This window comes from Rhipicephalus sanguineus, chromosome 2 (genome assembly GCF_013339695.2).
Source record: "Rhipicephalus sanguineus isolate Rsan-2018 chromosome 2, BIME_Rsan_1.4, whole genome shotgun sequence".
Classification (NCBI taxonomy): domain Eukaryota; kingdom Metazoa; phylum Arthropoda; class Arachnida; order Ixodida; family Ixodidae; genus Rhipicephalus; species Rhipicephalus sanguineus.
In genome coordinates this window covers 187,303,788-187,592,145 of record NC_051177.1, presented here as the reverse complement: position 1 = coordinate 187,592,145, position 288,358 = coordinate 187,303,788, and the positions used below count along the sequence as shown (strand labels likewise).

The 288,358-nt window shown below is 46.4% G+C and overlaps 5 protein-coding genes across 6 annotated transcripts in view; 4 read left to right on the top strand and 1 right to left on the bottom strand.

Moving 5' to 3' along the window:
- Window positions 1-38,552, top strand: part of LOC125757418 (uncharacterized) — a 251,141-nt gene extending 212,589 nt beyond the window's left edge. The window contains exons 2-3 of the mRNA XM_049413006.1: window positions 31,994-32,119; window positions 38,358-38,552. Of these exons, the coding sequence (XP_049268963.1) occupies window positions 31,994-32,119; window positions 38,358-38,552 (321 nt within the window). The remainder of the gene's footprint in view (window positions 1-31,993; window positions 32,120-38,357) is intronic.
- Window positions 38,553-65,854: 27,302 nt separating this feature from the next.
- Window positions 65,855-95,388, bottom strand: LOC119383930 (arginine kinase-like). The gene is made up of 5 exons (XM_037652205.2): window positions 95,155-95,388; window positions 90,631-90,857; window positions 80,903-81,229; window positions 75,522-75,726; window positions 65,855-66,044 (listed from the first exon to the last, which is right to left on the bottom strand). The coding sequence occupies exons 1-5, from the start codon at window positions 95,321-95,323 to the stop codon at window positions 65,899-65,901; spliced, it is 1,074 nt and encodes a 357-aa protein (XP_037508133.2). The 5' UTR covers window positions 95,324-95,388; the 3' UTR covers window positions 65,855-65,898.
- Window positions 95,389-101,261: 5,873 nt separating this feature from the next.
- On the top strand, window positions 101,262-126,485 carry LOC119383929 (arginine kinase Lit v 2.0101). The gene is made up of 7 exons (XM_037652204.2): window positions 101,262-101,451; window positions 103,614-103,688; window positions 112,244-112,452; window positions 115,573-115,799; window positions 119,741-120,067; window positions 121,029-121,233; window positions 126,240-126,485. Exons 2-7 carry the CDS (start codon window positions 103,633-103,635, stop codon window positions 126,380-126,382), a joined length of 1,167 nt encoding a protein of 388 aa, XP_037508132.1. The 5' UTR covers window positions 101,262-101,451; window positions 103,614-103,632; the 3' UTR covers window positions 126,383-126,485.
- A 17,656-nt stretch (window positions 126,486-144,141) lies between these two features.
- On the top strand, window positions 144,142-177,817 carry LOC119383928 (arginine kinase). Its single transcript, XM_037652203.2, has 6 exons — window positions 144,142-144,401; window positions 161,984-162,189; window positions 162,590-162,813; window positions 164,361-164,687; window positions 167,381-167,585; window positions 177,521-177,817. Exons 1-6 carry the CDS (start codon window positions 144,154-144,156, stop codon window positions 177,661-177,663), a joined length of 1,353 nt encoding a protein of 450 aa, XP_037508131.1. The 5' UTR covers window positions 144,142-144,153; the 3' UTR covers window positions 177,664-177,817.
- Window positions 177,818-184,916: 7,099 nt separating this feature from the next.
- LOC119383926 (arginine kinase) lies at window positions 184,917-272,396 on the top strand. Of its 2 annotated transcripts, none has more exons than XM_037652201.2 (6): window positions 184,917-184,969; window positions 234,838-235,061; window positions 248,680-248,906; window positions 251,451-251,777; window positions 254,782-254,986; window positions 270,396-272,396. In XM_037652201.2, the coding sequence occupies exons 1-6, from the start codon at window positions 184,932-184,934 to the stop codon at window positions 270,536-270,538; spliced, it is 1,164 nt and encodes a 387-aa protein (XP_037508129.1). In that variant the 5' UTR covers window positions 184,917-184,931; the 3' UTR covers window positions 270,539-272,396. The 2 variants fall into 2 exon arrangements, with proteins under 2 accessions (XP_037508129.1, XP_037508130.1); XM_037652202.2 differs by lacking the exon at window positions 184,917-184,969 and adding an exon at window positions 229,519-229,695.
- Window positions 272,397-288,358: the final 15,962 nt, after the last annotated feature.

The window sequence follows — 288,358 nt, the reverse complement described above, 5'->3', positions numbered from 1 at the left end:
AAAACCCCATATATTCTCATTGTTAACAAGCGTAGCTTTCGCACAGAGAGAGAAAGACTGCAAACGCACGTAGGTGTTAAAAAAAACGGGCCAACTCACGGCGTGGATGAACTCAAGACGATGAACTCAAAACGAACTCAATACTTCGTCGGCACGGCGTCATTAGCCAGAGCCGCCTTTCATGATGTGCTCACAAGAACATGCCCTTTGTACACTACTTCCCACGTCTTCGTTATGTACCTCGGCTCGAAGTGCTTCTCGCACACGTAATCAGTCGACTGCAGCACGCGGTCCTTGCGCGGAATCGCATGGCGCCAAACATTCAGGCGTTCCGCATCTCAGGGTGCAGAAAAATCGACTTTTCAGTGCAGGTCTTGTACACAGAGTGGCACCGCGGCACAAAACACTTTTTGCCCATTTCACGGCTTTCTCATTCGAATAGCATGACCTGCCATCGCACAACAAGAATTAAACGAGGAAGCAATGTGGCCACAACTGCTTCGTCACCGTGGCTTGGTCGGAAGAGAGGCCGGCGCGCGCCGCTGTGAGCCTCTTGACTGCTCCTGCCACCTCGCGGCGTGACGGCGCGGAGGAACCGAAGTTCGACGCAGCGAGCGCACGGCGCCGGTGCTGCGTCGTTCCACCTGTACTTCTAACACCGTGCTATAGGGGATATTCAAAATGTACAGCGCCATCTGTCGAAAAGGCCATAAGCTCGATCCGCCATGTTTTGTTCGGCGCAAAAACGAAACCAGTTGCATTTGGCAGCCTTTCAGGTGTTAGCAGCTGGTTTTTATATTCGTTCTGCGACGACTTACCAATCCTTCGTGCGCTGTACAGGCAACGAGGAGCCCTGAAATGCCCCGAACAAGGTAACACTAATTTGAATAGAATTTATTTGTTAACTACCTGAACGAAGAATAAGAAAGTACCGACGCAAACTTGTTTGGTCAGCAAGATCAGCACTGTGTTTTGGTTCGGAAATGACCGGCGCGCGCAAAAGCGCTGTTCTATCTCAGTTCTTATTTCTCCGTGCAGTTTAGTTGCTCGCCCGCAACATAAGCTAGACTTTCAGAACAATATCACGACATATGCATTTTAAAACAGACGGCCACCGACGTCGCACACGCGCGAGGGAGCATTACCTTGTCGGTGTTGAGATCGACGAAAGCAATGATTTCCGTATATAAACGTGTGCAGGCAGTGCCACAGACGCTGCTGCGCATGTCCGCGGAGAATCAGTGCCGCCACACTGTATAAAGTTAAAAGAAAAAAGAGAACGACAATACTGAATATTCGCGATACTTTACAACCTCAAGGCATAAACAACCAGTGCGCAGTAAAAGGAGCATTACTCGGGACGTTCTCTTTGTGTACAGTTGAAACGAGCGATCAATATTTTTGCTTGATTAGCGACGGACGGCTCATGCACATGTCCATGCCTTGTTTATTTCGAAAAAGCTATGACACACGCTATTCCGAAAGCTGTAGGACGTTACCTGTGGCTAAAGAAATGAGCCGAGGAAAGCAGTACAGCGTCGCACAGGTCGCGCAGAAACAACGTGGTATCGATATCTGACGAGTGTTTATGACGCGCGTACATATATAATCGCAGTGGCAACTACTATGGAGGTGTATTGCAGTGCAAGGTTATTTTAGAAGTTTTACAGTCACATCTCCTCTACAACGAACACTTTTCTTGGACGCCTACCTCAGATCCGAAGCGCCCGCCACTAGAGAACTGCTGTTATGTTTTGCGACGCAGTACGCGTCTGGCAGCTGCCGTCCGGATGAGTTATTAAGCGCGCAGAACCTAGATATCGTGTTCTCGTGAATTTGTGGAAGCAGATTGAGATCCTCTGACCATTCCGCTCTGGGTGTCGAAGAAAACGTCCGCATTTTCTTTGCCCAAAAGCTCCACCAACGCCTGCTGCTCAACCTCACGGTGGCCTTCCCTTACGGAGCCGCTAGCAGACTGTTCCGCGATGGTGCCCAACAACAAATGGCGGAATCGCCCAGTGTTGCCGTAGCACGAAGCATTATGATTATCCCCTACTGGAAATGATCAATGAAGCATCAGCATAATTAAGCTACATATTCAGTGATAATGCGAACAAACGTAAGGAACTCAGAAGCAAGATTTTTTTGTGACTTGTTTGGGCAGTAATTAACGTATCTAATGCGGTCCAGTGCAAAGGGCTAGGTGCCGGAGACGGCATTTTCTAACTTTTGACTGGTTGCCCGGATGTTCTTGACTCGCTCTTGCAACACGCCGGATGTTCTCGTCTATTCATTCTAAAAAGACAGGGCGTGCAAACAAGGACACAAGAAAGAAGTCAGGACACCACAAACGCGTTTGTGGTGTCCTGACTTCTTTCTTGTGTCCTTGTTTGCACGCCCTGTCATTTTCGAATGAATACTTACCAACTAGCTCAACTCTCTGTTATTCTAAGTTCTCGTCTAGCTTCACGGATGGTCTCGTTTGAGTGCCCGGATAAAAGCTGAGATTTCTGGCGCAAGGTCACTTGAAGCTGACCGATAAAGGGAACGAAAAGCAATTCAAGCTTAAAATTTCATAATTTGCGAGCGCTTTATCTCGCCTATTTTGTACCGAGTGGTGCATAAAATGGAGATCTAGGTTCGTGCTCTAATCGGCTGGAACCCACACTTTGGTGTGTCTAGATATTTGTCCAGTCAATATTACGCTATCTGAAAAGCAGAACCGACCACCTAATTATCGAGGTTACAGTGTTTTTTATTAATAAATTTGCTTTATTAATAAAGCTCCGTGACATACCCGTTAAAATAAGACTTTTTGCAGATGACTGCATCCTTTACCATGTCATCAATAACCCTAACGACCAGATAACCCTAAACAAATCCCTGGATGCAATACACTCATGGTGTTCCACGTGGCAAATGAACATTAATCCAAAAAAAACTGTCGCCATGAGAATTACACGTAAGAAATGTCCCTTGCCTTTCACCTATTCCATCAACAATAACAATATATCTCTCGTTCACAGCTATAAATACCTAGGTGTTATAATTACCTCCGATTTAAGGTGGAATGAACATATAGAATACACGCGAAAAAAGGCAATGAAAACACTCGGGTACTTACGAAGAACCATTGGCAAGACTACTAAGGAAATTAAAATGTTGGCGTACAAAACGTACGTGCGACCCATTCTGGAATACGCGTCTGCTGTATGGGACCCTCACACGTTAGCAAATATTAAAAAATTGGAATCCGTACAAAGAAAATCCGTAAGGTTCATTCACAACGCTTACAGTAGAAGCACGTCCCCTTCAGCCCTCCTGGAAAGTTCCAACTTGGAAACCTTAGAGCGCAGGCGCGCCTGTGAAAGACTAAAAATATTTTATCAGATTTATCACAACAACCTAAAAATTGATAGAGGCAAATATATTCAACCATCACAATCGCGAGCAACACGGTCGCACCATAGCAAGAAAGTTAAAGAATTTTCATGTAAGACAACCACTTTTCAAAAAATCATTCTTTCCTCGGACAGTGCGTAGTTGGAACGCACTGCCCGATGAAGCTGCATCATCCACAACTGTTTCGTCATTTATGAATTCCATAGCGAATCTGCCTTCCATCCTTTGATTGATGTCTTCTCATTATTATTAAATTAATATTACTATTGGCACTGCATCTAAATTTCTTCTGTGTGTATGAGATGTATTGTTTTTTTTAACCGCTAGCTCGTTTGTATGTTACTTTGTGCACACTTGTTACTTTTGCTCATTGTGACAATTAGTCCTTTGTTTGTTTTCGCTCATTGTTTTGCTGTATCAGTAGTTTTTGTCTTTTTTTAAGCAAAACTCGCTTAATCTGTCAAAAAGAGGTAAAACGTGTTACATTGACTTATGTTTTCAATGTTTTCTAAGCTGGAACTTTTTTTCTAGATTTTTTTTCCTGTTGTTTTCTTTTGTTCTAAATTTAATGTAATGTCAAATGCATATATATGTACCCACTCCTGCCTACGACTTCGCATAGAAGCCGGTAGTACTGAATAAATAAATAAATAAATAAATAAATAAATAAATAAATAAATAAATAAATAAATAAAGCTGTCCCTGAGTGACACCACGTTTCTGTTTGTCATTCATCCTCAGGCAAATTGGTCCTGGATGGCGTGTTGCTATGCACCCTGCGCCCCAGTCTGTCCCTTAGGGCGTTCGTCTATCCCGATGACGGAGTGTGCGCCATCACCATGTTCAACTCGCTCTTCGTCACCGGAGGCAGCACGCTCATTCCGCCCTACAAGAGTGACCTCCAGCGTTTCTTGGACACCGCCAGTCACCACACTAAAACGGAGTACGGAATCGGTATAGACCACAAGTGAGTGCATCAATGGGGCCATATAACCACAGCAGCGCAGACGCTTACCTTTATTAACACATTTAGTAGGAAGTGCAACATGACTGCTTCTTAATCGTTTCAATTTTTGCAGTGTGTGCCTGAAATGGTGAGGTACACCTGTATTTAATTACGGTGCAGCGCAATAAAACAGAATCCGCACAGAGTATGGTAGTTAGTAGAGAAGTCCAATGTGTACACAGACACCTTACCGTTTCAGAAATTGCGCGACCAAAACACGAACAGAAGGGGACAACAAAATCTGTGTTTGTTCTTGTCTTCTTCTGTTCGTGTTTTCGTCGCTCAATTTCTTTGATTTCATGGATCACCGAATAACCCAAAATGCTGCTATCATACCTTTTACATTTTTTTTTAGTTACTGTAGCCGTTGACGGCGCTGAGAGCGCTGGTAGCGATATCTTGTGTTTTTTTCCAGATACAATACCTTTACAAATATTTTTAGTCACGTTGGAGTTGTTGTCAAAGCAAAATAATGAAAATTTATTATTACTTGTTATTAATTATTAATAATGAAAGTTAATTGATACTGCCATGGTCAACACAAATGCTTATGTGTTATCCTTCTTATATAAGCAAACAAGCGATACTCACGGACTGGACAAAATCTTCAACGTATTCTTCGTCATCATCGTGTCTATTTCTTTATATGTGATTTGGCCCTTTGCGGCATAGAGGCGGTTAGGGTGACGAGAGATACTATTCGCATCGCCGTGTTAATGCGGTGACTAATTGCGCTAACTTGACCCAATGAGCAGTCTTCAAGCTCGAACACATCTTCAAAAGAAGTCACTGCGCCACGAAGAAATTCTACATGTGCTGGGGACAGAACCGGGGCTACCATACGGTTGATTTGTTCCTGTTGACGGTGAGGAGGCGTCGGCTGCTGACGTAGCAATGTGGCCGCCTTCTAGTTGAGACAGCCTAACGTGCTTACTTCCTGCTGGAAGCACTTGCATAGACGTCACAAAGTTATGCACGACGTGTCGTGCTTCACTCTTACAGATGGTCGCGACGCGATTGCGTGATGTTAACGTTTCGAATTGCGGATACGAAGAGACTGCCGTCTGAAACCAGTGGGGAGATGGCAGTAATTGACGGACGCAGTAGCTTCTCGCGGTAAACGAGTGAACTCCAGACAGCATAACCGACTAAACACATAATAGACGGCCTTAAAATCAGGTGGCTTTACAAGCTGTAGAAGACCCATGGCGCTGACAATCAAGGAGTACATTGGGGACCAATAATCGAGATCTTGTATAAGGTGGTCATAACTGAGCAGTGGTTCGAGATCTTTTTGCTCGTTTGCGCGTGTAGCCACCTAATTATTGTTTAGCTTATCTGAGTTGACTCACGTGCTGTCCGAGTTGTAAGCTATGCTCGTGCCCTTCTTATGAGTTCATTATCATTTGCGCTTGCTTGAGCGGAATACTTTGAATCTGTCCCCCTCTGAAATATGCCTAAAAGCCAGCTTTGGCGTCTACATTAGAAAGTGTGTCGTGCTGCAGTGATATCTTCATGAAGGAGGGTTTCATGTTCTGCAGAGAAGACGCTGTTGTTGGATGATAGGCGACACAACACGAGGTGACATAGTGTTTTTCATAGAATGGTTTTATAACAATTTTCAGCAGCACTAGATATTCCTGTACATTGTGTGTATTGGCTATTCTTTCCATACAAAGTTTCAAAGCAGGGGAAACAAATATTCTTAACTCTGATAACATCGTGAATTCACTTGAGTCAGTCAGCGTTAGATAACTTCCGGGTGACTTTCGTGCCGAAAAGTTGGCACTACATCGCTTGCGCACACGAAGATTCTAAAGACGACGACGAAGGCAGCACAAAAAAGGCTGTAGAAAAATCAGTACTGCACCAGCTGAAGACGTCATAAACGAATCACGTGGTATCACGTGCGGTGTTTCGAACGCATCTACCTTCGAAACATGTACACAATTTTTGAAAAAAAAAACATTCCTAGCAACGTGTGCACGCATGATCTGCATGCGGGTGGTGCAATTGTCTTATGCCTTCTTATGCTTGTTATACGTGTGGACAGCCTTTTTGTAACCGTACACGGTGCCGAAAAACCAAAAGGATAGCGTATTTTGCCTCATCAAACATCTGTTGCGAAGCTATATATCTTGTAGATAAGTTGCATGGCTGCTCGCTATTTGGTTTGACATATGCAGCGGTTGGAAACCGAAAAAACTCAGCGCGTCTACGTAGACAGACAACTACAGCTACAGGGTTGGTTGTCACTGGATTTGTGGAAACGGGCGTAAGGTACTGGCTACAGTGAACATCATTGGGCGATTGTCCTAATAGTAGCGGTGCCATCAGCAGGGGTCAACAGTGAAGAAAAATTTAAGGGAACTTTATTGAAACAGCGTGTCTTGATTATAAGAGAAGCATTGAGATTTCTACAACAAGCGGCTGTGTATAAATGGTCAACGCTTATAACAAACGAAAGGTAATTTCGCTTACAACCGATTGGCATTAACGCGTACAGCCAGTCATATCCCGTCGTTAATTACATAGAGCTTTTTCTAAAATACAGTGCGTTAATATCGATTGCTTCATAATAAAAAAACAGAATATTCTGTCAAGAAAGATAGCTAACACTGAATTACTGGCACAACAAACGAATTATTGTAGTGACAGTAAGCTTAGATGAAAATATGTACAATCGAATATTCTAATATGCCACGCGACTCAGTCCCACAATTTAATTAATTTCTTAAACTCAGTAGCGTACACCGATTAGTTTCACTGTTTTGGTAGAAACGGCTTGATTGACTTGACAGTGTTTTCTTTACGAAAGTTTTATTATAGAAATTTCTTATAAATTTGGCTGATGTTCTCGATATGGACAATGATTCCATGATTCAATCATTTACCCAAATGAGCAAAATAGAGCTGGAATGAGGGACCTATCGTGAATAGAAGGCCACCTATTTCTTGTGTTTGCAGATTTTGTAGAAACGAGACCTTCATGAGCACTCTGGTCGCGGAACAAGCGACAAAGACGTCCTTGGACGAGATGTGGTCCCACCGTGTGTACCACTACGGACAAGTCAACACACCACCGATACTTGCGGGCTTCGATACTTTCCAGTACATCATGCAATCGGCGAAAGGCCTCCAGGTTTGTGCTGCTGGACTCGGGCGAATTTAACTCGCGTAAAGCTGTCAAGGAACCTGCATTTAGGCACATTGACGGCTCTGTCAAAGCGGGTTTTCAGCTGGCAAAAGGAATGCACATCGGTTTGATTCCAGTGTTGCATAGCATGATGGAACAATTTTCTTATAAGAGCATGGACATCCCTGAATTCACTAGTGTGTGCGGAGCTCAGTACAATTTTTTAGCTCTTCTTCTGACGGGCTCAGTGAACTGGAAGACAATATAGCGAGCAGTGGTAGCCGGAAGAGAAAACAGAGGTTGCAGGATCATCGCATTCAAAGTATATCATTAGCATTCAAGAGCTCTTGGTTATTATATAGTTTCGAATACTATTGCTTCATTCATTGACACGCTTCTCAAATACGCCTTTACTTCGCAAACGACAAGACATGCGAAAGTTATACTGGTGTGAATACCAGTGCATTGTTTCCGCTAAATGTGGACGATCTTTTTAGTACGTGCAATGTTCATGTGTAGAATTTTGTTTCCATACCTTACGCCTCTACTTGCCGTTGTGAGGCTAATGGCTCAATTTATTGGGGTATACTTGCTAAAGTTTTGACGAGGTATTTATTATAAGAATAATCGAGGCAGCAAAATGTTTGTGGGGATACTGCAGCTGAAATTAAGAACGCGTTGTTGATCAGCTGACGTCAACGTTGTGATGCACATGTCCATATGCAGCGACAAATGCACATTGTCGTAGATTACGAACATATTGAGAGAGTGCGTTGACGTCCCTTACGCAGTAGTATCTGCATATTTATTATAACACGCATCTGTTTGAGACGCCGCCTTTGACTGCTAACGTATAGACAGAAGTGATATTCCTGAGTTAGCTCTACATGAATTCACAGTCTCATGAAAACACACGATATAAACAGTTCAGACTTTTATGGCGGACCTTGAACTTGTCATTGCTCTGCTTACCGACGAGCCTTAATAGTGGTTCACCTGGCTCAAAGATTGGCGATTTGTCACATTTTAGCGGCAGCCCAACCGAGTATTCGCAATGGCTATTGGCTGTCACGCCACCAAGCGGATGTCAGGACAACCCCCTCGAGGAGGGTTAGCAGACGACAAACTGGCAGCTCTGGCAGCCGCTCCCTTGTTCGTATCTGCTAGTCCGATTGTTAACGTGTTGGCAGGAAACGAACACTACAATTTGCATGCTTCTTGCATCAGTAAACAAACCAGGCCCTCCGTGACAGATAAATCTGATTCGTTCTTGCGCGACGCGAAGAAGTTTTAGTGAAAATACGTGTTGAGTTGCGCTGCTGCTGATAGCCCAGAGCGTACACATATCAGCTTCGCGAGGTTTCCTGTTACCACGTAGGGTTAGTTAAATGTCATCTTGCCTGACCTTTGCAGTTGAAACTCACAATGTTTGATGTAATTGTATATAGCAAATGTCGGTGTTTTCGTAGTGCATGAATTCCTAAACATTGTACGCGGGAAGTCGCGCGAGCTCACGATGTCAAATCTCATATTACCAGCAATCTCAAGTTAGCTATCTCAGACTGGCGATACTTAAAGTAGGGCGCTTTATCCCTTGTAAGAAAAGCGCTGTTATGAATCGTGGGAGGAATGTTTAACTCATCCGAGGATGCGTTCGCTCCACGTCCATCGTGGAGCGAACGCTCTCAAGACCATCCTTCACCCTGTGTTGCTTCCATAGGCAGCGCTATACCGCTTGGTTTTGTACGTCGTTCATAGATGCCAGCACACTGCAAGCGATTATCTTGTCGATAGTGTTGAGAAGAAAATGTTCTCCGAGCCCAGAAGGATTTTGTAATTGTAAACATGGTGACGCGGAGAGGTCGAAGACTCTCGGAGGAAGAAATTCTTCTGATTGCTTTTAGCAGCGATGTTGAAAGAAAGCACCTTGAATACAAGGATTTTTCCCTGGACGTAGAAGGCTGTGAAAGCACCTAGAGTGACAGCGACTATGAAGGATCAGGTGCTATCTCGCGAGGACCAAGTTGCACTTCACGTGCCCTCGTGCGTTAATATTTTTTCACGCGCTTAAGTCACTTTGATTGTATTTAATGTAAAATAACGTTGAGCAAGATCAAAATAAAAGCATATTTCTTTGTGCATTCCATGCAGCGCAGCTTATTGTGAATATTATGGAGCACCGCATGCCGCCAACACGCTCGAGGTCGACAAGCCAAAGCGAAAGGGTTAGAGTGATGAGACGTGTTGCCAAGGCCACAATCCATACCACTGTTAACTTCACCTGTGCCGCCTGAACGGCATTGTTGTTCGGCGAAATTTCGCAACGTAGAATTCTTCAACGTTGCGAAAAGCACGCATGGGAATTAGTTTCGGAATTCATGCTTCAAAGTGCTGATCAAACGTGCGACATCCGACAAAAGTGGACTGCGCACGGCTAGAGTCTGAGCATCACTATGACACAAGCGCTCCTGAATGGTATATTGAATGCTTGCGTTCCGTTGAAGTAATTCCGCGTTCCTGACTGCGCGAGTAATGACGACAGCGTAGCATGTTTGGAAATCATCGTCAAGTTAAGCATGCGGTACCGTGCAACAGCGATGGCGCTACTCGCTAGCGGCCTATTACTGCGGGAAATTCATCAGGGAGGATCGGTACTGACTACCTCGGACTGCCATTCAGTTGATACGCCGATTCTTGTTCATGCAGTTTTCCGTAGCACGCGCAAAATTTCGCAAGGCATCGTTGATACACGGTAATGGAGCCGAAATATAACCCTTCACACCTCGACAAATAATAATGTGGCGAGCATTTAGTAATTTCCATGATTTGGGCAAGTATTTTGGTGTCGTATCCATTTCAGTGCCGCTCATGACTTCATCCGGTGAAAGCGACACGGGGCGTCCGTCCGCACGTCCTCTCTGTCTCTATGCTAGCAGACGGCTTGACCCACCTCCGGGCACCATCTTGAATCGCACAGCGCACCACCGATAGTTCGTGGGCAGTGCGCATGTTCTCGATGATGAGAAACAACCAAGATAAGTTCAGCAGAAAACTGACCATGACTGCTATGCTAAACGACAATGGTGCTCTCGCGCAGAGTGTAGCATTCGAATCACCGTTAACTATACGACGAAATTAGATGTAAATCATTTTTATGTATGTTACTGATAAATTAACTGCACGTAAATGTCGCATTTACCTTGAGCGCAGTAGCTTTGGAAAAACACTATGGAACATCAGGCAATGCGAAGCGCCACAAAAAATTTGCGTTCTCTTAAAAGTTCGCTTTTTCTGGCGGAAGGGGGCTTTCCTGCATGAATTTGGAAACGTGAGTCGTGGATAGAGTCAGCCAGAACTGTGAGATAAAGAGGTCCCCGCGTGGAGTGAGCGGAAACTACCCCTTGCCATGATGTGCTCCCAAGATTCCTCGTCGTCGAGCCCGTCGAGCCCGTCGACGCACCGTTCGCGGTCGCCATTCGCTTCCGCGCAATTCTCCGCCGCATTTGTTAACGTGATAGCTGCCATGAAGCTGAAGAACCTGTTATACTCTGCGAAGATGGCGATGTTCAACGCAGTCGAACGTGGAGAAAGGGAGTCTGCCGTCCCCCCTGCGTACGGCATACCAAAAGTACTCCAGTGAATGACAAGGCCAGGACGGACCAGAGGCTTCCTACTCCTGACGAGTACGCACAGCCGCGCATGATGATGTTGAAGCGATGTTTACATCTACACCAGATTTTCTGCTTATAACACGCTCCTGCATAAAACAGGCACCCCAACTACAAACCGTTGCAAAATAAAAAGTAACCCCTCGCCCCCCCCCCCAATCTTTCATGACCGTGATACCGCCTTTTTTTTTTTTTGCATTATCATGAAGCACTTCCGGGAAGCCAACCTGCGCACGAAAACTAACTCCGGAAAATAGAGTAAATTATTTAAAAGCTTCATACCGAATTATGCGATATATCGAATTTATTCCCGATTTTGTGGGACTTCGATATATGCAGGTGCTACTGTATAAAGCTCAAGGGTACTCCTTAGACTCGATAGACTTTTGACTCAGCGGTCTTTGGCAGTCTGTGTAGTATCTCGAACTTGGCATTTGAGCTAACGTACTACCATTTGGAAGCCCTTCCAAACGTACCCATCTGACGCAGTAGTCTCCCGCTTATTCTAATGCGATTTGCCGTAGTAATCATTCTTGCCTTTTTTTTCTACCCTGCAGATTATTTCCGAACTTATGAAGGATAAGGCGGACTCAGAGACGGAGCCCAGCTACACCATACTGCACTACCCCCTGATGTATGAGTCGATGGCCGCTGACGTCGCCAAGGCGTTGACGTAAGAATAATTAATACACGTGTTAGCACATACAATTTCGGTCAGTTGTGGAGGGTAATTTGTAAATTTGAAATAAGGAAAATTGCAATAAATTTAGGTTCTGCCGACTGAGGTTTCATTAGATGGATGCGTAATCAAAGTAGAGCAAGTAAAAGCGACTTATTTATTAGGACTTCTGTGGGCCCTGCCATACAACGAAATGTTGCTGACTTGTCAGAACTAGCGGTAGTTGTAATGAAGCTGAGCACAAAAGAAACTCGACCTCGAGCCTTAGCTACCGATGTTCTCCTTCGGGGCTTCTTATTCCGTCTACAGTACACGTCTGTCTAATTTCTCAAAGCCTTGTGGAAGCATACGGCGACCAGGACAGGTTTTCAATTCACATGGAAATTTCAGGACAGGCGAGCGGCTGTTTATTCGAATCGCCAAAGATTATAATAGAAGCGCTAAGAAGGCAACGACAAGAAAGCGCACAACACGAGCGCTTACTCACAACTGAAAGCTTTGTTGCTTGAAAATAAAATATATACCTAAACCCGACCTAACGGCCGTACATGCGCACCGTGGACAAAGCAACTAATACAGAAGATAAATACGCATACCCCACCCCCTCCCCACCACCACCAGCTGCCTCCTTTCTTCGAGTAGTTTTACTTCTTTCGCTAATAGAGCCAAAGATCGATGACCGATGCATGTGGACGCTCTAGTGTTAAAATGAAAAGATTCCGCCAGTTCACGTGTCGTGCGATTGCATTGTTTGAACAAGATCTCCGGAGCAGCGAACCGCGCTGCGTATCGGCACTCAGCACAGTGCAGGGCCAAGTGCATTAGTGGTCTTCCCTGCAAGGAAGACTGATGCTCCCTTAGGCGTATATTCACACATCGGCCTGTCTGGCTCACGTAGACGCGTCCACACGACAGAGCGATGCAGTACACGGCGTTGGTCCTATAAGACACAAACCTAACTTGGTGGTTAACAGTGCATCCACGTGTCACGACGTTGTCAAGCGTGGACTGATTGATTACGCAGCCGATAGTCAGTCGCCTTTTTTCACGTCAGCTTTGACCATTGCAGACACTGCAGACAAAACATTTGACGTCATGTTGTTCAACAATTTCTTCAGCACAGCAGTTGATAAAGCAACTTATTATTATTAAGTATTAACACACACATATCTACGGTACTGCTGGTCATAATATAGATAATCTGTTTTTACCTAACACTCAATATACGTACAAATACCAGCACGATAGAATCGACATGTTACGTTGCACTGGCTTGAAATATTGCATTATGGTGACTTCCAATCGGAGATAACCCTAGTTTAACGTCATGTGCAGCCTTGAATATGGGTGCTTACACTGCACCCATTCCTAGAAACGAATGGACCACTTTGTTTCAGGGACCCTCTACAGCATCTAGGCGCCCTGCTGAATACAAAATACCGTATCCTGCTTTCGTGCAACTCGATTGCTTCACGGATCTCTTAATTACTACAAGTTCGCATGTCCCCCTCCCCTCCCCTGCATGAGAAAGAAAACTTCTCAATTTGAAACAGTGAACAAGGTTCTGTTTCCAGCTTGTACAAGCGAGCAGTTGAGCTTTGTGCTGTGGCATAATGCAAGGAACCAAGTAGCTTTAATTGCAGGTAAATTACGAGATAGTATGCAGACGCGACGGCACAAAGACGATGGTCGTCTACGTTGTGATGTTTCCGTGCACCACCACAAAACCATTCACTTAGCGTGGACCACAGACGTACCTTAAACAGCTCTTTCTTGGCATTAAAAGCTTTCCCTGCCCCTTCAAGGTTTTCTATAAACCACATATTAGGAGATTATCAAGTACACTCGACGCTTCTCTCGCCTTCTTTCATTTCTTATATTTTACCCTCAATCACAAAACGTTTTACTGAGGACAGTGCGATACAAAAAAAAACAGATGTCCGCTATGCGTGAGGGACTTAAAAGGGAAAATGGTTCTTGTCTTCGGACGTTCTTGGGTTCTCCCCCGATACAGCACGAGAACACAAACTCGGGCAACACCTTCTGTCATCTGAAAGCGAAGCATGTCCGTGTAGGATAGGATAGGGGGGGGGGGGAGTCATTCAAAGTGTTAAAGATACGTATAAGCCTTGTCTTTGTAGCAAGCGGACCCACGAAACAAAATATAATTGCATTTTCCTTTCCACATGAAGCTAAGCAGATGTGTACTTGCATTTATCAATAACGATATCCTGAGGACACAACTTTTTCTATTGTGCATCAAAAGCAAGCATGCGAATACTTATAAATGAATAGAGTGAATAAATTTCCAGAAACGTGAGCGGCTATAGTTTGCAGTCGTGGGGTAACGGTGCTGCACAAATCTTGCTGATAGATTTATGGACATTTACTCTTTCGTGTTGCTCTTGAGTGTCGTCCTTCACACTTCCAACTTCAGAAAAGGTGGCATTGTCATTGTTGAGGACGAATCGTCTCTGCATCATTCCTTAAAGCTCAGATGAGTAGCCAAAATTTTGCCCGGACGCGCAGTTTTTTGTGCTATATCTGCATATCTTTGTCCAATTGGCACTATGTTCGACACATTGTCCAGCGTTTTTATTAGACCGATAGCTCTATTCTTCGCGGTACGAATCCAGAAAACACCTCTGTGCATGCGCTTGACCTTCAATGTCATCCATCGTCAATGACAGAGGAAGAGCTTCAGCGAACTTTAGTGCGACGCGTTCTCGAAAACGAACAGCGGCTCAAGGGGAATCTTTCGTGTCGCCGCCGCCCGATCCGCTGGCTAGTTCACTGCGTTCGGCCCGAGAGCGCCCACGCGCCGGGCAGCATTTTTTTGTTGTCTTGTAGCTCGGCACGCTAACTTCCTTGTAGCGGCGTCTAGGCGAAGCTTGTAGTTTCCCGCCATCCTTTGCATAAAGCAATACATGCAATAAAGTCAAATCTCAGCAGACCAATGCTCTCGTAGTTTCCCAAAGCAAGCGAAGACGAGCTATCACCCGACAAACTCCATTTACCCACGTTTAACCACACCAACTTTTTGTTGGGAGTATATGTAAGCTGCGCCCACCCTTCAGGATTCTGACAAAAGGAGCGCGATAGCATACGTGTTCTTACATGGCATCGTGTCTCTGACCGAGCTTATGGGCCATGAGTGCACGAAGGTTCGTGTACAAGCGGTTGCACGGAACAATCTGAACGACTGACACCCAGCCCATTCACTCTCAGGAGAGAGCCGCCTTATTCTTACGTAGCCTTCATTTCTGACTTTCAAATGAATGATGCTTAGCGATATATATGTGAATATATCTCAGATGTCTTCACCAATGTCTCTGACAGCCGTGTATTTAGAGCACTGAGATGTATCTGATAGTCTCTATTTAGAGCATTTGACTGTTTCGCTTTTCGAAGCTGGAACACTTAGAAAATAGGTGGTAAATCAATGAGTGGGCATAAATCAGTCATTCGCACTATTTGCCTTTCACATTGCAGGGCTTATCCCGTAGACCTATTCGTTGCCTTTGGGTACACAGCCTATAGTGACTACGGGAAGAAGGACTGTCGCATGGTACCACCAGTCCTTCATTCTACGAAACTACTGGAACCTGCGCTTCTGAAAGACGCGTACCCCGTTCGTTTGGTAAGTGAGTCAACCGGCTCATTTCATCAGTACTACGACGGCCTCCGCAATTGCCTCCGGCAGCGCGCCGGCGCGCTACCAGAGCTAATCGCGAAGACCACGGTAGTATTTGCGTGACCGTAAGGCAGCCCCGGTTCAGTGTACTGTAATTATGTGTTATGCTGGACTCTATGTCTGTCTTATCATGTTCCACTCATGACCAGCCAATCTCGCTGATAACGTGGACGAACAGCTGCACTGAGCCTTAGCCACGCGCAAAAAAGCACGAATAGGGATTAGCAACGGAAAAGGCATCTACAAACTAGCGATCCCACCAAATAGGTGGCAAAATATTGCCACGCGTGTTTATTGCTTTCTTTTAATGCGTTCTGGTTTCACCCGCAAAGACTGCTAGCAACGGTTGGTCCAGAACGCGCCGCAATGTTTTTGATGCTTCGCGATTTTTTAGCTCATTCTGTTAAGATTACACACAGGACGCGAACGGTCAAGCATATTCGATCGCTTACGCGGACACTAGCGATGACGCTGGGAGGTTTGATGGCTACTATATAAAAGATAGCGCTTTCTGCCGATGATGAGATTACTCGAGGGCCGCTGACTGTTAAAGACACTATCAGTCTGCAGTGTGAAACATCAACCCATGTCTTCCCGCTCGCCAACAGCAACAACTCCGATTCCTTCTGCAGGAATACAAGGACTGTTTCTCGTCGTCATCGCGGGTCCAACAAGCGACCCTTGCTAAGCACCGTACCATAACAGAAGAAAATGCTCGACCACTCTGTCAGAGTCCATATCGGGTTTAAACGCGAGAACGCGAATCTATAAAATGACAAGTCGATGAATTGCTGCAGGATCACATAATACAGCCTTCGAAAGGTGTATGGGCATCAACCGTAGTCTTGGTGAAAATGCATGGTACTCTGCGTTTTTGTGTCGATTGCCTTCGCCTGAACAAGATCACGAAGAAGGACGTATATTCACTCCCACGGATAGACGACGCCTTGGATCGACTCTGTAACGCAAAGTACTTTTCTTCGATCGACCTCAAGACAAGCTATTGGCAAATTGATGTCGAGGAGAGAGACCGGAGAAGACTGCCTTTATAACACCGGCTTTTTTGAGTTCATGGTCATGCCACTTGGTCTTTGCTTGGCGCCTGCGACGTTCCAGTGCGTTATGGACACGGTACTGGCTGGACTAAAGTGGCGGATTTGTCTACCTGGATGACATCATCGTTTTCGCTCCCAGCTTTGACGAACATCTCCGACGCCTTGTAACCGTAATGCAAGTAATCAGGTCTTCTGACTTAACATTTAAACCGGAGGAGTGCCGATTCGCGTACAAAAAGCTCTTCTTCCTAGGAAACGTCATCAGCAACTCCGGAGACCACCGTGACCCACAGAAGACACAGGCAGGTAGGCAAAGAACTTTATTATTATCCGGAGGCGGCGCTCAACCCCCTTTAGGGGGTGACACCCTGCCACCCGGCGACAAAAAGGCTGTGCGTCGATTTCTTGGTCTGTGTGCCTATTACAGGCGGTTTGTCCAAAACATTGTCCGCATCGCCGAGCCACTTACTGACCAAGACCTACGTTGAGTTTTAATGTGAAACGGCGCATCAAGAAGCATTCCGAGAAATGAAACGACGCTTGCAGTCGCCACCGATTCTCGCACACTTCGACGAAAACGCAGGTACAGAAGACAATAGTCCAAAAGCCAGAAGAATTCATTTTAAACTTTTTCAAACACTGGCTTTACTCAACATAAAAACATAACAAAAGATATGCGTTTCCCCACCTATACGGGTGGCATCGTCAGTAGAAAAATGACATCAAATGAGCGAATACGTCGTGCTTCTATTTTGCCGTAAACATAGAGCAGGGGGCCACGATGACTATTGCATGCAGTTTGATTACGGTGAATCAACCATGACTCAACAAATCTTCTTGGGCCCTATCGTTGCTCACGCGCCAATGTCGTCGCATTATCGGGATCAAACACGTGTCCTTTCGTCAGGCAGTAGTCAACTAATTCCGTCTTGGCACGTCTTACATGTGTGGCCTTCGTGTGGCCTTTCCTGTAAAAATGTACTGTCGCTATGTAGATGACACTTTCGTCATTGTGGAAAAGCAAAATCTGCAGTCTATGCATGTGGTGTTAAATAGCGTTCATCCAGCCATCCAATTCGCTTGTAAAATGGAGGATGGTGGCACTCTAGCCTTTCGAGATGTTCTGGTACGTCGGAGCGAGGGCAGTTCATTGGAGACAGCCGTATACCGCAAATCTTGCGATAGCGGTAGTGTGCTGAGTTTTGACTCGCACCACCCCGCCGAACACAAGTATGCTGTTGTGCCTACACTTTTGTCACGCTGCGACGCGCTGTCGTCGACGCAGACCCTGAGGAAGCGTGAAGAAACAAATGTTGCTAGTGTCCTGAATAAAAGGAGCTACCCTCACCGGTTTGTCCACGATACCCGACGCCGCACGCGAAGACCTCGCGAGAGTGGGACCACTGAGGTAACTTCTTTTCTGAGCATCCCATATGTTCGCGGTGTGTCAGAAGCAGTGCGTAGGGCCTTAGGGTGTTCGAACTGTTTTTAAACCCATGCGCACGCTAGCAAATGTGTTCCCCAAACCAAAGGACCGCACCCCCCCCCCCCCCGGACGAGCAAAGTGGAGTTATATACAAGGTAGACTGCATGGACTGTGATGCCAGCTACATCGGCGAGACGGGGCGATGACGTCGTACTCGTCTCAAGGAACACGCAAGGGACGTCATGAAGGCCACACATGCAAAACGATACCAAGACTCAATTAGTTGACCACTGTTGACCACGAAAGGACACGTGTTTGATCTCGATAATGCGACGACATTGGCGTGGGAGCAACGATGGGGCCCAAGAAAATTTGTTGAGTCATGGTTCATTCACCGTAATCAAACTGCATGCAGTAGTCATCGTGGCCCCCTGCCGGATGTTTACGGCAAGATATAAGCACGATGTATTCTCTCATTTGATGTGATTTGTGTACTGACGATGCCACCCGTAGGTGGTGAAACGTCTAGCTTTTGTTATGTTATGTTGAGTAAAGCCAGTGTTTGAAAAAGTTTAAGCAGATACAGAAATATGCACCGACGCAAGCTGTGTAGGACTTGGCGCCGTACTTGTGCAACGGACAAAAGGTCACGAAAGGGTCATCGCTTACGCTAGCCGGTCGCTGTCAAAGGCAGAATCAAATTATTCGACAGAAAAAGAGTGCCTTGCCATCATTTGGGCTACATCAAAATTTCGCCGCTACCTACAAGGCAGGCCTTTTAAGGTCGTGAGCGACGACCATGCCTTGCGTTGGCTAGCAGGCTTCAAAGGACACTTCAGGGCGCTTCGCAAGGTGGAGTCTGAGACTTCAAGTAATCGACATTACTTTGTTCTAGGCGAAAGCACTCTGCCGCCGACGGCTTGTCCCGCGCACCAGTTAATCCGCCGCCACATGATGATCTCGACGAAGACAGCTTCTTGTGGGCTCACAAGTGCCGACGACTACGCCGAACAACAGCGAAGCGACCCGGAACTCAGAAGCCTGGCAGAGAACTTGGACGGCAAGACCGCCGTTGTAACCAAAGTATGCAGATGAAGATTGGCATCATTTTTCTTGCAAAACGACGTCCTCGTAAAGAACTTCTCTCCGGCCCGGGCCAAGTGCCTTATTGCTGTACATTCGGCACTGCGACCAGAACTTTTGCATGCCCTGCACGACGACTAGACGACTGGCCACCTCGGTTTTTCCCGCACACTCGCGAGAATACAAAAAAGTGTTATAAGCCACACCTTACCATTGACGTCGCTCGTTACATGAGAACATGCCGGGACTGTCAGCGGCGGAAGATACTGCCAAGAAGGCCAGCAGGACTTCTGCAGCCCATCGAACCACCTCGCCGACAGTTCCAGCAAATCGGTATGGACTTACTGGGGCCGTTCCCGAAGTCGACTTTCGGAAACAAGTGGATCGTCGTGGCTACCGATTACCTCACCTGTTACGCCGAAAAAACGGCGCTGTACAAACGCAGTGCCGCCGAGGTATCAAGTTCTTTGTCGAGAACATCGTCCTGCGTCATGGCGCCCCAGAGGTCCTCATCACCGACAGACGTACGGCCTTTACTGCGGACGTAGCTCAGGCGACTTGAGATAAAGCCAGACAAGCCACCGCCGGACCACCGCCTACCACCCGCAGACGGATGGCCTCGCCGATCGTTTAAATAAGATCATCATCGACAAGCTTGCCATGTACGTCGGCGTCGAGCACAAGACGTCCGTCCGTACGTAACCTTCGCATACAAGGCGGCCCCTCAAGAAATGACTGAGATGACGCTGTTCAAGTTGGTCTACGGAAGGAGCCTTGCAACGACGCTCGACGCAATGCTACTAAATGCCACTGACGAAGACGATCTCGGCGTCGCCGCTTATTTGCAACGTGCAGAAGAAGCTCGGCAGCTCGTCCGCCTGCGTTTCAAGAACCAGTAGGGCATCGACGGCCGTCACAATAATCTTCGACGACGCCACATGGAATACCAACCCGGTGACCATGTGTGGGCCAGGACGCCGACACGTCGACGCGGAGTTAACGATAAGCTTCTTCGCCGATACTTCGACCCTTACAAGGTACTTCGACATCTCGGCGCACAGGACCACGACGTCCTTCCGCATGGCATTACAAACTCTTAGCGGCGCAGCGGACGATCAGAGGTCGTTCATGCCATGCGCCTTAAGCCGTTTGACGCGGGTTAAGGAACCTGAGGACTCTAGTTTTGCTTTTCTTATTGTTGTTCTTTCGTAGTGCATGCATTTTTTCACTTCCATATTGTGTTTAGGCATCGGGGCGATGCTTTTTCAGAGAGGAGTATTGCCACGTGTGTTTATTGCTTTCTTTTGATGTGTTCAGCTTTAACCGAAAATATTGTTAGCAACCCATGGCGCAGAGCACGCCCGCAATGTTTTAGAAGCTTCCCGATTTTTTCAGCTTATTCTGTTAAGATTGCGTGCAGGACCCAAATGGTCAAGCTTTTCCGAGAGGTTACGCGAGCACCAGTGATGACGCGGAAGGTTCGATGGCTACTGTATAAAAAACGATGCGTTCTGCCGATGATCAGATTACTTGACACCCGATCAGTCTACAATGTGAACAGCAGGCACGTTGTATTTTCATTTGCCGGGCACAGGTTATACTATGGCTGGCTGCCAAGCTTATATGGACAATATTGGCAGAAAAATTGAGATAAAGAATTTCAGACTGCAGCTGGCGGACCGCGCTCATGGCGCGCACGTGGCAGCGCTTGCCTCGTGGTATTGTAGGCGTACTTCTGGGCTATAACGTAGAGCATTGCGAGAAACCGACGAAGGCTGACGCGGAGATTGCTCAGCGAGTTCACGGCGGCCAAAAATCGTAAAGAAGTAAGAGGCGTCGACAGAAGCCACGCAAATGCGACAGCGGAAGCAAGATCGTGCAAAAGTGGAGAATGCGTGTAAACAACACAGCCCGAGCAACGACATCAACGTCTGCAGTCGCTCACGCCGGTAAAATGAGCTTAAAGGTGTGTGCAGTAGAAACACAAATACAGCTTTGCAGGTATTCCAGATATTATTGTCGCGAACAAACGAACGCGGCCCAACGAAATTTTTTATACCTATGTTTGTGTAAAATATGATACCTGGTAGTGTTAGCCAGCGTCACATTCGGGCGTGATGATGGATGAATTAAGTTCTTTTAAGAGTACTGCTTGCAAAACCCCCTGTCGACTCGTGTTGCCTTCCCGTAACGAAAGCTTCAAGGCATCTATCAAGAACTGTGCGGAAGTCTGGATAGCATCGAATAATCACGAATTCGCCTCCATTTCGTCTCAGGTTGGCCCTCAGGGCTGCTGCGATTGGACCTATGTGATTGAGTCAAAACTGCAACACAACAAAATTTGGTCTCACCCTGAATTCGGCTATTCACAGCGCCCGCAAGTGAAAAGCTCGCCATGTCTTCTCGGTCTCGCCTGCGCAACATATTTATCGGCCTTAACGCTTCACTTGTTTCTGTGGCCTGTATAGGTCTGTGGAACTAAGCAACAATAAAGCTCACAGCTGCGTTTGTTGTTCGCAAAAAAAAAAGACTTTTAGCTAATATACTCTTCACGCGCGAGTTAACGAAACACAGGCTACAGTTGCAGCGTTAGACGTTGACCATTCGACGTCTATTACTCTTCTTTCTTAATACCAGGTGAGAGTTATATCTGCGCTGGCCAATCTGAAGAAAGAGTGGCCAAATACAACTGCGCTTGCTGTGTCGCTCGGCATGGGTGGCCGGTGGTACATACCCGCCTTCCCGGACAGGCATATCGACATACCCGGGAACTATTCTCTGGGACACCACTGCAAGGCGTCCTCACGAGCAGATAGTCCTGCGCGAGACCAGATATCGAGCATTGCCGAAGTAAGTCGACCCCTTCATTCGTTTTACTTCATGTACTAAATTTCCTACATGTTACTTATTGATCATATTATGGCTACGGAAATGTCAGGAACATTCGAACCAACCTTCATTGATAACACGTAAACATTCGCTACAAAGGAGTTCGCAGAGGAAGCACATTTGCTTGTGTAAGAAGCATTATGCAGTATCTTGCAATTTCTTTAGTGTAAACACTTAAGCATTCGTTTGCCAGTACAGCGGGAGAGGCCTCTGTGATGGTACGGTGCTTCTTCTTGGCTCGCGGGTTAGTAATTATTGCAGTTTCGGTGGCGTGTGTATTGTTGACGTACAATTTCCCAGTAAAAGTTTTATTCTGGAATAACAAACATTACTGCGAGGCTGAATAAGCATGTTTATTTGTCTAACGCCTTTCTGGGTGACGCTCTAACATAGGAACTTCAAGTCGTTTTTTGGTTGTGCTTACCATCGTACTGTAACTGCAGGAAGGTGGGCAAATTACGTTTCTTCTCGCTGAATTCGAATGGCAGATCAGAATTAGGTTTTTAAGCTTGAAATGTTTTGAGCTCCCCTTGTCGGCACCTTTCAAGCGACCTTGAGCCAAAACGCAGCGTCGCTATCCGGGCACATAAAACGAGACATCCGGGAACGCAGGCACAACACCTGGGCATCATGGCGATACCGCAACGAACCATCCAGGCCAGGGCCGTAACTAATGGGGGGTTGAGGGGGTTCTGACACCCCCGAAATTTTTTCATGCTTTAACTTTTCGGGTGACACTAAATACTTTCACGCCTTCACAGCGACAACTAGGCGCCAAAGTTAGTCGTTCTGCCCACAAACACCCCCCGAAAAAAATTCCGGGGTAAGGCCCTGATCCGGGCACTCAGCCCAAACTCTTACAGAAGTGCGGTCTTTCGCACTCAAAGATCGCATTAGATACCCTGGCTGCCCTGTAAACAAATTACAAAATATATTGATTCAGAGTTCTTAATATTTCTTCACGCTATCGCTGAAACTGTACTTTCTTGTGCGCTGAATTATTATTTATCATTTACAATAGTGGCGTTACAAAGGTGCCACGATATAATTGCTCTTTTAAACACCAGCGCCAAGACTGGGCTCTTTTAAACGCCAAAGGCGGGCGAATAAACGGCGCGCTGACAGAGGTAATCGTGACGCAGCTGAATCGCGGCGCGAATAGCCGCATTCTTCGAGAGATGGCACCACGCTACGTGAGACGAACCTGCCTCCTGCCGCGTCGTCGCCGCATTGACTGCATAGGCAAGGCGAAGCGCAACATTTATCTTGCACAGTGACAGCAAAAAATGACATCCAAATGGACGAGTGCGCAGTGCAGTATGGTGCATTCTGTGGGGTGGGCCCTTGCTAACATGCACAATACTGTGGCTAGCATAATATCCAACGAATCTGTTTTGCCAATAGACATTTGTTGCTTACATGTATTCTCTGTCGCGGTAGAGCCAGCCATTTTTTCTACTCTCTATGAAGAAATCCTATTCTATTGGCATATCTAAATTGTTCCAATGGCATGTTGAGAGCAGCTGCCGAACCCGAACCTGCAACCTTCGGATTCGAATTCGAAGATTGCAGGTTCGCTCCCGGCCGGCGGCAAGTTATCTTTTCGTCCACGTTACCTTCTTCGAAATTGTATCATAATTAGTACAAATAACATCCCCTACACTTTCCTTGCATCATTTTCTCTCAGTGCTCATAATTATTGTGTCTAAGAAAGAAAAATGAGCCATTAAAATTTCCCTTCTTTCGTTCGTATTCGCGATGCCCACGAACTATAGGTGGCGCGCTGTGCAATTCAAGACGACGGACGGAGGAGGGTCAGCCCGTATGCTATGATAGGGAAAGATAGGACGCGCGGACGCACACACCCTGTCGCTTTCACTGCATGGAGTCATGAGCTGCCATAAAATGAATATGAGACTAAAATACTCGCGCAAAGCGTAGAAAGTGCTAAATGCTCGCCAACGAATTATTTGCGGCGGTGTGAAAGGTTATATTTCGGCTCCGTCACCGTGCATCAACGATGCTATGCCAAATCCTGTGCGCGCCACAGAAAACAGCTTGAACTAGAATTGAAGTATAAACTGAACGGCACTCCGAGGTACGTACGTACCGAGCCTGCCTTACGATTTTGCCGCAGTAAAAGGCCGCTAGCGAGAAGCGCCATTGCTGCTGCACTGGACCTCACTCCAGCCATGTTAAGCCGTCGTCAGTGCTTGCGCAGTCAGGAACGCGGAGTTACTTCTTCAACAGAACGCAAGCATTCAATATCCCATTCAATAGTGCTTGGGTCACAGTCATGCTCAAACTATAGCCGTGTGCAGTTAAGTTCTCTCGGACGTTGCAAGTTCGATCGGCACCTCGAAACATGAATCTCGAAAAAACTTCATGCGCATGCTTTTCGGAACGTCAAAGAATTCGACATTACGAAAATTTGTCGATCAACAATGCCGTTCGGGTGGCGCTGGTTAAGTTAACACAGTGGCGTGGATTGTGGCCGTGGCTGCACGTTTTATCAATCTAACCCTTCCGCTTCTGCTGCTCGAGCTAGAGATTGCTGGCGGCATGCGACGCTCCATAATATTCACAATAATTTGCGCTACATGTAATGCATAGGAAACTTTAAGCTTTTATTTTGATCTCACTCAACGCTGTTATACTATAAATACCATCAAAGTGACTTACGAGCGCGAAAAAACATTAATGCACGAGGGGACGTGAAGGGAGACTCGTTCCTCGTGAGTTAGCAGCTTATCTACATGTCGCTGTCACTCTCGGTGCTTTCACAGCCTTCTACGCCCAGTGAAAAGTCCTCGTCGTCAGGATGGTTTCTTTAAACATCACTGCTGAAAGCAATCTGAAGAATTTCCCTTGCCGAAAGACTTCGACCACTCCCCGTCACCATACTTACAATTAGAGAAACGTCTTGGCTAGGATTTCATTTTGCTCCCAAAACTATCAACAAGAAATCGCTTGCAGTGTGCTGCCACCTATCAACATCGTACATGAACAAGCCGCGCAGCGCTGGCTATGAGAGCAACACACAGGTGAAGGACGACGCTGAGAGCGTTCGCGCCACGATAGCCATCGAATGACGATAGACATCGAACGCAGCCTCGAATGACTGAATGTTTGGTAGCACGATTCAGAACAGCGTTTTACTGACAAAGGATAAAGCGCGCTATTTTAAATATCATCTATTTGATATTGTTCAGTTTAAAAAAAGACATCGCGAGCTCGCGCGACTTCCCGCGTAATATACTATGTAATTCATGCACTGCAAAAACACCGAGAGATACTATATACAAGTGAAACAGCGTGAGCTTCAACTGAAAAGGTCAGACGATAATATTTAACTCACCTAGCCGCGACAGGATACCTCGCGAAGGTGAAATATTTACGATGTTGGTTGTCATTGTAACCGCGACTTGCCACGTATATTCACGAAAACTTCGCGTCTCGCAAGAACGAATGATATTGCTTATCGTGTCACGGAGGGCCCGGTTTGTTCACTGATGCAGGAAACATGCAAAGTAGTGTTTCTTTCCTGCCAACGCCTAAACAATCAGGCTAGCACAGCCGAGCAAGAGAGCGGCGTTCAGAGCTGCCAGTTTGTCATCTGCAAACCGTCCTCCAGGGGTTCCTCCAAAATCCGTTTCGTGGCGTGACAGTCTAAGTCTAGTAGATATACGGCTGGTAGTGTAAGCAATATTTCAACAAAGAGCGTTAAAGGCCAACTCCGGCGATTTTTTGGCCATGTCAAAGTAATGGTGCTTTTATGTTCCTGAGACGCTCCTGTTACGGGCCCGATAGCAGAAATACTCGGCAAATTGGAGAATAATTTTAAATAAGCAAAAAAGCGCAACAACGAAACCGAAACCCGACCGAGTGTACTGTCTACGTATGACGTAGACGTTGTTACGAACGAACCGGAAGTCGTGCAAAACATGCCGGTCACGCCGGCGCGGAGTATGAAAACTGGGACAGCCGGGACGACCAGCGAAGCGCCGGCCAAACCAACGCTGTTTGTCGCCTTGTGCACAGCAGAGGCTCGCTGTAGCGGCCTAAGCGCCGAAGTTAGCGGTGCCCTCGGCTGCGTCACTTCCGCCGCCTTGCCAATACTGACGTCACAGACGCAATGTTGCCAATAATTGCGGGAAGCCAGGAGGGCGTTTGCAGACAATCTTTAAAATTCATTTGCAAACAATCTGCGCATGTCTCAAGCCTGTAATTTGGCATAAATGACGGAAACGTGCAAAGGAACGTACCGAGCGAATTTTACTGAGATCCATCGACCTCGAAAAACCGCCGGAGTCAGAGAGGCGGAGAGGATTTACTGGACGGCAGCCATGGAGAAAAAACCGGCTTTGAGTTACTACCGAAAGGGCAAAAATGAAATAAGTAGAGAGGTATTTTACGATAATTCAAGGGGAAGCGCTTTACTGTTTGAAGCGAGATCGGGTTGCCTTAGAACGGGTAGTTATAAAGCGAAATTCAGTAAAGAAGAAGAACAATGCAGGTGCTGCGGGGAAGATCAGGAAACGGCGGAGCATGTTCTGATTGAATGTGGAGATATCCGCCCAGGTGTACGTTTCGGCACGAGCCTACATGAAGCCTTGGGTTTTAGGGACAACGATGGAAAGCTGAACACACCCGTGATTGAAATAATTAAGAGACAGGTAAGAAATAATATAATAATATAATAAGTAAGAAATAAGTAAGAATAAGTAAGCGTAAGAGAAAGGAGAAAAATAAATATTGGAAAAAAATAAGGACGTTCTGCCATAACGGGCAGAGAACTGGGCTGAGAATTTACGTTTTTTTTTTCCTGTGGTAAGATAGATTTAATTGAAGTAGAGACACTAGGCCAACATTAAGAAAAAGAAGAGAAATGGGAATTTTTTTTTGAGGCAGGTGGCACACTTGTCACCGCCCCGTTATAAAGGGGACGCTCATAGCATCCATTCATCCACTCATTGCGAATATTAGGGAGTTTTAGCTTGTAAGCATACTTTTTTAACATTACCGTGTTACCGGAATACCGGATGACGTTTACCGTTTACCGGAATGTATGTTTTAGAAAAGTTATAGCTCTCCGCACGTAAACAATTATGTACGCACGTAAACGTCTACATTTACGTTTGCGCAAACTGCAGTGATGATAACTGCTTTTAAACTATATTTATTTAGATAATATTGAATTACCGCTGCGGAAAATCATAAGAGAGGTTTTTAGCGTGTGCAGTATCCCGGTATATGCAAAGATATGTAGGAATGGCAGAGACTGCTGCGCCGCGCGGTGTACGAGCCGCTCCCACACAGAAACGACTCCTGCACCGCACGGAAGTGACGTCATACGTTTTTCGGCTAGGCGCGCCGTTTGAATATGCCATGAATTCGCCGAGTCGGCAAGCGAGTATGCCTCCCCATCGTCCTCCCGTCAGCCGGACTTGCTGCTGCTGCACTGCTGGGTCCTGTCTACAGGCCCTTTGATATTGGATGTTGGATGACCCTCGCAGAATTGGCTCTATTTACTATGATACGCTGTTTTAAGAATCAATGCACTTTCTCTGCGAGACGCAGGAGGACACGCAAAATTCAGATGCATCGGTTTTTCCGGCATCCGCGTCAATAATGTTGATTTGCACGGTTTATCAAGGCTCCGATGACAGAAAGACGCACTGCAACAGACGTGGTCTCAGAACTGAGTCACTGGGCGCCTAGATTTTGCAAACGGCTCGTGGTGATGATGTACAATCGCGATGAAAAGAAACGCGAACAGCGTAAAGCGTGGCTTTTGGTACAGTTGAACTTCAACATGTTTTGAGTATCGCTAGGCGAATCTGTGCTTTCGGCCGGCGTCACCGTAGCGCTAGAAGTTTGCTCCGGCTGGCGCTATCGCATTGCGTGTGTGTTCCGAGTGCAAGGCATGATTGGCAGATGATAACCATAACCAATAATGATGGTCAAGTTTCCTGCCATCATTTTTTTAGCAGCTAGCAGTCACTGTTTCTGTTCGCCTCTTGTAGCCACGCCGAATATGCAACACGAAACCTTGTTATGTCACTCAGTGTACCGTCACCGCCTCACGAAGTAATCGGCAGACTAAGTCGCTTCAAAATACTGAAGTGTCGCCGTGATGCTCTAGGCTACACTGTACTCTAGGCGATCAGCACTTGATAAACGATGCCAAATGGCAACCGCCGACTGCGTTAGCCCACCTACCGACAAAACAGTGCCGCACACTTTGTCTGCCTTGCTGAATAACACGACTGGTGACAGCACAGCATGATTTACCTGGCAATGAATGATAACGGCCGATACGTGTTCGCACTTTGCGAAAAACCTGCAGTGCATGAGCATTGGCCATCGGAGATCACAAGCTTAGTAAAAGCACTTCGGGGGCAGCCGCACTGGGATTTTTTGTGCGTTCGGATGTTCACACGAACTGTGCAACAACATTTATTTCATCGCCAACCGGTACTCGGTTGCAAGGACACTCTCACCCTCGACAACATCACGTTTTTACCTCGCAAACTAGAAAATGCAGTACTTCCAACAGCAACGCAACAATCCGCACATCGTGGTGAGAAACTCTGCGTCACAGCGATTTTCTGGCGGCTGCCATGTTTGCCACTGTTACCTTTCGCAGTGCCCCCTGGATTTAAGGTGGTTGCGATATGTCATTAATTAACAAATGTACATTAACTAACTCGTCAATTACTTTTTGTTTTATTTCTTTGAAGGTTTAACACATTATAAAGTAATAATCTGTCCGTTTGAGTTGTTTTAAGTTTATTTTAATGAGGTGACGTCACTTCCGTGCGGTGCAGGAGCCAGTTCCAACGTTGGCCAGTTCTGAGTGGGGTCGGCTCGTGCACCGCGCAACCGCGCGGCGCACGAGACGCTGCCGTAGGAATACGGGTTACCGGACGATGGTGTCGCCATCTTGTGACGCTTCGCGCAACCACAGTCATAGACACGTTTGTTTTAGCCTAGTGTATTAAAGAGAAAAAATGATGAAAAAGGCAACTCATTCGTAATTATGCCGCAACAAGGCATTTACACTAGAATTAGAATGCACGATGTTTCTGCAATAACAATGTTGTGCTTGCTGGGTTCATCTTGGCCCCGCTAGATGGCGCCACCTATCCAGCCTGTTGGGCGCGTCGCGCCTCTCACGTTTACGACTTCGGTATTCTAGGTCGCTCTAGCCAACGTTTATAGAACCAGGTAAGTTGCAAAACTCCCCGCGTCAGCCAACCCGTCGCGCGGCGCCGGGACAGCTTCCGGTTTGGTGGCGCTGGCGGCGCAACAAGCTTCCGCTAGCAGACGAAAACGCGTAGTCTGCGTGATAAACGCTGGGGCAGCCGTTCAGAAAGGGTTCCATTGCTTACTCGCCGACTGTAGATCATCGAGATTTTTCGCTGCGCTGCCGCTGCAACGTAAAACTCAGTGATATTTAGCAGCGGTAAGGCAAAGTCTGTAAAGCTATGGCTTTCTAGACTGCCCAAGATAACTGATGCTTGATAGCATATAACATACGAATCTGTCCATTACCCTATAAGAAATTAACTATATGGCGCGTTCCGTAGCGTAATTGTTAGCTAAAGTCGATGGTTGGGCGTGTTGCTACTTGTATTTTTTCGTTTTGGACTGTGCAACTATTGCGCGGTGTTAACGAATAAATCTTTGTTGTAAGTCAGCGCTGTTGTTTGTAATCCTTTTTCGTTGCTCCGTAGTTTTTTGCGCTATTTCTTTTCCATAATTCTTCACTATCACTTTTTTGAAGTAAGGAGTTTTCACTCTGTACTGTCGTTACTTGCAATTATTGAGTGGTAAAGTCGCCATGTGTGTACTGCAGGCCACAATTTCAGTCCTGCTACAGAAAGAAAAATTGTATTTATTTTACGCAGCGAAATGCAGAGAAACAATTTTTCAGATATTGCATCTATGGTGTGATGCACACAAAACGGCACAACTTATTCACAGTCTCGGGCATTAAACCATACCAAAACAGCTCTAATTAACTGTAAAAAATTATTTACCGCACAATTTTTAGGATTACTCAAATCAAGGCATGTTCGGGAATATCTTTTGGACGCATCCTTCGACGAGGCTCTTTTCCGCTGGCGATTTCAACCTTAATTCTTACCGCTGACCGTGTGAGCGAAAGTCTTCAGGATGTCTTCCTCATGAAAGTGCATATCACATGCACGTGATATGTCGGACAGATTCTTGTCCTCACGAGGAATGGCGCGATCCCACGCCGCTCGCTGATCAGGGTCACGCGGGGCACAAATAGGTTACCAACCGTCTCGGATTTCGCGGTACACTGTACCGACTTTTCATACAGCGTCCCGAGCCATCCCTATCGGGACAGCTATATGTCCCAGATTTATTCCGGACCGTCAAGTTAGAACTTTTTATGTGACGCAACGCACTCCCTACAATGCGCGTCACGCTCAAGAACACGAAGTTCTCACGAATAACACGCACGAAGGAAATTTGCGGTGGCTAGCGTTGCCTGCGAAGGGATTTAGTTACTTTGGCTGAACTTCTGTGCAAAGCGCAACAACTTTTGTGGGTACATTATCCAGCAAGAGGCAGTGTGGCGAGCAGCACGTAGCCAGCTGAAGAGGCCGAAGCAATAAAAACACAATCCCCCCCCCCCCCCCCCCCGCTCCCACCCGTCCCGACCACTGGTCCCGACTCCCTTCATTGAAAAGTTGGTAACCCTAGGCACAAAAGAAATGTCGTGGTGTCTCGGAACACAACTTGTCGGCATGGTGAAGACACGCAGCTAGCCACCTTAACGCAGCATATCCGAAGCACAATAGAAAGCGCAAAACTGTTCACGCAGAAAGCAGCCTCCACGGATACTGACGCACCGCGCCGCAACGCCGGCTGGAGAGAGCGGAGTGAGTGAATCCTGTTGCGACAGCAGCGCCACATCTGTCGCTGATGGCGGCGGCGCCGCGCAACATCGCTCAGTTTTGCAACTGACCTGGTTCTATAAACGTTGGCTCTAGCTGCGGTAATCCGGCTGAAACAATGTGATCGCAATCGGTGCTCGCACTTCGGCTTATTTTGACTCGGCGGCTGGAGTCTCCGCAAAGCGGATATCACGAGCAGCCACGAACGAAGGTGGTTGCGAGATAGGGCCGTAAACGTAAAGCCTACCCGGCGAGTAGTCTACATTCCGTAAAGGCCCGTCCATGCGCAGATTCCTTCTGGTACCCGGTAACGCGGTAGCGTAAAGTAGTATACGTACAAGCTAAAAGTCCCTATTATCATGTCATACACGGACTATCATGTAGTACATCAAATTATCACTCACATAATTATTTACAACTACCAGACAATGAAGCCAAGGAAAGACCCGCTGTGAAGACCCGAACTACAATCAAACGTTCAGCTTCGACAGCATCTTCCAGGCTATGTTTGCGTATGACAAGTATACGGGACGTAAAGTGCAGTATGTTTGATATAAATGTGAAAAAAACAAAGTCGACGAAAAGGCAACTTGCCACCGGATGGGACCGAACCTGCAGACTTCGAATAACGCGCGCAAACCCTGTGAACTGAGCTACGGTGGCTGTCGTCCTCCCGTATGCTTCATCAGGTATGCCTGTGCATTTAAACCTGCGAGTGTAAATTATCATGTGATACACGGCTCACCAAAACACTGTGTGCTTATTTTTTGCAAAACCAGTCAAACATGCATTGCGCTCATGACAGCTGCCTTTACAAGATTTAAGCCTCAGCCAATTGTTTCTCCAACAGCGGCACCCAGGTATCCGTGCAGTGCTCGTTGTTCCTTTGAAATTAATTTTTATTCAATCCACAATGTGCATTTTCTGCAATACCTTACACACCGCTTAACAATTGATTTTAATCACAAGGAGTTCATTCTATTCGTGTTTTACTGAACAATGACGTCGTCCTGTTCCTACAGTGCTGTGAAGACCCGAACTACAATCAAACCTTCAGCTTCGACAGCATCTTCCAGGCTATGTTTGCGTATGACAAGTCGGACCACATGTTGTTCACGTACGACAGCGCCGCCTCATTTCGCCTCAAGGTGAGAAACCCTGCTGCTGAATAAGTGTGAACACGTTGGGCATTTTGTGGTGCTGTTTGCAAAAGAATTTTTTGTATTTTATGTATTGGGTAAAGTGGAATCCCTCTCTAGTGCCTTTTCTCGCTGACAAAGAACGTGATGTACGGTCATGTAAGCCCACGCGGGTTTGCGTGTTGGAATAATGATGACAACGTAGAGTCATGCGCACAATCGCCTGCGCATCTGCCGCCATGACTCGCCTGTGTAGGGTCATGCGCACAATCGCCGCAGATATTTTTCTTCGAGGATTACAAGTGGGCACGGCTTTCTAAGACAAAAAAGGCAATGGGTAAACGGCATATACTGGATATAATTTGTATTCCGAACCAAAAAGCCTAATGAAGGTAAGCTTCGAAGTAATGTCATTTGGTTGATGGAAATAGAACCGGTAAGAGTAACGTAACTCTCAGGCACATTCACAAAACAATGAGACAGCCATAGAGAAATAAATATAGCCCACACACACTGAAAATCGGTATGCGTCAACCTTGCATGAGATATCAAATTCAATGAAAGCAAGGCTTCGACGGACACCCGCTGGTCTGGAAGAATAATTGAATAAAAAGACGACAACACCGACGACATGAGAGAGACAATGTATTGATGCTTCGGTGAGATTTGTAAACAATGTTCACGTTCTGGGAGCCGAAATTTCAATATAGTGTTTTCCTCTTGTGGTCGGCGCCCTCGTCTTTTTATTCAAAGACCAAAGTCAAATACGCGGCTCATTTTGACAACAGAGCGACTGCAGTTGCTGACCTAAGCAGTATACGGCGACGCTGTCGTCTGTAGCGGTGGCAAATTACGGTGTTGAGCCCCCTTTTTCCTTGCGAATCATAATACATGGAACAAAGCATTTGGCGTCGTATTTTCTGATTGCACAGCGCAGAACTCCGGCTTTTCTGAGAAAATTTATTTTAATTTTCGCGATAGCAAAATATGGACACTCCAGGAGAATTTCTGCAGTCAACATTATGTTTCACGTTAAGTGGCTACTGGGCTTGTTGCATCCCGTCCAGAGTTATAGCAAGGACAACACAGGCCTCAAAGAACAAAGGAAAGCATTTATTGGCGTGGCTTACGCAAACTCTGGTCTCTTCGGCGGCTCCTGAATCACACCCCGGCAGTGTGCACGCTGCCCCTTTTAAGCACGCCGGTGAGCCACGCGCATCGCCCTCCGCGCACCCCCGGCAGCGCACCAGCTCGCCTTATCTTGCACGCTGCTGCGTGTGGCTCCCACAAGTCCAAATCAATAGCATCATCCCGCGTGTTGTACACTTCGTGCGAGTGAAAACTTGCAAGGACAGCCGACGAATGCTGCTCAAAGAGACGAGAGACGCGACGGCCATCTTCTATCGCGCAAAAGTCACGCAGAGGGACCTGAAGCAGGGTTGGGGGCTGCAAACTTCCGGCAGGAACTGCATGTCTTTGACGGACGAGTGCCATATCTTTAGAGGGACCGGCAGAAGGCTCATGCCTTTGCACGTGATGTTTGCGTTGAAGTGATAGACTGCGCGAAGGTCGTTTCGCTCGCTTAAACAACCACGTTTTCTTACGCTAGCCTTTTGATGAGTTACGCCAGGTGGGATGCTAAGGAGCTTGCTGCTAGCTTTATTTCCCATAACATTCCACTATGTTGCTATCAGATTCGTTGCTTCGCCCTCACTGCGAAAATCTGATTTCTTTAGCAAGCCATTACCACGTGTCACTAATCATTACATTGACGCAGTCCCTAGAAGCATATCTCCAACGTGAATACACCTTTATTTCGAAGATGTTATTTTACTTCTTGGAGACGCCAGTTTACATGTAAGAGGTTCTTTTATATGCATGGGACTCAGCTGGATTTCACATTTCCTTGTTACACTGTCGTCGTCAATCGCGCGCAACATGTCTTGTAACGAAGAGCCTGATATGTGCGCAAAAGAACTTTGATCCCGACAGAGGAGAGGAGTTCTAACAGGGACACATGAGAAGAGAATGAGACAACGCAAACGCCGACTATCAAGTAAAGGGACGCTATGTGATGGGAAAGTATGTAGACAAAAACTATTCAGTGCATCCTGAGATCGTAAAATAACATACTCAGGTACGAGGCGCTACCTAGTCAAATGGGTAAATGTGCGGAATGACGCGATATATAACTTTCTAAATACCTTATTGGCTCTCATGGAAAATAATTTATGGTTGCATCACACATGCGTTGCTGTGCTCACCATGTCGTGCCTAAAGCCCTCTCTCAGCACATCGTGTGTACACAAAATTGAGAAAAGTTGGTGTTTTTACGTACCAAGGCCACCATATGATTATGAAAGACGCCGTAGTGGAGGGCTCCGGAAATTCCTGCCACCGGGGGTCGCGATCTCTCTGGTGCTAACGACTAGAGGTTCATCACCCATATTTTCTGATTCCATGACGACGATCAGGTCGTTTGACGCCAACCAAATCTCTTTCGCTGGTCACAGCATAGTTACTGTCACACTATTCCCTAACAATTTGACGTGGTTTCCCGTCCCCATGGGCGCCACCGTCGACGGCATCGCGGTGGCGGAATGGCGGTGCGCCAACGGGGCCCCGTAGACCACCTTTCACGAGACACCTTCACACTGCATTCAAGGCAGGAAATCCTTCTTGGATCCGCACATAGAACTAACTAGGAGGCAGGAGATAGCCCTCCCACTCCCCCAGACTAGATATTTGCCACCGCCGGCCACTTTGGCCGTGTACATGGCCATTTCACTCAGCGGTTCGGCATGCGATCAACTCGCAAACTTTTCTCATTTGATTCGTCAGTGCCCCCACTTCCACAAGGCTCGTTGACGCGATGCTTCCACAAGGAAGCATCGCGTCAACGAGACGGACGTCTTAAAGTGCATCGCAAGTCCAGACCTTCTGCACCAACTGCGGGCGGTCCAGGGAGCCTGCGAACTGATCGGGAACATTTGGTTCCCGCCGTCGTCGCGGGCGATGCTCTCGACGGGTTCTTAGGAACACTCTTGCCAGGATGCAAACAAATTTGTCTGCCTGCCTGTCTGTGGGGTTCTCTAACGTGAGCCTAAATGCCAGGACATGGACCTCTAGCATTTAGCCTCCATCTAAAGATGGCCGCCGTGGCTGGGATTCGATCTCGGTAGCTTCGGGTCAACGGTGAAGCACCATAACCACTAGACCACCACGATGGGGTAATCGTGTGTAGACAAAATTAACACCAGATTTAATACTAAGGATAGGTGTCTCTTACATGTAGGTTATCCTTGCTTTGCTGCAGCCACTTTCGCTAAGCGTTTAAAAAAGTGAATGACTTCGTCAAGTTCAAAAATAGTTGCACGAAGCTTTAAAAGGACACAGCTCGCAGCTATACCTTACATGTATTCCGTATTACACAGGCTAGAGGACGTAGATTTGGTGTCAACGTCGTTTTGAGGCTCACTTAACCTACGTAAGATATGCAACATAACAAACAATTTGATTGGCCTAGATGGTAACTATCCACCATTGCGGGTAGCGCATTACTTTACTAAGGACCGATACAAAAGGAACATATGTGCCTTTGGATTCTGTTAAACCGCGTATTCTCCAACATGACGCAGTAGCAGAGTGTACTGGAACACTCTAGCAGTAGCGGTCCAGAATGCTTGTTGAAGGCCAGTGCAGTGTTTCTCAGATTTATTGACTTTATACATAAAGTCTACATTTGCCAACTGGAACGGGAATGGTTACGTCCAAGTTCAAGCTATTTTTATAGGGTCGTGTACTGCCCTGGTGCTTAATGATATTTTCATGGCACATTTCAAAAGGTCAATAGATGGCTGGTTGATGGACATTGAAGTCATGAAAATATTCACTATAGTTGACGAGTACCTTGTCATTCTCACATGTGAGAGCAACACGTTTCAACATTTCACAGGCTTGGTTCTGAATGTGTTCTAAAGGATATGCCACCCTTAAGTACTTACGTACGAAAAGCCCATTGGCGACACTTTGAAGTTCCTCAACCTTACAGTTTGAGCAGAACCACGTTTTCAAGATTTACGAGCCTAGGAGTTGGGAACCGTTGTTACCCTAATCTTCTACTCGCACCAAACAGTTAAAAGGGCAGTGACATGTATGTGCCTACTTAATTCCCTGAATAGATCTCGCTTTCATTTTGCGCATGAAAGGTTTCAAGTTTCACAATTGCAAACAGCTGGTTGTCCTCAGGCCCATTCACCGTAGCTGTCGCCTCGCCATTTCATCATCATCGTTGCTGAAGTCGTCAAGGACGAGCGAGAAGGCAGGAGGCCGAGTTACGTGAACACTCGTTTATTACAAAACCGCGTTCGAGCCCAGCTACGCGCCAATAATAATAATAATAATAATAATAATAATAATAATAATAATAATAATAATAATAATAATAATAATAATAATAATAATAATAATAATAATCACACCATCATTATCAGCCTGACTGTGAGTCAGTTCAACAGCATTTAAAAAAATCATATCCCCCCGAAATGATGAAGGATTCTAGCATCAGCAAAAAGCTCCTGCTACTCTTTATATTCATGGCGTAGCGCATGATCCCAAGGAGATAGGCAAGAAGGCTGGCGTAGAGAAATCTTGTATGCTCCAGTAAAACTACCCGCACTGTGTAGGAAAACGTATCCCGTTCAAACGGAAAAGAAGACTTCTATATAGGGCATCGAAACAAGTACGTCCCGTTCTCACAGCCTGTAGTTTGTAGAAGACCGCTGTCATGAGCTCGCAATTACATTTGGCAGATCGAAATACGTGCAAATGAGCGGCAGAGAGAGCATGATAACAATATGCAAAAACCTGCTGATTGTCACGTGGCTGTCCACTGTAGCGATTGTGATTGCCTACCTTATTTTTGTAACACAAGCATTCCTTATCGCAACAGAGAATTGTCAACTCGCTGGATTCTTGAGGCAAGTGAAACGTCATGACATTGGATGTTTAAGCACGCCGTCTAGTTCACTTATTTAAAAAATCGTGATCTTGATGGGCTGCTCGATAGAAATGGTTGAGTAATTATTGGCTTGGAACTTGGGCTTGATTGTTTTTTTACTGTTTCCTTGTACCAAAGCGCTTGTGTTTCGTGCTTTTTGCATCCGTCTTTAGTGAAGTGTTGCGTTAATTACAATAAGGATAAAATGTGTACCCCTGCACAGAACGAATGAGCGGGTCCAGGATAAAAAGAGGAGATGGCATTGGGTTGTAAAATACACCAATAAACTTCCAGATCGTCGTGCTGGTATGCCAGCGACGGCAGTTTCTACGTACCGCAAACAAGCGTTTGTTTTCATCAGATATTAATGGAGCCTAAAAGGTCCTTTACTGGAGTATCGCCTCCCAATATTTCTTTGTGCCGTCGAGTTTTTAAAGACACGTTCGAATTCCAATATAGTGTCCATTTATAAAGACACGGTAACGAAGACACGTGTTTAATGGTCGAGGCCTTGTAGATCGATAGTAGTGGAAGCTCATGCGTGAGCCACCCATCCGTTAACTTGCATAGAGAAGAAAAAATTACCTAAGCTGTTATCTATCGCTTTATTCTGCACGTGTGCCTGATTAACAGGCCACATAACAGGCACACGGGCTCCATACCTGCGCATGCTCAGGTATGGAGCGCCATACCTGAGCATGCGCAGATGTTTTGTGTCTACCTGCTTTTCCGTCGGCGCACCCTCTAATTTGATGGAGTTTGTGTTGTCACTTTCTCTTCTCTGTCCGTGCTTGCAAGGCCACCCTCCAATGTGATGACTACCACGTAGCTCAAGTTTCTGTAGCTTCAGCGCTATTCATGTTAATTATGTTGATATGTCGGTTATGTTTGTGGTACCATAAAACGCGTGTTCGACATAACTTTCCTTTCTCTTTTGTCTGTAAGTGGTTTGCAGTTTGTTTATGAATGCCTGTTTTATTCTGTTATAATTAACTTCCATATTAATGTCACTCACATATGCGTGACACATTTGACTGAAATTGAGCCTCGTAAGAAAGAAAACTATTTTGTATGTGTGTTTTCGGAGCCTGTTTGGGTGTGCGGGTGTCAAGAGCTGAGTCAAGCAGCGATATAACAGTCGTATCTTGGCATTACATTGGTACTCTTGTGTACACGTAGGACTGAAATTATTTATTTATTTATTTATTTATTTACCTTGGTGAATCGTAACGTAATCTTTTTCTGCAGCTGTGTGACACCAAGAAGAACGTCACTGATCTGCTTTATAACATCGTCGCCGACGATATTCAGTACGATGACATCGAGAACATATGCGGATACGGCGAGTACTCCCGACTGCACACTTTGAACAGAGTGGCTGCATTCCTGGGGAAAAATTACACCTCGCCCGATCAAGGAACCACCTGCAAATTGCTCACATAGCATAATACTGTCCTATACTTTTTTTTTCTTCACGATTACTAAGTTATGATCAAATATATTGTGAATCTGTTTATACGGGTACTGCAGTTTATTTCGCCTCAATGACTCTTCTAATTTTATAAGCCTCCTACCATAACTACCTTTATTATGCAGTCTACTTTAACGACGCTGCAAAGAAGGACGGCGTAACTGACTTCATCCTTTTCTATAATTTCTTTATTACCATGACGTTTTCTGTCTGACCAATAGTTACACTGGAGATTATATTCTCTAAATATTTTAAAAGTTTTTTTTTCCTTGAATCAACACTGCTGTGCACTATGCGAATAAATTTTATCACTGACAATATTTCCCCGAGTTCCCCTTTGTAGATCGTTTTTATTAAATGTATCTTAATGTTTGCCTAACTGTCTCCAATAAACATTCTTCACTTAGGAAGGTTGCAACAATTGAAGAACCAACAGGTTTCTTAAGTTGAGGGATAATTATGTGGAAACCGGAAATTGTTGTGCAAATGCCATTTCCACGCGTTCGCCGGCAATTCATGTATCTGCACGAGAAACGTGCCCTCCTGCAGTAATAGGCAGCTTTAGAATAGCGTAGGCAGGGCTAGCGTTCGTTGGTTGCGATACGCTATTTTCGTAACTTCAGTCGATACTCAGGAAGATAGCGTATACTAACTTAACGTGTGTACCCAAGAGCATAGAGTTTCCTAAAATTAACTAGAGGGGACTCTGGCGCTGCGATCGTTCAAACACCATGGGAATATTGGGTAGTAGACGGATTTGCCTAGGCTTCGTACTTGCGGGCTTCCAACGCACTTGTGGCTTTGTTTATTGCTGCGTTTTGGTTTTCTTTCGGATAAAGGAATGGATTGTTGTAAACTCCGTGACCAAATTTGAATTGGTGAGCCTAAAAAAGTTAAAGTGGTGAAGTGTAACTGCTGCCTTTTGCTGAACTTCGTCTTGCGACAAAGCGGATGCAGGCGACGCGGAGCCAAATGGAGCCGAAAGAACGAAGTTTAGAAAAATCCGTGTACTACCCATCATTCCCATGCTGGCTGATGCGCCATGCGTTGCAGCTCCCATAGACACTAGCGCCAGAGTTCCCTCTAGTAAGTATTGTAAGAAACTCTATGCCCAAGAGGATAGCGTATGACGCATGCGCAGTTGTGATAATGACTAGCTCAAAGCTTTATGTACCCGATTCCAAAGCTGCCTAATAATATGCGTCCTCTTCTCACGTCATATTTTAAATGGCATTCGAAGTAAACGAGACTACGTGTTGATACCTTTCTTTGTCGTGGTCTAAGGTTATAACGAATGAGCTTTTTATTCGCGCAGTGAATGCGTTTTTCGGACTCATGCAAGCGTGACTAGTGTAATTTCGTCGACATAGGCTTGGTAAAAATGGATGTATCGATAAGACAGAATACAATCAGACAAAACAGCGTCATTAACTCATTTCAAGAAATTTTCTTAACCATTCTGTCCTTCCCTCCCACCAACGGTTCTCGTGGCCGTGTTTTTTTTAACAAATTGTGGGGGTGCTATATCACCCCTGTAAAGGCGACTGCCGTGGCTTGGGCGCGGCCGCTGTGTTTGGAACGCACGTGCTTGGCGTAAGCCGAGGCGTTCGTCCAAGGTCGGGGATGCGCTGTCTGTAACCCGAGTTTAGCGCGGTGGCGCCGGCATCGCCGCCGCGAATTTAGGCCGGCACATAGAAACGGCAGTGAGCTCTCTTTTGGGGTGTGGCAGCGCGCGCGGATGGACGACGGCCACGCTGGAGTCCGTGGGGGACGGTACCGCGGCTCGCTTCCCTCGGGCCCTCGTGGCGACTCGTGCATCTGCGGCGCCGCCTTCGCATTTGTATTGTATTATTAGATGTGAAGCATCTTATAGCGGAGTTCAATCCGGTGGTGGTGGTGGTGGTGGTGTGCGACGTGACCACCCTTACTGCGCATGCGCAAGCCTCTCCACTTCCCCTCTCCACTCCTCTCTCTCCTCTCCTCCCCTACTCCTTCCCCCTTTCCCTCCCCCTCTCGTTTCACCCTCTCCACTACCCCTCTCCCCTCCCCTCTCCCCTTTCGCCCTCTCCCTCCTCTCTCCACATCACCTCTCCCCTCCCCTCCCCCTCTCCACTTCCCCTCTCTCCTTTCCCCCTCACCACTCCACCTCTGAAACGCGGGCTCTACATGCCAAAACACTGCTTTGCATCGCCTCATAGTCCCCTTTATCGGGAGATGGCGTGATTTTTCGTCTTATTTTATGTCTTATGTTATATTGTATTGTATATCTTACATTGTCTCGAGTGTGCGTGTTGGTTCCCAGTATTCGTGTTAGCGTGTTACGTTTACTAATTCGGCCGGCGAGCTCGCCATATATGTAAAGAAGTGTTTTAATAAACCTACACATGTTTGTTGCACGACCGCGTGAACTGTGTCCGTGTGTTCCGAGGGCGGCGGCGTTATATCGCTCAGACCCAACAATATTGACAGCTAAGTCAACGTGGTTGCATTTTTACCCGACGGAATTGCATGCGCTGTCGTAGACAGTAAAGAAGAAAATTACTTTATTGAAAAGGGTGGCTCTGTGGCCTAAGCAGGCAAAAGAGTCCATGGTAGGTATCATAAAATAAACAACAAATATAAAAAAACCAATATCGGACGTGAATCGTCCCAATAGCACTTCATTACATCGGGTGATTGATAGGAATTAGATGTGATGCCATATGGCCTTCGCGATGCGACTGCCATATTCGAGCGATTGATGTTCTCAGTTTTGGGCAGTTTCAAGTAACAACATTTTGAATAGCATAGAATGTAAACAACTAGTACTCGGTGTCTTTATCGATTTCAGCAAGGCCTTCGACTCTCTGAATAGACAGTTACTTTTACGTAAGCTAGATTTATACGATGTACGAGGTGTTGCCTTAGACTTGTTTGACTCATACCTAAGCGAAAGGAAACAATACGTGTGTATAATACCACGATCACGTACAAAGTATGGTGGCCAAATGGTACGCAATGTTATTCCCAGAATGTTGAATTATCTAAGCAGCATTGATGTAAATATAGAAAACATGACCACAAGAAACGTTGTATCATTGTTCCTATAAATCGTATCATGATGTAATTTACCCTTTTGTATCAGTTTGACCTCTTATGCACTTTTGTGACACATGTATACGTAGCCTCTTCAAGCTTCTGATGTTTTGTTTTCTCTTCATAGGAGCGGTAGTATCCTGTTTACGTTTAGATTATATAATTATGTTGATTGACATCACCATATTTCTGTACATTAGGCTTTTGTTATCTTATTTGTGTGCCGCTGCTTCTGACTGATTTATTTTTAGGTAGCGCGAGCTTGTCAACCTGTTTTAATGCAGCTTTTACTCCCGCCGTCCTTCATGCAATGCCAAAATAAAGATTCAATTGAATTCAATTCAACATGCTTTTGCAGAATACAGGGGCGTGGGGTGATAAAAAAGATGGTGGATCCCTCCTTCATAGGAATCGGAATAACACGAAAGTAAAGCGTGCCCTTTCAGAAGTAACTGAATGTTTACAGAAGTAACTGAATTGATATAAGAGAGTTTGCACAATATCTGGCCGTGTACTTAGCTTTAGGTGCACGTTAAAGAACCCCGGGTGGTCGAAATTTCTGGAGCCCTCCACTACGGCGTCCCTCATAGTCACATCGTGGATTTGGGACGTTAAACCCCAGATATTAATATTATTAGAGCACCGTTTAACGTGGATGCACCCACTTTGATGATTGGTGGTACATCTCCATATACCCCTGTCACATTGGACGTTTTAATGTCATTCGAATGGAATGACATTCGCACCTAATGACATTATGCGGCTGCTACACAGTAATATTTAATGTCATTAGAGGCGAATGACTTAAGCAATCGAATGAGTTCGAGAAACACATTCGCTGTCGAAGTCGAACCGAATGTATAGTCTCTACACCAGAGACTCCTCAAAATGTGCCATTTAGTATTCTCAATTCGACGCGCATTCGTGCAAACACGCTATTCATGTTTCTTTTTTGTAGGCGTCTGTGATTTTAACGAGCACAGGTGTACGGAAGGCTGTCGCAAAATGTTTTTACTCCACCTCAGCGGCGTCTGGCTGCCGGCACTGTCGGCCACAATGGAGACAAACAGACGCCTGTCTGCATGTGTATCTGCAGCGATGGAATGAACTCCACGAGCGCACTGGACCGAGGTGGAGATGTTTGCTCTCATAAAGCTATGAGAAGACAGTTGTGCGCAGTTTCGTTGAAAGCTGTTTTCCCGCATGGACGCATGCGAGACCGCGTTTTGAAAGCGAACAAACGCGGAACGCACTGAGTTTCCGTCAAATCTCTTCTTCTGGCTTATGCGCGTTCCTTGCAACGCTAAGTACAAAGCAACGAAATGTTTTACTTGCTGCAGCTTAGCGTCGTCGTCCAGCGGTACTACAGTGCCTAGAATAGCGGTACTGCCATGTCAGCCATTCTATCGGCTGTTGCTATTGGCTAAGCGTCGTCTTGGCTTATGGTGGCCAGATATCCTGCGATATGAAATTTTTATCCGTGTTTATCTAGCGATGCGACTTCCCACATGCCTTTTAAAATAAAGAACTTCGCTTTCATGCCACTCAATATTTACCTCCCTCAACTTTTCCAGCCATTTCTTTTCTGAATTATCGACATTGATATCATGAACGAATGACATTACTTTTTCCTGTGTAGCACCGCCACGGATCGAATGGCATTCGTTGCGCCGAATGACATTAGAACCTAATGACATTAACACCTCCAGTGTGACAGGGGTATAACGTCCAAGTTAAATGATTAAACAAACCCTTGTGGTAGCTGTAGTAAACGGTGAAAGCGTAATCAGAGAACGAGGTGTGATAGCCAGAAGAGCGTCGCATATTGGGCGCTGAACTTGATCGCCATCCCGCGGCATGTTAAAATGTGATTGAACATCACGGCCGGACTAGAGGGAAACGCAAAGCGCGTCCTGCCGCCCCGGTAGCCCAGCCGCGATTTTTCTCGGGGCGAGCGCGTCAGCAGTGAACGCGGTGTTACAGCCAGGTGAGGCAGGCGCGCGTCGCAGAGCTATTTTTGATTTGCATTAGCGTGATGCATTCTTACACCGTGGCGTGATGCTATGAGCGAGGCCGACGCTTTTACGACGCTTGGTTATGGTGGCTAGCATAGCTTGGTCTAAGATCGCCACCTCGCGGTGTGTTAAGGCATTGACAAAAATTGAACTTCTATTGAAAACGCGGCGAATGGGACGGACGTGTGACGCGTTGCAGGTGCTAATCGCGGAGGCCAGAGCAATGACGAATTACTTTACTTTACCGCTCCCAGAGTGCAACACCACCCCGCCGACCGGGAGAGTGGTAGATATAAAAGGCGCGTTTGTAAAACCTCTAGAGTCTGTGGCCGTGGCGCAGTGGATAGCGTGCCCGGCATCTGTTGTTGAGGACCGAGCGGTCGTGGGTGCGATGCCCGTTGGCGGAATTTTTTTTCTTTGACATCTGATCGTGTAAATTTTTTATACGTCATTTCCGTGACGGAAATACGTCACTGAAGTCTTGGTGGACTCCGACATAAAACACTTTCGTGTTAAAATGTCATTCGGAATTGATGGTGACGTTTATCGGCAACTCGCTGGGATAACAATGCATTACACAATATTTACAGACCCTGTTTTCACTTTATTTTACTGTCTGCCCACTAGGGTTACCGACTCTTCAATGAAGGAAGTCGGGACGGGGGGGGGGGGGGCGTACACTAACATAGGCAGTCAGCGAATTCAGTTTTAGATGTGAAGCATCTTATAGCGGAGTTCAATCCGGTGGTGGTGGTGGTGGTGGTGGTGTGCGGCGTGACCACCCTTACTGCGCATTTCCCCTTTCCCCTCCCCTTTACCCTCCCCTTTCTCCCTCTCTCCTCTCCCCCCTCGTCTTCCACTCTCTCCTTTCCACCCTCACCATTCCCCCTCTGAAACGCGGGCTCTACATGCCGAAACACTGCTTCGCATCGCCTCATGGTCCCCTTTAGCGGGAGATGGTGTGATTTTTCTTTATTGCGGCATCTTTCTTCATTGCCACGGCCTCTTGAAGTGCTACTTCAGCTGGCTACGTGCTGCTCCCAACACGTCATCTTGCTGTAGAATTCACTCGTAAAAGGTGTCGCATTTCACGTGGAAGTGCAGCTAGAGTGTGCTGCCTAGCGTGGAGAAAAAAAAAGAGGATGACGTTACCTTTACGTCTGCCGGTCCCATGCCGCCAATTTCCCACAAGCTGGGTGCCCTCCCAGCGACAATCAACTTCGTTCTTCCGAGCACCAGGCCGGAAGTGTGCTTGTACCTATTTCACCATTAGGCAGCCGGCGGCAGCAATTCTCTGCCTCCTACACCATCGGCGGATGCTCGACTATTTCAGCAAGGTTGTCATGGGTTAAGCTGCGCCCAGGGACCTTTACAGAACCTTATGGGGCCACCTTGTGAGATTAGTACCCAAGATAGTAGGAAATAAATGTCCGCAGCGGTGGCTATATATGTTTGAGCGTCCGCTTCCAATGCAGGATTTATCAGGTTTGATTTCCAGTGCCGACCGGAAACCCACAGGTTTTTCCTAATCGGGTAATGGAGTACACCTACCTAGTTCTCGGTTGCTCATGGCTACTCATCTCGAAAGGTGGCCCCATAGGGTTCTGTAAAGTCTCCTGGGCGTACCTTAACCCACCACAGCCTTGGTGAAAGACTTGAACATCCCCGGCTGCTGTGGCAGGCAGAGAATTTCTGCCGCCGCGTACCTACCGGTAAAATAGGTACAAGTGCACTTCCGGCCTGGTGCTGGGCGCAACGAAGCACAGAGTCGCTTGGGAGAGCACCCGCCCTGTGGGAAATTGGCGGCATCTGACCGCAAGACCCAAAAATAAGGGCATCCTCATTTTTTCTTTCTTTATGTATGTGATCCAACGCACGCCCAACAACGCGTTAGGCGCGCTATTAGGCGTACGTTGGATCACATACAGATTTGTAACTGGCGGGTCGGGAACAAATGTGGGACATATAGCTGTCCAGACAGTGACGGCGCGGAACTCGGGACACTGTACGTAAAGTCGGGACGGTCCCGCAAAATACGGGACGGTTGGTAACCCGACTGTCCACGCAGTGGCAAACCCAGCAGAAGGCAGTTAAAATTGCGTAAACAAAAAAAAAACAATGTGTAATGTTTTGTTATCATAGCGCTTTGCCGATAAACGCCGCCAGTACTTCCGAATGGCATTTTTTATTACCCTATATCTATGTCAGCTGGTTTGCGGAGGCCAAAGGGCACGGCATTTAATTCCTTTAGACCGTCAGGAGTAACAAAGGCCATCTAGAGACAATCGAGGTCCGCTTCTGGTACCTTCCAATATCCCAACAACATATTCAGTCATGGTACTGCGTATTTCTTATCTCGGAGGCAATGTATGTTTAGATAATAGACATACGGCAACAAGTGGACAGCACAGCACACAGGAGTCTTACTAACCCTTCAGAAACCACATATATAAATGTATATACCACATGTTCAACACAAATACGTATAATAAATAAGAATTACTACTAATAAAAGTCTTATTTTGAGATAAGCCCTCTACTGGTCGCCAAGTGTTACGTTTTGCGACAAACGTGCCGAAAGAATCATAAAAGTTCGGCATGAACCACGTTTATTACCTCATGCTTATCGTTTCGTGGCTCGGGCTAGAACAAGGCACCGCTAGCAAGCGGCACTTAGTAGCGATTGCGCACCTCGCAGAGTGGTCTTTTCAGTTGCGCACCAGCTGACACCCTGGACCGTTGTGGACTGGCAAGAGCTTGTGCGCCGCCAGTCTCAATAAAAACCAGTAACTCGCTGGCTGTAGCTTCGCCAGCTGCTCCATGCATAGGGGCGACGTCCTCTGCAGACCTGTGTAGCAGCTGGTCCTGGTGGCGACGCCAGCTGAAGGTACCCCTCGGAGTGGTTGCACGGACTTCGAAAGAGACAGGTCCTGTTTGAGCAACAACCACAGCGGGAGCCCACTTTGGTTTTCCAGAATAATTAGGTACTGACACGCTGCCGCCGACTAAGAAATGACGTTCGCTACACGGACGACTTAGTGCCTGAGTGCAATGTCTGTGGGCTAATCTTTCCTTTCACCCAGGGCTCTACGGCATCTAGCTGACTAGGTAATCGTCGTCCCAGGCGCAATGTCGCTGGTGATTCATCAGTCGTCGCATGCGGCGTGTTGCGATAGTAGAGTAAAAATATGAGGCTTCACCTACATTTTCTCTCCTGTGCCGCCTTTGCGGAGGGCGTTTATTATGGTCTGAATGAAGCGCGCTGCCAGCCCCTTGGAGATATGTTTGTAGGGAGCCGTGAGGACGTGCCGCGTATTCATTACCTGCACGGAACGCTTGAACTCTTGCGAAAAACATTGAGGTCCATAATCGGAAACTACTGTTTCAGGGAAACGAAAACGTGCGAAGAGCTCGAACAAACAACGAATCGTGCTTTCTGTCGTTGTGGATCGTATTACGAAAACCTCTGACCATTCACAGTGTGCGTCCACCACCACTGATGTATTCTGGAAAGGCGAGAGAAAGAGGAAGCGGGGAAGAAAGAAAGAAAGAAAGAAAGAAAGAAAGAAAGAAAGAAAGAAAGAAAGAAAGAAAGAAAGAAAGAAAGAAAGAAAGAAAGAAAGAAAGAAAGAAAGAAAGAAAGAAAGAAAGAAAGAAAGAAAGAAAGAAAGAGGCAGCACAGGTAGACTGAGAAAGAGGATAAAATAGAGAGAGAGAAAGAAATTATTAAAAATTACCAAGACAAAAACACAATAAAAAAGGCAGAGAGAAGAGAGAAAGAAAGGAAAGTTCGGCAGATTCCACGCCTTGGAATCGGCTTCATGCGAATCATTCAGCGAGTAGTTGCTTATGCTGCGTTTTTTGGCTTTGAGCCAAGCGTTACGAGGTGGATCGACGTGTTTTTGTAAGCGTAGTAGTTGCGTGCGCATCGTGGTCTTACCAGGCACGCCGGCTACACTGGCGTTTAAAATTAACTTATGGTCTGACGTAATGTCAGCCCTCACTTTAGAGCACAAGCGTGAGTATTACTGAAACGAAGTACAGTTTACGGTGCGATGATGTGAATATCATAACTTTCTTTAGTTTAATCCTACAGGGTTGAACAACACTTGAATAAAGCTTGCTGAGTCATGGGAATACAAATGTAATGTTGATTAGATTCCTGTGACAGCATAGCCACCACTGAAACCACAACTGACATTAACCCGGCATGACACCTGTATGAAAGGAATACATATGGAGTGTTTATTGTTTTGTTATAAAATTAGATAGCAAGCACTGCAATCGCAGTTCACCCTGTACCGACATTACGCCGGCACAGGGTCTTTTTCCACAGCAGTATCAAGACGTGGCGTCATGATGATGTTGATCGAGCCATAGAGTACTTTCGCGAGTCACTGACTTCGTTTCTTGAATTGCAAAAAAATGCAAAAGGATGTACCCGACTGGGTGCCTCGCACAATATCACTGTTGCATATGAAACAATTGTAGACAGAATGTACTTTCATGCCACTGTTGAAAACTGAAGCCCTGCAATAAAGACAAATAAAGTGGCGTGGCTCCGTGGTAGAATACCTGACTGCGACGCAGAATGCCTGGATTCGATTCCTGCTGGGATCCTCATTTTTATTCTTTGCATTCGTCGGGTCAACGCTCTCGATGCTGTTTTTTTTTCTTTATGATCTCGCATTTAAACAACCAATGTATGTTCTCACCTTTCCCGGGAAAATATAAAGTGTCAATCACCTGTGGCGCATACCCGCTTACCGTGGCCGTGGCAAAAGGGTATCTGCCACACGTGCCTGGAGGAAAGGGCTTGACCACGTAGGCGACAGGATTTTCGTGCTAGTCATGTCATGACCCGACAGTGATATTTGTCCAGCCCACTTACCCTCCCATGGCAATTTTGGTCTACACCAAGCTAAGAGGCGATCACGAGAACACCCAGACGTAGGCGGCTAGACAGATGGAACACTGAAAGAATAAGCGCTAAAATTTACGAGCACAAAAAGGAGTAAAGGAGAACAGACACTTTTTAGGAGCGGAGCTCCTTATAGCATCACCTGGTCGGTCATCGCTCCATCCGGCGTTCCCCCATCGTCGCGTCTCCAGTATCAATCAATAGATGGCGCTGTCCCATAGAGATAGACATGCAGGGTGGCAGAAAAAAGGCAAAATGGTTAGAGATTGAGGAACAGTTAAACAAGGAACAGATAGGTGTTTATGTGGTTACAGAAACACACCTTAGAGACTTTGAAGAGCCACCACATAATGACAATTATATTTGGGAAGGATGTAACAGGATCACATCAGAAAGGAGAGGTGGGGGTGCTGGAATGCTAATTCATAGCAGAACAAAATGGGATAGAGTGAAACAAACGTGTTCAGAGCACATATGGGTTTCGGGCACAGTAGGTGGAAAGAAAACGTGGCTAGGTGTAGCTTACTTGTGGACGGGGAATAACTGCAGAGAAAAGAATCTGGAGATAGTGAAATGCATAAGCACCGATATTAAAAAATTTGGTCATGATGCCGAAATTATCTTTCTAAGGGCATGAACGCTCACATTCATGACCTTGACGGTTATTCAGACACCAATGGCAAGTTATTGTGAGATCTCTGCGAGCAACATAGTCTTGAGATAGTTAACGTGGGGCCTAAGTGTGAGGGGCAGATCACATGGGAAGTCGGAAACAGGCAATCGAGCATTGATTATTGTCTCATGACAGAAGGAATATATGACAAACTGAGAGAGATGAGAATAGACGAGGAAGGCATTAACAGCTTGGGTAGTGATCATAAACGCATAATATTACAAATGGGATATAAAACTGAAAATAAGAACGTAGAATCAAAGTTTGGCAGCTTGTATCTAAATGACAAACAAATAGCAAATATAGCCGCAAGAGTCGAGGAAAAAGAAGACGAACTACCAGGCAAAGGTTGGAAGTATAGTGAGCTGCTACGAAAGAAATGAAAAAAGAGAGGAAAACTATTCGTTGGAAAAGAAAGAGAAAGCCAAAAAGTTGGTGGAACAAAGAAATCCGGAAGGCGATCGAGAAGCGACGTGAGACATCACGGGAGCACAGACAGGCAAAAAGGAGAAGCGGCCACAGAACGAAGTCAACCAAATATGGGATATATATTTAGGGCAAAAATCCATAGTGCAGAAATTAGTCGAGGCAAAAATTAAAGGTGAAAGTGAACGCTGGATGACAGAGACTCGCGAAAAGAAGAAGGCAGCGCCTAGGATATTTTGGAGCCACCTAAAAGCGCTGAGTAGGAAGTCTGTCACAATGCAATATGGTAGATGAAGGAAGAAATCAATTGGAAGGGTATGGAGCGCTAGGTTACATCCGAAAGATAACAGCCGATTCGTTTAAAAAGGTCGCCCACGGGATTCCCCCGGTGAGTAAAAGTACGCAAAGGAGTGCAACCGACGAAGATGTAGTACTAGAGAATTTCAATTGGAAGAAGGCCGAAGGAAAAATTCCTAAGCGCACTACTCCGGGCTTAGATGGGGTTCCCGTCAGCCTCATTAACGAACTTGGACATAAAACTAAAGAAGCACTGCTGAAAGCCGTAGAAAAGTGCTTACAGGAGAGGGAAATACCAGACAGTTGGAGAAAAAGTGGAATGAACTTAATCTATAAAGGCAGGGGAGAAAAGGATAACATTTGCTCGTATAGACCGCTAACCATTACATCGGTGCTATACAGGTTGGCGATGCAGGCAGTAAAATTAAAAATAGAAGCGTGGGTAGAACAAAATGATATTTTGGGAGAACTGCAGAATGGATCTCGAATCGACAGGTGGTTAGACGATAATCTATTTGTTCTTACCCAGTGTATAGAAATATCGAAAATAGAAAACAGGCCTTTATACGTAGCTTATCTAGATATCACCGGTGCGTATGACAACGTTAATCAGGAAATATTGTGGGATATATTGAAAGAAGTGGGCACAGGGGACGACTGTATACAGCTTTTGAGGGAAATATACCGAGAAAATACAGTTTGTACAAAATGGGAAGGAATAAGTAGCAAGGACAGCGTTGAAATTAGCAAGGGGCTGAGACAGGGATATCCTTTGTCCCCGCTGTTATTCATGCTGTACATGGTGAGGATGGAAAAAGCGCTAGAAGGTAGCAACATTGGATTTAATTCGTCACACAAACAGGTCGGCACGATGCTTGAGCAGAAGCTTCGAGGTCTATTTCATGCTGATGATATTGTCTTATTTGCGGACAGTCAAGATGATATATAGCGACTGGCAGATATATGCGGAAGGGAATGTGAGGCTCTAGGACTAGGATTTAGTACAACAAAATGTGGATTGATGGTATTCAATGATCACGAAGACCATGCGGTCATAATACAGGGCCAAAAAATACCGAGGGTAAGCGAGTACAAGTACCTCGGAGTATGTGTAAATGAGGGGGATAGATACATGGAGGTACAAGAGAAAGCATCGGTAGCAAAGAGAAAGAGGAATGCTGCAATTATGAAGCACAGAGCTTTATGGGGGTACAATAGGTACGAGGTGCTTCGAGGGCTGTGGAAGGGTGTGATGGTCCCGGGGCTTACATTTGGGAACTCAGTGGTGTGCATGAAGTCAAAGGTACAATCAGGAATGGATGTAAATAAAAGGACGGTGGGCCACCTCGAGTTGGGCGCTCACGGGAAGACGACAAATGAGGCTGTAAAGGGTGATATGGGATGGACAGGCCCTTGAAGTGAGGGAAGCTCAGAGCAAAATGAGATTCGAAGAGAGGCTGAGGAAAATGAAGAAGAGTAGATGGGCAGAGAAGGTTTTCAGGTATTTGTATAGAAAAAGCGTTGACACGCAGTGGAGAAAAAGAACTAGGAGGCTCACCAGTAAATATACGGCTAGCAGTGCGGGCGATATGGCAACAAGGAGCATTAAGCGGAAGGTCAGAGAGGCGGAGAGGACTTATTGGATGGCAGCGATGGAAAAGAAGCCGGCACTGAGTAACTACCGAAAGGGAAAAAAACGAAATAAGGAGGGAAAGGTTTTATGATAATTCAAGGGGAAGCGCTTTGCTGTTTGAAGCAAGGTCGGGCTGCCTTAGAACGCGTAGTTATAAAGCGAGATTCAGTAACGAAGAAGAACAATGTACATGCTGCGAGGGAACTAAGGAAACGATGGAACATGTTTGCTGAACATATCGTAAGTGGCGCGAAGCTAGGAACATGAAAAAGGGCCGGAGGAAAGAGACAGAAGAGCGCCAAACTACCAACTGTTTATTGCCAGCGCAGGCTGAAAAACAGATAAACTTCCACACATGTGCAGTGGAGTGGAAGAGTTACCCCAAACATGACATCACGTGAGCAGTTCATTAAAGAAGGACAACTCAGACTGAAAGAGAACAATGGATGTGTCACTGACACAAGCGGACCCTTTACTTCTAATATGATACGCCTCTAGTAATTCCCTTGCTGTTTGATCTCTGCTTTTGCCGATAATCCTAGCTTGCGCAAAACGTGGCACACACGAGCATGACCTGACATGCGCGGGAAGGTGCGCACCATCACTCTTACCTATGCTGTTGGCATGCTCCCTGAGGCGGTCGTTGATACACCGACCCGTTTGACCGATGTAGGTCTTGCCACAGCTCAGGGGAATTTCATATACAACCCCTTCGGCACAACGCCTGAAATGTTTTACGTGCCTCTTTTGGCACCCTTGCTCCTTAGCACGAGAGATTCGTCGGCACAAGTGCGCCAGTTTATTCGGAGCGGAAAACACAACAGGGATTGCGAACCTGGCGGCCACCTTCTTGAGGTTGTGCCTCAACTTGTGCAAGTACGGCACAACCTGTGGTTTGACGCGCTCCTGTTCTCTCGAGTGCTCTTCCTGAGTGCTGAAGTTCAGCTTCCGTAGCAGAGATTCGGCAACGGCATACAAGACCGCCCGAGGAAAGCCAGCCTTTTCCAGTCTGCCAATCTGATTACACAGGCTGGTCTGCATCATGTGCGGACACGATCTGCGCAGCGAGGATTGAAGGCAATGCTGAGCAATACTACGTTTTACAGTCTTAGAATGCGCGGAATCAAATGGCAAAAGCTCTTTTTTACTGCGAGGCATGTAGGCACAGCAAACATGATCGCTTTTCACGTCCAGGTTAATGTCTAAAAACTGCAAAGCATTGTCGGTAGGAAGCTCATGAGTGAAGGTTAATCCTTTGGAATTTGTGTTAAAGGCATTTAAAATGAAGTCCACCATTTCATGGTAGGGCACTGGGCACGTCTTGTCTAAAACAATTAAAAAATCGTCAACATATCTAAAAACATAAAAAGGATGTGATGATTTAGAAACACATTGTAGTGCCTGGTCAATAAGGGATAAAAAGATGTCACATAAAATAGGTGCTACACTTGACCCGATGCAAATGCCTTTCTTTTGCAAATAAATGTTTGCTTCAAAAGTAACGAAAGTACTCTTGAGGTACGCTTCCAGTACAGACATGAAATTAGTTACCGACATTTCAGCACAAGCAACAAAATTAGCCTCACCGCTTTTTTCAATACATAGCTTAACAGCAGCAAAGAGCTCAGGGTGTGGAACTGAATAAAATAGATCAGTCACATCGACAGAAAAAAGATACCCTGTGTTCACTTTGCAGCGAAAGAACTCGACAACTTCATCAAAATTTCTTATTAGAAAAGGGTCATTGATGGAAAGGCACTTGAGCGCATTCTATGACTGTAAAACGTAGTATTGCTCAGCATTGCCTTCAATCCGCGCTGTGCAGATCGTGTCCGCACATGATGCAGACCAGCCTGTGTAATCAGATTGGCAGACTGGAAAAGGCTGGCTTTCCTCGGGCGGTCTTGCATGCCGTTGCCGAATCTCTGCTACGGAAGCTGAACTTCAGCACTCAGGAAGAGCACTCGAGAGAACAGGAGCGCGTCAAACCACAGGTTGTGCCGTACTTGCACAAGTTGAGCCACAACCTCAAGAAGGTGGCCGCCAGGTTCGCAATCCCTGTTGTGTTTTCCGCTCCGAATAAACTGGCGCACTTGTGCCGACGAATCTCTCGTGCTAAGGAGCAAGGGTGCCAAAAGAGGCACGTAAAACCTTTCAGGCGTTGTGCCGAAGGGGTTGTATATGAAATTCCCCTGAGCTGTGGCAAGACCTACATCGGTCAAACGGGTCGGTGTATCAACGACCGCCTCAGGGAGCATGCCAACAGCATAGGTAAGAGTGATGGTGCGCACCTTCCCGCGCATGTCAGGTCATGCTCGTGTGTGCCACGTTTTGCGCAAGCTAGGATTATCGGCAAAAGCAGAGATCAAACAGCAAGGGAATTACTAGAGGCGTATCATATTAGAAGTAAAGGGTCCGCTTGTGTCATTGACACATCCATTGTTCTCTTTCAGTCTGAGTTGTCCTTCTTTAATGAACTGCTCACGTGATGTCATGTTTGGGGTAACTCTTCCACTCCACTGCACATATGTGTGGAAGTTTACCTGTTTTTCAGCCTGCGCTGGCAATAAACAGTTGGTAGTTTGGCGCTCTTCTGTCTCTTTCCTCCGGCCCTTTTTCATGTTCCTAGCTTCGCGCCACTTACGATATGTTCAGCAAACTAAGGCACCAACTCGCCCAAAAACAAGTTCTTCTTGATGGAACATGTACTGATTGAATGTGACGATATTCACCCAGCTATACATGTGGGCACGAGTCTACATGAAGCATTGGGTTTTAGGGACAACAATGGAAAGCTGAACACGTCCGCGATAGAAATAAGTAAGAGACGGTTAGAGTATTGGTGGCAGAAAAGTAGAGATAAAGTACAAAAATAAATAATGGGGGAAAATAAGGTCATTCTGCCTTAAGAGGCAGAGAGATGGACCGTGAATTTATATTTTTTTGGTATAATAACATAGATTTAATCAGTGTAGATAAGGTATTAAGCCAACGTGAAACAAGGAAGTTTTTTTTTTCTTCGAGCCTGGTAACAGGCATGTCATCGCCCCGTTATAAAGGGGACGCTCATAGCATCCATCCATCCATCCAGAAAAAAAAGGAAAAAATAAAAATAAAGAATAAAAAATAAAGAATTTAAAAATAATAAGTAAAAAATAAAGAAATAAAAATAAAACAAAAAATAGAAAAGAAGGAAAAAAGGAAAAAGGAAAAATAATGAAAGCGGCGTGTCGCTTTGATTACTGCTGGGCGAAACCACTGAACGTTTCACGGTGTAACTATGATTGCTTCAGGAGCTTCGCCGATGCTCTTCATTCACCCGTGGATATGCTGTAATTTTTTTGTACTCTGCTAGAAAGAGCAGAAAAATCGCTTGCGGACGCAGCAGAATTGTCCAAGGAACCAAATTTGTGAGAGCGTCTCGCTCATGTTTCGTCTGCTATTTTCGCGAACAAACCAAGCGAACCGCTATCTGCGAGTCGCTGTTAGAAATCGCTGCCGCTCCGGAAAAAAATTACCTATGCAGGAAACGAAACAATAGTGCTTACAGAATGTGCTAGATGGTTCAGCTAGCTTATAGGAGCGCGCGTACTTTTGAATTCTCGTTCGGCGCGTTCGGGTCACCGGTGGCCCACGTTCTGTAGGCGCGGTCATGAAAGTTAGATAGAGAGGGAAAACGCGTCATTTCGCGCACTGATGATACTCGCCCATTAAAAATAGCAATATGCTACTCTAGGATTTATGAAAACGTTGCTACCTATGATATGGCAATGCTGTGTAGGTTTTTTTTTAATCTTCATGTGTGGTCTGAGCGCTGTGCTTTTGTGTACAAGGACAATGAGCACTGGGTCGCGTTTTGACAATTCTGTGCAGAAATGATAAGCGCAGCTGCATGAAAATGCAGCTATAGATGACACGGAACGCGAGTGCACACTTGCTCGGAAGTGCGAAGCGCGGCAGCATAGATACTCAGTGATAATCTAGCGGAAGAACAGAGACCTCGTCAATAATAACGGACAAGACTTTTTGCACCATTTATATTAGTAGAGTGTGAGGTAGACCTCAGTTTCTATTTATCCATCATCCATTTACCGCCCATCCATCCTTACATGGCTGGTTGGAAGGAGGGACCATAACTTAACGCTTAGATAGATAGATAGATAGATAGATAGATAGATAGATAGATAGATAGATAGATAGATAGATAGATAGATAGATAGATAGATAGATAGATAGATAGATAGATAGATAGATAGATAGACAGACAGACAGACAGACAGATAGATAGATAGATAGATAGATAGATAGATAGATAGATAGATAGATAGATAGATAGATAGATAGATAGATAGATAGATAGATAGATAGATAGATAGATAGATAGATAGATAGATAGATAGATAGATAGATACGTTCAAGGTCGCAGATTTTCGCAAAAGAATGCTTCGCACTTAATGAATGCCCACAGCCGAGCGCGTAGATGCCGCGCATATTGCATTTCTTTATCGCGTTACTTCGCGCGCGTGCGCGTAAGCCAGTGAAAACTGCCGCTATTTCTTTCCTAATCAGTTAAAGAACAAAGGTATGCTTCATTCGAGGCAGCACAAGGGCACGCAATGCTTAAAATCTACATCGCGCCGCTGCAGCTTCAGCCGCACTGGATCAAATATGGCGGCGGGTTGGACGATCGCGGTACTTTTCCCGTTCCAGTGACTTTAGCGTGTGCTAAAGCCCCTTTATCTTGGTAAAGTACCGCTACTCCTTGTACCTGCCGCCGCCGCGCGACCACCTCTCTCCTTCCTCGTCCCTTTCGCGCCCTCGTCGTTCTCCGCCGCTTTATCAGCCCGCGAGTCGCTTGTACGATTTCATGCAAGACGGTCGCGTCGCCCGCGATGCCCTGCACCTCTCACCGATCGTGGTTCGCCCGTCCGTGACGTATTCGTGCCTCTCGCCGATCGACGCCCCGTGAAAGTTGCCTCGTCCGCCATGCCGTGTGCCTCTCGCCGACCGGGGCTTCGCCACTCCGTCACCGATGTACTCGTGCCTCTAGCCGATCGTGGTCCTGTCCTTGAACTTCTGTGACTGACTCGCACCACATCTTTCCTGTCTTCTCTTTTCCGTCGCGCCTGTCGATCACTTCCTTTCGTATTTCTTTGTCCTCTTCTTTTTTCCACATACCCCCACCCCTATAAGGTACTGCGCCGTGACGCCTATAGGCAGACAGAAATTAGGTGCCTTTTTCCTTTCCTTAAGAACCACTACTACTATCAGCCCGACGGTTGGACTCTTTCGCAGTTACCCTTAGAAACGCGTGGATCTTGCGTCTTGGTTGTGTTTTTCTTTTTCGTTCGCGCGATCTTTTGCCGCGGCTCCGCGCAGCGAAAGCCGCGCGCGTTTCTTCTGCGGTGTGTGCTGGAGCTATGCCATGCTATTGCACCTGCAATTCCAGTAACAAGCGGGCAAATAATTATGCACTTTTTATGATACGTCAAGGTGAGCGCGACGATTGGGGAAGAAGCAGTGGCTGCACAACATCGGTCGAAGGGCCTTTCTTCTGACAAAGAACAATGTTCTTTGCGAGATAAAGTGCCTTATTGCTGGTACCAATGAGTCGCCGAATACTACATTTTAGAGGGGTCATGAACCACTTTTCCAAGTAATGATTTCATGACCTCACTATCGGAGTTTACTGCCTCCGGAATCGATTGCCGCAGAAATTTCTCGAATCCGTCAAGAATGAGCGGAGTTACGGGGCTTTGGCGCACGCTCCCAGCGCTTTCTCTTTTTTCTCGTGCCGACGAGCGCACTGGAAGCTGCACAGGGAGGGATGGCACGGGGGAAAGAAGTTACGTCAGCGCGCGTCATGAAACGCGATCGCTCTCCCGCTGTGATTCGCGTGCGCGAGTGCGGCTACCCTGTACTGAGGAGTGCGGCGCCGGCAAGTGGCGGCACCCCGTGGCAAGAAGCGCATCTGATCCGAACGCCGCTCTCGATTTGCGTCGGCTATCGGCCAATAAGTATGCTATGTCTCTTGCGACGTAAACAGGCAGATCCGCGACGTCAACGTGCAGACGCCCCGCCCACCGACGAGAGTGAGAACTGGCCTCTGTTTGAAAAGAGGGTGCCTAGGGAAACGGCAACTTCGCTCTCCGCTTGTGGCCTTTACGCGGCGCGCACGACTGTAATATTTGGCAGAGCATTTCATGGCCGTGTCAGCTTTCCGCAGGATGTCTTTTTTCAACAAGCCCAAGCGGTGCTTCATGACCCCTTTAAATAGTCTTCCGGTCCGCTCATCAACGTTTCTTTTTTCTTGCCGCCTTTTTTGCGCTAAATAAAGCTGGGGTAATTTTCAATATGCTGCATATTCTGCTGAGACTCCATCGCCTCGCACGTCGTCAACTGTTATTCAGTCCGAAATGCACTGCTATAGAACATGTTTTGCTATGCGAACAATTATGTGCGATGATACAGCTTCTCGGTCGCGCTTGTTGTGATTGTTAGAATGCGTTTAACATGAATTTTTGGTGGATTTGCAACTCAACTGCGCAAGAAATTCAAAGCTAGAAAAAACAAACGAACGGGTGAAGGGCACTGGCCGGCGCTAACTTCCAACAGAGGCTTTTTGGGAATTCACGCACAAAAGTAATGACACAAATGTGATCCTCTGCAAGAAAAAAAACAAGCACTACGCAAAAACAACAAAAAAAACGATAACATCTTCATGACAAACGTAGGCCATCATCTAGCAGACAGCGGCTGAAATGTCTCGTATTGGTCAGGCTTGTATTAGCCTGCCTACCCTTGACCACTAAGAAAGTAGATTATCTCTTATTCCGGCGTTATGACGGTTCACCTACGTTTTCAGTTTTCTTTTTTTCGCGCAGTGCTTTTGTTTCTCTGTTTTGCTTTCGCACATTGATATTTGTGTCACTACTAATCTGCGTATAATAAAAAGTTGGGCGAGTTGGTGTTGGTTCATAATGAAATGGGGCGCAAATAAAACGGCACACGAGAAAAGATTCACAAAGGACGACGCGCTACTAGCAACTTACTTCTTTATTCAGGAAAAAAACATATTTAAAACGCAGTTAGACCAAATTAAACCCAACGAGTCGACATAAAAAGATTAAAAACTAGCGCTCAGCACAATTTATCGCATGCGTCGTCCTAAAAAGGTTGTCTCACCATCCTGCAGATTAATAGAAGGATGACTGATGCAACTCGGCCCCTCCTTCCCAATATGGAATGCCTCTGTTAGCGCCCTCTCTGTGGAGCCCTTGTGCCTGTGCATTACTGTTGTTTGCCCAAACAGAGGCTTGCATCTACCTTCTTTGCACCCTTTACACTCCTTGCAGTGCAACGCCAGATACGTAAACAGCCTGTCTATCAACTATGGTGCTCCCGAAGACGCACATTAAGGCACCTTCCTGTTTGCCCAATGTACGCCCTGCCGCACGACAACGGTATTCGGTACACAACGGCACGGGCGCAAGGAACAAATTGTTTCATGTGCTGAATGCTACATCCTCTCTTATTGCACCGTTCAGGTTTGCCTGTTCTCTTGCCAACCGAGGAGCAAATGTGCCCAACCTTCTTTTCCGCAGAGAACACAACGCTGACCTCGAGGCCACTCTCTTAATGCCGTGTGAAAGCCAGTGGATATACGGGATTTCTGGCATTCTTTTAGGGGCGAAGCTCCTTAAGGCGGCACCCGTTCGTCCCTCGTAGTCGTCGTCATCGTAGTAGTCCGTAACAAGTCTTACGCTTTGACCTCCAAGGTGGTGCCGGTGGGAGATTTCTCCTGTGCGTTGTTGAACAATAAAAAATTCGCAGCGTGCGCGTTAACTAAAAGCCGAATTCTTCTGTCTCTCATTCCCCATTAGCAGCCATTGGCATGTTCCAGTAGGAAACGTTAGTAGAAGTAGAAGTGTAAGTGTTAGCTAAAAGCCGACTTCTTCTGTCTCTCATTCCCATTAGCAGCCATTGTTTACCTCCGAGGTAGTGCCTGGTGAGATTTCTCCTGTGCGTGATTAAACAATAAAAATTTTGTTCAAAACGCCGTTGATTGATGAAATAAACCAACGAAAGACGCCAGATGTTTTGTAAAAGCAGAACGAAAGAACGCCAGATGTTTTTCTTAAAGTGTAGTAGTAGTACTTGTATGTAGCCACCTCGCCCGATCGTCAACGGGCGAGGTGGACCGGCAACGGCGCGAGGACCCTGCCGTACGAGAGTTAAATCACACTAAAAGACATACTTTGCGGGCGATACACTCTAGTGAGCTTTCAACTTTTCGTCTTAATGTACATGATAAAGAAATTATTTCTACGAAAAACGCAAGGCACACCTTGAGCAATATATTTGGTTTTGGGACGCTAAATGGAACCATGAGGCGATGCGAAGCCGGAGCACTTGCACGATCGCGTTCCGTTGGCTTTCGTTGGGCATGCTACCGACCTCGCGTCGTGGAACGCGCGTCCTGTCTTCCCTCTAGCCTTGCCTTTAATTCGCACAGGGCGAGCGGGGAATGCGGTCGCTCTTGGCGCTCTTTCGCTCGGGAGCGGACTTCTTCCTTGCATTTCACCGATCACAAGTGATAATGAAGGGACCACGTAAACCAACAGTACAATAAAAGTTTGATGTTTAATATATACACGATGTTTCACACTCTTTATATTATGTACTGGGCGCATTTCACGGAAGAGTTTCACGGTTTACAGATGATTCCCTCCGTAGCTTCGCCCCACTCATCATCCTTCACCCCGTGGATATGCTGTGATTTTTTATTTCCTGAGAACTAGCCTTCGATGGATGTTTTTCAGGCCGTTCTTTCAAGGACCCTTTTATTTTTTCGCAAGTGGCCGCCATGGCATTATCAGGGAAACCAGCCTCTTTTAGTCTTTTGACCTGGGCGGAAAAACTGGTGCCCGTAAGGTACTGGCATGACTTGTCCAAAGCAGATATTAAGCACGTTAACGCGATGCCATTTTTCACAAGCCGGGAGTGTCCTGAGCTGTAATCAAGAATCGGTTTCGCGGTTTCTGGGGAAAATGTCTAATACACATGTTTTTGCTTGAATGATAGCGTAAATCCAGAAATCGCAGCTGCCCATTCATTGGTTCTTCGCACGTAGTAGTCAAGCCTAGCAACTTGTTAAAAATATATTTAGCGCCTTCTCGGACGACTACCTGTGTTGATTAGTTCGGCCAGCTTTGATAGGAATGTTGAGAAGGTGCTAAATATATTTTTAACAAGGTGCTAGGCTGGACTTTTACGCGCGAAGTACCAAAGAATGGGCAGCTGCGATTTCTACATTTACAGCTGTCATTCGAGCAAAAACATGTGTGTTGGATGTTTTGTCCTCGAACCGCGAAACCGCTTCTTCATTACAACTCGGGACACTCCCGGATTATGAAGAATGGCATCGCGTTCTTTTACACTGTCACCTATTTCATTCCCCCCTTGCTATGCTATACTTCACATAGCTATTAGGGACCGCCCGTTTCAGCTTCTCATGTTACCCATCTGCACAGAGCGCTTGGGCGGTGATGAAGAGCTTGCTGTTTCATGCCGATGATAGTTTTTATCTATGACAAACGGAAAACCTCGAGCATAACCGTTCTGCTGTATGTTAGCATGCGGCAGGAAAACCATCTGCGTCATAGAAATCTCCCTAAAGCTCCTTTTAAATTAGTGTGCTCCATTTACACGGCTTTGGGAAGAAACAAAACTTTGCATTAACGTTCATTTCGGCGTTCTCGATATTGTTATCACCATTTTTTAAACCTTCCTACACTACTGGGACGCGAAAGTGGCCCGAAATCACTCGCCTCCACTGAATTCTGTGGCGCGTTCGGGGAAGCCGCGGTGAGAAATGGTGCCGTGCGCAGTGCGCGCAGCCGGCAGGCGAGCAGAATTGAGGAGGAACCGAGCGGGCGGAGGAGAGCGTCGCAACTTTCGCAGATTAAAAGGCTTTAACGGGCGCTGGCGTGCCTTCATGCGCGCGTTCTCCATGATGTGCGCGCCCTCTGCGCGCGCGTCGAAGCACCCTAACGCCATCGCACCACCGTGTTTCGTTGCGCCGCATGCATGGATATAGGAGCCGGAGGGCGTCCGCACTTCGGTTTTCCTCGCGGCACCGTTTAGGTGTCCACCGAGAAGCGAAGCCAGGCTAGAGATCGTGAAGGCGATACGAACGCGGTCCGATTACGCTATCACCTTCTACTCTTGAAAGCGAAGCCCAAGCCTCCTCCAAGTTTTTGGCTACTTTCTTGTTACCTCGATTTCAACCAAAATACGAATGTTTCTGACGTCGCAGCCGCTGGCGTTCGGATATGCGATGCCAAATCATGGTGGTCAAAGCGTCTTTTCAGCCACTAAAATGAAATTTCGTTAAGCTTTACATTGCATAAAAGACATTTGAATAGTGGATAGTGGCTGAGACTTGGGGAGAAAACTGTTATTTGGAGCCTCATTTTGCAGATCAGGCTCTCGCTGAATGCTAGTTGAAACTGCAGTTGGAAGGGAGCAGAACAATCGACCATGCCCCACGTCCAGGATTCTCTCTACTTATTGCATTAGGGATAGCGTATGTGACGAAAATTCTGTGTTATTTTTTAGAATTTGGTAACGACTGTTACTGGCAAGTATGTTTGTTTTGTTTGTTCGTTCCCTCATCAATATACCAAATACTCACTCTGGAGGATTCGCCAAGACTTCGTCATCTGAACTTTTAGGTAATAATTTGAACAATGCAAAATGATTTTAAAAGCAAAATGGAATGTATAAAACACATGCAGCAACCACTGTGCTACTGCGCAAGCAGACCAGACAGCTGAATTGACCTGACCAGGCCAATTTAAAAGAGCTAGTCTACCAGATTTTAATGTACTTTATTTATTACTTTACGAATAACTTTGTAGAAGTAGAGATCAAGAAGGCAGACGTTTAATACCTTGAATAAGATTACACACCTCATCAAAGGCATCTCTGTGGCAATACCTTAGAACCGAAACGCTAAAATTGAGCACGATTTCTCAAGTTAAGTTTAACCCTACCTTGAGAGGCAGAATAGCGAGAAGTCTTTTTTTAGCAATGAATACCGGCGACATGATAAAAAAATAACGCGCAATGGTTTCTATTACTACGCAGGATTGACATAGAGGCGATGTCGGCAGACCAGCCCTGTGTAAGTGGGCTAACTGCTCGGGCTTCGTCATCATGCGAGAAGTGATCGCGAAGTGGCTACGATTCATGCTTCTACCCTCGCAACTGTGATTTTGAGCACTCATGCAGTACTCATTTTTATTACCGCCTCAAGGCTGGTAGTTCCTTTTAAGAAACATAATGCAAGGCGCTTGTAGAGAAAGTCATTTCTGCACCAGCGCAAGCAACTTCCTCATCCTGCACGAAAATATTGCTAAAGTCAACAATCTATGCACAAACCTCTGTAGGGGTGGTGGTTCTTCACGTATTCTAGAAATTTTTCGGCAATTGATTCGTGAGGCAATAACCTCCGATACTGAGGTCATTGGATGATTACTCGGAAAAGTGGTTTATGGCCCCTTTCAGGGTGGAACGCGATAGCGTTATCCTGCTCTCCGCCTCCGTGGCGAAGTATTCACTACGTGTCTATAAGGCAATACGCGAACTACCGTAGCGGCATGCTTTGTAGAGGTTGTGGCTTATGATGACGATGATAATGATGAATTATGTCTCAGCCCTTGGTAATGGGTGGGCAGCTTCAAACAGCCAACTCGTTACGCCACTGGAATGGTGTGACGCCTGGTGCGAACTTGCGCTTCGGCCACGCAATATTACTTCTGTTAAGTGACGACATGACGCCTGTATTGTTAAAGCGTGAAACTGCTTCGGTCTTCTTCCAAAGCAGTTTCAAAAGCTGCAAACCTCCTCTTTACCAGTAAAGACTTGGCTTAATGAAAAAGATAAATATTTGGTCTGAGCACTAAATTGCACAGTTTACAGGCAACCTGAAGCAATGAAGCATTGCTTTATTATTTGCCGTTATGTATTTCATTTCTGGGAGATTCTCGAGGGAACAATCAGAAAATAACTTCCAATCACATGTCATGGTATTGGATTCGTTCCGTTCAAAACCACTGCATGCTCATGTCATTAGGACCTAACTCGTTATGGAGAAGCAGCAATATTGACAGACAAGCTGACTCACCTTGTTCGACAATGTCCGTCTTGCAAGACGAAGCTACTCAAGTGAGTGATGGGGTTGATACCTCTGACTCTGTTCCAGAGTGGCTTGCACTTCCGGACGCTTGTCACGCAGAATCCCTCTGTTCGTAACACCAAAGCCCTAAAAGATTCCTCGCACTGTTTGAATAGTGTGTTTTATGCATGTGAGTGTAATCCTGATGTGCTGAATTTATTGGAATGATTGAGAGGGGTCAACGGTAATATTATTATGCATTAAAGAAAAGAAGTATTGGCGTACCTCTGTGCGAGAGAAAGACAGCGAATAATCGTTATTGATGTAATATTAAGCCTTAATTTTTGGGGTAAATACTTTATTGCCACGCACAATACCTGTGTTCTATGCCGGCTAGAACACCTATCTTTATTCTTTCCACCCATCGGCGATTTTTCACTCCGGGAAAACACCGACGACGCCAACGCCGCATTTTCTATGGCAATAGCTTTTAGCACTATCGCGTTAAAAGGCAGTTGCTGTCCTGACGAAGGCAAGAGCTCTTGCAGAAACGTTGGCTCTAGCGATGTTCTCCTGTTCAGCAAGTTTTTATTGCTTCGAGACTCTGTGTACCCCTCAACGTTTACCTTGTTAAGGTTGTGTCAGTATAGCAGAAGCCCATTGAGCTTTCATAATCACGGCTTCTAGCAGCACCTGCGGGCTGCTGCTTTGTTGCCGCATGGCTTGCAATGATCAATCATCTATGTGCGCCATTGTGCCTGCTGCTGGGGCAGCCCTCTCTCTTCTAAACTATACAAAAATGTATAAAATGGCCACCGAACATGAACTCACTTCTTACTTCACTCAAGGAGTCTTGCGAGTCCGTCTTCTCTCGAAACGACGTGGAGCTGATACTTATGCATTTCAAACTCATACATGATTGAACATTGTAACTCATTCGACAACCCAGCAGCAGTCCACAAATTCTGCTACAAACCACGGTTAGGAAAATTCAATAGGTTTCTCTTCTATCGACACAGTCTTAGCGAGACAAAAATTAAGCGAAATACGGAGTCTCGAATAGATCAAAACTCGCTCAATAGTGGAACAACCCTGGGGAATCAGCGCGTTCATGCCATGGTCCGAGGCCTCGCCCTCCAGGCTCTCGTCCAATCCAAATAGGGTAGAAACGATACCACTGACATACACAAATATGCTACAGCACTGCCAATTATCCCGTAGAACCTTCACTTCGCCACACGCAAAACTCACCCGTGCAGATGCTGCTGCTTGGCGCCAGCTCCAAATTAACACGTTCACCAACGTTGCACTTCGCCACGCTTTTTACCCTACACATTATCCTGACCGATGTCCTAACTGTGGAGGACACCCTAGATTGTATCATTCCACCCGGCTTACCTAGAATACCCAATTCTTCCCCCCATCCCCCAGAGGAAAGCCGCTCATTCCAGCACAACCCTGGACTAGCGAAAGACTGACTGATCCGGCCAGCCGGACAGCAGCAGCAAATGGGGCCCTGGACTGAGGGCTCCACCCACTGGGACTTCACAAGCACAGCACAAGTAATGTTTTCTACGACTACTCACGCCACACGTAAAGTCCGAACATAGAGCGAAAGAAAACGATGCTGTTTAGTGATCAGCGGCTGATGGTGATCTGTTTCCCCGAATATTTAACCATGGAAATTTGCTTTATTCAAGCACGACTTGTATTAACTGCGATGCAGCTGTTGCGAAAGGGTCGCCGGTAAAACAGCATGAGTTGTCATATACAGGGACGCTATCTAACGCCCACTGAACGGGCGGAGCGCTCAGCCAAAAACCGGACACTCCTCCGCTGAACGCGTGCAACGGAGCGAGTAAGCATGACTTGCGGCTTAAGCCGTCTAGTCGAGTGCAGATACAGAGAACACCTGCCTGATTTCCTCGAGCGTATCTGCTCAGCGCTGCTGCTGTCCTGGCCTATAGCTCACACTCCAATGAAGGCCAACAAAGTGGTGACTCAACAGATGCGCTAATGGGAAAGGCAAAAGTTTTATTTTGCGGCTAAACAAAAATTACACACTTGTACTTCCAGAACGAAGATTTAGCTCCGAGTTCACTGCATGCCCTTCTCAAGCCTGATGAGTTCGAGGATGCCATCCTGCATCTCCTTGACGGCCTGGTACTCCGTGAGACCCAAGCGGCGCTTGTTGGAGATGTCGTACACTCCACCCTCGCTTTCTGTGTGCTCACCTCTGGTGCCTGCGTTATTAGCGGTGCTTATGATGCGCATCAGTTCTAATGCTTAACTTTTGTCGTCTATTACACGTTCGTCGATTTTCGAGTGATGCTGTTAGCACGACTAGTAGCGCTCAGAAGCGTCGTGTGTGAGTATTCACGGTCCCACACGGAATACATCTTTCAGGAATTTGGCACCACATAGCGAAAATGAGCATTACAAGGCTCATTTAAAGGCAAATGTTAAATTGCGCTCGTTATGTAAGCACAAGCTTTAATGTTCCCTCTACCGGTAAAATCACTCTTTCCACTTCAGACGGCAGCTTAACGTAAAAAAATGAAGACTCATTAATACTCATTCTCTCCCTACCTTACCGTATTATATACGGTATGTGAATGGCTGGTCTGGGGAGCCTCAAAGCGGGACCAAACGAGGGAAGTTATTTATACTTCGCATGAATGAAGAGCATGTTGTGAGTTATCTATTACCAAAGTTTAAATTGTGCAGCCTAATACAAGCTTTTCCAAAGATACCAATGCACGCATTGGCGACCGTGCGAATCGATGCCTTCGCAAATAAGTTACTCGGAAGCCTGCACTGTGGATGGAGTTTGATGAATGAACAAAAGAAACAGTTATCTACCCTTTAAATTATAACCTTGCTCGTCCTTTCAAAGTGCTACCCACGTTCAGACACAGCCCAGTTACAGATTGTCAAATAACGGCGTGGCTGTTTTGCAAAGCGAAGATGGTGCTAAAACTTTCGTGCAGCTCCGATCAGCCTTTACTTCTCTTAGATGACGGTGTGGCATACTTTTCTTCTTCTTCTGGCACGACGCACTTGGCACATAAACTAGTAGTGGGTAGTCGGCTGAGGAAAAAGAAGAAGTAGTTGGAACAATGGCGGATATACATTAATAAACCGCGCTGTGTTTTCGGAACCGCGTTTCAGAGTGCTATATTTATTGGTGACCCGGACTACGAACGCGACCTTCCATGGAGCAGCGTGAGCATCTCGACGGCCTCAGCCCTGGTACCGCTGCCACTGCACCTGGCCATGTACCCTCTTCCGGTGTTGTTGGAGGTACTACTACTATAACGCTACCACAGCTGTGGCTTGCCGATCCCTCCTTATGGTTCATTCAAGTCGAGAACAAGTTCCGCATTCATCGCATCACGTCAGAAGTTCGCAAGCATGAGATGCTCGTTGAAGCGTTGCCGCCACAGGCAATGGCCGAAGTACGCGACATCCTCGTGGGCCCGCCTGGTGACACTCCATATATGACAGTCAAACAGGCTCTTCTTCACCGACTCGTTCCGCCTAAGCATCGGCGCATTCAGCAACTTCTGTGCAACGAAGAGCTCGGGGACCGCCGTCCCACACAGTTTCTACGTCACGTGCAGCACCTGCTTGGGGACCAGCCGGACGGCTTGGAAACATCCATACTGCGTGAGTTGTTTCTACAGCGTCTTCCACCTACCGTGCGAATGGCTCTTGTCCCAGCTCAGGATAAGACGCTGTCGGAGCTGGCAGAAATGGCCGATGACATGATGGACGTTGCTCCGGCAGTCATAAACGCTGCCCGCACCTCTCCGATTTCCGAAGCAGATTCCCTTCGAGAAACGGTAAAAGATCTCGCAGCTGAAGTCGCCAACTTGCGTCTGCAATTGCTGAGCATTCGCAACTTAAATGACCAGCCTCGTCCACACCGACCATCTCTCACGTCGCCTGCTCCGCAACGGCCCCTCCACCAGCCCGAGCACCGCTTTTCACCACGGAACACATGCTACTATCACCGGCGTTTTCGTGCCGCGGCTCGCAGATGTGTGCCACCCTGCTCATGGCGCATGGGAAACGCTCCGGCCGATCGTCAATAACAGCGGCGGGCGATCAAGGCCAAGCATCAAGCCGCCTCTTCCACATCACCGACAGAACCACAGGTCTTCGCTTGCTGGTGGACACTGGAGCAGAAGTCAGCATAATCAGGGTTGCCACTGACTTTCGAGTAAATGTCGCCAAACGAAGAGCAAAAAGTCGCCAAAAGTCGCCATTTTTTTTACAAATGTCGCCAAAGAAGTCGCCATTCTAGATATGTGCGGTATACCTAGTAATAAAAGTTTCCACTCACGTATAGCCCCGAGGAATACAGTACCATCCAAGACCCTGAAATTATGTTGACGTTTCTCAATGCCAGTCGTTTCGCCCGCTTCACCATGGGAGTGCATAGTGCTGCTTCGCCGACTAGCCGCAAAATGTGCGTGGTGGCGCAAGGGTGAATGAATGAAACGCTCATGATATCCTTCCATCCCTGTGCGCTTGTTTCAAAGGTAAAAGTGTGGTAAACCTTGGGCGAAAACCGTGAAAGCGTTGTTTGTAGACAGCTTTACGTACCCTTATATGAATTAAAAGTATTAAAAGGTTTATTGAAGGTAACACGACAGAATTTTTACAGGAACCGATCATTAGTGAGTATTACACCTTTTCATTGTGAACTAATATGACACCGGACGCCACTGACTCTTTCTTAAAGTCAGCTATATCTACACCCGTCAATCTGATGCGTTATTAATGATCGAGTAGACAATGTAAAACGTTACATAGCAATTGTTTTCATTGCACACGCTCACCGAGAACAGTGGAAAATGCCTCAATAAATATTTCTTTATTGCACGAATAGCCGCGTATCCGCCTCTCTTCGCTATTCCAAAACAGTGTTTACGAGCTGAATTGGGGGTACTGCAACAGTGAATAAGTCACCAAGCTATTCAAAACAGTTGGAGCTTTGGCGGAACAAATGGTCGGAACAGTCGGCCAACCCGTCGTCTAGCCCCTTCAGAAGCGAAACTTTAGTGAAGCTTAAAGCACCTAAAGCCATAAACCTATAGTCCAACACTGCCCCCTCGCGGTTTGAAAGGGAGTCCGCTGACTTACATTTTGCTAGAATGTCGCTGGAGGACTTTCCAGTACCTCCTGCATCTAGATGAACTGAGGAGATACACACGAGTTACATGACGGACATACCGAATGACGCGTGATATGCACATACTACTCGTGGGTCTAAACCCAAGAAAAATACAGAGAATGTGGCCGCTCAATCGCTGGGAAGACACTGAGCTTAGGATGCATAACTCAGTAAAGACCTAAGCCGAAAATCGCCAAAAATTCGCCATGTCGCCATTCATAATTTTAGGTCGCCACGGGCCTCTCAAATTCGCCAATTTGGCGAAAAGTAGCCACCATTGGCAACCCTGAGCATAATTCCAGCGTCCAAAACTGACCGGCGCCTCCGCGAGAAGTCAACTCCTTTACAAGCGATCAATTCTACGGTCATCGCAACTTACGGACAGAAGTCTCTGACCCTTGATCTCGGTCTCAAGAGGAAACTGCAGTGGTTATTTTGGATAGCAGACGTACGCTACGCAATCTTAGGCGCCGATTTCTTAAGGCATTTTCATCTGCTCGTGGATATGAACCGCTGTCGCCTGGTGGATAGCTATACCGGCTTATCGGTCAATGGTTTTCTGTCACGCGCTACGGCTCTAAACCCCACTTTCGTGAAACCGCCTACGTCACCATATACAGCTCTGCTCAACGAGTTTCCGAAGATTACAACGCAGTCTCTAATGGATAAGACCCCCAAGCACACTGTGACCCACTGCATCGTAACCACAGGCCCACCGGTTCACTGCCGCCCTCGCCGACTTGGCCCTGATAAACTTCGAATTGCTCGCAACGAGTTTGAGCATATGTTACAGCTGCAGATCATTCGTCCGTCATCAAGCTCGTGGTCGTCGGCGCTACACATGGTTCCCAAGAAGAACAATGACTGGCGGCCCTGTGGTGATTATCGGGCTCTCAATGCAGTCACCGTTCCAGATCGATACCCGTTACCCAATATTCAGGACTGTACTGCCTTTTTAACCGGCACAACAGTATACTCGAAGATTGATCTCGTGAAAGCTTATCACCAGATCCCCGTTGAGCCTTCTGACATTCCCAAAACTGCAATAATTACCCCATTTGGGCTCTATGAGTATCTACGAATGCCCTTCGGTTTGAGAAACGCTGCTCAGACATTTCAGCGTTTTATAGACGAAGTCACAAGAGGCTTGCCGTTTTGTTTCGCCTATATCGACGATCTTCTCGTTGCCAGCAAGGACGCTGAAACGCACAAGGCACATCTACGTGAGCTTTTCACTCGACTGCGTGATTACGACCTTGTCATCAATGTAGAAAAGTGTCAGTTTGGAGTCTCGGAGATAGCATTCCTCGGACATCAGATCACTAAAGATGGCATCACTCCTCTACCTGACAAGGTTCAAGCTATCCTCGAGTACCCGCCTCCCACGTCCATACGTAGTCTGCGACGTTTTCTCGGACTCGTCAATTTTTATCGCCGCTTCATCCCTTCATGCTCTACACTGCTGCCAGCCTCTGGAAGCACTACTCTCGACTTCGCAAGCCGAGTCAGCCGCACTTCCCTGGGACACGGTCGCGGATCAAGCTTTTTCCGCCGTTAAGACCAAACTCGCCCAGGCCACCCTCCTGCATCACCCTTCACCAACTGCTCCCACTAGCCTCATGGTGGACGCTTCTTCAGAAGCAGTTGGAGCCGCTCTTCATCAATGGATCAATGGTGCATGGGCTCCAATTTCCTTCTTCTCCCGCAAGTTACGCGACACTGAGCGCCGATACAGTACTTTCGGACGGGAGCTCCTCGCGGCCTACCTTGCGGTGAAGCATTTCAGGTACTTCCTTGAAGGGCGACAATTTGCCATTCTCACCGACCACAAGCCACTTGTTTCGGCTTTACGTTCCTGCAGTGCCACGCACACTCCTAGAGAACTTCGGCACCTTGCTTTCATTGCCGAATTCACCACAGACATACGTTATGTAAAAGGCAGCTTTAACAGTGCAGCGGACGCTCTCAGTCGTATTACCATCAATGCCACGACAGGCACCACCGACCTTTCATTGTCTTCGCTCGCGGAGGCACAGGCATTAGACGATGAGCTTCCACGACTCCGATACTCTACTTCCCTCCGACTGGAACAAGTCAACTTTCCCGACGACGACGTTACACTCTGGTGCGATGTTTCACACAACTGCACTCGTATCTATGTTCCTTCACAGCTGCGTCGTGCTGTTTTTGACACCCTCCACTCCATCTGCCATCCAGGCGTAAGAGCTACGCAACACCTGGTCACTGAACGCTATGTCTGGCCGCGCATACGCGCTAACATTCGTGACTGGGTTCGCACTTGCACAGCGTGTCAGCGTATCAAGGTACAACGGCACACCAAGCCTCCATGGGGAAAATTCCCTCTCCCTGATGCACGTTTCGACACCATTCATTTGGACATTGTCGGCCCTTTACCTCCATGTCGGGGAAATACGTATTTGCTTACGTGCATTGACAGGTACACTAGGTGGCCTGAAGCAGCTCCAATGCCTGACATCACGGCAGAAACAGTTGCTCGTACCTTTCTTGCTACCTGGATTAGCCGTTTCGGTGTACCATCAACGGTGACTACCGATCGAGGCAGACAGTTTGAGTCAGCGCTTTTCACCTCTGTCACATCTCTACTGGGTTGTGCGCGTATTCGCACAACTGCGTATCATCCAGCATCAAATGGCTTAGTGGAGAGACTCCACCGTCATCTAAAAGCAGCACTCGCCTCGCAGCCTCACGCCGAAGATTGGGTATCACACCTCCCCATCGTACTTCTCGGCCTGCGTTCAACACTTCGGCCAGAACTTGCCTGCTCTGTAGCCGAGATGGTTTATGGCTGCACACTCCGTTTGCCAGGTGACCTCGTCAGCCCCGTTACTACGCAGAGTGTTTCGGATCCATCTTCTTTCGTCCAGCGTCTGCGGGTCTTCATGCAAAACTTGCGCCCATCACCAACTTCAGCTCACAATAAGAACGACGTTTTTCTGCTGGCAAACCTACAGACATCTTCACACGTTTTTGTTCGTGTCGATGCGTCTCGCCGTGCTCTTCAGCCTCGCTATGACGGTCCTTTCCCAGTCATCAAGCGTTCTGAACATCATTTTACAATCCTGCGTAATGGGCATGAAGACACAGTCAGCATTGAAAGGATCAAGCCGGCACCCATTCTGACAAGTTCCGTCTGATAATTTTTTTTTCTTCAAGTGCCCACGGCCACTTGTCTGCAGGGGGGGGCCTATCTGTGGCATACTTTTCTTCTTCTTCTGGCACGACGCACTTGGGACATAAACTAGTAGTGGGTAGTCGGCTGAGGAAAAAGAAGAAGTAGTTGGAACAATGGCGGATATACATTAATAAACCGCGCTGTGTTTTCGGAACCGCGTTTCAGAGTGCTATAACGGTATCGGTGCCGTAGATCACAGCTATCGTCATATGGTACTAGACTTTATGGGCGCCGCGCAAAGCGCCGACAACGCCGCCTATCGCCACGGCTCGGAAACGTAGGCGGGCTCCGGCGAGCAGTGTTCCCGTGAGCGGCAAGGCGAGTGTTGTAGTTGCTGTGATAGTTGCATCTTCCATCGCAATTTAACGCTTCTGTCAGCCTTCAGCGATGCCCAGTAACAACTGTTGAGTAGTTGGCTGCTCGAACACGTACACAAACTCGCCAGGAACACACTTGTGGAAGTTTCCGGAGCTGCTGCACGAGCAAAAGTGACGGTGGTGATGGAGTGCAGCTGTTCGACACAGAAGTTAAGCCATCGCTCTTTGTTTACGGCTGTGTTAGAACGATTACCGTGTTTTTATATCTCCTTTTATGCCGCTACGGCTTCAGTGAACATGACCATGTTTACACTTGGTCGCCTCGTCTCAATTCGGAAAGCTACAATGCACATGAGGTTGTTGTTATTCATGAGACGCGATGCTTCTCTCTGAAGAAACGACTGATGCGAAGAGCAAATCCAGACCATGCGGAGTAAAGCTATGAAGCAATTGCGCTTAGACGCTTTAAAGAAAGGACTCCGTGTTAAAAATCAGGTAACGGCGCCTTCAGAAAAGCGCCCATTGAATAACGCATGTGCTGCGCGGCATCGGCTGCATGCTCCACCTATCGGTTACACTGGCATGTGATCTTCGGTGCAGAATGTTCGCTGTGCGCTCGCCTCAGCTATCTGCATTGTGGCTGTACAACGTGGCAGCTGTGAGCACTGAAGGATTTCGACAGGACATTAAACCTCGTTTTGAAAGCCTTTTAACATGACTTCATGGTATTAGGAAACGCCCGAACTTTAAGCCCTGTTGTCTGTCACTAATGCACATTAACTTTACAAAAGTTGTGTAATGCGTGGAGTCAATTCCGAAACCTTCACGTTTTTTTTTCTTTATTCTTGCTAGTGGTGCTAGCTACTGCTGTTTTTTGTTGTTTTTTTCTTTATCATGTCACTGGTAAATGTATGTTCATGTTGCTTCATTATTGTATGGTGTCTCCTTTGAATATGATTGCAATGAAGCACGTGGTTTACAAGCAATATTGATCACCACACTTCGCATTTGCTTTCAAACTGTGAATGTTGCAAATATGTACTTTTAACTAATTGCTTGCTTCTTCCACTTCTTCGTGAATTATGGACCTTTTGGAGAGGATGGGAGCCTCTGGGAGCCTACGAAGAACACCAGGGTCTACCGCCAGCATTTTCTGAACGGCGAAAGACCAAATGATCCAATAAACACAACTGACTTTATTATTGCCAGAGTCCTATACATGCTATTTTTCTCAAGCTTATAGTGCTGGTTTGGAAGTTTTACCGACGCTGACATTTCACGCGGCAGCACCTGTACAAACGATTCTCCGGCGCGAGAGCGCTACCTCTAAATTTACTATAAAACACGCGGCCTGTAAACGAAGCTAGTATGTCCATAGAAAACGATGGTTCACGCGTCAACAAATGAAGCCATTAGCGATCGGAGCGTTATCAAGAAAGCGGCGTATTTACGATGAGCGCCACTTCGTAGGGAAGCTCGTTGATGGTCGTCTGCGCATGACCTCCGAGATTGCGCGCCGGATCTCGGAGGCCATGGTCCGCGGCAAATACTTGGTGCGTATGGTGACAATGTCGTCCGATAAAGCTGTGAAATCGGACGCATGTCCACTATTATAAGGTGATGTTCCTTCGCACACACTGTGACCGCAGAACTAATTATTTGGGACGCGCACAAGCGAACAATCGCGCGCGCACACATCACCCATGCTTGCATGAAAGCAGGCGTCTCCTGCTCAAAGCCCGGCTGCGGTTCCATCGGCCGCCGCGACGCGGCTTTCAGTGGCTCTCTATTGGCGCTGCGCACTGCCTATAATCATTGCACTTCATCGTCTTTTTAGCTTACAGCCTCTTCTACTATAAAGCTAGCAGTAATTATCTGGCTCGCTATGCATACGACTCAATGCTTGAGAACTTATTGTTACCATTTTGCTAAGTGCAAGTGGCATAAAATAAATAGCGCTTGCTGTCGTTCCTCAAATCAAAAACATTTAGAAAGAAATTTCAGCCTTTAACTGTTTGTTCAAATACCCGAAATGTATTTCTCTCCTATTCACGAAAATTCAGTAAAACTGTGTCGTGCCAAATACAATGCCTCGTTGCATCTCTATGAAATATATTAGTTGCTTCTTTTGGGCTAAAGTGGCAAAAACTACTTCGACGGTGCGTTCGACGGTGCGCTGTTGTGCCCACTTCTGTGCATGCTAAAACAGTGTGAAAAAAATTGATAAGTCTGAGCATTTGTTTCTCTTATGTCCACCACAGGCTGGTACCATATAGGCGTGGTGTGTCCTCTTTCAGCAACTGGAATGCGGCTGTCGCGGCCACGACCGAACCCAAACGTTACCCTTGTTGAAGAAATGTGCTAACCAGCCCATGAGTGGATAGTTTTCGGACCCAAGACCAATACTTTATCAACAGCAATGCAATGGCAGATCCACTAAGCTCCAGTAGAGTCTGAATCTTAACGGGGCACTAAGTTCAGCACGAAATCAGTTTACACTAATCAATTATTCTTTGATGACTCTATAATCCTTCATTTCATGATCACGGATGCCTTATTACAAAAGAAAATGACGGCAATGTTTCACTTTTCAATTTCGAACACAAACGGGAGTACGAAAATATTACTGTGACGTAGCGAAATTCAGTTTTTTTTTCTCTTTAGACCATACTAGAGCAATAAAAATCTGAAATTTTCCATGCTGTGTTTTTAGCTGTCTCAGGACACAAAACATATCCCATGTCTGCGGACAAAGCATTTTCTAGGCGTCGTCAAAATGTGTGATGTCCCGGCGACCAGGTATCCGTGAGAATGGTATCGTCACCTGTGTGTCCTTACGCTTATCTAGGTTACCAAGCGTGTTGCGATGATTAGGGTGGGACCTCTAGAATTGAGCAAAACAAATCTGTGAACATGTGACAACTAATTTTTCTCTTCAGTATCCTTTAAAAAACAGTCGCGTGTTCTACGTCCTTATGAACAGGGCTCGCGCCTTCTCATAACCCACCTCGAACTTGCAAGTTGTACTTGGCGGCGGTGGAATCGAGAACAGACTTGTCAGCAGCCAGCTTGGGCAGCTTGATGTGCACACTGGCGCGGAGAGTGGTGCCCAGGTTGGTGGGGCAGAAGGTCAGGAAGCCCAGGCGGCTGTCCCGGGAGAAACGAAGCTTCTTGCCAAGGATCTGCACCCCTCGCACCATGCGGCCGTAAACCTGGGCACGCAACGGAGGAAATCACTCGTCATCATAGATTACTTTACCTTCAAAGATCCCGACTAGGGTATCGTATAGTTTGTCATAAATGAAAGAAATGAAGAAAGAAAACAGTTGACTTGAATAGTCTGGTGTTGCACATGGCAACTGATAGTGACTTTAATAGACATCAGGAAGTATAGGGCCTGTTTATTTGTATACGTAACCCATGTTGTAGCTTAAAGGGACACTGAAGTTGAACAATGAATCCGTTTAGATTGATAAATAGGAATCTGAGAATTATCATGTCATTAATTTCACCACCATAGGTTTATGAATAGAAGAGGAAACAGAAGAGAAAGGCAATTTCGCGCCGAAATATAATCTCTGTGCGCGATGTCACGGATTTCAAAGTGTGTCTTTCGTATTTTGGCGACATTGGCTCAATGAATGTTCCTCAAACTTGGCATGTTAAGTCTGTAGCCCCTCAGAGGACAATGTGCTTCATTTTTACTGATAAGGAACTACGTAGGGCCAAGTAGACGCCATCAAAATCTTTGACGTCATGACGTTTGGTGCGGGAATTTCAAGGTGGCGTCGCGACCTGCATTTTCTTTTTGCGCATTTTCTCGCTCACCAGGCATCTTCTGGCCGCAAGCGTGGTGATGTCGCAATTGTGAAAGAGTGATTTACTAACGTGAGGAAAATCGTTTTTCTCTTTAGTGTCTCTTTAATCAAAATTCTATGAGTAGCTGATGTGTAGAACGTGTGCAGTGCTCAGCAACACGATACTCGGAGCGTGTTCCCACCGGCGGTTCTGTCGCCAGCGGTGAGCGTTGGTGAAAGCAAGCTGGTGCACTGTGGTATACGCCGAGTTCGAGAGGGTTGGTGACGTGCGAAGGCTGCCTCCGGCCGACAATCTTTCGGTCTGTGTTTCGCAGTGGCACCCTCGGGATGATGTTTTTCGTGGTTTTCACAGCGCGCTCGCCTGCAGCGCGACGCTGCCGACTCAAGCGCACTGCTCGCGGCGATTATTTCGCACTGAAGGTAAGGAGTGGTCTTTGTGCACACGTAACGAATGACTTTTACTTCCACTTTTGGCGACGTGCTAGCGCGGCGGGAAGTTCCTTAGATGGCCCTCTGGGTCAATCTTTGCAGCGAAGCTGTGAAGCTTCTCCCTATGCCATGTGGAGTCGCCCGAAAAATATCATCATCATGATAGGCCTCTACCTTCTAGCTCGTTTCTCGGCCGGTGCGCGCTCTCTTCGCCTTCGCCTTCTGCGCACTCCCCGAACACTCGGTAGACCTAGATAATTAAGCAAGGACATGTTAAGACCAAGCTAATTGAGCCAATTAGTGCTAAGAACGAGGTAATAAGCCATGTCATACTTAAAACATGCTAATTAAATGGTGTCATGATAAGACCGTGCTAATTCAGAGCATGCTAATTAAGCTGACGCTCACTACAACTGAACTAATTAAGACCGATCTAATCGAGACCTCGCTAAGATCATGCTGATTAAGACTACGCTCTAGACCAATCTAACTGAGACCTTGCTAACTAAGATCATGCTGATTAAGGCTATGCTCTCCAAGCTAATTAGACACTCTATGCTAATTAACGTAATCATAATTACTCCGCTGCTAATCTAGGTCATGTAATCAAGGCTGTAATTATTTAGACCGAGCCATTTCCCGCCATGCTACTTATGACCTCACTAATTAAGGCCTAGGTACCTAATAACATGACAAGTGAGACCGAGCTGACCCAGTTTTCACTCCAAAGCAGACCGAGAAGACTGAGTTGACGTTGACCCCCGGAGAAAAGCTGGAAGGAGCTAGCTGATCACAAGCTCATCCGATGGATCCAGCCTTGCAACGCTAGTGCAAGCTGACCACCTTTTTTTTTCTCGTTTTCCAGGACATGAAACGTGGCGCGAGCACCTTGAGTCTGCTCCGAAACATTATGTCACGCAAGCCTACCAACGAAAGTCGAAATAAAATCATTTGACACGCGCGCACCGCCAGCCACCTGCGAAAGTACGACGGCGCAACGTGTGCGTCGAGCAGCGCGGCACGCGAGCGCCGTGTAAGAACCATGGCTTGCAGCGCTGCGGCGGCTGCGCCGCAAAACGTGGACCAAGTGATTGTCGGCCGGATCAGTCAGTCAGTCAATGAACTTTATTTTGTCAGCCGGATGCAGCCTCCATACGTCACCAACCCTCTAGCCCTCAGCGCATACCACAATGCACCAGCTTGCCTTCACGAACGCTCACCGGTGGCGCGACAGTCGCCGCCGGCCACGCACTCCGAGTATCACGTTTCACGTGCTGAGCACTGTACAGGCATTGTATTTGCATATGCGCGTATTTGTTATACGCGGTGTTTCAAGAAATGCGTCCGAAAATCCTCAAAAACCAGGAAATTGCGATATTTCCTCGCGGCCTTCTCGATTACTTTTTCTGTAGCGGCAGGCATCTTAGGGCGGGAAAAGACATCATTTAGGATAGTAGCTAAAGAAAATTAGGCGAATCAGCCTTTTGATTGGTGTAGACAGGTGTTCGAGTCAAATGAGAGCACTGAAGTTCTTCGTGCAAAAAACCCATAGCATACTTGAGATTTCGAAAGAGCGGCCTCCAGTAATTATTGCAAAGCAATGAAATTCGACCGAGTACACCAGTGAAACCAAAACAGAAATGCGGAAGAGCGCAGCCGCCATATTCTTCCGAGACGTCCAGAACGAGTGAGCGTCGTTATATCAACCATCGACCGACATGGCTTTGTGAGTGTGCGGGCTGCGCTTGCGACTGTAGCACGTATGACGCACCTACGTTAACGAAGGCGGAGGAACATTGGTGCCATGGTTGTCTCTGAATAGCGACGTCATTCTGGTCTTCAGCCAGTTGCGCTCAAACGCATGCACTTCGGTTTCCTTTTCACCATTGAATTTCGTTCAATTGCATTACTGTGCAATAATTACTAGAGGTCGCTTGTTCTAAATGTCAAATGTGCAATGGGTTCTTCGCATGAAGGACTCCGATTCTCTCTTTTGACCCAAAGGCCAATCTCCAGTTATTATAGAGTTAATTGATTTAATTTTCTTAATTACTCTCCTAACTCACGTCTATACCCATCTTAAAGCGCCTGCCGCTAGAAAAAAAAGTAATTTCGAAGGCAGCAAATAAATATCGCCATTCTCTTTTTTGGGGATTTTCGGACGCATTTCTTGAAACACCATGCATACAACACAATGCGTTGCATAAAAAGCTTCATGAACCTGACGGAACAATTATGGATGGATTAAAAAGCATATTTCATGTATTTTACTTCATTTGGGCCGTGTAAACCAAAGTTGACTGTGCAATAATTGCGTTATTGCGTTATTTTTTTTGTTTGAGCGTACATGTCCTTGCACCACTGATTATATTACTGGTTTCCTATAATGCATAAGTAGTATGTTCTCATTCCAAGTAAACCAGCAGATCACACTGTCTTTAAGATGATGTTTTCCTGTCAAACTGAATAATTATCAAATAAAATCAGACACAACAAAAGACTACTTGATAAGTTCTAAGAACCGGTGAACATGAAATCGGCAACTACATTAGTGCAGAGCCGTAACGCCGTAATCGTTTAGATTTCGCTCAGAAACCGTTTGTGGCTATTCGTAGTGAGTCGTGCCCGCTTACGGATTGCGCCAAATTGGCCAAAATGATACAATCTCTTACCCGTGTAACCACGCAGGAGCGCATTGGAGTTATTAGACAATTTTGTGGTACAAATAACAAGCAGTGAAACAGACGCCGCCCTCTGGGACAATGTCGCCAAAACGCACCGATGCAATATGCAGCTACAGTTACTCTGGATAAATTTAAAAACATAGGCCAACGACTTCAGTCTTTTGTTTTTCGACATCTACATTGAGAAAGTGCCCGGGCAGCACAACACGTTCGCTTTTTTATGTAATATGACGATTGAATATGCCAATCACGAGAAGTTGTGTTAGAATAAATGCAAAGCGACCGTAATGCAAGAATTAGGGTCTGAGAGTCGCTATCGGACTGACCGCGCTGGTAAACTTGTCCTTAACTGTAAGCGATCTTCTTTTTCTTCATAATCGATTTATTGAGCCTTACCACCCACCCTCCCGAAGGCTGCACCCAGTGCGGTGTTGCACTGCCTCCCGGATCGCGTTCCCAGCTTTCTGCACTCACCTGTTATTGAACTGTCTGCACGATCGGCAAGCCTTCGACCATGCGATGATTGCGTGTGATGACGTCTTCACGTGACGTGATGTTGTGACGTCACAGTGAAGTCACAAGTTTGGCTATCTGTGACGTCCTATGATGGCTTAACCTTACGATTGCATGCCCTAACCTTTAATCAAATGACTGTTTCCATCGTTCGTGTTGATGCCGCTGCCAACTGTCACTTTTCTCGCTTGATGAGGTATCTAAGGCCTTCAAATACAACTCTTCACTTGAACCACAGCGATCGATTTCGTGCCAGTTTACTGACGCGTGTATACTAATTGATGTTTATGATTTCTTTTTTTATATTACTGCGATTTTATACTATGGCATAACTTAATGTCCACTCTCTCATATATAGCCCTTGTCTTAACCCATTCCGTCCCTTCAATATATATTTTTGTTTGTATCACGGCTCTCCGAGAACTCGCACCGGCTTCTGCCAGGGTAGTCTGGAAGATAGCGTAGAGCTTCACTCGGTATTTGCGCCACTCAAAAAGCTGAGCATAGATTGGGTCTCGGATCTTTGCATGACTGCTGCGCCCCTTCGCGTCATGTGTCAGCTATGTGCATAAGAAGTGACTGGCCTCACTAAAGACGTGAAGTCTCCAGCATGCGCGAACATGTGATTTTATAGAAGACATGTAAAGACAGGCAAACGCGGGCACAAAAGAGCTATACAACACCAAACAACGCAGTGCTTATGTTGTCCGGTTGTATTCTTCTCTATCTGTGTTTCTACGCTTCACGTTCTACCGCTCTACGGTATTGCAAAGTTTCGCGTGCGTGACTCATCTACATGCTCATTGGTAGCAAGATCCTCACTTGGCATCAGCGCACATTTCGCTTGGCTACTGGCACTGACACTATCAGACTGAGCATAGGTTACGATCCTTCGGCATACCATACACAAAAGAGCATAATGAGCGACGTTTCGCAAACCTAACCTCCTTCAGGTCTCCGCCCATCTGCATGGAGATGATGCGCAAGTGGTCCTCTTCGTTTACCCACACAAGGAACGACTTGGCATTGTTGTGGAAGATCCCTCTGCCCGTTGGCCAGAAGCGGCAGGCGTTGGCCGCCTGCAGGAAACGGTCGCCCTCCTTGAACAGGAAGTGGTCGTCAATGAGCTGCTGCTGCGTCTCCTTCGACATGCCCGTCAGAGGGTAGTAGACGCCATGGTGTTCTCCTTCCAGCGAGTTCAGCACTTGAACCACTTTGTTCTCCATCTCCTTGTACTGACTCTCACTCAGACACGGGTTGAAAGGGTAGCCCTGCGAACCCATAGCGTCGAAGGCACAATGGGGTGCCATATGTAAACGGAATAGCGCTGCGCTGGGCGGAGCGAGGCAGTATGCGATTATCCCGCTAGGCGGACGTCGCACAAATCCTTTCGAATAAATTGCGTCCCGTGGATTCTCCCAGGAAGGTTTTCTTGGGTACAGTGTCTTTTTGGTGTGTGTGTGTGTGTGTGTGTGTGTGTGTGTGTGTGTGTGTGTGTGTGTGTGTGTGTGTGTGTGTGTGTGTGTGTGTGTGTGTGTGTGTGTGTGTGTGTGTGTGTGTGTGTGTGTGTGTGTGTGTGTGTGTGTGTGTGTGTGTGTGTGTGTGTGTGTGTGTGTGTGTGTGTGTGTGTGTGTGTGTGTGTGTGTGTGTGTGTGTGTGTGTGTGTGTGTGTGTGTGTGTGTGTGTGTGTGTGTGTGTGTGTGTGTGTGTGTGTGTGTGTGTGTGTGTGTGTGTGTGTGTGTGTGTGTGTGTGTGTGTGTGTGTGTGTGTGTGTGTGTGTGTGTGTGTGTGTGTGTGTGTGTGTGTGTGTGTGTGTGTGTGTGTGTGTGTGTGTGTGTGTGTGTGTGTGTGTGTGTGTGTGTGTGTGTGTGTGTGTGTGTGTGTGTGTGTGTGTGTGTGTGTGTGTGTGTGTGTGTGTGTGTGTGTGTGTGTGTGTGTGTGTGTGTGTGTGTGTGTGTGTGTGTGTGTGTGTGTGTGTGTGTGTGTGTGTGTGTGTGTGTGTGTGTGTGTGTGTGTGTGTGGTGTGTGTGTGTGTGTGTGTGTGTGTGTGTGTGTGTGTGTGTGTGTGTGTGTGTGTGTGTGTGTGTGTGTGTGTGTGTGTGTGTGTGTGTGTGTGTGTGTGTGTGTGTGTGTGTGTGTGTGTGTGTGTGTGTGTGTGTGTTTGTGTGTGTACACGGCGTCTCTTTCGTGATGGCTGATTGAAGTGAACAGCCGGCGGCTGTGCAAAGTTGTTTCATATTCCGGCAGAATGACTCAGCATTTATTGCGCTATTAAACACTGTTTACAAGGATGCCGCGATGGGAAAAACTTACGGGTATGAGTAGTTTTCTCTTTAAAAAGGGGGAAAATGTCGATTCAATAAAACCTTGTTTTGGCCGTCCGCTTTAACGAATTTTCACAGAAGACTTGCCCATGAAAAGGGTCGTTGCAAAATTTTTGCTTCGAATTTCGACAAATGAGGAAACAGATGGTCGAGTCAAAACAGGCCTTCCTTTGAAAGAACAGCTCCAAGGCCACCCAGACTTCCGCTCCAAGGTTGTTACTCGTGACCAGTCATAGTGCTATTCTTGCCACCCCAAAACAAAATTTCATATGCGCACACAGTTTACTTAAAGTGGCCATCACAGAAAGCTCCGAGCGTGCGAAACTGATTTCACGAAAAAAATCACTGCACCAAGACAATAGCATCCTGTGAGAATCCACCGGATGCAATAAACTGGAAATGTGTGGCACAATGCTCACCTAGTGGGAGGATTGCGTACTACGGTAGCTCTTACAACGCACCAGTATTCCAGTTACTGCTTGGTACCCTTCTCGTAGGCCAATGTGATGAACGCGTACGACGCCCCCTAACCAACCCAGCCGGTAAATGAACAAACGCGATGACACGAGCGGAAAAAGCCCGCGTGGCACAAGGATTGCCGTGCGCGCAGGATATTTGCAAGATCTTCGCACCGCGGAGCAAACGCATCTCGAAGCTGCTTTAGAGACGTGGCGCTCACCATCAGTATTCGATATCAACGACAAACGATTGAACCATTCACGTGGACAAACTTCGCGTTAAACAGTGGAAACAACTTCTCTCACTATCTCTCTCACCCGCCGTGTTAGCCTAGCAGGTATATTCGAGGACATGGGTTCGATTGCCGGCCACTACAGCTGCTTCGCAAGGGCGTCGAAATACCAGTTTACCTGGGTACTTAGATTTACATGCGCGGTTAAGTGCACCAGATGGTAAAAATTATTCCGGAGACCAACAGTCCGGCGTGCCTCACAACCACATCGTTATCTCGCATGTGAAACCCATGACATTAATTACTTACTAAGTAAATTATTCAAATAATCTCCCTCCCTAACTGTCTTAGCATGGTTTACCACTGGAGCCGTGTTTCTAAGCGAGAGCAAATGCGACACGTGCTTGCCATGGAATCGAGAGGCGTTTCATAAGTAGGGTATAGATGTTGAACAAGGTGAAAGTGCATAAAAAACCGTGATCAAAACAGAGGAAACATAGAAAAACAGGGTGAACGCTGACAGTTCGTCCTGTTTTTCCTGTATCGTCCGTGTAGGCCGCGCTGTTCTCTTCAGTGGGCTGCTAACAAAAAGTTCGTCGTCAAACCCTTTCAAGAAGACGTAACTTAAGTAGAAGGGTGTAGAAGTAAGACCATTGGAAACCTACGGAAACCTAGCGTTGAAGTTCGTATTGCTTACAAAATCCTCACCACAGGAATGTGGTAGATACCAAACCATTACGCCCGCCTTATAGTTCGCCAAGTCACTATCGCCACTGTGTAGACTTAGATGAATTTGCGTGTGACACTGCGTCTGCAAGCTACATTACAAGTATGAAATTATTTCAGCAGAGAAGAGTGTCGTTAAAGGACGACGCGCTATTAAAAGTTTTGTATGCACTTCAATCTCTAGGGAACGTACGTATCATTGTACTGAACAAAAGTGCAACTAACGTTCAGAAGGAAAGCATTGTGTACCAGCGATGCTCTTCCGCGGAACTTCCAGCTCTACATCCCATGACGCGCACGTCGTCACCTAACGTCTCGCGTTCCTGAGGCCATCTCTATCCTGTACCCTGATGAGTCGCTATTATTAAAGCCGCTATTATTAAAGCCGCTATTATTAAAGCCTAGTGCAGCAACCTCGCATCACTACACTGTTAGCAAAAATAAGCCGAGATGGGAGTAAATGGCTTGTCCTCTAGCGCACGCCCTGATGGGGGTTTTAAAAACACCGTCCGGACGTAGTAAAAAATTTACTCCCCAACAGGACGGGGTTTTTGGATGGACAGAGGGGAGTTTTTGTTTACATCCATAGGGGAGCTTTTCCAGGTAAATATGGGAGTAAATTTTTATAACCATCAAAAAGAAAAAAATGCTTTTCGCTTTTTAATTAAATTAGCATCGAAACACGCAAACTGGATAACACGTACACAAACATGCACACAACGTTCGCAAAGTAATACAACACTCACACTGACAACAACTCACCACCTGCGCTTCACAACCAAACTTTGGTCACCGAGTATATATAGGCACCACATCTTGACCTCCAATGTGGCTCAGATGGGACACTTCTTTCTCCGAAATTAAGCAACAAACATTCATGGCGTACGTGTAAATTTGTGATGAGCTTATAGATACCACTGAGGCACACCTATCTTTTACTATAAACCCGCCTAACATTCAACGCCTTCTTAATTAGCGAATTTTGATTATCAGCTGGCACTCTGTCGCATGGGATGTATCCGCCTTAGCAGTACTGTGCGTGAGTCTGTAAAATGCACATAATCGTACACGAACCACGAGCGGCCGTGCACGAACGCTTCAGCGGCACACATTCACGAGCAACACCGGCGAAGAAATGCGTCGCCCCGCCGGTATATACCGCGTTGTGGCCGACGGCGTCGCTAGGCCTCTCCCAGGAGTACGGTACGGCTATACGATGAACGACAGCTCGCGATCACAAAATACTTGCTGCTGTACAGTTTTCGTCGCCGTTTTTTTTACACACACACTGCCGCTATCCGAGTCCGCTGTCCGCGTTAAGCTACGGAGCGATGCACTTACAACGAACGAGACGGCTCGTAGTCGCGGTTCCTGTTGCTCGCAGTACAGCGGCGGTCGCACGTTGGTTCAATCTGTCTCGTATCGGCGCTCGCCTTCTCGCTAGACGTTTGACAGCGGTGGTTGCATGGCGCAAAAGAGACAATTTAAGCTTATTCATTCCAGCAGCTTTTATTTTCTGTGAAACATATTCTTTGCTTCACCGGTGGCCGGTGCGAGCTCGTAGAACTCACCACGGCGACCGGTGTGGCGGTGCGAGTTCGCTACGTCGCCGGCTTGGCACCGACGACGTAGCGACGCCTTCTTACCGCTTAGAAGTTGCAGCCGGTGAAACATCGGTTCGGTGACACTCCGAGAAGCAAGCGTTGCCGGTGCTCGGAGCGAGCGCGTCGCCGGCGCAGCTCTCACACCGGCCGCCGGCCGGCTTGATGCCGACGACGTAGCGAAGCCTACTTCTTACTGCTTCGAAGTTTTAGCCGGTGAAACTCCAGAAACAACCCGCTGACGATCGCAACAGCTTACTTTTGTTACCGATGAAATTATTCTTCGCACTTCTTCGTAACTCGGCACGTTGAAGCGAGGTATCCGTGGCGTGTCGGAGGCTTGCACTCGTGTGCATGGGCATTGCCGCTTGACGGGAGAATAAACACGGGACAGCCAGCTCGATGTGTTCGCGGTCGGACGCTGGCGCGAGTTGAACTTGTCTCTGACCAGAACGGTTCAGTGGAGAAAATAGTCCTACACGTCTACACAAACCAACCGGCCGTTGCAAATCCTCGCTGCACTGATAACTTCGTTGTCTGTCGACAAATGCTCACACGGCGACCCACACAAGGCACTGGAGCTTCACACCGGCGTGCTACACGCACATTCACACACGCACGCACGTCACGACCAAAAATGGTTTTTAAAACTCCCATAGGGAGTTTTTAACCACGGCACGCACGTCACGACCAAAAATACTTTTTAAACCTCCCATAGGGAGTTTCTAACCACGTGACCTAAAACTCCGTGGGGAGTTTAACAAGGTCATGTCGTTCATAAACTCCCTCATTAAGCACGGGGCGTTTTTCGACGACATGTGCCGACTTCACTCCGCTACCACGGAGTAAATGATTGGGGCATGGGGGTTTTGGGGGCTCATGTGCTGGAAAAGCTCCCATCTCGGCTAATTTTTGTTTACAGTGTACTGCCATCAGAATGTATTAATCGCACGAGTAATTCGCGTATACAGGACACAGTTCCCACCACCGCGGTTTCTTAGTGTTTACACTGCTCGGTTGCTGACCAGAAGATGTGGGTTCGATCCCGGCGACGGCTGTCGCATTTCGATGGAGGCGAAATGCCAGAGGCCCGCGCGTACCGTACGGTCTTAAATAACCACTGATTATCTAAATTCTTAGGAGCCATCCACCACGGCGTCTCTCATGGCCTGAGTCGTTTTGGGGCGTTAAACCAAGGGATTAGCATTACATCAAGTGATGAAATATACATTCTAATAATTACCTTGTCGTCAGCAACCTCTACGTACACCGTACATCTCAGCCCTTCAAGATAGGGGCCGATTTCGCAAAGCAGTGGTCTTCTCAGCCAAACATAACTTAGGCGGTGACTGCGCAGCTATAGATAGGAAGTCTGAAGGCTTGACAACTTCGAATTAACCTAAGATTAATCACCGTGACAAGCTGGTCTGAGTGCGGTAAAGCGGTTGTTTAAAACATCCCTTTGTCATGTGGGATATGCTACACTGGCGAGACTGACAGATGCGTCATTAATCGTGTAATGAATCTTAAGGCCGCGTTAAAACGGCAAGCCTCGTCTAATCTTTCATTTCGTTGCGGAGACTACACGCCCCAACTTCGTCTTGTCTGACACCAAGGTTTTATCAAGGCACGAGCATAGGACTACACGGGAGATTACCGAAGCGTTCTACATTCACTCGTATGGTGACACGTGCGTTGCGAAACTTTCCGTGTCAACTCATGAATCAGTATAGTAGTCTACCAGGCAACAAATGTTCAGGTTGTGTATTGACGTTAGGCTTACAAATTTTCGCTGTTCAGTTATTAAGCCCAGCCGTTGAAGCGCGCCCGTGTCGTTCACTTCTTGTCTCTTTTTTTTTCTTTGGGGCCTTCGGTTTCAGCGTGACGTTCTAACTCTCTAAGTATCCGGTACTTTTAAGTCGACGAACATCATCTGGGCTTCACGTATACATATATTCCTTCAATCTAAAAACCACAGCAGCCGACTATCTCTGGGACTGAGGTAATGAGGTTAAGGCGAGTCGTGGCCATTATTCAGACACTCATAGACAATGAAGTGAAACTATACGGTTTAACTTTGCGCACACTCACAGCCGGCTGTAAGGGTGTAGTACTCGAGGGCCCAAAGTTCAATCGGACCTACCTCACGCAAGTAGTTTGACATTCTCCTACAGCCAAATATGCAACCGTTTCGCGATTGCGCCCTCATAGAAACGCTTGATATATTGACCGCTAATAAATGACATGTCAAAAAAGAAGCACAAAAAAGAAGCACATATAAATTTGACCAGTGGAGCCAGGAATCAGTTAACGATATTGTCGCTAGGTGATCTTGCGACATGGTCGCAAAATCCTGACCACTGAGTCACAGTGCCGAGTACAGGCGTAATAAGCCTTCTTTGAGTCCATATGGAGAATGTTCCGTACGTATCGCCCCAAACTATTTGAGTACACTGCTGGTGGATTACACTTGTTGATTCGTGTGAATATGCAGATAAAAATCAGTACTGCTTGCACTAAGTCGCGTAAGGCTGGGTAACAGCAGAGCTGGTGGGCACCGACCTGGTCTTTTACCTAGCCTTTTACCCCCTCACCTCTCTCTTTCCCACCCTTTGCTATTCTATGCTGTACATGGATATGCTTGCTCCGTTTTTAACAGCGAAGCTGTTTGAGGCAGCTGTATATTGTGCGGCGTATACTGTGTGGCCTACCAGGCGTGTGCCACAGGAATTGGGCAAATCCCACTACTCACCACTTGACCACTAAAAATGAAGACGACAACAGTTAGCCCAACAAATAGATATGTGCCACAGAAATTTGTGCGGCCTATCAGACAACTATCATCTTCATAAACGAGTATGTGCCAGAGAAATTGGGTAAGCCCCGCTACCCACCACTGGTCCACTAAAAACGAAGAAGGCGACAGTTAGCACAACCTGGGGAAACGGGAAAGGCAACGGCCGCTGCGAGAAGACCCCGGAGCGATGGAAGGCCTACACCAACGACGACATATCTGCCCATCCCCATCCATGTGGGTGCGGCCCGCAGCCGAACTCTGAGGGGAATCGGCTCCTCAGCACCCTATTAAAGTTCTCTGAGCGACCGACCGACCGACTGACTGCCGGTAGATCTATGAGAGCTGCGAAGGCTTACTTTCAGTCCGAGTTTTTGTCTCTGGAGCTGTGACATCTCTGTCGTGTCTGTGACTGTCTGTGCTTTAACTCGAGCCTCTCTGCGCTGATATTCAACGTAGGAACAACCTAGCGTCACCTAGCTAAAGCCTAGCAACAACCGAGCAGCAACCTAGAAAGAACCCTCATCACCTAGCTAATGCCAACAAACAACCTAGAAGCAACCACATTAGTCTTCAGAATCGTCCAGTCTCGCTGTGTCAAGCCTTGCGCGGCTTAGTGCAAGCTTCGGTAATTTTTTCTACCTTTATGTATCTGCTTCTTTCCATCTCTTTCTCTCTCTATTTCTTTATCTGGCTTTCGATCTTTTTCTCTCTTTGTTTCCTTTCTTTCTCTCTTTTCTTTCTATGCCTTTCTTTCTTTATCTCTCTTTCCTGTAGTCGTTCTGTTCCCATCTATATCTTTTTCTCTCTTTCTCTTTCGTTCTCTGTCTTCCTCTATATTTCTCTTTTTCCTTTTCTTTCTATGTCTTTCTCTCTCTCTCTCTCTGTAGTTATTCCCTCGCCTCGTATTTTTTTCTTTCTTTCTTTAACTTTTTAAAATCTATTTTTTGTTTCTCTTTCTTTCTATCTCTTCCTTTCTTTCTTTGTACTCGTTCTCGTCGCCTCTTCACCCTCAAATCTGTCCTCCTCACCCTCACGTCCCTTTCCCACCCCCATGCTATACTATACTATACAGTGCTATTCTCTGCTGGCGTGCGTGGATGGCCGAGTGGTTAAGACGCACGCCTCGGGTACGCGGGTTCGAATCTCGCCTCACTAAGAAATTTTTGAATGCGAAGCAGTTCTTTGCGAACCAAAGTCACTTTGAGCGTTTGTCTGTCTATCTGGTCGCCTACGTCTGGGTGTTCTCGTGGTCGCCTCCTTAACTTACTATAGACCAAAGTTTGCATAGAAGGGCATGTGGGTATGACGAACATGACTGTCTAGTCACGACATGAATGACATGAAAATCCGGTTGCGTACGCCATGAAGCCCTTTCCCTCAGTGACATGTGGCACATGCCCGTTTACTACAGGCTGCAGTATGCGGCAATGTGACACAGGTGATTCACAGTTTATACCTACCCAAGAATGGAGAGAAGAGACATTCGTAATTTCAACGCCAGAGCGTTAAGAAAGCCCGGCATCGCAGCGTTGACCCGATTAATGTAACGGATAAAAATCAGAATCTCTGCAGGAATCAAACATAGGCACTCTGCGTGGCTGTCAAGTATTCTACCCCAGAGCCACGCCAGGTCTTGAAATTTATTGGGGAAAATACCCTATTCAGGCATAATGTCGGCGCAACGATCATCGTGGTTTCGCAGTGCTGGCTATCTAATTTCGTAGCAAGATAATAAACATGGCATATAAACTTCTATATATAGGCGTCATGTCGGGTTAACGTCAATTGTGGTTCCAGTGTTTGGCTCCGCTTTTATAACAGTTCAATAAACATTACTACTGTAGTTCAATCACTCAGCAAGCTACATTCAAGCGTTGCCAGACCCCGGGGGAAACGTTAACGAATGTTACGTATGATATTCACATCGTCGCACCGTAGCGCGCACTTCGTTTAAAAAAAGGTCACGCATGTGCTCTAACGTGAGTGCTGACGTTATGTCAGACCGTAACTTACACTTTGAGTGTCAGTGTAGTTGACGTGCCTCTTTAAGTCCACGATGTGCACACGACTACTACATTTACAAACACACGCCGATCCACCGCGTAACGCTTTGCACAAAGCCAAAATATGCAGCACAGGCAGGTACTCGCTGACTGCTTCGCCTGAAACCGATTACGACAATGGGTGGGATGTGCGGCATTTTTTACCCAAGAATTTCTCTCTTTCTCTATCTTTATGTATGTTTCTTTGTCACTGTGTGTGCTCGTTTTCTCGCCCGTCACAGTTATTGCACCTTGCACCTGAGAATTCGGCACGTGTTTTGGGAGCGAACCAGAACATGAAGATGACGACGACAATGAAGAAGAGGTCGAAGAGAACGCGTGTCCGTTTGTGATGATGATAATTTCTCTTCGCTCAGCACAGACTAACGGTAGGCTTAAAGAGCTCTGCTGTTAAAAAGAACGAACGTTTTTCGTATTATGTCGCCCCCCCCCCAAGGTCTTGGACATGTTCAATCGTTTTTGCCGCTCACCTCCAACGATCGCCCACAGCGCACCCTAGTGGAAATGACGAACTCTCCTCCGGGGTCGAGGTTGACCAGCGTGTTGAGGTCGCCAAAGTCTGTCGGCGGGTGCCTGTCGGTAGACTTGAAGCCCTTGTGGTAATCCTCGATGACGGGGTTGAACAGCTCGGCGAAAATGGTGTACGACTCGGCGTCAGGCGCGTAGATCCCGATCCCGCTGTCCAGGTTCTCAACACCTGCGCTCGTTTAACCGCACGCCACTCTGTAACAGCTGAAAGAAGTCTACCCGTCGTACTAAACTCCGTCATACATTAATGATGCGGGCATCGCAGCCTGATTGAGTGAGAAAAAGACCACTTTGCTATTTAATCTTGTTTCGGAAGTTCAGACTCACCCTCACTTTCTCACCATATTGATATTTCGGCACACTCACCTATGTTCACGCAGAGTGCGGCTTAATAATCCTACTTGGAAACTGAAGGGTATGCATGCATTGAGAACAAAGTTCACTTCATGAATTTCCAAATAGCAGTCACCGCCTTTGTTTCGGAGTCCCTCATTGATGCTGTGCGCTCTGTTATCTGGGTTCCCGTTGTAATGAACACTAGTAGAAAGCATGGCGTATGTGTTAGAGAGTAAATAGAAGAGTAATGTCAATTCGTCAACCCTAGATTGCACTGTCCCTCTGTAGCCAGGGATTTAGGCATAGATTGTTATGGAGTACATATGGGGATTCCCTATGAATTACCCTAATTTCCTAAGTCATTCGGAATTCATGGGGAATTATTTTAATGCATAAGATTTATTTCAAATTCTGGTCTACCCCTCACCTATACAGAAGGCGTACCCACGTACATGAGCAAAGTTCCTTCTTCCTCAGTCGTGTGCTCATCATTCAGCTGCGGCAATTATCCATTCCTCTCGAAGGCGTCCAAGTCTTGCGGCGGCTAAAGCCGCTCGGGCCGCCACTCTTAGCGTAGTGCGAGGCAGCAGCCTGTCTATGAGTGTGAGCGAGCAGACATCTGACCTCCGGCGGTTACGTGGCGCTACTATTTCACGCGCGATTCACACATCACCTCACTCAAATTTGAAGAGCGCTTCCGTGAGTATACGATGCATTTCTTCGGCGGTGATCTGTTCGCGATGTGAAAGGATATTCGCCTCAAAATGGTCGCATGCACGTACCCTACATTTGTATGGCATATTTTACGTCACAATTTAATTTCGGGTACCTTTGCTGCCGTACCCAACTCGAAGTAGAAAGAGCCGTACTTGTTGCTAGACAAAATGTAGAGCAGCTGCGGAACCCTTGCAATGTCCTCCCGACATAACTTTGGCCGGCTATAGATTTGCACCGTAATGTATCTGGCAAACTGCCGCTCTTTTGCTGCTGTCTCCACGGCCTGAAGACAGCAGAGGAAGTGCGGCAAAGCTCCTTTGCCAGGTTTTTAAAAAGAAACCATGCGCACGTAGCTAACTTCTTTCAGATAGATTGCACTTGAAACAGCTCTGAAGCGCAATCCGCAATACTATCTCAGAATACTCGTTAACATGCTCAAGGCTTAAAAATAGTTTCGTGAAAAAGTGCTACGTTGCGTGGTCGTTACTACACGCGGTGCGTCCAAGCGATTGCTCACTGTGTTTTGGCAGCCGAGATCTCCCGCTGCGCCTCGACATGGAATATTTGGATAACGGTCGTTTTGCGTCGTTTATTTGCAAAGAGCAGCCTTATTCAAGCTGGTATTCTCGTAGGTTGTGGAAATAGCAAGAATGTCATGGGACAAATAGCCGGTCTCCAATAGCAGCTTTAAATAATGGCCCATTTTCTAAAACACATATATGCTAAGCACTGAACCAAAGACGTAGGTTGACAATTTGCCCATTGGAGGGTGACCGAAGTGGCATTGCTGGGGGTTGGGGAGGGGGCGTCGGCACTCGATTTAACTATTCACTGAGTCAGACACAGGAAATGACGCCTTTACTGCTGTAGTCAACATATGGTAGGGTAATCACCCGTTCTTCGTTTCAGCAGTGCACTCATGTCTAAAACAAAATGCAGCTCCTGAATGGGGCTGCTTCGGTACGCCGCACACAGGGGGGACGGCAGCGGGAGGCGTGAGCACACCTTTGTATTTCCCTCTGTCACTGATGCTTATGTGCTGCCCCCTGTAGTTCACCTTATTAAGCAATCAAACAGCAACTACAACTCATTGCAGCATTTAAATCAAACAGCAACTACAACTCATTGCAGCATTTAAATCAAACAGCAACTACAAGTCATTGTATCATTTAAATGCATTACTTTCGACATAGACAGAACAGCTTCGTAATGCCGCGCATACTGGAGTCCTTGGATTCGCTCTTTGACGCTGCACTGTCGCAACAGTTCTTTGCAAGATGTACTCATCGCTAAATAACTATGTACTTCTGGCGCACACGAACTTATGAAGAGACACGGCACAGTCCGTTGCAACTACTCTCGCCTTTCAGCTTTACAGGGAAAAGCGAACGATGCCATTTAGTCCATGCCTGCATAAACAGAGCAAATGGCGTCACCCAACAAGTCTTCGGTATCGTTTTCCTCTCTGCTGATGACTATTTGAGCTCCCAAGCAAGCAACAACGGTAGGGCTGGAACAAATATTTCTTGCCAAAACAGCGCGCCAATCACTGCCCAGCTGCCTCACCGCATTAAGAACGCCTTCATGCTACTAGTGGCGCCACTGCGTGATCAGGATTGCGTATAAAGCTCTCCCATAGAGTGACGGAGAAATCTCGTGAGTAGTAAAGAGAAACAAAAGACTCTAGTCATAAGTGGCATCAGCCGAGGCTTTACCTTTAATTTCAGCTCGGAAAATGGTGTTTGATAAAGACCGAAAAATGAAGTTGAAAGAAATCTCGTCTTCCTGTCAAAACGCTTCGCACAAAAAAAAGCCATCAATCAACCGCTATCGAACAATACCTTTCCATAGGATTGCATGTTTTGGAAAGTGATTGTTTGTGGCAACATGCCGCGCTTTGTCTTACTGGTGGCGCTCCCTTTATTATCTTGAATTATCCACGCGCGAGAGCGAACTGCTCCTTCCATATCGTATATTCCTCAAGGTACAGTTTGGAACTCCATGTAGTGTTTGTGACCGCTTGTTTATGAATGAGTGAATAAACTTTATTAAGGCGAAAGCCATAGATGGTTCATTAAACGCCGAAATTGATCGGTGCCCCGCGTCGGCGTCCCCCATCGGCGGCGTCAACACCAGTGATGCAAAAAATCATCATCACGTGATGTCATTGCCGTATGACGTCATCATAACGCCACAGATCAGCAAATTTTGTGACGTCATCATGGCGTCACTGTGACGTCATGATACCGTCATCACATGCCATTTCTGCTTGGTCAAAGGTGGGCCATCACGAAGGCAGTGTAAAACCGGCTGAGGTACATCCGATCCTGGGGGCAGTGCAAAACCGCGTTAGGTGCAGAGAGATTTCAGAGGGTGGCGATGCAGGATCAACACACCTACTGAGAAGAAAAAGAATATGGCTTTCGCCTTCGAGTTGTTTTAGGTGAATGCATACAAGACACTGTGAGGTTTTTTGTCCCCCTTTTTAAAGAAAGGGAGGGGCCGGAAGGGAGAGAGGGAGGTCTGTGATCCAGTCTCAGCAGGCGTCCGTCACCACTTCGTGTGCAGTAACGTCAGTCCACCAGGTGCAGCCTCTGAAACCAGGGTCTACGGTTTCAAGCACGGGTGCAACGTCCTAACAACAAACGCTGAATAAGTCTCCGAAGTCTCCGATCCCGACACAGGACTGCGACACCGTCGCATTCCTGTGACCGTCAGAGTCCCGTGACCGTCGGTTCCACCACACGGTTACAGAGCTAGCACGGAAAGTACCGTGGTACTATGTAACAGTGTAATTACTACTGCAGTGTTCACGCTATCTTCGAACGTTGTAATCTGCCCTTGGATATGGTCAGATACAAGAAGACGCGGTTAGCATCCAACTACCTTTTAACAGTTGGCTTTTTATTAACGCTTTTTTTTCCTTCCCCATCCCCCACCACCTACTAAGTGCTGTTCGATTTGGTCCTTAAGGTGTGAATTGTGAATAACAAAACAGACAAAAAAATAAATATTTTGTGACTCACATTCTCATTAGCTTTACATGATCTGGATAAGAAAAAGTATGTCTTGCGTGCCGCCCGAATTCAGACAACACAATATTACGAACGCTACCACTCATATTGTTCTTTCTGATTTTCTACGCCGCCACGCTTGGTCTCACGCGGCACCGTTTCAAGTGGAAGATTTAAGAAAACAAAAGCGCTGCAACAAAACAATTCATGTCGGAATTGTTCGTACAGTAACACACTAGCAAAACCTTTCCATTGATTTCCGCGGAACGTTATCGGTTAGCACAACACCCGAAGCTACACAATGGCCTGACCCCTAACACCAAAAGTAGGTTCACTTAAGTTATCTGTAAGGTTTTTCATTGGTACTTCGACGCATTTCTTGCATCGAAACGCTCTTACCAGACTGTATGACGTCGAGCAGGGTGGCACCCATGCCGGTCTTGCGGCTCTTGAGCCTGTAGAAGATCTCCTTGGTCAGGTACTTCTTGAGCAGCGAGTGGCAGTCTTGAGCGTTTTCGAGTTTGGCGAAGCCCTCTTCGAGCTTCATCAATGTCGCCTTGTCCGCCATCGCTTGGAGGTTGCTCGAAGAGCGGAGGAACCGTAGACGCGATATTTTCTGACCGTAGCATAAGACGCGACCAACAACGAAGTGATTAAGGCACGGTGGTTCGCGAGGAAGCAAAACGGTGGACGCAGCCCACGCGTCTAGCATAAAGGGCGTGCAGCGTTTCTTTCAGTTGACGAATGGTGCAATCACAAGAAGGACGCGATACGAAGCACAAATCGTTTTCTCACTAGCTACAGAAACCTACTAGACGCGGGCCCTCGCGACATTGCATGCGATGCTGATGCTGATTATGGCTCCAATATCGCTGAACAGGAGTGGAAGACGAAGAAGACAAAGTCGTCACCGTTATTTCAGTTTCATGCATTATACTACACTTATTTACGTCGCTTTTCGTCCTTTTCTTTGTTTCTTGATGTTACATAGCGTTCAGAATTTCTTTACTTATTTCTTTTCACTCCTTTATAATTCACAGTGTGGGCAATCCCCATCGTGGGTATCAGCCAGTTTCCCTAGGCGACTAAACAAAACTATAGTGTACTAGAATAATTTAAACAAATCCTGAAAACTTCTATAACGGCGAAAGCCTGAGATGCCTCTTCAAACGCGAAAATTCACCGTCAGCGTCCCGCGTCAGTGGCGTTGGCGTCCCGCGGCGTCGGAAAGGAGTAATGCAAAAAATCATCATTACTTGCCGGCGTCACAATGACGTCACATGATGATGTCCTCACATGAAGTCGTACCTTGGCCAAAGGTGGACCGATCGCGGAGGCAATGCAAAACCAGGTGAAGTGCCTCTGATCTTGGAGGCAGTGCAGAACCACGTTAGGTGCAGAAAGCTTTCAAAGGCTGGCGGGGCAGGATCAATTCATCGAGGGGAGAAGAAACGGCAGATGGCTTTCGCCCTCGAGTCGTCTTAAGTGAATGCATAAGGGACACTCTGAGTTTTTTCTTTCTAGTCCATCTCGCAAGGTGGTTACTGAGCTGTGGATGCAACGGGGCTGCGCAACGCCACCTAGAGGCTGCGTAGCTAATATGAAGAACGAAAATCCTTCCCAAAAAACCCTCACATCCCGTCATCTACTCGGCGTCTCCGTAGCGTCCACGCTCACGCGTTGCACAAACAAACCGAGCACACGGCATAGACCAACGCTCACAGCGTTGAGCGGCAAGGGCAGCGTCGAAAAATAAAACATGGCAGCACCCCTCGAAAACTAAGGCTAAGCTGTTTCCTTCCGTCTCGAATTTATAAAGTCATCGTCTTACGCTGGGTGGCCCGTAGAGTTTAAATCGATGCTTTGTGTTTTCGTTGTGTTTTCGTTTTGACGCGTCGACAGCAATGTATTCGTGACTATTTCGCATTGCTTCCAAGTTTCATTCTCAAATTCTCGGGAACAGCGCTCAGCAGGCGTGGCTGAACAAACAGATGATTTCAATATTAGCGACAAAAATTCTAGGCATTACTCTGCTGTCGCAATTACCAATGGACAGCGGAGCTAAGGGAGAAATGCCTCAGTGACGGTTACCCTACGCCACTTTACTCTGCTTTACTCTCTCCCTTGCTCTTCACCCTCACCCTCGCGTCCCTTTCCCGTTCACCTCCCTCCTCCTTCCTCTTGGCCTCACTCATTCCTGGCCTTGACACTCCAGTGCTTTACTATGTTTTACCCTCTCCCTTCCTCCTCCCCTTCACATTCACTATCTTTCACTATCGCCTGCGCTTGGCTTGGCTTGGCTTGGCTTGGCTTATCGCTGTGGATGGCCAGAGCTCTACTGAAATAGCTCCGCTGTAAGAATACCTGATACTTTGTCCTCAGCGTGATGTGACACAAAGCGATAGCCGACTCCACCGCTTATTTGTTGCTGTGAGGACAGTGGGCAAGTATCAAGCGCGAGTTCGGATCGGAGCGGGTGGTCACGCACGCATGAGTGCTGCCATGTAGGTTCGCCACCACAATTATCGGCGATTACCGATACAGGAATTAAGGGCGTATGACATACATGCGAATCGTGGTTAGCGAATCACGTATTGTTGTGACGTAGCACGTGCCAAGCAAACGCAGTTGTCTTTATCTTGCCAACTGTAGTGCAATCACAAACAGAGGTTTGTTTTGTTGCGCAAACATGTGGCTTGCAGATACCCCATAGCTTCCAACCTGCTGCAACCAGCTTGTCAGATAGAGTACAGAAGCACAGCATGACGGTGCTGGAATGAATCCTTCGATTCCAATTATCCTGTCTTGGAATGCCTCCTTTCACAACATTCTCGCCAGGATGTCTGTGCTGGCCTGCGAAGAGCTTCTAGTCAACCCAAAATGCTTTCCTTGCCTAAATCGCACGAAATTACGCTGTCACCTTTGTGAGTTGATGTTCTCAAAGTACTAGCACGTACACGTGTGCGTTATTATTAGTTCATGTCAATCCCATTTGTTCGATTTATCTCACCCTAGTCACCTTCAACATGGTGGGCATGAGCCACTAGTGTGGAAACAATGGCAACCCGGTGTTCTTGAAGGCGTATTATTTTGTAGTCGCAGTCATCAGGCTTGTCGAATTTCATTTATCAGTTTTGATTGACATAAACCTGCCTGGCACGTCCTACAAGTGATTCATATCGTGGAGAACATTTCTTGCCGAATGTGTTTCAATTTGTGGAACAGAACTTTAGAACCACCGTTCCAACTCCTTAGATTATATTTCATTTTTTGAAATCTATCCTGTTTGGGTATTTCAGCCCTTAAATGTAGCGAGACGAAAGCTGGCGATGCTGTCATGTACTATTTTACAGGATCAAGGAAATTTTCGTTATGATAATATACTTTAGCTTTTTGTTTATCTTTGCGAAATTTTTTACGCTCAACTATATCTCTCTTTTAAACGGATGCTGCTTTCCATAGTCACTACCTACGACTTTCTTTCCAGGTAATCTCTGCTCCCTCACATGTCGCGCCATTCATAATATATTTATTGCAGCCTAAACAACAATTAACATTTTCTATTTTTTACTTTACTCGGCTCTTGGCCGATAACCAAGAGTGAGTATGCACAACTGACGCATAGGCTCTACATCTATGACTACTTCTAGTTGAAGGTACATTGAAAAAGCTTTTCTTTCTTCCTTTGTTTCAGAGCCTGATTTTGTAGATACCCGATCCCATGAACGGCATAAATTTATTAAATGCGGATCTACGTGAGCATGGTATCGTTAGACATTTGCTGCCCTGTACTCCCTTCTTTGAAGCAAGCCATGACCAGCCAAGTCCAAGCGGGCGATGGGACGAGAGGTTTGCAAATAAAGCTTCCTCTGTAAACAAGAGGAGCGCGTGTTGGGGGGCTAGTTGGTAAGACCATAGTCCCTCAAAAAGTATTGAGGGACTATGGTAAGACATTGTTTGTAAACTTCAGCTGCGCTTGGGACGAGACACCAGAGTAGAAGCAGCCAGGACGAACGCGTTCGTCTTGTTTGCTTCTACTCTGGTGTCTCGTCCCAAGCGCAGTTTAAGTTTACATATTATAAAGAAGGCTTTTTCTTCCCATTTTTTACCCATTTTATGTACCCGTAAGATGAACGACCACCAGCTGTCAACATTATGCTAAGTTGCAGCGCATAAGGGAGGAGGCGAGGACATCAGAAAACCAATTAGGGAGCTCGTCCATGCTCTTGTTTTTCGTGTATCTGTGTTTTGATGAGCCTGAATTCCTAATTAATGCAGTTTGTTCAGTTAAGAGTGATCTGGGGTTCCAGTCATGCTATTGAGCACTTATACTATTTACCTATTACCGCAGCTTGTCAGAACCACTAGCTTCGACTCCTATTCTGAGATTGGCGTCCTCGCTGTCTCACTCATTTCCTTGTTCTCCCTGTCCCCTCTTTGCGTTGTCTCTCTTACTTACAGTAGCCTTAGAATATAGATCAGGGGTCTCAAACTCACGTCAGCTAGCGGGCCGCTGTCATGAAATTTAGTCCCTCAAGGGCCGAGACAATTAAGTTGGTTGGAGCGGGGGGATGGGAGGGGGAGGGTAGTTTGCACAAAATTTCAGCTAACGTTGCCATTTGAAGGAAGGCCTTTCCCATGACACATAATGGGTCATTTCTGGAGGGGATTTGGCGCCATGATTGCAACATACCTACACCGATCTCCCAAATCACTAAATTCTAGACGTTGATTCCGAAATATAGCGATGTTGTTCCACGGTGATGTATCAACACATGGTGACCGCAGGTGGTGGCTCACGAAAAAAGTTCTTTAGACCAGTCAATGTGGGACGCGGACCATCATGTGTGGCCCGCGGGCCGCGTGTTTGAGACCCCTTATATAGATTATCGACAGAAGTTATTTTACAGCGAAAGCTGTTATGAGATCATTTCACCGGCCGTTTTTTGGTGCCGTGGTTGTCCGCCGCCGCCGCCGCCGGTGTCCGTAACCACTATCGCTCGAAATAAGAAAAAAAACGAAGTAAGAAAAAATTTCCAGGATGGAACGGGGTTCAAACCTGGGCCTTCTGCGTGTGAGCCCAGTGTTCTACCTCTGAGCCATGCCGGTGCTTGAAACTGCGTTGCAAAAGGACCCTATACAGGCTTCATGTCGCGAAGGAACCACAATAACATGTGTAATGTAGTGTGGTAGAAGAGTAAAATAACCAGCAGGCGTCACACAACACGAATTCTGTAACCAGGCGTCACACAATGTGAATTGCGCAACGAGGGGGCTGTTGGATGCTTCCAACCCATTACAAGAGGCTCTGCAATAATTCTTCATCTTCATCAGGCACAACACCGACAATGTGCGCATAATGCCTTACATGTTTTCAGCGGGTACCACGGCTCTCCGTTGAATGACAAAAAATGGCATAGTGGCTGTTTCCCTACTTCACAGAAATTATGATGAGTTATAGCGTAGTGGGTTCCTCGCAAGTGCACTTGCATTGGTTGCCAAGGAAGCCTATATGCCTATCATCCATTTCCTCAGGGTCTCAATAAAGTTCTTCCCTCCTCTCTCTGTCTATCTTTCTCACGTCAACGTATGTTATATAGCATGGTGGGAGAGTGAAATAGCGACCGGGCGTCACATAATGCGAATTACGTAACTGGTGAGCCGTTTAAAGCCTCCAACCCATTACAAGGGCTGAGCCACAATTCTTCATCGTCATCAGTCGTCACCTAAACAAAGTGCACATAATGCCTTACATATGTGTAGCTGGAACCTCGCTTCTGCGCACAATGACGAATAATGGCCTTGTAGGTGCTTCCCAATTTCATAAATATTGTGATTTATGGCGTAGTGGGTACCTTGCTAGTGTACTTGTATTAGTAGCCCCAAGAGAGTTTACAACGGGCTCTAGAAATGCCGCTCTTCCAGCTTTCGCTGTGACTGTGCTGCGCTTTCCACGCAGGCCTGGCGTTTTTTTTTATATCCATACGGTTAAAGAGACAAGTGATTTACGGCTACCATTTTTATGTTTTTGTTTCATCGTCTCTGAGCAATGATTGGGTAACGGATGAAAGCACGCTCGAAAAAATCGATAACCGGTGCAAAAGAAAAAGAACAGCCAGTTGACGTTATGTTCTTTTGCGTGTTCTCGATTTCCTGACGCTACCTTTGTGTTCTTTTCAACCATGTTTATCGACATAAATCATGCTCATCTTCTCACTAACCTAGAATTTTCTCCCGAAACTCGGCTCTTGTCACAAAACCAGAAGGCATTTTGGGAATCCACCAGTGCTGTTTAACTTTGCTTCACCTTCTTTTCAGTGATTCTCGCCGCGACTGTTGACGTTTCCAATCTTCAAAAAGTTTTCTCAATGCAACGCTTCGTTAAAGCGGCGAAGCCACGGCGTCGTTTATTTCTGGGCGATTCCATCTCGCCTCACCGCGGCCTCGAGTTGGCGCGATGTCAAAGAGGACGACGAAGAAGAAGAAGAAGGCGGATTGCGCGAGCTAGCGGCCGTTTGGCGTGTGCGAACCCTGGGCGTGTGGGCCCCGGTGAAGGCGCGTGGGCGAGGTGCTGGCCCGAGGCACAGCCGCGCCGTCTACGACCCGAGACACGTCAGGGCAGCCGCCGTTCCTGTGAGCCCGTGACAGAGTCGAGGTCGACGGCGACGTCTCCTCCCCCGTTGCTTACTGACACAGGTGAGCCGCACCCAAGTCAACACCGGTGTCAAACAGCCTGATAAAAATGAGCTTGTGTGTTTCGGTAGCGTCTAGTTGACAAGAACATATTCAAAATTGTTGGCAGTGAGAAAATCATCAAAGCACAAGCTGACTGCTACTTCAGTAACAGGCCTCATAAATTGGAGTCCAACTTTCATATAACTTGTAGTCCTTACGCTAGAGCCGTTATTAACAGGAGCACTCCGCCAACGACTCTGCGACATAATTGTTACCAGTTGTTTCTGAATGCGTAATGAGTTCAGCCTCTGTCGGTACCGTAATGCGTAAAGGCTGGCAAAATGAGTTGGCAGAGCCGATGAACACAACCAGAAATGAGAAATCGAGGGGCGAAGCGTAAACTCTGAGGCTCTGTATTGCCATATGGCCAAAAGACATCTCGCAGAAGGATTACTCTAATCTTGGCAAAGGTGTAAAGGTCATGCAGTAAGAGCTTGTCACAATACGCTCGCTTCGAAGTTCGGTAATGAATGATTTTAGCGTCACTTTAATAATTAGTGCGAACGGTTTACGATTTCGTTAGCCAAAATAAACATTGCCGTTTCAAGGTCGCACTTGGTCAAGGTCGTGTCGTGGTGGCTGTTGAAGGGCAGAAACACATTAGCCATGCCTGAATAACAAGCACTCTTTCTCGAATCAATAAGTTCACACCTTCATCTTCTTATTCAGTTTTGCGTAATAAAAATACTTCGTCCAAACATAACTTTCCAAAATAGATCCCCGTTTATTACCAACTAAATATGTACAAGTATCACTCGTTCTACTCACGATAAAGTCTCATAGTTGTCATATAATGGTACTTTGTCGGATGGTTTGCGATGTCACCTCTATGTTTATGAGAATTATTTGCTTGTTTACCACGACGCTAACCATAACGTAGGCGACTTTACAGAAGAAACACTGATATTTATACCTTTTAACAAATTCGTAGGTCATTATTTTCATTCACCACGCCTTGAAACTATTTCGTTTACCAAAATAATGAGTTTAATATATCAAAAGCTCCCGCAGTGGAAAATGGGGCAGACATGACAGAACGCACACACCCAGAATTTTTTTTGCCGTTGATTAAGCACCGTCTTCTGTGGCTGCTACGCGAGCTAATTCTTCAGAATCGTTTACCTGATGGCTCTACCAAACGCCAATTACCACCTTTAAATTTTCACGGCAATCGAGTTATCACGTACCATGAGGTTAACACACGTCAAGAATTCTTAAAAAAACGTCGTTATGTTTTCAGCAACACCTTATTGGTCTGCGTTCAGTGTTAATATTTCTACCATGCCAGCTGAATGTGTTATGCACAAAGAATCGCTGTTTTTAGCTGATGGTTGTTGTAGCCTCAGTTATGTGGCATATCCGCTTTTTATACTTGACACTATTGGCTCTCTTTCATGGCTAATCCAGCGGTCTACTTGCAAAGGAGTAATGCGCGCATTTGCCATAAACACAATGACCCGCTTCTGAGATCTAATTCGCAACCATCTCTCATATATTCCTTAAAGATCCCACAAGTGGTTTGTCTTTGTAAATTTAATAGCATAATGATATAAGACTGACGCACTTGTAAAGCCATGAGAATTTATTGGCTATTACATCGCAGCCCTTTCTTGTCTTTGTGTCCTCGTGCAGTAAGTCTACTGTCATGGACTTGCAACAAACCCAAGCCTCCACCCTTGTCAACTTTACATCACAGCATTAGCTGTATATTGAAGGAGGAAGAATATACCGTAAATGTATTCGTACCATAGACAACGTATTCTGGAGACCTAATCGTATAGATAAAGGATCATACATGTCATGGATGACTAAAACAAAAAAATAGTGAGGTATGCCTCGGCAAGCGTTGTATACAAATTTGCGCCTAAGCATGTTAGAAAATTGCCACGTTGTGAAGCAGGCGCATATTTTCAATGCACGAAGCATTCCACACGAGGTCCTCCAGCAATCTCTTACGTCCGCGGCTTTACGTTTTTCACGCTTTTCGAAGCTGCGTTACCCTGCCTATAAGCAATTTGAACGCGTAATAACAGTTATACCTACTTAGGTAATCAGTTAAACCTGCTTGTGTAGGCGCTGCACGAGCAACACAGCTAAGCCTAATTCCTGTCCTACTCGTGCAGGATCAACTCAAGCGGCACCATGTTTTCTCGTATGTTCCTCAAGCAGGCCGTGATACCCTTCACTGTGGGGGCATGGTAAGTGGTGGAAGGCATTCCGCTCCAGGATTCACGGAGTTGACGATTATGCCGGTAAAAATGAGAGCACTAACCTGGCTATCTGTTAACGTTTATCTTCATTATGGTACATAATGAAGATAAACAGAAGATAATGAATGAAATGAAATGAAGATAATGAAGCTGAGCTATACAAGAATAAAAGGACCCTCCAGCCACGTTTTGTCTTCAGTTTTTTAATTTTAAAAAAATGTTCTCCGAGCCAGACAGATTGCTGTCGAATATGTTTACTTTGAAATAAATTTTACAAGAAACGTCATGCCGAAAGAAGTCCCACAGTCGGAAAACTGCAGCGGGACCTCTTGTTGCTAGTTATATAATAATGCATAGCTAGAAAAGCGTCAGTGGCAGTTAGATTGCAGCTCGCCATTAATTTCATCGTCGGTACAGGAAAGGATGTACCTTGCATTAAGAACACGGTCAAGACGAACTGTGTTTTGTCGAGCATGTATAAAAAGAGTGTGAAGGGCACGAAATGAACAGTTGGATGCATAGCGCCAACCTGTCTCTACGTGTGCATCGTGTTTCTTTCTTACATGCGCCGCGCTAATACACGCTACTATTAAGGATGACCAAATCGCCCGAACAGCAACCCTTCTGAATTCCGTTGGCACTTCGGTGCGCTGTTATTTAATACATTTCAACGCTCAGCGATCCTGAGATCCATCGTGGCAACAAAAATTATCTCACTATAGAAAGCATGTTTACCACGCCGTTCCATATATTGGACTGATAATACCGTTTTTGGGTGTGACACGCGCTGGCCGTTAGAATACCGCACGCAGGGGGGGGGGGGGGCGTGCGCAGGGGGCAGCAGGGGGGCGGCCGCCCCACTTACTCACCTAAGAGAGGGGGGGGGGGCAATGTCTGCCCCGTACATTGACTTAATCGGGAGAGGGGGCGCTGCAGTGAACCTTCGTCCACCTTCAATGAACCTTCGCCCCCCCCCCCCGCCCCTGAAGGGGAACCCTGGGCACACTTTTGCCTAACGCATTCTGGCTGTGCAAACTATGCCCAAAACACTATGATGTAGTCGGGGGTCTGCCCAGAGGACCGGAGCCAGCCAAAGTCCCGGGGAGATGTCGAGGAGAGGAGCCGGTGCGGTTGACAGGAGTGTTTATTTACATTATATATACAGGTTCAAGGTAGCGTGCTACTTCAATGTTTCTGGTAGCATGCCTCGAGCGTGTCTGCGCTCGTGTTTTAAAGTCCACGTCTTCCCAGGATCCCTTGCTGGGGAAACAATGGAACCCAGGATTGTCCAATCAAAATGTGCTCTTCACCTCCGCCCTCGATATGGGAGGGTGAAACACCGCCTTCTTCCCAACCCAGGGAAAGCGGGAGAGGCACGCCCAGTTCGTACCATGGCGAGGGAGAAAACACTGCACAAACACTGCACCAGGCGCATGACACAGCGCAGCGCGAAGATGTTGGGTTCTAGGTAGAAATCAATTCCGTAATCCGTTGCAATGAGGAGTCAACGGCGCCACGCAGACCACGACTTGTAGAAACAGCGGTAATATGCACCACCGAGAACGTGGGAAATGCATCCCCAGACTGTTCTCAGTCGCTTGGCTCATTGTCCGCGGCACTCCGACGAACAGAGACGTACCGAGATAACCACCCTTTTTAAGCCGTTTTGACTGTAAACAGCCTTTCATAGGTCGCCAGTCGGTCGGGCAAGTTCCAAGGGTTCTACGAGGAGAGGCGGCTGCGCCGCAAAATTCCAAGTACGGCTTGCTTTGTTGTCGTTTTTGGGTTCACCTCTGGGAGCGCTGTCCAGCAACTGTCTCACGTCTAAGCGGCGCCATGTCAGGGAGGTCGATCACAACAGCTCGTCCACCGCCACAAGAGGTCTCGAAGGGAATGCAGCACCAAAGCACTCCGCAGAGACCGTAGGCTTCCTCCTTTGAATTCGTTGACGTAGGCGGAACCCCATCTTTGGACCTGGACAAAGGCTTGCAAGCGCCGGAAATGAACCAAGCAAAACCCGAGGAACAACAAACGGAGAGCACTCAACTGACCTCGAGCAATGCCAGGTTATATTCTCAGATAAAAATTCCCTCAAAATTTACCATCATACCTTTTTTCGTGAAAATCATGAATCAGATGATAAAGCCAAGAAGCACAGACCTACTATGTGCGAAGAAAATCAACTGCCTAACGTTTGGTATAATTTCTCAGAGAAAGTCACAGCCTTTAAAGCACTCAGCTGCTACGGACGACACGAAAACGAAAAGGAGGGATTTATGAAAAGAGTAAAAGATGCAAGATATATAAAAGAAGGACACAGGGTGCAAGGGGCGTAAAACTGATTTGGCATTACACTGGAAAGCCACGGCTGAGCCCATCAGCGTTGCCATTATCGCGCCCTTTTTTGTACCTTACATCAAAGGCGTGTTCCTGCAGTGCAAGGCTCCAGCGAAGCAACCTGCCGTTCTTTGCAGACATGTTACGCAGCCAGGTCAATGGGCAATGGTCAGTTTCTATGAGGAACCGCGACCCTGCCAAATAGCACTGCAGTTTTTGCACAGCCCATACTAAACAGGCGCATTCTTTCTCCGATGTGCTGTACGCCCGCTCACGCTCCGTTAGCTTTCGGCTCACGAATAATACCGGATGCTCTTCATCATTATCGCTCTTCTGACTGAGCACTGCACCCATCCCCCGGTCACTTGCGTCACACTGCAGAATGAACGGGCGTTCATAGACTGGAGCTCTTAAGAGCGGTTTGTCGATCAGCGCTTGTTTGAGCGTGACGAACGACTTTTCTTTTTCCTCATTCCACGCTACCCTCACCGGCTCATTCTTTCGCAGACTGTCGGTGAGAGGGCTAGCGATATCGGAAAAGTTGCGGATGTAGTGCTGGTAATAGCCAGTTAACCCTAAGAACGAACGAACGTCAGTCTTAGTTAGGGGCCTTGGATACTCTGAAATCGCTGCTACTTTTATCTCAGGGGGACGCCTGTATCCGCGGCCAACAACGTGGCCCAAGTAACTGACCTCAGCTTTACCTAGTTGGCATTTCTCGCCTTTAAGTGTTAAGCCGGCAGCGCGCAATCGTCCGAGAACATCCCTGAGGTGACCCAAGTGTTCTTCCCAGGTGCGAGAAAAGACAGCGATATCGTCTAAATAGGGAAGCGCATAAGCTTGCGTGCCTTTCAAGACGCGATCCATTAGTCGGGAGAAACAGAACGGTGCGTTCTTCAAGCCGAATGTAAGGACAAGGGGTCGAAACGTACCCATGGGTGAGGTAAACGCGGCATATCGACTAGCTCGCTCGGTCAACGGCACCTGCCAGTAGCCCCTAGTCAAGTCCAGTGTAGAAACATATTCCGCACTGCTAATTGTTTCCACTCGTTCCTCCAGATTAGGGATTGGGTAATTCTGATCGCGCGTAATGGCGTTTAGACGGCGATAGTCAATGCAAGGTCTTGGGTTTTTCCCTTGAGCCTCTACCAGTATGAGCGGCGACGCATACTCACTGTCTGACGGAACAATCAATCCCAATTCTAACATGCGTTGCAGCTCGCTTTCTAAAATTTCTCTTTGTCTAGGGGAAACTCGGTACGGTCTGCATTGGACTGGCTCATTCGACGTCAGCTCAATATCATGCTCGATCAAGCTAGTCTTTCCCGGCCGGTCGGCGAAACATTCCTCAAATTCCCATAGAAGCTCTTTCAGCTGACTCTGCTGATCTGCGTTAAGATCAGAGTCCTGCGTTATCTTTTCTAAGACCTTGTCAAGAGGAACTGCAGATGGGGGACTCGGGTAGCCAAACTCAGTTTCCACTTCCTCGGGCACGTTTAGAACGAGCTGAACTATAGCTTCGCGCCTTCTATAAGGCTTCATCAAGTTCGTGTGATATATTCTCAGCTCCTTGCGCCTGCCAGGTAGCCTAACTACATAGTTTGTGTCTGACAGCTTTGTTACAACTTCAGCTGGTCCTTCCCACAGAACGTCTAGTTTGTTCTTTCGTGAAGCTGTTAATAGAAGTACCTTGTCGCCCTCACGAAAGACCCGTTTTCTCGCATTTCTGTCATAGTACAACTTTGCTTTGCTCTGCGCGGCTTTCATGTTTGCCTCCACCAGTTCTTGACAGGATTGCAGACGCTGCAGTAGTTCCAGTACGTACTGGACCACTGTTGGGTTCTCTTCACGCCCTTCCCATGCCTCACGCACCATCTGAAGGGGTGAACGAAGCGACCTCCCGTAGACAAGTTCCGCAGGGCTGAACCCTGTGGTTTCATGAGGTACTGACCTCAAGGCAAACATAGTGGCTGGCAAACAGGCCTCCCAATCCTTCTTTTGTTCGTAGCACAGTGCTCGCAACACTCTTTTTAAGACGGCATGCCATGCTTCAACACTATTGCTCTGCGGATGCCTTACGGAACTGTGTATGATGTTAATGCCACATCTCTCTAGGAAAGTAGTCGTAAGAGCACTTGTAAAAACACTTCCCTGGTCACTTTGCAACTCGGCTGGGAAGCCTATTCGGGAAAACACTGAAAGCAAAGCCTCGACTACTTCGACTGAATTTACCTCTTTCAGCGGTATGGCCTCCGGAAACTTTGTGGCAGGACAGAGCATCGTTAATATATACTTGTAGCCTGAACTAGTTGTGGGAAGGGGTCCTACTACATCAACCACCAAGCGCCTGAATGGTTCGGTTATTACAGGCACCAGTTTCATAGGGGCTTTTCGAGTTTCGTGCGGCTTCCCAATCCTCTGACACGCTTCACATGTTTCAACATGATTCTTAACGTCCCGGAAGCACCCGGGCCAGTAAAATTCCCTTAGTAGCCTATCTTTAGTCTTCTTTACTCCCAAATGGCAGGCCCAGCCTTTGCCGTGGGACAAGTTGAGAATTTGGTCTCTATACTTCGAGGGAAGAACTAGCTGGTCATACTGAACCCCTTTCTTATCTTTGTACTGACGGTACAACACCCCTCTACGTCGTTGGAAGCTAACGTTTTTCTTCGCCACCCCCTTCTCGAGTAGTTCACTTAAGCTCCGAAGCGAGGAGTCACTTTCCTGTTCCGCAACTATTTGGTCTCTATCCACTTTTAAGAGATCTAAAAAACCTTCCGAATGCGGCAATACCAAGGCACTTTCTTGTTGCTCTGCAGTCATTGTTTCCCGAGACTCTAAGACTTCGTCACCCTCACACTGATCGCGACAATCTACTTGCGCATCACTTGAGCTTTCTTCTCCCTGAATCTCGTTGCGCTTCATCTCAGCTGCGATCTCCCGAGCTTTCGAACGCGTCAGAGCTAGTACTGTATGGTCACTGAAACAGAGGCCCTTGTTTCTCAAAAGCATATCAGACCGATTTGAAAAAAGGTAGGGATAATGCTTCGGTAGGTTCTGTGACACGGCGGCCTCCGTCACGAGCAGTCCGAAGGGTCCCTCAACCTCGACGCGTGCTATCGGCAGGCATACACTGTTTTCCTCGACTACTTGCCGGATCCACGCGCACTCGCCAGTGAAATTTTCAGGTTTTACATAGGAGGGATGTACAATGTCCATAGTTGCGGCAGAGTCGCGCAGTACCTGACACGGCTTTCCGTTGACCGTTAGCTCGTAAAGGTAGGGCTTTAATAGCTCTAAGCTATCATCGCTGCTGTCCGAGAAAGAGAAAACAGCTTTGGGCTTTCGGCAGCCTGTTGAGACGTGACCAGGCTCATTGCACCTGTAACAAACGATTGGCCTTTTAGCTTCAAACGCCCTCTCCTTCTTTTTGTCGTTTTTCAAGCCACTTGCGGCGGTTTCAGTCTCGGCAGCTGCCCCTTTCTGTGGCTCTCCCTTCACGGTTTCGGTGCCCCTATTTTGAAAGGGTTGCTTCCTGTCGTCTCTGCGAAATTGTGACAAAGGCTTACTGCGCGCTCTTTCGGACTCACGACGTGCAGTGAACTCATCCGCTAACTCTGCCGCCCGTTCCATGTCCCCATCGCCTATTCTGTCCTGTACCCACAGGCGCATTTCGGGGCTTAGTGAACTGTAGAACTGTTCCAGGCATATAACCTCAACTACCCTGTCGTGGTTTCCAAAAGCGTTCTCCCCCTTCAGCCACTGAACTAAGTCAGCATTGAGTTTGTAGCTGAATTCCTGAAACGACTCATTCGATCTCTTAGCTGCTTCCCGAAAACGGCGGCGGAAGGCGTCGGCGGAAAGACGGTATTTCTTCAACAAGGCGGTTTTTACTTTATCGTAGTCACCGGCATCCTCTTTCTTTAGCCTCGCAATTATTGCGGCCGCTTCGCAAGGGAGAACACTCAGAAGCCTCTGCGGCCAACTGTCACGTAGAAATTCATGGCTTTCACAGAGCCTTTCAAAATTTACTAGAAACAGGCCCATGTCGTCATTGACCTTATAAGGTTCCATGAGATCTTTCATTTTTTCGGCTGCAGGTCTCCCGTTATTCAAGTTATTGGTTGCCTGTGACTCTTGCAAAGCTAAACGCCTTGATTCATTTTTCCTGTCCTCGTCGGCCCTTCTCTGGTTTTCCTCGGCCTCCCTTTGCCTCCTTTCAATAACTTCCCAACACTCCTCAATCTCATCATCCTCCGCACCACATTGCTGAATTGCCCTGATCAGCTGCGGCTTTCTCTCTCCTCTCTCCACCTCGATTCCCAGCTCTTCACACAGTAGCAAGAGGTCTGGTTTCTTTAGCTTCTTTACCAATTCCATGGTCTCCACGAGTTAGGACTTTCTTTCTTGTCGTAATGTTAGGTTGCGAATCAGCGAAGCCTACACATACGTTAAAGTTACTGCCGGTTTAGAATATGAAAGCTAAAATTTGGTGAATAGCTGTGACGTATGGAAGCGGTACAACGAACCCTATACGCACAGAAGATTACACACTGTTTTAGAAAACTTCAAAAGCTAAAACCTGGCAAAACTCAAAGAAAGTCAAGCACTCACCATATCGTTGAGGCCCGAGTCAAGCATGGGACATCCCGTCGCTGCCAACCAGTTGATGTAGTCGGGGGTCTGCCCAGAGGACCGGAGCCAGCCAAAGTCCCGGGGAGATGTCGAGGAGAGGAGCCGGTGCGGTTGACAGGAGTGTTTATTTACATTATATATACAGGTTCAAGGTAGCGTGCTACTTCAATGTTTCTGGTAGCATGCCTCGAGCGTGTCTGCGCTCGTGTTTTAAAGTCCACGTCTTCCCAGGATCCCTTGCTGGGGAAACAATGGAACCCAGGATTGTCCAATCAAAATGTGCTCTTCACCTCCGCCCTCGATATGGGAGGGTGAAACACCGCCTTCTTCCCAACCCAGGGAAAGCGGGAGAGGCACGCCCAGTTCGTACCATGGCGAGGGAGAAAACACTGCACAAACACTGCACCAGGCGCATGACACAGCGCAGCGCGAAGATGTTGGGTTCTAGGTAGAAATCAATTCCGTAATCCGTTGCAATGAGGAGTCAACGGCGCCACGCAGACCACGACTTGTAGAAACAGCGGTAATATGCACCACCGAGAACGTGGGAAATGCATCCCCAGACTGTTCTCAGTCGCTTGGCTCATTGTCCGCGGCACTCCGACGAACAGAGACGTACCGAGATAACCACCCTTTTTAAGCCGTTTTGACTGTAAACAGCCTTTCATAGGTCGCCAGTCGGTCGGGCAAGTTCCAAGGGTTCTACGAGGAGAGGCGGCTGCGCCGCAAAATTCCAAGTACGGCTTGCTTTGTTGTCGTTTTTGGGTTCACCTCTGGGAGCGCTGTCCAGCAACTGTCTCACGTCTAAGCGGCGCCATGTCAGGGAGGTCGATCACAACAACTAGCAACGCTGAAGGTCTTGGAACCTGCGCGAAAGACGTTGCATGAACGAAGAAATCGCCAATGAAGCCCTGACATGAGCATTACAGACCCCTTACATGACTCCATCCATGGCTAACAAAACGGCAACAGCGAAGCGCTGCTTTAAAGTAATACGCGACAATTTTCATTTGAATGAAAGACGAAGCCTTCAAGAGCCTAGGAAATGTACTGGTAAGCGTGAGTGCACACTGGAGAAATAATTACAATATGTGCTTAAAAGCTAGCTTCGGTTCCTGTATCCTGACGTCACGACATACTGTGAGCTTATAGTCACGTGCTCACGCAAGGTATTGTGACGTTTCTATGGCCGCTCCGCTCCACAGTTCCGTCGGTGGCACACAAGCGGCCGTTTCGTATGCTATGGTATCTAACGCCACTAGCACTATCCTAACTGGTGCGTGTAGTCACCATAGTCGATAATGTAGCCCTACTTCACGCTAGTGTCAATGTCATTAGGTGTGCCACGCGAAAATTGACTTCAATGTCAATGTAAAACGTTTTCAGCATCTTTAGAGCTTCACACTTGCTCTGAGCCGTCTCTGTAGACACAACATTTCTACGGCGGTGTAAAGTCAGCTTCGAAAATTGGCGTCAGTATCCCTTTAACTTCGCCCATGGGTCGACGAGTATGACAGCTGGGCGGCTGAGCATCGCTGCCGTAGTCTCATAAGCTGTGCTGTCGCACGTAGGGGCTTTTCTCATGGCGGTCAAGGCAAGAGCACAGGTGGCAAGGTTGATCAGGCGACCCTGAACACGCTGGAGGCAGACTTCAAGAAGCTTCAGGGTGCCAGCAACTGCCATTCCCTCCTAAAGAAGTACCTAACCAAGGATGTCTTCGACAAGCTCAAGACCCGCAAGACTGCCATGGGTGCCACACTCTTGGATGTCATCCAGTCTGGTGAGGAACTGCACACTTTCTTTCTCCCTTCCATAACGAACATGCACACCGTAATTTTTCGAGACGCGATATCCTAATCTATCGTGGCTTGAAAGTGTGGCCGGATTTACCTTGGTTTAGTGTACTCGTATTGAACAGTATGAAATTGCGTTCGACTGGTGTGCTTCCGCCCGATTGTTTTGTCAACGATCACCTTTGTCATCGGCCGCAATCAATAATAATTTTCTCTCGTCGTCTTTAGGGCACTTCGCCACTCCCCTGTAGTTTACCCACTGAGGGCACATGAAGAAAAGTAAAATTTTCCGAAAGTTCCGCTCCTACCTGAAGTCATGCCAGGCAGTCAAAGCGCCTTTTCGAATGGAGCCCCCTAAACACAGACGTATGTCGTTCATGAACAATTCTCCACAACTCTTGCGAGGTATTTTGCAACACACATACATTTAAGATTAGTGGTATATGTGTGTGTATTTCAGATAGAAGTAGAAATGCTATACTGGGATATGTTTATACTGTATTAATCGCATGCGAATTTCTCGTTGGAACGTCCGTGAAAACCACGTCGCGGTTAAAAATCGTCACACATTAATGTGTTAAAGTCCATGGCTTAAACAAACATTGTGTCTGTGCATGAAAATGTGCATGAAAATTTAAGAATGCGCCAATCGTGATGCACTTTGTAAAAAGAATGCCTGATGCATTCTTGACTTCATCATTAACAAAACGGTCAATAGAACAACGTGACGTGGAAACTTGCAAGTCATTTATTATACTATTCTCACTGACCAGACCTAAACCTTACGTTTGCGCTGAAGCTGATGAGGGCATTGAACTTAAGTTCGCCCATACAGTGGGAATGAGCCACACGCAATGGAGAAACAAAAAACAAAACAAGCAATAATGCAAATCAGATGGATGGAAAGCGCTGCTGTCGCCTACGTTAGTTCACATCCGAAGGCATCAGTGATGCTTTTGTAGTACCTATAGACACGATGCACGAGCTGTATTACACAATAATTCCAAAGTACTCAAGCTTAATAGGCAAATGTATGCTTCAGTTTCAACTTTCCAGTTCACTTTTTCTGCAGCGAAGGGCCAAAAAAAATGTAAGCCGGGGAACTCAACGTGAAAGCTGTAAAGTGCCGAGCACTGATTTGCTTGCCCTTCAGCGACGCTCGCGTTCACGGGTAAGCAAGCGCTGGCGTTCCAAACCACTGACCTCCATTTAAAAGGCTGGACGGCGCATCCCCGCTCTGCTAGGCGGGCGCTTGTGAAGCCACCGGAAGGTCTCCTGTTTGTCCCGGAAGCTGGCGTCTCCTGTGCGTCTCAGTCGCGCAATTCAAATATTCTCGGGTGGCAGCTGTTGTTATGATCGTTTTTCTTTTTTATTTTTTCAAACTCTGCGATTACTGCGAAACTCTGCGATTTAGACGCCGACGAACGCTATACGAAAGATGACAGACGCCGTGCCGACACCGTCCGAATATGGCGGAGTGCTGCAACGTACAAAACGCGTAAAAAGTAATGCAGCTTTGAGGTACTTACGCACTAAATATCTTCCCTGACGACTTTTCCGGTCGATTCTTACAGTTTACTGCGCTACAGGCAGGTATTTCTTTAAAAAAAGAAGAAAAAAGCTCTTTTCCGGGACAAAAACGGCGGCTTCCGGTGGCTTCACGCCCGCGTGCTCGATGCGCCATCCAGCTCCTCCTAGTGGAGATCAGTGTTCCAAACGTGCAGCCTTCTCCGCGTCCATGGTGGCGGTAAAGAAGGCTTCATTTGTGATGCAGTTGAGCCATCTTCCCTCCTCGTTTCCTTCTTCTTCACGCTGACACCTCACGTGTTAGAAAGGTTCAAATTGGACGCTTTATATTATAATTATCGCCTTAGTATCACTTAGGAGGACTCATTTTTGTCATCAAGTTATCCTGAACTATTTACTACCACCGACAAGCTAGCCTAGAAATGCTTTCCCGCTATCAAAAGCGAATTCAATTTTGAAAAAGATATTGTGCTGGGTACAGAAAACTAGAACCGTAGTGACATTTAGAGCGACTAAACGATACAAAACGACACAATAAACTTATTCTGAGCAAGCGCAGTATGCAGGATCAGTGCAATCGACTAAAGAAAAAGAAGACTGAAAAGAAGTGGATAGCTTGCGCCTTCGAGTCGCCTTAGGCGAATGCATAAGCGACCATGTGACATCGTTTCCTAAGGCAAGCGTCACAAAAGCCATTCACCACGTTTATTAGTACGAGTAACATCAGGGTTTTTACGATCCAAATCCCCGATATGAATATGAGGCTTGCCGTAGTGGAGGTTTCCGGATAATTTCTGCCCCCTGGTGTACCTTAACACTCAATGACATCGCGCAGCACACGGACCCGATTTCGCGTTCATCGAAAGGCGATTACCACAGCAGTGATTGAACCTTCGGCCTTCGGGTCAGCAGCGGAGCACCATAGCCGCTGTGCCACGGCGGCGGCAGTGAAAACATGAAATATAATGAGTGACCTTGAAGTTGTCTTCATATCAACATTTCCTAATTGTACTGGTGCACTCACAGTGAAAGTTAGAACACTTTTTGCGCATTTGTTATGTAGCCTAGGTAGTATACGCCTGTAAGCTTGAAAAAAAAGAAAGATGCGGCAAGTGGGTTACCACTTTTCATGCATCTTTATACATCGTGTAAGTAGCAATGCAGGGACCTGCTGCTACAAAAGGAGAAACTCTAAAAAATTGCAGTTTCAACAGGTACAACTGCATCTGTTCTACATCCTTTGCTATCGCTGCTACCGCTGTCTCGGGTACGAACGTTTTGCTCATACGTACCGCTTATGTCTTTCTTGTTTCGCCCCGCCACGGTGGCCTAATGGTTATGGCGCTCGACTGCTGATCCGAAAGGTCGCAAGATCGAATCCCGGCCGCGGCGGCTGCATTTTCGATGGAGGCGAGAATGTTTGAGGCCCGTGTACTTAGATATAGGTGCACGTTAAAGAACCCCAGGTGGTGGAAATTTCCGGGGCCCTCCACTACGGCTTGGCTTTGGGATCGTGGTTTTGGGACATTCAACCACAGATATTATCCTTATTATTATCTTTCTTGTTTTAATTCTTGCAGGCGTCGAGAACCTGGACAGCGGCGTAGGCGTGTACGCGCCAGACGCCGAGTCTTACACGGTGTTTGCCGAGCTGTTCGACCCGGTGATCGACGACTACCACAAGGGCTTCCCTCCTGGCGCCAAGCACCCGCGCACGGACTTCGGTGACATCAACACGCTGGTCAACCTGGACCCCAAGAACGAGTTTGTCATTTCCACCAGGGTGCGCTGCGGACGCTCGCTGCAGGTCAGTGCGCCACTGTGCCTCCTGTTGGCCAGCCAAAAAATCACAATGAGTAACACTGAAATTTCACTTAGCCGAGAACATATCCGCAATGTTTTGCGGCCTAGCAAACGCTTGACGCTCGTCACGTACGAACCACCTGTCAGTATACTTTAGGATTTTTTTATTTCTTTTCACCCTGCGTTAGATACGAGTGGGACTTCCTTCACTCGCGCAGTCACCGGGACCGGGTGGCCGTGAATTGTTCGTACGAAGGTATTAGAGTCAAACGAATGCAGTCGTTTTATTATACAGAGACCATTTACAATAAAGGAACGGCAACTTACGCATCTCTTCAGAAACGATTCGCTGCCCAGACGTTATCATGACTCAGTGCACTGACAATTGCATGACGATTGAATATAGTGTTTAGGCAAGCATAGAAGTCGTAGTGCCAGGGTATCGGTAAGACAGGTAGAATTTGTAAGAGCCAGGTTTTGCCTGAAATTCAGTGATCGGGCTGGTTGGTCGTGCGTAATAAAACTTCGTAGCACAAAAAAGCGAAGGAGACACAGTAGGAGTGCACATACATAATCGTAATCTTCCTTATAACGAGCAACTTTATTCGCACGATACATGGACAAAAATTCATCAAGCAGCGCTATATATACACCACCGGTAAAAATCGAGAGCGACGCACCGATCAAGTATAGCGTGCCCAGTAACCGTTCGTCAATCATCACTTACGCATTTGACATGCACCTGGACAGCGCGATATTTTGCTTTACAAAGCAATAGACGGAACGCAAGTAATGTCGCCACCTTGCAGCTTCAATTATTATTCTCGACCGCTGGTGAACGCGTATATGTGCAAAATGGAGCGCTTAGAAACTATCTTAAGAAAGGGAAAATGGACAACCACCCGTTTGTAGTACGAAGCCACAAGGAAATCCATACGAATTTCTCAGAAATCTGTGTGGATTTCCTTGTGGCTTCGTGCTACAAACGGGTGGTTGTCCATTTTCCCTTTCTTAACCCTTCCGCCACCTTGCGGGATTCCGCAGAACTGATTTGCAATAGAAACTGTCTTGTAAAATAGAAGCTAGCGCAATGTGCCAGCACGCGTCCTTGCGATCACTTATCGAGGTGTGCACCTTATACCCAGCCCTCCGTAAACGTCAAACTCTGGAGTTTCGCAAAACGTGTAGCGCCACCTGTCGGAGCGAGAAGCAAGCAATTGAGTAGTCTGACTCTCTTGAATTGTTTGAATCAGGTGCTACTAGCGAGCGCGAAACAACGATTTAACTTATTGTTGCATATGTTTAGCGCATTTAACGCTCAGTAAGAGAGCTATGAATTTCTTCCGCTAGTCGGACGTGCCACCGAACCACAATGAAGTCGCGACAACGATGGCGAAAACGAAACGCGGCGTCGCGGCTACGAAAAAACGCGGCAATCGACGCTACTGTTGCGTTGTGAATTGCCACGGACGTAAAGGACTGAATGAGAACGTTCAGCTTTACCAATTTACACAGCTTTCGCGTGGAGCAGAATAGCGAGAGCGCTGGAAACGGGTCTTTGAACGCGTTGGGTAAGCGAATTGCATTCTCTAGAGCCCGTTGCATGGGGAAGTGTGATGCGCCTCTTGCGTTATTGTTTTGCGTTGACCTGACGGAGAACCGTGGCAACCTTGACTATGAAGCTCAGCAGAGTCTTACCGCTTTGCGCGCCGTGTAACACGGAGTGAGCAGCTAGAGGAAGACTCAAGAGACGCGCGATCAACATCACGCACACGGCAACCTCCTATAATCTGAATCAGTGGTCACCACACAGCATCACGCACGTACGTTCTGAAGGCTCAATTTTCCGGTTTTAACTAGCAAATACTAACACGTGCGTCATACAAGTAGACGGCAAAATGTTCGAATCCGAATTTTCAGTATATCCTATATATACATGTAGGACAACCGTCGACAGAACATTCGAGGGTACGTAATAATACCGTCCCCCGCACAAGAAGCGAGAATGCAGCTGAAAAGGCGAAAATCACCGCGGACATTCGTCCCTCATCAATCGAGCTTTGTACCACTGATCCTAAGACACATACACTAAATTGATCGTGTATGCACTACATTGCTTTGACAATATTATATACCAAAATTTAAAGCATTTAGGCGCTAGAGAACGGACGTCGGAGGGTTGCCTCGAACTCCATGTCGTGCGATGTTCGCTTGTACTTGCGAGTTGCAGTGCGCAAAAAGAATAACTGGAAATTCTTTCAGGTTCTTGATTTTCAGAAAACCGTGCCTCGACACAAACGAAAGAGGGGGGTTATATTGTGGCCTATGTACATTCGCTTGCGGATGGCTCTCTTTGCACAACCCAGTTAGCGCCAGGGCTGCGATAAGGGCGCTGGTGGAGGTCTTTTTCGCAACGCTGCCTGAGCAGAGTCTAGCGTCTATTTTCGCATAACACAGGGCGCATATACGCGACTGATTTTTACCCCTCGACAGAATAGACACGATTACACGAGAATCATTTTGTTCCTCCCTTATGAACTGGGCACTTCACCTTCATATTGCCACCAACCGATGTGGCGCAGACTATAGCTCTATCTTTTTCCATCTCACTCGCTTCTTTGAAGTGGAATATGTGCAACACCCGAACAATGCGATGCGCGTCTAACTATACGAGCTAACGAAGCGTTGACTCTATAATGATGCGACTGCTTTCACTGGCAGATGAATAGCAGCCCATTTAATTACGGAAGTACAGTACGGTCCACTGTTAAAGGGAACACTCGAATGAGCAACTTTCAGTTCGTTGGCCCCCTAACGGCTAGTGGATGCGCAAAGATTTTTCGTGCACGTTACTGGTCTATCGTAAGGGTTCGGAACTGTCAACCACCAGTAGTGTTATGCAGATCTAAGCCTTTGCAGGAGAGCGAAATCCGGACGTACCCGAAACGCAAGTGTTCCCTTTAACAGTCGACCCACCTGTACGTTTAACCTTCACATAGCCCTGAGTGGTTGGAAAATAGGTGCGTACCCTGCGTTGAGCATCTTTTACCCTCGAATCTTTGCCATTAAGCGACCTATAGACACAGCAAGGTGAATTTGGCAAATGCTCCCACTCGCGCGTGCGTTCTTGAGCTGGTATCAGCAAGCCTTTCATGTAATAACCTGTGAACGACACAAACAGCGGAGTGCATACGCTCAAATTTGCGTGTATGTCATTGATAGTGTGCAATTAGAGAATTTGACCCACCGATTTCTTACCAATTTTTTTCATGAGAGTTCTTGTCGCGAAAAATCCATTTGAAGAGAGTGCTTATTAGGGTCGCTGGGATCGCTTTGCGCCAGTAATTAGCCACTGCCAGAGACGTGAGTAAGGGAAGTGGGGAAGCAATAATGCGCTTGCCCTCTCACCCTCCACTTCTACAAACCTCGAATCTTCGGCAGCGCCAACTGCAGACGACATTACGTCCTGAATGAATATATACACTTCCGGAATGTACCATTTTAAATAATGACCAGGCGTAATAGGGAATCAATAAAGCATATTCATACTGGGAAATTTAAGTTCGAATAAATCATGTGTTCGAGAATGGGTAATGGAGAGGAAAATGTAAACCCACACGTCCTGCAACAAGGGAAAGCTATGCGTCTAGACACTGCGCCATTCACTCTGTGTGGTTCCTGGTTTAGCTGTGCATCCGAACATTGTGGTTACCAACGTCTTTGCTGCCACTGGTGTAACCAGGGTGGGAGGGGAATATCTGGTTTGGGGACGTTCAAACCCCCTCCCCCCCTTCAAATTTTCAATTTTGCATGTGTATATATACACGCCCATATACAAACGCATGCACGAATATTATACATCTCTATGGTAACTCGGTAGTCTACAAATGGTAATACTTTTACGAATAGCGTAAAGCTTTTTCATTTGTTCATCGCAATGCACAGGGTTACCCGTTCAACCCGTGCCTGACCGAAGCCCAGTACAAAGAAATGGAGAAGAAGGTCAGCTCGACCCTCACCTCTCTTACCGGAGAGCTCAAGGGCACCTACTACCCCCTGACGGGAATGAGCAAGAAGGTGCAGCAGCAGCTCATCGACGACCATTTCCTGTTCAAAGAAGGAGACCGCTTCCTCCAGGCAGCCAACGCCTGTCGCTTCTGGCCAACGGGCAGAGGCATCTACCACAACGATGCCAAGACCTTCCTTGTCTGGGTGAACGAGGAGGACCACTTGCGCATCATCTCCATGCAGAAGGGAGGGGACCTAAAGGAGGTGAGGGGCACCCTCCACATCGTGGTTGTACGCTATGCACGAAGGCTACGTCCGTTCATGTAACCGTACGCTCAGATGGCCACCAATGAATTTCTGAGTAAAGAAAAAATCTAGAGGCGACCCTAATATTTGACTTAGGTATCCGGTAGTGAAACTAATATTTGACTTAGGTATCCGGTAGTGAAACTCGCCCGTCGGCGTTTGTGTGCCCTTGAGTTAACTTCGTGCTTTGTCGCACCGTCGAAGCTGATCTCAGAGGCCACGCAGAGAAAAAAGCGAATGTTTAAGATCTGCTCCTCCAGAAGCTGCAACAATCCCAGCTCCTCACAAGAAAAACATTGCAGTAATTTTCATTAATTATACTGCCAGTAAATTGTCCCTTATCTTAAGTAATGTAATGCTAGGGTATCATATGCATATGCATATGATTGTTAACTAGAACAATCGATTTCGTACCAGTGGTATTTCTTATACAAATTTACTGGATATTCACCAAACTTGAAGTGACTGACCGGAAGTGTGCTTGGAAGAGAAACTCGTTCCTCGTGCAACTAAAATTATGTGTTCAACTGTCGGTAGTGCTTTGCGCTCCGGGCAATGGTTCTATCAAAGGAAGGTACTGCGTGCTGTTGCTTCCAAAGTAACGGCACTGTTGATTACTTCATAAAAACGGAAGCATTAAACACTACACCTTGCTAGCGCATAACCTGTGCCGAGATAGCTGTTCTGTATAAAACCTGCAATGCCCTAAAAGATTATTGTTCTTCGTAGGTCTCAGTTGCCATTTGCTGATGACATCCTTTCGGAGAAACATACACATGTACAGAAAGGGTGCCGGGTGCTCTCTATGTACAGAAACGTTTCTCTGGAATTATATACAACCTCCTGAACGAAATTCCATTTCTTGGTATATGAGGAAGGCATTGCTACCCATAACACATTTCATCCCGCATCTTTTCAGGTCTATGGCCGTCTGGTCAAAGCGGTGAAGGAGATTGAGAAGAAGTTGCCCTTCGCGCGGGATGACCGCTTTGGGTACCTGACCTTCTGCCCCACCAATCTGGGTACCACTATCCGTGCGAGTGTGCACATCAAGTTGCCCAAGCTTGCCGCCAATAAGCAGAAGCTGGAAAATATTGCTGCCAAGTACAACCTGCAAGTGCGAGGTACGCCTAAGGATCTCACTTTGGCGATGTGCAAAAGGGCACATTTGCCTTTGGAGCGTTAGTTCGGTTTCCTGGTATCTCCTATCAGCTCCCTCTCAAAAAATAAGGTGGTTCACTAAGCGGCGTAAAGGCTAGCTTTCCTTAACGAACTTCGGAGCTGTGTCGCGCATAATGCATGTGCATTTAAAGAGCACGTAGACACGTCACAAAACCTTTAAGCTTAGTACGCCTGGCCCACACAAACTAAGGCCTCTATCCCCCAACCTACCGTGTGAAAAAACGTTAGCGTAATTTTTTTATATCAGTGTATTCTGACAAGGAAACTGGGCATGCCACATGTTCTGTGCACTGTTCATTAGCACTCATCCCCACCCTGCTTTGAAATAGTCACGAAGAAGTTACCTAACATGCTTGTTACTCGTCAAAATTAGGTCCATCTCGCAGAACACAAAATAAACTTAGCGACACTAGCGTATGCCAAAGTAAATGCATGGAATTGAGAATCATTCACCAACCAGACAAAGGCGTCAGAGATCAGACGTGCCCACCAGCGATTGCTGTTGACTCCTCTTTTGGCGTAAGGCGGGGCAAAACGCGACAAAAATTTGAAAATAGTGCTATCTTTTTTTTTCACTCGTTACCATAAAATGTCAACACAGAAACTTTCTTTTGGGTAGAAGGTATGTGCTACATAAATATGGCCGTGCTGTGACGGTTCAAAATATTATTTTAAAAAGAAACAAAAAATGCACCTCATGCCTCATTTTGCCCCAACCTGCGGGGCAAAACGAGACGCTGCGTGAGGCAACACGAGACAGCGTGAAAAAAATTTATCCTTTCAGTTCCTGCAGTAGAAGCACTTAAAATTCACTCCGTGGGCGGCCACGCAATCTTCATGCGCCCAGTCTTTGCACTCCACGCATTGAATCCACACAGAACCGGGAGCTGCGCTGCTCCGAAACTCCTCAGTAGCATTCAGTGCTTTTTAAAGACGATCGTCTTTCTTGGGGAACTTAAACGCAGAAATTTTGGTCTGTCTGTATTTCTGTCTGTCTTTCTGTTTGTCGGCACGTCCCTCGATTCAGCCACTCGGCCAAAGTTGAACCACTTGCCCAAGGGCCAGCCGTCTTGAACTGGTACGGCTGTTCATAGTTCTGAACGTTGTCGATCAAAAAGTAAATATCATGCATATCTGAGGTGCAACATCACTAGGTAAGTATTAGGTGGCGTGTTCCTTTAATAGAAAATGCATACATACGTAATTTTAAGGACCCTAGTTTCTTAAGCTGCGCTGAAAGTGCATAAGAATGGAAGCTTGAGCGAGTTGGTATGCGTTCATCTTTGTTGAAACAGCGCTCACTAGACGACGACGAAGTAAAAGAAGGCACAGGACAGGCGCTGCCTGTCCTGTGCCTTCTTTTACTTCGTCGTCGTCTAGTGAGCGCTGTTTCAACAAAGCTGAAAATGCGACTGCGCTGAAATTTGCCTTCCTCCGTGCCCTTCGCACGAGCTCATTGTTGTGTTTCGGTTTCGGTTCTGTATTGCACTGTACGAATGCCATGGGTTGGTGTTGAAAAGCTTTAGTTTTGAGAAGGCCAAGAAGGTGAAAAAAATATTTAAAAAATGAAAAAGCAGCGTTGTGGGCGGCCTTCAGGCTGCCAGTTGTGGGCGCCGCTCTGGTGTTCCTGTTTTACCTAGGCGACGTGTAAATAAAAGAGTGTGTGGAGAGTACTCGTTGAGTGCGGACGTTTCTCTGCTTCAGCGCTTCGCGCCAAACCGCGTTTTCGGCCTGGCTGGCGTCCCCGCCGGTCGCGTTGGTCACCGCCGGTCTTCGCCTGCTGCTGCGCCGGGACTACCAGCACGCAACACAGCACTCATGTTTCCCGACGTATTGCCAGATGGCGTCCATATCTCACACAGCGCCTCTTCTATCGTCTTTACACGACATTTGCAGCGAAGCACGCAGATACGCGGCCAATTTTTTCATGTCGTTTTCTTCCCAGGAGACCCTAGATGATATTCTCTTGTACGTCCGTACCATCCTAAACAAAAAAATGTCAGATATAATAAGCGTAAATAAATGGTTCACTTAATAAGGCACTCTCTAAGGAAATTCAATGCCTTTTTGTCGCGTTTTGCCCCTCTCACATGCCCGAATTCGAAAACATTTCCCCTTTGGCCCACGGCACCAAATGAACTGAACTTTTAATGGCATGTAGCTAGTATTATAAACTAACAACATAAATAATTACATTGTTGTACTTATGCCAAGGTAGCTTCATGCACGGATCCGAAAGTTTGGCCGAGCAGAATTTCGCCTCTTTTTGGCGGGTCACGTACACACTGACATCAGCCACGCAATTATTCCTGCACGAACGCTGTGAGCAATCACCAACTTTTGCACATGAAATCTCGAAAACAACCCTCACCTATCGCTGAAATAGAGAAAGAAAGAAACGGTACTTTTTGTATTAGCTATAGAGGGCGGCAAAGTCAAAATGTTGCGTTTTGCCCCGCGTCTCATTTTGCCCCGCCTTACCCTACACATTTGTTTTGCATCTGTCTCCCTGGTATCCACCCTTAGTAATGTAGTGCCTTGCTTTTGCTCAGATAGATAGGTAGCACATTCGAAGACACCCAGTTTTTACTACTATTCCATGTAAGTTCGTTCACATACCTGTATTAAATACATGCATGTTTAGTGATCGCTGCATGAGCGAAAGAGGGTAATAGACAGCGCCAGATCTGCTTAGATCTATATTTATTGAGCGAATACTGCAGTGTCGCCCATTGACTAAAGCGGACATTATTTCTTCAACACAATTTACGAATGCTCACTTCTGATTAACCGCGTTTTGCCATGCGCACAAACGATGGCTAATCGTTTCTGCGCTGTGTAGTAGATGACTTCCCTCTATACTTGCTGGTATGCGACACTATACAGCACTAGTAGGTGCGTTTCCATATGAAAGGTTCCATGTCGCATTTCTAGTGCGTCGCATTCACGTAACAGCCATATTGCCAAAAATCCGAGTAGTATCGATGAGGCAGGAGGGTGCTTTGAGACGAGGTAGTTCGCTTCACAGGGTGCCCGTAAGTTTCAGAGTGACATGTTGAGGATGAGAAACGGCTGCAGTCATGTACAGTCCTGCAACCAACACCGACCTTCCGGAATAAATTCTAGCGCGCATAGCTCTTTCGTGACTGCAGGAAAATTGGTCACATTTTGTATGTTTTAGTAATTATATTTCGTTGTGAATAATATGATACATGCAGTGTAATATTATATATCAATAAGAAGCTACGTGATAGTACTTTTTAATGCTATGACTTGGAAAAATTTATATTAAGGTATAATGTGCAAGCATATTTATGAAATACTAGATTTATTGAACATTGCACAGAACATATTCATCATTATGCCCCCAACATGAAAACAAATAAAAATAATCTGAGATATACAAAATATTTGCTCAGTACCTTTATATATTAGAGGAAAGTTCGAATGATCTAGCTCAAGAAGCCTATGAGTTTTCAATTTTTTTCTGCCTAGTGAAAACTGCGTCATTGCATCAGGTTACACGGTTATATTTTTGTCCCTCTACAATTTCTTCAACTACAGCAATACAATAAACATAATTGAGAAGAGGAATAAATTTGCTCTTGATGCATAGGTAATTCATCAAATTATGCTAAATAGCTGCATAGAAATAAAAAAGATGAGATATCAAATGGTAGCACTGAACACGGCACCAAAACATCCTAAAGCATGGCTTCACCGCACACAATAAAAATATTCTGAACTTGTAAGCTACCAAAAAGTCTTCACATTTCAATGTATAACATCGAAATTCATGGAACCATGTCTGAAAGCTCTAAGATCTAAATAAAAATCGTTTTCTAAGGTTGGTGTGCCACTGGGCAAAACAGGCGGTACAAGTGGCATTTGTCCAGTCGTCAAATTTCTTGTCCTCTTAGCACTTTTTGTATTTTCTCCGCTTCGGGAATCAGTAAGACTTGTTAGGAATGCACTTGTTTTGGGGAGGTGTTGTCATGGAAGCTCGACGATGCTCATATAGATCAGCCGGCAAATGAAATTCAGCATCTCTGCGGCCGTGGCCATTTCCCAAGAACCATCATCTGGGGCATAAGACTGCTTCTACAGTATTTGCAGCCACGCACACTCAGTTTTGTTAACACAAATCCTGTTTATTACATACGCTGTGAAAAAGATTTTCCGCCGATTTTCCTTGAGGCACATGTCGCTTCACTGCGCAGCACTACTGTGAGATCATGGCCGGGTAGCTTTCTTGGGCTGAACATTACTCTCTACTGGTTGAAGGTTATGTCACCAAATTTGCATCATATACTGTTGAGACACTACAAATAAAAGATATAATAGTGCCAACATCCTCAGGACAATTAAGTCGGAGTAAAAAAATCACCTGACTAAAATCCGGGCTCATTCTACGGTGTTTTATCATCGGAACTATATTTCAATGATTTCACATCATCCTCGTAGTCACTTGTGCAAGAAACAGCAGAACAATTGCTTGCGGACGCAACAGAATTCTCCAAGGAACAAAAAGACTATCGTCTTTAAAATTTGTGAGCTGGTCTCGCTACCCTTTCGTCTGCCATTTTCGCGAACAGACCAAGCGAACCGCTATCTTTGAGTCACTGTTAAAAGTCGCTGCCGCTCGGGAAAAGAACTATGTAGGAGACGAAACATTAGTGCTTCCAGAATGTGCTAGATGGTTCAACTAGTTTTTAGGGGCGCCCGTACTTTTATATTCTCTTTCGGCGCTTTCGGCGATGAATGGATATCTAACTGCGCATCGATGCGATTTGATGTATTACGTTGATAAGAAATTTTTATCTTGACTTCACATCGTCCACGCTTCTCATCGTTTTGCACAGTTGTGTCCCTAGTTCCTGTGAGCAACGCAACAGCCCCAGTGTTTCTTTCTTTCGTGTAAAGTTGTTGTCGTGTACTTTCAACGCAGGTACCCGTGGCGAGCACACCGAGAGCGAAGGCGGTGTCTACGATATATCAAACAAGCGCCGACTTGGCCTCACGGAGTACCAGGCTGTGAGGGAGATGCAGGACGGAATCCTCGAACTGATCAAGCTAGAGAAAGAGTCCTAGGACCGGTCCTCGCCATCGGAGAGAAGCAAATAGGGAGGCTTCTGTATTGAAATTTGCGCAACTGCGCAATCGACAAATTCACTGTAAATAGATGCACTGTATCAAAGAATATCGGTGTCCCTTTATTTTTGTTGATCGAAGAAAAAGCGTCTATTGTGTAAGCAACCAGTACGCACAATCATGTGCCTGTTTTGCGGCCTACCAATATATCTTTTATATTTTTTTGCTGTAGACATAGGTCGGCAAATTCAATCATGAGTCAACTCACTCAGACTCACTAAGATCTGGCCGTGAGTCATAGTCTGAGTGAGTCCGTGTGAGTAATATTTTGGTGAGTTTGAGTCCGAGTGAGTCCGTCTGAGGAAAATGTCAGTGAGCCTCAATACGAGTGAGTTCAGTTGAGGAAAATATTGGTGACTCTGAGTCCGAGGGAGCCTTAAGAGAAAAATATCTTTGAGTGAGTCTGAGTGAGCTCCGCCTGATATTGCCGACCTATGGACCTATCTACTCATGTTCAGCCATAGAGTCAATATACTGACTCTAGAGGAAAATCTCCCCATAGGATCCATGAATTGAAACCTATAGCCGCATGGTTTCCACCATGATGGAACAAAACGAACGTTGCCAGATCCTGAGACGCTCGCTACATTTGACGGTAGTAATCAGTTTTAATCTGCCAGCCTAACGCAGCTACGCGCTGCTGGCGCTATGTCAGGGAACATCTGCCGTGTTCTGATGCGTGAATCCGCGCGTTAGTGTAGCGTTGTCTGTGCAGCTGGCCCGATTGATAACCTAAAATTTCCACTTATTTGTGCATGGTTGTTACTAGGCACGCCCTACCAGTAATGCATAACGAATAGAGTTTCTCCGCTCGCTGGCGCAAGCTTCACTCGACGGATTCGCAGCTAGAAGCAAAGAGCGTACACTCTTAGAAAAAAAGGTTGGCATATTCACTAACTAAATACTAACCGTTTACTTGTCACAAAATACACTAGCCTCTTAGTAAGTAAATGTAGTAAAATGCAGGTTAATGGAACTTGCTACTTAGTGAGTGAATAGTATTAGCTCGAATGGCTAGTCTATTACTAAGTTGTTTGTAACCGCGCTAGCAACTTACTTACTGTATTAACTATTCCCCTTCCACCTCAACCCCTAAATACACTCCGCGCCCGTAAAAGTGTTCTCCGGCAGGATACACGCGCTCTTATACCACCGTGTCTCTGCTCTCTCCCCCTTCACCTTACTAGGGCGGAGGAAGTCGTGCTTAGGAGGCTCCGGGCCGGAGTGGCCCTTACACCAGCTGTTATCTCAACATGGAACTGGTCGCATTTACCAGTTGGTGCTACGTGCACGTACCGTTCTGTTCCAGTGATGCAAGCAGATGCATACCACCTTATATGGACATGCCAAGGATTACAGTCGGAACGCTCCCGTCATCTCCTGCAAGCTGGTCTTCGCTACAGTGACACAAACAGTTATGACCGATGGATACATGACAACACATTCCACAAGACACTTCTTCACTTCATACACAACACCGGCCTAACGGCGCACATTTAACACAAATATACAAAACAAATATTATTCCCTAAGGCCAAGTCTATGTCGCAAATTAAAAAAAAACTCTACTACATTTAGCCAATGAGAGGTTTACGCCTATTTTGTTTATACGTGCGCGTGCATTGCCATATCAAGATGATTCTATTACAAAAGTACCTAAAGGATTAAAGACGAAGTGGCATTGTCCTCGTACATTAACTAATGACCTCTAATTACTTCATGTAATTACCATGGTAAGTACGCATCATAGCAACATACATAGAGACATCAATTGATCACGAAAGAGAACACACACGTAAGCGCACACACAGAATAGCAAGACTTTTACGTAGCCGATATCTACTCTAGCAGCGGCTTGAAGACTATTTATGCTCCTACTGTGGGATATCACACCGTGTACTCATTAACAACCATAGAATTTAGAAAAATAATTGATGTTTTCTACACATTATTGTGTGCCCTTATATTTGCGTATACGCGTGCCATCACGCAGCACGAAACTTTAATTCCAAGGTAATGAATAAAATAAAAGTTTGTTTAAATTTTGCTAAAGACCGTCACGATTACGGCAAAGTATATGCGCATCTACGAAAGATCTGGCAACATGGGTGGCTAGTAGTTACTTAGTTAAAAACACCAAGTAAACTATATGGTTAGTGAAGGCAGCACTTTACGACCTTTACTAACAGCTGGCTAGTAAACAGATTTCGCGAAGGTAGCAAAATACGCTCGAAACTAGTAAATGCAAGCATTTACTAACCATTTACTAACTTTTTGTCTAAGAGTGTAGTGCTTCATTGCTAGTTCGCGCGGTGCTTCGACTAGCAATGACCAGACGCCTGTGTCCACATTATTTTTCAGCTCATTGGTGCCCTACCTCAGCGCAGAGAGCCATAAAGCAGAACAATGTCTTTAGCAGCATGCAGCGGCGAATGTGAATGAGACGTCACCCGAGAGCTTCAATCAGAACTAAAGTTACACAGCACACGAAGTTTCATCGCAATTAAAAAGGCTAAAAAAAATTGGCCGCGTATCTGCGTGCTTCGCTGCAAATGTCGTGTAAAGACGATAGAAGAGGCGCTGTGTGAGATATGGACGCCATCTGGCAATACGTCGGGAAACATGAGTGCTGTATTGCGTGCTGGTAGTCCCGGCGCAGCAGCAGGCGAAGACCGGCGGTGACCAACGCGACCGGCGGGGACGCCAGCCAGCCCGAAAACGCGGTTTGGCGCGAAGCGCTGAAGCAGAGAAACGTCCGCACTCAACGAGCACTCTCCACACACTCTTTTATTTACACGTCGCCTGGGTAAAACAGGAACGCCAGAGCGGCGCCCACAACCGGCAGCCTGAAGGCCGCCCACAACGCTGCTTTTTCATTTTTTAAATATCTTTTTCACCTTCTTGGCCTTCTCAAAACTAAAGTTTTTCAACACCAACCCATGGCATTCGTACAGTGCAATACAGAACCGAAACCGAAACACAACAATGAGCTCGTGCGAAGGGCACGGAGGAAGGCAAATTTCAGCGCAGTCGCATTTTCAGCTTTGTTGAAACAGCGCTCACTAGACGACGACGAAGTAAAAGAAGGCACAGGACAGGCAGCGCCTGTCCTGTGCCTTCTTTTACTTTGTCGTCGTCTAGTGAGCGCTGTTTCAACAAAGATGAACGCATACCAACTCGCTCAAGCTTCCATTCTTATGCATTTTCAGCGCAGCTTAAGAAACTAGGGTCCTTAAAATTACGTATGTATGCATTTTCTATTAAAGGAACACGCCACCTAATGCTTACCTAGTGATGTTGCACCTCAGATATGCATGATATTTACTTTTTGATCGACAACGTTCACAAGTATGAACAGCCGTACCAGCTCAAGACGGCTGGCCCTTGGGCAAGTGGTTCAACTTTGGCCGAGTGGCTGAATCGAGGGACGTGCCGACAAACAGAAAGACAGACAGACAGACAGAAAGACAGACCAAAATTTCTGCGTTTAAGTTCCCCAAGAAAGACTATCGTCTTTAAAATTCGGCAGATCCCACGTACCGTAGGAATCCATGTTATGCGAAGCATGCGCGGGATGGTGACTGTGGAGTAATTTTGCACATTGAGCGAAACGTCACAGAATGACGCAAGACAAATATGGAAGTGGTATACGCACACTCATATGTTGAAGAGTCGCATATGTATTATATAACCAGTTGTTTACGATTACGTAACGATGCCAACAGCAACATGGGTGTTACCAACACCAGACGCCGTAAGCTGATATGTAGTGCTTATATTCAATACTGGATAGCGCGAATCCGAACAGGACAACGAAGGAACAAAGATGCACAGAACAGGCCTTACTCGCAACTAAGCTTCATTCAGGAAAGTTTCCCGAGATATATACAAATAACCGAGTGGCACGCGCAGCCACACTGTACGTGCGTTACAGTCACAATTACAGTTGTTATGCTTATACTTGTCCGTTATGACGGAGAACGCACGCACGTTTCACGAACCCGTTTGTATGTGTAGAAAAGGTTCTTGACAGTTCTTGAACAAGGTCATCATCACCGTGATCAGTGAGCACCAGCCGCTGGATCGCACTTAATAATCGGATCCGTTCGTTATCGCGGCTATGAGGAGTCCAAGTGTAGTGAAGGGCGAGGTATAGTGCAGCTGGTGGAAGTCCTGTATGTCTCTTACGATGAAATGATAATGACCTATGATGCCTCCTGTCGTGGACGTGGCAGCGAGGTCTTTTGATGGCCTCTCCACACCCAAGCCGTCTGTCACGCACAATAAGCACCAAGCCTTGTTGGGCCTTGATAAATCAATGTTGAACTTACCGGTATTGATGAGACGCCTGGTTCTCTCAGCAGATTTATTGCAGGAAACATTGACCTCGGTTTTTGAGTAATCAACGTGGTCCACTTTGCGCACCACGTGAACGAATGAATGGTAGTTGAGCTTCTTCCAGGGGTGTTCTGTCTACATCTTCCTCACTTTCCTTGCCTCCGCCACGGTGGTGTAGCGGTTAAGGTGCTAGGCTGCTGACTCGAAGTCGCGGGTTCGATCCCGGACGCGGCGGTCGCATTTCTATGGAGGCAAAATGCTAGATGCCCGTGTTCTGTGCGATATCGGTACACGTTAAAGAATACCCGATGGTCAAAATTTCCTGAGCCCTTCGCTACGGCGTCTCTCATAATCATATCGTGGTTTTGGGAAATAAAACCCCAACAATTATTATTATTATCACTTTCCTTGCGTGTCAGAGTGTGTGTTCGCGGTTACTGTGTTGGTTGAGACCCCGTATCACCTGTGGCACATACCCGCACAACATTAAATCTGGTTTACGGGTATGTGCCACACGTGATTGAGAGAAAGGGTTTCATGACGTAGGCGAGAGGTATTTTGCGTTATTCATGTCATGACCAGTGAATCGTGTTCGTCATACACTGATCCCCTTGTGCCAATTTTGGTATATTCCAAGTTATGGAGATGAGCAGCATAGCGCTCAGACGTAGGCGCATAGATAGATAGATAGATAGATAGATAGATAGATAGATAGATAGATAGATAGATAGATAGATAGATAGATAGATAGATAGATAGATAGATAGATAGATAGATAGATAGATAGATAGATAGATAGATAGATAGATAGATAGATAGATAGATAGATAGATAGATAGATAGATAGATAGATAGATAGATAGATAGATAGATAGATAGATAGATAGATAGATAGATAGATAAAAACTGCCAAAGTGCGCGAGGTTCGCTAGGAAATGCTTCGTATAAAAAAACTTCGGTTGCGCCTAGTTGGTACATAACTTTCAGTGCTTGTCTCATGTCTTCTTTGCCGTGCGTCCTGGTTTGCAGTGAAGTTTTCAGCTTGAAAGGAAAGAGGCTGTCACATGAAGTAAAGTTGTTGGTACGCGGTGACAGAAAACGCACACGACGAGACACTAATGACAACTACGATGCACACGACGCGCAAACCGGCGCAATCAGCCGCGAGCGCCCACTCGCGCACTCTCGAGTGTTGATAGGCTGACGCCGTCTAGGAAACCAGCATTAGAACGTTCCTTTCCGCGCACAGTAAGTTGGATAAATAGCAATTGTAATCTTTCGTAAAATATTCAAAATAAACAAAAAACAATATCCGCACTCTGGAAACAAATGGCGCGAAAAAACGTGGGACTAGTAGAAGAAAACAACAGGACAAGCACATACTAACAACTGAACCTTTATTAAAAACGAATGTATTTATACCAAGCAAACCACACGTTCACCATGCACTAAACCCAAACCTCAGATGTGCGCATCCAGAGACCCTATCTCAACTTTGTTCAAAGCAAGGGAAGGTTTAGCCACTCAGTTATCACCGCCTTTCGCAAATCCCAAACCTCAATCCCAAATCTCGCACAAAGGATGGTGCGAGATTTGGGATTGAGGTTGTCTTTTCAGCTAGAAACAGGATGGGTAGATTATGCACTGCTGTGGAAGCTCATGGAGGCTTTCTTTCCCAATAAAGAAGGCCTCCCTAAGCTCACGTGCCGTCTGGTCACGATGGCGTGCAAGCACTTTTGCATCAGTCAAGACCGGCGTGCAACCACAGTCACGGCAGTGCAGCGACAGGTTAGACGATGGCTGCCCTTTCAAAGATAACCAGTGGCCCTGCAGGCGAGCATTCAGACAGCGGCCTGTCTGTCCAATATAGTATTTACCGCAAGTAAAAGGAACTTTATACACAACTCCTTTACCACACGCTGAAAGGCTGTCCCTGTGTTTTACCTTGCACTCATGCCATTTATGCGCAGTCCCGTCCACCTTCCTTTCCACAGCAGCGCATAATCTACCCATCTTATTTCTAGCTGAAAAGTCAACCTCAATCCCAAATCTCGCACCAACCTTGGTGCGAGATTTGGGATTGAGGTTTGGGATTTGCGAAAGGCGGAGATAACTGTGTGGCTAAACCTTCTCTTGCTTTGAACAAAGTTGAGATAGGGTATCTCGATGCACACATCTGAGGTTTGGGTTTTGTGCATGGTGAACGTGTGGTTTGCTTGGTATAAACACATTCGTTTCTTAATAAAGGTTAGGTTGTTAGTATGCGCTTGTCCTGTTGCTTTCTTCTACTAGTCCCACGTTTTCTCGCGCCATTTGTTTCCAGAATGAATTACCAACTCGCCCAACAGTCTATCCTTCTGAATATGTTTTTAATTGTGCGAACTCTTCTTTGTGATTGATATGGCTAGTATTGTAACCGTTCTATAACGCTAATTTTGGCGCATCTTTAAAGTAGTGTCATGGCAACAATGACTACGTTCCAAAATGTCAGCGTTCTTGTGCTTAGCGGTCTCGCGGCCCGGCTTTTTCTCTAGAGTCGGTTGATTAACCCTATGTGTTCAACATTACTATCATCCTTATATGGGCTTAAGTTTATACTCAAGTCTATTCACATATATCTCAACGCACTTGCATTCATGCGCCATCTCAATACTTATTGATTAGAGGCGTGTGTTCATGATAGGAATATCTCGTGTGAGTCATGTATTTCATTAAAATGTCCTTACTGGATTGAAACCACTGATAACTCGTATTAGACGGTAGAAGGTCAAATGCCGTATCGTAGAGCACCGATTATGTGAGATATTGGCGTTAAGGAGCATTGAAACCGTCATCGAAAAAGCTAATTTTACGTTAGCAAACTAATGGTTCCACTCACTCAGGCTAACTCAGACTCAGGTCAAGCCGTGAGTCTCAATCTGAGTGAGTCCGGCTGAGTAGTGTACTGGTAAGTTTGAGTCCGAGTGAGTCCGGTTGAGAAAACGTTTGGTGAGCCTGAGTGCGAGGGAGCCCTCAGAGCCAATTATATTTTTTGGGTTAGTCTGAGCGAGCTCCAATTTTTCTGCCGGCCTATGGCTGTACATGACGCAAGCCCTTGTTCTTGAGGCATCCGTTCGTGTAAAAAATCACACCATCTCCCGCTAAAGGGGACCGTGAGGCGATGCGAAGCAGCCTTTCGGCATGTCGAGCCCGCGTTTCAGAGAGGGAGTGGAGAGGAGGATAGCGGAAAGAGATTAGGGGAGAAGGGAAGTGGAGAGGAGAGAGGCACGGAGAGAGGGGAAGTGGAGAGGGAAAAGTGGAAGGAGAGGGTTAGGGAGAGAGCGGGGAGAGGAAACTGGGAGAGGGAGAGTGGAGAGGGGGAAGGGGCAGAGAGGAGTGGAGAGGGGCAAGGGGAGTGAAGGTGTGTGGAAAGGGTTTGCGCATATGCAGTAAGGATGGTAACGCCGCACACCACCACCACCGCCGGTTTGAACTCCGCCATAGGATGCTTCGCATCTAAAAAGCACCTAGTGCCTCGTACAGAGCAGTGGCGCACTTTGAAGCATTTTCAAGCATTAGGAAGGGACCCTTGGCGCCCACTATGGAGTGTAGGAAGTAACTAATATATTGGAGTGTAATAGGGTCATTCCATGCCAACTGTCCCAACCTTGGCGCTCGACCACCTGCGATTTGCTTGAAAAAAATTGAGGACTATCTATGTAAAGAGGAAAGTCGTCCACCAAGATATTTTTTGCGAAAAAAATTTTTCTGTATCGTAAAGCTCATGCGAAGTTTTTGGAGAAGCTCGAAACTATGGCACGGAAAATAATTTATTAAAAATTTCGTTCTTTCTGAATTAGGCCAGGACACATTTTTTGCTGCAGAGCGATGATAGACTTTACACTTAAAAAAATGTTTCGTCAATTCTGACGCTACCGCGCTTTTTTTATATGAGTTTTATTATGAGAAATATGGTCTATGTTGAGACTTTTTTTCTGGAATGATTACATTTAGTGAAAACAAAAATTTTGCGTTGGACGATGGTCATATAGTTGTACAATGTGCGAAAAATAGTTTCAGCCGCATATAGTGCGAAATAGTGCGTACAGCTGGCGGCAAACTTTCAAAAAAGTTAGTTTTGGCCAATGTTCAGTCGTAAATTGAACATTGAGGTGGTCCTAGTAAAAATGCTCCAAATAGCGCATTTATCAGCAACGTGCAATCCCCACAAAATGAGAAAGTTTTATCAAATTACTTTTTGTTTTAAGCAAGAAAAAATTTTTTGAAGTTGACTCCCACTTGTGCCTGCCCTTGTACACATTTTGTCCTCGCAAGAAAGCGTCCGTGCAGTAACTACGACTTGTGCGGGTGTGAGCCTTCCTGCGCTGATGGGCGTACATGTAGGCAACAGAGTCAGCTTTTCTACGTGTTTATTGAAGTTATTTATTAGCCAGTATTAGAACGAGGACACTACTAGACTGTACTTGATAGGATGTCAATGTCCGCTGACAGCGGGCATAGCGTTCTCGCGCACCTCAGTCAAGCGACACTGTTGTGTTCAATATGCCGTTACCTGCGATAGGATTTAGTAATAGGGAAATATGCCGTCGTCATCAAAATCATCACAACCGGTCAGCTAATTAAATCATAGCGCAAAAGTGAACAAGCCAATAGCGCATCACTCTACGTTCATCTGGGTGACAGTATTTCCATGCATTAAGATTTGTATACAGAGCAGAACTGATAGCCGGACTAGTTGTTCTGTATTCATGTTTGATTCATTTTTGAGTGTTACTTCGCAGGCGGCTATCACCAGTAATGAGATCGGTAGCCTTAGTAAAGCTATAATAGTTGGACTTCGCAGCTGTGACTTCCTGAAATGCTCACACTTAACCGCTCCTACGCTTTATTTAAAACTCTTATTGCAGCCTCCTTAAAAACGCCACCCTTGCTTCATCCTCAAAGTTCTGCAAGAAAACCACCAGCGGAAATCCACAAATTTAACTATTGGCCTGGTGTGCGACCGTTGGCGGCTCGGCGAACGGCGCCTGTATGACGTCAGAGCGGCGGGGATTCCCGCGCTTTCGTCTGCTACGTAGGCCCAGCGGCGTGTTGAAACCACCGTTGTGGTAAATCTCAACATGAAAGCAGTTCAATCGGTTATATTGCGTATGGTGGCTACTGACGCTGTTGAAACAATCGTGGGTCTGCTTTTAACGTTCATTTAGAACTACAGCTCTTCGTTTCTTAGAACTGCGGCCGCTTGTCTCGGCGGCGAGTGCTGCACAATGGTGAAGTACTGCTCTCAGTGTACTCCGTCCGCTCGTGAAAAAGGCGTTAGCTTTCACAACTATCCTAAGGACCCGAAGCTGAAGAAGAAGTGGATTGTCAAGTTCAGAATGGGAAAGCGCCCCACGCCTTCATCGACCGTGTGCAGCAAGCACTTCGCGGACAGTGACTTCTGCTACCCACCGTATACGCGCCACTCATACGTAAGCTTGTGACCGCGTTTAAGCGCCTCGCCAATACTTAAGCCGTTTATTGCACGCAGGCTATAAGCATAGGCGACGTACAGCAGGTGCGGTGCCGTCCCACAACCTGCCGCGGAGGCCCCCAGGGAAGGAGCCGACGACGCGGCCTCCGAATCGCCTGGCAGGAAAGCGCGCCTCGTGAGCTCAGCTGAGCGGCGCAGGATATGAGACTACGGCTGCATTTGGATGGTGTACATACGTATTTTACTTATGAAGGCAAGCGCGCGTCTAACGGAATACTTATCATAAATTCATAAGCGAAACTTGTTGCCGCTGTTTAGTGTACATTCTCTAAAAAGTTCCACCTGAGGCAGCACAGACACTTTTTAAAGCGGAGCTCTTTAAGCTTTTCGTTAGTCTGCCTGGCGTGGAACTCGACCCAGCTTGCCTTTGCCACGTTAATATATGTGGCCCTGTGAGTGGTATAATCAGAGATTAACTAATTGTTATATTCTAATACCCATGTGATGGCCCTGTGCGGTGTTAATATGAACTACCACGTAATATCGTTCTCACTGAACCAACATTATGGGACAAACTGAGATCATGGGCATCGGCAGGGTGGTGTGCAGCAAGGCGGCTATTGCGCACTTGTTTGCAGGACGAGAGCTGCGACGGTGATGCGATCTCCGTTGACAGCCTCGACCGTGCATTCAACAACGTGGCCGGCGTCGCACACCGCCTCGCCCTCGATGAGGCACCGCGACCTTTCACAAGCTTTATCTACATACTTGTAGATGCTGGATAACGGCACCCTTACTGAAATATCGAGCGATGATTTTCATGACGACGGCGTATTTTCCTATTACTAAATCCTATCGCAGGTAACGATCTATTGAACACAACAGTGTCGCTTGACTGAGGTGCGCGAGAACGCTATGCCCGCTGTCAGCGGACATGGACATCCTATCAAATACAGTCTAGTAGTGTCCTCGTTTCTAATACTGGCTAATAAATAACTTCAATAAACACGTAGAAAAGCTGACTCTGTTGCCTACATGTACGCCCATCAGCGCAGGAAGGCTCACACCCGCGCAAGTCGTAGTTACTGTTCGGACGCTTTCCTGCGAGGACAAAATGTGTACAAGGGCAGGCACAAGTGGGAGTCAACTTCAAAAATTTTTTCTTGCTTAAAACAAAAAGTAATTTGATAAAACTTTCTCATTTTGTGGGGAGTGCACGTTGCTGATAAATGCGCTATTTGGAGCATTTTTACTAGGACCACCTCAATGTTCAATTTACGACTGAACATTGGCCAAAACTAACTTTTTTGAAAGTTTGCCGCCAGCTGTACGCACCATTTCGCACTATATGCGGCTGAAACTATTTTTCGCACATTGTACAACTATATGACCATCGTCCGACGCAAAATTTCTCTTTTCACTAAATGTAATCGTTCCAGAAAAAAAGTCTCAACATAGACCATATTTCTCATAATAAAACTCATATAAAAAAAGCGCGGTAGCGTCAGAATTGACGAAACATTTTTTAAGTGTAAAGTCTATCATCGTTCTGCAGCAAAAAATGTGTCTCGGCCTAATTCAGAAAGAACGAAATTTTTAATAAATTATTTTCCGTGCCATAGTTTCAAGCTTCTCCAAAAACTTCGCATGGGCATTACGATACAGAAAAATTTTTTTCGCAAAAAATATCTTGGTGGAAGACTTTCCTCTTTACATAGATAGTCCTCAATTTTTTTCAAGCAAATCGCAGGTGGTCGAGCGCCAAGGTTGGGACAGTTGGCGTGGAATGACCCAATAATAAGGCTTCGTACTAGTGGTGCGAAACCTGAAGGAAGTGCGGAGCTGGACGGCCTGCATTGTTTCTCTTTATTTGTCTCTTTCTTTCTTCCTGTCTTTCTTTCTCTTCATTTCTTTCTCTCTTCTTATTGACGGAGCTGTCTAATGCGGCCGTTAGTACGTGAGCTGAAAACAGAAATAATAATCATCATCAACCGGTACGGGCTCTCTTCGTCCTTCATCTTCGTCGTTTTCTTCATGTTCTGCATCGCTCCCAGTACACGTGCGCCGATTTCTCAGGCGCGGGATGCAATAACTCTGATGGGCGAGACAACAGATCACAGAGAGAGAGAAAGAGAGAGCAAGAAACAGAATTATAAAAAGGAAGAAATTCTAAAGGGGACTATTTCTTCGCGAGCCGAGATTCGAGCCCACGCACCTACGATACGAAGGCGAGCGTCTTATCCACTCTGTTATCCAGGCACGCTAGCAGAGCATAGCATAGCCTTGCATAGTATCGTATAGCAAGGGAGTGGGAAAGGGAAGTGAGGAGCACGGCTGTGAGAATGAAGAGGAAGGAAAGGTGGAGAATCGAGAGTAAAGCATAGCACTAAAGAAAGAGAAAGAGAGAGAACGTAAGGCAGAATCAGAAAGGAGACACCGAGAAAGAATCAAAGAACAGGATAGAAAGAAATAGCGAGAGAAAAGGAAGCGAGAAAAGCAGAGAGAGAAAAAAAAGGGAAGTAAGAGAAAGGAAGACAGACCAAGAATTAAATAAAAATAGATAGAAAGAATAGGATAGAGAGGAAGAAAGCAATACAAATGAACCGGGGCAAAATAGGCATATACAAAAAGAGAGAGAAGAGACAAAGAGAAAGAAATAGAGGTAGAAAAAGAGAGAAAAATCTCAAACTTAACAAAACAGCAAAAGCGAGGACTAGATAGGTGCCCATCAGCTGCGCTGTCTCTTCAGCATTGCGCCTCCAGTGCAAGCTACGCGTATTTTTTTAGTCTATGTGTATTTCTCTTCCTGCCTTTCTCTGTCTATTTCTTTATCTTTCTTCCCTTCCTTTATCTCGCATTCTCTTTTTTTCTGTCTCTTTCACTTTTCTTCTGTTTCTTTCTCTCTGTCTCCGTTTCTTGCTTTCTCTTCATTGCTTTGCTGTGTCTGTTTCTTTCTATATCTTTCTATCTCTGTATATATTTTTTTCTCTCCATGCCTCTCTATTTCTCTCTTTCTATCCTGTTCTTTTTCTCTCCCTCTCTCAGTACCCCTTCTCTCACCCATCAGAGTTAATGCAACCACGCTGGAAAAATTGGCGAACATGTTTTGGGGGGGAAGCAGGAGATGAAGAGGGCGAGAAGGAAGAAGAGAGCACGCGCCGGTTTATGATGATGATATTTTTCTATTCGCTCTGCACGGACTAACGAACCGTTTAAACAACTCCGCGGTTAAAGCACCCGCCGGTACGCATTTCGTGTGACAAAATATGCCTAGCGCCTCCAACAAAGCAGCACTGCTTTTTTAATCACTTTGAAGCATTAAATCATGGGCGTGCGCACGGGGGGGGGGCGGGAGGGGGGGGGGCATCCTCCCCCCTAGTCATCTAAGAATGGGAGCGCAAAGTCTGCCCCATACTTTAACATAGTTCGGAGGGGAGCGCTGCAATGAACCTTCGCCCTCCCCCCCCCCCCTCGATAAGGAACCCTGCGCGCGCCTATTCATTAAACTTAACCTCTGACGCTCTGCATAGAGTGGTGGGAGAAACTACTGCCTGAGAATTGAAAAAAACATTACACCAACTCCCGCTCAAGGGAACCACGAGAGGATGCGAAGCAGGATTGTAGGCGCATGCAAAGCTTCCGTTACGTTGACTCGGCGTTTCCGTTAGTGTGTGAGGTTTGTATTTAGTGTTTGTGTTATCATTACGTTGTGTTTGTGCATTGCTTTCCGTTAGCGCCTAGTGAACAAGTGGCGCCGACGTTGACGTTACAATTCATCTGAACGGGAGCGAAGAGAGAGTGGCGGAAGCCGACCGAGCGCACGCGCTTATATACACATGAAATGGGGGAGGGAGAGGAGAGAGTGGGTTACATGCTGCATTTGGTTGCGGGTGGGAGGAGAGGCTGCGCCGCGGCTGCAGCACGGGGGAGGAGAGAAGGCGACCGAACACCTGCGTAAAGGAGGAGAGTGGGAGAGAGCGTAGGCGCATGCGCAGTGGAGCGCGGACGCCACCGCCGGACACAGCCCCGAGCAAAGCTGCTTCGCATATAAAAACGCTACAAAGTTTCGTGCGTGCTTCGTCACGTCGAGCCTACAGGCGCTTCGTCGCCGCGCTTGGGCGTGGCAAGTTCGGCTCAACCGCGCCGTGCCGGAACGCCCGAGGAGCGGCGCGCTTATCAAGAATGGCGACAGAAACGGCAGTGCACCCGTCTGCGCCCCAGTTCACCAACCTGAAAGACTGGAACGGCCTCGATTTTTCTGTTCTGTTAAAACATCTATACCTGCATTGTAGAGTTACAGATACACGCGAAAGGTTTCCATCAGAATATTTTCAACCCTTTAAGCGTCTGGTGAAGCTCTCCAAGCGTGCTGATGACTTCACACTACCAAACACTTAGAGTCCCCGGACTTCTGGATGGTATACTTCGTATAAGAGTCATATTGGTCAACTGGTAGCTTGCGATCATTTGTTCAAGCTGGAATGGTGCTACGCCTGTGTGAAATATCAATGAGCAAGCCTTAATGCCTCATGAAACGCGAAAATTGACCGTCGGCGTCAACATCAGTGATGGGGAATAACATCACGTGATAAGTCGCAGATCGTCAACACTTCCGATGCCATCATGACGTTATTACGTTACATCGTCGCTTGGTCATTGTTGGGCCGTTCACGGAGGCAGTGCAAAACAATGTGGGACGCAGAAACCTTGCAATGCCTCTGATCCTGTAGGCAGTGCAAAACCACATCAGGGGCAGAAAGCTTTTGAGGAGAGGGGGGGGGGTGATCTTTACGCCGACTGAGAAGAAACAGATGATGGCTTTCGCCTTCGGGTCGTCTTACGTGATTGCATAAGGGACCCTGTGAGTTTTTAAATTTGAAGCAATATTCAGGCTAACGAACTTAGGTACCTTCTTAGTCAGCCGTTGCGCCAAGATCACTGTGAAAAGTAAACGCACGACATGCAATTAGAATATATATTCCGGTCACCAGAACCTGGGAGGGGGGGTCTCACGCCCGCGTTTCTACTTTCTCCTTCCGTTATCATTAGGAAAGGCATACTTAAAAACTTGAAGGAAATTGGAACTTCGCCTTTAAGAGTGGAACGTGATAGCCGTTAAATGTTGTAACTCATTTATTCTCCCACGCCTTGCCCGGTATTTCGCTTACTTTTTCCTCGACTCTTCTGGCTCGCACCTTTCCCTCTCCTCACCTTCTTCGCCTGATGTACCCCTCTCCCTACCCCTCCTCCTCCTGTGAATATTGCTCCGCAACGCAGGCAAATCTTAATCATATCATGTGGGGTACCCTAAGCCCACCCTCCCCGTCCCTCCGAAAAAATATAATCAGGAGCAGTGGGAGGCTGCCTTGCGTAGCTTCAAACCCGACGTCCAGGAGGCCATCCTGGGTTGGGCAGAGAAGGTTGCCGAGGACTACGGTGTGTAGCAACCTCCCCCTATCTATATCCATTTGCTTCTTTCTTTTCCAAAGGAAATATAAAATTTTTATATACCTATATAACTTGTCATACGTCGTCCTCCTTTTGAGAAGCATAGCAGAGTCTATGCCGTCGAAGAAGACGAAGTGCACTACTGGTCTTGGCGGCGAACAACGGTGGTGGGCGCCCGATCTCGTCGAAGGCCTCAGAAGACAGCTCGCTAGTGGGCGCCTGGTAAGGGTAGGCTTGAGCGACTAGTGACACCTCGACAGGGACACTCCGCGGCGTCAATCATGAGCAACTCACGGTGAGTGCGAGCGCCGAATCTTCTTGAAATATGACTCAAGTATTACTACTGTGCGGCTGCCACCTAAAAAGACGATTTAGAGGAGGCAGGGCTCTTTAGATTACTGTGGGATGTGGGACTACTGCGCATATTTTAGTGAAAGGAAGCGGTTTACACGGTTTCTGACACACCAGCGTCGTCATAATCCTCCGCCTGGTCTACGTCTATTGTGAAAGATACCAGCGCTCAATAACGACGTAGAAAAAGAAAGACAGTGACACAGGAATGAACTTCAATATACTTAAAGCTGGTCCTTCTCGGTGTTACATTGTCAACCGAACTAGCCGGGGACATGATTGTGCGCTTTTTTCGCAATGTCGAACCTCCAAGCGCAAGTTTTTAATATTTAATTATTCTATAAGTTTTCAATTTTTTTGATATTCTATGTCCACTACTCTACGAATCCCCTTCCCAGTGATCTCAAGTTAAGCCTGTCTTGCACGAGCTCATTTTGTTTAGTGGCTCCGAACTTCAATTCATCAAAGCACCTAACTCTCTGCTGTCCACGGCTGCGCCTCTGAATCCTTGGTATTCGTTCCTTTTCTCTAACTGAAAACCGGGTATCTAGTCTATGCATTAAGTGGCCAGCCCAGGTCCAGCTTTTTGCTTAATCACAACTACAACATCGGCTCTCCATATTTGTTTTCTGATATGTTCTGTTGTCTTCCTATTTCTAAATGTCACACCTATCATATACTGTTCCATCGCACGCTACGTTTTCGTTAACTTCAACGGCGAAACTGCACATGCTGAGGCGAAACAGATATCCGTAGGTAGGTTGTACCTAGTGCACGTATGTGCCACAGAAGTTAGGCAAGCCCCACTGCCCACCACTGATCTGATAAAAATGAGGAGTATTCCGCGGGCAAAATCGTATGCAGCACTGAAATTAGTCACTACCAAGCATTGGCTCCTAAAGTGTTGCGAAACAACCCAAAATACGCATGCTGCTATGTGGGCTTGCTTCTCAGCTTCCATAAGCTCATTTGGCTCTGTGAGATAAAAACTGGTGCGGTAATCTATTTTACAGAGCGTCAGCCTTGAGATACTTTTTGTTGTTATGCAAGTGCGTGTTGTCCGTATTCCTTTTGCGTGCACACATTCTTACGTGAAGACAAAGCGTCTCGTCAAAGGTACCTGTACTGTTCTTGTGATGCCTGCACCCTTACTGCTGTCGTCTGCAGCATGCCAAAGTAACGTATAGAACAGGATACACGATATTTAGTTTTGTTGCATGCATTCTCTAAAGTAAAGTGCGTTGGGGGGCTAGTTGGTATGACATTAGAACGATAAAGAACTCAGCGATTGACGGAACACAAGAAGTAGCATACAGGACGAGCTGCGCTCGTCCTGTGTGCTACTTCTTGTGTTCCGTCAATCGCGCAGTTTCTTACCGTTCCAATTCTCTAAAGCTTCCAGAGATATTGTAGCAGCAATGTCAGGTGGTAACTGTGGCTATGAACCCAAAACAACAAGCTTTTCTACTTATATAATTATCTGCGAGACATTTCTTCATACAGCAATTTTTTTCTGTCTTCTCAGGATCCGCGTGGACATCAACTCGGAGACGAGAGTGAATGTAACCAGAGCCAGGCAAGTGTCACATCTAGTTTCCGGTTTATTTGGTGTTAACTTGGCGTGCTACTTGCGATACTACTACAGCTAAAGACGGACTCACGCTGTGAGTCAAATACGCCACGTGCTCTAACATTTACGTGCAGAATAGTACCCACCATACTGATCTTTGTAGCAAGTCAATACGTAGATAAAAAGCACTTATTATGTAATACCCCTTTCTTAGTCGGTCCGTGTCTTGGTTGGTCGGTCAGTCAGTCGGTTAGCCAGTCCAACCCAATCAGACAGTTGTTTTGCTGATGAATGATTACACCATTAGAGAAAATATCAGATATGCACACGCAAGCTCGTTTACGCTTTCTCATCGAGCACTTTTCACCTATATTGAAATATTACTCATATTAGTAGTATGAACATTTAGTTAATTTTCCGTGACAGTTATGTGTTGTGAAGGGGCTATCTTTTCCGGAAAAGTACCTTTTCATCTACTTTGGCAAAGACAGAAACGCGCGGCGCTGTGTTCTCAGCGGAAGCCAACCGGACATGCGTCCAGTGACGCCTCCGATGATGTACCAGCCAATGCCCGGAACCGCCCAGCAACCACAAATGATGTTCGCGCGCCCTCCGTCTCCCCCACCCATGATGGCGCCCATGATGCCACCAGTGAGAATGCAGCCGCAGCAGTTCATGCAGCAGCCACCACCCATGGCCTTCGCGCCGCAGCCGCAGATGATGTTCGGCCCAACACCTATGATGTACGGGCAGCCCGGGCCGATGTATGCCAGCACAAGGTAGGCAGCTTCCTACATGCTTAAGAAGAGAGCAATATGTTCTGGTAGCTAGTAGCGCGGCGCAATGAATTAGCTGTTTTATTTTCATCTCACATCGAAGGCACTTTTATGTGGTATGAAATACTGCGCAATGGCGAAAAAATAAAACTTGCCGAGGTAAATTATGTGCCTTATATTGCAGTCGAGAAACATTCTGGCACATAGTGAAGCACGTTCGTATGTTATTAGAGGCACTGGATTTATACGGGTCGAAGTTCGCAGTCGTTTACGCTCAGGTGGAGGTTGGCAGTCGTTTAAGGAATCCGCAAAAATACGTTCGTGATCAATCATGTGCATCTTCCTTTAAGAAACGTATCGACACTTATGAATCATAAGCGCCTAAGATGACGGCCGTCTCCTCACAAATGGATGTTCACAAACGTTCCTAAAGTGGCACAGGTGAAGTTTGGTTTAGCAGAAATTAAAGTCTAAAATGCTCATAATCACAGCGACCAGGATGACCGAATGCAGTCAGGAGAGGTAGTGGGGATACCGCTTGGGTGCCGCGGGTACTTCGTAGGTTCCTGCGAACGAAAAGACCCAATTTTCACTTCCTAGGCACATTTCATTTAGGAAAACTTGCTCGAGCTATGATGCAACATATTTGAGCTTAAACGGACTAGACACAAGTAGAGAAGACGACTACAGAGCGCTCGTGCAGTCGTCTTCTCTTCTTGTGTCTCGTCCGTTTAAGCTCAAACCTATTCCGGAATGAACCAGCGATTCCAAAAAAGCATTTTATCGAGGTGTGACGCTCTACACAAAGACGCCTGACAGTCCGAATTCAGTCAGTTACTTCAATTAAAAATAAACGCAATGCAAATTATATTGCAACGAGCACACTGGTGAATTGACAAAGCCAAGTGCATCACTGTGATCGTAGGCGTGTGCAGGGTTCTTCATTGGGGGGTGGGGGGGGGCAAGTTTCATTGCAGCCCCTCCCCCTGGTTGCTCCCTCCCCTCCGTTGGTAGAGTCCGAAAGAAAACAAGCGCCGCAATGGATGAAAAAATTGAAATGAAGTGATGACGTACTTCTCACGAAGGCCTGCCATTGGTCCCCGGCTTTCCGGGGTAAAAGCGGGAAGTAAGCGGTTCTTTGAATGCAACATCAGGGGTCCTTGGTCGCCAGTATCATGAAAATGCATGCGTAGCCATAACCCTGCGCATTATACGATAACGTGAATGGTCCGACTGAATAAAAGTAAGGGGCAGAATTCCGTGCGAACTCCTATAACTGTGGTCGAATGCAGCAGTAAAGAATATGTGGGCTGTCTGCCTGTTGCAGTACTTGTAGCGTTAGACCAGAACTGTAAAAGCAACCTCAAGTGCCACAGAATAACTTTGGTTTGGTTTATTGAAACCCAAAATTTATACAACATTACCTCGGGCGACACAACTAAAGGCTAAGCAATTGCCTGATTGGGTCGAGCCACCCTGGCAGCAAAGTAGATTCAGGAAGCAGACTGCTAAAAGCACGGAACACACAACAGTACGTAATATTATGTACGTGTTCCAAGACGAAATAGAGCACCGAGCAGAGTCTCCAAAAGTGTAAACAGAGCCCTCATTAGAGTGGTGACGACAGTAACAAATCCGCGCTAACGATCCAGCCAATACCAACAAAAACGTCTCGACTAGCACTTACTCATGCTCTACGGGTCAAAGCAGAAAAGAGAGTTCGTTAAACGAAATGGTAACACCAAACGGTATTATCTGCTAAATAAAAAATAGTACTAAACAATTGCACCGCAGTATGACGCGTAATACGGCAGATGACTTTCGTATAGCTACGCTAGTCTCGCAATCGCCCTCACTGTGGTCTGCCCCTCTGGCTGCGGGGTCCGAAAGGTCGACCGGGACGTCTTACTATTCGACGAGCTTCAGTGGCGGCTATCCCGACTGGAGAGACCGTCTCGATTGGGATAGCTACCAGACGTCCGACTACCGGCCGCCACGCGGGAAATCCAGCCGCGGCAAGAGAAGGTCCGTATGGCTCCTCCTAATGCGTGCTCTGTCAGCTGCACGCAGTCGGTGACGTCACCCACTTGTCTGCGAAGCAACGAAAGGCAACAAAACCAGACGAAACAAACGTTTTCCGAAAAACATCTGGAATGACACAGGCCACGTGCTTATTACCCGCTGGAAAACAATTGCTGTGAACCGAGCGAAAGTTTACAATCGAGTATACGCAACCCACACCATGTGAATAATAGAGAACTTAAGTGCTTAGCGTTAGCATGATAGCGGGGTTTTAAGGGGATAGCGTTGCCGTGCCGCAAATGTTCCTTGTGGACAGCGGGTTTTATTACAGCGGGATAGCGTTTACGTGCACAAGTTGTGACTTCGGCGTCACATGACGGAGGATGAATGCGTTAAAAAAAGAGTGAAAAGCAAAACAAAAAGTTCAATATTTTCGCCTGTATCAACGCATGCAGCAATATTACTACTTTTTTAGTAATAATAAAAGTAAATCAATATCAACCACGCACCGAAGGCGAAAATGTTTGTTTCAAATTTTTTTTACACCACCCTCCTTGTTAGGTAGGAACGTTGGAAATGGGAAGCGATCTCAAAAACTCCGCTAAGTTAGCCCTAATACACTGTCGTCGAAGCTGTCTGAAGGCAAGCGAAACCATTTAACACAGTCATTTGCTGAGAACGAAGGGACTCCTTCAACAGCAACGCCTACTTCAGTTCTAAGCGGGCGTCCGAAACCGCCGACATGTTTTACGTGCACCACGTAAACCACGCAAATACGGTAGCGCTAAATCTGAAAAATTGTGTGCGTAGGGTAAGTGCTACGGGTCATTTAGCGCACTGCGCATGCGCATTTTGATCCCCCCATTCCGCTAAGCCCGGTACACTGTAACTGTCTAATGCGATGTGCGATATCTATAGAGGTGAGAGGGAGTGGCACAGAAGCTCTCGAACACAGTGATGTAATCATTGAGATGAAACTAGGGCAGAGGGACTGGGTTCGGTTGACCGCGCACTGTATCCTGGGAACTGTTGATGGCAGTTATGGTTTCGAGAATGCGCACAAGTGCACTTATTTGCGTACTTGAATCCGACTTTTTTAAATCACCGTGATAACTCCTCACACGCCAGTAATGAAAGAGTAAGCAACAGCCTGATTCGGCGCCTAGCCTAACAAGGCTGCTTGCTCTCAGTAGTGCAGCGGCAAAATTCTCCCCAGACATGCGAGGGAATAACCCTTAACACACTGTGAAAGACTACTAGCACAGAAGCGAACTGCTGGCGCAAAAGTCATCTGGGTAATTGATATCAGCTTAGCGCTATAATTACATTAAACGGAATGTGCATGGAGACGTGCACCCATAATTGTTCTGCAGCGTATAAAAATATGACGCTGTCCTCCCAAATAGAATGCTCTGCCTAAAGATTGGAGAAACATTTACGGCAATATTGCTGTACGCCCAGCTTTCTCTTCACCACTTCCATAAACTTCAAACCGCCTTACGGCAATTTCTAGGACGACAGGAAGTATCAACATGCTTTTCAAGAAGCCTTACCAGCCACTTTGTGCTAAAAAGCCACGGCGCACGCCATTCCTCGGCATAAGTGTGGATCGTGTTTTTTTTTTACGGCATTTCAAGGAAACGTCAGAAGTATTTACATGCCGAGTCGCTCTCTAAGCCCGGGTACTATATTAACGCACAAAATGTTGTAATTGAAAAAATGCGTAATTAAAAAAACCGTTATATCCGACTCTCTACGATTGTTAGTAAGCATGTCTGCCAAACACTCTTTCCTTTGCAGTTCTATTTAGAAATTACTGTTGGATAGACAGACATCACAGGTAAAAAACCTGCATTGCCACTTGAAGTAGTAACACTCGAACCGCAGTATCAGCACCATCATGGCTAATAAGTGATGCGGATTCGGAAGCCTGCTAGACACTGAAGTTTCCATCAACGGAAAAACTGTCGTCCCATTGTAGCGCGATGGTGCATTCAATGGTGCTTAGATAGTGGGACCTTGCATGGTCCGGTAAATCGCGCTTTCATTTCACAATCCAGATGACATCCCACTGTTTTGAAATTGGAAGCTTAACGAGCATGAATTCGATCACGTGCAGGTTCTAGGTGAAACATTTTCTGGCTTCGCAGACATATCGGGGACATCATCACACGTATTATTTTCCCTATATCACAAAACGACCCATTACGCCCTTCATTTTGCACAATTTTTGCGAATGGACCTCCGAACGGTAGTCTACGCTACGAAAGTCTTCTGCAGTACAACGCGCATGCTGCACCCCGCGAAGTTTAAAAATGGTAAATGCACAGTGCTACTTATGTCGACTGCGAGATGAATGAAAAATGTTGTTGTGGCAGGAGTAGGGTGCTTTTCGTCTAATGAGTGCCTTAGTTTGCATATCAGTGTTGACTAAGTCGTGACGTTGCTGTGAGAAGGAAAATTAGTCCAGGACGTAAGTCACGTAAAATTAAGTCATTTTAGGCTGTGCTGGAAAGCAAAACGTGAAAAGTTATACGTTTCAGGGTGCAGGTTGTTATGTCATAGTTCTTTTCTCAGAAATCTCATTACTTCTACGCAAAGGCGCTTAAGTTCCCACAAAATGTTCAGTTTATGTTATACTGACCAGGAATTGATTAAAGGAAGTTCTTTTGCCTTGGAAGGACCCTTTCGTAGCGTACATAGATTTGGTTTAGGAACACAACGTAACGCTCTGTTTGCTCCTTTCAATCATTCCTTCCTTTCACGAATGTCAGATAAGTTTAAAAATAAATTATCGATCGCAATAATGTTCATGACATTTCTTATTATAGAGCACCTTCATATACCTTTTCCGTTAAGCGGCATCACAAAGCAGATTAATGCATGACAATTAAAGTCTGACTTAAGATTATAGATGTTTTAATGCAATGTATAAACATGTAAGCAAAACCTTCTGACACACTCGGAAGTGTCACACATTCGGGTCTATGGTTCTTTCAGCGATACTATCATGCCATGCGCATCCAAATTCGCCGTGATCTCATGAAATGTGCTTTTCATTTGTCTTTTTTTTTCTCTTCTCGCCTTTCTCATGCGCAGCCAAACGACAATCCCCGTGGATAGAGGCGCACGCTACATTAAACTCATTGAAAAGTAAGTACATTTCCCTGTTACTATTCGACTTTGGCGCGCGCATTCTACGAGGATGAACGTTAGAGAGAGGCTCTCTCCTGTCATTAAATATTGCTTTCAAATGCGTGAGCATTTCTATGCCGACTAAACGAGAGAACTGACCATCCGTCCTTCGGTCACGTAAGATGATCATCGCCGCAAAGGAATAAACTATTAAGACAAAATAGTTCCTAATAGAGCTAGGTTTCAATCCGGGCTCCCATAGTTCCAAGGGGAGTGACTGCTCCTGACACCTTTAAAAAAAAGAAAGTTGTAAGGCCATCGTAGCGGACGGTCATTATTATGTACTATGTTTGTGTATCTTGTAGTCTCATGAATTTTGTGTTGCGATCCGTGTCGAGTACTGTCTATACAGTACGCGCGGTTTGTTTTCTGCGCTTTGTGCTGGCGCTATGCCGTGCTCTTGCGCGTATAACTGAAGCAACAAGTGTGAAAATGGTTATGCACTTTTCATGATACCTCAAGGGAAGCGCGATGGATCGCGCAAAAAGCGGCGCCTTCATAACATTGGCCGAAAGAACTTTCTTTCCACAAAGAACAGTGTTGTTTGCGAGGTAAGGCACCTTTCTTATTGCTGGCACCAAAGCATTATCTTATTTTTTCAGTTATGCTTCAGTCTCAAAAAGAGACTATAACAGGTGTGAACCAAAGAAACATAGCATTCTAAAAAGGCACACGTACACATAGAAAATACATGACGCGGACAATATAATGCCTACAGGTAAAATTATAAAACTAAAGAGGGGAACAAAAATTAGAAATGAATTAAAAAGCGATAAGTAGTTGTAAAATGCAAAATGCAGGAACAAGCCGAAGAAAAAAACAAGAGAATACACATTTCAAGAAGCAAATTCCGCCGGATCGATAAACGAATTTTACAAGATCACACTGCAAAAAGGAATAATGAAACATAAATATAATAGGCAGTACTAAATAACTACTGTATTTTTCAAACAAAGAGAGTCTTGTGTTACAATGCTATTGGTTAGGTTATTCCAATCAACAGTAGTTCTAGGGAAAAAATATTTAAAGCAGTTATTTGGCAGAAATAAAGGAGATATCGCGAAAGAATGTTATTTGCCTGGTAGCATAACCCACAGAAGAAGTGATAATGTGAAAAGTGCTTATCTTGTAATGTCCTTTACTATTGGCTAGAAAAATTTTCGTCGGCAAATTCTATTTCTATTGGTGACAGGGGGCAGTCCACTTCGTTTGACGAGTTCAGTAGCTGAGGAACGACCATATGAATTATATATATAACGCACTACTTTTTTCTGTATTCTTTCCAATTTTGTGATGTTTGTTTGGTGCTTTGGTCCCAAATTGACCCTGCATATCTAAGCAAAGGAATATAATTGACTGGTATGCAAGGAAGCGCGCAGAAATGGTTAATAATTTGACTGATTATCTTAACAATAATACTTTACGCAATTCTTTATTTGGAACAGCATCTAATGAATATGCAGCAGGGCAGAAGAGTAATAAAAATGACACATCCCCGAATGCTGCATTTTTATCACTCTTCCGCCCATCTCACCATCAACGTTTTTGTTTCCTCTCCTTTTTTGAGCCTATTTGTGGGTGGCCTAAAAATGAGGCTGTCCTCAAGATGCTGAATATTCTGCTTAGTCATCTTCTAGGCTGAAGCCCTGAAGCAGAGAAATCCTTAATATACCTCGTGGGCTAAGCCGTCACATTTCGTTGGTTCAAGATGGCACACCTACTAAGTTGGTACAATTCAAAATTTTTAGCAAGAAAGTGTTTTGTGCCAGGGTCTACCATATCTTCAGTGACGTATTTCCGTCACGGAAATGACGTCGAAAAAATACACACGATCAGATGGCGAAGCAAAACTTAGAAGAAAAAGTTTTCCATCAATGGGAGTCCGACCCAGAATCACTCGGTCCGGGACAACAGATGACGGGCACGCTGTCCACTGCGCCACGGTTCCACACTCTGGAGGCTTTACAGACGCGTCTTTTAGATCTCACAGTTTCCTCTCACGGTGCTCTTAGTCGGCGGGATGGTGTCGCCGTCTGGGAGTGGTAAAGTGGAGTAATGCATTATGACCCTGGCCTCTGCGAGTAGGTCCTGCAATGCGCCGTTGCTACGCGCCCGTCCCATTCGGCGCTTTTCCAATAGAAATGCATTTTTGTCAACGCCTTCACACACTTCAAGGTGGCGACCTTAGCCCAAGTGTCGGCCTCCTTCATAGCATTCGCAATGCCCATAGACTGTCGCGTCGCCAAGCGGAATTCAGGATCGTCCTCTCGAGGAGGGTTAGTAGAAGACAAAATGGCAGCACTACGCTGTCGCTCCCTTGTTCGGCTGTGCTAGCCTCAGTGTTAACGCGTTGGCAAGAAAGGAACACTACGACTTTGCATGTTTCCTGCATCAGTGAACAAACCAAGCCCTCCGTGACACGAGAAATTTTATTCGTTCTTGCGAGACGCGAAGTTTTCGTAAAAATACGTGGCAACTCGCGCTTTCAATGATAGCCCAAAGCGTACACATATCAGCTTCGCGAGGTTTTCTGCAGCCACGTAGGTTAGTTAAATGCTATCGTCTTACATTTTCAGTTGAAGCTGTTTTACTTTCATATAGCCCTCGTCAGTGTTTTTGTAGTGCATGAATCCCATAACATTGTACGCGGGAGGTCGCACGGGCTCGCGATGTATTCTTCTATAACTGAGTAGCCTCAAGTTGGCGATACATTATAATAAGGCCTCTATCCTTTGTCAGGTAAGCGCTGTTATGAATCGTGCGAGCGACGTTTCATTCATTCGAGGACGCGTCCGCTCCACGCCTTTCGTGGAGCAAACGCTCTCAGCGCCGTCCGTCACCAGTGTGTTGGTTTCATAGCCAGCGCTGCGCTGCTTGTTTTTCTACGTTTGTTGATAGGTGGCAGCACACTGCAAGCGAGTTGCTTGTTGGCCGGTTTGAGAGCAAAATGTTCTCCGCGCCCAGACGTCTCTTTAATTGTAAACATTGGACGCGGAGTGGTCGAAGTTGTTCGGCGGTGGAAATTCTTCAGATTGCTTTCAGCAGTGATGTTCAAAGAAACCATCTTGACGACGAGGATTTTTCACTGGATATAGAAGGCTGTGAAAGCACCGAGAGTGACAGCGACGATGAACGATCAGCTGCTAACTCACGAGGAGCGAGTTGTACTTCACGTCCCCTCGCGCGGTAATGTTTTTTCACGCTCGTAAGTCACTCTGATTGTATTTATTATATAATATCCTTGAGCCAGATCAAAATATAGTTTTTCTTGTGCATTGCATGTAGCGCAATTATTGTCGATATTATGGAGCGCCGCATGCCGCCAACATGCTCGAGCTCGATCAGCGAAGCAAAATGGTTGGAGCAATGAAACGTGCATTGACGGCCACAATACACACCTTTCAGCTAACTTCTCCTGTATTTCACCGGTACCTTCCGAACGGCATTGTTGTTCGACGAATTTCGCAACGTCGAATTCTTCGATGTTACGAACAGCATACGTGTGCATTCTTTTCGATATTAGTTTTTGGATTGTGCTGATCGAACCTGCAACATCCTGGTGAAGTGAATTGCACACGGCTAGAGTCTCAGCATGGCTGTGACACTAGCGCTACTGAATTGGATGTTGGATGCTTGTGTTCTGTTGAAGAAGTAACTCCGCGTTCCTGACAGCGCAAGTAACGACGACGGCGTAATATGTTTGGAAACCATCAACACGTTAAACATGTGGTCCCGTGCAGCAGCGATGGTGCAACTCGCTAGCGGCCTACTTCTGCGGCAAATCTGTCAGGCAGGATCGGTACGTACTACCTCGGAGTGCCGTTCAGTTCATACGTCAAATCCAGTTCATGCAGTCTTCCGTAGCACGCCCAGGATTTCGCAAAGCATGGTTGATGCACGGTAACGGAGCTGAAATATAACCTTGCACACCGTAACAAATAATTAGGTGGCGAGCACTTAGCACTTTCCATGGTTTGGAAAAGTATTTTGCGATACGCGCCTGCCTCGCCTGGCTCTAACACCGCGTTTTCCACTTACGCTCGCCCCATGAAGAAACGCTAACGGGCTAGACAGTAGACTCGACGCGCGTTACGTTTTCCTCTAGTCCCGCCTTCTCGCTGTCACACCGCTTTCTCTGATTACGCTATCACCGTTAACTACTACTGCTACCACAACGATTTGTGTAATCATTGATCAGCGACGTTTGTCGTCGGGATGGAGATGTGCCACCAAGTGTCAACGTGGGTGCATCCACGTTGTTAAAAGGTGCTATAGCTGCCAAACACCAATATTCTTTGTGCAAGCTCTCTTATATCAATGTACAGTAAACATTCAACTACTTTTGTAGAGACACGTTTTACTTTCGTTTTATACCGATTCCTATGACGAAAAGACTCAACCATGCTTTTTTTTTTTCAAAACACCGTCAATCCCTGGCTATAGACTCCGTCAGAGCGAATACTTGAGGTGATGGAATTTTCTGAGAACTACTTTAGCAACAATAAAGGCGCGCCATTACGAAATTCGTAAATGTGGCAGAGGTGCTGGAAAGCACTTATCGCAGCATTTCCGCGCAAACGTGCTTTCTTTCGTGTAGAAACCGGATTCCTATGATTGTTCAAAAATTTAAAAATTTTTGGATGAAGCTTCTTGTGAAAACTGAAGCTTCAAAAACATTTTACATGTATGAAAGCTCAAAATGTGCTCGCAAAGGTATTGGCAGGCGTGCTACAGTGTCGACCCTCAAATACTGCAACATCAAGAGTTCTGACGTGATAATTTTTAGTGAAAGTGCAATCTTCTGAAATTACACAATTTTCGGTTTTATGGCTTATGGTATACGTGTCATTCCATGGCAACTATCACAGTCTGGGCGCTCGACAAAAATCGATTTCTCTGAAAAAAATCTCAGAAAGTTACACACATATAGACATTAGTTCTACAGTATTTTCCCAAAATATTTTGAGCGGCAAAAATTTTACGGGCACGTGAGCGCCATTTGAACTTCTCGATATGGTGGAAAACCAGGTACGAAAGAAAAATTCGCTATAAATGGACCGTTACACGCATTCATTCGAAACTTGTTTTTTGTGTTTTTTGAGCATCGCGCTTTTATTATAGGACAGTTGCTTAGAGTAGCTTTATATTTCTCACTCCTTGGCGCGTAGGTAAAATTTAGTAAGTTGCTGCGTTTTTCGGGAATTTTTTTTTTTAAAGAGAAGATTCCAGACTAAATACATCAATTATTTTTATAGAACTCCCCATCAAACGTACTATCTCCTAAAGTTTTTGTTTTGCCTGTGTACGGCGCACAGGTTCTAAAATAAAATCCTGAACTTGGAAAAAACGCTACATTGGCCTATGTTCAGACGTCTGTAGCACCCTAAGGTGGTCCAAGAAAAAATAAGCAGAAAAGCGCATACAATTGACAATCATAACACCTTCAACCACAGAAAGTTTATTTGAAGTAGTTTTTGTTTTAGTCAAGAAAAAAATTTTTGAAGTTTAGTCACACCATTGCATTATTTTGCTATGAGGTCCGCACAAACCGACTGAATTTACTGCATAAAAAAAGAGGTAGTGTATTCGTAGCACATGGTTTTCAGCTCCTTTTGTAATGTGTATTACAAAAGGAGTTACACTTTAGAATGTATATTACATATCAAGGAGATGATGAGCAGAGGTAAAAATATAACAATACCATTAGCTTAGATGCCGAAAAATTCCGCAATAATGAATCGCGTTACTTATTGCATGCGGCTCTGAGAATCAATTGGGGTCAAAATAAGTTCAGTCTCAAAGTTCATGTAAACTGGAGAAAGGAGGCGTGAGCGTGGTCATTTATAGCGGATCCAAACGGAGTTCATCAAAGTATTCCGCAACGAACGGCACATGATGTGACAACGCGCCGCGTATTCACGCATTCCGTCCGTCGTCCGTGACACTACGGATGGGATATGCCAAGCTATTTTTCCCATCCTTGTTTGGATGGTTGCCGGCAGCAGATTTTGGTTAAAGTAGAATTTGTCTGTCTGGTAACATGCATTGTTTTACAGCTGTTATGAGATCACAACAGCGTATTCTTGTGGCGTAGTTGTCCGGCGTGCGTAAACAATGTAATAAGTAACGCGATTCATTATCGGGGAATTCCGGCATCTAAGCCAGTGGTTTTGTTATATTTTTACATCTGTTTATCATCTCCTTGATATGTATTATACATTAAAAAGTACTAACAAAAGAGCTGCAAACCATGTGCTACCAATACAATACCTCTTTTTTTTTTATGCAGTAACTTCAGTCAGTTTGCACTGCCCCCATAGCAAAATAATGCAATGGTGGGAGTAAACTTCAAAAACTTTTTCCTTGACTAGGACAAAAACTACTTCGATTAAACTTTCTGTGGACGAAGGTGTTATGATTCTAAATCGTATGCGCTTTTCTGCTTATTTTTTCGTGGACTACCTTAGGGTGCTACAGACGTCTGAACATAGGCCAATATAGCATTTTTTCCAAGTTCAGGATTTTATTTTAGAACCTGTGCGCCGCACACAGGCAAAACAAAAACTTTAGGAGATAGTACGTTTTAGGGACAGTTCTGTAAAAATAATTGATGTATTTGGTTACAATCGTCTTCTGTAAAAGAATTCTCGAAGACGCAGCAATTTACTCAATTTTCCCTACGCGCCAAGGAGTGAAAAATATAAAGCTACTCTAAGCAACTGTCCTGTAATAAAAGCTCGATGCTTTAAAAACACAAAACAGAAAGTTTCTAATGAATGCGTGAAAGGGTCCATTTATAGCGAAGTTTTCTTTCGTACCTGGTTTTCCGCCATATCGAGAAGTTCAAAAGGCGCTCACATGCCCATAAGATTTTTGCCGCTCAAAATATTTTGGGGAAATACTGCACAACTGATGTCTATATGTGTGTAATCTTCTCAGATTTTTTCCGAGAAATTGATTTTTGTCGAGCGCCCCGACTGGGACAGTTGGCGTGGAATGACCCATACCTAATATTCATGACAGCGCAAAGATACCAGTTATAGTTCCACTACTTGCATACGCAGCTATACTGCTGCCAAGCCATTTTCTTTGTGTACGTTGGGATCAGGAGTCGCACTGATGATGTGATGGGCGTATTTCGGATAATTGTGGTTTTTATGTATTAGTTGGCTTCCACATCTCTTACATGAAATAAAATTGAAGCGTCTTTTTAAACTGCCCTCCTTAAGGCAGATTAAGGCAGATAAATAGCAATCATTTTTGGGTGAGAATCTAAAAAGATTTCAAAACGAGCCCTTTCCCTATCGAGAAAATAGGGCCAAGCGAAGCTTGGCCTGTGCGTGCCGGGCCTGCTATTTCTCGTTCTTTCTTTTTTCTATCTTATTACGCAATGCTCCCTCCTGACTCTTTTCTTCCTCCGTGCCGGGAATTCGACCTTGCTTGCTTCGACCGTGCTTACCAACGCAACGCTTTTGATGCTACAGGCAACGACGACGGTCATGCTTGAAACAGTAAAAGGCAACAATGAAAGGCAACAATGAAATGGGACGACGTGGAAGGACAACTGCCTTCGATAAGATCAGTCTTCCATAGCTCAAAGTCTGAAAGGAGCAATCTGGCTAACGGCAGGTTCCCATGCGATTGCCACAAGACAGCATTTTCCTTGCTAGCACTACACATGTGTTGTGTAATGCTAGCGACACGTACACTACACCCAGGGGCGTAGCCAGGGGGGAGGGGGGTTCACCCCCCCCCCGAAATTTTTCAGTTTTGCTTGCGTATATATACACGCGCACATACAAACGCACGCACGAACATGCATCAAGAATGGGTGAACACCCCCCCCCCGAAGAAAATGTTTGGCTACGCCCCTGACTACACCTCTTGTAATACTAAACTACACATGGCTATACTATACTATGTTGGCTATGCTATACTTCACCTCGTCCCCTCCTCATTTCCGTTCTCCTCATCCTCTCTTCCCTTTCCCGCCCGCTTGCTATGTTTACCATAGAATGGCTATGCTATGCATGGCTGTGCTTAGATGACTTTTCATGCGTGACGCTATACATGGCTATGCTATGTTTATCGTCTCTCTTCCTCCTTTCCTTTTTGTCACCCTCACTTTCTTTCCCGCCTTCTTACTATACCATATTATTAATGGCTTTGTTATGCATGGTTTTGCCTGCGTGACGCCATACATGGCTATGCCATGTTTTGTCTCCCTTCCTCCTTTCCCTCCTCCTCACCCTCACTTCCCTTTCCCACCACCTTGTCACAAATTGCTGTACATGGCTATGCTATGCATGGATTCGCTATACATGGTTTTGCCTGCATGACGCCAAGCGACATGAGATGACAGCATACGACAGCCCTGGCCCCTAGAGTGATACGCACTTAAATACTGTTGCGCTTAAAATAGGCAACGCCAACATCAACATGCTTTAAGAGAAGCTGCCCACAGCAGCTGTGAGTGGTGTCCTGCCATAAAGGAAGCATGTAAAAAAATTTGGAGAAGCTCGCACTAAGTCGCGCAAGGCGCTGAACTGAACGACATAAGTCTGATCTCGTTCCTTCTAGGTTGTGGCTAGGCTTTAGCTAGGTTAGTCACGACACCGATGTTTAAACCCCAGAACCGAATGTTCGCACCTCTCACAGATCTACGGGCACGTCGTCGTTGGCGTAGGGATTCCATCGCTTTGGGCTCTTCTTGCAGCCGCCGTTGCCTTTCCCGTTCAGCTTCGCACTCTCTCTCTCTTTCTTTCTAAATCGTTTTTTCTATCTCTCCCTCTCTCTCTCTTAGTGAACCAGTGGTGAGTAGTGGAATTTCCTCCTCCTCACACTCCTTCTCACGATCACATCTCTTCTCCTCATGCTTACTTCCCACCCCATTGCTAGACTGTACTATACAAGGCTATGCTAAGCTCTGCTAGCATGCCTGGATAGCCGAGCGGTTAGGACGCTCCCCTTCGGGTCGAGGGTCCGCGGGTTCAAATCCTTCTTCGTGAAGATTTTTTTCGACAAGAATTTTTCTTTCCCTTTCTTTGTATCTTTCTTTCCGTCTTTTTGTTTCTCTCTCTCTTTCTTTCTCTCTCTGCCCTCGTTCCCAGGGTTATTACAGGCCACGGCGAGAAGTGGTATCTGCCAAAGTTCTGTGGCACATACCCGTTCATGATGATGATAGCTTTATGATGGACCGCGCACACAAATTACGGCTTGCTCACACAGCTTCGCTGTTAAAATTTCTTGAAGGGGCGAAATATTTGGTTGAATTACGTTATCACTGTCACCAGCCCACAATGGTGTCGCGTGATTTTAGGGCTCCGCTTTCGAAAAGAAAAAAAGAAGGCGATTTACCCCTGTAATGGGTTCCGCCTACATCATCATGCCTCATTTGTAAGGGAGAAGAAGAAGAAGAAGCGTCATGCTTCGTTCAGTGTACGCCGACGGCATCGGCAACTTTACCTTCTAAACGTCTCCGGTCTAATTTGAGGCATCATCGGCGGTCTTGCTGCAAGTGACGTGACAACGGTAATTTCCTTTGCGAGATTTACCCGACGAGAATCGCCATGGACTTCTTCCGGCAATGCGGTCTCTGCTTCGGCCCCTGTTTCGGGCGCTGCTTCGGCCCGCGGGCGTCAGCAGCGAACATCAGGCATGTCCTTCCTTTGTGTTCATCTCCAGCGCAGTGAACTGATCGCGCTAGTTGCTTTCTTCGTGTGACGAAAACCGTCTTAGCTATCGACGTGCCTAGCGCCCAAATCGGTCCCAGATGTAGGCCCGGCATACAAAGCATTCTTCTAGCATTAAAGTACGGATTTTAAGGGCCTTCCTTACTAAGAATTCTTCGACCATGAAAGTACGAATATTTTAATGTTATCGAAGCAATTCCGCCGTTTTTTTTCCTACCTATTCGTTTCGACTACATGAATATCACGATGTTCTACTAGCCGTCGTCGGACTTATACATACCTACTGACACCGCGCAGCGCATGTAAGTACCTTGTGTAGAATGCTTTTAGGAAATAACACTGCGACGTGCTGCTACGTTAGCCGATTGGCCAAGGCTACCGCCATATGCTCAAGTCGCGTACCAGACTAGCAGGGCGGTGTGACTTTAGAGCACGGCAGGCCTAGATGCGGCAGGTAAATTTTACCAGGTAAATTTTACATTTAATATATTGAATGAGTCCTATTTCTTACCTATGCACTGCCGGAATGAATTCCTGCTCCACGTGCGATAGTATATAAATTAACAGCTACGCTAACATCATTAGAGCGTGGAATACCACACCCATTGCGCGTATTTGTAACTCTGGTAATGTTAGTAACAATTTCAGTTGTCTCACCAACGTGCGTTACTGGTGCATCCGTTGATTTCTCCAGATCTCATCCTGCACCGCATCTGTTCCATCGGTTTCTTTTAGTACAGTTTCAATATATATGTATGAACGTCTTTATTGACAGTAGTTTTATTACTCCGCCACTTTGGCAGCTGCGACATGTCGTTTGTTTGGTTGAGTTAAGAAATAAAGCAGCAGCAAATGTCTAAACCCGCTAAAGAAATGCGAACAGCCGATCCGCTTGCTTGTTGTGGACAAGACCGATGGTTCCGGTGCGATAGGTGTGTGAAGAGATGCACGTGCGAAACGTTAATGAACCACATTTCATACGTGCGTCCTTCTCGTCAATCATATATATATATATATATATATATATATATATAACTGCAGGGACTAACTTCTTGGACGCCGGTAAATAGTATGAATGAAAAGAAGACACACGTCGAAAAACAGAATGGTTTCTTTACATTTCGGCCGTGGGACCGGCCTTCGTCAGAATAACAGAAGTAACCACTGTTGGTAGCACCACTGTTGCTTCTGTTATTCTGACGAAGGCCGGTCCCACGGCCGAAACGTAAAGAAACCATTCTGTTTTTCGACGGGTGTCTTCTTTGTATTCATATATATATATATATATATATATATATATAATATTGAAGATTTCTACATGAACCGGTAAGTAATTCCACATTCGCCTACTGGAAAAACATTGCCGTATTCTGGAGCTCGGCAGTGTTCAGGAACAGTAATCTTCGCCAACTGCTGCATTATAATTGCCAAGTCATACAAAGCTCTAGCGGCCCGCAGTGATGCGCTTTACCTCTTGTTGTCATCGTATAAACGTGCATGACATAGCAGGTATAAATGGGTATGGTATGAATGACACACTGCACTTAGCGCAGCGCTTGCTCACTTGCTTTTGGGCATGATTACTCACTGGCTTTGAGGGATGTTTTACTCGCTAGCTTTTAGGCAATGTTATATAATACAGGAGTGATGTAGAATTCTAGTTCGGCAGTGCAAGATGACCACAAAGCTTGCTCCGCACTGCTTTTCATTTCGATTTTATTACCCATAGTTTTCAAGAAGCTGTCTCAAAAGGCATAGCAGGAGGCTTGATGACTGTCTGAACTGTAAAATGTGACAATCATTTGCCGCGTTCCTACCGTGATGTCGTAAGGGTGCCATTCTTTTTCTCGTTAACGCAAAAAGCTTGCTTCGTTGGAGTAACAAGTTGTCGTCGTTCTTCAGAATACGACAGAGTCGGGCTGTTTTCTTTCTTTGTTCCATGTGCGCGTAGTAATCTCCTACTTCGTTCTGACGCGGGGCCTCGCTGCCAACTAGGGTTGCAGAAATAGCGTATTTTCCACCCTTCAACCTCTTCTCCTCTGTCTCTATATTTCTCCATTTGTTTCTCCCTCTCATACGTCTCCCCATATTCCTTTCCTAGTGTTGGTTAGCAAACTAGTTGTTTCCTTCTCGTCAACCTCCCCGAGTTTCGACATGAATTCAGCTATATGAATATCATGAAAGGGCAGGCCGGACTGCGAAAATATATTCGCTTTAGACACCAGTTGACGCGAACCGATATGAGACTTTGTTGCATTAGAAAATTCTTGTTCCTACTTTTCGGCTGTTACTCCAATAAAATACCCTTGCTTTCGGTTTTCAACGTACAATAGAACGCCTCTGCGATAAAATAGACTGCAGAGCGAAGTATCCCTTACGCTATGACCATACAGCGAGCTCTGCGGTGCGCGACCTTTACGATAAAGTGTCCCGTACAACGATGTGCCTGGAAGGTGCCGACCAATTTGTTACAAACACTTCTTTATTTCTTTTTTTGCATAATGTGAATCTGAAGGAATTTGCAAGACCACAACAAACCCTTGGTGCCTTATTTCGACCAGCTTAGGCAAGGACATAGTTTCGAGAAGTGAACGGCACTCGGTTCAACGTACAGCCAGTGAAGTACGGTGGTGCAAATCACAATGGTTTTTGCTGCTGGACGCGTTTCATTCGCAGAGTGGTGTCTGCGGAAAATGCTAGAGGACGAGGAGGAGGCGTGGACAAGGGCACTTTGGCCAAGCTGGACGCCGGCTTCAAGAAGCTGCAAGATGCCAAGGACTGCAAGTCACTCCTCAAGAAGTACCTCACCAAGGAGGTCTTCGACAAGCTGAAGACCCGCAAGACTGCCAATGGCGCCACATTGCTTGACGTCATACAGTCTGGTGAGTGTCACAGTAAAAGAAAGATGTTCAGACTTTTTTAGCCTTTTCTCAGATCCGCCGTGAAACAACAAATGTTTTCACAATTTCCGTTTGCGCGCTCAGCCAATGCATAACACAAAAAGGGTTATTGTATCGGTAGCATAAAAGCTGCACAATGACAACTAAAGATTCCTTAGTACTCATCTTGGTGAAAAAAGCCCTCAAACACTCATGGACGAAAGCAAGGAACTGCGACACTGGTCTCGTTCTTTTCTATCGTGCCTTTTTTATCATTCATGAATGTATGTGTGCCTTTTCTGTTAAGATGACTACATATCAACTAGCCCAAAAGTCTGTTTTGTTGCACTAGATTTTTCGGTAGTGTCCCCATAAAGCGATGCCAACTTGCGCCTTGTCGCAGGTGTGGAGAACTTGGACAGCGGTGTGGGCATATACGCACCAGACGCCGAGTCCTACCGAGTGTTCGCCGACCTGTTTGATCCGGTCATCGAGGACTACCACAAATTCAAGCGCACCGATCGCCATCCGCACACAAATTTCGGTGACCTGAGCACGCTGAAAAACGTCGACCTGTCGAACGACATCGTCGTGTCCACTCGGATTCGATGCGCCCGTTCTCTCCAAGTAAGTACATGTTGTCTGTCTGTTCCTTTGTGTTAATTTCGAGCCCAAAACACACATACTTATTGCAATACTCGATTCTAAATGATCCGAGGATTATTTTAGCTTGCTAGTAGCAGACAACGTCTTCAAAGCCTTATCGCCCTTAGCTAGCTGTTTGCGTCGCAAATATGAAGGCTGTGCCCAGGGACGAAAGCGTCCTTACAGAAAGAAGTAAACATTTGAACACATTTAAGGCTTCTATACTCCTTGTCTCACATTCAGGCATACCTGCACCAACATTTGGCACTACTTGTTCACTGGTATGTATATACATAGTTCCCTAATGAGGACATATTCACATATTCAGTGGTGGATGCTGTCTACATGTTATACAAACAACGCTCGCAAAATGAGGCATGTTAGAATAACAGAGAGCTGAGATAGCTGGTAAGTATTCATCCTAAAAAACTGGGCGTGCAAACACAGACACAGGAAAGAAGTCAGGACACTACAAACGCCACATCTGTTTGTCGGCGTTTGTGTCGTCTTGACTTCTTTGTGTTTGTGTTAGCGCGTTTATTTAGAATGATTGCACGGTAATTTATGTCGCCGATTTACACGTTTGTCGTGTTTTTGATGCTGAACTAGTTGCGCAATAATTACGGGAAACCCGTTGTAGCTCTCTTGCCCCGCCATTTCTTTTTTTTTGGGGGGGGGGGGGGTGGTCGTAAGAGATTTCTGTACTGAAGTTATATTATGACAGGGTGAGCCGATGCAGCCACTGGAACTCCATCTCCAAGCTCGAGTATGTAGCATTGTTTCTGACGGAAATGCTCTGATATGGTATGAGAATCACGGATGTCTGGACTGAAGTTATATCGCTGTACAGGCCATGAATGTGGACTGTAGCCAGCGCTACTAATCTAGTGCCATCTCCCACGAAGGCGGGCGATTGTACACTTTCCAGATGAAAAAAACTGAAAGGTGCTTCAGACTGAGACCTTCCCTTTAAAAGAGCACCGAGCGCACGTGCGCCTATCAGACTTAGCGTATACCCCTTACAAAAATCGCGCATGCCATTCGGTCGCAGGCCAACAAAAAGTCTATTGGAAACAAAGAAGGACAGCAAAAAAGAAACATCGCAATAATTGTGAAGGCGTTTGTAAGAGACGGGCCACTGCTTGTGTGACCTTCGAAGAGTTTCGACTGCAGAAAAGTTTTTTTCTCATCAGAAATTCAATTACAGATCAAGTACAATACCACTTCACGCATTCATCGTCGTCATAATGGTTGGTACTCCTGGGCCAGCGTTATGCAAGTCAAAAAAATTTGAAAACGACGCTGCTGAAGCCTCTCTTGTATTTGTAAGTTCATACAGCAGTCTATCCAAACGACTCCTCAGCATGCCTAACAGTGTGACACAAAGGCCATTTTTCCTTCTCGAGGGCATATTCGATCACTTCGCTTAACGCAAGTATGACCACTATTCCTATCACGACGTACTGCCCCTGTATGTGTTCAGCATAAGCGCACGCTAAGGTGTTTTGTGGCATGCGGACTTCGTGCAGGGCTACCCGTTCAACCCTTGCCTGACTGAGTCTCAGTACCGGGAGATGGAGGAGAAAGTGGTGCCCACACTGACCTCTTTCGAAGGCGAGTTGAGCGGCACCTACTACCCTCTCACAGGCATGGACAAGGCGACGCAGCAGCAACTCATCGACGACCACTTCCTGTTCAAGGAAGGAGACCGCTTCCTCCAATCAGCCAACGCCTGTCGCTTCTGGCCCACCGGACGAGGCATCTTCCACAACGACGCCAAGACTTTCCTTGTCTGGGTGAACGAGGAGGACCACTTGCGCATCATTTCCATGCAGAAGGGCGGCAATATCCAGGATGTATGTTTAAATTTTCTTGAGTTTTCGTTTCACTTCTCCCTCAAGCTTGAGTAGCATAAGCGAAGCTCGGCAAAACCTTCTGCTAATTGGATTGCACTTACGCGAAGCAAATGAGAAAGTTGTCACACATACGGGCCCATTTCTATTTGACAAGGCCTGTATTAAATAGAACGGCCCTTTTCTTTGCCCTAGTTTCTGCCTTGAACAGAACATAACACGAAGATCAGCGGATTTCAAAACAAACTGAGAACGAGATTCTTCATGCGCGTCTACACACTCCGCTAAGTGTACACCTTTTTTTTTAGGTTTCTTTGGTTTGGCCGTCGTAACGACGCAGCCCTATTAGACCTAGGAGGGCCCCCCCCCCCCTTTCTAGGTAATTGGCTTTGACGGCTGCTCCCCCACCCCTGCCACCCTCGTGCGCACGCCATGCTTACAATGTCCTCGGAATTTTGTTGCCAAATGTCCCACTGGTGGGGCAAATTGTGTGCCACACTTTAATTTATCGATGACTACTGCAATACTTTGTATAATATTGACGTTTTGTACCCTCATAAGCGCTGACCTTTAACTCTGACGTAAACTGTTATCGGCCATTAGTATCCTTTTAACATGAGGTTTTCGACTTATGACGTGTAACCTCTCGCTTCATCTCAGCACTGTGAATAGTTCACCATTTCAAAATGGCATAACTTTGCATAAACATCAGCTTGCCTTCACTTCTCTGCGCATATGATTTCTGCAGTAATTCTAGTAATGAGGGAAAAAAACTAGACGCCTAAAACACCGAAAGAAGGACGAAGAAGCACAGGGAAAGAGCGTCACTCGCAACTGGCTTATTCTCAAAAGAAACGCAGAAAATATATATACCGCGCCACACATGCGCACACCACACTGCATCAGCTAGTCACTACACATCAAAAAAAAAATACATGAGGTCAATAGAAAGGCATATATAATCAAGCAACGACGAGCAAAATTCGAGCTCAGACATGCGCAAAACCACTGATGCGTCACTTTCACACAAGTCGCCTTTCTTCTTTATGCAAAAAGCTTCCATTAATTCTCAGGCCAGAGCATCTGAGCTTTTGGCAAGAACGGAAACGCTTGAAAACCTCGCCTCACATGAACAGGAATGGCAATGTGCAGGCAAATGTGCTGCCGAATTTTTTCGAAGTGACAGCTCATGTTCCCTAACTCTGACGTTCAAACACCGACCAGTTTGGCCGATGTAAACCCGACCACAACTAAGTGGGATTTCATACACCACGCCCACCGAGCAATCCACATACTTCGAAGCGTGTTTTTTCCCACAAGTGGAGGCCCTCGGTGGTTTAGAAATACGTGGACATAGGCCAGCCAACTTACGAAGCGCAGAAAAAACTACAGGCACATTGTACCTGTTAGCCACGTTCTTAAGGTTGTGCGCTACCTTATGAACAGATATTTGTGCCCTTTAACTTTTAAAGGAGGGTTTCGGCAACGGATACAACGACAGAGTTAGGATAGCCAACTGAATGCAGCCGCCTACCCTGATCCATGTAACTATCCTGCATACTGTGCGGACAAGGTTTCACCAGCGCTCCCTCGAGACACATGGTCGCAATGGCCCTTTTAACAAGTTTAGAATGGGCCGCATCAAAAGGTAACAGCTCTTTGCGCGAACGTGGGCGATAGGCACAGCACACGTGTCGCTCCGAGAAAGTGATGCTCAAGTCTAAAAATTACAATCTATTGTCTATGGGAAGCTCATGCGTGAACGAAAAGCCATTAGCATGTTGTCTGAAAAGTACTAGAATTTCATCAACTGAGCTAGTGGTGGTCAACAAAGGATTAGTGTTTAAAATAACTAAAATATCGTCCACATACCGGAAGACCTTCAGCACCTTTGCATCGTCAAGTACTTGAGCTAATTCTGTGTCAAAGGAAGCTAAAAACATATCGCACAACACTGGAGCGACACAAGAGCCAATGCAAATCCCTTTTCGCTGAACATAAAGAAGGCCATCATGTACTGCAACAGTCGAGGTGAGATAAAATTCTAACAACGTCATGAAGTTATCTACAGCTATGCCTGCGGCCCTCTCAAACGATAGAACTCCGTTTGCTTCAATACAGGTTCTAACAATTACAAATAGCTCAGAGTGCGGCACAGCATAGAATGGGTCTTTTACATCGAGCGTTTCCGTTCTTGCCAAAAGCTCAAATGCTCTGGCCCAGGAATTAATGGCAGCTTTTTGATAAAGAAGAAAGGCGACTTGTGTATAATGACACATCAGTGGTATTGCGCATGTCTGAGTTCGAATTTTGCTCGTCGTTGCTTTATTAGATATGCCTTTCTATTGACCTCGTGTATTTTTTTTATCTGTAGTGACTACCTGATGCGGTGCGGTGCGCGCATGTGTGGCGCGGCATATATATTTTCTGCGTTTCTTCTGAAAATAAACCAGTTGCGAGTGACGCTCTTTCCCTGTGCTTCTTCGTCCTTCTTTTGGTGTTTTAGGCGTCTAGTTTTTTCCCTCATTACGATGAACCAACTAGCCCAGCAACAAGTACTTCTAAGAAATTCCAGTGTGTACAATATTCATGAAATTTCAATTGCTAGAGCTGCAACGTTTATTTGTCGCTGTTAATGCTAACGCGGTGGTCGTTTCTCGCTGAAAAGCCATGGTTCACACCCGGTGACTACGCAGGTATTCTCTCGGCTTGTGAAGGCCGTCAAGGCCATCGAGAAGAAGCTGCCTTTCTCGCGAGATGATCGCTTAGGTTACTTGACCTTCTGCCCGACCAACTTGGGCAATACCATTCGGGCCAGCGTGCACATCAAGCTACCCAAGCTGTCGTCTAACATGTCCAAGCTTGAGGAGATTGCGGCTAAATACGACCTGCAGGTCCGAGGCAAGTAACGTGGACACATTCTTCAATACTATCACTTCGTTCTTTGATTTCGATTAATACCACCTTTACCAGCCCTTGCTTAATATTTGTGAAATCGTTATCCGAGTAAGTAAACTATAAAATACCAAAGTTTATGTAGTTTAAATATACTATAACTGAAAATTATTCATATCAGTTCTCGCAAGCACTAAGAAAAAAATTTATGCGACAAGACAGAAATCTAGTGTAGGCTACACTTGAGGAACACAACTACAAAAGAGGCTCCATTGATATTTTAGGAGCGGAGCTCCTTATAGCATCACCTGGTCGGTCATCACTCCATCCGGCGTGTCCCCGCCGTCGCGTCTCCCGTATCATTCAATAGATGGCGCTGTCCGATAGAGCTGCATGCAAACTGCAGTTGGGTGACGATATACTAGATGGCGCTGTCCCATGGAGATATAAAAAATATAAAAATGAAAAAAATAATAAAAATAAATAATAAATAAATAATTAATAATAAATAAATAAATAATGAAAAAAAAGAAAAAAGGGAAAAAGAAAAAATAATCAAAGCGGAGTATCGCTTTGATTACTCCTGGGCGAAACCACTGAACATTTCACGGTGTAACCATGATTGCTTCAGGAGCTTCGCTCAAGCTCTTCATCATTCACCCGTCGATATGCTGTAATTTGTTTTTCTTGATGACTACCTTGAAAATCCGTATTTGTTACCTGAAATTATTTCCATGCTATTGTGTAATATACACCCTACATGGTGTACGCTACCTACATGAATCAGTGATACTGCTGTTGTTTCTAAGCAACAATGTGTAAGCATTGTTTACGCACAGAGCAGGATGCAACGAATGTACATAGTACATACGAATGTACGCAAAGTACTGATTATCCGGAATGCAAATCGTACATTTTCTTGTTCTACTCTCTGCTACGTAAGCACTGCGCAGTGCAAGAGTGAGATAACGGTGGTAACTTTAGGACCAAAAGTAAAATGTTTCGTAATGCTCGCCTGAGCGACATGAATCTAGCGTGCGCGTTTCTAAAAAGTAAGCTGGGTTCCAACGCGCATCAATCCTACGCGGTGAGTGTACGAATACCTAACGTGCGAAGAAAAAGTTCATGAGAGCGAACGGACAATCTGTAAATTTTTAGTGATGGCTCGTACAATGAAATATCGATACCTGCGGCTGTGAACTCGTTTCTGTAACAATCGTCAGTCCTTCCGTGTGGGGCCTCCAGATTCGAGCGTAACTCCTAAAGCCCTGTCCGTATCTAAGGTTTCTGGTCATTAATTTGATGAATGTATCGTTGCCATATATATATATATATATATATATATATATATATATATATATATATATATATATATATATATATATATATATATATATATATATACCGGGTGTCCCAGCTATCTTTAGCCAAGGGTTAAAAAATACAATATTAGAGGCAGGCGAGTAAAATCAGTTGCAAATTGCTGACAGCCACCTTGCGCGCTACAGACAATTTTTTGTTTTGTAATTAACTAATTTGTTAATTAGGACGATTTAACTAAATTGCTAAATATTGACTTTAGGCAAGAAATCCTGCTTGCAAAGTTCGAGAGCGTCTTCAGAAACCCCAATCGCATCATTTGCGATAAAGAAAGTCTCACGTATACCATTTTTTCCAAGCTGTAAAGAAAGCCCGCGAAATACAAAAAGAACCACGTGACTAGCGCGCTCGCGCGCCGCGAGAATGCTGCCCTCAGCCGAGGTTTGAGCGAACGAAATCACCTGCGGCCGGGACTCGCCGGCTCCGTTGCGGCGGTAGGCCTATAAGTGGGCGGTGGTTTCTTGGCCCGTTGCCAGCCAGCTGCGCGCGTGACGGATCAAGATGTAGCGAGCGCGGGTCAAGAAACCACCTTTAACTTATCGGCCTACCGCTGCAACGGAGACGCCGAGTCGCGGCCGCAGTTGATTTCGTTCGCTCAAACCACGGCTGAGGGCAGCATCCTCGCGGCGCGCGAGCGCGCTAGTCACGTGGTTCTTTTTGTATTTCGCGGGCTTTCTTTACAGCTTGGAAAAAATGGTATACGTGAGACTTTCTTTATCGCAAATGATGCGATTGGGGTTTCTGAAGACGCTCTCGAACTTTGCAAGCAGGATTTCTTGCCTAAAGTCAATATTTAGCAATTTAGTTAAATCGTCCTAATTAACAAATTAGTTAATTACAAAACAAAAAATTGTCTGTAGTGCGCAAGGTGACTGTCAGCAATTTGCAAGTCATTTCACTCGCCTGCCTCTAATATTGTATTTTTTAACCCTTGCCTAAAGATAGCTGGGACAGCCGGTATATATATATATATATATATATATATATATATATATATAGTGGCGAAGCAATTGGTATTGTTTAACGTTTGCGCTCTCCAGCGGCTCCTAGTGGGTCGTCCTCTTCTAAACGCCGCTCGCGCTCGGAGCCCGTGCTTTTGCCTTGATTGTCGCCATAGCGCATTGTCACCGAGTGCCGTCCAATAAACAGCTTAACAAATTGGTGGAGTGTGCTGTACTCCCATTCGATGCCCCTGGAGCTTGGTTCCCGTACTCTACCATCTACCATGCCTCAAGACGCCGCTCAGCAAACGCCGCCTCCCACACCGACCACATCTCCCGGTGTCCCACGCATCAGCGATCCACCTATCTTCACTGGCGCCGATGGCACCGACGTGTAGGACTGGCTCGCAATTTACGAGCGTGTGAGCGTACCCAACAAATGGGAAGAAGCAGGCGAGTTGAGCAACTTGGTCTTCTACCTCGCGGGAGTAGCAAGCTTATGGTACAACAACCACGCGTCCGATTTTGCGACTTGGTCGGATTTCAAGACCACCGTCATCAACGTTTTTGGCTGCCCTGCAGTTCGTAAGCTGCAAGCAGAACAGCGCTTACGCGAACGAGCTCAGCAGGCTGGTGAATCTTTCACCAGTTATATCGAAGACGTCCTGGACTTGTGTAAGAAAGCCAACGGCACCATGTCCGAGTCTGACAAGATCCGGAACATTATGAAGGGCATTGACGACGATGCCTTCACCATGTTGCTCGCCAAAAATATTTCCGCTGTGGTCGGGGTCATAACACTGTGCCAGAGCTACGAGGAGCTCCGCCGGCAACGTTCGATGACCCGTCGCTCTCCATGTCGCGACGAAAAGCTTGCTGGCTTGGCGGCCATAGCTGACCAGGCCACGCTGCTGGCAGAAGTGAAGTCATTCGTGCGCGAGAAAATCGCACGCCAGTTCTCTCTCCTGGCCTTCACCCACACGCCGCACGTTCAACAGTCGTCGACGACCCTTCTTCCTCCCCTCCGCCGAGCTATTGAGCAGGAAATTGCGGAGGTGATGCCTGAGTACCACCAGCAACCTCCGGCTCCTGCGCCACAGCGTTACGCTCAAGTTGTCGCCAGGACGCACCAGGCAATCCCTGCGGCTGCACCGTTGAGTTACGCCGAAGTCACCGCTAGACCTCCGTCCTTCGAAGCGGCCGGGCCGGCTACGTATGCTACCGTCATCCCTAGGCCCCGACTGCAACCCACCTTGCAGTCATTTCAGCAGCCGCCCCGTTAATCGCATCCTGCGAGATGCGCGGGAGCTGCGCCGGCGAACCGATGGCGCACACCCAACAACCGGCCCATCTGCTTTGCTTGCGGTTACGCCGGTCACGTGGCACGTTACTGCCATCGCGTGCAGCCGCCTCGAGTCGCGTCACCCACCACCAGCCAGTCCAGCCATGCATTCTACGACCCGCCTATGTCACCGACGTCACGCCCAGCTCCATCCACTCGCCACTCTCCGTCTCCACGACGTCGCTCACTGTCACCAATGCGGCCACGTTCTGTCGCACGAGGGCAGGAAAACTAGTCGTCGCAGTCCGCGAGGCAAGGGCTGCGACACTATCGAAATGTAAAAGCCCTCAGTGAAGTCCACCGAATGTCATAGACGTGCTTGTAGACGGTGTTCGCGCATCTGCCCTTATCGACACTGGAGCCGCCGTATCCGTTATGGACGCAAACCTTAGCCGCTTACTCCGAAAAGTGACGACGCCACTTTCTGGGATGTCCCTCCGTACCGCCAGCTCCCAGAATATTAGGCCTACAGCAGTATGCACTTCTCGCGTCGTCATTCAGGACGTTCTGTACGACGTCGAGTTCATCATAATTGCTGCATGCTCTCACGACGTCCTCCTGGGATGGGATTTTTTCTCCCGCCACGACGCCATAATTCGCTGCGCACCAGCCCCCCTCGAACTCTCACCGTTCTCACATTTGACGCCGGCAGACAGTCCATCGGCATTCACCAAGATCCTCGTCAAAGACGATACCAAAGTTTACCAAACTCGTCGACGGCCGTGCCAGTTTATTGCGCCGGTCTCTGCGACACCATTGCACTCATTTCGCCATCTGACCGTGTTTGCACTTGGAAAGGGTTGCTGGTACCTTTCGCGACCGTGCCACCGGGGTAGCACTCAGGGTAGCACCGCTATTTTTGTTACCAAGCCATCCCCGCACATTGTTACGTTGGTGCGAGGGGAATGTCTCGGCAGAGTGGAGGCCCTCGAAGACGCACAAGTTCTGGACGCACCCGATGACTCGCGCTTCACCAGTTCCCGTACCATCAGTGCCGTTTCCACGTCTGATTCATCACCCGCGGATGTAATTGGTCCCTCCATTTCTGACAACCTTACGTCGGTCCAGCGTTCCCAGCTTCTGTGGCTGCTAGAAGAATTTTGTTCTTTTGATGTCGGGCAAAGTTCTCTCGGCTGCATGTCCGCTGTTACGCATCCCATCGACACTGGTGCCCAACCACCACTGCGGCAACGTCCATATCGCGTGTCTCCAACAGAACGTCGGGTAAATAATGAGCAAGTCGACGATATGCTTCGACGCGACGTTATTCGACCCTCGGACAGCCCATGGGCGTCTCCTGTTGTCCTCGTTGCCAAGAAGGGCAGTTCTGTGCGGTTCTACGTGGACTACCGAAGGCTCAACAAGATCACTCGGAAAGATGGGTATCCGCTGCCGCCAATCGACGACGCGATTGACAGCCTCCAAGGAGCAGAATACTTTTCTTCTCTCGATTTGCGCTCGGGGTACTGGCAAGTACCCATGGCTGATGACGCTCGACCGAAGACAGCCTTAGCACGCCCGACGGCTTGTACGAGTTCAGCGTCATGCCGTTTGGTCTGTGCAATGCGCCCGCGACCTTCGAGCGCATGATGTACACCGTTCTGCGCAACTTGAAATGGCACACGTGCTTGTGTTACCTGGACGACGTCGTCGTTTTCGCTCCGGACTTCTTCACGCATCTTCAACGTCTGCGGCATGTTCTCACGCGTTTGAGCAACCCTGGCCTCCAACTGAATCAGACGAAGTGCCGATTTGCAGCACGGCAGCTGACAATCCTAGGCTACGTCGTGTCCAAGGACGGAATCCTTCACGATCCGGCCAAGCTTCGGGCCGTGGCCGAATTTCGCAAACCTACGTCCGTCAAAGAACTGCGCAGTTTCGTGGGACCGTGCTCATATTTTCGACGTTTCATACGCAACTTTGCCACCATCATATCGCGGCTGACGAAGCTCCTTGGGAGTAACGGGCCCCTACATTCGTGGTCGTCCGAATGCGACGACGCGTTCGCAAAGCTCCGTTGTTTGTTGACATCTCCTCCCATACTACGCCACTACGACCCTTCGGCCCCAACGGAGGCACACAGGGACGCCAGCGGTGTAGGCCTCGGCGCTGTTCTTGCGCAGCGCAAACCAGGGTTCCCCGAATATGTCGTAGCATACGCAAGTCGTACCCTTACTAGAGCCGAGACCAATTACACCGTCACGGAAAAAGAGTGCCTGGTGATAATCTGGGTCCTTACAAAATACCGACCTTATTTGTATGGTCGCCCCTTTGATGTCGTCACCGATCATTATGCACTATGCTGGCTGTCGTCATTGAAGGATCCCTCGGGCCGCCGCGCCCGCTGGGCACTTCGCCTGCAAGACTACGACATCCGCGTGCTGTACCGCAATGGACGCCAGCATGCTGACGCCAACGCCTTCTCGCGCTCCCCCTTGCCTGACGACAATGCCTCCTGCTCAGTATCTCACATTGCTGTTTCCTCCATCGACGTTCACCCCATCGCTACCGAGCAGCGCAAGGATAAATGGATCGCCTCGCTTATAGACTAGCTCACTGATCCGCCAGCAACACCAACCACTCGCGCGTTGCGTCGTCAAGCCCACCATTTTGCAGTTCGTTACGACCTACTGCACCGACGCAATTACAACGCCGACGGCCGCCAGTCGCTACTTGTGATACCCCGAAGTCTGCGTGCTGAAATATGCGAGTCTTTCCACTCCGACCCGCAATGCGCGCACTCTGAGGCATCCAAAACTTACCACCGCATTGGACAACGATACTTCTGGCGAGGGATGTACCGCTACGTGCAGAAGTTCGTCCGCTCCTGCCTCAATTGCCAACGCCGAAAACCCTCAACGCACGTGTCACCGGTCGGTCTACAACCATTATGTTGCCCTAACCGTCCATTTGGGCGCATGGGCATCGATTTGTATGGATCACTTCCTCTGAGGTCAGCTGGTAACCGTCGGGCCGTCGTCGCCGTTGACCATCTAACGCGATATGCTGATACCTCTGCCCTCCCAGCGGCTGCAGCGCGTGATGTTGCCTCCTTCCTGCTACACCGATTCATGCTGCGTCACGGTGCACCCCAGGAGCTTCTCAGCGACCGACGCCGTGCCTTCTTGTCGGAAGTCGTCGAAGTCATTCTCAAAGAGTGCCATGCTGTTCACCGCAAAACCACTGCTTACCACTCGCAGACAAATGGCCTAACTGAACGCTTTAACCGCACGCTTGGCGACATGCTCTCAATGTACGTCGCCGCCGATTGGGATACCATTCTGCCTTTCGTCACCTACGTCTTTAACATCGCCCCTCAGAGCACTACTGGTTTTTCACCCTTCTTCCTGTTGTACGGAAGGCACCCGTCGCACACCATTGACACGATACTACCCTACAAGCCGGATCCATCTGATTGTGCGCCTATTTCTGACACAGCCAGGCTTGCTGAAGAGTGTCGCGAGCTTGCAAAGGCCTTTAGAACGCACGAACAAGAGTGGCGGAAGAGCCTTCGCGGTGGCACCACCATTTCTGAGTTCACGTTCCTCCCCGGAGCGCTCGTATGGCTCTCGGTCCCTACCACTGCAACTGGCTTGTCTTCAAAACTACTGCCGAAATACGGAGGCCCCTACCGGTTCGTCGAGCGCACATCCCCGGTCAACTACCTGATTGAACCCATCGAACCAGCTTCGGACATACGCCGTCGAGGGCGCGACATATTCAACGCGGAGCGCCTCAAGGTCTACTATGACCCACTCATAGGGACGAGCTGTTAGGTCGCCGGACGGCTCCCTTTTCGTACCCGGGGTAATTGTGGCGAAGCACTTGGTACTGTTTAACGGTTGCGCTCTCCAGCGGCTCCTGTTGGGTCGTCCTCTTCTAAACGCCGCTCGCGCTCGGAGCCCGTGCTTTTGCCTTGACTGTCGCCATAGCGCATTGTCGCCGAGTGCCGTCCAATAAACGGTTTAACAATATATATATATATGTCAGCTTCGCACTAGTGGTGCGAAGCCTGAAGGAAGAGCGGAGCTGAATGGCCGTCCTTGTTTCTCCTTCTTAAAGACGATAGTCTTTCTTGGGGAACTTAAACGCAGAAATTTTGGTCTCTCTGTATTACTGTTTGTCTGTCTCTCACCCGATTCAGCCACCCGGCCAAAGTTTAACCACTTGAAGAACGCCCAGCCATCTTGAACTGGTAGCGCCGTTCATACCTGTGAACATTGTCGATCAAAAAGCAAACGTTACGCATATGTGAGGCGCAACATCAATACGTATGTATTAGGTGCTGTGTTCATTTACTAGAAGATACACAGATACGTAATTCTAAGTACCCTAGTGTTTGTTGCGCTGCGCGGAAAATGCTAGTGTTTTTTGGGGCTGCGCTGCAAATGCGACGCTATTAAAGTCCCTGGATATTTTTGGAAAAGTAGCGTCCTTCTTTTAACCGAGCCGCCACGCCGAGCGCCCTCCTCTCCCGCCTTCCACCTCCCCACTTCACGGGCCGTCGCCTGGGAAACGCGCGCGTTATCTGCGTGACATAGCATTCTTGATAGGAAAGCGGCGCGAGCCGGGTTATAGGGCCGGCGCCCGCACGGTGGTCGTTTGGGAGAGGAGATGGATACGGTTTGGACACTTGGGAGAGGAGGGTTGGACACTTGGGAGAGGATATGGAGGAGAGTGTCGCTACTTTCTATATATCAAGGGACTTTAGACGCTATAAGCCAGATGCGGCGATTGAGTATAGAGGAGGAGGACTCATGTAGTACGGCCGGCAGAAGACTGTCGTCTTTCGATGACATTTGCAGCGAAGCACGCAGATACGCGGCCAATTTTTTTTCTTTGTTCTCTCTATTTCTCTCGGTTTCTTCTATCTGTTTTTTGTACCTGTAGCTTTCTATTCCTTCCTTTGCCTATTTTTCTTCCTCTCTTGATATAGTTCTTTCTCTTGCCGCTCTTTTTATATCTTTATTTCTTTCTTCCCATTCTTTCTCTCTCTCCCTCTGTTTCTTACTCGGTCTTTCTTTGTCTCTCTCTTTCTTTCTCTGTCGGTCTTGGTCTCAGTTTTTTTTCTATCTCTTTTTCGTGTCTGTTTCTGTTTTTATCTTTCTTTCTGTTTCTGTCTTTCTCTGTCTTTTTTAATATTTTGTTTTTATTCCCTTTATTTCTCTCTATTTTTCTTTCTTTCTATCCCTTTGTTTCTCTCTTTCTCTTTCTTTCTCTCTCTCTCTTTAACGTGTTTCACGTGCTCCACTTCGCCGAGCAGAGTTTTCCTTTAACGCTCACACCTGCTGTACTCGGTAATGGGGCTTGCTCGATTCCTGTGGCGCGTAACCACCAGGGGTATTTTTTGCGGACGCCACTGTTTTTACGGCCGGCTTAAACAACTCCGCTGTTAATAATCCGGCATACCCCACAAGAACATTCCTCGTACTGATACTGTGGTTCTCGCACTAAAACCCCACAATTTAGTATCAATCAACATGCTTTAGTGAAAATCCTGTGAGTATCCTCAGTACGGACGCAGCATCCACATCAGCCGAAGCACTACCCTTTATTTGCCGCAGCCACCGCATCATGTGTGGAGAATCCCACAACAAAATCTTTTTCCTGGGAGCGTATAAGTTTGGGCCAGTCGGTGCGTATTAAAAGGTTGAAATTACGCGAAATGTGCGAGATGCCTACAAAGCAGAAAACAAAGCGCTTCTGCTCTCTCACTTTCTAGGCGTATCGCACATTTCGCGCTCTATTGGCCTCAACGCGCGTCTGGTGACGCGCTGCCTCCTAATTTAGTTGTCATTGTAATCATGCAGAGTGCGCAGTTTACAACTACAGGAAGTTGAGCTAGCTGATAGGCACTCATTGTAGAAAAGATTAAGGTGCGCAGACACGGACGCATGCAATACGTGAGAAAAATAGGCCGCATTTGTGTTGCCTGTTTACGTTCTCTTGTATGTCAGAAGTAGTGGCTACTCATTTACGAAACTATCAGTCGGCCGAACGTCGTGTTGGGGAGAGTACATGCACAAGTAAAAAAGACGCATAAATAAAAGCGTGATTTTTTTTTCACCTACCATTGTCCACTAAAGACTCTCCTTCCTTGCGCTGCTTTATACTGACAACAGAGTCAATGTTCGATTCAATATTCTGTGATGTTATTTCTCGAATTTCTGCATTCAGTTCAACCGAAAAATTTCACTGTTCAAGCATTCCTTATGAAAATGTGCTTGTAGTTGGAATCTTGAACCTGCTGCTGTACAGAACGTGCATATTTCCCACAGGCACCCGGGGAGAGCACACAGCGAGCGAGGGCGGCGTCTACGACGTCTCCAACAAGCGTCGCCTTGGCCTCACCGAGTACGACGCCGTGAAGACCATGCAGGACGGGATCCTGGAGCTCATAAAGCTCGAGAAGGCTGCTTAGAAGCCGAAGATATCGCTCGAAATTTCAGACGCCGATTGGGAATTTAGGGAGCCGAGCAAGCTGACGCCCCTCAGTTCGAAAATTCAAGCCATTTGATAAACGAAAGATTTAGTTCAGAAGGTCACCGTCGAATATAGCCGTCGAGGTCGCCGGCGATATGCGCTAAAATTAAATTTTCATTCGAAGCGTATCAACTTGGTTGTGTCAAAAATATTGGTGTTATATGTATAACGGCGTTTATTGAACGCCTGTAGCGCTACTGCTTGTTACAATTACTCTTTTTTTTTTCTCTTTCAATAAGAGCGCCAGAGGTCATTACTGTCCTAGGGCAGGAGTATTCACATTATTTACAGTAAAAATGTAGCCGCTGTTTTACTCGCACTAGTTCATGTGCACGCAAAGCTAACAAATAAAACGCGGACATAATGAGTAGACAACGACATACATCTGTTTACTGCCTCCGGCTGCATCTGTGTTTTCTTCTATCGCCTTTCGCGCACATAACTCTGCATCAGTAATTTCGCTCTCGATCTGAATAACCTATCCCGGTCTTCAACGCAATTCCGTCAATGTAAAATGCAAGAAGTGTACAACTCTAAAGAAATAATACGCTTAACAGATCACCCAGCGAACGGAATGTCGCCAGATTGAAGACAGTGAACACATGACGCAACGCAAGCGCTGAACGCACCTCACAATAAAGTGTTTCAAGAACAATGCCTGCTGTCGAATCGTAACTTCAATGCTCTTCATAAAAAGAAATACATAAAAAGAATGAAAGCCGGTCATAGCAAATCGCGGCAAAAAACTGGACGTTGTGCATTCTGAACTGTAAACAATTACCATCTGCGAGTATTTATCAACTAAGGAATTATCAGACGAGAGCAATACTTGCTATTTCAGCAAACCGAAACGTTAAGTGGGGTTCTTAACGTTTTAGCTAGGTTTAAATCTGTTTCGACACCATCGGGAGCATCCTCAATACTAGCGTTTTCCATTCCATACCTACAGTCTACGCCGAGTGAAGTTGACTCCACGTGCAGCCTTAAACTAGGGCAGAGTTCACAATTTTTTGAAGACGATAGTCTTTCTTGGGGAACTTAAACGCAGAAATTTTGGTCTGTCTTTCTGTTTGTCGGCACGTCCCTCGATTCAGCCACTCGGCCAAAGTTGAACCACTTGCCCAAGGGCCAGCCGTCTTGAACTGGTGCGGCTGTTCATACTTGTGAACGTTGTCGATCAAAAAGTAAATATCATGCATATCCGAGGTGCAACATCACTAGGCAAGTATTAGGTGGCGTGTTCCTTTAATAGAAAATGCATACATACGTAATTTTAAGGACCCTAGTTTCTTAAGCTGCGCTGAAAATGCATAAGAATGGAAGCTTGAGCGAGTTGGTATGCGTTCAACTTTGTTGAAACAGCGCTCACTAGACGACGACGAAGTAAAAGAAGGCACAGGACAGGCAGCGCCTGTCCTGTGCATTCTTTTACTTCGTCGTCGTCTAGTGAGCGCTGTTTCAACAAAGCTGAAAATGCGACTGCGCTGACATTTGCCTTCCTCCGTGCCCTTCGCACGAGCTCATTGTTGTGTTTCGGTTTCGGTTCTGTATTGCACTGTACGAATGCCATGGGTTGGTGTTGAAAAACTTTAGTTTTGAGAAGGCCAAGAATAATATATTTAAAAAATGAAAAAGCAGCGTTGTGGGCGGCCTTCAGGCTGCCGGTTGTGGGCGCCGCTCTGGCGTTCCTGTTTTACCCAGGCGACGTGTAAATAAAAGAGTGTGTGGAGAGTACTCGTTGAGTGCGGACGTTTCTCTGCTTCAGCGCTTCGCGCCAAACCGCGTTTTCGGGCTGGCTGGCGTCCCCGCCGGTCGCGTTGGTCACCGCCGGTCTTCGCCTGCTGCTGCGCCGGGACTACCAGCACGCAACACAGCACTCATGTTTCCCGACGTATTGCCAGATGGCGTCCATATCTCACACAGCGCCTCTTCTATCGTCTTTACACGACATTTGCAGCGAAGCACGCAGATACGCGGCCAATTTTTTTTTTTCGCGAATGGTTGTTATTGACCGGCCGCCTTCACTAATGTGTCATGATTGGCTAGAATTTTCTATTTGGAAAGAAATGCGCAAGTAAGAAGCTTTTGTGAATTCTCGCTTTCGTATTCAAGCAGACGTATCAAGACTGGTTAGTGTCATCCTACAGAAGGTGTTTGTCACTGTGGTGATGTATACGTGAAAAATGCTCAGATGCAGTTCTCACTCGGAACTTCGGAAGACATATCGTCGGCGTGAGAAGCCCAGGTTGTATCAATCTATCCGGAGTCCCCACTGTGTGCCTCAATCTTATGGTAGTTTTGACACGTAGCGCCCTTGCTAGAATTCCAATTTCTTTTCGACCGAGGTAAGGAGATTTATTGCAGCCCCCTTCAGTATACAACATGCGACAACGTGATCATAAGACAAATCGAAATAATCCCGCCGGTTCGATTTAGCTGGGCTCACAGCGGCGCCTCTTTAAACTATAGCGCGTTCTACAGTGTTCATTGCTGCCGACAGATGGCGCTACACTGTTGCAAACGAAGCAAACGATCGCTCGCCGTCTAGCCTGGCTTCTCCATTCCCACTCGCACTTCGTATCAATAAAGTTTGTTCCTCCTACTCCTGCTCTGAAACAACCTTGCGGTGGAGGCGTTTAAGCATAATCACGCATGACACCCAGAAAGCTGTTAGGGAAATAAACAAACTTCGAACTTGACTCCCTGATTGGCTGTCTGCTTCCTTTGGTACCCAAACAAAAAGGCCACATCTCACGATGTCCTGCCTAGCGTCCGATCAGATCGAATCCGCTCATTTAATGGAACGCAGGTAGATTGCCAGTGTGTGTTTTGTTCGTGTTTAGGATAGGTTTTGCACGAGCATCAAAGTATGCTTGGGTCCAATACCATAGTGAGCACTAAGATTCCGACGTTGAATAATAATGCAACTGATCGATGGTGTATGAGCATCACACCATAAAACTTCATTTCCTTCTTTAGCCATTCCAGTTCTCATTTGTTATATCTTCTAGGTGTTTTATAGTTCTTAATTCAGAAGAATTATAAAACAACCGCCGGCGGCGGTGGTATTATAATTCTTCTGAATTTGTAATTCTTCTGAATATAATTCTTCTGAATTCTTCTGGTTTTACAAAACCACCGCCACTGGCGGCAAGTTCTTTTTCCGTCCACATTAATTTCCTTATACATTTATATGATAATTACAAAAGTACAGTTGAAGGCTGCAGATAAACTCCCCCATATTTTTCTTGGCTTCATTGTCTGTCCGTTTCATTAGGTCATATCTTAAAAATAAAAACAAGCCCTCGATCGATTCCCTTTCTTTGGTACCTCTCACCCACCTTACATTGTCATCGCAATGTGAAAGTCCAACACAGCACGAAACTGCCGCACACTTGCACGTCAACTTGCATTGGTCAAATACAATTCAGAGGGCTTCAAAGAACAGCGTCTTTCACCCTGGCTCCCAATGTAAACCCCTACCTTCCGCAAGGCTTACCACGACGGAAGGCTACTCCCATTTGTTGCGTACGTCATGGAGTAGCGTTTACGAATGCCTGTTCCCTCGTCGCCAGATTGGCGAGAAGTAGAAAGTGCAAAGTTTGTGGATGTAATGGGGAGATTGCGCTTGTCCTTTGTGCTTAAGCCTGTTATACCTCGGTGGGGCAGGCTGAGGCATTTATTTTACGTTTTTCTTTAAGCCTCAATTTAATTTCTGTCCTTTGTGGTTGTCGTCGCTGCAGTGCTCAAAGCAAGATCCTCAGCCCCGCACTCGACATGATCAACAGCCGTCTCACCACGGAAACTCTTGGATTCTGGTCCCAGTTATTGTCGGCGCGAACTTCTGTGAAAGCGTTAGTGCGCATTTTTTTTTTCAAAGCTACGCAATCTATTGTAGAACTGTAAGATGTCGACGTGTTTTGTGTTCTCCTTTTTTATCTTAATCTTTTCTGCCCTTGCTCTATGTGCCTGAGAGCAATGTAGCAAACGAACTGTTAAACCGACTAACATCTCTGACTTCCTTCTGTTGTCTCTATGAATGTCGCTCTCTCTCTCTACGGCACATTTCGTAAAAATGCTGCGCACATCTCATGTACGGCACCCAACTCTTTAGGCATAATAAACAGCGAAAGATACGGAAACTCAAGCACATTACAGTAAAACCTCGGTGATACGATCACGGCTCGTACGAATTTCGGGGTGATACGAATTTTTCGGTGGCCCCGGCCAAGGCCTATTAGCCTGCAATGTACTGGAGTACGGTTGTTGCGAACCGATTTGCAGCCCGCGACGTTTGATACGAACGTACGCTAGCGCACAGGTACGAACAGGTGTTGCCCATGCTCTCGCGGAAGACGCGGCAGTCACGCGCGGATGCGGGTATGCGCGCTGCGTGACCATCGACGGCGCGTCGTTGCCTCCGAGATTGATGCGTGCGAATCTTGGAGGCCTTTATGCGCCTTCGCGTTCATATTACAGATGACGTTGACGTCGCGCTTTTTTTTTTCGACGTGTTCACGCGTGCTCCTGTGCTAGAGGCACCAGCGTCCTTGTATACTGTGTTAACACGTGCCTGCCACGTCGATGCAAGCCATGTCCCCGCAATGAGACATTCTATGAAACAAGACTGAAACTTGGGCTGTGGGTCCGTCATGAAGTCCCATGAAACGTGGACGAAGACCCCAAGAGACGAAGCGGACGGTCTTGGTGAAGGAGCTTGGCCTCTATCGTGTGCAAAGCGCTTAAGTCACTTTCGCCGCAGTACTCTAGTCGCATGCAGAAAAGCGTAGAAATATTAGGAAGGGGCTACTAGTGGTCACGGGGCACAACACATCTGGTTCATTAAATACACACGCGCGCATGCACCGTACATTTACGAGTAGAAGTATGGTCGTTGGCGTCTAAAAAATTTACTGGCAATCATTCAGAGCTGTTTATGACGTCGCTGCAGCCCTGGGAAACACTAAATCAAAACGTATGCCAACTTTTTTTGTCGCATACTAATTTGCCATGTTTTCTGGTGATACGAATTTCGGATGATACGAATACTTTGGGTAACCCCGTCAGATTCGTATCACCGAGGTTTCACTTTGTATCTATAGCATTCTGAAATTAGCGTTATGCCAACCGGGAGTGAAAACATCGTCAGAGGAGAAGAAAAAAGGGAAACAAATCAACAAGGGCAGTGGGCAGATGCACAAGACTTCCCATCACAAACATCCGCACTATGGAGAAGAGTTGAGACCGCTTAGAATAGCTGTGGAGCATCCCTGTGAGCCTTGCATTGGCTTGAAGTGTCACCTTCTTGGGAAGAAATATTATGAGTATAGCAAAATATTAACCTTTTCTATCAGTCTCAACAGCGCCAGATGAGCTTTGAAAGTTGCCTCTTGATTATAAGAAAGACTTTGAAGGCTTAAACACTTACAATGTTCTACATTTACGTAGTATTGTGAGCAATATCAGCTGAAACACTGAATTCGTGGTTATTCAACGGCTGCTTGTAGCGTACTGATATCAATGCGACGTATTGAATTGCCGCAGATACCTTTCCACTTGAGCGTTAAGTCCGATGAACACGCTCATGCTTGCATATGGCGTTTAGCTACAATGACTTCTTAAAGGCAGTTTCACTGCGCGATTTCATATTATTCCCTACCGTATCTAGGATTACCTACGTACTATCGTGAGCAATATCAACTGGAAAGCTGAAACTACCTTATCGATGTCATAGCGGCAAAACTCGGTTGGCAAGCGTAAAAGTGTTCAGGACACTAAATGCACAAACAGAAATGTATCTCTGCCAGTTCAATACGTCACATTCATGTCAGTATATTAAAAGTAATCGTGGGAGGACTCTGAATTCTGTGCTCCAGGTCATATTGCTCACGATAGCACGGTCGTCCAAGCAGTGGGTTAGCGAGAAATGTGAACATGGGTCCCACTTAATATGCTGTCGCTGCCGATGAGGTTTCTGTACGACGCTGTATACGTTTGTTAATGCATTTCCGGGTCGATTATGTCGCCGACATTTTTATATAATTAAAAAACAAATTCAACAAGGAGCTCAGCCCGAAAAAATGAATAAACGCTGTTATAGAAGAAGGTGTGACAATGCAAAATCGCATAAAATCCACTTGCTCCATGTTCAGTCTTAGATAAATTTTCCAGAAGGCCTGTAAGTGCATTTTTTATCTTAGTAGAAAGATATTGCAATTTAAAGCATACCACATTGATGTTTCACTCTCATGACGCTTTCATCGTCGGGTACTGTCAATGCAAGTACGTCGTCATTGACGGCCATATTTATAAAAACAATTATGAAAAATCTACGTAACTGTATTTTTTTGTAATTCTTTATCGGCTATCAAACCTTGGTTGTTTTTGGTCTGAATCCGAAATGTAGGAAAAGGAAATGAAAAAAATTGGTACCAATACACAAAAACCAAAAAGGGTAGGATTGAATATAACAAAATTCTTCGAAAGCGATTCCTGCAATGAAGTTTCCGACGCCATGGAACATGAGCATATCTCAGCGAAACGCGAACGTTAATGTGGTCAAAAGACTCCAGAAACGCCTCATCGATTAAGTGTAGGTGGAACTATCGACTGCCGTGTCTACGCTGGAAGAGAGTAAACCAAGCAAAACAAAAAAAATGTGTCTGGACCACGGGCACGACCTTGCGACGTCAAGATGTCACGCAGCGTCCCGAAGCAGACGACGCGATCCGGTCTCTCACGTCGTCGTCTGCTCAATGGGCGGCGGGCTGGCGACGCCCACGAGCTTGCTATATAAGCGGCCTCGCCGAATCGAAGGACGCATGCGCTCTCGGAGCCAGAACCCTAGACCGCGAGAAGTGAGAAGCAAGGAAGCAACAAAACATAACGCGAACGTCGCGAGAGAGTGGGCGAGGAGGTTTGGGTTAGCGAGGGCGTGCAGTGTTTGAGGAGACTGGGACAAGAGGTCCGACTCGGCGGAAAACCCCTTCGGGCGCTTGGCTGCTATAACATCGTGGTGTGATCTGTGCCCGGAGGCAGTTTTTTTGGTCACCGTCGATAGACTTCTCGCCGACCGTGGTTTTTTCGTCAAGGACGGCGCAGCATTCACTCGTCTCTGCGCACCGACATCGACTTCCAGCACCACCGCGACGGTCTTGATCCCTGGTGGTACACGTCAGGATTGCACTGCTGATTCCCCCAGGAGCCATGTTCGCTGCGTGGGAGATCTACTGGCTTCTGAAAGAGTGAGTCAAACGAGGCTGTTTTTCACGCCCGGGCCGCGGCTGGGAACCCTGGGTTGTGTGCAGATCACGTGGTCGTGTTTTCTCTCTCTCTCTCCCTCTCTCTCCAATCGCATTGCCGCCGCCTTCTTGTTGACCCTGTCTCGCGCTTTCTCGAGGGAGTGCGAGAGTGTTTCGCGCCTCCCTCGACCTTGGCACTGCATGTGCCCTGCGAGGAAACACTGTAGGACCCCACAGGTCGAAGCGTGTGCGCCGCACAAACACCGGTGGCCAGAATAGAAACCGCACCTTGACTTTCTGAGCGATTTCACATCAACTTATTCTTTGCTTCTTTAGAAGTTCGTGGTTCTTTTTTTTTCATTTTACGTGTCATTGAACAAAGGCTACTCTCCCTCACACTCTTGCCTCAGTCGTAAGTATAACGATCTTGACGTTACCTTTCGCCTACTAGGGGACACTATATTCCACCTGTCCCGCGAAGGTTAGGCATACAAGGTCAATGTCAAGGTCACTTAAAACACAAACTCCTTTTGCATCCTAGTTGCAGCTCCGCCAGTTAATTTGTTAAAGCGTAAGTTAGAATACTCTAATGACAACGCTACAGAAATATGCCATATATTACTGCAGTAAATAAATTCAGAATGCTACGCTTAAACGGAAAAGATGAAGAGTGAATTATGTTTGCAGAAATATTGAGAAGTATGCCTCGACATCGCTCCAACTTGCGTATTTATGTATGCGGATTACAAACTAAGATGTAAGAAAGAAACGATGCTGTTCTGTATTGCCTCAATCTACTCTGTAAAGTGACACGTTCTTCTGTACAATTCTATCAAATGGAAAACGTCAAAACTGATTAAATTTATCAGTATTTTAAGCTTTTTCTTTAAACATTCTTTGAATCTGTCGTTCACACGACTGAACCTGCTGAGCATTTTAAGAAATGTTTGACTCAAGAAGCCAGAGATGCCCGAATTCCACAACCGTTGGGTGGCGGACAACAACTTTCCAGAGTTCGTGTAGACTTCCACGAAGCCCTGCTAAAAGCCTTTAATTGAATTTCATTCCTTCTCCACGTGTCTCGTGGCAAAGGCAATCTGCTCCAGTCTGAAACTTGAGCTTATTGAACAAACTACTCGTTTATTAATAATGAGCGCGACGCACAATGTGCCCAAACTGACAGATTTGCCAAATGTGAAGAAGTCATTACATGCTAAACGTGTCTTTGAAAGAAACCCTAGGAAAATATTTCCCATACCTTCCAATCCTACCATGGCGAGTGCGCGTGCCGCCGCCAAAACCCGGAAAGGTTAAACTGCACCTCGTGTTCGATTTACTATCAGAGTTTCAGTTTAACCTCAACACACGAACAGAATGTGAACACGGTGTGCCAACAAGCTGTAAAAAAATGCGAGTTTTGTGTAGATGTACTGAATAACGAAAATGCGTTTCGGGTGGACTCCTAGCTTTACTATAAAGCGTCATCGAACTCTACAAAAGGCACCCAAGATCTAAGAGAATTCCAGATCTAAGACAATTCCGCTTTGTAATTCATGCGCCAGCTTCAGCCGCATAGGAAGTCGGAAGATCTTAAAACATTACAAAAACCTGACGCACACTAGCGGCAAAGTCATGTCAATTCACTTTGTCTGATATGACATCAACGCCTCGCTTTCTAGGTCTATGAAAACCTCTATCACACCATTATGGAATGATCCTGACCATCGCCACTACCGCCTTTGTAGAGCTGGTTCTGGTCATGCTTCTCGGCTTCCATTCAGGCTAAGAGACCGGGAAACACTACTGCATGGATTGCGGCTGGGTGTTGCATATATGCTACCATACCTTTGCAAGGTTGGACAGGAGTAAAAACCTAACTACAGTGTGTGTCACACGTCAGAGACCATTCACCATATCCTGTGCGTGTGCCCTCAATATGCGACCGAAAGACTGTCACTTAAGTACGTCATAGATCGTCTGGACTCCCGACCCTTTCCAAAGGAGAAGCTTTTGGTGCTTGGGAACAGGTAGACCACGCCCAGAGCAGCTTAAAGGGTCCATTAATGTTGCTAGGCGCGACAGGTTTAGATGCTCGTCTTTACAGCATGTGCTACAATATAAGAACTTTCGCGCGTAGTACACGTCCCCGCTCAGGACAGAGTGTAGAGTGACTCATTGTGCCATACCATGGTCACCTATCATCATACCTCCCTCTTTCTCTCCCTTTTCCCCTTACCCCCGCGAGGAGTAGCAGGCTAGTTCTTTCGGTTCTGGCGTCGTCAAGTGACGATACCGCACAAAATTTCCCCTAGCACTTCGGAAACAAAGCCAAAACTGCTAATACTTGGGGGAATACTTCTTCAAGGATCCCCACTGCGATCAACGTCGCCATTGCGGCATTTTCGCGGAGCTGGGAGCCGCTAAGAAGAAGAAGAAGCTTGACCAAAGTCGTGGGTGCCGCTGAAGCTGGAAAAAGTACCGTACTTTCGCAAACATACTTCTGTGTGGATCTCAACTTGTGCACTGGTATATTCGGATATCGCCTCAAATATCAGTCCGCAGGCACAGTCTTGAAAACAACACCAGGAATAAAGTCATTTTTCTCATTTCGCAACCACTGAGCCCTGATGACCTAATTCGACACCAGCTTTGCAAATCCGTAAATGCTTGCACCACTGGCTCAATTTTAAATGCGAAGCATTTCTTAGCGAACCTCAGGCACTTTGGGCGTTTCTATCTACGTATCTATCTATCAATCTATCTATCTATCTATCTATCTAGCCGGCTACGTCTGGGCGCTCTCGCGGTCGTCTCCATAGATTGTAATATACCAAAATTTGCATAGCATAGGATTGGTGTATGATGAACACGATTCACTGGTGATGACATGAATAACGCACAATACCTGTCGCGTACGTCATAAAATCCTTTCCCTCAGTCACGTGTGACACAAACCCGCATACCAGAGTTCATGTTATGCGGGTATGTGCCACAGGTGATAACATAGCCTACGCTGTAACCGCGAATATACACAATGACACCGAACGAAAGTGATAATAATAGCAATTGTTGGAGTTTTACGTCCCAAAACCGCGATATGATCATGAGAGACCCGTAGTGAAGGGATCCGCAAATTTTGACCATCTGGTATTCTTTAACATGCACTGACATCGCACATGACAAGGGCCTCTAGCATTTCGCCTGCACCGAAATGCGACCGCCGGGGCCGGGATCGAACCCGCGACCTTCCGGTCAGCAGCCAAGCACCGTAACCACTGCACCACAGCGGCCGACGCAAGGAAAGCTAGGCCGCTGAAGAAAGAGCACCCCTGGAAGACGCTGAGCTACCATCCACTCGTCCATGTGGTCCGCAACGTCGACCCACGTGGATTACGCAAAATCTGGGGTCAATGCTTCCTACAATAACTCTGCCGAGAGGACCATGTCGCTCATGATTGCCGGTGACTTCAGCATTGATTTATCAATACCCAACAACGCTCGGTTCTCAGACGGCATCAAAGACGGCTTGGATGTGGACAGGGCATCAGAAGACCTCAGTGCCACGTCCAGGACAGGGGGCATCATAGATCATTTCTTCGTAAAAGCTTGCACTAGGTACTATACCTTGCACTTCACTACACTTAGACCGTTCCTAGCCACGATCACGAACGGATCCGATAACAAGTCCTGTCCAGCTGCTGGTGCTCAGTGATCACGGTGATGATGACCTCATTCAAGAACTGCCAAGAACACCCTCCACACCTGCACACGGGTTTGTGAAACTTGCGTGCGTTCTCCGTCATAACGGATATGTTAAGCATAACAACTATACCGCAACTCTAACAACTGCAAATGTGACTGTAACGTATGTGCAGTGCGCCTGCACATACGTTGCGCAGAAAAGTGTCCCTATATCTAGGGACACTTTTCTGAGTAGCGCCTGTCCTGTGCATCTGTGCTCCTTCATTGCCCTGTTCACATTCGCGCTATCCAGTATTGACGAATATAAGCACTACATATCATCTTACTGCGTCTGGTGTTGGTAATACCTATGTTGCTGTTGGCATCGTTAAGCAACTGTAAACAACTGGTTATATAACACGTGTGCGACTCTTCAAGATATGTGTGTGTTCTCTAGCGTCATTCCGTAAAGTTTCGCTCAATGTGAAAAAGTGCGACACAGTCACCTTACTGCGCATGCTTCGCATAACATCGATTCGCACTATACGTGGGATCTGCCGAATTTTTTGTTTGTGGCCTTCTGAGGTCCTAAGTATTAGGAGAACACGCACAAAAAAAAATAATCCGACGTAATTGAAAATTCCATGGCTGAAAGGGCTAGAAACCCGCTTACCAGACCAAACTTTCCTCCTTCTTATTCATTAAGCATCTCCTTCTTCTTCAAAAAATAACAGGACGCTAAAGAAGATATCAGAGGCGTAGTTTACTTCCCTTGATCTTTTTGTCTGTTTGTTTGTTTGTTTGTTTTTGCGTTGCTTATTTTGTGGTGCGTGTTCCCGCCTTATATCATCCCTATAATTCCTTACTGCTCGCTTCTCTACCAGCACTATTCACATCAAGGGTCGTTTGCATGGCTTACGTGACGATCGCTTTGCTAGCCCTTGGAGTGACGACCGCCATACGTCATCTCAGGGTCACGGCTTAAGACAAGGTCGAGCTGTCAGCAAGCCTCTACACATTACGTGGGTGCACGAAGAACAGCATTAGATTGCCTCCGATACAGCTGCCAGCCATGTTAAACGGCATCGTCGTCGCGCCGCTAGGCTTATGCGGCTAACGAACCTGACGCACGAAAGCCCACCACTCATATAGTCGACAGAGTAATGCGTGAACCACTCCCCGCGACGACATGCTTGTGTTCTCGACGTTAGGTCGGTTGTCGTTTCCTTTAAGTACGCGTTCGCTACAGATAGCCCGAAACATAAACATGCTCACAGGATGCAAGTAAAGGCACGCGCTGTAGCCTCCTTGATCACGCGTTTAGCTGCAACCGCTTCACAGGTGCCTATTTATTTATTTATTTATTTATTTATTTATTTATTTATCTGTACCCCGAAGGTCAAGAGGGCGCTACCGAAGGGATGTTACATGATCACTTTAATAGTAAATTTTTATAGATTTTTCCAAGGCTTTCGACCGCGTTCTACAAAATTTACCAATGTACAAACTTTATTCCCTAGGAATTAATTTCATAATTATCATAAGGATTGAAGCCTACCTCAGTTATCGTTCTAAGTTTGTTTATGTAAGCAATGCAAAATTATACCATGTAGCCGTTTGTTTGTTTGTTTGTTTGTTTTCTGTGATCGCGCAGCGATATATTTTGCGGTGAACTCTATTTTTAGTGTATATAAGCGACATCTATTCATATATGGATCCCAGGGCAAAAATAAGGCTTTCTGCGGATGACTGCGTCATTTACAAACCTGCTAAAACAATCGATCATCAGATAAATTTAATAAGTGTTTAGAAAATATGAGCACTTGGGGGAGAAAATGGGGCATGCAAATTAACACGAAGAAAACCATGTGTACATATGATCGTAACTCGTAAAAATTAATCCTCATACTTTACATACAAATCAGTGAACGACTGCGTGGAACGAGTTGACTCAGTAAAGCATCCAGGTATAACATTAACAAAATCACTGAAGTGGAAACTACCTATGCATAACGTTTACGCCAAATCATTTAAACAACCCGGATTTCTACGAACAGAACTACCGACGGCTTCCCACTCGGGGAAATTGACTGCTTATAAGACTATCGTGAGGCCTATATTAGAATACGGCAGTATAGCATGAAAACCGCATCAAAAATGTTTAAGCTTTGCGTTAGAAGATATTCAAAACAGGGCCGTGAGGCACCCCATTCGTTCACTATGACTTGATACATCTCCGTGTAACGAAAACTCTATATTTCAGAATCGGCGTCCAGATTTTAGTCATTGTGGAAATCAGTATCGATATGTTCTTGGAAAACTGACGTCACATCATGTCCTGAAATTACCCATGTATGGCATATGCAAAAGTGTTCTCTCAAATGGCAATGACATTTTGTTCAAGCTTTCTCTCTCTCTCTCTCTCTCTACCACCCCCCCCCCCCTCTGTTTTCACCATCTTCATTGTCCCGGCCCTTGTGGGACTAAATTTCGTGACTGCGGCCCGCTAGCTGATGTCACTTGAAGACCGCTGTTATAGACTGTCACATCAGAATCCCAAATTGCAAGGTTTCAAAGACTGTATGCTCCCAGGTCATCCCATAACTAGTCTATCCAGTATAATTGTGGCGCATGCGAAACAGTTGACATCTGCACCTGAAACAGCCCAGCATTGTCGCTCGAATTCAGCTGCTCAAAAATATCCCCGAAAATTATTTTCGCCTATATTATTCACTTCCTCATGCTCCAACGCCAAAAGCTAATTCCGTATGGGCTCATCCTGCATATGTCGCGCTCGACACTCAACATCCCTCGATCAAAGGGCCCGTTAAAATGCAAATGATATCTTGTTAGGCGCAAGGAAAAGGTTTCACCCTAGGGAGGTCGTTGTTAGCGCTGTTAAGCAGTCGGCAAGCGCACCAACCTTTTGTGGTGAGAAAGCAATGACGGTAGATTCTTCGCTACTTTTCCTTTCTTTTTCTAGTTTCCCTTTCTTCGCTAGTTTTCCTTTCTTTTTCAAGACACCGCTATGTGGACCCCGCGTGAGTATGTATGCACTTGATCGGAAAGCTGGCACAGCTCAACTAATGCGAAAAAGCACGTAATATATTTCTGGGACACTTTGTAGCATCATTATGTAGATGTAGCGAGTACATATCAACGGGTTCGCTAAATTCAAGGTGTTTTTCGCTACACTCGTATACTTGGGCGATTGCCTTCTGCGTATAAAATATCGGACTCGCGTCCTCAGTCGACAGGCAGGTTCTTCCACATCTCGTGCGCAACGGGGACGGAGTAACCTCGCCTGAGAGCTGTAAATCATGCGCGAACTTCTGTGCGCCGGCTTTTACGAGTTTCCGCACCTTCCCTAGGCAACATAAGCGTCGATCAGAAACGGTCACGAGTGCACGACGCCAAGCCGCTGTCACTGCGACGGCCCGATATGCCAGAACCACAGATACGGCGAACTATGACGTCTTTTTCTTCAGGAACTCCTTCGAAGCTGACTGACATCCACTGTATACCGGGAAGTATCCCTTTTACGGGAACTCAGAACAACAAGGACTAAGTGTTGTGTAGCACAGTGAAGAGTCCCAGGATTTTGCGCACACCAGCGTTCTTCGGTGCTATCGACTTTTCAATTCTTTGACGCTCCTGAGACTTGAAGGATCGAACAAATAACACTTTCTGGACAGTACGCACATCACTTCATCATCAAAGGGAATTATTTTATAAGAAGGTTGCCAAGAAAGAGCAAGAGCATGAAACTGAGAAGTTGCGCTTGGTTGCGTGAGTTCTACTGAACAGGTTCAAGGTGCATCGATTATCAAGGAGCGTATTTCTCACTTGTCTGCAGCGCTGGACGTGGATATTCGAGAAGGACGTGAAATGTAAACTCACGAAACTGGACCTCATAGGAAACTGTTATTGAAGCCCTACTACTGTGCTTTCGGCAGATGTGAGCTATTTCTCAACAGGGTCCATGAACGCCCTCCAAATGAAACCCTAATTCAAAAGGACGTCTAATGTTCTACAACCTCTATGGAATCGCGCATAGCCAACGAGACTGGACTGTGCTTCCTTGTAGCACTGTTTCCTACCCGACGCCCGCCGACGCCGCCATTGGAGTCCTATCACTGCAGCGGAGTATACGAAAGCAAGTTTTTGGCAAGCAACGCCGGCACAAGTGCCAACGGTGCAAGGCCCGAGCCCAGCAATGGCCGCCTTCTTGAAAGCCTCCGTCACATTGACTTCTGTGGCGGTCCTCCTGTTCGCCGTCTACTGGGCCTGGGACGGAGACATCTCGTGGTGAGTCCCCGAACTACGACGGTACACAGTAAGGTTCCACGGGGACGCGTCCGCCATGTCGTTGTCTGAAGCAACAAAAAGAAAACCACAGGCTTTGCATCCCATAGTTAATACTTACACTAAGCAGCTGAAACTAGTCCCATCAACCGTTACCACATGAGCAGCTGGGCGTTTACAGAAACTCTCAAGATGGGTATTCGTTTTGTGGTACATGAAGACACATTGTACGCTACATGAGCTGCGCAGTCATTGATTGGGTAGAGGTAAACACATCCAGTCAAATGAACGACCATGAGGTTAACAAGCACAAGCCCGTCTCGCTTCATTTGTTGACTGCAATGTAATCATTCGAGCATAATCCTGCTTAATACTTAAAACATGTCCCCTTACTATTTTTCTCAGTTTGCGTTTAAACATTTGCAGTTCAGATTTAACTTATATCCCATAGCACAACCGAACTTCAAGAATAGCGCCCTGTGTGTCTAGATGTGCCTTTATTTTGTCCCGTCTTTTATGTGCGCTACAAAGAAAAAAACAAGCCCGCATCGCATCCCTCGTGAACTTTATTTGAGAATGAAATATTAATTAATTCTGCAAATGTATTTCTAATTGCATCCTAACACAAACATTGGTCCAAATATCGGCAGTGGTGTCACCGATATCGGTATTTTAGACCAATTATGTGAGAGGGAGGTAAGATCTCGCGGTAAACAGGAGCTGCTCTCCATACACTTTCCGTATATTACTTTAGCCAATTGCGGTAATCTGCGAACAGGTAGGTATTTTTTTTACTATGCTAAACAACAGGAACTACAACCATCACTAAACCAAATTTCCACCCGCTAACGTATTTACAGGTTTTCAAGCGTTTGTGACAAAGTGCTTGTGCTTTGCAACAGTATGCGACAACGAAATGGTTCGTCTACGTCGCGGCATAAGGAACGATGATTGTAAACACATGCCACTTTGTCGTATCCGAAAGCCAGAAATACCAGCAGTGAAACACCACAAAGCAATGCTTGTCGGTTGCTGCGAAAATAAATGAACAAAAAAGCACCGCATTCTAAAGAAGTTGTCTTGACATCCTCCCATCCTGAAAAGAAATTAACTACGAATTCTTCGGCTGTACGTGCCAAAGCTGCAATATTGTGGAGCACGCCGTGCTAGTGGCTTCACTGTGAAGTTCGGCCGTAGGAGCGCTTCTGCAATTCGCCTACATCAAAACACCGCTCCCATGAATGACCTGGTACTGAATGTGACAACATTGCTGCCAGGCCACCACTGTGTTTAGGTGAATTTCAATAATAACGCGGTTACCCGTAGGGTCGCGTGCTCTGCATGTTAAATCAGTTTACTGCGCGCTTTAGCCACCAAAAACGCATACTTGTGTTGCAAGCCACTCAGATGACACACGGTTGCGTGTCTTTTGTTTTACCATCAACGGTTTGTGGTTATTCTGCTCGTGTCGCACGCGCTGACCACGCAACAAATTTTACACTCAGCAAACACCACCTGTGCTTTCGTCGTCTTGTTCCTCATTATCTGGTTCCTCTCTGACGCTTCCCGAGCCGTAGAGTTTCTTTGTTTAGAACAGGAGCGGATGCGCCCCAAGGATCTGCAGGAAGGGGCTGCGGAAGACGTGCCGCGTGCACCACAGTGAGCAGCCTGCCCGGTTTCGCCTCGGGGACCAAGATAGACCACGCCGCTGCACACCCTTCTGGAACTGCGCCAGTCGGTCGGTGGTGCGACTGGTGGCGGAGGTGGGGGCCCAGTGCGAAGCGGTGTCTATTTGTCTTTTTTCTTTCTGTCTACAGCCACGACGAGCGCGCAATCCGGGAATAGTATACAAGAGCAGTGGGCTCTCAGGAGTATAACGATGCCCGGCAAGGACTTGCCAAGGGCGTCCGACGCTCCCTTCAGCTGCTGCTTCTTCCGTCCCTTCGTCTGATCAATGACCCCGTCGGTGGAACGTTCGCTACGCGTTGCGCGTTGGCGGCTGCAGATGCCGTATAGTTCCTAGACTAGTAAAGGAGGGGGAGGGCGGTGCTTGGAAAACGCGACTTATGAAGTCACTTTATGACCGCAGCCAAGAAACCAGGGAGGCTCCTCTACGTAGTGGCTGGTGCTTCACCTCTAGAGCGTTTTGCGCAATAGATCTACGACTTGTTATGGAGACCTGTTTAGCAGTCAATGTGCCTATTTATCAATTGCGCTGCGAGCATGGCAATGGATTTGCTCGTCATACATACGAAGACGCATGCTAATTTTACTATATCTTGCACTTCAATATCCAATAATAACATCTAAAAAAACACCACTTATTTTAAAAAGCATTCGTTCGTGATTTATATAGATACGTTGCAATCAAATTCGTTAGTATTTCTTAAAGACGCTATTATATACTTAAAGACAACTCATCCTTTTTTTGCCGCGCAAGTTACTCATATGTGGTTGTGTAGTTTCAGCATTGCTACAGCAGTAGATTTCACTCACTTACAGGGAATTTTATAGCATGTTTGACTGCATAGTTAGTCGAAATCTTCATTACCGCGTTTTCCGGGCACAATAAGTAAAATAATCTAGCTGAGTAAAGTCTATTTTTCATTACTGGCATAGCGGAATTCTTCAAATTAATGATGCTATAAGTGGTAAATAGCTCCTATTTTCTTTTTCAAGGTTGTACACATCCCCAAGGCGACTTTTAAAATTGTGCAAGATGACTTAAGATCATGCGATATTGTGAAACATGACTTAAGATCATGCGACACGGGTCTGGAGGAAAACGAAAGGGCGAATCGGCTAGCTCGCGCATTTACGATCCGAGTGCCGACGAACCGATGAACCTCGCATCAACACACGTGACACCTTCTAAAACCAACGACACGACCGCCAGAAATGTGGCAAGCGTCATCAAGACCCTAAAGGGCAACTGGCTCGGGAATGGCGCCGACTGCACACAGAAACATGTGCAAATGTTTGCAGACGACGCCACATAAGCCCCACACAACATGAAGACATCTGCCCGTGGTAGGGAGAGCAACCTGCCCTTGCCCATATCACGTGGGAATGCAAGTTGAGGCCGCCGAACGCTAATTCCCCCAAACTCCGGCAATCTCCCAGATACAGGCAGAGGTAGGCCTAGCTTGCTGGCTCGGAAAGGGAGAGCCAGCTGGCGTTCCTTGACCAAGCCGAGCCAGCCTCAAAGGACAATGGAGCCCCGAATTGAAGGCCCCAACCACTGACCCTTCAAAAACTTTTTTACGAAATAAACGTTTATTATTACTACTGCTACACACTGATACGCAATAGAGTTGTAGGGTGCTTCGTTGGCTCGACATACTTGATTGGACAGCCTTTGATATCGTCCGTGTAGCAGCTCGATCTTGACCTTGTAGTTTGACTATCGATTTAAAGGCCTTCCACACGCCCGTCGGATATAAGAGTGGATTGTCCTGTGTATGTTGTGTTTTGTTTCCTGATTTATACTTTAGTGTAGCATCTTTGTTGCATGCTCGCGTTGGTAGGCACACTTGGTTGTGTCTTATTGCCACGAATAGTATTCGCGCGGCAGGTATTTGCCGCACACGTATTTTAGCTTGTCCTTCACGGCTATTAGTACTCGCAGGTAGACCTCTGGAATAGACTCCAGCTCTGGCACGGAACCAACACCGTCAGCAGGATTAAGCTACACGAAAACAATAAGACGACGCAGAGCGCGGTCTATATTCAGGAAGCAAGCCCAGGGGGTCGTTTTCAGGGACACATGCCTTCCCGTGCGTTCACACGACTTGAACGCATATAACTGAGCGCTAATCTCGACCCGCGTCTCTGCCAATGCCTCACCGAGATGCCTTACGCTGACGTGTCAACTGCCGGGACGCTGGATAGGGATGTTTGCAATGATCGACGCCACCGTAGACGAGAGGGCGCAGAGCAATGCTGTACAGCGATAATGTTCGAAGTACCGCATTTTTTTCAACGTTAGCACACGCCTTCAATCAATATCTTCACCATTCTTTGTTTTTACGACGGATATGCCAGAAAGAACTGCCTATATTACGCACTTACTATTGAAGCGTGAGCTGTGCAAGTTCTGCCCTCGGTGATGGTGTTGCACGCATTCTTTTCATTCATATTAAAACGGCTCAGGATAATTAAAGGCATTTTATACGCATTTCATAATAATCCTGCCTACAGCAACACAGGGACCGAACTCTTTATTGAAAGGTAGAGAATTCAGCTGGCGTATTGAAATCGCTGGTATGCTACTAAGCGTGGGGAATTAAAGCGGGGATAAAAAGACATTTTTAACACTTTTATCTATTTTCTTTTTCGTTGCCTCCAGACCATTAGCACTGCGCACATTGCTTCTTGTATGATTATGTAGTGAATTAATACCCTAAGATTTCCTTGTATGCGAGATTAATGTATTGCCCTCGCATCAGAACATTAATGAACCAGAAACATGACAACGTGTGGCTTCCGAACCGTTCTAAACGATAGGAAAAAAATCACAGCATATCCACGGAGTGAATGATGATGAGTGGGCGAAGCTGCGGAGGTTCATCGGTAAACCGTGAATCTTCCGTGAATTCTGCCCAGTACATCATCACCGACGTGAGATCGGGCGCGTTTATACTAAATGTTCGATGAGTTATGACAACTTGCAGCTCACTTTAATTTTACATGTACGCTGTGAATTTTCATTGTTTAGAAAACCATTCCTTTAGAAAACATCTGGCGTCTTTCGTTAAGCAGCTGGCGTCTTTTCGTTTTGCTTTAGAACCATCTGGCGTTCTTTCGTTTTGCGTTTAGAAAACATCTGGAGTCTTTCGTTGGTTTATTTCATCAATCAACGGCGTTTTGAACAAAATTTTTATTGTTTAATCACGCACAGGAGAAATCTCACCAGGCACTACCTTGGAGGTAAACAATGGCTGCTAATGGGAATAAGAGACAGAAGAAGTCGGCTTTTAGCTAACACTTACACTTCTACTTCTACTAACGTTTCCTACTGGAACATGCCAATGGCTGCTAATGGGGAATGAGAGACAGAAGAATTCGGCTTTTAGTTAACGCGCACGCTGCGAATTTTTTATTGTTCAACAACGCACAGGAAAAATCTCCCACCGACACCACCTTGGAGGTCAAGATCTGGTACTAGCGTTACGACTGGTTACGCACTACTACGAGAGACGAACGGGTGCCGCCTTAAGGAGCTTCGCCCCTAAAAAAGTGGGCAGCGAATTCATGATCGGAATTGTTGTTACATACAGCGGCTAAAAGTACGTACCAAAGCGCATTGGAAAATAACTTTTAGCGTGGCATTCCGGTATGCTCATTGTGCGACGGTAGTTGCACTGTTGGACAAATCGTATTCAGCTCGCGAGGATGCATATGCGACAATTTTCGTTTTTCGAAGCATAGACTGAAGTTTCATGCAGTTAGACAGTCATTTGTTGTTGGTGAAGGCGCTGAAACAGCGGAATGCCGCACCGGCTTAACGCTGTGTGCTGTCTTTGTAAACACAGGAAGCGGAATTCGGCTGAAGCTACCATTCTGCTCGTCATTACGTGATAAAACATGGCGACATCCGCTGCATAGGGGCGGAGAGACATGTGGCTGATACATTTTGTGGCGGCATTTTATCATATTAAGCGTACTTTTCACTTGTACGTTCGTTTCTTCGTCGCATCGGCACATTGACGCGCAAATAGTTTGGCAAATATTGGCACGGTGCAACTTGCCAGCGAGGCGACAATGACACCAGAACCAGATACGCACAGAAAAAAAATGTTAATAAGTTTGTTACTTCATCTTCTTGGTCATAAAAAAAAAACGCATTTTACAACTGTGGCATTCACTGTACACTCTGTTTTTTTTTGTAATTTATAATTGTTTGAAACATGTCACCCAACAAATATCTCCGAAAGTCATTCATTCTGGAATTACAGGCAGAAAAAAAGCTCACTCAGTGAAAGCTGAGATGTACATGAAAATAACGGGTACTATCCCTAACCTTTCATTTTGAGGTTTTTCAGTGCGTAAAGCTTGTCTTATGGAACCGCTCTTGTGATAAATCCCCATCATGACTCCCTGCGCTGGAACTCCTACTCTATTCTTGCTTGTTTTAAATACCCATTTTGAACAATGACTGCTTGTTGCGCCGGTTGCTCATATCTGTTTCAGTTGGTCACCACTATGAAAAGTATTGTACTAAAGCCAGATTGGGGCAAGTACTTGGAACCTAAGGATGGAATTGCGTGTTCCTAAGGATGGAATTGCGTGCGTTCCATCTACTTAGTTTATTTCTACGTGATTATCCCGGGTTTAAATATTCTTGGGCCGGCGTCCCGTGCATACTTTTAGCGATGAAACGAAAGGCGGTTTCTTGTGTGGTCATAGCGATAGGAACGCTACCGCATGTATTATGGCGATTCAGTGCTGTTCGATTTCGAAAGGTGCAGGAAGATTTCACGAAACTGAGACACAAGTCTGAGGACTGCGTCTGCCGCAACAAGAGTGTAGAAAAGCTACTCAGTACATTGTGAACGATTGTCGAGATAGTCACATAGCAAGACTCCTGCAAAGTGCACATCATATAGAGGCAACATAGTCGGATAGAATTTTACAAGTCTGCGGTATTTTCTCTGCAAAGGTGAATGCGTACAAGCCTGCACCAATAGGCGCGCATTCAGGATGACGTCATAAGCCGAGCGTCCGGTCACCCCGCCTTCGTAGAACACCGAGTGCATAAGCGGGACTATTTTATTAGCCGTGGTGGCGATCGGCTGCCGCGCTTCGGTCGTCTGGGCACCCCGCCCAGACGTCTTCTCAAGTAGCACCCGGCTATAGTATTAAAAGCACGTTGATGTATAACTTGTCAGTGGTTGAGATAAGCACGAGATGTTTAGATAATGGAATAGATCGATAGAACCGTATTTTTTACAGGCACAGGTAAATGACGAAAAAGAAGCGATCATAACAAAGCAGTATATGTGCTGAACGGCAAAGGAGGCCATAAATTCGAGTTGGAACAAACACGCTGTCGCGACATTGTATAATAATGGGCACGCGAAGAAAGATCATGATACTCATCAGCCGAATTACAGTCCAGAACATTATCATCAACCTGTGCTGTGTGAATTTTTTTTGTTGTTGTTCAAAAGACGAATCGTTCTTCAACACCCTCTGTGCTATTTATTTATTTATTTATTTAAACTCACAGGCGGCCGGAGCATTACGATTAGGTCAGGCGGCGCACAAAGTAGAGGGAGACCTGCACAATCTAGCACAACCAGGTAACATAATATCCACAGATGCTTCCGTGAATAATGAAAGAACAAGCGTAGGAATTGTCTCACCGTCGCTTGGATGATCATTCCCTGTGAGGTTACCAGGTTTCACTGCTGTCTTCGAAGCTGACCTCATGGCTAATATTATGGCGCTGCGAAAACTCCCGTCGCACGAGCACAGTGCGCTCATACCAAGAGACTCCCTTTCGGTATGCGCAGCTCTTACAGCTTCACATAACTCACGAGCTCTAGAGATGTTACGCTCGTTATTTCCACCTCAGATTAAGTACCTAAAATTATTGTAGGATCCTGGTCACCGTGGGTCAAAATTAAATGAAGTGGCCGATTCCTTAGCGCGAGCATCGCTGGATGGCCCAATAATTAACGTACTTCCAGTAGTAGAATATATAGAAGCAATCAGATATAGAAAACTAGCAATTCGCACAAATAGGATGGAATCAGTAACAACGTGGACGGAATATCAGCACCTAAAATTCCCATGGAAGTCTCAATGGAGCCAATCCCGACAATCAGAAATTACGATCGCCAGATTTCGATGCCGTGTGCCCCCATTAAACCTATACCTACACAACGCCGGTCTGGCGATATCGCCCCTCTATCAGTTCTGCGAAGAAATAGAAAATATTGAACATTATTTTTGTCATGTCGCGGATAATCAATTATTTGAAAAAAAGATCTCATTAATCTGCTTTCAATGATAGGCTTAAATTTAACTACAGAAATTGTGCTAAGCTTCGGTGCCTCCGGTTTGGGATATTGCCACAGGGACGCTTTTAATGCGGTTTGTAATTTCATCCAAGCTACTAAACGTACACCGTTTTAATCGTGACTTCAACTATTCGTAAATAAAAATACACTAAAATCTAACAAATGTATTCGAAATTTATCTGATCAGATTAATACGACAGTCTCGTCTACTAGCGACATCGCATAGTGATGCAATTGCATTATTTATTTGATATATTACCTAAGATATCCTTTTTATTAATTTTGTTGTGATTCAACATTGTTCGAATTAACTTCTAAATTTTAAACTAAGATTTCTTGGCCAATTCCTCAGGGTGGATATGTGCCTAGTGTTGAAGGAAAAACAAACAAACAAGATGAAACGTTATGCGGGCTAAACCGGTTACAACCTCTATTCGCTTGCTTTGCTTGTGGGTTTGGATCAGAGCCGTTAAGTATACGACGTGTAATTTGTCTTGCTTTCTTCTATATACACGTTTATTTGATTGGAGCGTGAATATCCCTTCAGTGCACTGTTAGAAGGAAGGATAGTGGGCATTACAGATTACGCCAGCCTCTCTGACAGAAGCATATAATAGCATATAATAAAAAAGAAGGAATAGCAAAACTTCAGCACAGTAGTTAATACAAAAAAAACAAGAAAAACTAACAAAGAAGGCTATTGCATGCGCTAGATAAGCGAAATAGTAAAAAAAAAGCATCAAGAAAACAAGGCAGAATATTACTTAATACTTAGTGACAGTTGATACCCAAAACAAACAACCACTACATGTGGTTATTCAGAAACAGACCTTAGTTAACATCTAAGCCTAACATGGTCACAAATGCAAACACCATCAGGTGGGGGTTCCAGAGTTCAATAGCTGCAGCAAGGCAGATGAAACTTGAGGAATTATTGCGTCCAAAAAGGCGACTATAAGTTTACTTAAAATAATATTTTTTTTATAATATTGAGCCATTGTTCGCTTGAACACGTCAGAATATTTATTAATGTTATTAGGTTACTTTTTTAATTTTTACTTTTTATATCCATTCAATGCTACTGCATAATCGATTCAGTGTAAGCCCCTTTTTTCTTTATATATTTCTTCATCCTTTCTTCTTAATTTCAATATTATTGCTTAATTCAGTACCACCCAGATGGTGGCTTGTTAACCATGATGGGTGAATGAGAAACCATGACCATCTTGATCAAAATAAACTGAAATATACAGAGCAGGAGACGAAACGCAAGTAGAAGAAGTAGACAGTAGAAGGGTACGCATTTGGGCTGGTTGGTTCATGATTACGGGTGAAAAACAGCGCTAACAAAGACGGGACAAGAAAGGACACGAGACCACGGCGCTGCAACGCCCCGACATCCGCCATGGTAGTCGCACCTTTGCTGTTGGCGCAGTCTTGCAGCAGTCCGTTGCTGGCGCTTGTCAGCACATCGGCTTTTTTTCCAAGGCGCTTGCCCCCCTCTCAACACACAGCGCCGTGGTCTCGTGTCCTTTCTTGTCCCGTCCTTTTTAGCGCTGTTTTTCACCCGTAAGTAGACAGGAGCGACGCAGATCTACTTTTTACGTATGTTTTTTTTTTCTTTGGTGTGTTTATCAATACTTATTACTCAAAGTACTGCTAAAAATTTTATATAATCAATTCTTGGGTAGTCCCCCAGAGCGGGTATGAGCCATGGAAGAGGAAACAACAACAAGAACAGATGTGCGCCCGTCCTGTCTACTTCTTCTACTTGTGCTCAGTGCCCTGTGCTGTCTTATTTTAGTTTCAATGTCGTACCAACAACCCCCTGACGCACATTAATTGACTCCATCAAAAGAAAGCATGACCATCTTCATCAAAACGGCATATCACCGAGCTACACCAACTAAAACACGGTCTTTCTCACTGGAGATGACAGTATTTTTACGGTGCCAATCACCAGTGGTGGGTATGCAGCGTATTCGCGGTCGATAAAAGAAGAGGTGAAAGGGGGAGTGCTGGGGCTTCTTCGGTGGCTTGCAACGATCGCGGCAGCTTGCGGCAAGGCGTTGAAAAAGCGTTTCTATTATTATTTTTTTTCTATGAGGGACAATGATTAAAGTGTCTGCTCTGAACGTTTTAAAAACAATTATTGCACTCTTTCCTTATTACGTGCGTTTATCTGTATTTATTTATTTTGATTCTTATCAATATTCAATACTCAAAATACATAAACAAAATTCATATGATTGATTCTTGGCCAATTCCCCAGAGTGGGTATGAGCCATGTGGTAGAGGTTACAACTGCAACAGTGCTGGGGCTCGTTCTCGGCGCGCGGGTTGCTGGAGCCGGAGGTCGTCTGTCCCTGTCCACCCGAACCCGTTCCAATAAGGCCCGTCCCTGCGCGAGACGTCCAATGCCGGTGGCCACTGCGCTGGTACGCTGAGCCACAGGCAGGCCTCCGGCTGTTTCATGACAGCGGAGACCCTGTGGGCTACGCTGCGCCGCACGTTTGCATGGTCGTACCCGTGTATCGCGCAATACAGCGAATAAGAAGCAGCCATGAGCAACCCTAACCGGTGAGCACGCCCTAATTAACGTCGTAGGCGTTTTTATTTCTTTCTTTGTTCTACGTATATAGTTCAAAGTGGTAAGCTGGGTGAGTTGGTAATTGAGCATGTCGTGAAATGGGCTCAGCAACAAGGACGCAGAGCAAGAAAGGTGACACGAGCGCTGACCGACATGCTTTCTTTTCTTTCCTCTGTTACTTCTAAACTTGTAGTGTACCTAGTTCATGCGGCAATGCCTGATGTTCGTCTAACCAAGCACCAATTCGCGGTCGGGAACTCTTACATGTCCTAATCTGGCTACGCATTGTAAGCGCTGTTAACGCGAACCTCTCTCTCAGGAAAGTGAAGTGTTGTTTAAAAAGAGTCGAAATCCAGCGCTATATAGTTGAGGAATATCAGACAAACATAATTTCAGCCAGGTGTGCTATTCGGGCGTCAATCACTTTGCACGCTAAAGAAGCTGACTTTTTTAAAGGGACACTAAAGAGCAAAACGATTTTTCGCGCATTAGTAAAGTAGTCTTCCACGATACCAAAAACACCACGCTTGCTGCGAGAAGACGCTTAATAAACGAGAAAACGCGCAAAAAGAAAATACAGGTGGCGACGACACCTTGGAATTCCCGCACCACTTGCCGTGACGTCACATATTTTTGACGGCGCCTGCTTGGGCCTACGTAGTTCCTAATCGGGTAAATCGAAGTACATTGTCCTCTGAGGGGGCCGGAGAATTGACAAAACGAGTTTTTGGAAATTTCGTCGAGCCAGTGGCGCCAAAATACGTTAAATGCTCTTTGAAATCTTTTACGTCACGAATTACAAAGTTCGGCGCGAAATTTAAAAGTGAAACTTTGAACTTCGTTTTTTCCGCTACAATAAACCTATGGTGGTGAAATGAACTACAGAAGAGTTCTCCGAGCACATTTTACCAATCTAAACCAATTCATTGTTTCTCTTTAGTGTCCCTCTAAGGCAGGATTTTCCGGCCCTTTTTTTACAAAACCCCCGCAGTACGCGATCTTATTTTTTTTTATGTAAGTACCTGTTACAAAATATATCATATGAAGCACTCAATTATCGTGAACACTCTGTCTTTATTTCATGTCCTTCGAACTCAACGTGCTGCACTTCTCACAAAATAAATGGATTCAATGTGCGACGTGTACAGAGAAGGGGATGACCCTCTTCATTTCCAGCGCCACTGCTCTACCGATATTTCTTCTCCGCATGGCGCAACTGCTTCAACAGCAGCAGAATAACGATATCTCAAATTGCAATGTTGAAAATAAGTGCGAAAAAGAGTTTGTATGGCGTTTTCACAAACACGGAATGATTGAACGGATAGTAATGCGCGTTTTGCCAGTTCCAACGTAATATGCTTTCATGGTTGTTTTGCGAACGCGTATTCAAGCCACTTAATTTCAGCACAAAGATTGTGCTGCGTAACAGTAATTTCTTTTACACCGGAGTCATTATAATCTCCACTTCATGTGCGTCGACACGAGACACCGTTCATGAACCTTAGAACTCGGAGCTGGAGCTATGGAAGTGACACCTGACACCGCGACAGCACCGACGCTGTCTTTCAGTGGTCCGGTATATAGAACACGCCATGGGACTCGGGGCGCGCACCACCGGCGGTCATCTGTCCATACAGTAACCGTATATCACGACGTCATCGCAAGACAAAGTATGGCGTGACTGCGCGATTGCTCTTTGTCCCTTTCACCATCTACCGGATACGCACTTACGTCAAAGCCCGGCGATGTGGATTGTCTATTGTATCACATCTCTCCCTGTCGATACGAGTGTCCAAGGAGGCTATCTGGTTTCACCATTATCCGTGCGTCTTTGCCTTTTTTCTTTCCACCTGTCACCATAGAATTTCTTTCCTGGTCGAAGCTGAACGTCGGCTCGCGGATCAAGTTAGAGGACCATTGCACCGTTAGATGTACACGGGTGTAAGCTTGTCTCGTACGTTCGATCGGTTCGCGACTGCGGTCTGGTTCGGTTTCGAGTTGTATGTATCCGGAGGAATCTCGAGCATGGAAGCTAGCGAAAGCTGGGCTTGTGCCAAGCATTCACTGTATCTGCGAGAAATTGCAAGACCAACGGGACGGCAATTCCGTGAGGATTCCGGTTGCGCTGCCAGCTAGAAGGTTAGAGCGCCTCCGAGCGCTCCGAGCTGCAGCGAGGCTCTCCAAGTTCTCATTCGCCCAAATGTGTTGCGAATGTTCGACTACCACCGCCTAATCTTGTGCACACTTCAAGTCTTCGAAAAAGACCAGTCTATTGTGCCTTTATATTACTAATGAAACGATCGTCTTAATGGCACCCAAGCAAGTTTTCTTTTTCTTTCTTTCTTGAAAAACACGACAAACAGCAAGAAATGTTTAAGTAATCACTGCGGACACCACATTTCTCTGTGGTCGAGAGATATGTGCGTCGCCGAACTGCACTTAGCGCACGGAATCTCACGATAACGCCTTGGTGAAGGTTTTAACTCATTTAGGGAGTTGTCAGTTGTGTTGTGTCCCCGGTCAAGCAAGCGATTTATTGGTCTTCCAGTGCTGTTCAGTATAGACCACCCTTTTCGCAAATAAAAGCTCCGTTTCAAAATGCCTAAACAATGCTTCACGGCGCTTCGCGCACTGTAATTTCTGAATGATTATTCATTTTGCAATGTCCTGCTTTTCAAATGCTCCATTACAATGTTTCTATCTCAGTATTCGGCGCATATTTACACTTGAACGCAGCTCTAGGAGCGTGAACCCGTCCTTGCGGCGTATCTGACAAGATGTCATGACGACCAAACTTTTTTTCATCATTACACGTTTGAACAGTTTTCCATACTAATAGAGGCAGTACGTGCTATTATTTTATTGGGATAGTGACATGGTCACACTTTCCTCTTTCTCCCACAGCGTGGGCTACTTGTGGTACACGTTAAAATGTTTTGATCCCTTGTTACGGCGGTCTTTTTCTTTTATTTGTTTCGCTACTCTCTTCTCTGTAAGCTATAAAGGACGCATATCTGGTTTTTAATAAATAATATTTGTAGAAACAACGAGCATTACAAGCTGTTCCTCAGGGGCATTCAGAAATAATAATCTTTCCCGTCACGGTGGTCTAGTGCTTATGGCGCTCGACTGCCGATCTGAAGGTCGCGGGATGGAATCCCGGCCGCGGCGGCTGCATTTTCGATGGAGGCGAAAATATTTGAGGCCCGTGTACTTAGATTTCGGTGCACGGTAAAGAAGCGTAGGTGGTCGAAATTTCCGAAGCCTTCCACTACGGTGTCCCTCATAATCATATCGTGGTTTTGGGACGTTAAACCCCGGATAATAATATTAAACAATACTCTACAGCGACAAGTCTCGAATTCTATAGCTTCACTAACGGTCAGTGCTTCTACAGCGGCTCATTCGCAACGAACAGCAGCTCAGAATTATGGCGACAAACGGTCCTGGTTGTGGAACGAAGCCTGCCGTGATTGGTGCGCGTGAAAATATCGCCGGCTCCCGCATAAGCCGGCGTTTTCGTTTTTTTTTTTTCTTTTTGCTCGCGTGCCATGCGCAGACTCAAACGTCTGTAGTAAGAACGTCTGCGGTGACATATCCGTTCGCGATCGTACCGCAGGGCGAATACGGTTATCAACAATGCTCTTCTTACAGTTGTGGTATTAGTACAAGTTAAATTCGATACACATGCACGTTTTTAAGAAATATTATTTATAGCCATTCTTCTTGAAGGTCACAATGTAATAAGTGCACGTCAATTCGAATATAAAAGTGTCATGCGTAATGCTTAACGTTCTCGGCAGCAGCGTTAATATTGCCGCAATACTTAATGCGCGGATTCTTCATATTTTTACAGCTTTCAAGTGGAAGTAAATTCCCTCACGAATGTCTGCGTCAGTTCGGGGTAAGGATTTCGGAGGAAGCATTTGTTTTATGGTTTGACTATTTGATACGTCGTTGTGTAGAATGGGCCTGTATTTCAATGGACGTGGGGAGCATTATGTGTGCATCAAGTTCAAATTTTGAGACATAGCGGACGCACAGAACCTTCTTTCTGTGTCATTAATAGAAATTGGGCTCTTTAATGTGAATTAACAAAAATAAACTGAGACTCGTAGGACCACGGTGTCGTGGCGCAGTAAGAAATTGTTGTGTTAAATCACACAAGGCTTACGTTGTAGCGAGTAACTTTTAGAGCAGAACGAAAGGTTGCACGTTCTTCAATAGCGGTTTAAGTACAAGAATCGGTGTCTTTCGAATTGACACAGCAGATAGGTAGTTTGAACATCTCGCATATTTTCAGTTACTCATGATAACTATAATGCTGGAGAGGCGCCTGTAGGTTCCCGGCTTGTTTTTGCCAATATCCGTAGACTGCATTTGCTCATTAATAAATATGAAGTACAAGGTCAAAGAAGTCAGCACGTATCTTTCGATCGGTCATCACGATCTCGGAATCCATCTATGCTGAACCCCCGACTGTAAACGTCCCCCGAACGAGTACTTCCCGAATACACACTTGTAACTTGTTAACCAGATCCAGGGCAAGGGAGTATCGAGAAATTTTTCTCGGGGGGGGGGGGGTCAATTCTCTCTATGTAAGTTACAGGATCGTTGTTTGCCGGCGTCTGCACTATCGAATAGTTCTGTCGCAACTACGTCTTTGTAAACATTGGCTGTGAACCAGTGTGCGTAAGGCATCTGTCCTTCTTGCATATTCGGAAACCATGCTATACGAGCCACTGTCCGTGCACCAATGTCGTTCTCTGCGCTGCGGGGACCATTACCACCCACAGGCAGGGCTACGGCCAGACATTCACCCAAGGCGTCACCCAGACGCCCAGTTACACCAGCGCCGTGTCCATGGTGTCGCCCCCGCAAGCAGCGCCCATGTACGGTGCGCCTCCTGGCGGCTTTATGATGCCGCAGCAACCCGGCATGATGTACGGCCCGCCACCCGCACCACCGTTCGGCGGTCGAATGCCGCCGCCACCACAGCCAGGGCAACTTGGACCGCCGCCGTTCGGACCTCCTCAACAGTTTCCACCGTTCCCTCCGCCGTCGTTCGGAAGGTCAGGCCTCGTCATCAGACCGATTCCGAACGATACAATACATACTAAAGATGGATAACTAGATCAGTGCAAAGTGATTTCCCGCGAGTCCGAGAAGTGATCAGTGAATACTTCTCAGTCATAAATGATCAAGTCAGATACGGCTTATAGCATAACGCCACAGCAAGCAAGAGAAACTGCACATAGACACAGGTGCTAACTTTTTTTGCAAAGGCCAGCCAAAATGCAAAGCACACGAAAGCACAGACGACCGCTGATTGATATCAATGCTTTATTTGTGGCACGAGCACCGCGTGACACTCTTGTCTCTCTTCCAAGCACTTCCGGTCGAGCACTTACTTCCGGTTTTCCGAATACTCAGAAAAAAAATGTAAAAAAATAAAACTGGTACGAAATCGGTGGTTCTGGTTCAAGTTCACAGCTATATTGGATACTTATGACACCGGAGCATAAATTTACTTAAGGGTCATATAACTGTCAGGACTATTAATGAAATGTAATTGAGTGAGCCCAGCAAAGAACAGCTGGGATCCTTGCGGCACCTGGCGGATCTGATCTCAACCACACGCTTCTGTATACGTGGCCTCTGAGATGTGCTTCGGCAGCACGACCAATCACAGACTTAACCTGAGGAATACACCAGGGCACACGAACGCCGACGCACGAGTGCCAGACACCCAAGTCAAGGATTAGGGTCGCCTCAAAATGTTTGAATCCAAAGTATCTCTGAGGAAACCTTATCGAGTCTTTCCTTCCGGTGTCTTTCTTTAGGGTTTCTCGTATTTTTGGCTGGCGTGTACAAGAATGATGAACCAACTTCCGCAGATTTCGCCGCTTCTGCAACGCTAACTCTCAACAAGGACTGTCGAAAGTTATCGCCTGCTGTCCGCTCGTCGTTTCTTCTCGTGTCTTTATTTGCTGCTTTGCTATGCTCCAAGCCATTTCATGATGACAAACCAGCAAGCCCATATTGGCAACCTCGCAAAGCATGGGTTGCATAGGGAGCTGCCTTCGACGATGACTGAGCGGACCCTAAAATACCTCGTAATAGCATCCCTTTGAGTAAGGTATAACACATTAAACAACCTCTCGTAAAATAGCAACGCTCTAACGAGTAATACATGAATATCACTCCTCAGTATTACGGTCAACACCAATGCAAATGAGAACAAGTTTTTAATTCAGCACGTATGCACAATAACCCCAGATGTTCTATTGCTTCATCCACTTTCTCAGGGCAAGTTATTGTTTACAAAGGCCGATTGATATTTTTAAAAGCGACCCCAACTTTCACTGAGCATGACGACTTACTTTAAGGATGTACAACATGAAAGCCAAATTCTACGTTTACTTCGAATGCCCTCCAGCAGCGCCCCCTGTTGTCCTGGCTGTGACGTGCCGAACTTCAGTACTTCCGCACAGTAGAGATTAGGCAGTTTTAGAATACCGTACTCGAAGCTTTGCATTAGCGTTTGTAGCCACTGCGCATGCGTCGTACGCTATGCTCTTGCAGGTTCCCGTTAAGTGACTGAAATAGCAGGCTACCGCAACGACCGCTATCTTTGAGCACGTTATTCTAAAACACCCTCTTATTTTGTGTTATTTCATGCGTTATGTGTTTTTGTTATCCTTATCTGCCATGTAGAGGGATTTGTACTTGTTATATTCGGAATGACTTGTTATATTCGGAACTTGTTATATTCGGAATATTTGTACTGGTTATCTTCGGTTATATTCGAGGTGCCGAATGGCTGGCGTGGGGCATTCTTGCTTATGGTTGTGTTGTTTGGGTCGACGGGCACAAGTTTGCCCTGAATAAATAGTTTCTTTTCAGCAACAGGCGCTCTATGTGTTGGTTACAATATTTACTCTACGGCAAAGTGTTCAGTGTGGAGCTCCATCAACCTGCGTCATACCCGGACTCGGGTGGCATCTGCTCCGGAACCATGAGCACCAAGGGAACCTAGATTGTGGCGGGGCGACAAGGTCTTCTCTGGGACAAATCACATTGCGCCACTCATTCGCACAATATAGGGCATTCTGGTTAACTTTTTTCTTATGAGCCCGCAGGCTACAACAGTTGTCAATACGGCGGCAACTGAAATGTTCTTCCGCCGATTGCCTTTCAAGGGCTCTGATTAGGAAAATGTCATAAAATTACGTGGAAAAATAGGCGTGTGCACCTTTCTTCTGTCATTGCCTTCTCACTATGAATATATCCGAAACTCTCACTGATCAGCAAAAAAAGAACGTTCATGGAAATGTTATTATGTTTCACGCATCTAACGGACAGAAGATGTTATTATGTTTCACGCATCTAAAGGAGAGAAGAGAGGTTAGACTGGCTTTACGCAATCCGACTCATTTTTTTTATGCTTCCTCCTCTACCGGTTCTCGTGCCTTCCGATTGAGAACTCCGTTGACTTCCGAAGATACTGACACATTTAAGGTAAGGCGGAGCCCACTTTATGACTTTCTTTTCTAACTACGAGAATTCAAAATTCTTCCTCTTCATTTTGTTACAGTGTTTTTAAAGTTCGAAATGTATCGTCAACTACTGTAGAGTGCTTTGTTATAGAGTGCTAACTGCCGGGGCAGTGTGGCGTAGGGGAATAGCGCAAATAGAACACAGACTTAAGATTTACACTGCGCACGAATTTGCTTGAACTAACAATGTTATTCGAAACATATCGGAAATGTATCTATACAAAACGATGACAGCTCCAATTTCTTCATGCCATATGCTGACTAATCAATAATGGATAATCACACGTTTTCCATATAGATAGGGAGAATAAGTTAGCGCACTAGGGACCAATATTATCAATTCTTGCAGCTTCGTTTATCAAGTTCAGTTTGAGGTTGTCTTTTCTTGTTGATTAGTCCAATTCAAATTCTTTTATTTTATATTTAGCGATATGGAGTATCTCTCAAACAGTAGTCGACACACACAGGTGCTGCAATGCGTGTATCGAATAAAATCGTTTTCTAAAGCTATCACAGAAGTAAACTCGTGGTACTTGCCATGGATAGCACACAGAAGCCTGCATATGATCCATGCATATTACGGCTGATAATGCGCTGTTTCGATTCTATTAAAGCGACACTAAAGAGAAACAATGAATTGGTTTAGATTGATAAACTGTACTCCGAGAACTATATTGTCGTTAATTTTACCATCATAGGTTTATTAATAGACGAGAAAATCAAGTTCCAAGTTTCATTTTTAAATATTGCGCCGAAATCTCCGCGCATGACATCACGGATTTCAAAGTGCATTTATAGTATTTTGGGGTCATTCGCTCAACAAAATTTCCTCAAACTTGGTATGTCAAGTCTATGACCCCCTCAGAGGACAATGTACTTTGTTTTTGCCGATTAGTAACTACGCAGGATCTAGAAGGCGCCGTCAAAATATGTGACGTCACGGCGAATGGTGCGCAAACTTCAACGTGGCGTCGCCACCCACATTTTCTTTTTGCGCGTTTTTTCGCTTGCTAAGCATCTTATCGCAGCAAGCGTGGTGTTTATGGTATCGTGAAAAGTAGTTTACTAATACGAGAAAAATCGTTTTGCTCTTTAGTGTCCCGTTAAATATTGGATTCATTCTCCTTCCCGAGAGCCATGGCATGATACAGGCCGTAAAAGCAGCGGACGCAAATTATATGCACTTCGTATGGTGCAGCACGAAATGGCTGACAGAAATAGAATAAACTTTGATTAAAGCTGCTACCGTCTGTTAATTCAATTCGTCCGTGACACCGGAAGCACGGAAGAATTCGGCGATGAATTCACGGCGTTTTTCTGCTTCCTTAACTGCTCTTTCGAATTGCCGCCGGTCGCCCTCATTAATTCCATGTCCAGCATCCCGACCGGCTCACATACGTGCTTACGCTCAAATGGTCCATAAGATCGAATAACCGCCATTCCTAATGGCGGACAGATTATTAGCCAGGAAGTATTGCGCAGCTCTTAGGAAAACTTCGTCAATACGGGACCAGGCCCTCAATTCCGCCTTTTACAACATAGCTGTTAAGCTTTTCGTTATGCCGCATGGCGTGAATTTAAAGCTATCATCATCACGAACAGGGAAGCGCTCTCTTCGTCCTCTTCATTTTTTGCTTGGCTCTCAGAACACGCGCGCGGATATGTCCGTCGTGGGATGCAATAACTCTAATGGGCGAGAGAACGAGCACAGAGAGAAAAAGGAAAGACATACAAAAGAAAGATAGAAAGAGAGAAATAGAGTGAAAGAAATGAAAGAAAGAGAGAAAAACGCAAAGAGAGAGACAGAAATAGACAAAGGGAGATATATATAGAAGCAGACACAAAGAAGAGATAGAAAAAAGAGAGAGCATGTATAGCTATGTATAATATAGTATAGCAAGCGGTGCGGAAGGGAAGTAAGGCTGAAGAGGAAGGAAATGAGAAGACGAGAGGGTAAAGCATATCGTAGTCTTGTATGGTATTGTACAGCAAGGGGTGGGAAAGGGAAGTGAGGGAGGGGAGGAGGACAATGCCACCAGTTCCGCTGCTTCCTTAGTCTTCGCACCACTAACGCACAGCTGCCCCAATTTCTTTCTTTTTTATTCTTTTTTTTCGGGGGGGGGGGGTCACGTCGGTGATGTAAAGGCCGCCATCGCCAATTCGGTCGCAAATACAGTGGCTATTATATCCTGCTGCGCAACGCCCGCTAATTTCAGGCTCTTGAGCATAAGCAGATGATTGCGTTAAACACAGAAAAATTACTCATGATGCTGACCGCCTTGCCCTCCAAACTGACCTTCACGAAGTGACAACTTGGTGCTCCTCATGGCTAATGTCCCTAAATGCATCTAAAACAAATGTAATGTCATTCACTAACCACTCCACTCCACTTCCTATAACCTACTTACTCAATAATGCTATCATTGAACTTACATCAACCTATAAGTACCTTAGTGTCCATCTTCAGTGTGATTTAACTTGGAATTACCATAATAACACTGTACTAGCATCAGCTAACAGAGCATTCGATCTTCTCAAGCGTAACCTCAAGCATGCCCCATCCCACTTAAAAAAGCTAGCTTACATACCACTCATCCGGCCAAAGATTGAATATGCTGCTCACTTCATCTACTCCGATTACTCCCGCTTCACTGGTGTCACAGCATTAAAGCAAAAAGCCGAGTTGGAACCACTGTCACGTCGACGTCACTTTGCTCACATAACCTTATTTCATAAAGTGTACTATCATCGCACGCTTCATAATGACTTTCTTTCTTCACCCCGCGCTTTCTTCCCGCGTCGCGATCATGATAACAAAGTAGCACGCATAACTTGCCGCTCGTCTCTTTACGCTAAATCATTTATACCGCGCACAATTCTTGAATGAAATAACCTAGCGTCATACATAGCGACTGAATCTAATTTATCATCTTTTCAGGCTTTCTTACGTGAAAAGTTTTACTTAGACTGATAGCACTACCTGTTTTTGTTATGTACGCAACAATACATTTAGCATCAGTGTGAGTTTCATGTAATGCTGCACCTATCACTATTACTGTTTGTATATTTTCTAATCACAAAATGTTAAAGCTTTATATTTGAGTTATACATGATGTTCCTGCTATAATGATGTATTAGTTCCACCTTTTATATATATGTTCCGCAGTTGTATTTCTTTTGTTCTGCTTTTTTGAACGTACCCGCCCCCCTATGTAATACCCTCGTCAGAGGGCCCTTAGGGGTATTTGCAATAAAATAAATAAATAAAGCTTATAAGCGCTGCCTGTGGCTGCCCACGCCGCTCTCAGGAACCTCAGCAGTGTCGTGCTCACACTTAATCCTAATCCGCAAGCCGCCAGCTGCATGTGCCTTTGAGCAAAGGGCTTAATAAAGGCTACTAACGCAATAATCAGGCCTACGCTCTTTCCCCATGATTGCTTCAGTGATATACACGAATTAGAGTTAAATAATTGTTCGGGCTTCCGTTGGTAATTGCCAGAAAGGAGAACTTTTTCATGGCTTTCGGGATGTTGGAACCTTCAGTTAACGCGAAATAAGAAGAATGACACATTTAAGATGTGATAACACTTCTCTGGGGCCGAGAGAGGAGAGATCACAGCGAATTGCAGCTTGATCCCGAAGGCCACAGCCACCACCGCCGGCGAGGTTACGGCGGAGCTACCGTGACTTGCGGCCCGAACCACGGCAGCCACCTAGGGACGACCGCGACGGTCGGAGGCCGCCACCGCCCGGGCGCTACGGGAGCAGGGAGAGACGCGGGGACGACGACTACGACGGCGGTGCGGGGCGTCGGCGACGCGGAGAGCGACGTCGCGGCCGTCGCCGGCAAGGGCGGGATGACGACGACGACGGCGACTTCGGCGGATCGCCGCCCGTGTCTGACGAAGAGGCGAAGCGCCACGCACCTTCGTGTCCCATCCGCATGGCGAGCCGAGAGCGCGCCAGACGCGATCGGGACGACGATGATGACGACGATGATGACGACGATAGCGACGGGCTGGGACGCAGGAGGAAGACGTACGTCCCTACTGCGTCAGCGCACTCAAAAGAGAACGATTGACTTATGCAAAAAGACCCGCATGCCACACGGAAACGCAGCGACCCCTTCGCGATTTCGGAAAGGAAAAACATGGCCACCACGTTAAGTCCCGTCAGCTTCACTGCTCAAAAATATTGATGTGTGGTCCTCGTAAGCATTGCCGCTCAGCGTGCGTGTCAAGGAACGGGGCTCGTTCAGGAGTCGCTGCGCACAGATTGAAGCTCTTGTTTCTCGTTGTTCAACGGCATTCAAGGCGAGGAAAGCGTTGAACAGTGTGTCACGTTGCGAGTTTCAATGTAGATGCGACGAATTCATCGTAAGGTTCGAGACACGGCGTAAGGCAACACTGGCGATCTTCCGTGTTGTTTTGATAGCCGCGCCCATTCCGTTCTATGCACTGTTTCCCCTCTTTCAACCAGCCTATACTCAGGCACACTTCTATCTTCTGCCGGCAGCGCTGCAGGCTACACGCATGTCAGGGCTTTACACGCATGCAGCGCCGTCACCGGTGGATGGTGGTCGGGAATTCCGAAGGCTCTCCTGGCCCGCCCCTGGATTCGATCGGGACAATATTAGTGTAGAAATGATTCTGACAATTTGCTCTACCCGCCCGTGGGAAAATTATATGGATACGGCCTGAAGAACCGGCGGGAGCGCCGAAAATTTGCGGAGCCGACGTGAGGTGCGGCAGCGGTGGGAAACGCCCGCTGCCGATCTCTCCCAGGTAGATAGAAATGTGTTTGCATGCCGCCGTCAGCATGCAGCCCCAGCGCTGTCTCAACCATTCGGATGTAACCCTTTTATATACCTTCGTATATAAAAACTAAGCACCATAAGGAATGTATTTACTATAGTGCTGATGATGTTAAGGCACTATAATAAAGACACTGTAATAACTACTCAACTGAGTGTTAGGGCACTATAATACCTACTCAACTGAATAATAGTTAAATGAAAGTTCTCGCAGAGGTAAAGGTAAGTGCGTCACTGCAATAGCAGCTCAATTTCAACGGCTATAAATGCGTGCGCAGTATTCTGTGCATGCGCACTCACCTGTGCCGAAGCACGGTTCACTTAACGCCACCCTCGATGACCCCTAGCTTTTATTAGTTTTTAAAGCATAGCGCATACGTTGAACGGCCGCCGAAACAGCAGGCATTGGTCATGTCTAAAGGTTAGGTTAGGTTAGGTTAGGTTAGGTTTCATAATTTACTAATCATACATATCGAGGGACAAGGAGCTCGATTGGCAAAACTTTCGAGAAAACAGGAGAATAAGCCTTACCGGTGTTTAGCTTTCCAATTGAGGCTATTGTGAAAGCAGGCCATGGGTTCATATTCGATATGCAGAGCGTAAGCTCGGTTACACAGTAATTTGCCAAACATGATACCATCGTATTGATCGCTATCAGCTATTGTGTTAAGAAAATCTTACCTCACGTATTCTGACATGCTTCACAATAACATAAAGCTTTGCAAATAGCTGTCCTTTGTTAGTTAGTTACAAACGGTAGCAGCGCCTCTAAACCACCTTGCTACCGCTGTGGTGTAAGCAGTAGCGCCTCTCAAGAACAGGCACCAGCTGAGCTCACAAACGAACGTGCTCTTAGCGTACTTGGCGGTCAATTATGCACGGTCATTTCTTGCACAGAAGTAGTATCGTGAATTTAAACCCTTACGTTAAAATTTCTGTCGATTCATATATATCGCCTTGTAATGTAAATAAGCCCGGCGTACGGTAAGAGCTAGCGCCTAACGCAAAATGGAACGCGCCCGTAGTGTGAACTAAGCCTAACGCGAAATGGACGTGTCCTATAATGTGAACTAAAGCTAACGCTGATATGGACGCGCACTGCCTCTCTCATTCTCGGTGCAGACCCGACCAGCTGCTGCGATTCGTCACCGTCATCGAGAGGTGAGTCAATCGCCTATGACACATCGGCAGGCGAACGTTAGAATAGGTCTCGCTCGCTGTCGGCAGAAAAGCTGTGTAGCATGAATAGTTTCGTCGTTGAGAAGCTATGATCTGTGACGACGTAGTAATTACAAACAATTAAAAACAATTACAAACGCCATGTAATAATCCACAATCTAAACGGCAGTGACAGGCGTCCGCTGTTCGACTAGGAAGTGGATTTGTAAATATATGCATAGATAGTCTTTATTTAATAAGGCGAAAGGTGTAGATGCCTCGTCAAACGCCGAAATTGACCGGCGTCCCGCGTCGGCGCCTCACGTCGGCGGCGTCAACACCAGTGATGCCAAAAATCATCACGTGATGACGTCATCATATGACATCATCATGACGTAACTGTTGTCACATAACGTGACGTCAAATGGTGAAGTCATCACATGACACAATTGCTTCTTAGCACAACACGATTTATGTAAATTCAACAGACGATTTATGTAAATTCAACAGCAACTGTAATCGAATTGTACTTATAATACTTGGACCGTCATAGTTGGATCTGTCGATAGCGGTCTTTCCAGGTTAATTCGCTGACACGCAAGTAGGCAGTACCACTAAATTTGCATAGGACTGTCAGTTTTGTTCTTGTTTTCTTTTTCTTGGTCACCATCGTCACCTTAACTGAAGTGCAAATCCCTTTGAGGCGCCAATAATGCTCCCCGTTGAACTAAATTGTACACCGCATTTCTTGCTACATCAGAATAATAGAAAGCGCTCAGGTTCCGAAACAACCGAGAATTTTTTTATTCTGCAGCGAGCACACCCAAATCAGCTAGCAAGAATTTCATACCAGAACTCGGTCTCAACACGAGCGTCGAATGAAATGTCACCTAAAATTTCAAATCTGCAGATTTATTCGTTCACCTCTTTCTTTATTTCCTTCGTTCTTTCTTTGCTTACGCTGTGTTATTCACCAAAACGTAGCGTCTTATTCAAATATCCAGAGATGGGACCGGTTTGCAAGCGGCTTATGTAGCACAAAAGCCTGGCCGAACAAAGGGAACGTCAGCGAAACGAAATAGTACTGAAATGCTCGCGAAACTTCGCTTTCGCATTCTTGTCTGGCGCTGGTTCGAGTTTTCCTTTCTCGCTTTTTCTATGACGCGATTCTTTCATTTCTTGTTTCCGGCGTTCAGGCGTATCAGTGAAGCGTTCACAGAACATACACGCTGAGTTGGAGTACATCTTATTTTTCAATTCAAAAGTCCGATGCATCTCTGTGCTTTTTGCACCCACATTTTGTAACAAGGAGTGGTGACGTTAGATTTCGGAGGCCAGAATCTGACGAAATCTGACGTCACCGAACTTGCTACCGAACTTGCTCGCGTAGTGCCTAGCACTAGCCGTCACTGGCTAATGTATGGCTACTACTGACTTAAATGACATTCAGCGATGACTAGCGTTTTCTGATGTTGGCTAATACTGGCTACAGCTGCTACAACACCAACATTGTTTTAATGGGACACCAAAGCGAGGGTATTTTTGCAAACTCTACGTTAATTGATTTCGCTATCATAAGCAGGAAAGAAAATGAGTCTAAGTTTCATTTTTCGGATTTTGCGCCGATGCCCCTGCACACGAACGTCAGCAGTGACGTCACAGATTTTAGTGTATTTTTCGAATTTCGGTGAATTGGCTCAACAAATTTCCTGAAACATAGAGGACAATGTCCTCCATTTTTACCGAATAAGAACTATGTAGACCCTAGCAGAGGCCGTCAAGATCTTTTACGTCAAGGCGGGTTGTTGAGCAAACTTCAAGGCGGCGCCGTCACCGTCAATTTTCTTTTTAGCGTATTCCGGCTTGCAAAGCATGTTCTCGCGGTTAGAGAGGCGCTTTCTGCATTTGTGAAGGGTTAACCTACTAATACCAGAAAAAATCGTTTTTCCCTTCAGTGTTCCGTTAAATCTATCTCAATCCGAGCCGATGATTGAATTTTCTACCATTATTTTGCCCGTTCTGTCTTACACTAAATTTCTACACTATCTAGCGTTACCGCATCTTTCAGTGTGATATCGTACGGAAGCTAATCGTACGCGTCAACTGTTGTCGCACGCGTCATTGCTGATAACGCTGAGATAACAACGCTGATAACAACGCTGAATTAGCTGCGCGCCTGAAATAGGCAACGATGGAGAATGCCTTGGTCTAATAGAGCTCACAAAGCACGACGAAAAGTAAGGACGTGCCATTAAATACCACCATCGACTGCAGATATCAGAGAATAACAAGTACTAGTACATAGCCTTCGCAAACGTGCAACATCGCTATTACAGTTCTACCCCGAATATTATTGCAGTCCATGTAACATTGCTGTAGCACATACTAGTATTGCGTAAAAGGAACAATACGGTAAAACATATTGCATGCATAATCATCTTTGGGAGTTGTCTGAGTGATACATAACTGTATGTTGCCATCGTAGGTATTGCGGCCTTCCCTGTAACGTTGTTGTACACTCTAAAAAAAAGAGTCATTTGACTCTTTTCGGGTAGTCCTGACTTGCCATGTATATGACTTTCTTCAAAGAGACACGTTAACTATCTTGTGGGTCACGCGACTCCCCGAAGAGAGTACAGTGATCTACAAAGAGAACTGACGTGCCTCTTTAAAAAGAGTCATATACGTTGCAAGTCAGGACTACCCGAAAGGAGTTAAATGACTCTTTGTTTTTTTTTTCTTAGAGTGTAGGGCGGCATCGACACCACGTACCTTCTTTATAGATTTGCCGGCATGTAGAACAGCGCCACGGAAAGCGCATGCTGCGACCACCGAAACTCGTGTTGGGAATTGGGTTTTTGCAAACTCGGCATTTTTTTATGCATTCGATCCGCCATGTCAGCGCTACATATTGTCCTTGACAAGGCTTTTATTCCTTTTTCCACGAAATATCTTAACGAAACCATAATAGAAACCGTTAGCTTTAAGCACTTGTTTTTTACTGCCAGTACAACGCGCTCATATGCTTCAGATATATTGACATCGTGAAAGCGTGGCTGTTTAGCCCAGTCGGTGAGACACTGGGATCCTGAGAGGGGAGCCCTAGGTTCAAAACCCAGCACCGCCAAAAAAAATTACTTTGTCTTTTACATTCATTTATTTTAGCGGTTCCTCTTGCCTGACGTACAGGGACGTATAGACGGGCACTCAATTTTCTCGCTGAGTCGGCATAGCAATGTTTGCGCATTTAATAGTTTGCAATCGGCAGTGGCGCCATGCAAGCGACTTTCTCGGCAATGCTAAGAGCCTCATTCCTTCTATGCAATTGCGTCCGAGGACGACATCGTGTGCTTGCTTTTTGTGCCCGCGAAAGCACTGCATAAAATGTAAATGTTTGCCTCTGCTTCGGTCACTGCGTTCTCGGATAATGTACACATAGTGCGCCTGTGCAAATACGCGGCAGACGGCCGGTCAGCGGAAATCAAAGACGCTGTTTTAAGCAGGCTGCAGGCAATGGCTTTTCTCACGTCATGTGAGGATAATGCTCTCTGAGAATTCATCCGGCCTGGGCCTACCTATCGACTCGCGTTTATTATGCCTGCCTTCATGCAGCTACAATACTGTGTGGGTTTTATTAAGTGTCCGCAGTGTGGTCAAGCGATCCGAGCCTCTACACATGACAGCCTACTCGACTGTCATGTACTGAAGTGATGGCTCAATATAAATAAAATTGAAATTAAACCCAATATAATTGAAATTGAACGCATGTCAACATCCATAGGGTGTGTCCAGATAAGATCGAACACGAGGTCGCGGTCACCATTCCCGATTTTGATGAAATTTACTGTAGATCTAGGCATTACATCCAGAACAATGGTTTCGAAGTTAGTATTGCGAAAAAAAAATTTCTTCGCCTGAAAAAAATATATAAATTTTGGCCGCAAAAAACACATTTCCGCCCATTTCGCGATTTCTGAATTTTGAGCGTGTCTAGGGAAAAAATGGTGCTCTTCTTGGTCACAATATTTATTCCCCTCAAAGAACAAGTGAAATACAATCTTATGAGTCTATTATTTCTCTTGCTTGATGAAGCACTTTTGAAGAAAAAAAATCACAAACTTGGCAAATTGCACAAATTACCTGTATTTCAGGAATTTATTGCTGCAAGCAATAAAAAGTGAGGATAATAAAAATTGGTAGTACATGTTAACATTGATACCTTCTCTCTATTTTAAAATAATTTTCGTGGTTTTATCGCGCTCCGTTTTACTTGATAATTGGGCTGAAACGTAAGTGATGTACCAAAAACGCCGAAATTTGAAGATAGTTTTCTCAAGAAGGCCATTTCTAATTATTTTTTTTGAAATCGCCCTGAGTGAAGTCAAGGACGTCGTCTACGATTCTGCATAAAAAAACGTTGCATTATTTTGGTTGCTAACAAGTTATAATGCGTCAAAGGTGACCAAGTCAGCCTAGCGGCCGCGTCGTTCGTTATGTGCTGAACCTCGGATATAAATTGTCGAAAATACTTCTACGTGACATATTCACAAATCAGCAGCTCCACACCAACAAATTCGCAGATAGGTGTCATGGTTCAGCGAGCTTTGCCTTGCAATCAGCCGCTTGACAAAACCGCAGCAGCGGCCGCTCGATGCTGCGGGCGCTCACATTACATGAGTGTCGCTTCGACTGCGGATGAGCTCCGCTTGCGCGCCAAACTACGCTCAGGGGACGAACGAGAGAAGGAATGCATACCTGTGAAAGTTAAAAGCTGTTAAGTGCCCTATTATACAATGAAATCTCTGCCGGCAATTTTGCAGTGACCGCCTCCAGTAGTGCGCTCATGTGTTGCTTCTTCTCTTCTGAAGGCCTAAAGATAATTAGGTTCACTCTATCAGCAATATATGACACAGAATCAAGCCATTGACATCTAAAGAAAGCTGTCATACGTGCTTCCGATGGTCGAACAAGTCAAACTGCAGTTGTTCTCCATCTCGTGGAACACTTTTGTCAGCCGGCTGTGAAAAGAAGTGTGTCCAAGTCCTTTGCTTCATTAAAGCACCGCTTTTACAATACTGTATTGTTGTGCGTCTGCAGATATAATATTCAACGCAAGCCGAGCGTTTATCACGTTATTTTGCGGCTGCGGGCATAACAGCAGGGAAAAAATACATGTGTGCTGTATTGAAGGCGCTCACTGCGAAAGTGCGTGACAGCTGCTGATTTGTGATTATGTCACGTACAAGTATTTTCCCCAATTTATATCCGAGTTTCAGTACATAAGAAACGACGCGGCCGCTAGGCTGACTTGGTCACCTTTGACGCAATATAACTTGTTAGCAACCAAAATAATGCAAAGTTTTTTATGCAGGATGGTAGACGCTGTCCTTGACTTCAATCAGGGCGATTTAAAAAAAATTGAAAATTGCCTTTTTGAGAAAACTATTTTCAAAGTACGGCGTTTTTGTTAAATCACTTACGTTTCAGCCCAATTATCAAGTCAAACGGAGCGCGATAAAACACGAAAAATATTTTAAAAGAAAGCGAAGGTATCAAAGTTAATATGTACAGACTTGTATTATCCTCACTTTTACTTGTTTGCAGCAATAAATTCCCGAAATGCAGGTATTTTGTGAAATTTGCCAAGCTTGTGATTTTTTTCCTTCAAAAGTTCTTCGACAAGCAAGAGAAATAAAACACTCATAAGATTGTATTTCACTTGTTCTTTGGGGGGAATAAATATTGTGACCAAGAAGTGCACCGTTTTTTCGACAGGCGTGCTCAAAATTCAGATATCGCGAAATTGGCGGAAAAGTGTCTTTTGCGGCCAAAATTTATAATCTTTTTTTCAGGCGAACAAAATTTTTTTTCGTGAAACTAACTTCGAAACCATTGTTCTGTGTGTAATGCCTAGACCTACAGTAAGTTTTATCAAAATCGGGAATGGTGACCGAGACCTCGTGTTCGATCTTATCTGGACACACCCCATAGTAAATTTCTCTGTTATAAGTTGCACCTGACAGGGTTAAAGTGCTTTGCACCGTGTCTGATTTAAAGCAAACAATTCGTCACCTGAGTCAGGAACTGCGAGTCGCACGCAGATTTCCGCACAGAATCAATACAAACACGTAAAATACTCACTCATACGGCACATAGCTTCTATATAGAGTAAACATAACTAATCTAGTAAATGAATGCAAGAAATCGGCTTCGCGTTTCTCGCTATTTTCCGTCAGTTTGCTCCTGTGCTAATTTAATCGCCATGATAAAATTTCGGTGGCATTCCTGTACACATTTGCATAGCGCTTAAATACAAATGATGGCGTACACTTAAAGTAGGGCGCCAGTTTTGTTACGCGTAACCGGAATTAAGGCAGAAGCTGCGCTCTGCTGCGTAGCTACCCTCTGATGTCACAGATGTGCAGATACGCTTTTAGATCATACAACCACGCACACGCTGAGTTAAACTATAAATATGCGCACCCTCGAGCCCCAAAGACATAAAAAAACAATAGTTGATCCTCCGTCATAGGAACCGCTATAACGCGAAAGCGAACCGCGTCTTTACACAAGTACTTCAATGCTCATTGTACATTGATAAACGGGAGCTTGTACAATGTCTGCTGGTGTTTGGCGTTTGCTGTGGACGCACCTACGTTGATCCCAGTGACACATCTCCATCACGACGACTAACGTCAATGATCATGATTAAACCTTTGTGGTACATGAAGTCGATAATATAAACCCGGATACAGCGTATGGTGAATGCCGCGAAAAGATGGCATCAACGAGCACATAATTACGTGTACTCTCTACGTGTTCACATACAGCGTCGTCATTTGAGGAGGGCAACAGCAAGGTGGGCGCTCCCCAGCAATTGGGTAACCTACACCTCTGCTCATGCATGCATTACTCCACAGCGCTTCACGAACGCGAGAGGCAGGGCTCGTAGCTTGAGCCGTGAACGCATGAAGGCGTCCCGGTGCCCGCTAGCGTCTATCTGACTGCAACAAAGCACTCAAACTGTATTGAAACGAAATGGAGCTTGACTCCATTTTGACTTAGGTATTCTGAGCGGAGCGGAGCCAGCCTCCGCTCCGCTCAGAATACCTAAGCGCATCCGTTTGTCGCTCGTTAGTGCATTGATGCAGTACTTCAATTCACATCTTCAAGATGGCGACACCGCCCCACGCCAACGAAGGCCACTGTGAAAGGGAGAAGGTGTGAAAGATATAAGGTGCGTTTGTAAAGGCTCATGCATGAGATTCGGCAGCGCAGTGGGTAAAGGGCCCTGCTCCTGTCATCGTGGACCGGGAGATTGTTGGTTCGACTCCCAAGTCATCCAAATGCACGACATTTTTCTTCTGGTTTCTTTATTTGTCGTCTGTTAGTATGCATTTTAACGGCGTGACATCTGTGACGGAAATGTCAGTGAAGCCTTGGTGGACCCCGGCATAAAACACTTTCGCGTTATCTCACACCCAGGTGCACGCGGATGTATGATCTAAAAAAGTTCCTCTACGTTGTTGTTGAATATCTCTGACATCAGATAATGCGTCGGTATATAAATATGCAGTGATTGTTTCTTAAATAACCTACGTGCGAGTGCAGCGAGTGTCATGCGTTTTCTGGTGCACTTCCGCTTAGTCCTGCTGTCAAGCGCGCGACCTCACCCGCACGGTATGATGATTGTTTACGAATTCGCCCAACATCCTACTTTATGGAACTTTATTTTACGGATCATGTTACTTTGCTTTGCAAGCAAAAACACGCTTTGCGCCTATATGAATGTGATACGAGGAGCTTCGGCCGGCCCCGCAGTGTGTACTGTAGCACTGACTGGCGAAAATGTATGTATGTATGTATGTATGTATGTAGTATGTATGTATGTATGTATGTATGTATGTATGTATGTATGTATGTATGTATGTATGTATGTATGTATGTATGTATGTATGTGTATGTATGTGTGTGTGTGTGTGTGTATGTGTGTGTGTATGTATGTATGTATGTATGTATGTATGTATGTATGTATGTATGTATGTATGTATGTATGTATGATCTGGTAGCGAGTGAGTGTCATTTCGCTGACTTTTGCTGTCGGCGCGCTGTGGTACTTCTTGTACAAGTATGTCGCGTCTGGTAATGCGCAACTGCTTAGCTGACTCAGATATTTTTTTTTCACTTATACTCCTTTTCATGAGTCTTGCATACATAATGTAACTTTCTACAATTATTCTTGTAGCCCTAGCATTCTCTTGATATAGAACGCATTTCGTGGCATATAATACGGCCTCGGATGACACATACTGCTTTGTTCCGTCTATAACTTTCTCCGTACATACTTCTATGCGCAGTGATCTATGGAAATTCATTCCCGATTTCACACTCTGCTGTAACGTCATTAAACGGCACCCCACTGGCACGCGAACTACATTGTAACTATGGGACTCTAGCTTCCCTTGCGGTGCATCGAGGTAGCTTCCCTCCGTTTTGTTTTCATCATTATCACGGAGCTACAGACGAGTTCCGAAACTCTGACATCTCTCTCAATCTCCGACCCGCCGTGCTGGTCTATGGTTGTGGCTCGACTGCTGATGCGATGGTCGCCAGATCGAATCCCGGCCGCCGCGGCCGCATTTCGATGGAGGCTAAATGTTAGACTCTACGGGCATGGTGAAGCACCCCGGTGGTCGAAATTTCCGGAGCCCTCCACTACGGCGTCCCTCGTAATCATATAGTAGTTTTGGGACATAAAATATCTATCTATCTATCTATCTATCTATCTATCTATCTATCTATCTATCTATCTATCTATCTATCTATCTATCTATCTATCTATCTATCTATCTATCTATCTATCTATCTATCTATCTATCTATCTATCTGTATTGTGGACTTTATTACACACATCTTCTTCATCTGTACATTATCGTTAGCATGTTATGCATCCTCATCGTCGTTTGTCATTATCATCAGTGTGGGTTCACCGTGCCTGTTCGCTGCCAGGTCTTCGGGCTAAATAAACGTCTGCCTAACCAAGACCTCATTATATATATATATATATATATATATATATATATATATATATATATATATATATATATATATATATATATATATATATATATATATATATATATATAATCACTGTACGCTGCAGCCGCAGTTATGAATGAATGAGTGTCCCGGACCGCTTCGCGAACCTCGTTTCCTTTTCCTCCTCAAAACGCGAGAGAGGAGGCGACGCTGACGCTCGGCGCGCACCGTCGACGTCGCTCGACGCCCGCGCCGAACATGACTGCGGCGCGCTTGGCGCTGCTGCGGCGCAGCGCTGCACTGTTGGCTTCTCGCCCGGGCTGCTGTCGCTGCTTCGCTCGGTGAGCACGTTCTTCCCTCTCTCTCTCCTTCTTTCTCGACGCCAGCCACAGCCGCCCGCTTTCTCCTTCGGAAGCTATTCCGGTTTCCTTTATTGTTGTTGGAAATAGAAACATCCCAGCCGGAGGAGAGCCGGGCTATATGCGCCTGCTGGGGTCATCCATTTCGCCCTATCGACCTTCGGAGAATAGCTTGTCGTGGTGTATATTTCGGATCGACATTCCGTCCGGTGGGGAAAGCTTTGTGCAGAACTGGTACATGGCATACCTTGTGCTAAATAGTTCTTTGATATTCTTAATTAGGTACGACAGAAAGTAAAAGTTATGACCACGCTAACTGCTTAGCGTAGTTTGTTGACACGTGAACGGCCGTCAGCGGTAGGCGGGGAATGTAAGCGATTAAGCCATGAAGAAAACAGGATTTCGCATTTAGCGTAAAGATATTTTTTTACATATATAGATTAGGAGGATAAGGTACACGTTTACACATGGCTGGCTTGTTGATTGAATTTCGGGAAACAGTTCGTCGATCCACATATCGCTGTTTTTGCAGTGCCACCCACCAACTAGACTGACTCACTTGAAGCGTGAAAGGACACCGAGAATCTCATTACAGAAAACGTCACAAACTTAGGAAACCGCCAGTTTATCCTTGCGCAAACAGAACGGCAGTGATGCTAGGGTCGCCTGTATGCCGTGACCAGAGGGAACAGGATGGCACCCGGTCTCGTGACCTCAAATGGTGCATACTACCTTGTCGTCTCCAACTTAACCTATGCGGGCCTTGTGATCGCTCTGACCACTACTGCGCGAACCTGCCGCCGAACCCTCTCGTCGAAATGGCGCGAGTGTCCTCCGCTAGAATATCCGGATGAGATGTCACCCTGCGCCACATATTTAGGGACATCGCCATCACCGAATATGTAGAATTGTCTCCTAACAAAAAATACTTGCCAACACCGACATTGCTTCCTACGTAGTCAAATTACCACTCCTAGAAAATAAGTAAGCTGCTCACTGATACAGCCCCTGTTACGGTCCATCCTTCCGCGAACGCACAATCACAGACGCTTCATTACTCCCTCTGTTGTCAAACAACTCTGTCCACGCCCTCCTCGCGTGTATGCACCCGGTGTCTGATTCCCCATCTTCCGACAGCTCCTCCGCCGCATCGATTTTCGGGCGCCTTCTAACAAGCCGCCGTCGCTCCCAGACATCCTTCCGTTTTCAATTTTCTATATTGTACGACTAAGCCCTCTGCAGGCGAATTTCGACTTGGTGATCGTCAGCTCTGCAAACATTTACATTTGTAGACGGCACGAAATTTAGATTAGAGGGAGAGAGCATGGGTGTTCTTCAAAATTCTGCGTCTTGCTGTTTTATTTATTTTTTTATTGTGACTAAAGCTTTAGAAGGTGTCCTACACCAGTGAGACGTGCAAGCTCGTGACAACAGGATACGCATAAGTAACGGTGACAGTATCCCTGTCAGCCAGGGGCTGCACACCACAGGACGTGACGAAACAAAGTGCAGGCGTTTCCCTGGCGCCGCTGGTCGTTCGACGGAAGGTGTGTTTGTGCTACCGCTCACCACTTTTGATCTGGAAACGGGAGTGCCCAGCTTCGAATCCAGAGCGACGTGCCATTACAAGGCCACCAGAGTGGGCGAGGAGCGGGGTTGAATCGATCCGCGCCGCCATCTTGACGCGGGCTCTTCGACCGCGAGCTGCATGTTCGGCCCAACAGAGTTTCCCGGTGCAGACGACGCGCCCGGAGAAGCTGGCAGGCGTTGTCTGTTTACTCTAGCATAGCCTTAACGCTTCGGGCTCTTGTGTATACGTGTAAGCGACTTGTTTTAAGCCAGCAATCTTGGCTCATTACTCTAGCTCCGTTTTTTTTTTTTGCCCTTCAACGATTAACCCTGTCCAACGTGTTTGTTTTGAATCCGTGTTCAGCCATACGGTAGTTAGCGCAAGGCGTTGAGATAGAAAACGCGCGGTTGGAAGCTTCCGGAAAACTAGGTACTCCTAGTTACACGATGTCCGAAGCTCTAATTTACTAAATTGGAAGCGTGATAAATAAATATTGGACGCTATTCTAATGCCCAGACAAAATGATATCATTTCTACGTGGCACTTTTTCGCGGACTTGGATACCATCAACAGAATGCCCAACTGAAGTTCTACCTTCAGTAAGAAAATTCGCAATTCCACTCCTTAGAAAAGGCAGTTGACGATTTATAACGTGATGTACTTCACGACGGGGGAATAGCAAGCCGTCCAGAAGACGATCGAAAGCACCTGAACCTCGACAGTTCTACTAAGAGTGGTTTATTATGGCGAAAAATATTGATCAATTGGCATCCGGAATCGTTATAGTGAGCATAGTATGACCGAAACTAGCTGAACGGTAAGTTATAGTTCTTCATGAAGAATGCTTTCTAAATTTAGTACTAGCATTCACCGAAAACACGAACGTGCCGCATAGAGCACTTTTCTTTTAAACTAATCCCCGGTTCATTACCAGGAAAGTAGGGAAACCGAACTGTGGAGCATAACACTCTCGAATAAAAATATGAATGATTTATTATTAAACATTCACTTTGCCGCCTTATAAAAGTAAGTGCGCGGTAAACCACCAAAGATAAAGATCTGCCGCTCCACGACATTTATTTCCCTAGGCGCAATCTTCGTGGAAATGCACAAACACAAAACAGCTTCGCGATCGCTAACGCAATTTTCCGAGAGGCTGTCCTCCGTTCAAACAAGCTGAAGTCTTTGCATCGCACTGCGCTACAATGCAGTGCAGTTACATTTGCCTTCCTTCGTCATCGGCTTCTCCTCTCGTGCGCCCCTCCGGTCTTCCTCTCGCCGCATCGTATTCCGCCTCCTTTCCTTCTCCTCCTCCTTCAAGTCCCTCTCTCACCCCGGCGTTAAACCCAAGCCGTACCGGCCTGGGTCCGAGCTCTGGTGTCGGCTTGGGGAGAGAGAGAGAGAGAAAAAAGGAATTCCTGCTTGAAGGGGTAAGAAAGAAAGAAAGAAAGCGTGCCTTCCCATGATCCTCCGAGGCGGTTGCCCTCCCCCTCGGCCGACTCCTGCTCCCCTCCCCCACAGGATCGCGACAATACCTCGGCTTTCACAGTCACTGCTCGCGCATCGCTCGAGAAAAGAGCATTTCTCCAGCAGCTGAGCCGGTGTTCTATCGCTCGCTACCACAAGAGGTCAGTTGTTCGCACTTTGCTCATTCCGCTCGCACCAATTACATTTCACTCGCTTCGCTTCTACGAATCCGCGCCTCGGATAAACAGCAGATGCCTCGGGAACATATATCGATCACGCTCAGTGGAAAACACGGGAGTATGTCTTCTACCAAGTCGAAAGGAACTTCGTTTAGATGCTCTCTTTCGGGACGCTATTCGCGCAAACTGCGGCCTCCGCTTGACGCAAGTTTGAATTCTATATCGACGTTCGCGAAGATTGCGCGTATAATATCTGTCCCGTCGCGAAAACGAGCAGGATTAAATATTTGGGATCAACGTCATTTGGAATTCACGATGAAAGGATGCACGGAGTCGAAGCAAAGCGCGCAGGATTTTTTTTTTTTCTCGCGTGGAGGATGCGGAGTGACCTTGTCCTTACGAGAGAAGGCACGGCTGGAAAGGATTGCCCGGTGGAATGGAGGGGCGTGACCTTGCCATCAATGTCAAGTAGGACTCGGATGCAGAGTGAAGTAGTGGTTCGTTTCTCGAAAATGTTATAAAATGCAAAATAAAGGAAATAGGTTAGTTGTGCCGCGTGTAAACACTCGCACGCGCATTTTTATACTGGACGTTGCGGATTTCCCGAGTTTCTTTTCTAACGTGATTTCATAGTGCTCGTGTATGCACATAACAATAAAAAACAGAGTGGATGCTCTGTAACGTTCACTCGGTACGCTTCGGCATAAAGTAGCTTTCTCAATTGTATTTTATGAGTTCTGGTCAAATGTATTGGTGTTATTCGTGTTTTGGCGCCAACGTAAGCGGAGACGTGACTTTCGGGCTCGCTGTTGCACTGATGTATTTTTCTGTTTATAGAGTGCTAAGGCCACTTTTTTTTCCGCCTTGTTTATTTTCTGCACCCATTCAAAAGCAGGTGAGACAAGCATACCATAACAATAGATTCTGACTTGCGAGGTACATAACGTGCCACTTCAGCTACTTTGCGAAAATACAAAACTTGGGCACCAATGAATGTACGCTAGCGACAATGCTCGATATAAGCGTCCATGACGAGCAGAATCTACATAGTATACTGTTAAAGCTAACAGCTAGCTTCTTTTTAAATATCTTTCAAAGATGTATGCTTCATTGTTTCATAGTCTTCGTTGTTCAATCTTCATTGTTTTGATCGCATTGACACAATATATTGGGAGAGATATCGAATGTTTAACTTAACTTAAGCTATTAATGAAGTCCTTTTTTTTGCCTGTATCGATTTTGGGAACAGTTCTCTTTGCGTTTGCTCTGAGGGCAATCACTCACAACGCTGTTTTCATTGTTTCTTTTTTTTATATCTTCTGGAACTCATATTTGCACATCTTTCTTCAATGGCATGTGGCATGAAGAAACACAGGCTGAGTTACTAAAGATAACTCGTGCAATGCCCGTCCTACGCAAGCGTCGTAAAAACTTAGAAAAGAGTTCAAACTTATTTGCAACTTAATTGCCAACGATTGCTCACCTACGTACACGCTGCTCTGAAGGACGAAATAACTCCATGAACATTTTGTTTTCTTTGACACCTTCAGTGAAAAGCCGAATTTTGGCAATCCTTCTATAGTTGCATCTATAATTTGCGCAAGACAAACCGAAGGCTCGAAACTGTCTTTTCATTAAGGTGAATGTAACTATTTTTATTAAATTGCTTTTCATTACCAATTTCCTTTTCCCTGCTCGTCGCGATATTGATCCCATCGCAGGCCGAATGGAACCCATTTATTAAGATTTTCGCGGGATTGGAGAAGCTTAATAGACCCTCGTATTAACCAGCGAGTCGCGCGCGCAGCGGAATTCCTGCCCCCAGGCGCTTCCTTTTTCTATCTCTCTTGCTATCTCACACCGTCGTATTAAGAAAGGAGCTAACGCAATTAGTGACTGCGACCTGGGGACTCCGATGCACGCTTCTATCAATTTGGTTTGCGAGGCCGATTGACCGAGGAAGGCCCGTATTAGCAGTGCCGAGTTGGTTCTCCGTCTAATAAAATACTCTCTATTTAGGGTAGCTGAAACTGCAAAAACGAGCGTTAGCTGTCTCCTCGTTGAATGTTGATGGAGTAGAAAAAGAAACAACTTTAGATATGTATGCGTGATCTAGAAAAACACTTCTCTTAATGTTATCAAGCTGCACCATGGCACGTTGCTGGTTGGGGTCGTGTACTCAAGCACAAGCCCTACGCATCAATTTGGAATTCCGCCCGTGCTGCTTTAGACAAGGATAGATTACGTCATGAATTTACATCCTTAAAAACTGATGTCTAGCCTTTCAGAATGGCTGTTTGGGCGAGTTGACGATTCATGATACTCGAAACACGAGGGCGTAAATTAAACAGGAACGCAAAAATGCAGGGACAAGCGCATACTTCCAAGTGAAAGTTTACTTGCAACGCAAGGGCCTGTGTATACCGAAAGACAATTTTTTCGGGACAAGATCCGAGATGAGAACACAACGATAAAAACACATGGAATAAAAATAAAAGTAACTGCCACACTTGCCAAGGCCCCCATTCGCTTGCAGAAAGAGCGTGTAGTTACGTGCTCGTATTTACCTATCAGCTAGCCTATCAGCTTCACTGGCATGAACACGTTGAGACGGATTACAGAAATGAGTTTTCTTGCATCGTTGCTTCATCTTAAACCTCTTTGTAGCCGTCCTCAAGGAAGTTGATTGTTGAAAGCTCATTATTTTATGAAACTATTTGTTACGGACATTCTCGCTCGGATTTCGTGTTAGTACGCTTAATCTTGTCGTCATGCAGTTGACTACAACTGATTACGTCAGTAAAAATGAAAGCTGTGAACGTGCATTTGGTTGAGTTGTAAGCTAACTGCCACTTACTAGGTGTCTGAAAAACACGCGTGATCATAACGAACAAAGGCGTGCACCACATATCGTCTAATTGATCCAAACTGGACCTGCGTACGCAATTGAATAGTGTGTGCCATCGTGAGTCTCCCGACGATGGTAAATAATGATGTTGGCGAGGAGTTCTCGTGCCACGTCTGAGCCCTGATCATTTTTTTGATTTAGTCGCGCGTTCCGACGTATCACAGACGTAGTAGCCCCAGAGAATATTCTAATAAATCACGAAGCCACGCTCTCGACCTCACCTTCTCTCCGTAGATCGCCTAATGAAGTTACATGCCGTGGCGAAATGTTCTCTCGACAACCTCGAATTTGTGTTGTGATGTTCACAACCTTTAGTGCCCTCTCTAGCTGGCGTTCTACGTGTGGTCACTTCAAACCGAAATCAACTAACCCAACTCCCTCAAAATTTGTCTCGCGCAAAGCACACCAACTTCCTTAAAGCGTACGCGCGTTTATCGTCACGGACGAGCGTCGGTGCGGTACGCTACCGATTTTACTACGAAAATCTAATTAGGTAAACTCCTGCCGCTCAATACTGTCGTCGCTCTCCCGGCGTGTGCGTACAGGGAAATCGATTGGACGAGAGGCCAACCAGAATGTCAACACGCGCTGTCGAAATTTGCTTGTGAGTACTACAGCGCGAAGGCGTAAGCGAAGGACGTGACGAGCGAGCTCAAGCCAGACACTTCACTGCTTCCGCGGCTTTCACCAAACGCTTGTTTTACCAACTTTTGCGACCACTGATGGAAATTAAACTGCATAAACACTGCTGAAAGCCGGTGGCGAGTACAGGAAAAAAAAATACAATACAGGAGAGGAGAACGCAAAGCTAACAGGAACACTGCATACAGTGTCTCCTTGTTACGTGTGGATTAGTTTTAGCAATTTTCCCTTGAGATAAAATTCTGCGGTCTACAAACACGACTGCAATTGCAAATTTTGATACAGATTGTTCCTTTAATGCAGTTTTTGCTTCATGTGCTCCGCAATTTGTTGTTTAATTGAATAAAACTGAGGTATTTCACTGACAAAATGCGCTATCTGTCACGCACCCTACAGTCTGTGAACGGTACCAGTACATTAAAATATTTGCACGTTGTTACCTATGACATGCACTAATATAGCTTAATACTCTGATTTCGATAATAGAAATGTTTAATTATTTGTAGATATCGATCTCTAAGTGTGCGTAAGAAAACAGTAAAATGACAATTTCAGCGTTACTTTTTGTTGCAATTCGAATTGTCTGACTGTTGACCTCGATTAACTCGGAAGGAGTTACACTGCCTAAGATAACGAACGCTTCCTAATATTTTGAGATTATTTCACTGTTAACACATTTTGTGGCCCACTTAGCGAAAGGCATACTTTGAATCGCTGCGTTGACGCGGAAACAAGTTGGTGCTTTCTGTGACACATCGTTCTTCCCCGAGGTTGCACTTTCATTGTCCGCTCTTACGAGATCGCAAGTGGTGCCGCCATTGAAATAAGTTGCCAAGTGCTTGCTTCTGTAACTTGGCGAGGTTAAAAGTTATCATAACTGGTATTTACCCCTGTATAGTTCGCGCAGTGGTGGTCACACATTTGGCTACGTGACATAATTTTCGCCGTATGCAAGCGACGGCACGGGCCGACGTACTGTCGACCGGCAGCGGTCGAGACGTTTTGAATTTTTTAGGAGATTTGAACGCAGCGAAACTTTCAATAAAAGCGTGAGTCATGCTTGAGTTGAAGTTCCAGCTTGAAGTCCCGATGACGACTAAACAGTCTCACCTGCTTGTAGCTTGGCAGCCCTTAAAACTGTCTCTCTTGTAGTTGTGGTCGTTTACTGTCGGCTGTAGAAACTATAGCAGAAGTCTTTAAACATTCACTGTTGAACTGTTTAACCACATGGTTTCTGTTATTGAAGCAAAGGACCGCCCCCCAGGTCGCATTCTCCTAAAACATCTTCCATCCGAACAAGCTGAGGGAGCGGGCGCATGGAGGGGAATAAAGGAATGTGTGCCCCGACATACAAATATTTTTGACGCTAGACGCCTCGAGTGCAGGTTTTGAACGAGAGGAGGCGAGAACACACTTGCCGTGTGCAGCTGTAGTGTGCAGCTGTAGTATCTCTTCCCGGTACCGCATCGTTTCACTGGCTTTCCCCATGTCCCACGCCTAATGTTCTCGCGTTCTCAAATTGCCCTACAGCAATAAGTGCTAAGCTTAAATCTGTGTCGCCGTTTTACCCGCAGGGTCTACTCGGACAGTAAATCTTCGAAGGATTCTAAATCCGGAAAGTCGGACATGTCGGTCGACCAGGCGACTCTCGACAAGCTCGAGGCAGGCTTCAAGAAGCTTCAAGATGCCAAGGACTGCAAGTCACTCCTCAAGAAGTACCTCACCAAGGAGATCTTCGACAGGCTCAAGACCCGCAAGACAGCCATGGGTGCCACGCTCTTGGACGTCATCCAGTCCGGTAAGTTGTTTACACGCCACTTCGCATCTGCGCGCCCTTATAAGCATTGTTATTATGTGTGCATACCCAATCACATAATTGAGAAAGATAACTAGCTGACAACTTCAGTCAAGATGAACACAACGCCTGGCAGCTCTAGAAGCGGAAAAAAAAAACTTGGGAGGTGCGAATCATGTAGGCAAGCGTGTTTCAGCTAATCTAACGCCAAACCTGGTGAGTTGCGAAGCACGCAGTGTTTTGAGAGACATTTCCTTCATGAGGCACTAGTGGTGCGCGAAGCCTGAAACCTGGCATGTAGGGAAGGGTGTTTCCGCTCCACTAACTTCGTCAGAAAATTGCGTCGGAACGCAGCTTACCCCAAGGTGCTTCTTCTTTTTCTTTCTCCTTTTTTCTTCCCTACATGCTCGGTTTCAGTTCAGCTCCAAGGGGTTTCTTGTTCTTCTTCTTCCCTACATGCACAGTTTCAGTTCCCTACGGCATGTAGGGAAGGGTTTTTCAGCTCGACTAACGTCGTCAGCTATTTGTCGGGCTAGCTGTTGCCTTTTTCATTTCAGTGGACCGGTGGCAAGTACTGGGATTTGTCCAATTTTTGTGGCGCATACCCGTTTCATGATGGACCGTGACTACATGACACAGCACTACGACATTAGACGCCGACAAGCTGAGCCCCTATGGGAGAGACGTTAAAAGCGAGGTTCATGCTTACCACAAAGAAATTCTATCGCAGAGCTTACGACTAAGGGTCGCGAGCTTACGTCAATGTGGACAGACAACGTACTGAAAGAGAAAATACACTGCGTAAAGCTCGACGCCTGCCTTAAATATAGCGAACAGATTATTTGTTTCGTATGTTTACAACTTTACGAAAAGACGCTTCGAACGGTTATCAACAGCATTCACCTTTTCTAATGAGAAAAAAAGATATCGCTAGCTTAAATCAGAGTAACACTTGTCAGGTGAACGTACGTATAATCTCTGTACATATATGTTTGTTACTAGAGCACTTATAGTTTACCGAGTTCAAGTAACACAATGTTGCCTCCAGCCTATAGCAAGCGCATAGTAACAAAGAGGCTAGCTACTGTGCGGCCCGTGTCCAAATGAGCTTCACTTTGAAGATGAGATTGTTCTGTTCTCCTATTCGTCTGATTTCCTCGAGCTTCTTGGCGATCAATAAATGTATGCCTTCGGCATATGCGTTCCCACATACACTATCGTTTACACGTTAGCAGCTGATAAGGTTAACATCAAAGGCGGCCTCAAAGTGTGCTCATTTTGAAATAAAAATATACAGGCACAAGGAAAACATACCAAGCTTTGTGCCCTTAAAGACGTTGGAGTTTCATGTGTCAGTATAAAAAGCTTGCCTAAAGGACACTGCCGTTGGTGGAGTGACAGGCTATGGTGCCATTTCCTCTTGCTGCTCTGTACATGGGCGTGTAGCAGTTTCAGCAAGGCGCTGTCTGATAGGCAACATTTATTTTGTCTCATATGTAATTCCGAATAAGATCATTAACTTTCAAAACATGTACACCGGAACATGTTCCCGCAGTCCCGCCACACTACAGTTACTTGTACGTTTCAGATATACGATAATATTAAAGCACATCTTAACCCCCGCCGCGGTGGTCTCATTTCGACTGCAGCGAATTGCAAGAGGCCCGTGTACTCTGCAATGTCAGTGCACGTTGAAGAAGCCCATCGAGAATATCCGGAGCCTTCCACTACGGCATCTCTCGTTGCCTGAGTCACATTGGGATGTAAAGCTTCATAACCCAACCGACCAATAACCTTCTTATTTCCACTACGCTCTCCTAATGCAAGATCTTCCTTGTGCCATAACGCTTTTTAACGTATTATAATCAATTCTATGCACTTTATGACACAAATTACAGAAAATATTGATGTATGGAATATTCCTAATAATGGTATACCCATGTCTAATGGGGCACAGAAGCTACATTTCTCTCAGGTCATGTATGGTTTCGTGCTAAAATAATGCACGAAATGCTTAAACGATTATTGTTTGCAAACCTACGCACTTGGAGATTTCGAAGAGCAGGAGACATCAGTCACCACAATAAATATTGCAGTTTAAGCTGAAGTTTCAGCATTTTCCTGTATTTTTTTAGAAAAGCGCGCAAGCGCACCCGCATAGCTGCACAGATCGGTTTCAGGGTGAATGCTACCGCTCTATGTCACCAAACAGCCTTCCCCAATGTGGGCTCCAAAGCCTTGCCACGCGACTGTATTCCTTAGATGCACTCAAAGGTTCAACATGTATTTAATCTTATCATCGAGACCCCCCGCCCTCATACACTACCTTCTTGAAACTTTATTTTTGAAACTTTATCGATTTCCAACATTCGGGATGCTGAGGGCCGTGATCAAAAAGCCTCTAATGAGCTTGACTGGGACCCCGACCCATTACAAATGGGCGGCACATGCAACATGTTTATTACCCGGAAAATGTACTAACTGAGCAAACAGTCTCCATTCTTCAATCCATCTACAGCTGTCAGTTTTAGACGTTTAAAGTACATTACCAGAGCACTTGTCTCAATCCATTAACGTTACGCAGTAATCGGTATGTTTGGACTTGCGTCTCTTTTTTAGCCTCCTATGTCGTGGTCCATGTTGCAACAGCACGTGCGCGAGGACTTCAAAATTCATCGCAGAAAAACGCTACAAGAACGCATTACATTCTCTTCTGTAAAGCGTGCTTCGCCTTTTACACGACGAGCTTGTAACAAAGTCCACCCTGCGCAATAACCAAACCCTTTAATTTTGTTCTGTCTTTCCTGCGAAGCTCTCTTTGCTGCAACCTCACAGTGCGCGCAAAGAAGGTTAGCCTTCACAATCTGGCCTCGTTCTTTTGAATTCTGGTTCTCTTTTCCTTATATATCTCCTTATACTCGGAAGCCTTCGTACAAGTGGCATGTTTCCTACCTTTGGGGTTATTCCCTTGCATCGTTTTCCTACGCATTTCGTAGGTGCAGAAAGTCTTACCGATATAGGAAACTTAATGAGCTAAGCTTCGGGACAAAAGGAAACTCTCTTATAAGCTTTCTGTAATTGTTCGAAATAAATTTTGGAGATAGTCGCGAGCTTAGGAAGCTCCGGCCGGACACCTCCGACCTGGAGATCCTGTTCAGGGCATTACTTATCCTTGACTTTGTCCTCTCCTGTGCACCCAGTATTCACAAGAAAGAAAAATGTTTTACTGGCTTCACATGAACGACATCTGTGCTCCGCAAAGAGACCGTTGGGCTATGTTCACCGTTTTCTTGACAAAACTACGCTGCCAAAGCCTATGGCCGTTATTGTCATTGAGTAAATTTTAACTTTATGCACATTTCTTTCATCTTTGTCAAATGAGGTGTGCTTCTTTTGTTCATGTTCTGAAATAACCAGCTATGTAAAGAGCGATTGTATCCCTCGTAGTAACGATGCTCTCTCAAGGGAGAGAAGACTTTAAGTACAACAGAGTGCCACAAACGGTAATTGATAGAATTGTATAGGAGTGCGCTTTGTGTACGAGTAACACTCCAGACTACACTTGGCACTTTGAATGCGACATAACAGAGAGTAGTGCCAAGGCTTCAAAATTGCTTGCGTACGTAAGCCCTTGCTTTCCTTTGTATTCTTCATGGGTACGGCTGGGAGTACAAAGGAACGCAAGAGTGTGCGTACGCAACTGCCTTGGGTTACTCGGCACTAAAACTGTATTTCAACATGAAAGTGTTTTATGCCGGGGTCCACGAAGACTTCAGTGACGTATTTCCATCACGGAAATGACGTCAAAAAATATACGCGATCAGATGGCAAAGAAAAAAAGTTCCGTCAACGGGCATAGAACCAACGACCACTCGGTATGCAACAACAGATGCCGGGCACGCTATCCACTGCGCCACGGCCACAGACTCTAAAGGCTTTACAAACGCGCCTTTTATATCTACCACTGTGCCGGTCGGTGGGTTGGTGCTGGCCTCTGGGAGCGGTAAAATAATTCGTCATTACTGTGGCCTCCGCGATTAGCACCTGCAACGCGTTACACGTCCCTCTCATTCGGCGCGTTTTCAATAGAAGTTCAATTTTGTCAATGCCTTAACACACCGCGAGGTGTGGTAACACACCGCGACCTTAGCCGAGCGTCGTAAGAGCGTCGGCTTCGCTCATAGCTCTGCGACGCGCGCCTGCCTCACCTGGCTCTAACAACGCGTTCCCCGCTCACGCCCTCGCCCCTACAAAAAACATTGTTGGTCCCTCCGTCACAGGAATCGGAATAACACGAAAGTAAAGCGTACCCTTACAGAAGTAACTGAATGTTTATTGTACATTGATATAAGATAGTTTGCACAGTGTATATTGATGTCTGGCAGCTATAGCACCGTTTAACGTGGATGTGCCCACTTTGATGATTGGTGGTACATCTCCATCCCGTCGACTAACGTCCCTGCTAAATGATTAAACAAACCTGTGTGGTAGCTGTAGTAGTTAACGGTGAAAGTGTAATCACAGAACTAGGTGTGATAGCCAGAAGACCGTCGCATACTGGATGCAGAACTTGGTCGCCATCCCGCGGCATGTGAAATGTAATTGAACACCACGGCCGAACTAGAGGGAAACGCAATGGGCGTCGTGCCGCCCCGGTAGGCCGGCCGCGATTTTTCTAGGGGCGAGGGCGTGAGCTGGCAATTCGGTGTTACAGCCAGGTGAGGCAGGCGCGCGTCTCATAGCTATGAGCGAGGCCGACGCTTTTACGACGCTTGGCTAAGGTCGCGGTGTGTTAAGGCATTGACAAAATTGAACTTCTATTGAAAACGCGCCGAATGGGAGGGACGTGTAACGCGTTGCAGGTGCTAATCGCGGAGGCCACAGTAATGACGATTTACTTTACCATACGCCTCCCAGAGGGCACCACTACCCCGCCGACCGGGAGAGTGGTAGATATAAAAGGCGCGTTTGTAAAGCGTTTAGAGTGTGACCGTGGCGCAGTGGTTGGCGTGCCCGGTATCTGTTGTTGCGGACCGAGCGGTCGGTAATTCGATGCCCGTTGACGGAACTTTTTTTTCGTTGACATCTGATCGTGTATATTTTTTCGATGTCATTTCCGTCACGGAATTACGTCACTGAAGTCTTGGTGGACGCCGGTATAAAACACTTTTGTGTTAAAATCGTGGCAGGCCTACCAAGGCGGCACGACAAGCTTTGCGTTTTCCTCTAGTCCGGCCGTGGTGTTCAATCAAATTTTAACATGCCGCGGGATGGCGACCAAGTTCTGCGTCCAATATGCGACGCTCTTCTGGCTATCACACCGCGTTCTGTGATTACGCTTTCACCGTTAACTACTACAGCTACCACAAGGTTTTGTTTATTCATTTAGCAGGGAGGTTAGTCGTCGGGATGGAGATGTACCACCAATCATCAAAGTGGGCACATCCACGTTAAACGGTGCTATAGCTGCCAGACATCAACATACATTTTGCAAACTCTCTTATATCAATGTACAATAAAAATTCATTTAGTTCTGTAAGGGCACGCTTTACTTTCGTGTTATTCCGATTCCTATGACGGAGGGATCAACCACGTTTTTTAAGCAAATCTGGACGTGTCTTAGGACGAGATATCTTGACATGAGGCGTTGTCTCACGTGTACGACTGGGCTTTACGATGCAGATAGCTCTATTCAGAAGCTTGGCAAGTAAAAAAAGGTTTACTGTGTCTAATCGTCTTTTCAAAGTAACATGTATGTTTGTCGAAGTCGCTTAAACATAAATAAGCCTGGTGGTAAAAAGGAAAGAAAAGCCAAATGCTAGGTATATTCCAATCTATGTTTTTTTTTTGCTTTTCACGCTTTTTAATTTGTATAAAAAATAAATACCATCTAGTGGAAGAGAATTGCTGCGTTATGCCAATCCTGCATACACCACGACTGATCGGCAATTTTAATTGTTAAGGTAAGCTAGCATGATTGAGTGACGAATTACGAAAAGTAATGTAATTATATTGGAATGGTTAGCATTTTTCTATCGTGTTCACAAACTAGCTTACGTAAGTAATGCTCGTAGTTAGGCATCGTTACGTAATAACACCAATCTTTGTCAAGTGAAACGGGTCTTCAAAGAGCAGGCGATACGAAAATGGTCTTAAGCAGCAGCTTTTACAATGTGGGCGTTGGAACTGATAAAAAGTAGGATACTTATGCTGATTGAAGCATGGTTTTAGTTATTGGTTTGTTGGCTGATCCACGTAATTTGGCGTTAATATGTAAAATTGGTTACAAAAGACGCCGCAATGGACAGAATTAGATTAACATTTTTCCTGCCGAAGACGAGCTGGGCTCGTCTACGCTGAAAAAAGCGTTTGGGGGCGCTGCAGTTACGCTGCCTTGATGCATTATGCTGTCCTCTCTTTGGCTTCAACAGATATCGCAGCAAACAATTTAAAAACGCGCTCAAAGCATGCGTTTTGGTCGAGAAAGGACTTGATTCATATGAACTAAATTAAGAAAATGGCGTCGTTCTCTGTACGCGAGCGTTTCGCGTGTGCCCGAACAGCTGCGTTCAGAAACAAAAAATGCCCTTGTTTGCACAAGTTTCGTAAAATAAAGAATTTCAGTTCTCCTCGAAGTGGGGCAGCGGCTACACATGGCATCACAATTTCTCTAAATCATTGGATTCGAACGACGACCGCGTCTCAACGTATCGGCAGTGGACGCCCTTAGATGTAAGCAAACCCCCACCGACGCGTCCAAGGATTGTTTTCACGGACTCACTTCCCTGCCCTTATTACTTTTTTTTAATTTGAAAGAGACATTTGCTGCAACGAAGACTGTAGTGGTTAGGGCACTTTTCGTGGTGCCGTGCAGTGAAGCCCATCCTCTATACATTTAACAAAAAATGCGTGTATCTTGCGAATAAAGCGCCTTTGTATAATTTTTTTATTGTTTCAAGACACTGTAGAATAAAATGGGCAAATACAAAAAAATCGGTATTTTTTATCGTTTGCGGCCAGAAAGTTCGGTAGGGAAAGAGTTAACTAATTAGCCTTCACTAATCAAGGTTTCTTAAAGCGCTACTATGTGCACCGTATGTATGCAAGCGGTCCCGCGTTTAAGACTCACCTCTCTCTCTCTCTCTCTCTCTCTCTCTCTCTCTCTCTCTCTCTCTCTCTCTCTCTCTCTCTGTAAATACGTTCACCGATACATAGAAACGAACCCCTGACCTCGCTTTCAACGGCACAATGTGACATCTATGCAGCGGGCCACCACGAACTGCGCGTGCACGCCAAGTCAAGAACGTAAACACACCGGCGGGGTATTCGGTTGCCTCGCAAAGCACCCTTACCCCCGTTGTTCGGACGTGCTCCAAAAGCGGAGCTGCAGTTTAATATATATCGCGGTGCAGGATACCCGCACGCGTGGCTGGGCCCAGGACTGGGCGCACAGTGGCAGCCGCAGGTTGCCCGCGCTATTTTCGGGGTAGGACCCTCTGTGTTCGCGGGCGCACTTCTCTAAATTAAGCACCGCGCGCACACAAACAAGCACAAGAACGCGGAGAAGCCGCGGTTTGGCGAGTGGTCTCGTCTAGGAAACGAGCTCCGCCGAAGGCGGAAGATCCGTCGACACATGGCCATTTCCGGAAGATAGCTTCCACTCTCCCTTGTCGCCCCAACACCTCCCCGCACTCCTCCTCCATAATGGCCTTTCTTATATTCCTTATATGCGTTTGTTTGTCGTTCTGCCATTGTTCTTTAGTTTTTTTTTTTTTTTGTCAAGAGAGGGGAGTCCTCTCTCCACCGCTGCCAGGGCTTTTATATTTCGATTGAAGCGGCCGCCACTACGAGCAGTGTTCAGATGCACCATTTTACGCTATTCCTCGCGGAAGTGCGGGAAAAAATGTGTCGGGGTCTGTAATCTCAACTTCCCGCAAGGGTAGTCTTCGGTTAACCATCTCCGAAAAGGCAGGGTCATGACAGGCTTGATTTATTCTGTAAGTGACCAACGCCTAGATGGTGGTCAATGAAGAAGCTCCCTGACACATAAAAAGATGTTGCAAATACAGGCACGGTTTCGCGTAACCCATTTTGTTGTCCTTTTTGCGGTGTTACTTTCGGCAATCAAGTTTTAGCGTAGCTATTCAAGTACTGAGGTTGCATGGCCTCGATTAATTAGGCATTCAGGAACGTGTTATACTTGAGAGCGCTTTGTCGATTTTAAAATATTGTGAGTATACAATAGGATATAATACGAGTGTACTATTATCACTTATGTGTAGAACCAGCGGTATCAAAGAGACCCGCGCAAATACCACGAGAAACCAAGAAAAACGCGCTTCCGTCTCTACGCGTATTTTTTGCGCTGGTACGTGATCATTAGCTATACAAGAGAAATTCTACAAGTAGTTCTTGGCTAGAAAACAATATTATCGCTGCTCAAGCAAAATAACTACGCTGCATATAAAGCTTGTGCCCATCTATCGATGCTTTACGGGCGCCTGCACCTGAGCACGTGATGTCGGGCTTCGCTGTAATCAGAATTTATGAACTGATGCGTAAATACAAAATATCTTAGATATTATTTAGAAAATTTCAAAAAGCTGCACGCGAGGCCTACCTTTTTTATTAAATAAAAAGGGGGAATATAGCGGTTCAGTATTTTGTCGTACTAACTATCTGCCAACAGACGCACGCTTATATCTATACCTTTTATATCTTTAACTTTATCTCTATAATGTTTGTTATCTGTAACTATCAACAAATTCACGTTTACATAATTCCGGATTATACCACCGTCAGAACAACCTATTTAAGACCAAACGGAGCGAATGAGACTAGCTATAAACAAGGTGAAAACGAGTAGAATGCATCGCCTGCCACGCTGTTTATTCCTGATTAGGCACCCTCGGATGCGTTTTGCTTAGGCCATGCCATACGATATTATGTATTGTGCCATTTTGCCTGTGTGAAGGTATTCCGACTGCAGACGATGTAACTGCAATATGCGATATCACTGAGACAGTTCGCGCCCACGGCGCTAAGGTCTCTGGGCTACGTTTACTTTCTTGTCACATAACCGTCTCTTGGGTGGCTTAGTACACACGGTGCTCGGCTGCTGGAGCGAAAGACGTGGGTTCGATTCCGGTCGCTGCGGTCGCATTTCGATGCAGGTGAAATTCTATAGCGACCCATATACTGTGAGATTACAATGCACATTAAAGAACCCTAGGTGGCCAAAATTGTACATAGTACTCCACTGCGGCGTATCTCATAGCCCGAGTCGCTCTGGGACGTTGCACACCATTAATCAATTATTCCGTATCACAACAGTCTGGCAATGCCCGTCTATTCCCACAGAGGAACTGCGTGCCTCCCCATTGCCTATAAGAAAAGAATTTTATTCAATCGTTCTTATCAGACATGTACACGATAGCAGGAGAACACATGGTAAAAGCCTTATCTAGATTTAGCCGCGGTTACATTTTCAGTCGTTATGCTTACTCTGCAAAGAAGGCGCGCCTGCGTTGCGTGAACTGATTTTCTCAGAGCGTATTCCAGCGACCCTGTACTGGTGCGAAACACGGGACAGCGTTCCCATAAATCACACACAACAATATCCTAAACAATACCATCTCAAAATAGCGGGGCTTGATTTTAAAAAGGGGGCACCTGTTACGAAAGGATACGCGTGTACACTCTACGGCTACCCAACTTTTTTAAGGTTGCCATTAAATAAAAAAACACATTCGTACAGGTCAGCCTTCAAGGGTTGTGCCTTGTGATAGAAGAAACCGCAATGACCGGCTCCGGCTGTCGTATTCTCTCCATGTATGGCATCACGGCGCGATGAACGATGTAGAATATAGCGTGGGATCGAGATATAACGACCACCGCCGCTGTAGCATCTCATAGCACTCATTATACACACGCATACACACAACACACACACACAAAGAAGAGCGTGACGTCTGAATTGTGTCCGCAGTCTCCACACGCACGTCACCGAGCCATACACACAGTGCAGCCGTCAAACGGCGCCCTTGACATGTGGCGTGCCTTGTAAACAGTGCTGGTTCGATTGTACGCTATTCCTCGGCGGCACCCATTCGTACACGGCACGCCATGGATCCGTTCGATAAGTTTCGAAAAGAACGATCTCCCCGCTCAGTTGTGCCGGCCTTGGGGCTCCACGTTCGATCGTGTCAGCCTCTCTGCAATCGCTGTGCTCGATACTTCTTTCGCCTTCTTGGTGCGTTGCATGCGAGTTTTCGCACGCTTAAAGGGAAAAAACATTGTCCGCTGTCTTACGCGTAGTGAAGAACCGTTGATTAGGGTTGATTATGAGATATTTGTTAGGGCAGCGAGCGATATTATAGAAAACCGCTAATTAGGTAGTGCTTTCCTGCTCTCTCTTTTCGAGCGATTTCAATCGTTATCTTAGTTTACAGAAGTACAAGCACGCAATGTTTCTAAAACTGCAATTAGGTTTTCACTTGGACTTGCTTTTCATTGTGAACGCGTATTCTTGCGCATAAAACATCGACAGAACGACGAATGCGGTGAGAAACGCGGAGCGCTATCTACAGCGCAAACTAGCAAGTGCAACCTGAATGGACGCACCTGTTTTGTTCAACGGCCAGCGTCATCTTACACCATGTTTTCAATGCCGCAAGCACTTATCTTCCCAGTGTGCTAACACCGTAACCATAGTGATAGTTTAACACTGGTCCAGAGGTTAGTTGGATGACACAGGCAAGAACGCAATTTAAGTACTACACTGATTCCATGTAACCACGTACACGTACATATGTCCTTATTTTTTTAGGTGTTGCCACATTTAGAAAGCATCTGACGTTATAACTAACTTCTTGTACAATACATACTCCAGCCCTCAATCATAATTTCGTGCATTCATAGCAATGCCTCCGCCACTAAGCGAGTAAGCTCTACAGAAAAGCACGCTTCTCGGCATATGCAGTGTGCAGGAGCGGTTATTCGCAAGAGCTCAAAAGAGCGCATGTGCGAAGCGAGAGGTCCACACTAGAGCACTGCACGGGCCCGGGCCGGCCCGCGGGCCGGGCCGGGCCGTCCGAAGCGTTTTCCGGCGGGTCCGGCCTGGGCTCGGGCTTGAAAGTGTGGGCCCGGGCCGGGCCCGGGCTTGAGGCTGCGGGTCGGGCCGGACTCCCACCTGCTCATTAAAAGGCGTAAGTCGGGCTTTCGAGCACACGCGAACGTTATGTATTGCATGGTCTAATGTATACTGTGCCAAGCTGAAGTGACACGTGCAAAGAGCTGGCTCTTAGTAAAGCTTAGCAATAAAAATAGAAAAACCGTTGAAGTGCTATTTTTTTTTCGCCCCCATCAAATTGCGGCCGCCGTGGCCGCGGGAATCGCACCCGCGCCCTAGGACTTAACAGCGAAACAGCTTAACCGCTGAGCTACCACGGCGGGCAAAGCAACATTTCGATGCATGTACACACCGAATTTTCCGTCCGATCGACCGCTACCAAGCGCACGGCATCATTATTAATCATCATCAACAGCTAATATCCTCTAGCGGGCCCGGGTCAGGCCTGGTCATGAACAAGCGCGCCCTGGATTAGATTAGTAATGAACGCCTGGGCTTGGAACGATGGGCCCGGGCCGGGCTCGGGCTGGGTTCGGTCATGTACGCACGGGCCCGGGCCGGGCCCGCGCTTGGAACCACGGGCACGGGCTGGGCTCGGGCTTCATGAAGCGGGCCCGGGCCGGGCCCGGGCCGTAAAATCCGGCCCGTGCAGTGCTCTAGTCCACACGTTCTTCAGCCTTGTAGGTTTTGTCAAAGCTTGTCGCGGATTCACGAGTTAGCACCCTCAGCGCACTCTCATTGAAGGACTTGGAACGAAACAGCGCAGTGTTCTGGGTTTTATATAGAACGCGAGATACTAGTTGCCGCACTTTACGCTTTTTGTAGTGTTTTCTTGCATTGAAAAACTTCACATAATTGGCCCAGTCGGTACAGATGCATATTCACAACTGAAGGCTTAATCTTGTAAAGCACATATACAACGGAAATTAAGAACCATGCGCAATTGTACGTGACAAAATTCAAGTCCTGAAGTAGTAAATACGGATAATGAAAGAAACACCAAACAAGGGTACTACTTATTAATCAAAATATTTGTTCAGGAAATTCGTTTCGTTGCTATGTACCCGCTTGATGCATAGTTGAAGATTACAAGCGCATTCCTCAAGTTTCAAAATCTCATGTTATTCAAGTCTGGCATCGCATCGCGTAAGCCGGCGTTTATTTCTACATGCATTTGGGGGAATAAAAATTATGAGAAAGCTCGTCTCACACTTGAGACTTGACAGATCATAAAAATTCCGTTAAATGCATTAGTGAAAAGTCCATATATTTCAGTGTTTCTGATTCCCCCCCCCCCCCACCCGCCCGTCGCTCCTCTCAAAAGGAGAAACAACGAAATATCGCAAACAAACATCATGAAAGCACGGGAACATGAGTGCTCATGTATTCATCATGCTTCTCTTTTTGCAATATGCGTGTTGCTCGTATATTGGTGTCGATGAGTTAGAGTAGCCACAGCAATTAGAACAAGGAGTATGCGTAAGGCAATGCAGGTAGCTTTGTTCAAGATAGATCGTAAGTATTCCACGCCTTGGGGAGGTCAGTATCAGGCTGTAAAGGCCATAATTCAGTGGGTGTAAAAACTCCCTAATACTGTTCCTTTCCAAAGGTCCTTTACGCTAAGTTATGCTCTGAATACAAGCACCATATAAGCAATGAGTAAGTTTTGTCCTTAGCCAAGAAATAAATTTTTCGGCCTGTATATTGTTTAATTTGTAGTCCTGGTGCTCGTCGGCCGCTTTTTACTTCATCCTCGATTGCTACTTCAACGCATTCGAACTTGGCCACATCGGCTTGTGCATAGTTGCTCATTTCTGTTACATATGTCGTTTATAAAAACAAACTTTCAGTCGTGAGTCAGCGCTCGTGCTCTGTGTTCTGTTCTTTATACTTCGTGTCTTCGTGGCATTACTAGAATACCCTGTGTTACCACGTTCCAAGGTTCTCTGGCAAACAATAAAATGAAATGTTCGGAAATTGCGTGCGGGGCTTTCAACGCGTATCCCGCTGCGCAAAATCCCCATTTCCTATCCGTTAGGAGACAAATACGAACATGTCTGCCCATTTCCATCACGAACTAGTGTTTCTAGGCCAATGGCGTGGTACCTCAGTTCATAAACTAAATTCTATTAAATAACAGAAGCACCTTAACTCGCATGGGGGTGCTACTTTTCGTGCAAGTAAAAAAGTAAGAAAACCTTTGATTATAAAAGCTTTTAGTCGCACTCAACGACTGTCTTAACTTTTGAGCGGGTACGCCTCTGACTCATCTGTTATCAACGTTCGTGCTTGAATTGTTCTCTTATCTGGGTACCTATACTTTTTGTGAGATCATAGCATTATGAATTTAAAAGCAGTACTTTCATCTATGTTGATCTACCATAATGCAATATGTGGGTGTTTTGCATTCATTCATTCATTCGTTTGTTCGTTTGTTTTTTTTCGTTCGTTCGTTCGTTCGTTCATTCATTCATCCATTCGTTGATGCAGGTGTGGAAAACCTGGACAGCGGCGTAGGCGTGTACGCGCCAGACGCCGAGTCTTACACGGTGTTTGCTGACCTGTTCAACCCGGTGATCGAGGACTACCACGGTGGATTCAAGCCCACCGACAAGCACCCACCCACCGACTTCGGAGACATGAACACAATCGTGAACGTGGACCCCGAAAACAAATACGTCGTATCCACCAGGGTACGCTGCGGTCGCTCGCTGCAGGTCAGTGCGATTCTTTCTTAAATGCCTCCTACTGGCGAGGCAACGATACTTGCATACATTATGTATACATGCATTATGTAACCGATCTATGTGTAACCAATAAACTGAAACTGACACTTTCCTTGTCCAATCATGCGGTGAAAGTTCTCGAGACGAATGACTCGTAAAGTTAAATTTGGCCACCGCTTATATCACAGCACGAAGCAGCAAGCCCAGGAACCTCGTACGAGTTCTTTCACTAGCGTACAGAATCATTGTCCTCGTTCAGGTCAGTAGAGAAAAACACAACAGGATGGGACGATGCAATGGTCTCCGTCCACAGAAGTATCTTGCACTGTTTGTGCGGACCGCGGACTGGCGACGTCGGATTTCCTCACGTCATTTTCTACAAGTACCTTTACGCAAACGCATGATAGTGGTTAAACCCTTTCGGCACTGAATTTCTTGTATGATGAGTGGAGGTTGTTTAAGCTGTTTTCTGTGCTTGTGCGGGTCGAACATTACCACTAAAAAATAATAATCTTGTAGTCGAAGTAAGAATACGAGTTAGTGTAGATGGTGTCAAAATGCTACATCAGAGCTTAAGGCGCGGTTTCACAAAGACCTGAGAAAGCAGGAATTGTGTTACCTCCGCGTGTGAAACACTTCCAATGAGTTGCTCGAACTTCAAAGGCACGAGCGCATCTGGCACATTCTCACGTATGACACCAGTTTTTTCACCGCACTACTCCATGTTCCATCGCAGCTCTTATTAATCTTTTCATGGGCTCCAATTTTGACCAAGAATTCCCCCTTGGCGCACCCCGCGTCCACTTTATCCCCAAGTTCGAGAAACAGACGTTTCAGAAAATACCTGTTCTATTACTGATTCGGTGATCGTGTTTCCCATTTCCATTCGGACACTTCATAGGTGATTCCTTGAAATGCCGTGGCTGCTTACTGATATCGACTTCTTTTTCATCCAATGTACTACTTTCCGATACCGCACTCTAATCGTCCATGGGGTGAGGGTGAGTCGCATGAAGCTCCACATCTTCGTCACATTCGCTGCATTTACCCTCTACAAACGACAAAACAGTTTATTACCGCGCTCCTGGAATAGTACATCAGTGGCTACTTCGAGCCTTCTACACTGGCCTGGCTGGTACGCGTAAAAAAGCAACGTTGGTATTGAAAGACCTGGGATCAATCAAATGGCAAACCTAAAGAACCGCAGCCGTCATGACTCAATGGGAGCCGTTTGCGTCATCTGAGCCGTGATGAAAAGAGGCATATCGAGAAAGCTAGGCTCACGATCACAGCGGCGGGTACCACTCATGTAACATTGGAAAATAATATGCATAATTCGGAACATGTGCACCCTGACAGTTAATTACAACATTTCGCCTCACGCTTCGAGTGCTACGTTTTCGCTGAATATGTATTTTTATTGCCGTCAGCACGAAAACGGCACGTGAGTACCGCGGCAGTATCACAGTAGGCTTTTCGAAAGGTTCGCTGTAAAAAAGCGTGCCCGTTTTGTTTTCAATGCGCCCGGGTGAATGTTTACTTGTGGCTTTAGTGGACACCACCAGCGCAAAAGGGGCTGACATCACACGGCTGTTCGCTGCCTTTACTTGTCATCCCGGATTTCTGCGTCATCTCGTCGCATTTAGAACGCACTATACGTTTCGTTTCGCTCACCAGTGACCACGCAGCAATGTGTTTCAAACACAGTCTTTCGGTCTTCACGATGAAATCTGCAAGTTTGTAGGCATTCACTCGCAACTGTCAGAACGATTTCGATAAGGTAAAAAAATGACAACAATTATTTGCGTGTGTTGCCTAAGTAAGCAAATTCTCGACGCGAGAATACAACAGATCGCTCAATAATACTTTTCTGTGCGCTTTTTTTTTAATTGGAGACGTTACTTATTCCATCTGTTCTCTGCAAAAAAATCGGCAGCATGTCGCGCTCTCTGTAGCACTTGAAGACGAAAGCCTGCTGCTCAGTTGGTAATGCATTAAGTTATGCATGTTGGGGACCAGACTTCTTGCACGACCTAACGAGCCGCGGTGTTTGGGACACTCGTCGTTCTCAGTCGATTGCATTGTTCCCTCACCCCTCCCCAAGGAGCTTTCTGCGCTTCACCTGGCGTTGCACTACGTCCGGCATCGGCCCACCTTTGACCAAGTAACGATGTCATGTGACGACGCCATCATGACATCATGACACCACAAACTACGATGATTTATGAATACATGATGATTTAACTGATGCATCCAAACAAGCCGTTCCTTCTCCGCAGGTCTCCCTCGGAGAAGGTCACGTTAGTTGCTGTACCACATCATTAGCCTGCCGTGTTTCGCCCGATATCACCAAACAACAAGACACTACACGATAGAATTGTTGCAGGTTTCGATATGATGAAAAACAGATAGTCACAGGATTTAGTAAACGCTTGACATGTGGCTTGCATGTAAAGCTGTATCTTACACCAGTAAATTTTACTTCATCACAGTAGACACAAATTTAAGTTTTCCTTCGCTACTTCTCTACCACAGGGCTACCCGTTTAACCCGTGCCTGACCGAGGCCCAGTACAAGGAGATGGAGGACAAGGTCAGCTCTCAGCTCAAGGGTATGACTGGCGACCTCAAGGGCACCTACTACCCTCTCACGGGCATGGACAAGAAGACGCAGCAGCAGCTCATCGACGACCACTTCCTGTTCAAGGAAGGAGACCGTTTTCTGCAGGCGGCCAACGCCTGCCGCTATTGGCCCACCGGAAGAGGCATCTACCACAACGACGCCAAGACCTTCCTTGTCTGGGTGAACGAGGAGGACCACCTGCGAATCATCTCCATGCAGCAGGGTGGTGACCTCAAGCAGGTGCGCGTTCGTTATGTTTTATTGGGATAGCAATTATATGAACACTCTCGGCTGATTTTTGCCGTCGCCGTCATGTCCCGCATATATATATGTATATATACGGTAGAAAAACAGGTCGACAAACGTGCGAAACACAAGGTTTACTAGCGTTTCAGCAGGGGGTCCTGCCTTCGTCAGAGTGATTTTTTTCTACCCCATGTTCCACCGGATCCATTGAATTTTACCCCACCATGTATATATATATATATATATATATATATATATATATATATATATATATATATATATATATATGAGGCACACAGTAAAATAAAGCAGAAGAAAACAATTTCGAAGTACCGGACCGCGGATTCGAACCATCGACCCCCGCCCCCCAGCGCGCTGCGTTAGACAACTCAACCATACGCCATGCATGCGCCGGCGATATAACGGCGAGCTATATATATACACCATTTACCGCTGGTGGTAAGCAAATCTCGGAGGAGCTTGAGCGTGTTTTTAATCACGCAACGCTCCTACATTTTCTTTCAGTTTGAAAACTGCCATTGAGACGCGCACACAATGTGTCCCCTTTCTGTGCCCACTCGTGATGTGGAACGAAAAAAGAAAATAGAACACCTGGCACACCTTGCGTCAGACGCCCCCGTGTGGCAGGAGACGCAGAGGGGTTACTCCACGCACCGCAGTTTAAAAGAAAAATATCTAAGAGCGTCCGATTCTCCATTGTCTACTCGCAGTGTTGGCCAATCCCCAGAGTGGGTATGTGCCATATTTCTGAGGAAACAAACAAACATTGTCAACACGTGCAGCACGTTGCTCGAGCACAAAGACGTAACAACTGTGACAGTTCACGCTTGTCCTGTGTATACCAGTGCGTTCATTTCGGGTGTCCTTAGTGCTTCAGCAGCGTGCTGCAAGTATCGAGCTGCTTGTCGTTTTTCGTGGGACATTCCAATTTCTTGTTATTGCATTCATTCCTTCGCCCTTGTGGCGAAACTGACTTTTTTGTTTTGTTGTCAAACTTTCTTTGTCAGCTCCCCTGAGCTTTCGTGGGTGCGGCTGCTGTTTCTCTTCCCGAATACGTCACGCTCCCGTCGACTCGCTTTCCTAGCATTGGTGTAGGTGGTGTCGCTGATAGCACTGTGCATCACCCGCTCCTATGTTCACGCTTAGCGTGAACACGGGAGCGCGTGCCGCAAGGTGCCATCAGCGACGCTACCTATAACTAACACGAAACTACGTACAGCCGCCCATTTTAAAGACGATAGTCTTTCTTGGGGAACTTAAACGCAGAAATTTTGGTCTGTCTTTCTGTCTGTCTGTCTTTCTGTTTGTCGGCACGTCCCTCGATTCAGGCACTCGGCCAAAGTTGAACCACTTGCCCAAGGGCCAGCCGTCTTGAACTGGTGCGGCTGTTCATACTTGTGAACGTTGTCGATCAAAAAGTAAATATCATGCATATCTGAGGTGCAACATCACTAGGTAAGTATTAGGTGGCGTGTTCCTTTAATAGAAAATGCATACATACGTAATTTTAAGGACCCTAGTTTCTTAAGCTGCGCTGAAAATGCATAAGAATGGAAGCTTGAGCGAGTTGGTATGCGTTCATCTTTGTTGAAACAGCGCTCACTAGACGACGACGAAGTAAAAGAAGGCACAGGACAGGCAGCGCCTGTCCTGTGCCTTCTTTTACTTCGTCGTCGTCTAGTGAGCGCTGTTTCAACAAAGCTGAACATGCGACTGCGCTGACATTTGCCCTCCTCCGTGCCCTTCGCACGAGCTCATTGTTGTGTTTCGGTTTCGGTTCTGTATTGCACTGTACGAATGCCATGGGTTGTTGTTGAAAAACTTTAGTTTTGAGAAGGCCAAGAAGGTGGAAAAAAATATTTAAAAAATGAAAAAGCAGCGTTGTGGGCGGCCTTCAGGCTGCCGGTTGTGGGCGCCGCTCTGGCGTTCCTGTTTTACCCAGGCGACGTGTAAATAAAAGAGTGTGTGGAGAGTACTCGTTGAGTGCGGACGTTTCTCTGCTTCAGCGCTTCGCGCCAAACCGCGTTTTCGGGCTGGCTGGCGTCCCCGCCGGTCGCGTTGGTCACCGCCGGTCTTCGCCTGCTGCTGCGCCGGGACTACCAGCACGCAACACAGCACTCATGTTTCCCGACGTATTGCCAGATGGCGTCCATATCTCACACAGCGCCTCTTCTATCGTCTTTACACGACATTTGCAGCGAAGCACGCAGATACGCGGCCAATTTTTTTAACCTGAACGCGCGAGCGCCGACCTCCCAGTCGATAAGCGCCGTTTAACGGAGCACAGCAGTGAAATGAACGAGAATACGCGCATGCGCATGATGGACAGTCCTGTGCAGCTGTCTTCTGCTAGGCTGTTCCGAGAACCGGACGTCGGGACGCCGGGAACCGGCGCTTATCGACTCGGTGGTCGACGCTCGCGCGTTCAGGTTAAACAAATGGGCGGCTATACATGCGCAGTTGCTTGGTGGCACGATTCTTTTACTAACGGCCGCATCGTGTTTTCTGTGAGCGCTTTCGACGAAGATGCGTTCAGATGATGCACTACGTGCGATGATAATATAGTCTCGCTGCTAAAGCACTGCGCATGTGCCGAAAGTCGCGCTGATGCAGATAGTGTCACTGATAGCCCCGTGCTGTGCGGTATGCGTTCCCGTGCTCACGCTGTTTGGTCCTGACTGTACATATCTTTCTCACGCAAAATTTAGATGGCGAAAATGGGACGCAGAAGAGATAGACATTTAAGCACCAAAGTACCGACTGTTTAATGACAGCGCTAGATACGAACAGATGGAATTCCGCGCATGTGCAGCAGAGCCACGGCATTATTCATTACGACGTGGCGGTGATAGCATTCTTTTAAGAAAGCAATACTCTCTCTATTATCCAGGTATCAGTGTGTTGCATATACTGTGCTGCTGTTCCGTACACATGATCTTGTTGTGCACTCAGGTTGCGCATGTTTTGTTCGTGGTAGGTATATAGCCGCATGGTGAGCGGCGTCAAGGAGATCGAGAAGAAGCTGCCATTCTCGCGGGACGACCGGCTCGGATTCCTGACCTTCTGCCCCACAAACCTGGGCACCACCATTCGGGCCAGTGTGCACATCAAGCTGCCCAAGCTGGCCGCTGACAAGGCCAAGCTGGACTCCATCGCGGCCAAGTACAACCTCCAAGTGCGAGGTGGGTGGCACTGGTGACTCACTGACTCTATGTTTTCATTTGTTTTAACGGTATAGAGAAGGACGGAGTTCCACGTGGTTTTTTTTTTCTTTTTTAAAGACGCAGCTTTTTTTACACCTTAAGATAAGGTCTGTATCGTTATTTCTGAATATTAATTCTTTCCTTCTCAAACAATACGACAAGGTTGATGATGATGATATGTGATTTTAATGGCGCAAGAGCCATGCTTGGCCAACGAGCGCCATGAAGAATTTTAAAAGAGTAACAATGGGCCGTGATTTGCAGTGGTATGTAAGGGATGTAAGTTATGATACACGACAAGGTTAGTGCTGTGCTGTCATGAAAACAATACCGGCCGAAAAGTGGCCAAGCGTTTCTGAGCGACGTGTGTCCGCGTAAGGGAATTTCCAGTTTAGATGCTCAGCTTAAGCAACATGTGATATGACGGGTGTGGCACGTCGTAGTGGCATAATAAACACGCGCGTCGTATAAGTGTGTAGTCACGCGATGAAATAAGCAGCATTGGGGACGAGTGTGGGATATAGTGCATCCTCCTGCTCGTTTCCATCCGTTCGATCTTATCGCCAACCAGGCGTTTACTACACGCTGATGCGAGTGACCGCCTAGGTGGAACGCCAATCGGGTGCCTCACGAAGCATGGAAAAATAAATGTAAATCGTTGAGTTATTTAAACTGAGTATACGTGGCTGAGCCTTCGCGCGGCGCAGCGCCATCGAATGCCGCCGAGGGCAGGCATTCGCAACCATTTCATTTTCCCGACACCAAATTTTCGAACAGTGTCCCTCACAAGCATCTTTCTGCCAGAGAAGATGCGGCAAGCAACCGCGTTATCATTGGCAGCGCACTTATCGGCATTTCCTAAAGCTACAAATCAAGCAACGTCGAAAATTCAGCGCGAACTTCCCAACGGGTAGGCCGTAGATTTCATCTGCTCCTTAAGCTGCGGAAGTTCTTGATTACCGATTCCACAGCAACCCTCAACGGAACACCGTTCAAGGAGACCGCGCCAAACAGGTAAGCATATTAAGTACGTTGTTGCGTTCTACAGCAATATTCCATTAGAAGCTACTGAGCTGCACTTTATTTAGCTGATATGTCGTATAAACTGATATTTTACGGTCTGTGTCGAACGTTGCTTTTAGATCACACAGCGTTTCGTAGCTGCACAGTGCCACAGCTTGCAGAGGAAGCCTTTAGTCAGAACCCTTGTTAAGCCAACAAGTTGCTTAGCGATGAAACACTAAATTTAAAACCGTGCAACAGGATGATAACCTGCACTGGCACATCGAACGAGTGCATAATATAGGGCGTTCGTCGAGTATCAGTTTTTTTTCGTCTTGCTAATGGTGATGGGCACTCATCTTTAATGAAAAGCACGTGAGCTAGCCGGCCACGATTTCAAAACACCGTGGCGTATCATTCAAAACAATCTTATGCGCAGTCTATCCCGCACGTGCTGTGGGCGTCCCGCTTTTTTATTTATGTCTAGTTTATTTTTATTTTATGTTTTAGTTTTTTCTCAACTATCTATACCTTGCTGTCACAGAGTCGAAGGAGAATCTATAAAACAACCATCAAACTTCACTTATAACATTGCAACTGACTGCAGCACGCTACAGCGACGCAGAAACAGGAAAATACAAGCTAATGTATTGTAGCTCCAGCACCAGCTCTTGCAGATTTTGTAAGATAACGCTTCATTTCGTGCAGCCACTTATCTTATTATTGGTAACTCGATTCACTTCGTTTTTTTCCCACAGGGCTCTTCTACGTACGTGCAACCAAGGGACTTTTTTACAGATGCGAGGGACTTCATTTTGAACAAGACTCACGCTTTGTTCCTTTTGCAGGAATGGGGCGGTGGGATTAAGCGAAATTACATCAGTCACCCGACGGCTGTCGGTTACTGATACGTTTGTTTCTTTTGTCTTATAACGGCATGTCGTTCTTTTGAAGCGAAAACATTCAACCGAATCCGTAATACTTCGATACAGCACACTTAACTGAAAACCATGCAACTATCTGTATTCTTTCTTTTGCTAGCCAGCAGCCTCAGCTCCCAAACGACCTTACTCGGGCTCGTCTGACTGTAGCTTGCGTGAATGATTCGTGCAACATGCGATGCTGGGCGTCAAGCGGCGCGAATACGTGTTTGTTATACTTGACTGTGATAGCATTGCCCCTGGGCCAAACATTCGACACGCTAGTAGAACCAATGCATTTGAGTGGTTACAAGAGCCTGCAAAGAGGATCAGTACGACAAGCAGCGAGAAAGTAAACTATTCGCCGACCGACTTGCGTTCGCAGAGCAGACATACACTGCGATCGTGGCGACACAATATACTTCAATGACATCTAAAGGTAGCGAGGAACAGTCTTTAGTAACTCAAATAAACTTGCTTCTATTGGGCAGTGTGCATATGGCCCCTAGATTCTTGTCGACGGAGCGCTGTTGGTGGAAAATCGGCCCTAACCTCTTGAATCCGAAACGTCAAAAAGCTTTGTGAGGATCTTGTACGCGCACTCCCCCAGGTAGCGGCTGTAAATTCAGGCTGAATACGATGACAATCATTAACCCTGCTTGATAATCCCGAGCTGTATAACAACGATAGATATAACTGCTTACGTCCACATTGAACGTACGTAGAACTGAGACATCTGCAACGTGGACAATGTCGCGTGAACCGCACTTATAAATTGGAACACGTCATGGCGGCACCATATAAAGTTCTTAAATAATGTTACGGTGACGTTCTATGCACTAGAATTATGAGCAGCGGAAGCTTGTCTCATGAGAATCTTTTTCAGAGACACCGGTCATTAAGATGCTACCCGCCAGAAGTTTGTCCGTCGCGATTCTTTCAGTGTGTCCCACCATAGCTAAACAAATATGCTCGTACATTGGCAAACATAAAACAACGCACTGCGCAAAAAGAAACACGGACGAGAAGAGAACGAGGACGGGCGCAGTTCCTTGTTTAATGATGTACTACCGACTCGCCCAACATGGATTATTGAAGTGCTCATATTTGGCTCATTAATACATTAAAGTGTCCTAGTGATACTCCATCTTGTGCGTTCATTAATCGAATGTGAAGAAGGCATCGTAGGTCCCAAATTTCCAGGGTAATGAAGGCGCGTTCGGCGCATAGTTTCAATCGGTAATTCAATATTGATCGTTTAGCCGTTATTTACTACCTGGCATTCTGCTGTATCATGTGTGCAAGCAAAACCCGTCACGAACCTATCTTAAGTCTACCTTTATAATACGTCTTGATTTATCACCCTGCTGTACCCAGCGAGGCAAGGAAAACCCAATATCTTCAGTTTTTCATGTGTATTGCAGCGTCTTGTAGAAGTTACTATACACTAGCACAGCCACGTTTGCAGCAGAAAACGTGGCTATGTTTAGCTTTCCTCTCACCTATGTTTAGCTTTCCGATGGCACTCCGCTTGCCCACATGTGGAGAAAAAATCGATTGTAACATTTAGCACATATCGTGAGCGGGGTGGTCGACAACTCGAAGTCGTAGACAACGAAGACGGACGAAATCTAGGGTCGTGCAACGCGCGCAGAGATCCGTTTATCCTAACACAACTACGTGCTCGAACTCGCGCGCATCCAGGCAGCGCCGGCGAGCACACGGACGCCGAAGGGGGCGTGTACGACATCTCCAACAAGCGCCGCCTTGGCCTCACGGAGTACCAGGCTGTCAGGACGATGATGGACGGTGTGATCGACCTCATCAAGATAGAGGAGGATCTTCAGAAGAAAGCGGACGCCGACAAAGCAGCTGCCGCAGCTGCTGCAGCTCCTCCGTCTCCACCAGCCGCTCCGGGCGCAGCGTCGACTACCGCACCGCCCCCGGCGCATGATCCAGCCGCACCGCCGCCACCGACACCGCCAGCCCATGACGCAACTGCAACGCCGGCCGCGCCACCGCCGGCGCATGACGCCGCCGCAACGCACCCACCGACACCACCTGCAGGCGCTCCAGCGCCACCGGCGGGTGCAGCAGCGCCACCTGCGGGTGCAGCAGCGCCAACTGCAGGTGCAGCGGCACCACGCCCACCGGCACCGCCTTGCAGGTGCACCAGCGCCACCTGCGGGTGCAGCGGCACCACGCCCACCGGCACCACCTGCAGGTGCACCAGCGCCACCTGTAGGTGCAGCGGCACCACGCCCACCGGCACCACCTGCGAGTGCACCAGCGCCACCTGCGGGTGCAGCAGCACCACGCCCACCAGCACCACCTGCGGGTGCACCAGCGCCACCTGCGGGTTGCAGCGGCACCACGCCCACAGGCACCGGGCTCATCACCAAGGCCTCCGGCGCCCGTCCCACCACCTGGCGCTCCTCCTGGTGCACCTGCAGGTGGCGGTGCGCCACCACCCCCACCGCATCCGGCTTAGAGACGTTGTTTTCGCAAAGCCCTAGTCCGAATCGGAGGCGTAGCAAATCAGACGCAAACCTGCATGATCCTTTGCGGTGGAGCTCAAAAATTTGCTTGTTTAGCACGCACTGACCAATGAAGGCCGCGGGAATCGCTCAATGCGCCCACGTTCAATGCGTATGCGTCGAGCTTTAAATTGAGAAGTTCGCTTCTCTTTGTGTCAATTTCTGCGTTACAGGCCGAATAAAATTTTAGCAATTGGAAATGAGAATCAGAAGCGGATTTTGTAAGAGAGTTTCTGTTAAATTCGTATTTCTGATTAACTGCGAGAGCGTCTTAAAGCGAGCCTTAATTGTCTCGTTGCGCGGTGACCTCGAGCGTATCACAACAGGCGAGTTAGGTGGTACTAAAACTGCAGGCGCCATAGCACAAAAAACGAACAGGAGACGAGATGATGGCGGGACAAGCGCTTGTGCTGTCATCCCCTGTGCTACGGCTTCTCCAGTACGATGAACTACGAGCACGTCTTAACTTACGCTCTTCTAAAGACATGACCAGGATTTGGTGACAAATGCCCGTAGCGCCGTCTCTCGCCGGTGGCTGCGGTGGCCTGCCGCAACTGAATGGGAAATAGGCGAAAAAAACATGGTTGATCCCTCCGTCATAGGAATCGGAATAACACGAAAGTAAAGCGTGCCCTTACAGAAGTAACTGAATGTCCACTGTATATTGATATAGGAGAGATTGCACAATGTATATTGAGGTCTTGCAGCTAATATATAGCACCATTTAACGTGGATGCACCCACTTTGATGCTTGGTGGTACATTTCCATGCCGACGACTAACGTCCATGTTCAATGATTAAACAAACCCGTGTGGTAGCTGTAGTATTTAGCGGTGAAAGCGTAATCAGAGAACGCGTTGTGATATCCAGAAAAGCGTCGCATATTGGACGCAGAACTTGGTCGCCATCCTGCGGCATGTTAAAATGTGATTGAACACCACGGCCGCACTAGAGAGAAAGCAAAGCGCGTCGTGCCGCCCCGGAGCCCGGCCGCAATTTTTCTCGGGGTGAGCGCGTAGGCGGGGAACACGGTGTTACAGCCAGGTGAGGCAGGCGCGCGTCGCAGAGCTATTTTTGGTTTGATTAGCGTGATGCTATGAGCGAGGCCGACGCTTTTACGACGCTTGCGTTAAGGTCGCAACCTCGCGGTGTGTTAAGGCATTGACAAAATTGCACTTCTATTGAAAACGCGCCGAATGGGACGAACGTGTAATGCGTTTATTCGGGAAGCCACAGTAATGATGAATTACTTTGCCGCCCCCAGAGGGCAACACCACCCCGCCGACCGTAGAGTGCCTCGATGCGCGCGCCCCCGCTTAGAGTGGTGTCAGCTTTTGAAAGGGCAGGTGCCGCCTCCTCGGCCTTGGCGGCAGCGTGGCCGCCGTTTTGAATCCCCCGCCCGGTCGCTTTTGCGTGGCGCGCGTGCTGTTTTTAGGTCGGCGCTCGTTTCCCTCCAGTTTTATGCGCTCGCTACCGTCACCATCGCCGGGTGTTGCGTGCCGCAGTGCACCAATCATTCCAGAAACGCTGGGAGCTGTATCGTTTTAGAAGATACGAGGTTTCTTTGGACAGTAAAAATCAAACGTGACAAGCGGCATCCGAAGAACACATTATGCACTTGCAGCGTAAGTTTCCGGCCGGTATTTCGAATGCACATACAAGGATAACTTCTGCCGGTGTTAACCTTGCGTAATAATTGGACACACTGATATCAGCTACATGCTTAAAAATACTTTGGTTCACGTGTGCATGAATCCTGCATTCTTCTTCGCAAACATTCTTTACTGCACTTGGTTGGTCCTGTATCTGCCTTTGATTTTTGCTTTTGCTATTTTTGTGATTTGAAACGTATCATGGAATATATTATGCGTGTTTGTCTGCAGATCAGATCCTTCTTTTTTCCTGATAACAATTATTTGTGAGAATTTACGTCCCATGAACCCCGATATGATTACGAGTGGCGCCGTATATAGTGGAAGGCTCCCAAAATTTTGACCATCTGTTGTTCTTTAACGTACACCTAAATCTAAGTACGCGGGCCTCTGTCATTTCACCTCCGTCGAAATGTGGCCGCTTCGGCAGGGGTTCCATCCCGCGACCTTCGGGTCCCCAGTCAAGCACCATAACTAAAACCACGGCGGGTTCTTGTTTTTTATATTGCTTTCCGTGTTTCAAGTACGCCTTCTGTGCTGGTCTGATGCCCATGTATGTATGTGTGCAGTTAAATGTTTTTTTATCTTTCCTTGTTTCTGTGTTTCAAGGTTACATTTTCGCCCCATCTTAAATAACTACGCAGCTCCTGTTTTTTTAATCATTTACGATCACTGTGAATCGACTAGTGGCAGTTGTGTTTTATTGTGTAATTTGCGTTTTATTTGTGTAATTGCTTCTGTCAGCGCAGCATTAATGCGCACAAATAAATGGCCTGTACACTGGATATTAACACACACACACACACACATTCAGTATCTTATTTCTTTGAGCAAGCATAATTGATTCATTAATAATGTAAGCCCTGAGGGCTCATACAGGAATGCGCATACAAACAGTTCTCGCGAAGCGTCTATACAAAGAAGACGCATGAAAACAAGAAGAAGACGGGGAAGCATTGTGTACAGTACACACGCTATGTAAGTAAAAAAAATACAAGAAACAAAAGTCAAGTTGCACAATGAGTACGTCATAGAAAACCAGTTAATGAAATAAAAGCTCATATGCGTTCGCTTAAGACGGCTCGAAAGCGAAAGCCATCTTCTTCTTCTCAGTTTTTTGCGCACAAAGCGCGGTTTTGCATTGCCTCCAAGATCGGAGGCACCTCACCTGGTTTTGCACTGCCTCCGTGATCTGCCCACTTTTGACCAAGCTACGATGTCATGTGATAACGGCATCATGTGACGTCACGCCAAAATTTGAGAAGCCATGATGACGTCATCATGTGACGATGACTTTTTGCATCCCTCGTCCCCAACGTCATGGTATGCTGACGCCGTAGACGCAGCACGCCGACGGTCAAATTGCCCCGCCACGGTGGTCTAGTGGTTATGGCGCTCGACTGCTGACCCGAAGGTCGCGGCATCAAATCCCGGCCGCGGCGGCTGGATTTTCGATGGAGGCGAAAATGTCTGAGGCCCGTGTACTTAAATTTAGGTGCACGTTAAAGAACACCAGGTGGTCAAAATTTCCGGAGCCCTCCACTACGGCGTCTCTCATAATCATATCGTGGTTTTGGGACGTTGAACCCCTGATATTATTATTAATTATTATTACGGTCAAATTTCGCGTTTGATGAGGCATTTGAGGCTTTCTCCTTAAAAGATACGTCCGCCACGGTGGTATAGTGGTGACGGAGCTCGGCTGCTGACCCGAAAGTCACGGGTTCGATCCCGGCCGCGGCGGTCGCATTTAGGTGGAGGCGAAATGCTAGAGGCCCGTGTACTGCGCGATGTCAGTGCAGGTTAATGAACACCAGTTGGTCAAAATTCGTGGAGCCTTCCACTACGGCGTGCCTCATAATCATATCATGGTTCTGGCAAGTAAAACCCCAGACACTATTATTAATAAAAGAGACAAATAAACGACGCCGTGCGTCTGCCGCACAAAGTGTAAAACAGTATTGGAAACACTCAATGATATGTGCATAAATTGCACATACAAAAAAAAGGAAAAACGCACTGATACTGCGCGCAATAAAGTTTTACGGCATACTGCTCAACAACGTATCCATCGTTTTGATAAGGACTCGAGGTGCAGCTCGAGTGTCGATACAGTAGCGACTACAGATTGTGAGCAAGAAATGTCAGCAATAATAATGATAAAGAAGCTTTCGTTTCATTTTACCAGGATATCCGCACCATACTGTACCTCCGCCATTTATTCTGTGTTCAATATGTATGATGCCATTTATAATAAACGAGTAAATTGTTTGCAAACTTAGCAAAATGAGCCACCTTAATCGCGCTTAGGTAGCTTCGCAACACTAAAGTGTGTGTGTTCAGATACATATACTGCTGCTGCTGACATGTATACAAACACTTTAAGCGATTGTTTGTGTATTTGGAATGCAGAGCTTACGAGAAAATTAGGTAAGACTTTAGACTTTGTCGTTTCCGGCGTAAGGAAGGGGATTGGTTTTCAACATAACAGAGTCTACGTCTACCTCTAGCGCATAACACATGCACAGGCCGTCAGCTTACATGAATTACACGCTTCCTTAATAAACATTTAGGCAACAACAGCAATAAAAGCTGCCCAAGCTTCAAAAAAGAAAAGAAAAAGAGAAAGCTCACTAGCGTGCACTTATTTCCGGACATATCCGCTCACCGCAAGCGCTTTGTGTAGCGCGTTTCGCATGCTGCCGAGCTGCGGCGGGATTCGCAATGGCGGCCGTCGTAGCAGACGACGCGCCTGTCCTCACCCTCAGCGGAGCGCGCGGGCATCAAGGCACCCTAGCCGACCGGGAGAGTGGTAGATATAAAAGCAGCGTTTGTAAAGCTTTTAGAGTCTGTGACCATGGCGCAATGGATAGCGCGCCCGGCATCTGTTGTTGCGGACCGAGCGGTCGATGCCCAGTGACGGAACTTTTATTCTTTGCCATCTGATCGTGTACATTTTTTTCGACGTCATTTCCGTGACGGAAATACGTCACTGAAGTCTTGGTGGACCCCGGCATAAAACACTTTCGTGTTAAAAAGTTATATCTAACGAAAAAAGCTAGTTACCAAAACGACTCCCGGTTGCCTGTGGCATGGGCTTATTTGAACATTCTGACAAAGAAGCGCGTGGCTTTCCAGAGTGTTTAATATTTTACAATTGGGCCGCATGTGTTGCTAATGGGCGGTGTTCAATTCTCCTACGAAGCCACACGCTTTGTAGTGTGATACTGCAATTTTACCAAAATGTTCCAGTACGTATCTGCTGTATAAAACCCCGAGTCGTTTTTGATAACTAGCTTCTTTGAAGAAATAATTTTTTCGCCTATTTCCCATTCAGCTATGGCAGGACGCCGTTGCTGCCGCCGAGAGATCTCGCCACGTACAGATGTGCTCACATCCTGGGAATGGGGTACGAAAAATTCCCATGACCGTGGAGGGGGGAATGGCTTCTTGTGATGTCATCATGTGACGTCATTACATGGCATCGCCGCTTGGTCAAAGGTGGGCCGATGCCGGGGCTAGAGCAACATCCCGTGAGGTGTGGGAAGCTTCAGGGAGCAGTGGAGTAACAGTCCAATGGACGGTGAACGTCGAGGTAATTTAATGCTTGTGTTGCACACTGCGGCTTGGGAGAAGTATGGTTCCCGATTGTATAACTCAATACATTACCAAATGTGCTGAAGGCTTACAAAGGGTACAGTAGGGGTAACGTGCTGCCAAACATTTCTCAATCGAAACTTGTATTGGCTACCTTGTGCCGGTGGTCGGTATTCTCGAAAAGAAAAATAAGACCAACGCTGCGCTGTTGACTTCTTCAAGTATTCTCGGTGTAGAGCTGGCAAAACGCATGACACTTTCCACGAGTAACGTGAAACATGTCACGCGCGGTTTTATATTCAAGCAATATGAAACCATTTAAGCGAACATGTCCGCATCAAATATGAAAGGTAAGCAGAGAGACCGACGAAGTAGCTTTGTCTCGGAACTTTAAAGACTTAGGCACGCTAACCGCATAGTAGATGTGCTTTTCTTATCTTAGTTTTACTGGAAGAGGACTTGTACCCACGTACTAGTCGATACTGCATAAAACACTGCAAGACTTATTGTCCTTGACAGTATTGAGCTTCCACTTACTCATATGTTGTGAGAACATGCTTATAAATAATCACCAGCCGATTCGTCGGCATGTGTGAGCTGCCCAATAAATCTACGCCAAGGAAAAACATAGAACTCAGTAGTACAAACGATATTTTAAGGAAAATTAGGTTAAGTAGCGATATTTCGCCAGTAAGCGCACCATGAATATGGAGCTCTAGATTGAAATACGTAGCCCATTCTTCGACAAAAACATCCCGAGCTAGAAATAAAGGGGCAAGGAAAATAATGCCGGCGAAAATACCACGAGTGTGCATGTTATATGAATGCGCACAAGAACGCCCTGCTCTAGAGCAACACGCAGCACGTTTACAGTGGGTCATTTAATGCCGCCATTCTGGCGACCATCTCGAATGTACTCGAAAAAAATTCTTGCTGATGTCCTGCATTGAAAACAGTTAATTGCTAGAATATTTAGGACAGAGAAAAAATTTTGGTCCCGTGGGAGCCTTCCGAATTTCGCAGAATATCGTGTGAATGTTGTTTGTCATGAAAATGAGTCTGAAAGTATCGTTTCTTGTTTCAATACCAAACTTGGCTTAAATGTTATGCAAAGGCGTTTGTCTAAGATGTTCAAAGCTAAAAAATATTAGTTCAATTTTTCAGTCATACACGCCTTCATAAAATCTGGCAAAATGTTCCATGTTTGCATTTTATCCTTCTATTATTGCGCGATGTATGAATATCTGAGTAATAAATACTTGCTTAACAGAACGTATATTTTGCATTAAAGATATTTTCAGACCACTGATGCTTCTACATTTTACGATAAAAATTCACGAATTTGAGAAAATCGTGATTTGGGTCCACATTCAGACACACTTTACACCACGTGGTGCTCTAAAAAAACAGCTTTATACCTCAATCGAAAGGAAATAAATGCTTATTCTTATATGGCAAGTTTTATGATGATGAAATAAACTTTATTTGGTCCTGGAGAACCCCGATCAGACAAGTTTTATCGTTACAATTTTTCTTTTAAGAAACAAAACATTTTCTGAAGTTCCCCATTGACGCCATCTTGCCATTTGGTCATACGGCAGCTTCCTCGTTGAAGTTCGCCATTGCCAAGATTTTCCCCATTCCCAAAATTTTTTTCTCTACGAAATATTCTGGCAATCTACTGTTTTCAATGCAAGAAATCACCACGATTTTTTTCGAATACATTTGAGATGGTCGCCAAGATAGCTGGGATGTTTGGCTTGAAGTGGCCCCAGTGTATGCAGGAGGAGCGGCTATCTGAGAGCCCGTTGTAAACTATCTGAATTAGGGCGCTTGCTGCAAGTGCAGTAGCGAAACACGAACTATGCTATCATTCATCATGATTTTGCGATGTAACGAAGTATAGACTGCGCGTCTGTATGACAATGCGTGCTGCTACGTAGCGGCACACCTTGTTGATGTTGTGGCTAATGACGATGGCGAACTATGGCTGATCCCTTTATAATGGGTTGGAAGCTTCAAACCAGCCACTCTTAACGCAATTCTCATGGCGTGACGCCTGGTACGATTGTATGCTTCTGCCACGAAATAGTGCATCTGTTTACGCGATTTCTCTTCCGACGCGACGCCTGTATAGAGTCTTTTTCCAAAGCGGTCTCATGCAGTGCGTGCGTTCTCCCTTCTTGTCGTCGTTCTTTTTTCTTTCTTTTTTTAGCTCATTGGGCGCAGTAGCTGCGACGAACATCAGCCGCAGCGCCACTGACACCAGAATCGACTGTTGCTGTGGCATCGTAACGAGTGTAATACGAAGTGTGGCTTTTCTGTCTTGTTTTTTGTTTTTTGTTTTTCTAGAAGACCCAAGTCTCCTTTGACTGAAACTGAGAAAAACGCCGTTTTTTGCTACTGACGATATGGTCGGGCCTGCTCCAACGATTTTTTGCCAGTGTGCTCATGTCCCCAAAATATCTCAAATCTATACGCCGGCTAAATTTTATATAGCCCACTATCGTCGGTATTCAGTAGTAAAATTTGGAGTTCACTCTTTTGAATTGGAACATTTAATTTGGGCTTGAATTAGCTCGTAAAAGAAGTCTAAATCGCAGTGAATAAACGATGTAGCAACATTTTGCGACAATTATAACACCATCCTCGCGTTTCCGTCGGTGCAGTCTTTTCTTGCGTGGGCGTTATGGCGATGACTAGATTTGTAGACCGAGTGGTCCTTCCAGGCAAAAGGCGCCCCATTATGGACTGTCGGCAGCGTTTTTTTCTTCTTTATACCTATTGAACGCCTGCAAAAAAATGCTTCAGCTCTTCTTATTCTTCTTAACTCGCTGTATACGCGCCATTTCGGATCACTTCTTCTTCTTCAACAAATAAATTTGCGCCCAATATCTTCATTTCAGTCGTCTTATATTTCAAATGTACCGTCTTGGAGCTAAACAACGACATGATGCTGTAGCGCAAAACCATAAAAGAAACATCAAGAGGCAGAAAGAAGTGGGAAGATCTGCCTCTTACTCTTCATATTCGAGTTTTGCCCTACAACACAATGTCCTTCAGTAAGTACGAACTCGGCCAAGAAAAAGTAATTCTCGAACGAAAGCACAACAGCAAAGAAGCAAGGACACAAATTAAACAGATTGGATGCGGCCATGGTGGCTGTTTTGGTCACGATTGTTGGCGCAGCACTGCTTTAATGGATCTGGCTCATTTTCATTAAAACAAGTGCTGGATTTGGCTCATTCTTAATTCGAAACTGACTATTTGAGTTCACGTTACAATCAGTAATCCGCCCATTTTGATTACAGTTGTCATAAAAGTGAAAGGTACTTAGGCGCTTTGCGCTCCCGTGCATTTGCGCTCCCAGTTGCGGTTCCGTCCCTTTAGAAAAAAAAACGCCACAAGTTTACTTCTTGTCTTGTCGCAGTTCTTTTTTTGTGCACGCTATGACCATCCTGAAATGTGTTCGCTTTTGTTATTTCAATCATTTTGCAGCTACGATTTGTGCCTATGTCATTGATGTGTTATATTGATAGTAGGTCTCTGGCTAAATACTCACCCAAGTCCAAGACGCGAGTCGGTGAGATATATACTCACCGATATATACTACTTAAAAGCAGCTTTTTCTCTCACTTCTCATTATCTGTATTGCTCATGAAATAAGCATTCATTCGATTCTATTCTAAACGTACTTGACGCAGAATTCCTAGTTCACTGCAAAAGCCGGCATTCGTAATTTCATTGCGCTGCTTGCTTTGCACTGTGCCAAAGCGGGGAATGTTTTCCTATACCTTTATGAAGGGAAGACGTACCCGGCAAAACGAAAACTACAGCCCCGTTTGACACAATCCAATGACGATGATTGAGGACTATGATGTGATGATGATTATTAGGATGATGCACTTTAAATAAAGCGCGCATACCCACAGCCGATCGGTCAAAAAGCCGTCGGGTGCCGGCACGCAACAGTAACTTGATGAAGGTGCCTTTTATTATGTAAAGTTGCGCATAAAAGAAAATTGCATAATAGAGTAGTTATACCAAATGACGGGACGGTTTCATTCTCCTTCGTACCAGTGACGCTTGCCTTCATCGACTTAGTTGCTTTACTTAATATGTGTCGCTGAGGCAGTGGCCAGTCTGGCGAATCGGTCCGACGTAGAGCATTGCGCGCATCACGCCGTGGCGCGTCGAGTGTTTAGCCGGATGCATATGTTCAGTATCAGGAGAAAGCTTTACAGGCACGGACAGGATTGTAGCAAATACATCTTTTACTGATAAACTGGCCGGCTCGTGCTCACTTATTCTCTTGCTTATTATCCTAGTAGCCTTGGTCAAAGAGATAAAATGTCGTAAAACATACAAGACCGCTTGAGTTCGCATTCGAGAGTGCAACGCGATAGTGTCGTCGGGCTCCATTCTCATCGCTTGCCTCTTTCGCTTCTCGCTGGACGCCTAGAGTAGAGCCTCGTATCCGTGGCACACCCACGCTGGGGGATTGGCCAAGAACTGGGTAGTTTGCAAGAAAATTCCTAAATTATAAATTATAATATGTCTGTTAAACTGATGAAAGAAATGAAGATAAACTTAAATTTTAAATATTACGAATTTCCCTACGAAAGGAAAGTCCATGCGCGTGATATTGGCCGTTGTGATCTCTCTTATGGTGCCTACTGCAAGTACAGGTGCGAAGTGCCCACTACGCCACACTTCGTTATTTCACGCAGTAACAGATTAACTATTACGTGTGCGAAAGGCAATGCGCGCAAGCAGTTGCACACTTCGGTGATGTCGTAGCTGATGATGATAGTTATGAATTGTGGATTAGCCCCATGTAATGGGTTGGCAGAAATCAACCGCCTTCTCGTTAAGCTGTTCACATGGCGTGACGCCAGGCGCATTTCTACGCTTCTACCACGCCATATTATATCTGCTAACGAGACTTCTAACCCTACATGACGCCAGTATAACGTTTATTCCGAAGCAGTTTCAAGCGCTGGCGTGGGTCTGTGGTAGAGCACCTAACTGCCACGCATAATGCCTCGTTTGGACTCTGGCTCGACTGCCTAATTTTTATTACATGCGGATCATTTCTTTGCAAACTGAAGACACTCCTATCTATCTATCTATCTATCTATCTATCTATCTATCTATCTATCTATCTATCTATCTATCTATCTATCTATCTATCTATCTATCTATCTATCTATCTATCTATCTATCTATCTATCTAGCCGCTTCCGTCTGGGTGCTCTCGTGTACGCTTCCTAAGTAATTCTGCTATGCATGGCGCTCGACATTTCGGCGAATGGCTTATTGGATGTGTTCCAAATTAATGTCTTACAACGACCCATATCCGAACGAGCACTACCGCCGACCCGTGAATATGTGTCCGCAGCACTGTGCTCCTCGCGCGTGGCCGTCACTTCGGCGTATCTGGCTAGTATAACCCTTGTGCGCCACCTCAAAATACCCATTTCGGAAACCGCACACTCGGCACTCAATATTACTGAAACTGCACTCACTTAGTAATGAAACGAGGCTGTTTTTCTACACCAGTGCCTGCTTGCAGGTTTTCCGAAAAGAGTCCGAATTTTGAGTGTTGCTTACTCGCTTCAACGCATAAGGCATGCTGCACTGGTCGCCTAAGCCGCTGTCGTATTTTCCTTCCCTACAGGCACCAGGGGTGAGCACACAGAAAGCGAAGGTGGAGTGTACGACATCTCCAACAAGCGTCGCATGGGTCTCACCGAGTACCAGGCCGTCAGGGAGATGCAGGACGGCATCCAGGAACTGATCAAGCTCGAGCAGGCCGCCTAGAGGTGGCGCCACATCTCACCGCCACAACCTGCCCTCTCCCCCTCCCATCCACTACCCTGATGCGTGCCGCTGCGCACGTTCCATGACAATGCAGTGGTTCGATTCGTGCTGGAACACGGCTGCGGAGGCCACAGTGCAGCCGTCGATGCACGGCTGGAGGAGTAGCGGTCATCCTTGTCTTTCTGTGTGACAATGATGATTCCCGTGGGCGTGAGTGGCAAGTCTCCGTAGGTCATGCGCCTGCACCAGGTTAAGCTTCAAAGCTACCGGTTCCGTGCACTCAGCTACAGAGGTCATTTAACGAAGACAAGCTTCGGGAGCATGCACGTGTCGATATTGGGTGAACAGGCACATTCTGAAGTGCACGGTTTTAAGCAAAAGCGGCCTTTGACGCGCGTCGATTAACGTCGCTGTTATTGGGTGAAGCAACGCAACAACGAAGTCGGAATCACGCACGACGGTATACACGGTTCTTGCTTGCCCAAGGCAGCAGTTAATGTCTAAGTGCACTACCGAGGCAAAAAAATCCTCCTCAGTGCAGGATCAAGCCAGCGCGCTCGACAACGACTGCTCTAGAAGACTGGAGGAGTGCACGATCATATGGCAATGGTAATTGCCAGATATAGTCCCGGAACTCTCAAACCTTAAGTTGCCTTTTTGTTGAGGACTCGTCGGGTTTCCAAGGATGCCAGGACGACATAAGACGCCGGCGTGAGGACTACGCTTACTTGAATGCTACGTCATTTGCATACATGACTGCCTTCCGATTACTTCCAAATCCCACGCCATTCCTGGTTTTCTGTGGACATGCATAAAATTCTAGGTCACTGACACTGCTCAAGATACTAAATTCCCGAGACTGGTCCGACGCATTTACCTCAACAACGGTTGCATTTTGACGCCGATTACGCCAGATATTCCGCAATTTATTTCGTTCCTGCTGTTGTTACAATTCAGGACGAAATATTGCCGCAAAATGGTCAAGAATAATCACGCTGGTAGCGGATCTCTAGCTCCTCGCCCTAGTGCCCAGACGTTAACTGAATAGTCGATATCGTTCAGGTGACTAGGAAAAAAAGCGAAGGTTGACCGCTTTGCTGCTCCAGCCGACATGGACGGGGGCCCCCATGCCTCACTGCAATTGCGCCGGCGACCTTCCTCCCCTACACCGCTTAAGCACTCATCCCGACCTCCATATGAACCACACCCTGGAACAGAACAGTCGCCAAAGTTTCAGAAAGGACCACCCGCGGTTTTCAGAAGCGATAAAGGCGAAGCGTACTGTAAACTCTGTCAATTTGTTTCTTGTACTTGTATAGAATCTCGGTACATCACTTTTGCAATATAGACAAGAACAAACAGAGAGGGGCTTCAGCGAAATGCTGTTTCCTATTTTTCGACGAAGGAAATAGGTCGGCTAGACCGCAGTGTGCTTGTGGGGTCGCGAAAGACTAAGGTGGGACCTTGGTGCTGCTATTTTTGAGAACGCAACGAGAGATGAAGCATGAGTGGGTGCCGGTAGCGTTGTTTATTTTTCACCTCCGGTTTCTTGGTAGTCTGCAAGCCGTAGCCGCTTATCGAGCGATGATCTAGCCAACAAGTACTTGTTGTACCTTTGTGCTTTTGTTACTTTATTCTTGTTTCGTTACCTCTTCGTAAAGACAGACTGACTCGCTATAGCCTCGACTCTAGTCAGCACATATAGATATGCTCAACGACAAGTACACGCCAGGCACGAAGCGCAGCTACTGTGCTGCGCCTTCCATGCAGTCACGGGCGCAGCTGCGGTTGATGGCGCCGCTACTTTTCTTGGCGGGAAGCCCAACGGAAGGTTTGTCCGACGGACGAAGTCAATAAAGCATCGACAAAGACAAAGAGTCCGTTTTTCGTTTGTTTCTCAGAGTTTACATTGAGATTGTTAAAGTGCGCGCACAGATCACACCACTCGATTATACAAAGGTATGATGGTACACTGAGGTATGATCGTGTAGTGAGGAGACAGAAAACGTTTACTGGTGGAGCCGCGTCTCAAGGTTTGTTATCATGCGGCTAAGAGCCTTTGGGCGCTTGCAGACTCCTCAGCTCGAAAGCATTGAAGCTTGGGCAAGTTGGTATGAATTAATTAGAAAGTATTAACAGCGCACAGAAGATTAAGAAATGGGACAGAACAAAGAGCACCGTTTGCCTCTGTTTGTTCGGTCCCGGTTCCTAATCCTCTATGCGCTGTTGTTACATTCTAATGGGTCCTCAGCTCGCACGACGGCCAGAGGTGTGCTTCCGGGTCAAGTCTGAGCTGCACGGTCTGCCAGTGCTTCCGGTCAGCTGTAGCTTTTCACCTGAGTAGTCCTCTTCCGGATGCGCTCGTATGATAGGCGCCCGTTCCGGATTTTCTTTGCATAATTTGCAGCTGCTCAAGCGTACCAGCTTGGGTCACAATAACTGCAGACAACTGGGATTTGCGTAGGTATTGGTTTCAAGCAATCTGCAGGCCACTTTTCTGATTTTTGCTTAACAAGTTTGTGCGCAGGCTTTTTCTAGTACATAATGCGGAGTAACGCAAAAAAGATCACTTGAGACTGCCCTTTCTTGAGATGCTAATGGGCATCATCACTGCACTATATGAAATTCAAACGTTTCAGTGTCATCTATATAACGTAATGCCAGCTATCTCGACAGTAGCGCTTATGTAACAGCTAGAAACATACACAGGCAAATATGAACTCCAGCGATCACGTTTTCTTTCTATACTGCGAATAGCAATTAATATTGGAAGCAGCTGTGTATTCAAACTACACGCCAGGAATAAACTGAACTCGTAATAGTGTTAAGCTTGTTTATGGAACTGGCGGAAGGGGGCGGGGGGGGTGCGATCGCACCCTAGTAGCACCCTTGAAACGGACGCCTCTAACACCCATTGGGAACCCAAGTTCAAGTTTGCGGCGCGACGACAGCGCCGCGCTGCGGCTCTGGAGAGGCTCGGCTCTGGAGAGAAGCTCTGGTGCGACTGGGTGCATGCGCGGCCGGCTCAGCCTGTTTGTCGGCAGCGGGAACACGCGCGCGCGCGCGTTCTCAGTCGGTGCGGGTGAACTGGGGTGCTGTGCCGACACCTTGGCACGCTTAACCGAGAGGCTTTCAGTTCGAAGTTGCATTTCCACGTTGGCAGAAGCGACCCCGCGGAAGCGCAAGCGAGGTCCGAAGTATTGCGGTTTAGTGGCCTGCCACAACAGTACAGACAACACCAAGGCACACGATTCACGTGTGAAACTATCGATTCTCGGGCATGTCGCACGAGAAATAAAGGCGGCAAGCGTGGATAGCTGACAGCGCTGTCTCGCCTTCTATTTTGGCTCTCCGAGTTCATCCATTTCATTCGTTCCGACTACATGAATCAGTACGTAACTCGATGCATGCACGCAGCGACTACAGTAATGATTACTCGCTGTCTTCTCGCATTGTGAAAGTCCAGTTGCGGTTGTAGGTGAAACAACATTGTGTTTTGATTCCCCGTGTTCGTGAGACCTACCCGTCGTAGTTGAACGTTCACACTCGCGTTATACCAAGCGTTGCGCAGTTGCTTGAATTCAAGTGAACTCGGCACATTTTCAGAAGTTCGGCGCCTGCAATTCACGCGTCGGGAAGGCTGCTTCATCACGCTGGAACGGACGTCTGTGCATTTTCAGCAATCTTTGACATCGTTCCGCAGGTTTGCTTTGTTTTTGTCACTTCATTAGGGTGATATTTAAGCCCCTAAATATAACTGGCACTTAATACATGCTTTGCAATTGCAACCTTGAAGTAACCACCTTTTGACTTTGTGCGATTTTCTAGCCGCGTTCGCGCAGCAGGTTTTATACGTCTGTCAAGTCGATATCCTCATAAAAAGAGAGTGCAAATATGACGCGAGAGCCGAAGAAACGAGGCGAGCAGCCCATTTTGCTTCACAGTGGTTAAAGCTCAGCTAGCTGCCTCGCGTCTTAATCGGCGGGTGATTCTCCAGCGGCACGGAGGACTTGACTCTAAACAGTGCCATGGCCGTATAATTTCTTTTGTAGCGTTAGCTACACTTGCCTTGCCGGAACCGATTTCGGGTGGAGCGTCATGAGCCGTGCTGCGCATGCGGGAGGATCAGTGATGTCCACAGCTGGGTCACCGGAGCTGGCATCTCACGCGCTATCCGACACCGCCGTGCGCGGCTCGCCGTTGCTGGTCTGTGCGTTCGGGCGGAAAGCGTCGTAGGCGCGGAAGACATGCTGGCGCCGGCGCGCGCGCAGACTCCGCTACCGCCGCTGGTCTGCGCCGAATTCGAGAGGAGTGACGTCGTAGACAAAGTGGCGCCGGCGGGAGCGCAGCTATTCGCCTTCGCTGTGCAGTCGCCGTCTGACATTGCGCTGGGGCCGCTTGATAGCGCCTCTGACAGGCTTTTGCAGGTGGGTAACGCCATGGAGAAAAAGAGCGCAAATGCTGCTCGACGGCGCAGAAGAGCCGAGAAGCTTATCTCATCGGATACCGAAGTAGTTGCCTGGCAATTAGCGGTTCCGCGTACGAAGAATGAACAGAAAAAGGCTAATAATCCTAGACAATCTGCAAAGCTAATAATAATCAGCTGAGCCTTTGCTAACGCTGCGTATATCCTGGCATAGCCGAGCTAAGCCACTGGAAACTTTTTTTTGCACGCCGCAAACGTTTGTTCACGAAAGTGCACGGCTGCTACTGCAAGCATGCCATATCAAAAGGACAATCATATGATTCGTAGTCGGCACGGCAGAACATCGATAGCGTGCACGGCTTCATTTCGGGGTGCACGTGGACCATTACGCATCTTTAACATGACAGGATGAGACTTACCTCGAGGTATACGTCCTAACTGTGTAATCGCGACTTGGGAAATGCATTTTGCTTTGAGTCGAGCGTCGTTGTTGTCGATCGTCTGCTCTGCACCGTAAATGCGATTGACGAGCCTTTCTCCTTTTATCAAGTTCGCTTTTCGGGAGTGCCAGTCAAGCTTGAAGATCCTTTTGAAGCCGCACTACAAGCGGTACATTGTGAGACGCCGCAAGTGCACCGCGAAAGCTCTGCACGTGCACGGTAGCGAGCGGCAGCGCGTTGGAGAGAAGGGAGAACGCGCATTGTTGGCACTCAGTTTGTATTTTTATGCCAGAGATGGCGCTGCCTGTCAAGAGCAGCAGCGCCGCTAAGCGTTGCTTGGGAAGCCTATAGCTGCTTGAGAACCCCACTGCACACGCATTGCGCGTTGTTCAGCGAGAGACCTTTCGCTGGCACGTCCTACGGAACTTATTCCAGAACTTTGTAGTTGACACCAGCGCCATAGCACAGCGTAACAAAATGGAAGGAATGCAACAGAAGGCCACCCATCGCGTATCGCGAGAAATACGTGTGTCGGCCTCTGGAAATGTCCAAGTGCGCCTGCTCCGCATGTGACTCGGCACGCTCTCGATCGACATTAGAAGTGCGAACATTGACTAGACTAAGCTCAACACGCTACAATGGGGAGAATGATGATGCGCTTCAGCACAGGTAGGTCTCTATTAGGGTGGGCAACTGGACGCGTTTGTTTAGCATACCCCGAGGTGAAAGGCTCGAGGACGACCGCGGACATGGAGACAGAGGCACACAGGGCGCCACTTCCAACTGTGCTTATTCCAGAAAAAAACCACTGCCGTTTATAGACAGTGCTGTCACATTTCATCGATGCGCAGCCGCATTCAGAAAATGCAGCTCTTTTGGTGATAGTAATATGGATACCACACTCACACAGCCATCCCTTGCTTGAACAATCTTTGCTGCTTAAATTACTATAGTAGTCCACTTATCCCGTCTGCTGGTAGAAGCAGAGCAAGCGCGAAAATCGTCTGAACACTTGCAATCTCGGCAACGGGCTCCCAGGTGACCTTCTCTGCCATTTATAACATTATTGCAATGCTGTCTGAGCCTATCATTTGAGAAATGCTCATTTTGGTGTTGATAAGGGCCGAAATGTGCTAATTCTAGCCAACTAGCAGTACGTCCCTGTGAACCTGGTGCCTTGCCAGAGTGCATATACATTCCAAGTATATATTCTTGGAGAAGTTATGTCAGCGATGCAAAATGGTTTAGAATTATATGGACCGTTCTGCAGGACAACAAGGTGTGCAACCGCTGGAGGCTGGGCTGTAGCCAGGGTTTGATTTCCGGGGGCGCTGTGTCGTAAGCTTCTACTAAAGTAGGTGCGTGTTTCTATCTGTGCATGCATGTATACGCATGCAAATTAGAAAATTTCGGGGAGGGGACGGGTTAGCTCCACAAAATCGCAACCCCTTTAGACTACGCCCATGACTGAAGAAGTGCGCAGACGCTACAGCGACAAGAAACAGCCTATTTTCTTTGATTCGTGCGACAGCCCGCTTGAGGAAAAGTTTTCGCGACTCCTGCCATACACCTTTCCAGATCATGGTTCATTTTCAAGGAGCCTTCGTAACTCTACGTGCGCAGCGCCAGTTTTCACGCTATCTTACGTATGCTTTTATCAAATGAGTAAAAATTAAGTAACGCTGACTCGTCTTGTGATTAACTTCATTGAACGAATCCAATATACAATGAAGTATGTGCCAGCACCCTGCTAAATGTTTACGATTGCTATTCGAAACACAGCAGGCAATTTAACAGTGGAGTTGTTTAAGCGGGACGTCAGGCCGTTCATGTCCGCTTGATGGAAAGTAGGTATGCGCAAAACAGCCTTCTAGCATAGCATACCCATGCATAGTATAGAGTGGGAATGGGAAGTGATGGTGAGTAGGAGTTATGTAAGGATGAGTAGAAAGGAAAGGAGGAGGGCAAGAGTAAATAATGGCATAGCCTTTTATGGTACTGTTTAGCAAGGGGTTGGAAAAGTGCAGTGAGGGTGAGCAGGAGTGATGTGAGGGTTATGAGCAGGGAAAGAAGGAGCGAAGGCATTATAGGTAGAGATAAAGAAAGAAAGCGGACAAAAAGGAAAAGGATGAAGAAAGCACTAAATGCGCGTTCACCAGGTACGGTGCTTGCTCGCGAGCTCTTTTGTTTGCTCAGATTGCGCCCATATGAAAGCGATGGCGGCGTATACGCTCCACAGCCGAGCACCTAGAGGCCGCTTTGAAGTGTGGCTGGGGACTTATGTCTTGTGCTGTCTACGTCTCTATCTTTTGTTCCGTGTTTTTGCGCTATCCAGTCCAAGTAATGCAACTTATGTCTTTATCTCTTTATTTTTAATGAATGGCAATAATACGTAACCAATGACAGGCTCACCGATGGCTGCCTGTACCGAGGCAATGGTAAGCCGGCTGATAGCACGCGCAGAGCGTGGGTGCTTATCGCTAGATATACGTGAACACAGCAATTGTATCGGATTGGATAAACTTTTATTTGGTCCTCCAAAACACAGATCACTGCGTCGCGGGCCGCTCCCACGTGGGGACCGAGAGGCCGAGCCCCTCAGCCGCCTCGCGGGCTTGGTGGACAGCCCAGAGTTGTTCTGCCAAGGACGGGCTGCGGATTGCCGCCTCCCATCTGGCAGAGGTGATGTTAGGTAAATGAGCGAATGTGGTACACTGGCAGAGCATATGCTCTTGTGTAGATATTTCCCCACAATATGGGCAGAGATTACTTTGGTATAGTTCAGGGTAAATATTGTTTACCATTTTCAAGGTATGATACGTCTTGGTTTACAATAGCAAAGTGCTTGGGGCCTAGTGAGATTTTTGTGAGGTGGAGGGCAAATCCTCCTGGATAGAAAAAATGCGTAGTCAGCTCGTTATATATTGTGCAAATTTCCCAGTTAGCCTCTTCACCATTAGAACGCATGCCCGGGGAGGCGCGGTTGAAGAGGTCTCGCGCCGCCTCGTGTGCTGCTTCATTGAGATTGAGAAGGTAGTCTTTGATTTCTCCGAGGTGAGCCGGGAACCAACTCAGCAGGTGATGCGTGATTTCCTTGCCTTGTAGTATTCGTAGAGTTTCTCCTGAGACCGTACTCTTGCGAAGGCCCGTAGTGCTGCGCTTGAATCACTGTGGATGACTTCGATATCATCCATCGTCAGTGCTAATGCAATGGCAACTTGTTCCGCAACGATTGGGTCCTTCGTCCTGACCGCCGCTGGGCTGACGACTCGGCCAGCCCCATCGACCACCACGGCCGCAAAAGCTTTCCGATTGGCGTAGGAAGCCGCGTCGACAAAGTCGACCCTTCTTTGCTCGTTTGAGACCTGACAAAGTATGGTCCTTGCCCTCCCTAGTCTTCTTCCAATGTTGTGCTCCGGACGCATGTTTCGTGGTATAGGAGATACCGTGATATTTTTCCTGATTGTTTCGGGAATATCATTGTACTTGAGTCTAATCGCCATTGGGTTCTGGTCCAGCTCCTGTAGTATCTTCCTCCCGACGTTGTTGTAGATAGCCCCGCTAAATGCGCTCTCTCTTGGGCTTCTGCTATTTCTTCGAGCGTGTTGTGAATACCAAGCTCTAGTAGACGTTCAGTGCTGGAGTGTATGGGTATGGCCAGGACCCTCTTGCTAACCTTCCTGAAGAGTGCATTAAGTTTCTTGAACTCTGCTCGTGCTGTCACTGGTTCATGCCACATTTGCAGTGCTCTTCATTGTCACTACAGTGTGTCGTGCGGCTCAGGAGTAATCTGCTGGGCAAGACACCTAGGGTCGAGAGTATAGCGCACAGGACATGGATGATAAAACACACCTAAAGTAACGAAAAGGTGAGAACCGTTGAATGCAGTGCAAGGCTGACCAGCCTATGCGCCGGACCCAATATATGTACGTCTCTGTCAGTTCATATATATATACCAAAACAACAAACGGCTTCTAAGTCCGGTGAAATAGTAACAGAAATATCAAACGACGCGCGTGCGAAGCAATTTTATTTACGTTTCGCTCGGGGTCCGAGCTTCATCAAAATTAGATGTTTAGCGACAGTGCAGTATGCCCGTATCAAGCGGAGTGAAGATACGTTAACACCAAATGATGTACAAACGTATAGTGATCAAAGAAAATGCGCATGAGCAGCTCACGACAATCGCTCATATATTTGATAGACTGGCAACGCGGAAAAATATACACACATTCCCAAATAAGCATGAAAAAAAGAAAAAACATGGTTGATCTCTCTGTCATAGGAATCGGTATAACACGAAAGTAAAACGTGTCTTCACAGACGTAGTTGGGCGTTTGTTGTGCATTGTTTCGCCCTGAGGGCGAAGGAATGAATCCTATAGCAACAAGTTGTAATGTCACGCGAAGAACGGCAAGCAGTTCGAAACTTCCAACGCGTTGTTCAAGCAGAAAGGACGCACGGAACGAACATACACAGGATGAGGGCGAACTAACAACTGTCACAGCTCGACAGTTAAAGCGCGCTGGTCAAATACAAAGGAGGACGCACGAAATGAACGCACAAGTATACACAGGATGAGCGCGAACTGTCACAGTTGTAACTTATTTGTTTGTGAGCAGAGCGCTCCTTTCGCAAAAGCGGCCGCTGCAGTGAGCGAAATGACCTGAGTGCTCCCTGTAACATGAACGCAAACTTGCGGTGAGAGCGCAAGACGTATAAGATAAGCGCGCGCGCAGGAGCGACCATGCCCTGTAGAGACACACGCTCATCTCAACGCGGGGGGCGACGACATTTAAAGCGCGCTCTTCGAGCCTTTCGCGCCATCTCGCTAGCGATAACGAAAACACGCTGATGTGCCCTGATCTTTGAGTACTGCCACTGGCAAATGGAGTATATAATTAGCACGCCGTTAGTATAACGAAGTATGTGCCGTTTGTGGCGGAGTCGTTTCGTGCTGCGCGCTGGGGATTGAGAGGTGACGGAACTTTTTCTTCTAGTTTTTTCTTTGCCATATGTTAGTCTTTATATTTTACAACGTCATATCCGTGAAGGAAGTGCGTCAGTAGAGCCGTGGTGTACCCCGGCATAAAACACTTTCGTGTTTAAAACAAAAACGTTAAGGAGATAAGGTAAAAGCAGTAAGAAACACGAAATATTCACAGCTCAATGGGTTGTGCAAGGACACTCCGCTTTTGTGCCTACGTTAGATGGTTGAAAGAGACAAGTAACTCAGTTTGCCAGCGCATTCGTTGCGCTAAAGAAGTAGTCACTCGGCAATGTGCGGCTCATGACGTCAGTATGGAGTGCGCGCCCGTTAGTGCAGGCTTGTGTGCATCCGCCTTTGAGGCAGAAATGCTGCAGACTTCTAAAGTTGTATCCGACTATATTAATTTCACACAGCCTTTGTGAGGGTATGGCTGGCATATTCTAGAACATACTCGTCGAGGTCGTGTTGGAGTTGAGGGAGTCTGGCACCAAGTCCGGCACCATTAGCGTCCGTGCGCATTTCGGTAGGCGCGTTTGGATCAAAGTTACGCAGGAATGAAGTGGATGTCAGGAGCGTCGTAAATGAGTCACCGCACTCGGGATTCCGAGCCGAAAGGTCGGTGCTGCCGGCGAGCAGCTGCATCACGACGGAGATGAAGTAGGCGAAATTACCGCTGAAAAGCCGCAGGTATTGCCGCGCGCGGTTCTTTTTCTGTTTTCGTGTAACCGACCCGTTACACGTGTAACCACTGCCTTGCACGCGCCGCGCCGGCATGTCTAGGAACATTTCAATTATTTTAGATTGTTCTGATAAGCTTGAGCGCGCAATGTGAACTGTTGAGTTTATTAAGGCGAAAGCCTTAGGCACCTCGTCAAGTGCGTAATTTCGCCGTTGGCGTCCCGCGGTGCCGACGACGAGTGATGGAAAAATCATCGCTTGATGACGTCACCGTATGAAGCCACGGTGACGTCACAGATCTCCAAACATTTTGACGTCATTATGACGTTATCATGACGTCACGTCACATGATGACGTCATCCCGTGACATCGCAGCTTCGCCAAAGGTGGCCCGACCACGGAGGCAATGCAAAACCAGGTGAGGTACCTCCGATCTTGGAGGCAGTACGAAGCCACGTCAGGGGCAGCAAGCTTACAGAGGGTGGCAGGGCAGGATCAATACATCGACTGAGAAGAAAAAGCGGATGGTTTCGCCTTCCAGTCGTCTTAAGTGAATGCATAAGGGAACCTGTGAGGTTTTCTGGAACTAACGCGGCCACCAACGATAAGGCTGGAATCTTCAATGCCACATGTATAAATGCAGGCGCGCCTTAAGGCTGATCAGATTACTCGACGGCCAACGACTGTTCTCGCCGCTATCAATGTAGAGCATGAATTGCTTGTAACTCGAATTTTCATTTTCCGGGCACAAGTTTGCCCAATAAATTGTTGCGAATTTTTTAAAGTCTTGCTGCAACCTTCTTCACCATCGCAACCATGAGCACAACCCGATGAAGCATCGCAGCTCCATTGGAGTGCTGGGCTTGGGATCAAATCAAATCAGTCTATTTACATCATGTGAATGTGGGCAAGCTTGGGCAAAAAGCGAGACAGTTCGCTTGAGGGAAGGCCAAGCCCCCATATTATGGGCTTGGCCTTCCCAAGCCACAGACACAAGTTTGTGCAAGTTTGTGCAAATAGTATAACAATATCAAACCAGCGCGACATTCAGCAAGTGCTCAAACAATGGCAGGATCTGGTTAAATGCCCTCTTCAAGACGATGTTGCTTAGGATGGTAAACTGGCGGGCGCCAAAATGACATTTTTTTATGTTTGACTTTGAACCAGTAGCAGTAAGGCACTCCAGAACTCCTTCAACGCGAGCGATATGAGAGTGGAAACGTGTTGAAGAGGGCACTACATCGCCTAGGTAGCAAAGACAGGTCTTCCATTTCAGTCCTCGAAGAGTAGTCCATCATCCTCTCGAAGTTTGCAGGGGCTTTACAAGTGCCCAAAGCCACCACACTCGATTCCTATAAACAGTCAGATGAGTTACCCACTGGCTACGCCGCTGCCACCTGGGGTTCTTTAAAGGGCACCTAAATCTAAGTACACGGGCCCCAAGCATTTTCGCCTCCATCGAAAATGCGGCCGCCGCTGCCGGGACTCGATCCCGCCACCTTCGGTCAGCAGTCGAGCACCGTAACCACTAGACCACCGTGGCGGGTCGACAGCAGAAGCCCAAAGACTGGGATTCCTGAATCACGCCGATTTTATGCATATCCTTTACGTAATGACTAATAACGCGACGTTCCGCTTGTTACACCCGAAAGGAACGCTGTCAGAATGGAGCATGGTGACCACCGTCAATACGATCCTGCTGTAAAGTAATCCTGCTGAATATAGGGGTGCTTTACACAATTACGCAGAATCATGTAAAAAGTTTATAATAGATCATGTGACTTGATGTATAGGCATGATACTTCAGCTACGCATGTATTGACCTACCACGCCTAACTTTTTTACAGAAAATCAACCTGTTCCCTATCTATTTCCTTGGTGTACATTTGTGTTAATAATAACAATAATAATAATAATAATGATGATAATCGTAATTTTACTGTTGAACTAATATATTATATGCTTTTAACGTGCTTTAGTTAACAACATTTCATCCTTGGACCTTGTGTATGATGTATTATGCGACTTATTATCAGCAAAACTACAATATTTTGAAGTTTGTCTGCAGGACAGCATTACTTACATGTTTTTTACAAATGTATTTGTCATGAAATGTTATTTGTTTCAAAACAGACCACTCTTTAGTTACGGCTTTTAAGCTTTTTAAATATGTATTGAACATTACGCTCATTTTTATTTCTGATGTTTTGCCCATTTCCCGATTATTGTTTTGCTTTTCGTGGCGCACACTGCCGTTTTACGCAACGCTTTCTTTTTATTTCCTGTTCCGTTTTCTAATTGCCTCTACTTAATGTTGTTCATTTTTTTATATTTTTTCCTACTGCTCCGGCGGCGGAAGTTCCAGAGCGAGCATAGAGGTCGTCTGGCTCGGGGCAGAGATCTCTCATACGCTCGTTCTTCCGGTTCTTTACCAGCGGAGCTGTTTAACACTTTCGTGAATGCGCCTATTCCCATCGATAGTATGTCATCGATGACTTCAACTTCAGATTTTGGCGCTCTCTGAGAGCTTCTGAACAGCTAACGGCATTTACAGGATATAAGAAGCAGTTTTTATCAGTTTTCCTTTTGAGTTCTTTTTCCACCGTGGAAGGATTTTAAAGACCCTTCAAAGTTGGGGAGGTGGGCGCGGGTGGTTTCAGTTTGGCGTGTACGTCACTCGCGGGTGCTCCACGAAAACACGGAATTTCGACGGATTCCGGTGGATCTGAGCGTCAATCTCTGGATGATGGTAGCAGCACAGACACGGAAGACGACTTCGATTCGTCAGACTTCAGTACGGACAGCGATAGTGCTTCATACCGCCCCGGAACATCAGCAGGTATCCGCCGGTGAGTTACGCTCTCTCCTCGGGCCGTTTTATAGCTGCCGCGCGTTGACGTAAACGTATTCGGCGAGTACTAAAGGTCACAGCTTTTATCTGCAAGGTGTTATCTTCGTTCGGGCTCGCGCATTTGGCACCGGCTGCAGGAAGAGCGGAGTTCTCTCCGCCAAAACGGCGCGGAGTGGACCTTGACCTGGCGCTCCGTAGTGCCGCGTGGCAGTTTCTTCGTGTTGTTTTTCACCGCAGAAGTCGTCGGAGAGATATGCAACCACATAATGAAGTATGCGTGAATGCATATTTTCAAAAAAGACAACGCACAGTGAGAGAGACGCAACCTGAAGCGAGGTCACTGAGGAGGAGATGCGCATGTTCGTCGGACTTTTGGTGTACACGGGAATCGTCCCAGTCCCGTGCCTGCATTGCTATTCGAGTCGACGACACATATTTCCGGGTCTTCTTGCGCCGTCCGCGATGCCACGGAAACAGTTCAAGGCGTTGCTGCCCTTCTTCAGTGTCTCTGGTCCGGATAAGACGACCGTCGCAGCCCACGAGAAACTTCAGCGCGTGTCTTCTCTACTGCAACACATGAACGATTCGTCCGCGCTATCTTTTCAACCGCGTGGGAACCTTTTCATGAATGAGAAAATGCTGAAATATAATAAAGTTCCGTCTGCTATTGGGCAGTACATGAGAGACAAAGGGGTGAAATGGGGACACAAATTATGGATTTTGGCAGGTTCAGAAACGGGGTACACTGTTCATTTCAACGTATACCCGGGAAATCATCTCAGGGTACCCAGCGCTAACCACAAAAAAAGTTGAAAATACCTGAACTGCAAAGTATGCGACGCACAAAGGAATGTTGAGCAGAAAAAATATGATTGCTGCGAAACACGTGCAGCCGACCATTGCTTCACCGCGTCGAGACACTACTTCGCGCGGTGGCATGATAGGCGCTAGTGCCTATATTTTTACGTGTATGTAAATACCTTTTCTACTTACAGAGCTTATATTTGCGGTAATATTACATGAGGGCTTTGTGTTCAAAGCGTACATTTCGATTTTTTATGTTTAACATGTCCACAGTAGCATTAATGTTTTATGAACCTTTTCTTTCTGTTACATTTTTCTGTCTTGTGATCGTTTCTTCATAATATTCGAAATAAACTGTTGTTTTAAATTAACCCTGTTGGAAACACCAATTCTATCACTTGATATGCTACACTTCAGAATCAATAAATTTCTGTGGCAACAAAAACATATTTCCTGGACTAGCCGCAATTTTTCCGCGGTCAGGAAAGTGCTAAGCCAACCGTAACCTGTCCCGCGCGAACAAAAAAAAACACAGCATATCCACGGGTGAATGATAAGGAGCTTGGGCGAAGCTCCTGAAGCAATCATGGTTACACCGTGAAATCTTCAGTGGTTTCGCCCAGCAGTAATCAAAGCGATAGCCCAGTACATCATCAAAGACGTGACAAACACTGTATATATTTATACAAGAAATTTAATAATCGTAAGTGGTAGCTAGACGTGACTTCCGTTCCCCCTTCATTATAACGGCTTTATGGTCGGTGAAGTGATGGATCGGTGATGGGTCGTAGTGGGATGTTTGCAAAGACGAAGTAGTGGGCAGTTTGCAAAGGTGGCTTCCGTTCCCCCTTCATTATAACGGCTTTATGGTCGGTGAAGTAATGGATCGGTGATGGATCATAGTGGGATGTTTGCAAAGACGAAGTAGTGGGCAGTTTGCAAAGGTGGCTTCCGTTCCACCTTCATTATAACGGCTTTATGGTCGGTGAAGTAATGGATCGGTGATGGATCATAGTGGGATGTTCGCAAACACGAAGTAGTGGGCAGTTTGCAAAGGATCGGTGATGGTATACAAAATGTACGTCCGACCTGTTTTAGAATTCGGCTGTGTTCTTTTTTCTGGTGCGCCAGCATACAAGCTTCGGCCACTAGTTCAATTAGAGCGAGAGGCTTTACGGCTGTGCTTGGGCCTTCCAAAATATGTTGCAATTGCTGTTTTATACCTGGAAGCGCGAACGCCTCCCCTTATATGCCGTTTTAACCTTCTTACGGTACAAACTTTCTTAAGGTTGTACAATTCCCCTTCTAACTATACTCAAATAGTTTTCATCTCTGATCCCGATTGATTTTTCTCCGCGCATTGGCCCACATTCCGTAAACCGCAAATTATATTTGTTCAAACGCTATTTGATGCACTAAATGTGCAAATTCGTGATGTGCTTCCTATGAATATGCAACATAACTCTCCAGAAATTGTCTACCATGATATTTTTCCGAACCACGCGAAATTACTACCTTATGGCATTTTAAATGGGCTGTTACAAGAACACCTAAGTACTCTACCAACGAATGTTGTTATTGCAACGGACGCATCGCAATCAGAGGAAAGAGCTGGCATAGGAATATTTTGCCCTGAACTCGACTGGTTTTTTTCATTATGGTTGCCTGATTTTCTTCCTGTTTTTCTAGCTTAATTTATGGCAATAATATTAGCTTTACGCAAGTTAAGTATTTCAGTTAGAGTAGTTGCAATTCTATTTTAGTTAGAGTAGTTCTAGTTAGAGTAGTTGCAATTCTAATATATTTTTTTTAAATAGTTGTGCGAAAAATGTTTCGATACAAACCTGTTCACAGCAAACATGTTTTAAATGTACATATCATGATCCGACATCATTTTTAGTATGCTTACCTTTCCGTTTATGTATGCGCGTGTAACAGTGTATATATGTATGTCTTATGTTTACCAGTATTCTATGTCCTTACTTAGTTTCTTTTACTACTTTAAATATCCTCTGTTCATTAAGTACCCTATGGTGCCTATAAATGTACGTGTACGCTGCCTTGTGTATGGGCCCCCAGGCACCTTCAAGCTGCATTTCGCCGCTTTTCGCCTGGGGTGACCCCCAACTTTACGTTGGAAATAAATTTTCTTGGTTCTTGATTCTTGATTCTTCTAACCGACTCTTTATCTGTATGCTCTTCTCTTTCCGCATCTGGTGAAACGCCCATACTAAAGCTCTTTAAGGTACCAGTTCCCACTCATCTTCAATATATCCATTTAATATGGGTTCCAGGACACAATGGTTTGTTGTTAAATGAAATTGTCTGATTCTTTAGCAAAGGCGTCGCTTTTGGCGCCGATTATTCGTGTTTTCCCGATAACAGCTTACATCACGATGGCAAGATTACGCTCACGAACGTACAGAAAAAGTTTCTCAGACTCAGCATTGACTGCTTCTCCAGAGTATAAGCACCTCTCATTTTCCGGGCGCAGCAATTTATCCACGTCAAGAATAATGGAAGTAGTCATGACGAAATTTCGTTGCCGCGTTAGCTCCCTCAATTTTTACTTACATAGAGCAGGTTGAGCGATTTCCCCACTCTGCCTCATGTGCAGTCAGGAAGAAACAATCGGTCATTTCTTTCTATCCTGTCGCCGGTTTACGACATTGAGGAAAAGATTCATAGAACCACCTCTTCGAAAGCTGGGCCTGGAAGTATCAGAGCCGGTTATACTTTCTTTTGGGGCCGCCACTCTGGGATACAGCCACAAGGATGTTTTCTTCGCCATTGAGGAATTCATTCGACAGTCTACAAGAACATCTATCTAAATTCTGCCTGAGCTAAATATTTCATCACCAATATTTGAAACATCAATTCATTGCAATAGTTAATAATAGCTCCTACGAACGACCCCCTTAAGATAATATTAGCAAAATTCACCCTCTAATCGGCCGATCCCCTGCATTGGGTATGAGCCATGCACAGAGGACAACAACAACAACTACTGCCGGTTACGCCTTACGCCGGACGCGTGACAACGTTAGACTAAGAGGAGCTTCGCCCCTAAAAAAAGCACCGCGATGACGTCCCTGCGCATTGCCTAGGAACCGCTTACACATCTGTATGCCTGCTTCGCAAGCCCATACACTGCTCCGCCACGAGCCCGCCTGCCTGGACACTGTGCGGAACAGTTCGGTTGCGCTAGACGTGACGTCACGGCCAAATGCTCATGCGCTCCTTCGTTCGCCATAAAGCCGCCGCTTGGCGGCCGCGCGCAGCGCCAAATGCACACGTGATGAGACCGAAGAAGGTTCGCACTGTCGACGAGGTAGCCGCTTACCGGAAATCATGGCGTGATGCCAAGTGAGGCTGCTGGGCTCGATTCATTTAAAGTAGCCCACGAAGTCGTTTGGCCGTAACGGCGACAGGTCACTCAGCAGGACACGACTTGGCATCCCTTTTCATTACTTCGTATAACTTAGCATTACTGGGCATCACTTCGTATGGCCAGAACCAGCTAGGAGCCAATTAGCTTCGCTGTGCGTTTAGCCTTGGGCCACTAGTGAAAGCCACGCCCTGCTTTTAAATGCGAAGCAATTCTTAGCGAACTTCTGCGACTTTGACCGTA

Coding starts and splice junctions, on each gene's coding strand:
- LOC119383930 (XM_037652205.2), bottom strand. CDS start 95,323: ATGGCGGACAAGGCGACATTGATGAAGCTCGAAGAGGGCTTCGCCAAA. Junction 90,858..95,154: donor GCTCGACGTCATACAGTCTG/GTAAGAGCGTTT, acceptor AAACGAGCGCAG/GTGTTGAGAACCTGGACAGC. Junction 81,230..90,630: donor GCTGTGGGCGATCGTTGGAG/GTGAGCGGCAAA, acceptor ATGGGTTCGCAG/GGCTACCCTTTCAACCCGTG.
- LOC119383929 (XM_037652204.2), top strand. CDS start 103,633: ATGTTTTCTCGTATGTTCCTCAAGCAGGCCGTGATACCCTTCACTGTG. Junction 112,453..115,572: donor CTTGGATGTCATCCAGTCTG/GTGAGGAACTGC, acceptor TAATTCTTGCAG/GCGTCGAGAACCTGGACAGC. Junction 121,234..126,239: donor GTACAACCTGCAAGTGCGAG/GTACGCCTAAGG, acceptor CTTTCAACGCAG/GTACCCGTGGCGAGCACACC.
- LOC119383928 (XM_037652203.2), top strand. CDS start 144,154: ATGCGTCCAGTGACGCCTCCGATGATGTACCAGCCAATGCCCGGAACC. Junction 144,402..161,983: donor CCGATGTATGCCAGCACAAG/GTAGGCAGCTTC, acceptor TTTCATTCGCAG/AGTGGTGTCTGCGGAAAATG. Junction 164,688..167,380: donor AGGGCGGCAATATCCAGGAT/GTATGTTTAAAT, acceptor GTGACTACGCAG/GTATTCTCTCGGCTTGTGAA.
- LOC119383926 (XM_037652201.2), top strand. CDS start 184,932: ATGTTCGCTGCGTGGGAGATCTACTGGCTTCTGAAAGA. Junction 184,970..234,837: donor ATCTACTGGCTTCTGAAAGA/GTGAGTCAAACG, acceptor TTTTACCCGCAG/GGTCTACTCGGACAGTAAAT. Junction 254,987..270,395: donor GTACAACCTCCAAGTGCGAG/GTGGGTGGCACT, acceptor CCTTCCCTACAG/GCACCAGGGGTGAGCACACA.